The sequence below is a fragment of the Ursus americanus genome, chromosome 18 (assembly GCF_024610735.1).
Source record: "Ursus americanus isolate L20-20 chromosome 18, mUrsAme1.1.p, whole genome shotgun sequence".
NCBI classification, from domain to species: Eukaryota; Metazoa; Chordata; class Mammalia; order Carnivora; family Ursidae; genus Ursus; species Ursus americanus.
The window spans coordinates 2,415,258-2,698,630 of NC_142144.1; the positions used below are offsets into that span (position 1 = coordinate 2,415,258).

The 283,373-nt window shown below is 59.1% G+C and overlaps 3 protein-coding genes across 9 annotated transcripts; 1 reads left to right on the forward strand and 2 right to left on the reverse strand.

The window, feature by feature from the left end:
* Positions 1 to 9,147: 9,147 nt before the first annotated feature.
* Positions 9,148 to 15,612, forward strand: LOC123802807 (ficolin-1-like). 6 transcript variants are annotated; one of them, XM_045813705.2, is made up of 9 exons: positions 9,149 to 9,305; positions 10,621 to 10,734; positions 11,314 to 11,367; positions 11,832 to 11,867; positions 12,648 to 12,680; positions 13,036 to 13,163; positions 13,496 to 13,625; positions 14,474 to 14,608; positions 15,136 to 15,612. In XM_045813705.2, exons 1-9 carry the CDS (start codon positions 9,203 to 9,205, stop codon positions 15,381 to 15,383), a joined length of 981 nt encoding a protein of 326 aa, XP_045669661.1. In that variant the 5' UTR covers positions 9,149 to 9,202; the 3' UTR covers positions 15,384 to 15,612. The 6 variants fall into 6 exon arrangements, with proteins under 6 accessions (XP_087725340.1, XP_045669661.1, XP_045669662.1 ...); XM_087869214.1 differs by lacking the exons at positions 14,474 to 14,608; positions 15,136 to 15,612 and adding an exon at positions 13,928 to 14,217 and having other exon boundaries at positions 9,148 to 9,305; XM_045813706.2 differs by lacking the exon at positions 11,832 to 11,867.
* A 10,685-nt stretch (positions 15,613 to 26,297) lies between these two features.
* On the reverse strand, positions 26,298 to 33,220 carry LOC123802806 (ficolin-1-like). The gene is given in 10 exon segments (XM_045813703.2): positions 26,298 to 26,773; positions 27,328 to 27,462; positions 28,308 to 28,437; positions 28,770 to 28,897; positions 29,254 to 29,286; positions 30,067 to 30,102; positions 30,567 to 30,620; positions 31,199 to 31,235; positions 31,237 to 31,313; positions 32,979 to 33,220. Coding segments are annotated over 10 exon segments (975 nt in total). The 5' UTR covers positions 33,076 to 33,220; the 3' UTR covers positions 26,298 to 26,525.
* A 10,180-nt stretch (positions 33,221 to 43,400) lies between these two features.
* Positions 43,401 to 208,494, reverse strand: COL5A1 (collagen type V alpha 1 chain). 2 transcript variants are annotated; one of them, XM_087869218.1, is made up of 66 exons: positions 207,975 to 208,494; positions 170,715 to 170,882; positions 165,002 to 165,215; positions 163,335 to 163,497; positions 134,378 to 134,509; positions 133,458 to 133,595; positions 132,807 to 133,046; positions 131,692 to 131,850; positions 131,480 to 131,536; positions 127,714 to 127,755; positions 127,432 to 127,494; positions 121,440 to 121,514; positions 120,521 to 120,613; positions 118,938 to 118,994; positions 117,980 to 118,033; positions 117,584 to 117,637; positions 115,250 to 115,303; positions 113,944 to 113,997; positions 113,462 to 113,515; positions 110,650 to 110,694; positions 108,827 to 108,880; positions 108,283 to 108,327; positions 107,670 to 107,723; positions 107,403 to 107,447; positions 106,582 to 106,635; positions 102,518 to 102,562; positions 101,646 to 101,699; positions 98,291 to 98,335; positions 96,502 to 96,555; positions 94,034 to 94,141; positions 93,235 to 93,288; positions 90,610 to 90,663; positions 84,930 to 84,974; positions 84,751 to 84,804; positions 83,608 to 83,652; positions 83,119 to 83,172; positions 82,165 to 82,218; positions 79,460 to 79,513; positions 78,618 to 78,725; positions 77,270 to 77,359; positions 77,122 to 77,175; positions 75,710 to 75,817; positions 73,444 to 73,551; positions 72,536 to 72,589; positions 71,641 to 71,694; positions 71,434 to 71,541; positions 70,350 to 70,403; positions 70,153 to 70,260; positions 68,988 to 69,041; positions 68,029 to 68,136; positions 67,388 to 67,441; positions 67,057 to 67,110; positions 65,756 to 65,809; positions 65,064 to 65,117; positions 64,345 to 64,452; positions 64,193 to 64,246; positions 64,052 to 64,105; positions 62,970 to 63,077; positions 61,277 to 61,330; positions 60,443 to 60,478; positions 59,991 to 60,044; positions 59,142 to 59,397; positions 58,168 to 58,280; positions 55,740 to 55,808; positions 52,207 to 52,440; positions 43,401 to 45,746 (listed from the first exon to the last, which is right to left on the reverse strand). In XM_087869218.1, exons 1-66 carry the CDS (start codon positions 208,096 to 208,098, stop codon positions 45,600 to 45,602), a joined length of 5,523 nt encoding a protein of 1,840 aa, XP_087725344.1. In that variant the 5' UTR covers positions 208,099 to 208,494; the 3' UTR covers positions 43,401 to 45,599. The 2 variants fall into 2 exon arrangements, with proteins under 2 accessions (XP_087725344.1, XP_087725343.1); XM_087869217.1 differs by lacking the exon at positions 55,740 to 55,808 and adding an exon at positions 55,871 to 55,939 and having other exon boundaries at positions 207,975 to 208,493.
* Positions 208,495 to 283,373: the final 74,879 nt, after the last annotated feature.

Genomic DNA, 283,373 nt, shown 5'->3' on the forward strand with positions numbered 1-283,373 from the left:
TCGGCAAGGTGAGTCCTGTCCTCCTGCAAGCTTAGAAATGCAATCCACCGCGGTGAGCACCTGTCGTGGGCAGCCTCAGCCCATTTGTTCACGCAGAGCAAATATGTGTGCACAACCTCTCCAGAATCAGAGCTGCAGGGCCCGTAATACGTGTGTTCAACATGGCTTTGGTCCCTCTGCTGCCCGTTCCATGTTATATATATGACAGTCCCAGGCCCGATTCGCCACCGTGCCAGCAGGCCGGCAGCCACTTGTCAGCATGTCAAATCAAGAGCAAATCAGATTGTGTACTGGTCCCTGGGAACAAACAGCAGGGGAAGGATTGGGGTTTTACGAAGTCGTTTAACTTTGGTGAGAGGGCACTTCTGGACTTTTCCTGTCTGTTCATAAGCTTTAAAAATACACACAAAACTCAACAAGCACCACAGAAAACAAAACAAAACAGAACAAATCCTCCTGCTTCCTGCTTGTTTTCCTCTAGTTTCCAGAAGGCGAAAATGACCTCTATCCTGTGCAAATCGGGGGGAGTGCCCTGTGGGATTTGTTTTCTCTGAAGCATTCTGGGGCTTGCAGCCTCAATTAAGATATTAAAATGGGACGCAGGCATCAGGGCTCCTCCGGGGAGGGCTGTCTTTGTTGGTGGTTTCAGTGAGCAGCACTGTGCAAACTCCTCCAGCCCCGGGGATGCTGGAGAGTTCTAACAGGGATTATCTCCCTCCTGAGATATAAATTCCAATTTACTCTGACACAAACTATTACCCTGCAAACACCGGTCATCTGTCTTCAGGTGCCTGGCAGACACTCTGCACCGGCGTCATTATCTTGGGGAAATTAAAGGGGCTCAGGCTGGGGGCTGCCTCCTGCCCAGGCAGTATTCCTGCCTCTGCCCAGCCGACCTGACCTACTCCCAGCTCTCTCCCCTCCACTGCCTGCCCCACAGCATGTTCAGACCACCGACTCCACCTCGGGCTGCTGAGCACCTTGGATATCGGTAAGCCTGGACTGCAGCCAGCCTGGGGGTCCCGTCCAGGCCAGGGAGAGGCTGACAGAGCCAGAAATGAGCAATGGGAAGCCGGGTTGGCAGGGCTGCACAGAAAGTTGGGGCTCTGTTCCACCCCGCGGTGGCAGAGGAACCCTCCCTTCCAGGTCTTCAGGCTCAGCTCCCATGTCTAAGGCCCCAGGCAGCAGGGTCCCCATCCCCTTTTTCCCAGCGCTGCCTGGCCTTACCGCAATCTGACGCACGCGCCCTGAATCCCCACCCCGCGCAGAGTGCCACGCTTGCTGGCGTCTTCAGACCGTCCCACGCTCAGGCTTAGATCATTGTCATCACCTCAGAAGAAACCTCATGCCCGTGGCCATCCCCTCGCTGTCCGCCCCCCCCAAGCCAGTGACACCCGGGAATCTGCTCTCTGTGTCTGTGGCCTTACGTGCTCTGGACGCTTCACACCAGTGGGATCGCACAGCACATGCTCGGTGACGCTTTCTGGTTCGGCACGTTGTCAGGTGCACCCGCATGGTAGGGCGTCAGCACTGGTGCCTTCTTATGCTCGGATCCCAGCCTGTTGTACGTGTAGGCCGCCTTGGTTTATTCATTCGTGAACACGCACATTTGGGCTGTTTCCGCCTCTGGCTGTTGTGAATAGTGTCACCGTGAACGCAGGCGTCCGAGTTCCGTGTGGACGCCTTCCCAGGTCTCCCGGGGACACGGATGCCTCGGAGTGGAATCGCTGGGTCACGTGGTGGCTCTGTGTTCCAGGAGCTGTCCCGTTTCGCGTTCCTGGTCCGAAGCTATCTTGTGGCCCGTGTTGCTCAAGCTTGGAGACAAAGTGCCGGTGTGCAAGGACATCTTTCTCTGCACCCAGTTCCTCCTGATCTGGGGAACTGTGACTGCGCTCGGACTCCTCACCCCAGCTGGGGACTCGCATCCACCCCACGAGGCTCAAGTAATGGAAGCAGAGCCCCACGTGGTGCAGGGCTCTGCTGGAGGAGGCCCAGCCACCCTGGGGTCAGGACGCAGAGCCAGCTGCTGGGCAGGGTGGAGGCTCAGGCTTCAGCAAACAAGGGTCTGAAAGGACAGCTGGTGCAGATGCCTCGCAGTAAACAGGGAAACTGAGGCTCTGAGGACAGGGGTGTCCCTGAGGCCGCAGATGAACCTAGAGCTAGGGCAGGAGCTCAGGTTTGCCTCCTGGGCTTGCCCTGGGCCCAGGCTGCCTCCGGGCACCACGGCCAGGAGGAGAGAGCCTATCCTGTCCCCCAGAGACGTCCACCAGCCAGAGCCGGGGACCAGGTCTGCTCCTGCCTTTCACACTTGGTAGGCCCACCCCTTGCCGCTCCGGAAGAGAAAGGACGTGAGGCCCCGGGGCTGGAAGGAAGAAATGCCAGGCAGAGCATTTTCCTTTACTACCACGTGCCATAGTTCCCCAGCCAGACCTGAGTTCCTGGCATGTGCAGCGGACGGGGCCTGTGCCCTGCTGCCAAGCAGGACCCACAGACTCTGCAGGAGAGGAGAGAGCTTGGTGGTGTGTGCATGGGCGTGCACGTGTGTGCGTCTATGCATGGGTGTGCATGCAAAGAGAGTTCTCATTCATCCCTCAAAAGGGACCTGGTGTTTGTCAGCTCCAGTTTTAGTGAGTCACGGATGTTTTCGTGATGCAGTAACGTATCTAGGAAAAAGGTCAGTAGACTCAACAGATGTATTGGGTATGTGTGGACGTATCGAATCTATGAAGGCAATGCTATTTCCTTTCACTAGTAATGATCCATTAGGAAGGACAATCTTTCAAAAGATGCCATTCACGGTAGGAACAGAAGCCATAAAGTGCGTAGGAATGAATCTAATGAAAAATTTAAAACTCTGAAATGAGATGTAGAAGGTAATCAGAATAAGTAGGAAGGCCTCCTCGTGTTCCACTGATGGTAACTGTCTCCGGATTCAGCCATGGGTTCAATGCAGTCACAATGGAGAGCTTTGCGGGACCCAAAGGGGATGTAAGCTTGACCTGCAGGGATGAAGGGCCGTGAATGGCTGTCTCAACTTTACAAAAGAAGAGTAAAGCGGGTGCACTTGTCCTATGAGAGAGTGAGACATCCCACGAGGATGGGAGGCAATGCCATGCCGCGCTGGCCCTGGGCCGCGCACTGGAACCAAGGGCTCAAGGCCACGGCCAACCGCTCGTACGCGGGACCTTGCACCACAGAGGGAGCACCACGCGGCCAAGGGGAAAAAGACAGGGTTGGGCAGATGGTTGTGGAAACTGGCAGAGGATGGGGGAAGCATCACGAATCCCCATGTGTGAGGGGCTCACGTGGCAAGGAGCATTACAGGGAAGGACCAGCTACAGAGGGAGACGAAGAAGGACAGCAAACGAGATGCAGGTACGGATCTTTGGGGCTTAGAAGGCAGGAAAGGTCTCATCGACAGAACTTTAAAAGCAGGAACTGTAAGCTCAGAAAACATAGCAGGGCAAAGGTAGTGGAGAGCTGACCGACGGAAGATGTTTGCAGTGTCTTGCACAAACACATGCAACGTCTGCAAAGTGTCATGGAAAGGCCGTGGCCCTGAGAGCCAAAAATCAGTGAAGGTAATGGAGGGGCAGTTGTAAGAGGAAAGCCTTGAAGCCCAGAAGCTGGGCCAGTGGTGCCACACCCGGCACCAGACAGACAGTCGGACAGACAGCCGGACAGACAGCCGGGGAGGTCAGGACCCGGAAGGGACTCACAGCCATTCTGAACGGCAGCTCAGTGTAACTCAGGCAAACTAAGGACCTGTGGGCCCAGGACCCTGAACCCCCACTCTGGGGAGCACGGGGAGACGCCCATGCGTCCCCGGGGGCCTGCGTGCAGCCCTGTGCTGGGGTGGAGGTGGGGTCAAGGCCGCGGGTGCCATCACCAGTCAGAGATGACCGGCACACCTCTGAGTGTGACCTGGCGGCTGAGGGCCCGGGATGGAGCGTAGCTGTGTATGGAGGCAGATGTTCTAAGGGTCACACACACACACACACACACACACACACACGGAGCTCGGCGCAGGACGCAGAATTCAGAATGACACACAGTGAATGCCACTGACCTAAGTTAAAAATACATGCACAAAAATGCACTTTGCAAGAACATGGTTAAAGTAAAAAACCCACTGAACACGCTACAGAAGGGGGGCGGCTGCAGTGTGGGCTCTAAGGACAGAAAGGGTGAGGGCAACAGGACGGCTGGAGATCAGCCCGGCCCAGCCCCACCGGCTTTCAGGGACCAACTTCCCACCTCACCGCCCTGTGCTGGCCCTGGCAGAGCCCCTGACCACCCTGGAACCCCACTCTCTGGCTCTGAGCACACCTGCCGAGCGGGTCGCGGGAGCACCAGGTACCCCCGTTCTTCCCTAGAGAGCCCAAAAGAGGACTGGCCTTCCCTCTGGGCTTCTCCCCTTTGCTGGGAGATCCCCCTGGAGATCCACAGTCCCCTCGCTGGGGAGATGAGGCCGAGTGGAGGAAGGTAGGGAGAAACCAGTGTTTGCAGTGGGGTGGGGGGCAGGGGAAGGCATCCTCGTCCACGTCTAAGGTCTCCCTGCAGAGGGGCGCACGGGCTCAACTGCATCCATGTTTCCCCCAGGAGGCCTTTGGATGAAGAAGACACGGTCCCTGCCTCCCTCAGAGATGCAGGTCGTGGCTATGACGGCCTAGTCCCTGCTCCTCGGAGCACAGGTGGGTCAGGTCAGTGTCCCGGCCCTCACGCCACACGAATTCCCAAGAAGCCAAGGGGCTCCTCTTCCCAGGTGGTAAAACAGCTGAGGCGGACCCGGGCCCGGAGGCCGGGCCAGGAAGGACGGCTCCTTGGAGCTGGGAGGGGGTGCAGGGGGAAGGGCCACTGATGCCCCACTGTGCGGGCATCCAAATGTGGCTCCCGTGGCCCCAGCCCCAAGGGCAGGCCTGCAGAGCTTCCAGGTCACCTCTGAGGGTGCGTCCGCCTGTGAGCAGGGCACGGCTCCCCTCTGCACAGCAAACCCGCTGTAGAGAAACAAGTAATGCCCAGCCGGCTTGCCTCTGCAAGAGACAGCTCCAGGAGGAAGTGGGCCAGACCCTGGGTGGCTGCCCTGCTTGTCATCGTGGGGCGTGGGGGCCCCCAGGCTACTGGGTGCTTTAAGTCCTGATCTTACGGCAACAGCACTTCGCTGAGCAATAAGCCATTGAATTTTACAGGGCGACCGCTTCTGCCCTCCCCATGGATGGGGTCAGTGCCCTGGGCCAGGGGGGCAGGGAGCTGTCCTGCAAACCCAGGTGGACAGGCACTCCCTCTGTCTGGTGGCCCCTCCTCAGGCCCGTCACCCTCCTGGTCACTCAAAGACCCATATCAGGATTCACACTCTGCACCAAGAGCAACAGCCAGCCTCCCAGGAGTGAGGCAGGAAGAGGTGCCACGGGAGCACTTTGGGGGAGCTGCCTACTTTGGAATTTGATACACCAGCACGGTCACGCAATGTCCTCTCCTTTGTGTCCAGTGCATGTTTGTGAATTTCAACAGCAGTCTTGCAGGAAGCAGAATCCATTCGCGTTATTTCCTGGCAGATTGCCCTCGGATGATGGGTCCATCCCGCCCCAGACGGACATTCTGGTTGTCTGAAGTCTGGAGCCTGACATTCTTCTGCAGGTGTCCCTGGGCCTGGGCACACACTTCTGTGGAGGGGGACTGAGCGTCCAAGAGCCAGTCACAGAGCAGGAACACGAGTGCAACTGCAGGGGGTGATGCTGGTCTCCAAAGTGGCCGTATAGTGGCCCACGCTCCGCAGTGCTGGAGGACAGCTCCTCCTGCTCTAGCAGCCATATCAAGCTCGGCACCGCCCTCCTTCCTGAGCAAGTTTTGCCTTTCGGTGAGTGTGCACGAGTGTATCTCGTGTGGCTTGAATTTGCATCTCTCTGCAGACAAGCAGAATGCCGCCCCATCGTCCTATCAGCCATCTAACTCTTCTCTCCAAGGCACTTCCCCGCTTCCAACGTGATCGTTGATTTACAGGGAGTTCTTCCGTTATTCTGGATAGGAGCCCCTCGTCACTTCTGTGTGTTGTGGATACCCCTCCCTTCCTGCTGGGCTTATCTTTTCTCTCTCGGGGTGATCTCTTGAGAAACAAGAGTTCTTAATGTCGACCTCACTTTTTAGACTTCTTTACATTTAGTACTCTCCTGTCCTGTGAAAGATACAGCCAAGTTTATTTGATATCCTACAATACGGTCTACACCGATTGTCTCACCTTTCACAGTAGGTCCGGCATTCTTTCAAAATGAGTTCTGCTTGTATAAGGGCCAACTTGGATTTCGTGTCTTTCCGTACGAATATCTAGCAGTTCATGCCATTTATCCAAGATTTCTTCTTTCCCAATATTCTGTAGGGCACTACTAACATAAACCAGGGGTCAGTGAATGCCTGAGCTGGTTTCAGGAATATATTTCCTTTTACTGGTTTATTCTGTATCCTGGAGCTAGTACCGCATTTTAAAAATAGCTGTATCTTTATAATTATCAGTGTCAGGTAGAACAAGCCATCCTTCTTTGTTCCTGCTCAAGAACATCTTAGTTAATGGCTCTTTGCCTTTTACACAAATTTTAAATTCGTGTTGTCATTTTATTTCATAGTAAAACGGGCGCTTAACTGACAATGCAGTGACTCTATAGATTAATTCAGAGGAAACTAACATTTTTATACTATTGAGTGTTCTAATCCAAGAACATAAAATATTCTTCCCATTATTTTGATCTCCCATAGTGTCTCTCAGCTGGTATTTGATAGCTTTCTACACAGAGAATTCACAGATTTTGTTAGAATTCTTCACCGATATTTAACTTTGGTGTGGCTATTATGGCAAATTTTAAAAATTTCATTCTGTAATACTTTGTGATAATTTTTAGAATTGTAACTTATTTTTGCTAAACCTATTCATTCTAAAATTTTGATTTTAGATTCTCAAACTTTTCACATATTAAATCATATCTTCTGAAAATAACAGCTTCATGTCTGCCTTTCCAATCCTTTTACATTTTATTTATTTTTCTGCCTTGCACTGAAAATGACATCTAATACAATACTGACTGGAAGTGTTGATTATAAGCACCCTTGTTTGTCCTCAATCTCTGCCAGTGCTTTTCAGTTTTCCCCATTAATCGTGTTGTCATTTCAGTATCCGCAGCATCTGGGGATCTGTTTCTATAGTCTGTTGCCTTGATTCGTTCTTCTACGTGTTGCCTTTTATCCTCATGAAACTGATTATCTTGTATTGTGTTCTAACAGTTAATTTGAAACAATATATATATTTGCTGAAATAATGTAGGTCCTAGCATAATGTTATTCTCCTTCAGAGGACATTTTTGTTGGTTTCAGCTGGAAGCCTGATGGTACTAGCAATCTCATAGGCACTTATAAGAATTTAGGAGTTGAGACATTTTCCTGGGACACACAGAGGTGTCTCAGAGCAGGTTTTGGTCCCTACAAAGGCTGGCCATTGATGATTTCAACCTCATGAGTAGAGAGCAGCCCTCTGGATCCCACCCCCAAATCACTGCCTAGACCCCACCCTTTGACCTTTAGCAGAGCAAAATTGGCAAGGTCACTGACCAGCTTCACAGCTGTCTTTTAGGGATTGGCAAACAGGGGCTCTGAGTGCTGATTTCCCCTCTCCGGATTTCTGTTGCTCCCAAGCACATGGCAAGGTGACCCTTTCCTATGTGGCTAACTTGATCATTCCTTTAAGCCAAATCTCTTTTTAATGTTTTGCTTGTTTGTCCTTAGTAGGGTAGGTGGTCCCAAATACCTAGAGTGCCATTTCCAAAAGTCAAATGACTTTTATCAGTCCAAATTTAAGGTATTTATACTTGATAGAAGCTTGCATTCTTCTGCATTCTTCAGCCCACATACCCTTAAGAACATGAACTTAACATCTGAATGTATTGTTGACATCTTGCCTGAAATAATCTTATCCACAATGCAAAGAGGAAGGACCCTGGTGTCTGGGGGCTGCTGGCAGCTGGGGTTGAGGGAGGTAGACCTGCTGCCTCTCTCCCTATCCTGACTAATGCCAGGTGAGCACTCTTGAATTGACTTCTCTCCAGCAGACCAGGTTAGATCACTGAAGTCCAGACCTGTGCTGCAGAGACCGGCTGCTCAGAGAGGCTGAACGGTGCCTGAGGCCGTGCAACCCGCATGTTCCTCTGTCTTACTAGACCAAAGCCACTGCACAAAAATGTGCAAAGTTTAGTGTCATTGCAGTACACAAAGAGATGGACCCAGGGTCCTATGTGCCCTTTGACAACCCACTCCTTTCATGAAATCTCTGGTCTGGCCATACCCAGTTCTGTGGTTGGAACACAGCCCACATGCACCCTGGCCCAAGGAAATCTCAAACCACAGGAGAGTTTTGCCGTCTGCTCTTCCCTCTTGATACCATCCCATTCTCATTAGTGACCATTTCTACACATCTCCAGAACATCTTCCCAAATGCCCACAGCGTGTTTAGGCTGAGCAGAATTAACAGCACGAGATGTGGAATATGGCCTCAGGGGTTTGTGGGGACAAGACATACAAGCCTTCAGATGTAACGAACAGCCCCAGGGATCCTCGGTGCATGAGATGAACTTGACACCAAGGTCTGGTTCTTCTTAGCTCTGTGGCTTCCATTTCTCCACCTGTGAAATTCAAACAATATTATCGACCTAATGGAACTGGCGTAAGTAGTACTTGGCACAGAATAAGTACTCAGATTTCTTCTCCCTCCTTGTTAAGTGCCCAGTGACTGGCTTAGACCCTGAATATTCTGGAAATCAGATGCGGGAGGGAGATATCTTCAGTCAGCTCTTCCTCATACCCCACTCAAGGCCTCAGAGTATTGTTTGGGTATAGCTGGGTACTGAGAAGGGGGTCTCAGGGCTGGGCTTTCCTTAGCCACACACAAAGCAGACACTTTCCAGCAGAGGGGTCCTGGAGCTCCCTTAATGGGGAACAGGATGTCGTTGCTGAGGAAGTGAGCATGATTTAGCAGACAGCTTGGTGGGGCCCATCTGGAAGGAAACACCCTTTGCCATCACCTGATACTTCCCATGGGTTCAACTGAAGAGCCTATAGGAAGTGGGCGTCCCCCTGGGAGTTGAGAAACTGCTGGCCCAGGCTGGGGCTAGCTTCTGTGCCTTATAAGAGCTGGGAGCCTCTTCGAGGTGGAAGACCAGAGGACATGGAACCAAGCAGAGTCACCGGGGTCCTGGGGCCCGCTGGTCAGCTGCTTCTGCTCCTGTGCATCCAGACCCTGGCTGTCAAAGCTGTGGACACCTGTCCAGGTGAGGCGGATGGGAAGCCGGTAACTATGCATTCACTGACCACTTAGAGGGTCCCTGGTTAAGCCCTCCACATGCATCGTCCAAGGGCTCCCAACCCTTGACTACATCCTCAGATGAAGACATCTGCCAGGGCCACACGGTGAGAGGGAGGGAATAGGCTTTAACACTTGCCCCACTCTTGGGCCTGGGACTGGGCCCTAGAAGGCTCGCCTCCAGGTCTCCACTGTGTCACCAAAGAGGAAGAAAATGCCATTTGCATTCTTGGTCTTCCTGTGGGCCTTGCAGAGAGGTTCCCTCAAATTCTTTAATCCAGAGGATCTCACACTCCCGTGGGGGCTCCGGAGACACACCCTGCCCCTCACCACCGACAGGCTGGCTCAGCGCATTCCGCGATAAAGGAGGTGTGCTCTCGCTCCTGATCCGAAGCAGGTGGGTGGGGCCAGGCCTATAGGAGAGCAGCCAACCCCCATTGGAGGGCAGACTGATGGAGGAGGTGCGAATGGAACCTTCTAGCCTGCGGCAGTGGAGAACTCAGAAGGACAGGATGGAGACACCCCGGATAGGGACAGCTGCCCTGCCCCCTACAGAAGCTGTGGCGTCCAGGCCGCCCACGGCATCCCCCAGGCCTCGCGCAGGCATATCTCAGTTTCGTCAGCCACACATTTAAACTGCACGAAGTAAATAACCCTCTGCTCCCAGTGCTGCGGCCGCTGCGCGGTGTCCTTGGAGCCAACACGTCCCTCTCCAGGGGACCCACAGGGACCCCTTCCGACTCCAGAATTCCGTGAGCACACGCCCGAGGTCTGGGGGACGTCGACCCCATGTTGACCCCGATGCCCCAAGTTTCTTACCAATATTCATTGTTATTATTTACTGAGAGTCCCCAGTGTTCACGAAGCTCTTTAGAAACGCAACGGGTCCTGCCCAGATTGTAAACATGTGCATCAACTAACGTATCCTCCCCCACAGCCCGCTTCCTACCCTCTTGAGCCCAGAGGACGCAAGCCCAGAGGGGTTGAGTGACTTGTCCGGGGACACACAGCACTGAGGAGCCGGGTTCCCCTCAGACAGTGAGGACTCCAAGGCCGTCTCCTCCCGCCTGACCAGCATCCACAGCAGGGCACAGGGGGATAGAGCAAGTCTACACCAGAGGCGAAAACCCACTTCCAGGCTGACCCTCCAGGGGTCCGCAGCGGTCTCCCCAGGCCCGAGGTCCTGTATGGGACCGGCTGGATCCGGCGGCCCGTATGTGGGATCTGCTGAGCGCTCAAGCCCGGGAGGAACGCACCCACTGTCACTTTGTCCTTCTCTGCAGAGGTGAAGCTGGTGGGGCTGGAGGGCTCTGACAAGCTCAGCATCCTCCGGGGCTGCCCGGGGCTGCCCGGGGCCGCAGGGCCCAAGGGAGACGCAGGCGTCAATGGAGAGAGAGGTACGCGTACCGGGCACAGGGTGGGGTGACCGAGTGCCTGCTCTTCTCCAATTAGACCCGGGTTTGGGGAATCCCCCCACGTCTCAGGCTGGAGCCCAGGACTTGCCCTGCACGGTCCAGCCTCAGAGCCACATGGCACCTCTCTGGATGGAGTCACACCCAACTTGGAGGGACTCATGATGACCCGATCCAGGGGCTGGGGCACAATGCCAGTCTGGCTCGCCCTGCCCGGGACCCACTGCAGGAGAGGCTGGCCGTGTCCTCTGGGGGACCCGAGGACAGGGTCTCCGAGGATGTGCCCCGTGATCCGGGGCCCTGACTGGACAATAGGGCTCGGCGAGGGTGGCACGGTCCTGGGCCCACCGCACAGAGCTCAGCGGAGGCAGGAATCAGTGGTGGTCCTGGCCAGGTGACGGCCTGGTCCCCACCCTTGTGCCCGTGGCTGCTCCGTCCACCCCGGGGCAGCGGCTCTGTGGATAAGTGGCACTGGGCGGACCTTAGTACTTGGCGCAGAGAGCTCACATGGAATTGTGGGGGCTGCACCTTAGCCCATGACACCCGTGTCCTTGGGATTTGCAGGAGCGCCTGGTGCCCCTGGAGCCCCTGGGAAGGCAGGACCACCGGGACCCAAAGGTAACAACGAGATGAAGAGCGAGGACCGCTGGGGAACCCGGGCTCTGTCCAGGGAGAAATGAGAGACAACCACAGACAGAGGGACAGGAAGACGGGGAGGAGGGCAGAGAGACGGGGGAGGGACAGGGAGGGCGGGTCATATTTCCATCTCCAAGGAACCTGGAGCTACTGTGTGACCAGAGTCCTGATCCAGGGAACGGGGTCCCCAGTGAGCTCTCCTCCGGGGGCAGGATCCAGGCCTCGGGGTTCCCTCCCCTGCTTGGAGACCCTGGCATTAGAATCCTTGGGAAGCCCGCGGAGCAGTGAGGGTATCCTGCCCAGAGCAGGAGGCCTGGGTTGGTCCCCCGGTGTCCTTCCCACCGACCCTGAGGGCAGAGCGGCTGGCTGGTGTCCAGAGCGCTCCGGGGCCTCTCGCTGAGCACACATCCTGCATCCGGGCTCCTATCCTCCCGTCTCTTCTCCAGGAGACCGAGGGGAAAGAGGAGAGCGCGGGGACAAAGGTGAGCCTGGGTCGGGGTCCTGGGGGCGCCTCAGCAGGCTTTGTCCAGGTGGGGGTCCCCGAGGCCGCAGTCAGCCTGACAGCATCTCCTGTGGGAGGGTGTCAGACCCACGTCCCCGTTCCTGCGGAGAAATGGTGGGGAGGCGCGCAGGGTCTGGGTCAGGGCTCGGTGTGATGAACCGCGCGGTGAGGGCCCAAAGCCTGGCATCTGCCCCCGTTGGACCCAAGAGATGCAAGACAACGGTATTGCTGAATGTGGACATTTCACTTACTTTCCCTCCTGTTTATTCTCATTTATTTCTCAAACTGTAAGAGTCACAAAGGCCACTCACAGACTCTCAGGCGTAGTCACATGCTCCGCGCACAAATAAAAGCCCAGGACGGGGGCGCAGACACAAATGCCCAAGCCCCCAGCACTCGCCTCAGGCAGAGGCTCAGAGGGACAGTGGGTGGACCTGACACCTGCTGGAAAGACCAAGAGTCCATTCCCATGGCCCTGAGGACCTGGGGCCCTAAGGAAATGGCCAGCAGGGGGCGCATGCCGTGGCCCTGGGTGACCGAACTGCCCCATCGCCCCACAGCCCTGGCTGGACACAGGCGGGCCCAGCAGACCCGCTCCCAGGACAGGCATTCTCAGAGCCCATCCCGGGGACTGGACGGTCTGCCCGGACAGATCCCAATGCTATTTCCTCTCTGTGCCGGCCACAGTGTGGCTGTGGCTGAAGGGGACGGGGGCGCCCATTTCCAGACCGTGATGTGCGTGTCCTCTCCCCACAAACAGGAGAGCCTGGATCGCGTCAGTTCTGTGACACAGGTGACTGGCCACGCCACCGACCTCCCCACGCTTCCCGCAGACCAGAGGACAGCCCCACACTCACCCGGGTTCCAGAATCCATGGACCAAACCCTCGTAGACATGTTCCCTCCGTCAGCGGCTCAGCAATGGGCGGCCAGCACCTGGCAATGTCCTCAGGAAGATAATGTCCCCTGAAGGCCTGAGGCCCTGGGAGGGGGGGATGGCCAGGTAGACCGGGTTTGGCCGTCACGGCGTGGGGGCCCGGGGCTCAGTGTCTGTCCAGGCCCAGGGTGCCCCTCCTCCCGTGCAGACGCCCCCCATCCCCGCCCTGCCAGGGCTCCCTGCCTGACATCAGCTCCCGGGTCCGTCCCCAGCGCCTCGGACCTGCAAGGAGCTGCTCACGAGGGGGCACTTTCTGAGCGGCTGGTACACCATCCACCTGCCCGACTGCCGGCCCCTGAGCGTGCTCTGCGACATGGAAACGGACGGCGGGGGCTGGACCGTGAGTGTCGGGAGCCGGGGCACCCCCAGTGGTGCTCGGGGGAGGCCTGGCTCTGCCTGGGGACCCCACAGAGCAGCTCGACCGCCTGCAGGGAGGACACTCTCCAGCTGTGTGGCTTTGGGCTTGTCGCCCACCCTCTCTGTTCCTCTGGTTTCCCGCTCCCACACCTGTGGGCTGTGTCCACCCCTGGGCTCTGAGATGAGGCCCCACAGCCATGCCGGGCACTCACCCAGAATGCTCCCTGAGCTGCAAGGCCTCCCCCCACGTGGTGGGGCCCCTGAGCCGTGGACCCCAGCAGGGCCCTGGCCCCTGAGCCCTCTCTCCCTCCGCAGGTTTTCCAGCGAAGAAGCGACGGCTCCGTGGATTTCTTTCGCGACTGGGCCACGTACAAGCAGGGCTTCGGCAGCCAGCTGGGGGAGTTCTGGCTGGGGAACGACAACGTCCACACCCTGACCGCCCAGGGTAGGTCCCCGACATCTGCCTGCCCCTGAGCTGAGCCCCGGCCCCCGGATCCGAGGACCCTGCCCTCCTCTTCCTGGGGTTCAATCTGAGAGCAGGAGACACTAGTCCTCCGTCAGCCTACGCGCGGGAGCCCTCCCTTACTGTCACCCGCCAGGTGGGAGCACGTTAGCACCAAGGGGAGGCCTCCGGCAAGCACGGCCCACAGGCAGCTTAGATCCTGAGACAGGAGGGACCAGAGGCCTCAGGTGTGGGCTGCACGTCCAGCCCTCATGCTAGGTCCCACCATTTCTCTGTCCCTGGAGGTGCCCGCTCGGGGGAAGAGAGACGGTCTCTCCTCCTGTCCTCCGTCCCCGCCCAGCACCCAGCCCGCGTGGGCCAGGATGAGGGCAGCGTCTCTACCCTCCGACTTGTCTGCCCAGAGCCTCGCTTGTCGCTGCCCTGGGCAGGCCGCCAGGTGGGCCGTCCCCCCTCCCTGCCCAGTGCCTCCTGGCCGTCTCCTGAAACACCTGCTCCAGGGAGCCCCGACCTTCCCACACGCAGGATCCCCCAAGCGGGTAGCGCACGGGGCTGGGAGTGATGTCACAACCCCCCAGGAAAATGCCTGTTGTTGGTGTAGGATAGTGTCGTGTTCCAGCGGACGGACACGAGGAGGGGAATGGGGTGTGGGAGAAGGCCTCGCGGGAAGCGGTCTTCACGGTCCCTCGCATAACCAAGAAATTCCCGTAGGAACGTGCAGACCGTCCGTGGACGCCAGGTTCAGACGGCTCTGCGCACCTTCCTACGTTCCCACCTCCCAGCCCTGCAGACAGAGGGTCCTGTGCTCAGCCCTCATGGCCTTTCTGCCCCAGGAACCAGCGAGCTCCGCGTAGACCTCGTGGACTTCGAGGGCAACCACCAGTTTGCCAAGTACGGCTCGTTCCGGGTGGCGGGTGAAGCCGAGAAGTACAAGCTGGTCCTGGGGGCCTTCGTCGGGGGCAGCGCAGGTGAGTGTCCGCCCTGGGCCGAGGGGCCTGGGCGGCGGAGCAGAGGGGAACTGCTTCCCGTCCCGGCTCCGCCCCTTCCGCGTGGAGAGTGGCGGCCAGACGTGTTCTCCGTCCGCATGCGAAGAAGAAAATGTTACCCATGCCTCATGGCAGCAACGGAGTCAATGGGACACATTCCATACAAAGTCCAGGAAGACGTGGTATTTAGTGCCATCATTGACAAAGACGGGGACAGGGTGGCAATGTAGCACATGTCTGTGGAGCTCGAGTTCCTGCTTCCTGGTGCCCGGAGCTCCCTGCCGAGGAACCTAGGGGTCCGGGGCAGAGAGTGGCCTCCCTCCAAGACAGGGGGCCTGCCGGCTGGCAGGGACAGACGGGGTGACGGGATGCCAAGGCCACTGTACCAGAGAGCAAGTGTTCCCTGGCACCCCCTAGACTTGTGCAGTGCACGTCTTAAACACCCGGTCACTGCAGTTCCTGCCTAGACCTAGGATCCAAGTAAGATGGCCCATTCTCCCTCCGTGCAGGTGATTCCCTGACATACCACAACGACCAGCCCTTCTCCACCAAAGACCAGGACAACGACTCAAATTCTGAAAACTGTGCGGAGCGCTACCAGGGGGGCTGGTGGTACAGTTCCTGTCACTCGTCAAGCCTCAACGGTCTCTACCTCCGGGGGTCCCACGAGACCTATGCAAACGGCGTCAACTGGAAGTCGGGGAAAGGCTACAACTACAGCTACAAGGTGTCGGAGATGAAGATGCGGCCTGTGTAGCTCGGGGCCGACTGCGCGCGCAGTGGCCGCCGGGAGGGCTGGTCCGGATGCTCATGGGGGCGGGAGCACGGGCTCGGGGACCTCCCCCTGTTCCCTCCTGGGACCCTCTCTGCTTTGTGCCTTTCTCCCACACTAACGCCGTGTCCCATCCCTGAGGGTGAGAGCAGGGACCCCCGATCTCGCCAGCCACGCATTTTCTCAATAAAGACATTTGCTTCCTCGCTCAGCACACGTGGGTGCCACCGTCGCTTGCCTTTCCCCGACCACCAGTCATGCCGCCTCTGTGCTCTCGTCCCAGCCCGGCCAAACGCACTTGCTCCAATCCCTCCTTCCCCTCCGCCCAGGTTCACAAGTTCTTCTAAGGCTGCAAAACCTTCAAGCATTTTACAAGAACAGGACTTGGAAGGGGCCATCTGGTGGATTTTAGACTCAGGCAGGTCAGAGTGATGGAGGACACTGCTCATCAGAAGAGGATGAGGTTTTACGTTGTATAAATGAAGGTAGGATTGTAGAATTGAGGAGGAGACATGACACTCTTGTCTGCACAGGTCAGGCCACACCTGTGCCCTAGATCCTGAGTGTTAGACGTTAAAGTAACCAGGGAGGCGGTGTTGCTGGGATGGGGGCACAGGGCTGGCAGCAACAGTCTGAGAAATTTCAGACTGCCGGGGAGGAGAGCAGTGGGTGACACGTGGACCTGTGTCAGTAGGATGGCTGCCATCCTGGGCTCCTGGGGACTCAGAGGACCCTCTCTGCCCTCCGGCCTCTGTCCTCTCCCAGTGGCCTCCAGTGAAAAAGAGAGTGAGACGAGCTTGTCCTGGTTTGGGACCCAGTTTTAGTGCTGAGCCCCTACCTGCTGGGAAACCACAGACCTGGACAAACCAGGACGCTGTTTGTCCTGAGAGCAGGTCAGTGGCCTATTAAACCGCCCCATTCATCAGGGGCGCCTGGGTGGCTCAGTCAGTGAAGCGTCTGCCTTTGGCTCAGGTTGTGATCTTGGGGTCCTGTGATCGAGCCCCAAGTTGGGCTCCCTGCTCAGCGGGAAGTCAGCTTCTCCCTCTGCCCCTCACCCTGCTTGCGTGCTCTCTCTCTCAAAAATTAAAAAAAAAAATCTTCAGAAAAATAAATAAAAAATAAAACTACCCGGACCATTAGCATCAAAGAAAGAAATCGGAACCCAAATTCCCCTTCCCCAAGGCCTGGGGAGACGTAGGCTTCAGGAAATCCAACAGGCTGGTCCTCACCGTCCCTTTGCTCCCCTGGAAGGGCTCTGCTCACGGGGTGAACGACCAACGACCAAGCCAGGCCACGCCGTACTAGCCCTTGCCTAAGGGAAGGTCTGCGGGTGCAAAGCCATCTCAGGGGTACCAGTGAGCCAACCTCCCCCCAGCCCCCGGCCCAGCTGGGGGATGGGACATTTTCCAACAGCATCGAGCAAACTGTCCTTGCAGGGGTCAGCATTCCCTCACTTACTCCTCACTGCCCCCAGCCAGGGGCTCCCCGCAGCTCCGAGCAGAGCGTGTGCCGAGCCCTCGTCAGGCTGGCCCGGCTTGGCTGCCGTCTCCGGGCGGGGAAGCCCAGGGTCTCGGTCTGCACGCCCGCAGCCTCCCACAGCGCGGCCCTCTCGGCTGCTGGACGGCCCTGGGGGGGCGTGCAGTCTGCTTTCGTCGCAGTCCTGCCCTGGAACATAGAAGGCGTTTGCGCTCCGAGGGAGGAGCTCGAGAACCAGAACCCCAAACAGTGAGAGATGGGATTTTTTTAAAGCTCCCGAGTGAAAGGCCAGTAGCCTGCATTAGGGACAGAGCAGCTCTGCTTTGTACGTGATGGTCATTGTGCGAAAGCCCGAAAGCCCCGAGCAGGCCTCCCCACGACAATCGAGGCAGAGACGTGAGCACACCCACTAGCAGCAACCCAGCATGAGAAGCGTGTCAGGAGGGAGTGCGTGGAGAAGCCGGCGGGCAGGAGGGGCCAGTCCCCGACTCACCGCGGCGCTGACCTGCCCCCGGGGGCGTCTGACCGTGACCTGGGCAGGAAACACGTCTGTCTTGTCTTACAGCCCTGAGATGGGAAGGGCAAGTAGCTGGCTGTCACTCACCTTGACGCAGAGGTGGCCCAGGTACGGACGGACAGGGGAAGGGGAGACAGGAACCCCGTCGACGCGCCCTGGTCCTGAAACCCATCCTGGGTGTGGAGCCCACGTTGGCCCCTTCCCATGGCTCTAGCCACACTCGCACTCCTCTCTATGGTTGTCAGTGTCCCTGTGGCTAGTCAGCCGTATGGGGAAGGGGCGGCCAATTATCTGATTCCCGGAGCCTCGCAGAAGGCTGGAAGCCCCACCCGCCCACCCCGCAGCATGGCACCAGTCCCAGGCAGGAAGCCGGGGGAGCCAGGAGCCATCTGGAAATGTCCATCTGTCCCAAAGCAGCAGATACAGCCCTCCCAGAGTCCTGCCCCTGCTAGAGGGTTGAACGGTAAACCATCGAATCTTGGGATCGGAAAATAGGGTGCAGCTGCTGTGGATCGTGCTTCCACGCAGAACGAGGGTCAGTGGCTCCCCGGTCCCGACAGGCTCCCGAGCCATCTTGCCATAAAGACCTGCAGGCTAAGAGGCCCGCTGCCGTCTTGGGAAGCTGGGGCAGCGTGGCCAGGGCAGCGTGGCTGGGGCAGCATGGCCAGGGCAGCCAGGGCAGCCGGTGCAGCCAGGGCAGTGGTCCGTGGCATCAGAGCGCCTCCTCTTGTGGAACTGGCCCCTGCAGCCCTGCAGAGCTGAGCTCCGCAGGGGGCCCGAGTGGAGGGCCCAGCAGGAAGTTCCAAGTCCTTGATCAGGATCTCAGAAAGGGCCGGCTCTGGGCTGCTGGCCAGGACGTCAGAGTCAAGGGCAGAAGGCACATCCAAAGCAAAACAAAACAACCCAAACCCGTGCACGACAGCTGGCGAGGCCCTCGAGCCGCGGCCCGTGCCCCTGAGCAGGGGGTTCCAAGGCTGAGGAGCTCGGGTGTGGTGAGCGGCCCGGGTGCTGGGCAGCGGCGTCCGGCGGGGGCCGGCAGGCTCCGCTGATCTGTCTTCGGGCTACGTCAGCCGGGGCCCGAAACACGTTCCTGCTCAGGCCCGCTCTCCCGGCCGGCCCCACCGTCCGCCTTAGTACAAACTTTGCTGATCTGAGCCACAGGGAGCGGGGCCTCCGTTCGCTTGCCCTCCAGTCACCAAACAGCTCGCTCAGCTGCCTGAAACCAGCGCGCGGTGGGTCCTAAACCTGACTGCCCCTCAGAACCATCGGGGAGAGTCTTAAAAATCCAGAGTCAGGGGTTCATCCCAGACCTAGGAGCCCAAGAGCTCAGCGGGCAAGAGGATCTGTGTTTGTGGACAGCTTCCCGCTGCTTCTGAGGACGAGCCACATGGGAAACCCACTCGCCACCGCCGGCATGCAGAGACCCCCACCAGGCCGCTGTTCTAGGGACCCCCTGCCCCCGTGCGCCAACGAGCCCGCAGAGCGCAAGGCGGGGGCGAGCCAAACCAGAAGGAAACCCAAGCACTAGGAGCGGGGAGTGGGGACCCGGCTCATGCCTGATGGCCGACACGCCTTGAATCGATTGTCGTGTGTGACGCGGTGTCATGATCTTGGTATTTCCCGTGTAGGGTCACTTCTACAAAGAACACATGAAGTGCTTTGAATCAGCAAGCTCACTAGGGAACTTACTTCTGGAGAAAACGTTGCAGACGAGGGAAAGCGGTGGCACAGAAGCGTTCCTTGCAAAGTCACGGACATATCCAGTCCCCACCAGCAGCAGGGTGACCGTCCCCTCGAACGAATCCAGCGTGACCACTGAAACAGGGTGACCGTGGGAACCCCAGGGGAGGTGGCTACAACTGGAACACGGGCTCCCAGGAGTCCACAAACGGATGAGAAAACAGGGACCGAACTTCCTTGTGAACTCACGACGAGAGCGGGGACCAAGTCCAGGGACTCTCTTCCGAGGCAGCGGGGGCGACCACGAGGACCCGATGTCGCGGGGACAGAGCCGGTCCTCCCAGGGGCCGCCGTCCGGCACAGCAAAGACTGGGAGGCTGAGAGGGCGGGGGCCTCACCAGGGTCCAGGAGGAAGCTCGCTGAGAACACGCGACTGAAGATGGGGCTGGAGATGAGAATGTGGGAAACAGACGGGAGACAGGAGCACGAGGCGAGAACAAATTGCCCGCACGTGTAAGGGGACCATTTGAAGCAGGGGGGCAGTGGGCAGAGTCCGAGCGAGGCTCACACACGCGTCACAGCATGGCCACGGGGTCAAAGAGGAAAACGTATCAACTGTCCGAGGAGAAGGGTCACGTGCCGTCGGGGGAGCAGCCCTAGGTCTCTGTGCAGAAAGGACGGCGTCTGGGGGCGCCTGGGGGCTCAGTCGGTTCAGCGTCTGCCTTCAGCCCAGGTCATGAATCCAGGGTCCTGGGATCAAATCCCGCATCAGGCTCCCGGCTCAGCGTGGAGCCTGCTTCTCTCGCTCCTTCCGTCCCTCCCTCCCACTTGTGTTCTCGCATGCTCTGCTCTCTCTCAAATAAATAAATACAAAATCTTTAAAAAGAAAAGAAATGGCATCTAGAAATGCTGGACATGCACTTCCATGGGCTGAGAAAAGCTGCAACCTAGAATTTCACACCCAGAGAAGAGGCTCTTTGAAAGGGAGGAAGACAAAGACGTTTTCAGGAAACAAAAGTGGGTTGAATTTATGGCCAGCAGACCTATATCGGGGGAAAAACCCAAGCAAAACAAAACAGAAAGGAAGAAGGAACGAGACCAAGGCACACGGGGCGAGGGGGCGGACAGGCCTCGAGAGGCCAAGGGGACAGCGCCGTGGCACCAGCGTCCGTGTCTGTGGGCCCCGCAGGTGGATGACGCAGGGTCGAGGCTGTGAGGACAAGGCAGGAGGGGATGCGGTTACGGGCTTTGACGTCCTGTGCTGGTGCCGTCATAGAGGGAACCCGTACCTTGGCTATAAAAGGTCCAGGGCAGGTGCGCCGTCTCCAGCTTCAGCTCCGAAGGTTCAGGACAAGGCTGCACACAGGGTGAGCTGGTGGAGGGACTGTGGGGTAATGAAACACCCAGCGGATATAGAAGGGGGCCAGAGAGCCTCGAGGAGGCGCTTGGGAACGCCGAGCGGAATGCCCGTCACCAGCGCTCGCGGGCGGGTCTCGGCGATGCTCCTGCCCCCACCCCTGCCCCGCAGGGCACCAGCGAGGGCCCCACCCCGTAGTTCTCCTGCTTCCATCATCCCCCAAATGCCCACACGAAGCAGATCTCGCCGTCACCGAAACCTGACGATTTGAGTTTAGAAAACTACTCCTAGGTTTGTTTCTTCATTTAAAATTAATGCGCCGCCTTGGGGCGCCTGGGTGGCACAGCGGTTAAGCGTCTGCCTTCGGCTCAGGGCGTGATCCCGGCGTTCTGGGATCAAGTCCCACATCAGGCTCCTCCGCTATGAGCCTGCTTCTTCCTCTCCCACTCCCCCTGCCTGTGTTCCCTCTCTCGCTGGCTGTCTCTCTCTGTCAAATAAATAAAAAATAAAATAAAATCTTTTAAAAAAATAAAAAATAAAAATAAAAAATAAAATAAAATAAAATTAATGCGCCGTTTCTGAAAGCCACGAAACAAAACAAAGAATGTAGCTCTTCCCTGATCATTTATGTTTGGCTTACGAATCGCGCTTTTCTATTCGTAAGACCTGCAGATCTTCATGGCTTTTCGGGGCCTTTGCATATACTACTAATTTATTTCATTAACTACCTTCAACACTTCAAATTGCACTGATCGAGCGTAATGGATTCAAATTCCTTCTTGGGCGGTTCCACTGTCTAATGAGCAGAATTGTCCTCGTGCTAATTAATTTTTAGAATCCTGAATAATTTCACTTAGAAATGCAATGAGCCAAAGCCTCTCACGTATTCCCACACTGTCGACACACGCAGAGATTTCCAGCAACGTTAGGAGACTAAGTCAATTAGTCAGTTACACGTCGAAGATGAGATTTGTGTGACTTTCTCTCTAATGGGGCAAATTCTTTAAACATAGTTCTGAAATATCAAACCTGTCCGATACCTTAGTACAGAAGTCATAGTTATATGACATGTTGTAGTAACGATTTCTACACTTAAGGCACGTCTTCCCGGGTTTCTAGGGTGCTTACCTCCCAAGGTACCGTCCTGGTGAACAGACTTGGTTTCCCTGGAGACTGTGGCCAGAACCTGCTGGGATCTGGTCAGCGGGTGGGCTGCGGGGACGCCACCGAGTCAATGACCGGCGATGGGAGGGAAGGACGGGCCGGTCGCCCACGTTCCTGGATCCCGGGAGCGTGTGTTCTTTAAAGCTAGCTTTCAGCTGTGAACGTATTATGCACAAGTGTTGCCCCGGTGTCTTTGTCTCCGTGGGACCTGCACCAGGTCGCCAGCCTCCCTCCGGAGGCACGTCAGCGGAGCTGCAGGCAAGGGACAGCCTGCCCGGGGCCTTGGAGAGAGAGGAAGCAGGAGACACACAGATCAACCCCCCCCCCCACTGCGGCGCATTGCCCCCACTGCTCCCCCAGGACCCTGAGGACTGCCAGGACCGTCCCCGCCTCTGGCTGGTGTCCTTACTCCCTCTCCTGGGCTGCCCCGGCTGTCTGGGTAGGGGCAGCAAGGACCCACCCAGGGCCACCTGCTCTGTCCTCAGCCCTGAGTGGGAAGCTCACCCCTGGACCTGCAGCCACCCCCACCCTCCCCTCACCACCTGCAAAATTCTTCAGGGATGTGTGATCTTGGCATCCAGGGGGAACTCAAGGGGGAATCTGTGAAAAGCCCCTGCTGTTGTGAGACCCTCCCGGACGGTGGCCTAATTCAAAGAATCATCCCAGTGAGTCCGTAAGCTAGTCCATGAGCCACGCCCAGAATCTCAAGGTCGGTGTCCATTTGGCAGAGGGCAAACCCTCCTGCGAACACCCACAAGCCGGGGGGCGGCACCGCATTCGTAGCGTCTTCTGCAAGAATTTGAGGCACGTGAGGGCCTCCCTTGCAGGCTGCCCCTGGGGAGCTGAGGGAGAAGAGGATCCACAGTGTGGCACTTGCCCTAGGACCCGTCACGAACGTCCTGTTAGGAAGAGAGGCAGAGGAGGAAGGCCTCTTTCTCAGGGGGCATGTGCCCGGGGCAGGCTTCCCCATGCCGGACCTAGAGGCAAGGCAGCGGCTCCGTGGGCCTGGGTCCCAGTTTCCAGGAAAGACCACCAGGCAGATGTGGGAGATGGGCTAACCCGAGTCCCGGCACCTCAGGTTCACGGGCTGCTCTGGGTTCCAGACGCGCGAGGTCGAGCCCTGTTCACCCCAATGACCCTGATACCTCTGGTTCTAACATTCAGAGCTTCCAAGAGCCTCACGCGTAGGCTGACGGAGGACTAGCAGCCCCGCTCTCAGAGCGAACCCCAGCAGGAGCAGGGCGGGGTCCTCGGATCCAGGGGCCAGGGCTCAGCTCAGGGGCAGGCGGATGTCGGGGACCTACCCTGGGCGGTCAGGGTGTGGACGTTGTCGTTCCCCAGCCAGAACTCCCCCAGCTGGCTGCCGAAGCCCTGCCTGTACGTGGCCCAGTCGCGAAAGAAATCCACGGAGCCGTCGCTCCTTTGCTGGAAAACCTGAGGAAGGAGAGAGGGCTCGGGGTCCGGGGCCCTGCTGGGGTCCACGGCTCAGGGGCCCCACCACGTGGGGGGAAGCCTTGCAGCTTGGGGAGCATCCGGCCTGGCCTCTGCTCTGCCCCTCAGAGCACACCCGGCAAGTGGGAGCAGCCGGGGCTGCAGCCTGGGGCGCCTGCAGCAGAGCCCCCGATGCCCCCAGTGGAACAGCCACGACCAGCCCAGTGGCCGGGGGCACAGGGGGCACAGGGAAACTGCACTGGGTGGGCCAGGGCAGCCGCAGCGGACAACAGTGACCGAGAAGCCAGGGGGCTCCTCCTCCCAGCTTGTGATGGCGGAAGGGAAGCTGCGGCCGGACCTGGGAGGGTGGCCAGGCCAGGGAGAGCGGCTCCTTGGAGCTGGGAGGGGGGAGTGGGGGGAACCCGGCGATGCCCACATCACGATTACTGACCCCACCATCTATCGTGGACCCCAAGCTTTGTGGCCATTATGCTAACTCCAGAGACCTCAAAGCCACTCCGTGGCCCCCAGTCACACGAGAAAGAACACAGAGAGGTCCAGTGACCGGCCCAAGGTCACACCGCCTGCACCTGGCAAAGCCCAGCAGACCCAGGTCTGTGTGGACACAGAGCCGGCACGTCCCTAGTGAAACAGAGACTTGCTTCTTCTTGAGGGAGGCAGCTGCGCTCTGGGACCCTGACCTTGGGAATCCCGCACCCCAGAGCTCACAGACGGCACTGGGTGGCCAATGGGGGCTCCCAAGCATGTGTTGACAGCTGACCAGGGCAGGGAGCCCCCAGAGCACCAGGCCGGGCTCCCAGCACGTGCTGCACTGGGAGGTGAGACATGGTGGGGACCAGGCCGCAGCAAGAACTGAGCCCAAGGGGACGGAGGCTTCCTGAAGGCTCTGTAAGGTCACTGTGCTGGCTGGGAGGAAGGGCTTTCCTGCCACGAGGGACAGCACAGGGCAGAAGAACCCAGAAATCAGACGGGAGTCGGAAGAAGTTCAAGTGTGAGAGAGAGGACTGGGGAGGAGGGGGCGTCGAGGAGGGAAAACCAGACGCAGCAGCGGCCAGTGCTAAACTCACACCTTCAGGGCCGTTCCGTCCCGGGAACGTGGACGCGCAGGACAGACCCGCTCGGCCTGGACTGGACCCCTGCCCCTCACCCCCCCCAGCTGGGAGTCCCGGGAGCATCATCCTGACCTTGCAGGGTGGCCTCATTGCTCCCCGAGTCTTCAGGGGTCACTGGCACCAAAGCGAGTGTTCCCAGACAGGACCCCGAGCCCTCCCATGACCTCAGAGGCCACCCCACAGTTGAGAATCTAAGGGGTGTGTGCACAGAGCCCACAGGCCACTGCCCCCTTTCCCACACCTCAGACCTGTCCCTCGGGGGAGCAGCAAGGAAGGGCAGGGGACAGCCCAGCCCAGGGGACACACGTGGCCTCAGCCCGCTCTCCATGCTGGTCTCAGCCCCTGGTCCTGGGAGGCAGCTGGCCTCGCTGCAGCAGCTCTGGTGGCCTAGAGGAGCCGGTCTTCACGGCGGGGGCGGGGGGGGGGGGCGGCGGCAGGCACCTGCAGCTGGCAGGGCCCCCAGGGCCAGCTGATCTAACGGTGGTCTGTGCAGAACAGCACGTCAGAGGCCCACCTGCCAGTTACACCTTCCCAAGCCCCCCTCCCGACCGTGCAACCGCACTCGTCTGCAATGCACGCGGTTACGTAATGCAAATAAATCCATTATTCCATGAGTGTGATTACACGAGCCCCTTCCTCTCCAAATATCTTTGACCGCAATTTTGTGAGTACTTCTTGAAGTCTTATCAAGTCCTCAAAGCAAGAGAGCACGTGTAAATGAGGTCCGGCAAGGCTCAGATTAACTATTTACAAAAATTAATGTTTTTACCTCTTAACCCATCTCTCCACTCAACGGATTTTTAAAACAGAACTCAAAAAGAATTTCTGGCTTGCCAGGCTCAAAATGTGTCTGTGTTTGACAGCCTTGTTTTTCCTGGCACAGTAATGACACAGCACTCGAGAGGTTCAGTGTTTTCTCAAGATTTCATTGTTTCTTCGAAATCCTGGCTTCCGGAGGGAAGGTCATTCCCAGGAGGACCTTGTTTCCAGGGCTGCAAGGTCAAGACACCGTGAGAGTCTCTGCTCCGAGCGCCGTGGCGCCGTCCTCACTGCCCGGGGCTTGGTCGGGGCGCGGCCCTTCCTCCCACGGTTCGGGGCTGAGGATGGGGTCCTGCCGTGGCTCCCCTCAGAGCAGGGGAGGGTCCGGGAGCCCGAGGCCAGGGCCCCGGTTCCTGATCCTTGGGACACAGCCCCTCCAGGAAAGGAGAGAAAACCCCGCCCGCGTTCCTGGAAGGATCCCAGGCAGCGACACAGGCCCCATGCTCCAAGCTCTGTGAGGTTCCGAGACCAGCTAAGTGCCCCGGAAGGGACCCCAGGGCGCAGGGAAGCTGGGTTCCCCTTTGGGCCCTCGCAGGTTCTCTGCAAGTGTCCCAAAAAGCCTCAGTGGTCACAAGGAGGTTAGGGGGACCCGAACAGCAACACGAGGGCCAAGTACCAGCCATTGTGGGGACCCTCTGCCCAGGCCAAGGATGGGGTCCTCTCAGGTTGGCAGGGTTGGGAGAGGGCTGGGTAGCCCGCTCGGTGCTCCCCGGGCTAATGCCACTTCCGTCTCTCAGATGGCCTGCGGGCTCACGTGGCGCCTGTCCCTGCCCCGAGTGCCTACTGGCTGGGTGTGGGGTGGGCACAGCGCCCCTCCCCTGGGCAGCTCAGAGAAGCCGCACGTCCTGCCTTATTCCCCCCCAGTCCTGTTCCTGCTCCGGGACCCGCAGGCCTACGGTCAGCCTTGCTCGATGTCTGAGGCCTTCTCAAGTGAGTCCCACGGGAACTCGGGAGGGGGCCGTGGGGCTGAGTAGGGAGACCTGGGCCCGGGCCTGGGGCCTGGAACAGACCAGGTCACCTCTGAGCCCGGGTCAGCAGACACTTTCTCAAGGGCTGCCTGGGGAGGATTTTAGGACTTGTGGTCATGGTCACGTGGTCTGTGTCTCCGCCGTTCTGCTCTGTCTGCGGCTTACAGTCGATAAGACCACAGACCATGGCCACAGAGCACACAGAGGCAAAGGGGCACGGCCACACGCCCTGTGCGCCGACTCCTGACCTGAGAGCCCCAGAAACTCCCTCAGTGCCCACAGTGGGGCGCAAACAAAGAACAGAGGGGGCGTAACAGTGGTCGGGGAAAGGCAAGCGACGGTGGCGCCCACGTGTGCTGAGCGAGGAAGCAAATGTCTTTATTGAGAAAATACGTGGCTGGCAAGATCGGGTGTCCCTGCTCTTACCCTCAGGGATGGGACACGGTGTTAGTGTGGGAGAAAGGCACAAAGCAGAGAGGGTCCCAGGAGGGAACAGGGGGGGTCCCTGAGCCCGTGCTCCCGCCCCCAAGAGCATCCGGACCAGCCCTCCCGGCGGCCACTGCGCGCGTGGTCGGCCCCGAGCTACACAGGCCGCATCTTCATCTCTGACACCTTGTAGCTGTAGTTGTAGCCTTTCCCCGACTTCCAGTTGACACCGTTTGCAAAGGTCTCGTGGGACCCCCGGAGGTAGAGACCATTGAGGTTCGACAGGTGACACTTAAAGTACCACCAGCCCCCCTGGTAGCGCTCCGCGCAGTTTTCAGAATTTGAGTCGTTGTCCTGGTCTTTGGTGGAGAAGGGCTGGTCGTTGTGGTATGTCAGGGAATCACCTGCACGGAGGGAGAACGCGCCATCTTACTTGGATCCTAGGTCTACGCCATCTTACTTGGATCCTAGGTCTAGGCAGGAACTGCAGTGACCGGGTGTTCAAGACGTGCACTGCACAAGTCTAGGGGGTGCCAGGGAACACTTGCTCTCTGGTACAGTGGCCTTGGCATCCCGTCACCCCGTCTGTCCCTGCCAGCCGGCAGGCCCCCTGTCTTGGAGGGAGGCCACTCTCTGTCCCGGACCCCTAGATTCCTCGGCAGGCAGCTCTGGGCACCAGGAAGCAGGAACTCGAGCTCCACAGACATGTGCTACATTGCCACCCTGTCCCCGTCTTTGTCAATGATGGCAGTAAATACCACGTCTTCCTGGACTTTGTATGGAATGTGTCCCATTGACTCCGTCGCTGCCATGAGGCATGGGTAACATTTTCTTCTTCGCATGCGGACGGAGAACACGTCTGGCCGCCACTCTCCACGCGGAAGGGGCGGAGCCGGGACGGGAAGCAGGTCCCCACTGCTCTACCGCCCAGGCCCCTCGGCCCAGGGCGGACACTCACCTGCGCTGCCCCCGACGAAGGCCCCCAGGACCAGCTTGTACTTCTCAGCCTCGCCCGCCACCCGGAACGAGCCGTACTTGGCAAACTGGTGGTTGCCCTCGAAGTCCACGAGGTCTACGCGGAGCTCGCTGGTTCCTGGGGCAGAAAGGCCATGAGGGCTGAGCATAGGACCCTCTGTCTACAGGGCTGGGAGGTGGGAACATAGGAAGGTGCGCAGGGCCGTCTGAACCTGGCGTCCAGGGACGGTCCGCACGTTCCTACGGGAAGTTCTTGGTTATGTGAGGGACCGTGAAGACCGCTTCCCGTGAGGCCTTCTCCCACACCCCATTCCCCTCCTCGTGTCCATCCGCTGGAACACGACACTGTCCTACACCAACAACGGGCATTTTCCTGGGGGGTTGTGACATCACTCCCAGCCCCGTGCGCTACCCACTTGGGGGATCCTGCGTGTGGGAAGGTCGGGGCTCCCTGGAGCAGGTGTTTCAGGAGACGGCCAGGAGGCACTGGGCAGGGAGGGGGGACGGCCCACCTGGCGGCCTGCCCAGGGCAGCGACAAGCGAGGCTCTGGGCAGACGAGTCGGAGGGTAGAGACGCTGCCTTCATCCCGGCCCACGCGGGCTGGGTGCTGGGCGGGGACGGAGGACAGGAGAGACCGTCTCTCTTCCCCCAAGCGGGCACCTCCAGGGACAGAGAAATGGTGGGACCTAGCATGAGGGCTGGACGTGCAGCCCACACCTGAGGCCTCTGGTCCCTCCTGTCTCAGGATCTAAGCTGCCCGTGGGCCGTGCTTGCCGGAGGACTCCCCTTGGTGCTAACGTGCTCCCACCTGGTGGGTGACACTAAGGCAGGGCTCCTGCACGTAGGCTGACGGAGGACTAGTGTCTCCTGCTCTCAGATTGAACCCCAGGAAGAGGAGGGCAGGGTCCTCGGATCCGGGGGCCGGGGCTCAGCTCAGGGGCAGGCAGATGTCGGGGACCTACCCTGGGCGGTCAGGGTGTGGACGTTGTCGTTCCCCAGCCAGAACTCCCCCAGCTGGCTGCCGAAGCCCTGCTTGTACGTGGCCCAGTCACGAAAGAAATCCACGGAGCCGTCGCTTCTTCGCTGGAAAACCTGCGGAGGGAGAGAGGGCTCAGGGGCCAGGGCCCTGCTGGGGTCCACGGCTCAGGGGCCCCACCACGTGGGGGGAGGCCTTGCAGCTCAGGGAGCATTCTGGGTGAGCACCCGGCATGGCTGTGGGGCCTCATCTCAGAGCCCAGGGGTGGACACAGCCCACAGGTGTGGGAGCGGGAAACCAGAGGAACAGAGAGGGTGGGCGACAAGCCCAAAGCCACACAGCTGGAGAGTGTCCTCCCTGCAGGCGGTCGAGCTGCTCTGTGGGGTCCCCAGGCAGAGCCAGGCCTCCCCCGAGCACCACTGGGGGTCCCCCGGCTCCCGACACTCACGGTCCAGCCCCCGCCGTCCGTTTCCATGTCGCAGAGCACGCTCAGGGGCCGGCAGTCGGGCAGGTGGATGGTGTACCAGCCGCTCAGAAAGTGCCCCCTTGTGAGCAGCTCCTTGCAGGTCCGAGGAGCTGGGGACGGACCCGGGAGCTGATGTCAGGCAGGGAGCCCTGGCAGGGCGGGGATGGGGGGCGTCTGCACGGGAGGAGGGGGACCCTGGGCCTGGAAAGACACTGAGCCCCGGGCCCCCACGCCGTGACGGCCAAACCCGGTCTACCTGGCCATCCCCCCCTCCCAGGGCCTCAGGCCTTCAGGGGACATTTAGCTTCCTGAGGACATTGCCAGGTGCTGGCCGCCCATTGCTGAGCCGCTGACGGAGGGAACATGTCTACGAGGGTTTGGTCCATGGATTCTGGAACCCGGGTGAGTGTGGGGCTGTCCTCTGGTCTGCGGGAAGCGTGGGGAGGTCGGTGGTGTGGCCAGTCACCTGTGTCACAGAACTGACGCGATCCAGGCTCTCCTGTTTGTGGGGAGAGGACACGCACATCACGGTCTGGAAATGGGCGCCCCCGTCCCCTTCAGCCACAGCCACACTGTGGCCGGCACAGAGAGGAAATAGCATCTAGATCTGTCCGGGCAGACCGTCCAGTCCCCGGGATGGGCTCTGAGAATGCCTGTCCTGGGAGCGGGTCTGCTGGGCCCGCCTGTGTCCAGCCAGGGCTGCGGGGCCATGGGGCAGTGCGGTCACCCAGGGCCACTGCATGCGCCCCCTGCTGGCCATTTCCTTAGGGCCCCAGGTCCTCAGGGCCATGGGAATGGACTCTTGGTCTTTCCAGCAGGTGTCAGGTCCACCCACTGTCCCTCCGAGCCTCTGCCTGGGGCGAGTGCTGGGGGCTTGGGCATTTGTGTCTGCGCCCCCGTCCTGGGCTTTTATTTGTGCGCGGAGCACGTGACTACGCCTGAGAGTCTGTGAGTGGCCTTTGTGACTCTTACAGTTTGAGAAATAAATGAGAATAAATAGGAGGGAAAGTAAGTGAAATGTCCACATTCAGCAATACCGTTGTCTTGCATCTCTTGGGTCCAACGGGGGCAGATGCCAGGCTTTGGGCCCTCACCGCACGGTTCATCACACCGAGCACTGACCCAGACCCTGCGCGCCTCCCCACCATTTCCCCGCAGGAAGGGGGACCTGGGTCTGACACCCTCCCACAGGAGATGCTGTCAGGCTGACTGCGGCCTCGGGGACCCCCACCTGGACAAAGCCTGCTGAGGCGCCCCCAGGACCCCGACCCAGGCTCACCTTTGTCCCCGCGCTCTCCTCTTTCCCCTCGGTCTCCTGGAGAAGAGACGGGAGGATAGGAGCCCGGATGCAGGATGTGTGCTCAGCGAGAGGCCCCGGAGCGCTCTGGACACCAGCCAGCCGCTCTGCCCTCAGGGTCGGTGGGAAGGACACCGGGGGACCAACCCAGGCCTCCTGCTCTGGGCAGGATACCCTCACTGCTCCGCGGGCTTCCCAAGGATTCCAATGCCAGGGTCTCCAAGCAGGGGAGGGAACCCCGAGGCCTGGATCCTGCCCCCGGAGGAGAGCTCACTGGGGACCCCGTTCCCTGGATCAGGACTCTGGTCACACAGTAGCTCCAGGTTCCTTGGAGATGGAAATATGACCCGCCCTCCCTGTCGCTCCCCCGTCTCTCTGCCCTCCTCCCCGTCTTCCTGTCCCTCCGTCTGTGGTTGTCTCTCATTTCTCCCTGGACAGAGCCCGGGTTCCCCAGCGGTCCTCGCTCTTCATCTCGTTGTTACCTTTGGATCCCGGTGGTCCTGCCTTCCCAGGGGCTCCAGGGGCACCAGGCGCTCCTGCAAATCCCAAGGACACGGGTGTCATGGGCTAAGGTGCAGCCCCCACAATTCCATGTGAGCTCTCTGCGCCAAGTACTAAGGTCCGCCCAGTGCCACTTATCCACAGAGCCGCTGCCCCGGGGTGGACGGAGCAGCCACGGGCACAAGGGTGGGGACCAGGCCGTCACCTGGCCAGGACCACCACTGATTCCTGCCTCCGCTGAGCTCTGTGCAGTGGGCCCAGGACCGTGCCACCCTCGCCGAGCCCTACTGTCCAGTCAGGGCCCCGGGTCACGGGGCACATCCTCGGAGACCCTGTCCTCGGGTCCCCCAGAGGACACTGCCAGCCTCTCCTGCAGTGGGTCCCGGGCAGGGCGAGCCAGACTGGCATTGTGCCCCAGCCCCTGGATCGGGTCATCATGAGTCCCTCCAAGTTGGGTGTGACTCCATCCAGAGAGGTGCCATGTGGCTCTGAGGCTGGACCGTGCAGGGCAAGTCCTGGGCTCCAGCCTGAGACGTGGGGGGATTCCCAAACCCGGATCTAATTGGAGAAGAGCAGGCACTCGGTCACCCCACCCTGTGCCCGGTACGCGTACCTCTCTCTCCATTGACGCCTGCGTCTCCCTTGGGCCCCTGCGTCCCCGGGCAGCCCCGGGCAGCCCCGGAGGATGCTGAGCTTGTCAGAGCCCTCCAGCCCCACCAGCTTCACCTCTGCAGAGAAGGACAAAGTGACAGTGGGTGTGTTCCTCCCGGGCTTGAGCGCTCAGCAGATCCCACATACGGGCCGCCGGATCCAGCCGGTCCCATACAGGACCTCGGGCCTGGGTAGACCGCTGCGGACCCCTGGAGGGTCAGCCTGGAAGTGGGTTTTCGCCTCTGGTGTAGACTTGCTCTATCCCCCTGTGCCCTGCTGTGGATGCTGGTCAGGCGGGAGGAGACGGCCTTGGAGTCTTCCCTGTCTGAGGGGAACCCGGCTCCTCAGTGCTGTGTGTCCCCGGACAAGTCACTCAGCCCCTCTGGGCTTGCGTCCTCTGGGCTCAGGAGGGTAGGAAGGGGGCTGTGGGGGAGGATACGTTAGTTCATGCACATGTTTACAATCTGAGCAGGACCCATTGCGTTTCGAAAGAGCTTCGTGAACACCGGGGACTCTCAGTAAATAATAACAATGAATATTGGTAAGAAACTTGGGGCATCGGGGTCAACATGGGGTCGACGTCCCCCCAGACCTCGGGCGTGTGCTCACAGAATTCTGGAGCCAGAAGGGGTCCCTGTGGGTCCCCTGGAGAGGGACGTGTTGGCTCCAAGGACACCGCGCAGCGGCCGCAGCACTGGGAGCAGAGGGTTATTTACTTCGTGCAGTTTAAATGTGTGGCTGACGAAACTGAGATATGCCCGCGCGAGGCCTGGGGGATGCCGTGGGCGGCCTGGACGCCACAGGCTTCTGCAGGGGGCAGGGCAGCTGTCCCTATCCGGGGTGTTGTGTCCTCCGCTCACAGCTCAGAGCAATGTAGACTTCATTTTAAAATTTACTTAATTTTTTCTCATTAAAAAAGAAGACTTGGCCATTTTAGACACATTAAGAAACAAGACATGTTTATGGGAAGAAACTGTCCCATGATATCCCCCTGAAGGGTCCCATGTGTGTTTCCTCTCCGAGGATACTCCATGTACGCCAAGTTCTCCGTCCTGCCCGACCTCAGCGAGCTGGTCAAGGCCGTGCCGCCTGGACACTAGGAAGTGCCCCTGCGCTTATCCTGCCGGGTTCGGACCCTGCCACGGATCAACGCAGGTGGAAAGGCTCGGGAGAGCCGCCAGGCAGGGAAAGGCGATCCGAGCCAGGCCTGCCCTGCCACCCCAGAGACACCGCGGGTCTCCTCTGTCCCCAGTGCCTGAAAGACTGGCCACACTGGGTGTGAGGTCTCCCAGCCCCGGTGCCAATGGCCCGAAATCTGAGCTGGGCAGTATCCCGCCCTCTGCCTGCCCTGAGCACACACCCCACGCGGTGGGACCTGAGGATGGCCTGCTCCTGGGCCCGGGGGATCGCCCCCCACTTCCCCTCCCCCCCACCCCCCGCTCTGCTCGTGGACCCGGAGGCCCAGGGGAGAAGGATGCCTGCCCAGGGTCCCTGCCGCTGGCGCGGGCCAGGGTTCGGGCCCAGCGGGTGTGGCTTCAGAGCAGTGCCCATCACCTCTGGGTCGGGCTGCGCGTCTTTGCCCACCAGCCTCCTCTTCTGGAAAATGACACTTAAATGCGCTATCCCGAGGAACCATGAAGGCCTGTTTGCGGCGGGCCGAGCACGGGCCTGGCATGCAAGCGGAGGCCGTCCACTTGCAGACCTGGTCCACATCGGGGCTGCTCCCCTGGCGTTTGACTCACCTGGACAGGTGTCGCCAGCCCGGGCCGCGGTGCACAAGAGAGCAAGGACGGCCACGAGCGCGGGTCCGGCGGCCGCCGCAGCGCTGCCCTGCTCCATGGCCCTGGTCTGTGCGGCTTGGCAGCTCCTTGGCTCTGGGAGACCGCGGCCGCCCACCTTAACCTCTGGCTTTATTTCTCACGCCAGTGGCCGCTTCCTCCCGAGGCCTGCGGCGCCAGCTGGAGGCGACAAGGCCCCACACCCCTGCTTAATGAGCGTCCTGTGTAATGGGCCTCACTTCCTCTCCGCCGGGACACTCTCCCCAGGGGAAGACCCCAAGGCCGTGTGTGGGGAAGGGCCAGCCTGCCTGTTTGTGTCTTTAAGGAACACCCGGTCCCCCGCCCCTCATTCCCCAGCTCTGCGGGACAAGAGTCGGGGGGCCTTCCTGGGTTGGCAGGCTTTGGGGTGCCATTCACTGGCACGCAACGGGCTTCCAGTCTCTGGAGAGGAGAAGGGGAGGGGAGGGGAGGGCAGAATGCAGCTGGAGAGTCACTCGCCGGTGTGCAGAGCCGTGGCTTCCTACCACCTGCCATGGGAAGGGGTGTGGGTGGCCAGGCCAGTGACAGGGACAGAGGACAGGCTATGGGCCTCGCTGGGGGGGAACACGGAAGGGGGTGAAGGTCACATTAAGTCACTCTGGGCCACGTGACACCTACCCCAGGCAGGTGCACCTCAGAGCTGGAGCCGGAGGTGGGGGTCTGCACCCCACCCCCACCCACCAGTAGCCCTGTCTAGGCGTGGCATTAGAACCGTGACCCCAAGTCCAACAACAGCATGTGGGTGTAATGGGTCTACTGGAGACCATCTCAATGCCTGTGGGTCTTGTGGGCCTGAGAACTCACAGCTGCTCAGAGGGCTTTGCACTCTCTTGTGGGTTCACCGGGGAGACGGCAGGGGAACCAGGTGTCTGTGCTGCCCCAGGTGGCTTACAATCTAGGGGCCAGGTGCCAGCTCGCTAGGGGGCAGGAGAAGGACAGGCCCCTGGGGAGAGGACCTGGCTTCGGGAGAGGTGACCTGGCTTTGGAGGCACCTCCGAAGGTCTGGTGGTGTGTGCGTGGGGTCACGCCTGGCCTCCCAGCTGGCTGACAAAACTCCCAGAGGGCAGCCGTCCAGGGAAAGCCTCTCCTCGCATGTCCTCTTTTTCAAGTGCCCGCAAGCTCCAGATAAGCCACAAGCCAACATGGCCTGTCTGGGACGTGGCACGTCCTGCTACCCTCAACTCAGACTGTCAGCGGCAGGGAGAGGCACGCTCCGGGGCCCCGAGGAACGGGACCTCCCTTGGGGGCCTGTTCTCAAAGTTGACGGCAAGACAGACGCAGACAGTCAGGCCCCTCGGAGCCACGGCTGGAAGCTATCAGCGTCCTGCCCGCGTGGCCTGGCTCCCACAGTGGGCGTGCACGGCCTGAGCGTAGGCCGGTCGAGGGGACAAAACGCACAAGCGCTGATTTCGAGGCGTAAAGCAGTCCCGGCAATTTGGTGTTTGGAGTGTTGGCAACATTGAAGAGAATTTGGCCTGTTAGACGCACAGGCTGATAATCCAACTGAAAATGCGACCTTGAGTCACGGCCCCGGTTGGTGATTTTATGTGGAAACAGCTTTGGAACAGGTTAAGAGACCCCTAAGTTCCTCACACTCACCTGTTGGCACGATTCGATTTCTAAACATTAGCGGGTGCCCGTAGCTTCCATGAACAGCAGACGCCGCCATGCTAGAACACAAATTGGGATATATTCACTTGCGGACACACTGATGATGCTTTCAGCTGTTAAATTTCCTAAGTGAGAATGGAGCGAGGATTGGGCCCCTTAAAGAGAGTCATGAAAACGCGCGTCTTACATACAGAGTAAGTCAACTTAGAAGCTTAAGGGATCACTGGCCTTTTGAAGTTACAATTGTAACATTCTGAACAAATCCCGTTTGAATTCACCAGACAGTAGCACAAGGAGCGGTCGTCTCTGTGCAAGAAGCCGAGCAGGACCCAGCCGTGAAATACCACAGAGGGGACGTAAGTCCACAGGGCGGGGGTCAGGCCCAGGAGCGCCGCTGTGCCTTGGAGGGCGTCTCTGGTCACGGATGCGGGAACTGAGGCCCAGAGAAGGAAGGAGGCTGCCCCAGGGCCACACAGCCTGCTACCCGAGCGCCAAGATTAGAACCCAGCTCCCCGGAGTCCGCGGGATGCTCGCGCCCCCGCCCCCGCCCCCGCCCCCGCCCCCTGACTCCCTCTGTCCGGTGTGCCGCCCCCACCCTCTGGCTCGGCCGGGGCTCCGCCCTGCGGTGAGAGGCTTGGAAGTCTGCGCTCAGGTTCCAGGTCCAGGGCTCCATCCGCTCGCCGCCCGCCGGTCATTGGCAACAGCCCCCGCGCAGGCACTGGACAGTCCCGCCTCCCCTCCCGAGGCTCCCCGCTGGAGCTGGAAGGCCGCTGGATAGGGAGCGAAAGACCCACCCGGGCGCGAGGATCAAAACCTGAAGTCCTGTCATCACTACCTTGCCGTGGGCCCTCCCGCTCCAGAATTCCAGACGTCTGTCGCTGTTGGGGACACTTCTCGGGCCAGCCCACGGGGACGCGGCTTGCCCTTGCATCGGCCTCACAAGCGAGAGAGAGGAGGGGTGTTTAGTGAGCACCTACTACGTGCCAGGTGCTGGTCTGAGCCCTGCGATGCTGCGGGAAGCACTCGGGAACGCAGAAAGCAAGCAGACAAACAAAAGATAGGAGGGCGCTAGGATGCGCCATAATTTGAGAAAGCGATGTGTGCTGCGAAGGACACGTGCCCAATCACCAACGGCGATCGGCCGGAAACAGGCGGAACCTGGAATGTCTGTGGCTTCGCACCGAGCAGCGATGCCAGCCGGCCGTGGGCGCTCTGGCTGGGCGCCTCTCCTCCCGGCAGGGTCTCCGGGACCCACCTCTCCTCCAGCGGCTGTCTCGGCCACCGTCCACGTGCGGACCCTCTCCGACAGCTCATCTTCACTGCAGCCGAGCGTGGAGGACCCTGCGGGGGCGGCTTCAGGCCTGGGGGTCACGCGCCCCACGCCCGCCCTGTCTCCTGCGGCGGCCGGGTACTGCGGCCCCATCTGAGCACTGGGGATGTTGAGGGAGGTCGCTGGTTATGTGACAGCGGTGGGGGTGGGGGAGCAGGTGTACCGAGCACACAGCACGAAGGACTGACACGACCCAACGAGGGCATTTTCAAGGTCACTGTTTGCACCGTGATGCTTTTCCACTCACTCATTGACTTGCATCCCAATTGTCTTGGGATCCTGGTTTCTCATCCGTGCCGCCCACCCAATTTACATTCAGTGCGACAGCGGACATGGCCGTGCCGCGTCCACCAGCTTGCTCTCTGTCTGCTACCCCATCGTCGTTCTCCCTTGCCTCGCTTTCGCTGGGTTGGCCCGGCTTGCTTGGCGCTTCCCACTCGCTCCGCCCTGACTCTTGGGCTCTACCTCTCTGCATGGCGTTCGGCGGTTGTACGGGGATCACGTGGTGCATCTCACATCATCACTGTCCCCCTCGGGTGACTGGCATGCCAGGTCACAATTTACGTACGAACGTCCCACATCCTTTTTCCTATAGTTGTTATGGACTTTGCTGCTACCTACGGTACGAGCCCCTGAAAAGCATTTTTATTATTTGTGTCTTAGAAATTCAATTGTCTTTGAACAGCCTCTTTAAAAGAGGGGAAAGTATTTTATACATATTGACCATCTGCGCTGCTCTTCATTTCTTCCTCAGGATCCTCATTTCCGCCGGGAATCATTTCCCGTCCGCCTGAAGAGCTTCCTTCCTCCTTCGGGGAATGTGGGTCTGCAGGCAACACATTTCCTCTGCTTTCGATTGGAAGTATCCTTACTTCACCTTCACTTATGAATCCTGGCTTTGTTAGAATTGTATTCTAAGTGAAGAATTTCTGCTCTCAGCACCTCTGGACATCCTTCCGCTGCCCGCTGCCCGCTGCCCTCTGCCACCGGGAGGAGCCCCGCCCCCACCTCCAGCCACCGTTCTGGTCTGGCCCCCACCTCATCCTGCTGCCTGCTTCTCCTGTCTCTCGTCCCCTGCAGTTTCTAGCAGCCTGTCTGGGGGTGATTTTCCTTCTGTTTCCCCTGCTTGGGTTTCACGGAGCCCTTGGCTCTGGAGATTCATGCTATTGACGGAATGAAGACATTTGGGGCTAGTATTTCTTCATACCTTCTCCCGCCCCATTCCCCCTCTGCTTTCAGCAGCAACTATCCTCTTCTTGCAAGGCAGCTTGGTACCTTCCCGTTAATTAAGGTTTTGTTCACCTTTTACATGAACCTTGTCTTCCATGCTTCAGTTTGGGCAAAGCATCGACATATTGTCCAAGTTGTATTGTCCATTCAATGAGGTTGGTTTTTTTTATTTCAGAGATTACAATTTTTTATTTCTAATATTTACAGTTGGTTCATTTCTTAAAGTTTCCTTATCTCTTTTGAAATCACTCACTTCTTCCGCCACAACACCCACCCTTCCTTATATATTATGTGACATTTATCTATTTATTTCATAGTCCAGATCTGTAAATTCCAACATCCGAGGCACCATTCATTTGTTTCTATTGACTTTTTCCCTCTTAGTCATGGGTCACATTTTCCTTCTCTTTTGTGTCTAGTAAACCTTGATTCTGTGCGAGACATTGTGGACACGACGTCACAGAGACTCTAGACTCTCTTCTTCCTCAGAAGAGTGCTGAGCTTGGTGCTGACAGCTCTGGGCCCAGGCGTGTCCCTAATCCTAGGGGATAACTTCAGTCCTGGGATACCATCCTTTTAGTCAAGGGTTGGGTCTCCTGGGGTCTCAACAGAAAGCCTGACGTGTTTATCAGATCCGTCAAAATGACCACACTTGAACTCAAGGAGCCTCCAGGCCCGGGGGCGCTGGCATCCAGGCTCAGCTGTGTTAGCCGGTCAGCAGCTCCCCCAACCGTCAGCCAAGGACAGGGGAGGCCTGGTGTGACCAGCTTTGGGGGCTTCCTCACATGGCTTCCTTGTTTTCAGGATTTCCCAGATCATTTCCCCTGCTCTGTAGCCTGGATCTCTGACTCCAAGTCCTCAGCCTGCTAAGACAGCCTCCTTCTGCATCACAGGGACCAGGGAGGGCCCTTAGGAGAAAGTCGGGGGATGGCATATTTATCCCACGTGACTCCCTTCTCTATGGCTCACCCCACATCCAGTCAGAGCCACTGCTTTTAAATAGTTTGTGTTTTCACAGATACTCTAGAACTTACTGTTTCTTTTGGCAGGAGAGTTAATACAATATAAGCTATCTCCCAATTTTCAGACACTCGGAGTCTGAAGCGTGAGTCCTCTAAGCTCTTTGTTCCACAGGGCCACTCTGAGAGGTGGCATTTGAGAAGAGAACTGAAAGCCGTGAGCCAGATACACAGCATTTCAGGTGCGAGTCTTACAGAAGGGGGAAGGGAGCTCGGTGATCTGAGAGAGAGCAAGGAGGCAGGGGTTGGGATGAAGGAGGAGCTCATCCGGAGGACCCAGCATGGGAGGTGCTGGTGCTGGTGTCCACTTCCACACCGAACGGGACAAACCTTCCAGGTGACTCTGATACGGGCTCAAGAGCAAGAGCCATCAGCCAACACTTTCCAGTGACCTCCAGGGCCTGGCCTCTGACTCTACGGGCTTTCCCGGAGCATGACGGAGAAATGCCCTCTCCTCACCCATGGCAAGTCCCTCTCCCTTAACTCCAAATCTCTCGCATCACCTGGCCCCGAAGCCCCAGACGCGGAGCCCCAGATCCACGTTCTCTATGGCGTCCATGAGCCTAGACATGGAGCCCTGATGGCCAGTCCACTCCACTCCCAACTGTCACCAGAACAAAGTCTGGGCCAAGCGGGTCTCTTACTCGCAGTTGTGCCAGCCCCTGCCTCTACAGAACACGTGGGGTGATGGTGACTCCCGCTCGCCTGCAGTGTTTACGGTGTGCCGGGCACCCCCTCACGGACTGCCGTGGCCATCACAAGGGCCGTGTGGGCAAGACTCCAGGGAGCTGAGTCAGAGCCACGGGCTCATGAGGCCCGCCGGCCTGGAGGAGCACGTGGTAGGATTTGTGCATCTTCCAGGCAGAACTGAAGCCCACAGACCTTGGGGAAGCCAGCATTGCCTCTGGTGTCCCGTGACTGCGGGTGGGGGAGGGATTTTGCCAGCTGCCACCAGCCAGCTGTGTGCTAACACCCCTGGTCCTGGGAAGCTGCCGGGAGAGGAGACACAGCCCGGCAGGGGGGCTTTCCCCCAGCCAAGGGTGAAGAAGCAGGATCACGAGAGTCGGATCCAATTCACCATCTAGGCCTGGGCCCAACCCTCTTGTCCATGAAGCCTCTCGATGAAGGGTACTTGTGCGGACCCCTTCTCTGAGCTGTGCCCCCTGTGGCCGCCTACTGATGCCTCCCAGACGGGGGACCCCCGGAAATGCACAGTGGACCCGAGTTCCCTGTTCCCATCTGCATGTTGACCTGAAGGCAGGGGTGCGGCTCCTGCATGTGCACACCCCTGTGGCATTTTCAGGGGCCGAGGGGGGAGGGGCTGGGCGAAGGTGAATGGACACCATGCACCCTGAGCCCCACCCAGGCTCCCTTGGCTGCAGGTATGGAAAAACGGAGCCCTTCTGCCCAGCCCTGGTCAAGCACCTCTCCTTGTTTTCCTTTCTCCTCCTCTGGGATCCCCACCGCGGGGGGTCGGCGCCAGTAGCCAGCCCTCAAGTGCCAAGGGCCCCTCTGTGGACAAGTCCCAACAGTCCTTTCGCAGCAGACGGCTACCACAGCGGTATGCATGAGGAATCCCCAAGACATCCTGTGTACATGTCCGAATTCTTCTCTCCTGTCCCAGGCAAGACCACACCGCCTCCTGGTGCACACTCCAGCCCACTCTGAGCAGACCCGTCCCTCGGCCTGTGGCTTTGGAACCCCAGGCTCTGTACCGACATGATCACCGCTGGGCAGCCCTCCGAAGTGCTCGCCACGGGTCGGGTCTCCTTGGACGCACGTAAGCTCCCTGCGAGCAGAAGGCTCTTGCCTGCACACCCGACAGGTGCTTGACGCTCAGAGGCCGCTCTACGATTAATGTTCGAGGTGTGGTGCCCGGCATCCTGAGACCAACCGGCGAGTAGCACAGACGGCGGGATCCCGGGGACGCGGAGTCTTACAGAACGTGGTGCTCGTGCACGAGCTCCTTCCACCCCGCAGTGTGAAGCGCCGACTACCTCCATTTCCCAGATGAGGAAACCAGGCGTCTCGCTTCTGACCTGCCCCCACCACACACGCGGCACACGCGGCACACGGGCTCTCTCATCTTACACTGTTCTGTTGATGCTTAGACAAGAAGGACACCTTGATCCCATACGCATTTACTTTTCCTGAGCACTTACCCCTCCCGACAGGCTTCCTGCTCTTCTGTCTGCTTACGTCTCTTTCTGCCGGAACGAGAGCTCCGTGCAGGCGGGACCTGCCTCTGCCGCCCCAGAACCCGGCCCGCGGCCGGCAGTCAGTAAACTGGGCATTTCCAGACGAACGAAAGTGAGTTTGCAGTAGGACCTCTTGGGGGCGAGAGGGGGAGGCTGGGGCGTGCTTCCTGCATTTGTCCCTTCCCAGAACAGAAGCCCCTGGGAGCAGGCGCTGCCCCCTCTTCCTCACCCCCAGGAGACGTGCATGCTCTCCTGGGGTAGCAACAGGCTCCCAGCCCTCCTGGGCCCCAGCTGGGCAGGTGGGCTTCGCCGGCACGTGTGTCCACACCCGCCCACGTAGGTGACTCCCCTGTGGTCCGAGGGGAGGTGCTGCCCAAGGCAGGCTAGGACCAGGCGTAGCTCTCGGAGGCCAAGGGCCCTGGCAGGTACGCAGGGACCCGTGTCCCGACACCTGGGACCCTGGAGCCCGGCTCTGCAGCCACAGAGGCCTCTTGCCAGGCTGGTGCTCACACATCCCTCCCTCCCTCCCTCCCCTCCCTCGGACTTGGGGCAGCCGTGGGAACTGAGGACACTTTTCAAAATGGGAAACTTGAATGGTTTCCAGCTCCAGACCGTGAACAGTGACCTGTTTGCTCCTTGGTGGGGACAGATGTTTCCCCTTGCCCAGCAAGAGCAGACACAGCCCTCCGGGAGCGCTAACAGGACGGGACATCTGTCACCCAGCTCCCGTGGGTCCACATACAAACAGGGCTCCCAGGATGGACCCTGAGCTGTGGGCACTCAGCCCCTTCTGCAGCCGGGCCGGGCCGGGACTTGGTCATTTCCACAAGATCTCCTCTCTCCCGACGCCAAAGCGAAGGCCGGGGTCGCATCTCGACTCCCTTCTCCAGGGGCCCGGCCCAGACACGGCGGCTGCGGGTGTCTGGCGAACTCTCGCTGACAACCGCTGGGATGGAGGGTGGGTGCAGGAGAGCAGGGGTCACGTGGCCAGGAGAGTGGTGCCCGGTCCAGAGAGTCCAGTCCTGGGGACCCCACTGGCAAGTGTCACTGGGCTCCGGGCTCAGGGTCGCATCCCTACCCACAGGCGCTTGCCCCCCTGGCTCCGCTGAGCCCCAGGTGCTTCCGTTTGGTGGGTCTCGAGGATGAAGGAGGACGCACAGAGATGCGGGGGTTCTGCAGGACCTCGCCCCAGGCAGGCCTCATGCAGGACCCAGCTCCTGATCCCTGCCCTGCCCCCAGGCTCAGTCTGCTCACCTTTGAGGCAGAGTGCAAAGCACCAGACCTCGCTCACGCATAGCCCGGGCGCTCCGGTGCAGCCGCTGGGGCCCGAGGGGCGCTGGAAGTCCCAGCCACCGACACCTGAAGGCTAGGCTGGCGCAGTCTCTGAAGGACACCGGTCACGAAGGGTCACCAGCACCCTGCCTGTCGGATTTCAGCTGGCAGCCCGTGCTGGGCCCGGGCCCACGGTGCCTGCCTGTCCGCCCCTCTCCCCCCCTGGTTCCCCGCAGCGGCCTCCAGGCCCGTCCGGCTTTGACGGGGGCTGCACCTCGAGCGCTCGTGTCTCTCGTCATTCATCCAGAGCCGTCGTGACCCACACCGAGGTTTGAACCGAAGGATGTGTGGCTGACACCGGTGATGGCCGGGCTGGGCCTGGCCTGTTCCTCGGTGCTTCTCAGTGTCCACGCTGATCATGACAAAGGATTGTCTCCTCCAGCCCTCGCAGTCCTGGGTCCTCGCTGGCTCCTTCTGGAGCTTGTCTCTTTCCTGTACCACCTTCCAGTGTGGTGAAGAGCGACCGGCCTGGCCGCCACCCTTCCAGTTCCGGCTTCTTCCCTCGGGAATAACCTGCCTGCAAGCCGCCAGGGGCACACTGTCGGAGCCACCCCTGCCGTCAGCGACACCCTGGTTTTGCAAGAGGAGCTTCTGGCTTTCGGGGGCCAATTCCGTGGAGCTCGGGATGGCCAGCGGGTCTGAGCCTGAGCAGGCCACAGGCCACCTAAGGCCTTGCATCTGCTGCTCAGGGGCCCGAGAATGTGCCTTTGTACCCAGGGGACGAGGCTGGTGCTGCTGGTCCCAGGACACACGGTGAGAACCACCGGTCTCGGTTTGGGCAGGGCAGCAGACGCTGCTGGACATCAGCGGCTTGAAGCTACGAACACATGTCTCACTCGGTCGCCAATTCCTCACCGGTGGGCTGGGGACTCCCTCCGGGGCCTCCAGTGGCACAGCCACTCCGGGGAACGAGGCCGGTGGCACGCGAGAAGGAGCCCCAGCCACGGACTGGGAGAGCCAGGGTCAGAAGCAGCAGTGCGGGGTCAGTGGCTGGATGAGCCACGTGAGCCACACGAGCTCCAGGGGCCACGCCGTGCGATCCGGAGCTGCAGTGGGACAGCAGAGCGGGGAGGCTCGGGGACATGCACCAGGGCCCAGGACAAGTCTGCACAAGGCCAAGGCCTGGACCCCCAGGAGCGGCGGAAGTGCCCCCAGAGTTGGGAGCCCGGCCGCATCCTGTGGGACCCCTGGGAACGGCTCTGTCCTCCATCCTCCTTCCGGAGAAGCATTCCCACGGCGGGTACCGCCCTCCCTCCGCTCTCTGTGGCCACCGGCTTCCCACAGCAGTTTCTCATGCAGCGCGGAGGCCCTGTCACACTTAAGAAGACAGCCAATCACGTCTGTCTACGGTGGAAACGGTAAACTCGATGGATGGAGAAACTCTTTCAAGGACTTTTCCGTCACATGGGTTTAAAATATTTTAAAACGCCCCTTCCTGGGCATTACAGAGAAGACTCAGAAACACGTCTATGGGCTTCATAGGCAATGGACAGGTGTCATCTGACATTGTGTTTTTAAGGGCCCGATGTCCTAGAACCTTCCTGTGGGTTTTCCATTGATCGTTTTCCCCTTTTCGTCGGCCTGCGCCCAGTCATAGAGAGAAGGGGGAGCAAGAACGACACCAGGAGAGTGTTTGCACATACAGGAAGTACTTTTATTGCAATAATACCATAGCGAAGTGGTCTGGGGAGAACGGGACACGTTCGACTTCCGTACGAATGACAACAGCTTTGAAGGGGCCACAAGGATGAGGAGGACAGCGTAAGAGGGGACTCGGGAGGGACGAGGAATCAAAATGGAATCACATGACCTAGACAACACCCACAGGGCACCCCGCGGCAGTCCTCGGATATGGCTTTGCTTTGGAAGAGACAGATGTGAGAGTCATTGGTGCGTGCCGGCCTCCTGGGCTCCAGAGAACCTCGGAGCCAGACTTCTCTTTGGCGACAGCAAGACTCCGTGTCCACAGGGATGCAGGAAATCCTAGCGGGTGGTTTCGTGACGCCCAGGGGGGCTCTGCTGTGGTCTCCCCAGCGGGAAGCGCATCCGGGCGGGCAGGGCGGGCGGGCGGAGGTCAGCACCATTACCATCGGTCACAGCGGGTCCCGAGGGGGCTGAGCAGGGCCCGGGAGCCCCACCGCTCCCCCCATCACGGAAGGAAAGGGCGTTGCACGAGGGCAGCTTTTCACAGTGAGGGGTGGCCCTTCCCGGCCGGTCCGTCGGGGCCTCTGCCCACAGAGGCAGCCCCCGGCCCTCGCTCGTGGAGCAGCCCCGCCAGCCCTGAGCTCCAGGGTGGCTGAGGCCGGCGCCCAGGACGCCTGCAGGTGGAACTCCAAATTGCTCGTGTGGGGAAGCAGCCCCCGCCGGCAACCCCAGAGAGACCCCCCGAGTTCATTGCACATCTCCCCGTCTGCACACGCAGCTTCAGCTCCGTCTGAGCACAAACACAGAAAGTAGCACCAAACACTTGGCAAACTGAAGACGACCTGCTCGTCGGCACACCACGGACGGCGTGGGCGACGTCTCTCACTGTGTGTGTGTGTGTTCTCAAATCACAGAAGCACAACCTGATACTGGCAACGGGCCTCGCCGCGGTCTGCGAGCGCAAAAGCACGTGGGCCCGGCAGGAAGGAAGGTGGCGAGCGTCTCCCTCTCCGTCCTTGGCAGAGACCTGCGCCCCGTGGAGGCAGAGACCAGGACCGAGAAAGGCAGGCACGGCCAGGTGACCCCAGGGTCCCCTTCCAAGATCTTAAAACAGATAGCACCACAAAGGAGAAGTGTGAAAGTGAGCACCAATTTTCATTTAATTACCATCTACAGAAAGTGTGGTTTCCCTGCCCTGGACACTCTCCCATCAGGCTCTGCGGGAAGAAAAACGGGGAAAGGAAGCAATTAAAATTAATTTATGTCCGTGATTTAATCTAAGTGCTTGTAGGAAAGGCAAAGCATCAAGTTCTTCTTCGTCGTCTTCTTTTTTCCTCTCCATTAAAAAGAAAAAAAATCAGAGCTCATCAAAAAATTGTCTGCAAAGGGGCCCGGGCACAGCTGTTTGAACGGCAGCGCGCCCTCCTGCCGCCCTGGGCAAACCTCCACCTTATTGCACGTTCCTGGCCGGGCGGGGACGGGGGCTGCCCCTTCCTCACCAGAACTGGACGCCCCCCTTCTCCCCACCCTCCCAGCGGGACCAAAGCCGGCTGACATGCGTGATTGAAAGTCGGGGACACTGAACATTTATGACAATACAATACAAATATTTACTTAAAACTCACAAAGACGAAAGCACCTTTAATCCATCGGAAAGGCACACGCGGAATGACATTTGGCCCATGAATGGATCGTGGAGTTGAACACAGAGGCTCTGGCAGGGTGGGGATGACCTTTACGAGGCTTGCCTCTGAACATTTTTGAAGGTCAGGGGAAATACACATCTTCAAGTTGAATTTAAAAAAAAAAGAAGTGATCTCCAAATACTGCAGCCCCACGCCCGGGCCCGGCGGCCTCTCCACGCAGGTGACGCATCGGCCGGCTCTGCAGCAGGAAGGGTGGCCCCGTCCCGTCCCGGTCCCTGCGGCGCGTGGTGGGGACGGAGCGGGGCTGACAAAGCGGTGGGGCCCGGTGGCTGTGGGCCGTCTAGGTCATGTGATTCGGCTCCGGGGTGGGGGACTCGGCTCTTTCCCTTCGCTCTCTGTGGGTTTGGGGTCTGGCTCGGTGTGGAGCCGGGCGCAGACGAGGTCGGGGGAGGGACGAGGGGCCTTCACTGTCCAGGACGCCCGCAGACGGCGCGCTGAGGTCACGAGGTTGCTCTTAGGGGCCAGGCTCGTGGCTCCTAGCCCAGGAAGCAAGCCGGCCCCACTTCAAATCCGAATTTCTGTGACGCCTCCCCGAAGTCATTGAACATGAGGTCCACGATGGGCACCTGCTCCACCTTGGGCGTGTCGATCTCCAGGACGGTCTTCTGATACCCTTTCCTCGTCTGCGAGGCAGAAGGGAGGCACGTGTCAGTAAGAGGGGGCGGGGGGCAACTCACAGGGCTGAGCCCCCCGCCACACCCGCCCGGGCTCCCGGGCTCCCCCGTGCGTGCCCTTGACCAGCCGCGGAGAAAGTGGGTTTGCGCCAGACAGAGGGAGGGAGACGTGCCAGACCAGGGCAGGCAGAGGGAGGGAGACGTGCCAGACCAGGGCAGGCAGCACCCCCGACCCCCCGACATCCCATTTAGTCCTCGCCACAGTCCCCGGCCCACACCCTCCCCCGCCAGCGAAGACACCCCGAGGCAGCCCCGCCAGGACCAGCTACAGAAAACACAGCTCCACCGGAATATACCCGAATCCCGGCACCTTGTTCAAAATGTAGAATTCTGAGCCAGTAACGGCGGATGGCCGGCCCTGCCCTGGGCAACCACACCACAAGTAAGAGGACTCCACACCCACAAGAGTGAGAAGAGGGGGGAACCTGACCCACGCCCCGGTCTAGAGGAGTACTGGGCAAACTGAGGCACAGAGGGCCAGGGACAGCTCAGGGAGGGAGCAGCGTGCTGTGGTGAGTCCCTTGCTCAGACAGACCTCCACGAGCATCTCACCCGGAGCTCAACCCCGGGTCAGGGTGCAAGCCCCACCTTACTAACTGGACAGCGAGCCCCAGAAAGGGGACAGAACTTTCCTAGGAGAGACGTCTTTGCTCTGCTGCCCGGCTACGCGTCACAGAGCACAGGGCGGGGAGTGCAGGGTTGCCGCGGTCACTCAGCTCTGAGCACGCAGGATGCTCCCACCTGAGGCTAAACGGGCTGTCCTCCCATCCGCATCCCCTGAGGCGAGGGTTCCCCACAGGCCCTCACAGACGCCCCCTGCCACCTGTCCTGGAAGAGCCGCTGTCTCTCCCTCGCACCCAGGCTAGAGTCATACTGTCAGTGCAGTCTGGCCCTGGGGAGGGTCTCCCTGCACCGTCCACGTCCTGAAGGAGGAACACAGAGCCTCTGGGGGCCTTATTCCCTCTTGCACAACGGGGTCAGGGTGCCTGGACCCGTGCATGGCACGCGGGAAGCCACGGGAAGCTGAGCGGCTACGAAGCGGCCTCCACTCCATGGGTGGCGGTGTGCATGATGGCCCCGGCTTCTGTCCTGCCCCCATCACTCCCCTGGGAGAGGCTGCTGGCCAGGCAGCTCTGTGGAGGGGCCCACGTGGCAGGAACTGAACAGAAGCGCCCCCCCCCAAGTCCCAGGCAAAGCCCTCCCGGGACAGCAGCCCCACAGTCACATGGCACCGTGTTAGTCACCGAATGCCTGTGTCCCTCCACAGTCCAGAAGATGACGTCCCATCTACAATGTGAGGGTGTCTGGAGGTGGGGCCTTTGGGACGTGACCGGGTCATGAGGGTGGTGTTCTGATAAGAAACGACCAGAAAGCTAGCCACTCCCTCCACCGGGCAGGACGCAGCAGGAACTCGACTGTCTGCGGCCCAGAAGCAGGCCGTCCCCTGAACCTGCCCAAGGCAGCGCCCGACCTCAGGCTTCCAGCCTCCAGAGCCGTGAGAAGCCTGTGGCTGCCGTGGACCAGCTGCCAGTCTGGGATGTTTCATTATGCAGCCCGAGCTGACTGAGACACTCTGGGCCAGAACCGGGTTTCCGACCGTCGGGAACTGAGTCAGACCACAAGAAGTTGTGGTTTTCAGTGCTAAGTGTGTTACAAGCACTAGATGACCGACTCCCACCACGGCTGATTTCCACCGCACAGACCACGAAAGGACCCTCATGCCCAGCGCGTCTAGCAGGCCGGCCACACAGAAGCCCATGGTGGCCGAGGTGGGGTGCGTGTCTGCCTCGTTACTTTCCTGAATGCACTCTCTTGGAACTTCCTTATCCCGGAGCCTTCCGTCCCTGCCACGTCCCCGCCATGTCCCCACCTTAACCACCTCATCCTGCCCACAGCTGGGTCCAGCTGGAATTATTTTAAAGCTGGGAATGGCGCTTCAGAGCCACCATGAGTCCCCTCGGAAGCCTCCCAGCATCACGCGGCTCCGGATCCCCCCAGAGACGGTGATGCCGTGGGTCCAGGGGTCTGCCTCTCAGACAATCCTAACACAGGACGCTGTCCTGTAGGACTGCTCGGGGACGACCAGGAACTTGAGGCCACAGATGCTGGTGGTTTCTGACGACATGGCCCGGGCCCAGCCTGGCGCAGCACAGCCGGGATGGCTCACGCCTCCCCCGCAGGCCAGCACCCACGCCCCCCGCCTAAGTTCCGCCTCTCTGCCTCTGTCCTCACCGTGGGCCACCGCACAGTAGGGGATGAGCTGCGACGGCTGACCTGGCCTTCAGCAGCCGCTGGAAGGCGGGGCTACCGCGGACCGAGCGACCTCGGCGGCAGGCGGCTTGTGCCTTCCCACGCGGCGAGCTGGGGGGCAGCACCCCGCCGGCCCTTCCTCTGACATGACGGCGGGCAAACCGGCATTTACGGGGCCAGCGTCCACCTCTCCTCCCGACCCAAGGGACGGCGGTGTCTGCGGAGCTGACAGGGTGATTTCTCCTGGATTTACGGGGCCCCACGGCTGCCGTTACCCGGGCACTTAGAGAGGGCACGTTTAAGTAGGCCGCGTGCTCGCGTGCACTCTGCACCCCATTACTCTGGAGAATAAACAACCATTACGGGCTGGCAATGGCCCCCGAGGGCGCGCGGAGCTGCACAAACAACAGGATTTATGTGGCACGGCTCCTCGGGCCTCTTGCCAGGTGACGCGTGTCTATGCGCAGGGCTGGGCCCGCTCAGCGGCCCTCACTCAGGCCATGCAGCCACAGCACGTCCGCGGGAACCCCAGTTTCTCTGGCCCTCGCGATAAGCAGAATCCCACCGGCCTCCCCAAGCCGAGGGCCGAGGCCAGCCTCCCTACCAGCGGCATGTGCCAGGAGGCGGGGCCTCCTGAAGGGTTACACAGGAGGGCTGTGACTTTTCAAATCATGCTGAACTTTTTGGGGGTGTGGAGTTCACCGAGCACAACTGCCCAGGTGCGCCCCATGTCCCCCTCCCTGTTCGGCCAGCCCCCCCCCCCAAATTCCTGGTCCAGCACACACAGCCAACTTTCTCCATCAGTAGGCTTTCTCCTTGCAGACGTTCTCTCTCCTTTTCAGAGGTAGGCTCTCTTCTTTCCAGAAGTAAGACCGTCTGAGGAGGGAGCAGCCACTCTTCCCGGCCTAGAGTCTGGTCCACATATCCCGTGACCTCGGGTCTGGGCAGGGCATCCGGAGAGGCGCCGAGGAGCCGGGCTGTCTCTCCGCTCCAGCAGCTCTCTCTCGGGAGCGGGGGTGCAGCATTGTTTCTGCGAACAGGACCGTGGCTGGGACTGCAGCCGTGCTGGGTGTCGGGTTCGGGCTCCTGGCCAGCGGCGCTGGCTCCTTCGGACCCCACAGTGGGAAGAAGGAGCTGGGTCCTTCCAGCTCTGGGCAAGGTGGGGCCATTGGGGCTCCCCTTGAATCTCTGTCCTTCCAGAAGGATGGCAGCTCCCTGAGGCGGGGGTCGGGGGGCTATCGCTGGAGGTACTTGGGTTGTCACAACTGCGTGGGGGACTGACCTCTAGAGGGTCGAGGCCACAGAGGCTGCCCAACACCCTACAAGGCAGACAGTGCCCCCAGCCCGGCCCCTCACTCCCCAAAGACTCATCTGGCCCCGAAGGCTGGGCAGCTCTAGTCTGCAGCCACATCTCCTCCGCACAACTTCAGGCAGACACAGGAACGAGAGGCCGAAATGATGGGCAAGAAGATTTTAGTTCAATTCCTAGAAGAGCTTCCTAACAGTGAGACTTTGCAGCCATGGCCTGGGCTGCCCCGGGAGATAGTGAGCTCCCTGTCAGTGGAGGCATTCAAGGTAAAGCTATGCCAGAAATGGTCTATGGTGGGAAGGGGATAGGAATGAGGAGACTCCGTTCTGCCATTTCCTAAGGGCCTTGGGCAGCTCACTGGACCTGTCCCGGCCTCAGATTTTGCTTCTGCAAAATAGAGAAGACCCCATCTGCAGCTCTTACCCAGAGGCCAGAGTGATCCTAGTGGCGTTTGGTGCGTGGAGGCTAGTGGTGACCCACTGCCCACGTGCTGCCAGCACACCCACGCCACCGGGACACATGGCTCTGGGGTCAAGAAAGACTGGAGCTCGACCTCGTGCTGGGACGCAGTCAGAGCCAGGAGGGCGGGATGTGAGTTAGCATTGCTGGGAACTTCTGGGGGCTCCCGGATTTGCTGTTGCAAAGCGCAGGAAAGGGAGCGTCGGGAGGAAGAGGGGCGGGGGCACTGGGCTCTTCCCAGCAAGCTCCTCGGGGCGACGGAGCCTGTCTGAGCTGGAGCCAGCGGCGGCCTGCCCTTAAACCTCTGAGGGTCCCTGACTCATGAGAGGCATTTCCCAGCACCCCCTCGCAGGGAATGTTCGCCCCTTCTGGAGAACCTGTCCGCTCCCTGCACCAGGCGGCAGGTCCTGGCCCCACCAGAGAGTTTCCCTTTGTGCCACGGACGCCAGGACGCTCCAAGCCCGACTCAAGGCCCCGTCCCCGAGGTCCTGCCTCTGCCTTGGGGGACTCGCGTCTCCACCTAACCCCTCGGCCTAGGTGCCCCTGTCGTCAGAAACAGTCCCAGGAACCGAGGACTCTCCTGGGCCTTCCGGCGGGCTGAACACAATTCCGAGCTCTCTGCAGGCGAGACGAGAGGTGCTTCCGGAACAGCCCCATGGAGCAGGTGGTACCGCTGTCCCCACTTGCAGGCAGCAGAGACGCAGAGATCAGTCTACTCGCGGCCTCACGAGCTTCTCACAGCAGCTTGGGGTGCGCGTCAGGAGCGCGAGCAGATGCCGGTGCTGAAGCCCCCCAGGGTTTCTGGGCCCCCTCCCAGGGGCTGGAAGCCTCTGCTTTAAACAGGGATCAGTTCTGCGCATTCCACGATCAGACCCAAGGACTGAACCACACGCACCGCGGGGTGCACAGAAGCAGGGAGGCGCGGCAGGGCGCTCAGGGAAGCCTGCCCGCTGGGCGCCCTCGCCCATGATCCCCAAGGTGGCCCTGGGGTGGGGAGCAGGAACACAGCTCGCCAGGGCTGGAGGGTGCTGCCCAGTCGAAGGGTACCAGCCAGGGCGGGAGGCAAGTGGTGCGGCCGGGTCCTGCTCCCAGCGGCTACCAGGCAGCTCCGTGCGCTCACTTTCTCCGCAGGGCCAACCACGACGCTCTGGCCTGGCCCGGACAGCACCAGACCGCCCCAGCAGACGCCAGGGAGCACTGTTACATCCCATGCCTGCTGTGAGGTGAGCAGCAGGGAGAACTAACCCAGAGGCAGGAGCACTGGCTTCTCGCACGCCCAGGGTGGCAGCTCAGCACTCGGGGACGCCTCTCCCTGGCCTGGGACATACTGTGACCATCTCTGTTGGGTGCCCTGGCTGTTCTGTTCAAAAAGCGTGGTGGGAGGCGAGGGGCGGAACCGCTGGGCCAACTAGAAGAAATCCCGATGGTCTGCTCCACCAGGAAACCGCGGAAGGACCCTGTCCAGGGCTGGCGCTCAGAGTGTCCGGAAGAGCTTCCGGGCCACATGGTCAGCCACCCAGCGCCTTGTAGAGAAGGGCCTCATGCACCGGCCTAGAGGGAGGCCCTGCGAGGGGCCGGCCTGGACACGGAGCGGGGCTGGAGCCCATGCTAGCCCTGTCCCCGTGGGGGCTGGCCTGAGGGTCTCTGAGTTCAGAACAGGTGGACCGACATTGAAATGGGACAGAAAGACTCGCAGAGACAATGCTTCTTGGCAACCCCCACCTCCAGCTTCTCAAAGGCCACACAAGGGACACGCCTGAGGATTTCAATAGGACCGGAGCCCCCATTCGTGGCTGTGCCCTAAACACCTCCCAGGACACAAGGACACCGCTCAGACCTGCCTGCGTTGACGGCAGCCCCTGCAGGTACAGTCCCGAGGAGCTGGCCCTTGGTGGGGACCCTGGCTACACTCTGGAGACCACAGGTTGGGGTGCAGAAGAGGGCAAGTGTCCCGGGGCCCAGGACCTGAAGAGCGAACGCAACTCCAGCCTGGACAGGCCACGTGGGCTGAGCAAGCCTCCTGTCAGGCGGACGGGGCCCGGGCACAACCTAGCGTGGCCGGGCAACCTTGGGAGCTGATGCCGGCCCAGAACCCCCGAGCACCGCCCAGCACAGTGCGTGTCCTGGCCACTGCCGGGAAGACCCCGTCTGAGGAAGGAGCCTCTAATCCCAGGCTGGACAGACACGGGCTCCACGTCACAGCTGGCCGGGGCCGCAGACCTGGCTCCCCGGCCTTTCCCGTCGGGGTCCACTTTCCCGGGTCCGGCGTTCTCGCTGCCCCGCACGTCGCGCAGGGCCAGCGCCTAAGGCACCTGGCGACTGGCTTCGCGCCCGAACAATGAACGCGGAGGCCCGCACGGCGCCCCCCGCCCGCCCCCATGTGACACTCACAGCACAGCCATCCACCAGGGCGCGGATGTAGGGGCTGTTGTCATAGGACATCTCCTCGTCGTTGGAGCCCAGGAAGCGCATGGCCTTGTCGTAGCTGCCCGTGGCGGCGTCCTGCCAGGCCACCGACTGGTAGCAGTTGTAGGTGATGTTCTGGTTGGCAGAGGCGCTCAGCAGCCGCAGGAAGGTCATCTGGACCACGCCCACGGGGTTGCCCTCGGCGTCCACGTAGGAGAGCTAGGGGAGGAGGGGGCGCTCAGCAGTGAGGGGACGAGGCCCCCCTCACGGCCCAGCCTTCACAAGCTTTGTCCCTGGGCTGTCTCCTCCAGAGTGTGAGCCGGGCGGGCCCTGCCCTGGGATTGTGCGCACACCCAGCCCCAAGGCCAGAACGCACTGGCTCTCCTGGGGGCTTCTTGGAACAGAGTGAAACGCACCACATTTCTTTCAGAGACCTACATGACCCTCCTTTCCCTCCCGGCCTGGCTGGTCCCTACTCCAGGGCTCAGGTCATGGGCCTCCTCCTCCAGGAAGCCTGCCCAGGTTAGGTGTCCTTCTCCACCTTGGCATGGCTCACTGTCTGTTTTCCCTCCTGGGCTGTAAGGCCCTCCACACCAGCTCTGGAGCCCTGTGTCACAGGCTCCTGGTGCCTGGTCTGCAGCCCTCCCTGGACAGTGAGCTCCCTGAGGGCAGAGACGCGGCCTAGAGTTCCTGTTACTGTGCCTGGAGGCTGGCCCAAGGAAGGTGCTCGCTAGATTATGGTAACAGATGAAAACCATTTGCTGGGCACCTAGGATGCACTAGGCCCTGGCCAGGAGGCCGTGAGAACTGCAGATAGACAGGGCAGGGGCCTCGGCGGTAACAGGCCGGCTGGGAGTGACACATGGGTGCTTGGGTGTCCCGGCAGCAAGAGGGGCCTGAGCCATTCGGCCACAAGCCTGAGGGCTAGGGTGACCAGGCGCTCTCCTTCAGGCACAGGGGAGCCACAGGATGGCACTCAGGAAAGGCCGCCCCCAACTCTTTGTGGCACAGAATCCAGGGGAAAGCAGAGTAGGCCTTCCTGGCCCGGGGTGGGGACTCAGCATTCCCCACGTGGAGAGGGGGCAGCCAGGGGCACTCTGGGGACGTGACCTGCCCTGAAAAGACCCACCCTCTGACAGCAAGCCCAGAGCAAGGCATCAGGAAATGATGACGTGCCCGTTCTCAAGAGCCTTGTCCAGTGTGCCCAGCTCCCCCCCCTCACATGGGCTACTGAGCTCGGTGGGGCGCGGGGCGGGCGCGGGGTGTCCCGAGAGGCGAGCCTTGGTTTCTGCGTCCTCGCAGACTACAGCTTTCTGAACAGCTGGACACAGCCAGGGGACGGGCGTGCCTCCCCAACCCCCAGACGAGGCTCGGCGCCCTCCCCAGCCAGGCAGCGCTCTGCAGGCCCTCCCCGCAGACGGCGGAGGGTGCCTGGTGGTGTCTGGGCATCAGCAGGGGAGCAGACATCAGGGTCTGAGGCCGCGGCTCCCTCCCTGCCCGGAGGCCACTCCATAACTGTTCCAGGGCTGGCCCTGCCCACCGCCCGCCACAAGAGCCACATTGGACACACGAGGGCGCATTGAGGTCCACGCTGCCCACTCGGTTATATACACGTATACAGAACCAGAGGGCGCGGAGGCGGGGGTCCGGCCGGAGACCCTGGCCCTCCCCACCAGGGCCGGGAGGGCACTGTGCTGCCGGCCAGCGCCAGCTCTGCACACGGCGACGGGACACTGCGTGGTCGGACCCTGAGGAGGAACACTGAATACCAACCGGCAGTCCGGGCGATCAGGTGCTCCTTCTGGGAGGAGGCTCGACTGACTAGAGGTAGCATGCATGCACGGGACAGCCAGCGAGCAGCGCGGGACACAGAAGGACCTGAAGCCCCCAGGGAGGGAGTCCCGGAACCCCACCGTGAGCCCCCGCCCTCCCAGGGGAAAGGGGCTCTGCGGGGTTCTCTTCGCGGGCTACGGCCAGAGCAGCCTGTTTCTTCAGGAAGGGACCTGCACCTACGTCCCGTCCTCCAGGACGGTCACAGAGAGCTGGAAATACAGCAGCGGGCAAGCCCGAGGGAGAAGCTGGTTTCTGCTGGGGCCCTCCCTTCGCCTCCATGCTCCGTCTAAAGTCAGATACGGGACGGAGGCAGGAGGTGGGCTCCCCGGGTCGGTATGGGAAGTGGGTGTTCTGAGTGAGGTGCTGGGGTGCGGGGCCACGAGGGGCGCCCGGCTGCACCTGTCCGGGTCCCGTGCTCGCCTGACCCGCCCTTACCAGCGCCAGCACCCTGCTCACTGGGCCCGCCCCGCACTGAGGGGGCGTCCGAGGCAGGTCCTTCTGCATGCCGGCTGCACTTTCCGAGCCGAGCACAACAGGGGTGGTGGGCGGAGGAAGAGCAGGGGTGGAGCAGGCGAGAGGCCTGCCGTCCACACAGACAGATAGAAGGAAGTGTCCACAGATGTTGCAAGGCGAGCACGGACCTTCAGAGCGTCTGCAAAGAGCCCAAGTGGCTTGGAATCAAGGACACAGAGAGCGTGCAATGTCAGCCATGAAGTGCCCCGTGGTTGAAGAGCGAGCGGGAAGCCACCGCTCTGGGAGTCGTCGGGGGTGTGGCCGCTGTGCCCCCCACCTCGGGAGGCCAGGGTGTCCGCGCTGATGGCGGAGAGCCAGGTGGGAAGTCACAGAACTTCCACAGCATGGCTTCTGGGTGACAAAGGACCCCCTCCCAGAGCGCGTAGTGGGGTACGACCCGCGTCTGAGGACAGGAAGGCAAGGAGCACAGTCAGGCACCTGGACCCTTGACCCTTTCACTCGCTAGAAAGAGAGCACAGGGCCCTCACCCTGTTCCAGGGAAGGGCCCGGATCAAACCCCTGGGACAGTCAGGGCAGCATGCCCGAGTGTGCGGGTCAGCCGCTGGCCTGGTATGAAGGAGTCCGGACCGGCTCTGTCCCTGGGCTGGCGACAGAACATCACCTCCACTTCCTTCAAAGGGATGCCAGCGTCTTTCCAATTCTGGGATGGATTATTGAGACCAGCTCCCCAGGAGTTACAGGGGGGACGAGCCGAGTTGTGCGGGTGCACTGAGAAGCCCATGGCCAGGTGGGCAATCAGGACGGCCCCCTCACCCGGCAGCCACAACGAGGGGCCTCAGTGGCCCGTGTCCTGGGAAGAACTTGTGGTTTAGTGGTCCAGGACCCGTCTTATCTGACCTGCCCACTAGAACTGAGCAAAATAAAACCCTCTGGCTCCTGGTATCTTTGGCCCGAACTCCTGGTGGCACCCGGGTGCCCCGAGCACCCAGCTCCTGTTCTAGGCCGAACTGGAAAACCAACACCCGGCTCCCAGGCCAAATGAACTGTCGTTGGGGGTGGGGCGTAGGCGCCGATGCGGAGTCTGGCCGTCACGGGCCGTGGAGCAGCTCGGCCAAAGGGGCGAGGGCAGGTGCGGCGCCCAGCGGCCACGAGTGCCATGCAGAGCCGCGGGCCAGGCTGTGCGGCAAGCAGGCACCCCCGTGGCCACTTACCAGGGACCCTCGCTTGTACTGACTATACCAGGTAGAAGGTTGCTCTTTGGGCCAGCGGGCCATTTTACTCTGTAAGATACGAAACGGGCGCATTTGAAGGACAACCGCGGAGAAGCCAGAGGCCGCCTTACCAGTTTACCACGCTTGAATTCACTGAACCAGGAACCCGGGTTTTCTTTGGGCCAAGAAGTGATCCTGGCCTAAACATCGAGCAGGGAGGTGGGAGGGAGAGAAACAGAGAAGGACAGGGTTACTACTCCCACCACCACGAGGAGAGCTCCCCGCCTGCAAACACGCCTTCTCCCGCCCGCGCCTCGCCCCACACGGCCGAGGGGGTTCCTGTGGAGTCGGGGTGCTCGCCCCGGGACAGACCGTGCTGGGGACAGGAGGAGGGCGGGGGCCTGGCTGTGCGTTTGTGTATACCCAGCCTCTTGTGCAGGGCCCGGGACGTCGTAAATGCCCAGCGGTGGATGCACTCCAGGGGGCCGAAGGCACTCAGGACAGTAAGAGCCAGCATGGACAGACGGGCCAAGGGAAGGACACGTGGCCACCCTCTCGTCTGATCTCATGTGATGCCTGTGTCATGCATGGCTCTGTGTGGCAGGCGGTGCTTCCCTGAAGATGCAGCGTGAAGCTGACCGTCATCGGGAGGGACGGCATCTGCCTCCCACAGGGGAGGGGACGGCTCCTACTCTGGGGACTGCACTGCACAGGCCCAGGTGCAGCTCGCAAGGACAGGCCTAGCACAGAGCGGGCTCAGTAACGCTGTGGGGTCAGTGAGTGAATGCACGGCCCCTCCTCTAGGAGCGCCTGTCGCTGGCTCCAGGAGCACAACCCAGGGCAGCACAGTGGACGGGCCCACAGGCCCCAGGCCCCACAGGCTCTCTGCTCCGCCTGCTCCTAGTCGCGCACAGCAGGGAAGCTGGGGATCTGACTCCTTGTCTCGTCCCCCTGGGCTCCCCTCTGAGCTGGCCGCATGCAGGGGAGGAAGAGGTGTCCAGCTGCCCTCTCACGTGGGCTTCCGGACCCGCCCACAACAGCGCTCAGATAGCATGCGCGCGGCCCCCTCTGGGAACGGGGCACAGGTGCAGGCGGGCACCGCAGAAGTTCACCCCCGCCCTCCGGCTGCCTGACGGGTGGGGGGGGGGGGGAGTCCAGGGCCGGGATACCCAAGGAAGAGCATGGAGCAGTGGGGGTCACTCAGCCCCCCAGCCTGCCATCTGCCCAGTGACCCCACCAGCTCGGGCTCCTGGGGCGCTCACTAACTCTCCAGCAGCAAGGCCACGTGTTGGTGACAGACAGCCACAAAAAAGGATGAAAAACAGTGTCTGTTCCACCCGCATTTCCTCCTGGGGCTCTGCCGAACGGGGGGTCCTGAGGCTTGCTTTTTCTTTTCGCACAGCAGGCTGTTTGTTGCGGGCACGCAGGTTACCAAGGATTTCGAATTTCAGGCTGGGGAGCGTGCATATAAAACAGGGGTCCCCAAACCGTGCCTGTCATGGTGGAGCCCCTGTCCCTGTGGCCGGGCCTTCTGTCCAGGGGTGCTGGGACTCCTCACAGTGACAGCGAGATGTAGGGGTGAGTGGGTGGCGCCCCCGCTGAGTACAATGGCTTCTCGGCACTGTGGCCGCTAAGGGGCTGCGGACTCTGCACCCAAGCCACAGCCTGTCTGGACAGCCGGCCACCGGAGGGGCGTCGTGGCTGTCTGCACAGGCCCCATGCACAGGGCACTGCGTCATGGTCACCTTGCAGCTAGAAACCGTGTCCACCTCACCTGTCCTGCGCCCAAGGGGAAAGCAGCCCACGGCCCCACGCCAGTCCCCATGCACACACGCCGTCCCCACGCACACACGCCGTCCCCACGCACATACGCCGTCCCCATGCATACACGCCGTCCCCACGCGCACACACTGGCTCCACGCGGGTCCCCACGCACACACGCTGGCCCCACGTCTGTCCCCATGCACATTCACTCCCGTCTGCACACACACTCCCCCCACGGAGGGGCCGGTAGCCGATGGTCCCCCAAGCGTCCGTGCATCAGAACCTCGCTGACCAAGACTCTGTACGGAAAAGGCTTCGGACACACGCGCTGCCCTCAGGAGAGACAGGAGCAGCTGCCCAGCTATCCGCCAACACGAACTGAGGCAAATGCCAGCATCCCAAAGATGTATCTGGGTGACGGTGGACTTGCCCCAAAGGCACCCCCATGGGCTTCAGGCTGGTCTGAGGGCAGACCTGCGGGGCCATTTCAGGAAGGAGCTGAGCACCCAGCGGTGGAAATCCCCACCTGGGGCCGGCTGTCCCTCACCTGCCACAGCGCCAGGCTGCGCCCACCCGGTCCCGCAGCTCAGGTCTACTTCTGGGGAAGAAAACTTGGCTTTGAAACCGGCTGTGACGGGAAGCAGCCGGGGAGGCAGGCACTCACCCCCTCGGACTTCTTGTCGGGGAAGACGCACGTCGCCCCTCCGGCTGTGAAGTTGCAGTAAACTTTGAAGGAGTCTCTGGAGCACCCCTGGTTGGGGTCCACCCAGTATTCACCTGGATGGCAGACGGAAGGGGGATTCATGAGCGGCTCCCGCATGGTTCCAGAGAGAGCCGCCACCTGGCAGCGCTGCACTTGAAATAGCCGGCCAGGCCCACAGGCCGCCGGCGCGGGCCTCCCCCCCGTTTGACTACGCGGCTTTCCGTGCTGCGTCCACGCAGACACGACAGACCATCCCCGAGAACCCAGCTGCAGGGTGAAGCCCACGGCACCCCTGACCCCGCGAGGAGGGGAGGGTGGGCCGGGCCGCCTGGGCAGGAGATGCTCCAGGTGGGCCTTGGAAATTCCTGCCCCTGCGCTGAGCGAGGCCCGGGAGCGTGGACCGCCCTCCGGCTGCGGAGAAGAGCCGCTCACACTTCCCAGGGGGCAGAAGCCTGCTAAGGGGGTGCATTTCTCAAGAGGTGGGCTGCGTGTGACTCAGGACGGTGAGGACGGGGGTGGCTTTGCATTTTGGGGATAGTCTGGGTTTCACAGAGTGCCGGCCCACATAGCACCCTGATCCTGACATCACTAGCGGGTCTGACGCAGACCTGGAGACGGCGCCGCCATCAGCTGTGCCCTACGGAGCACGTGACACAGTCTCTTCCACTCTGTCCTCTGGGAGGGGCATGCTTTGGTCCCCTTTCGTGGAAGGATGACACGAGGCTCAGGGTCACAGCTGACACACGAGACAGCGGCTAAGACCCGACCGGAACCAGGCGCTGTGCCACCGCTAAGCCTTGCCCTCCTTCCCTGGCCTCCCGGGACCCGGTCACGTCCGGCAATGCCCCTGCCACTTCCGTGACATGGACAGGGACACAGAGGCGGTGTCTTCCCGCCCCGCAGGCTGCCCCGTGCCTGCCCCCGCGGGCCCCTACCGTCGGGGAAGTCGGGGTGGCAGAGCTGCAAGTCCTTGCATGTGCGGGCGGGGTTCTGCTGCGTGCCCAGGGGCCGCTTCATCTGCTCTATCTCCAGCTTCAAGGAGTTGAGCGAGCCGAAGATCTCCTCCATGCCGTCCGCATAGTCCGCGTAGTTCTCGCCGGCCCCGTCATCCAGCAGCTGGCTGGCGTCGATGTTCCGCCGGGTCCTGGACGCCTGGATCGGCAGGGGCTGGATGACCTCGCCGGGGGGACCCTGCGTGTGGACAGAACCGGGGGGTCCCGATGGGAGCGGCACCAGGGCAGCTGGGGCCCCGCATCCCGGCTGCAGACGCCCGTCATCTCGGTGTGCTTTTCCTCCCTCTTTCCTGCTCTGGAGCATCGCATGCCCAACCCCGCTGCCAGAGCTCGTCTACACCGCGGCCTGGGGTTTGAGCCTCAGCTGGGCTCAAAGCGACCAGCTGTCCCCTCACTTCTGCAGCCCAGCCTGGGGCAGCACACAGTGGGGTCACACCAGTGCCTGCCCGTGTGAGAGCCCCAGCCGAGGACAGAGACAGGAATTGACAGGCTGCACGGCCAACCAGGGGTGACCCGCGGAGTGCACCCCACAATCTGGCTCATCACGGCCCCTACCCATCCCCAGGGGCCCTGTTGGGTGCTGCCCATCTCAGCCACACACGCGCACGTGCACACAGTTACACACGCACACGCTCTCTCTCTCTCCCCCCCGGCACCTGGACTCTTTCCACCAAGTTCTGGAAAGTGAACAGCACACACACATGCTCCCACCACTGCCTCAGTGTCGGGAGAGCCCCCATCCCCACTTTCCAGTCTTCGAAGGCTACTCACCGGCGGGCCAGGGGGTCCTGGGTGGCCTGCCTCACCCTTTGGGCCAGTGGGACCCTGGGAAAAGGGAATGAACCAAACCCTCATCACCGAGGCCGATGTGACTCAAACCCACCCTGCACCTGGGTGATCCCCCGGGAGCCGGCAGAGACCGCGAGGGGCAAAGTCTAACTGCCGGGGGAAGGATGGCAGGGACCCTCCCGTCCCCAGTCCCAGATGGAAGAGGCCGACGCCCCAAGATGGGAACTCAGGGGCACCTTCCTGCTAAGGTGGGGGGCGACAGCGCACATGCCGCGGTCTGCCGCGACCCCGGCTGGGGACGTGCTCGGGACGGTCAGTGCTGGAGGAGAAGCGTGAGGACCGTGCTGCCACCAGTCAAGGGGGCAAGAGGGTCCAGGGTGGTTGTCATCGAGGGGGACACACCCCCCTCCCTCAGGGCAGAAGACGCCACTTACCGAGGAGCCCTTAGCACCTTTTGGCCCAGGAGGACCCTGTAGAGAGTGGGGGACAGAACACCGGTGAGCAGGCACCCCTTCAACTCCGGTGCCCACCCTGACCCACAGTCCTGCTCAGGCCCGGCCAGCTCCTCACCCGCAGCCCACACCCAGATCCCCTTTCCCAGGAGTCCATGGTTGCACTTGCTCGACTCGGGGGGAGTGGGGTACAGCTGATGCTTGGCCCCATGGAGACAGAGGAGGGTCCTGTCCGACCCCGGTCATCCTGCCACCACCACCCGCCACCCAGCCAGGAAGCCATAGTTCAGGCAGCCAGAGTCGGAGGGAGAGCAGGGGCCAGTGTCAGATTGTGGGGCCACCTTGGGCCTCGTGGGCTCAGGTCCCGGCCCGGAAGGGGCAAGTGGAGGCTCACAGCCCTGCAGGATGGCTCTGGTGGGCCAGGTGCCCCAGCAGTGTGGGGGATGCCCTACGGGTAGCCCCCAACCCCTCTCGTCTGGGCCGGGCAGCCCCACTCACGCTGATGGGGACAACTTCCTCACCTTGCCCGGGATGTCTGTGGCGGTATGTCCACGTTTCCTGAAATGCCTGCCTTCCCTGCCTGAAACCAGGGCCCAGGGACCCCACTTCCTTGCTTCTGCACTCGGGGCCCTGACATGGAGGTGATGGGCAAACCCACCCTGGGCCCCACGTCCACTCGGTGGTGGGCCCAGCCCCGGGGCTCCTGACTGTTCCATAATTCTCCCCCTGCACCCTGAGGCCCACGGCCCAGGCTCGCCTGCCACCCTGCTCTCCCCAGAATGACCTGGGGACCACCCGCCCCTGCCAGATACACACCGGCAAGCCGGGAGGGCCCGGGGGGCCGATCGGGCCAGAAGGTCCAGTGATGCCCTGAAAAGGAGCAGAGAACACAGTCAGACCATCACACAAGGAGGGTCACAGAAGCCACGGCTCTCTGTGCTCGTGGTCTCTCCCAGCAGACGCTCTCTGACGAGAGGCCGGCTGCCTTGAAGGGGAGCCGTCTTTCCTTGCAGGGCCTGGTGGGGCCTGAACATGCACCGGGAGGCTGACCACCCCCGCCTGGCTGCCCAGGTCAGGCTGGGACGCTGGCATCTTCAGGGCCGTGGGGAGGGGACACCGTGTTGTCACCACCCCTTCTAACGTTCTGATTGGAAATTCAGAAGCTCCTGGCCCGGTGCCTGGCTCGGTCCCCCTCACTGTTTTCCGTTCTCAGTGTGGGTCCCCGCCCAGCACAGGACACATCAAGCGTCCCGGGGTCCTGTCGGCTGCCTGCCCGGCCTCTGCATGTGCTTTTCCACACTTGGCGCTCAGAGCCTGTGATCAGACCCTCGGTCCACGCAGGCCAGGCCAGCTGGTGACCCTGCTAGTTTCCGTTGCGGAAGGGCGCCCTAAGACTCCTTCCACCTGGAACGCGATTCCACACGACCCTCCCACGGGGGTGAAGTGACAGCCGGGCAGAGGGAGGCCAAGAGCGGGTGCCCTCCCCCTCCGCCACAGGGACCGGGGCGGCTCATCGTCAGAATCCGAGAAAGTCTCGAGCCAGCACCTCCCACCAGAGACGCTGCTGGGACTAGTTTGTGGGGAGGGCACAGAGAGGTGGTTACTTTGGGGGTGGAGACCCTGACATCTTCCTAATTCTCGAGGTCACTGAGCTACCACGCACTGGACAGCACTCATTTAGGGCGAATGTCGATGCCACGGGGAAAGCAGTGGCAGATGAAGCAGGGCTCTCTAGGACACCATCCTAGGACCGTACGGGACCCCACACAGGTCCTATTTCATTCCCTGCCTGCCTGGCTCTACCTCCCAAGACCTGTCCCTTTGCAGGTCAGGCGTGGCCCACCAGGGCCACAGTTAAGGCCACGTGAACCTGGGAAGCAGTGATTCATACCTGGAATGAAGCCCTCACGTGAGAGGGGCACAGACGTGGCACGCCTGCCACAAGCCCCTGCCTGCCCACCTCCACAGCATACATCACCCTTCCCCTGACCACGGAGTCCACGTCAAGCGGCTCACTGGTGCAGGGCAGGGAGGAACTCTCTGGCTAAGGTTTGCAACGCGGTGGTTTGCTAGGGGCTTCAGACTCCAGTCAAGGACTGTGGTTCCCAGGGAAGTCTGGGACCACGTGCGCACATCCAGGGTCAGGGTGTGGGCCCGGCCCCCGTGTCTGGCAAACGTGGTCCGAGCCTCGCCAGTGACCTGGGCAGTTAGCTGGGTCAGAGGCCTTTATGTGGCTGTGAAGTGAACGAACCTCCCTTCTGAGGCCAGCAGGGCCACACGGGGGAGCCGCTGGCAGCCCGGTCAAGCCAGGGCCGGGCCGCACTTGCGTCTCCACTCCCTGTGCACTGGGGCGGGCCGCCCTTCCACCGTTCCCATCCAGAGTGATGGACGTGAGGATGTCCTTCCAGCTCTAACTGGCCTCAGGTCCACTGGGCGCCAGGTGAGAAGATGCTCTCACCACCCGTGAGGAGCCACGCTGAGGGCGGGGGAGGGGCACCACCTCACGCACCTGTTCTCCCTTAGGGCCAGAGGAGCCCTGGGGGCCAGGAAGACCGCGGTCACCCTTTTCACCCTGTTCACCCGGAGGTCCGATGAGTCCGATCAAGCCTGGATGACCCTGTTGGTGAACAAAGGCAGGAAGGGGCGCTCACTGTGGCCGCGTCTCACCGCCAACCCCGTGGGCCAGAGGGACGTGGCAGCAAGTCCCTGCCACAGAAGCCACAGAATCACCAGCCAGCTCCTCCTGGTGGAGGAACCCACATAAAGGCAGGTCAAGGGACCACACAGCATGTGTGACATGCCTGGCCTTTGGGAAACGTCACACCTAAAGAGATGGGGAGACACGGGTCCAGATACAGACCAACGTGGGAACACGTGTCTTCCCGAGTGACGCTGGTGTGTGTCCTATATGTATCGTCCTGTTTTACATGGCCAGTGTGTGCACCTTTCATTACAGGGCACAGAAGCCCTTACGGACTTCAGTGAAAGAAAGTTACTGAGCATTACAGACACTATCGTAAATTTTTATGTCTTTTTTTTTTTTCAAGAAAAGCTCTCTACAGAGGCGTACATGTGTTTGCTTTACATGAGCCTGCAGAAAGTTCTAGAAAGGCTTTTCCAGTATCCCTTACTTTAGAGGTTGAGTGGTGATAGGCACCAGAGTAGAAAAGAAACAGACTCCTTAGTCCTCCAGGAGCAACTGCCGGGCTTGTGGACGAGGTTTATACTTGTCAATAGATCCACGTGAGTGGAAAAATCACCCCCGACTGGAGGAGGTGAATGGGCTTTGCCCTGCTGCGGAGTCCCGGCACCCTCCCCGTGCGAAGCATCCTGGACCACAGAGTCCAGAGTGGGCGCGCTCCAAGGACCCTGGACGCCCCTCCACCAGGATCTCCATGCGGGCCTCCGGGGTCTCCCGCTGAGGGCAGGGACTGTGTTCCACACGGCACAGGCTGGTTCTGGTTCTCGGTCTCCCGGGACCCGTCCCCAGCCTGTGGCGGGCACTTGCCTGACGGGTGACCCATAGCTTGAAACCCCACATGTCTGAGGGGGCCAAGTTACAGCCTCAGAGGCATGTGAGTCCTGTCTTACCTTTTCCCCTTTGGGGCCAGAATCTCCTTTGAGGCCGGGGAGTCCTGGGGGACCCTGCGGGAAGAGACGGTGGGATCAGAGCTCCCCTCTCCAACTCTACCCTCCACCACGGCTGGGGAGCTCCTTGGGATCATCACTCACCATGGGGCCAGGGGGTCCGTCGGGGCCGGGGGAGCCCGGGAGACCTTGCTCACCCTGAAACACAGGGGGCCATCAGCATGAGCCCCATCCTGTCCCCATGCCCACGCCTCTCCCCTGCAGTAGCTGCCCCTCCCCGGCCCCCATCCACTCACCACAGGGCCCGGGATCCCTCGCAGGCCATCAGGCCCGGGCTTCCCAGGGGCCCCCTGGGGGCCAATGGGGCCAGTCTTCCCAGGAGGGCCTTCCAAGCCGGCTTCCCCCTGCAGGGCACAAGGACACAGTGGCACAGAAATGCTTGAGGCTGTGGCCACCCTGGCCCAGGACCACTGCTCCGAGAACCCCAGATGCCCCCAGATCGCTGGGGCTACCCCAGGATCTCCACATTATGGGAGCCACCCTGACCCATCCCCCCAATTTCCTCAGCCAGCAGAGCTTCCCAGTTTCCAGTGATCCCAGCCGCCACAGCCGTCCCAGGCGGCCCTGCGCTCACGGTGGGCACGGCCACCATTTCCTAGGCTGGCACAGGGCTGGACGGCTTCCGCCACTGCCTCCGTTCCCGACAGGACAGCGCCAGGAGGCAGACAGGGCCATCGGAGTCACAGGGAGCAGCCCCTCACGGGCCCTGGGCACCGGGCCCTGGGCAGGCGGCACGGCATGGGCACCCCACCTTCTGCTCTGTCCCGCGCGGCAGCAGGGCAAGCACCGAGCCGAGCGCACCAGCACCGGCTCGCCTTCCCTCAGGCCGTGTGCGGTGAGAGCTCCCGGCTGCCTGTGTGGCTGCACAGGTCTCCACCCCCCACCCCCCTCGGCCGTCACACAAGTGGCTCTTCTGGAAACTCTGTAGTCATGGCTGGGCAAAGAAGCACGTTACCTTGGCTCCCTTCTCTCCCTGTCTGCCTTCGGGGCCTGCGGGGCCTGGGGGGCCCTGGAACAGAGCAAGGGAAGAGCACGTGAGGAGCTGCTTGCAGAAGCCAGAGTGATGAGCTCGGTGTCTGGAGGGAAACAGCACTGGGCTCGAGGGGCAGGCGGGGAGGGCAGGAGGGCCAGGAGGGTGGGGAGGGGGCTTCCGGGCCCCTGGCCAGCCAGGACGAGTCCCTCAGAATGAGTCTCAGGGACCCTGGTTCTGGGAAAGGCCTCGGAGTCCCTCCGGGGAGGCCTTTGGCAGCCGTGGTGCTGGGGCCCCGTTCCCCTTCACACAGCAGACGGGCCAGTTCCTGCCGCACGGGGAAGGCTAAGTATTCTATGTGCAGAGAAACACTGTTTTGCAGGCTCAGACTTTTGAGAGAGGTCTGACCCAGGGGGCGAGGTGTTTTCCGGCCTCGTGGGGGCCTTTCCCCCATGATGGGCATGACTGGTGGCATCTTGGCCTCTCCCAAAAGCAGGGGGTGATGGACGTAGCAGGCCCGAGGGCTAATGACGTGGCGGGGCTGGCACACACACCACAAACAGAAGCATCTTCCCCACTAGGACCCCCAAGAGCACACGGGGCTGGGCGGAGGGTCCTGGGGAGGGGGGGCTCCTGCAGAAAGCTAGCAGGCCAGCACAGCTTGCAGGATCATTTACCCTTTTTCCTGGAGGCCCAGACGGTCCCGGTTCGCCAGTAGGGCCTGGGGATCCCTGGAGTCAGAGAACACAGAATTTGGGAATCAGAGTCAGTCAACAGAGGCATGGCAGGTCTGGGCTGGTGTGAGGCTGACAAAACAGAGTCCCCAGTGTCCTCTGTCCTCGGCCAGCCCTGAGGCCGCCTCTCTCTTCCTGTGGAGCTGCCGCGAAAGGTCCCAGGCGAAGCCATGCTGTACTTGACCTGGGCTTGGGCCTCTGCTCAGTGCTGTGCTGTGCTAGGTGGGGGGTCCTGGCTCACACCCGCATTGTGGCCACGTTTTACTGACTTATTTTTTTCCAAGATTTGTTTGAGAGAGAGCGCGCGCGCATGCGTGTGTGCACACGCAGGGAAAGGGGCAGGGAGAGAGTCCTCAAGCAGACTCCCCGCTAAGCGCGGGGCCCGATGCGGGGCTCGAGCTCACGCCCTGACATCATGCCCTGAGACAAAACCAAGAGTCGGATGCTTAACCGCCAGAGCTACCCAGGCGCCCCGTGTTGCCACATTTTAAAAAAGCACTTTCCCACCCCACAGCAATGACTTTGGGTACTCGGGGACGGGCTCCGTCCGCAACCCTCCCCCTGCAAAATCCCCTTCTACAGAAGTGGGCCTCCCTCCCGAGGCACAGGGAGGACGAGGGTCATCCCAAGTCACAGGGCAGGGGGCCCTCGGGGCTCTCTCGGGGGACCTGGCCTCCGAGCTGGTGTCCCTAAGCTTTCTTTGCTTGCTGCTCATTTAAACCACTGATGTCAGCCTGGGCCCGCGGGGAGCAAATCCCCAGCAGCCGTCTGCCTGGATGGTGCAGGGTGGAGTGAGGGAAATCGGTGAGGACGCCGGGGCGGTCCCCAAGGGGGGGACTACTGGGGAGACTGGGCTTGAAGCAAGTTTCAGAAACTCAGCGTCAGTTTTAAGTGGTAAGGTCTAGTGTGAGCCCAGCCCGAGGGGCTGGCCTGGGCAGAGCCCTTTGGAGGAGAGGCGCTGGCCGCCCGGGGCAGAAATAAGGCCACCCTGACGTTCACAGGTAGGCTGGGGGCGGGCATGGACTCCCTGGTGGCGAGTGCCAGACCACTGGCCCAGCTGTCCCTAGCGTTCAACAGAGCCCACAGGGACACGGTCCCCTATCACAGTTAAGAACAGATCCTACAAGGTAACTGGGCTTGGGTTTTTCTCAGAAATGAACAAAGCAAGCTGCAAATCCCAAGAGCGCCCGGCACCCTCCACCAGGAAGCCGTGTGGGGTCCCCGGAGGTCACGAGGGGACTCACCGTTTGTCCAGCCTCACCATCGTCCCCTTTGTCACCAGGGGGGCCATCCTGACCCTGTGGGGAAAAAAGCAAGTTCCTTCTGCCTCCTGACGGCACCCGAGTCGCACACCAGCGCCCACGGTGTCCCCAGTCCCTTCCTGAGAATCTGAGTCCCTCTGGCTGGTCCAGGTACAGTGCTCAAGCAGGAACGTGCTCTCTAACCACCACCAACCCCTGGATCCCTTCTGGGAGAGCACCGTGCCCCAAGGAGAATTCATAAAAGACAACCAGAGAGACAGAACCGGGGCTGGCAAAGGCAGGTGGAGGGCTATGGGGGGCCCTGAACACCTACCGCGGGGCCAGGCTCTCCGGGAGGACCGGGATCTCCGGGAAAACCAACAGGGCCCTGAAAGGGACAAAAACAGGCACGTCTGGGCCCTCAGCCACCAAGCCGCCTCTGCCGCCTCCCCCAGACCCCCACCTCCCCCAGCCCCTGCAACACCCTCGGTCCTGACACCAGGAGAGCACCACCTCATCCCAGCCACACCACACCCAGGCAAGACGGGCTCAGCGCTCCGCTTTCCGGCACGCGGACGACAGGCGCCATGCCCCCACGTCTGCTCCCACAGCTCCAGGCTGAGATGGAGCCCAGACCTTCAGGCTTCTAGAATGTGCCGCAAAGAACCCCCTCCTGGAGCAAAGCCAGGGCTAGGCCATGGGAAGGGGGCATCCACATAGACCGCTGTCCACGCAGCACATGACAGCCAGCGACCCGGGCTCTGTGCACGAGCCCCCAAAGCCCCCCACCCTACAGCCCCTCTTCCTCACCTCCACGGCTCTGCCTGGGCAGCTGGTGTGGAAACCTCTAAACTTTAGCAACGTTACCCAGAGCCGCAGCGGTCGGGGGGTTTCGTGCACTGCCAGTGAATGCGAATACCCCAGGCCCAGATCCCCGCCAGCTTCAGGGTGCGGGCGCATCTCAGAGCTACTCACGGGGCTGCCTTTGGGACCGTCGTCCCCAGGGGGGCCTTTGGGTCCAGGGGGTCCAGCTGCACCAGAAGGGCCTGACTCGCCCTTCTCACCCCTTTCTCCTTTGGGTCCCTGGAGGGAAAGGCTGGTGTCAGTGTCCTCAGAGCCAGGCCCCAGCTCCCAAAGAGCAGTGCTGGCCTCAGTCGTGGCCCCTTGTTCCCATGCGTGGGAAAGCGTGTGCCTGACGGGGCCCATGCCCAGTGCAGTGCGGACTGACCACTGCTCCTGCTCCCCAGTGGCCCCACTGGCTTAGGGGGGCCCTGAAAGGTGAAGCTTCTAGGTGGGAGGGGCTGCAGGGACTCAGGCCCACGCCCTGATTTGCAGGTGGAGGGAGCAGCTAGAGGCCCAGTAGACTTTTGTCCACCGGCCACCTGCTGGGCCCTAGAGCCTCCCACTGGCCACCTGCTGGGCCCTACAGCCTCCCACAGGCTGGCCTGGAAAGAACGCCCATCTGACCTGAGAAGGTCCAAATATCCCAGATCTGGGCTGATGAGGGGACAATCGCACACATTATGGCAGCCCACTGACGGGTCTGGAACCCCATGGATGGCAGAGCAACTACAGGCTTCGCTCGTGGGTGTTCATGGCACTCATGCTTCATGCATGTGCCAACGTGGGCACACACACGCAGGCATGCTCGTGCACACACATACATGCACGAACACGTGTGCATACACAGGCATGCTCGCACACACGCACACACACAGAGGCATGCTCGTGCGCGCGCGCACACACACACACACACACACACACACACACATACGTGCTCACCCCCCATCCCACCCCATCTCGTTGCAGTAATTCCAGGAGGTAAGCATGAGGGAGACATGGCCCCCATCTCATGGATGGGAAAAGTGTGAGCATCCCATCCAGCAGAGGTCCATGGTGGGGCACCCCCACCCCTGCCCGCCGAGTCCACTCACCGGGGGGCCCCCCTCTCCAGGCAGGCCAGGCTCTCCAGCTTCACCAGGCTCACCCTAAGGAGGAAACAGGAGTTGGTTATGGCAGCACGGAGGGCAGTGGCCCCAGCTCCGAGCACCTAGCAAATCCTCTGTGCTGTCGGGCCCAAGGGGTGGGGGGCCCAGGGTGAGAGAGTGGTCCCCGTGCTCTGACAGCCCCCAGATCAGAGGGCAGACACATCCATGTCGGAAGAAGTGACACTGGCAGGCTGACGGTCACACGGAGGAGGTGACCACAGGACACGGAGCGTCACGGATGGCGCACCCAGCGAGTTCTGGGGGAGAGTCCCGAGAAGCCAGTGGAAGGGCTGGGAGGACAGTGCAGGAGGGAAGGGCGGGGCAGAGGCAGAGAGAAAGCAGCAGGGCCCGCTCAGAGGTGCAGCCGCGGGGCGGAGGCAGGAGCCCGTGAGGAAGACGCCTCTGAGCAGAAGCCGCGCATCGTGACTCTGTGGTCTTAGCAGGATGCGTTTCTCTGTAATTCTCGTATCGGAAAATATAAGCAGTGATGGAGGACTTCTTTCAATTTAATAGGCTGAAGTCAGAAAGTTCTGGAAACGGTGTACAGGGAATGCAAACGAGTGGAAGCACGTCGGTTTCGTTCCTTTTATCCCCAGGAAGAAGGGCAAGTGTGCTGGAAGTAATGCACACTCATGAGCCCTGCAGCGGCGTCCTGCCCGCCGCACACACGCACGCACGCACGGGCAGGCACACACGTGTGCGCACACAGAAGCCCGCCAGGACCCACGCCCCCAAGTTAATCAGATCGGATGAGGGCCCCAGGCTACGAGAGGACAGAACTGACCACAGCGGGAACGGTAAACGTCGCCCCCAGCACTTCCAGGGATGGAGCAGAGCCATCTGCTAGATCCAGGAGAAGGGGCGGGGCCTGGCTGGCCGCGTGGCTTGGAGATTCTGCACGAGGCCACGGCGAACAGGGGTCAGAGCTCCCGCCTCCACCGCACACATTGGCTAAGTGTCGAAGTGTATGTGACAGGAATGGCCCAGCCACGCCCTGTGTGCCTCCGTAGCTGCACTGGACACACACACGCACACACACACGCACACGCACACCCTGGGCTCCCCATGCACACGCGCACATCAAATGTTACAGCAGGAAGGGGGGAGTCACCTTCTCTCCCACGGCACCGGGATTGCCTATTCCACCCGGAGGCCCTTGCGGCCCGTCAGCGCCTGGAGCTCCGGAGGGGCCTCGGGGGCCAGGGGGACCTGGGGGGCCCTGGCGGAAGAAGAACCATTGAGCACAGACAAAATGTAAACCGTGACGGAAACAGAACCGGGAGGTCGGTGCGTCCCGGGCACACTTACCATCTGACCCACGTCCCCGGTCTCGCCCTTCTCTCCAGGAGGTCCCGGCAGACCCTGGGGCAGGAACACAGCAGAAACTTAGCGGGTCGGCGCTGCGCTACCCCAGTACCCCACAGCGTTCAGTCTCCCCGCCACAGCGCCACGCAGGCATCAGAGAGCCTCCGAGGGTGCTGCTAAGCGTCCGGCCGAACGGAGGACACCCCCATCAGGCCACGTCTCACGATCAGCCCGAGGAAGTCATTAGAGAGTACTTGGAGATTTATGGACCAAGGCGCCTGCTGCAGTGTCGCATTAAACAGTAAAACCTAATGAGCCAACAGCAGGGAAATGTCTGAATAAATTATGTCACCACCATATGCTGGCACGCGGTGCAGTGACTAAAAATCACGTCTTCAAAAATAAATAAGGGACACGTCCAAAGAATATTTAATAACACTGAACACAACTCATGAAAGGAATGGGGGGGCTGTGCACGAACTTCCTAGACACACGACAGGGTCCAGGTTTTCCAAAAGCCCAACGAGACCACACACGTGCCTATGAGCATGTGAATACACGCGTGCGAAGGTACAGAGCCGAAATGCGCCCGAGCACTCAAAGCCACCCTCCCTGGCTGGTCCGTGCGGAAGGCACTGGTTTTTTTTACAAGTGGTCAGTCACTTCTGGCATCCCTACCATGAGCTTAGAGACGTACCACTGGTTAAGGGACGCAAATATGGACACATCTGCCATTACGGGAACTGGCATTGCTTCCAATTAATGAGGAAGTCCCGGGAGGTCCCCAAAGCCTAGTCTTAGATTCCCCACTCTTAACAAGGTCAGAAGAGGGGAAAGAAGGGGAGAGGAGAGGGGAGGAGGAGGAAGGAAGAGGGAAGGGAGGATGGGAATGGAGAGAAGGGGAGGGAGAAGAGAGGAGGGGAGGGGGAGTAGAGGGCAAGGAGAGGGGATGGAGAGAGCAGGGAAAAGAGGAAGGGGAGGAGAGGAGAGGGCAGGGAAGAGGAGAGGAGAAAGGGAGGGGCAGACACAGCAAAAAGCAGGAAGCTCTGAGGTAGACCAGCAGTCCCTCCACAAACCCGGCAGTTACCTGCAGCCCGACCGGCCCGGGGGGCCCAGGAAAACCTCTTGGACCTTCGTCACCTTTCTGCCCGAAGAGACCTTGCTGGCCGCGAGGCCCTGGCTCACCGTCGGCTCCCTGCAGGACAGAATGGGGCGTGGGTGAGAAGCAGTTGGTGGCACCGCATGGGCTGGAGGGGCTCGGGATGTACTGAGGGCCCACAGCACAGATACTCACAGAAGGGCCTGGCTGTCCGATGGGGCCCTGTGGACCGGTGGGCCCAGGCGGACCCTGCAGGGAAAAGACAGAGACACGGTTGCTTCCCAGATCACAGCGGAGGCCGAGGGGGACCACGGGCCGAGGCCATCAGCTCAGCCCCCACGCGTGGCCGTCCAGGGAAGACGTCCAGCCCGAGGGTGCGGGCTACCTGCAGGCTCCGGGTTCAGGCCCGACCATGTTGTCCCAGGCAGGGGAGAGAGCACTGCACATCATCTTAGCTCCCGCCGCACACCCAGTGCATGGGCCCCCGAGGCCGTGTTTTAAAAACAAGGCTGGACACTGGGCACCTCACCCAAGCAGAGCTAGGACCAGACTGGAGTCCATGCCTGGCAGTGTGACACCGGCCCCCGCGCGTCCCCCCCACACTCCAGCATTGGCACAGGGAGCGAGAGAGGGAGGCAAGGGGAGCCGGATGGCACCGTCCTCGGGGAATGCGCCCGGCACCGGGAGCAGAGGACACGTGCCACCATTACCAGGAAGGCGCCGGCAGCCAAGGGACGCATTAGGACTTCTGAGCACACAAATGAAATGAAGAGCCACCAGCCAAGGCGCTGGTCTAGGAGGGCGCCCAGGGCCCTGAGCATCGCAGGGCGGCCGCGGCCCAGGCCTGCGGGGCCCAGCAGCTCACTGGCTCTATTCCACGAAGCCTGCGAATGCTTTCTGCTCGAAATCCCCTCGGATACGAACATACATGTGCATCTACACACACCCCCCCAGTGCCCGTGTGCGTGCCCGCCACCCACACACGGGTCCCAGTGGGCAAGGGAGCCCAGCGGCTGTGTCCTGTGGCGGGCTGTCCACGTGGTTGTGTCAGCCACAGCATCAACGCCGGCGGTGCGCATGTGGCCTGTACCTGCTCGCCCTTGTCCCCCTTGCTCCCCTTCTGTCCAGGCTCCCCGATCTCTCCCTGTGGGAAGAAGAGGAAGGTCCGTGAGCCCTGAACTGTCTGCACGTTATCTGCACCCTGTAATTAATTTTTCTTGGGGATGAAGATTAATCTCCTCTCCAACGCGGCCCGAGAACGTTCCTAGGAAGAGACGTTTCCATAAATTAAGTTGATTCCCCTTCTAATACAACAGCGAATGGGGCGCGAGGCCTGAACCTCACGCGGTAAGGATTTCAATGGCTCTGAGAGTCATAGTGAAAATATTTACTTCGTTTGTCAGGCGGGCAGCGCGCACAGCAGGGCAGTAACAGGATAGCTTGGCTACTGAGCTCCAGCCAAGTTATTAAAGCCGCCGGCGTCCACCCTGCCCCGAGAGGCGGTGTTGTCTACGTACAGGTGACCAAGTTGGCAATGTCACCGCGGAGCCACCATAAATGGAAGGTTAAACCACAGAGCTAAATTTCACCGTCTTCACTGAATGAGGGATGAAATCGAAGCTCCGGCAGGAACAGCGCTGGTGTTACAAAGCGCGCTCCTAGCAAAAGGGAGTCTGGACAATTCAAAAATAGACACTGAGTAAAACCGCATTACGTCGGCTCCACACTCAGAGCCGACGTGACGCATCGGGAGCAGGGAGGATTTCTCCTGGCTCGGGCCGCCAGCAGCGAATGTCCCGGGCAAACGGTGGAAGCAGTTTCCCAGTCCCGCCCACCCCACGCACCAGAGATCTCATCTGTCACCGCGTAACTGTGAGCTTTTCTGAAATCGTGCACCAGCGCCCAGTGCGCTGGGCAGGCTGGGGTCCCTCGGCGGCCATTACCCACGGGCCACACCTTGTGTCCTCCGGGGGCAGGAGGACCCGTCCCAACTCTTACCTTATCTCCGTCTTCTCCAGGGGGGCCCACGGGGCCAGCTGGACCGGGCAGCCCCACGGGACCCTGGAGGCCATCTCGGCCAGCTGGGCCTTGGGGACCTTTCTCGCCCTAAAGAGGAGAGAAGATCCCTGATCAAACACAGCTCCATCACAGGAATGTCTCGCCACCAGCTCGTCACCCCAGAGAGGAGGGGCCCACGGGTAGGGAGCTGGCAGTTGGTGGCAGTGACCCTTGTTGCATGCCCGCCACGGATTTCAGCCAGCTACACAAAAGGTGACTCTGAGCCAAGCCCAGCCCAGTGCCACCTGCTTTCCGTGCGCCTCTGCGTTTGGTCTATGCCCGTCCTAAAAAGAGCGCGTCTTTTAGAAATGGGGAAATTGAGGCACAGCTTGTGAGCTGGGATTCAGCCCAGCCAGCCAGATTCCTGAACCTGTGTGTGGAATCATCAATGCCAGCGGCCAGGAGGGTCTGAGCTCTGGCTTCCACCAACACTCCTACCTCTTCAGTTCTCTGTAAACACCCCCGGGCCAAACAGGCGCGCACACAGCCATCTTTCTTTTCCGGTGATTTTGATTCATTTCCCTCATAACCACCCCTGGTAACCTCGAACGTCCTTACGAACGCCTTGCTGTGCTCCGTTTTCCCAGAGTCAGAATCACTCTGTGAGCACAGAGCGAGGGGGTGCGCGTTGGGGAGGGGGACACGGGAGAGAACGCATGTGGTCGGTCTCAGGATCTAAACGTGGCCAGCACCTACCCGGACGTCCCTGCTCCGTCTCCTCCCCCTGCCCACACAACTCACTGCCGGCCCCCCGATTTCATTCCTGTCGAGATAAATTTCTACCCTAATGAAGCCAGAAAATGCCCAGGCTGACTCTGGCTTGCCTAGAACCTTCCATCCGCTGTTACTGGTCAGGTCGGCTGTGCTTGGAGAAACCTGGCGTCGTCCTCTCTCCGGGGCTATTCGGGGACAATGACAAGCTTTCAGCTGGACAGCACAGCTCTGAGAGGTTTCTGTTCCAGTATTTACTCTCCTGAAGCAACAAACCCGTTTCCAACCGAGTCTGTGTGCGCCCCGTACACACTGGACGCCCGGTGCAAGGCGGGTTTCTGGCATAGAATTCTACCGGATCGATGTCCAATGGCCTCAGTGGAAGTGATCGGATGCCATCAGCATTGCCGATACCAGACTGAATGGACTCTTGGCGGTGCAGACGCTCCCAGCGCGGTTTCAATGGGGAGCTCCTGCCCGGGGAAGGCAACCGGGCCCTTCCCACCGACAAACCAAGCGCAGAATGCAGGAGGAACACTACGTCTCTCCAACAGGAGTCCGTCAGCACGGGCGTCCTAACTCCGTGGCGGATCATCGATGTGCACATCTGCCCCCCCCCCCCGCCCGGAACCCTGCTCATGCTGCCGTCTGGGAAGCGGGTGCTGAAATTTGTCTTCACCATCGTTTGAATGTGGGGCAGGTGGGAGTTTGCAAAATCCTGCAGGCGAAGCCAAACACGGTCGGGGCAGGAGCACGTCCAGGCAGTAAGGGCATTTTGTGGTGATTCGGGGGGAAGCGCCTGGTGGAGGGCAGCTGTTGGCTTCCCAAGATGTGTCGAGACGAGAAGGCACCCACTAATCTCTTGTAGGGAAACCAAGGTTGGGCAGGGGGTCTCACAACACCTCCACCCTTGGCTGGGCCACACACGTGGTCACCAAGAGGTGAGCAGTCAGGGGTCCAGGAAGAAGCTTCTTTTCCCAGCACATGCCTCTCAGCCCATCTTTTCTGCATTCCTGCCCCCAGACCAGCAGACAGGGCTCCCATCCCAAACACCCATCTTGCTCACACAAAGACCAACATGACTCAGGCCGGCCGGAGGGGCTGTGCACACAGCAGGCAACCGTGACCCGTCCACACGTGCTGCCTGGAGCCCAGACCGAGGCCAAGGCTGCACTTGTCCACACGCTGTCCCAGCCCCTCCCTCTCTATGTACGTGCAGGGACACAGACGCCGAGCTGTGACACGCTGGGCCTCGGCCAAGATGCTCCCCAGCACCCTTCCAGCTCAGATGACTCCCCCATAGGAGTGGGCCAACCCTGGGAACCCACCCTTGGACCTCGGTCATGATGCTGGGAACACACACACTCTCCTGGGGGACACGCACGCGCTCCACACACCTCCCCCATCCCGCAAACCCCGGGGGCACACCCGCCCGTGGCAGGGTCGGAGGAGGCCAAGGTGGGGAGGGCCCCTGCGCCCCTGGGGCAGTACTCACAGGAGCTCCTTTCTCCCCAGCTGGCCCTGGAGGTCCTTGGGGCCCGGGTCTCCCTGGGATTCCGATGGGCCCAGCAGCACCGGCCGGGCCTCTCTCCCCCGGAGATCCCTGGGGTGGGTGAGAAAATGGTTCATTTCCAAGGCTCTCAAAATGCATGGATACAATTTTCCAAAGCGCCATCAGGTCCTCTCGCTCACCATCGCTTCTGAGCCCTCAGTAACCCCCAGGGCCCTCGGCAGCACACCCTTCTGAGACCAGCGTTGGAGGCCCTGGGTTTCTCTGAGCTCCTCCCTTCCTATAATCCCAAGCACATGCCTGCCTCTCCTCCCCAGGGTCTGAGAACACATCTTCCTCAGGTGCTCCCCTGGGGTGATCTCCTCGCCTGGGCTCCCATTCTGGGGTCTGGCACCACACTCCCCTCTGCGGTCTGCCTGCCCACAAGGGGATCCCTTTCTGTCCTGATCCCCCAGGTTTATGGGCCAGGCTCTGCCCCAGAAGCACCACTGACGGATGGGAACCTGGCCTAATTCGAGGGTCAGTGCTGACGGGCACTGCCTGGGCACCATTCCACACTGGCCTTTACTGGAGAGAAAGGCAATGTTTCAAAGAAAGGCCCGGCTTCCCAGCTGCCATCTCTCTGAAAGGGTCCGTGACCCAGGTGGGGAAAGGTGGGGTTATTTTGTGGTCTGCGCCCAGACCCAGACAGGGGCCCCCACATCTGTGCAGCGGAGTAGGGGCTGTGAGAAGGGCCCCATCTGAAAGGTTGGGGGAAGTCACATCTCCATCAAGTGTCTGCCAAGAACAGGGGTTTGTGGGCAGGAGGGACACAGTGCCACGCAGCCCCTGAGTCCCCCAGACCAGAGAGACGGCTCTGGGAGCACGGTGTCTTCAGAGCTCTCATAGCTGGACTCTGAATGCTGGAGCGACTGTTCAGATAACAGGCGGCACTCGTAGGGGCCCCGGGGTCCTCAGCTATGGGGATGGACCTGCCCCTGTGCCAGCCGGACTCTGTGTGAGCAGCCCCAGGCATGCGGGCCTTCTGGCTCTCGAATCCATGCTCGGGGCGAGAAAGATCTGTGTCCCTCCGCTTCCCCACCCCCAGCCCCGGCCCAGACCTACATGAAGCAGTCAGCACACTCCTGGCTCCTCTGAGGGCAAGACGAGACCCCGAAGTCCTGCCCTCACACCGCCCATTTCTCCACCTGCCCTCACAGCGTGCCCCTGGCTTGTCGTCGCCCCGGCTGCCAGCCCGCAGCCCGCCGTCCACCTCCTCCCATGGCCTTCCCAGGACGCACCGCAGGCCAGGACAGATGTGTGTGCCCTCCTGGCCCATGGGGCTGCCCTGTCATGCTGCAGACTGGCTTTTGAGGAAGAGAATGGGAGAAAACGTCTGTGCTGGCCACAGTACTCACCGCGGGGCCTGGCGGGCCAGGCGGCCCTTCACTGCCTTTCAGTCCAAGTGCGCCCTGCAGAGCAACGAGAGTGTGGTCGGGGCACCGTGGGGAAAGGGCCCCCGCTGGGAGGTGTCCAGCTCCGTCCCCCACCTGGCCCCTCACTCACCACTGGGCCAGGAAGCCCTCGATCCCCAGGGAAGCCACGTAACCCAGGAGGGCCGTCTTTCCCAGGGAGACCGGCAGGACCTGGGTCACCCTAAAAGCAGAACCATCGATGAGTTTCTGAGCGATGCCCAAGACCAGGGCAGATGGGGGCTGGGAGGGCTTCCTCTTCCAGCTCCACCAGGGGTGAGGCTGGAGCAGGGCCGCCCCGGCACAAGGCTTCAGAAGGAACCTGAGTCGGGACTGGACTTGCTCACTGGCAGGTCCACGCACAGGAACGCCGCCCGTGCTCACACCTGGGACGCACGTTCCGCGGGTTGGCTCCGCGTGGGGCTTGGGGACAGACTCCATCCCTCCGGGGCCACGGTGGGTTGAGTGGGAGCTGAGGGCCAGGTGGCTGCACTGCCCCCACATCTACCCTTTGCATACATTTGGGGTTCCTCATAAGACTGCACAGGTAAGGAAAGGTGGCAGCATCACCCAAGACACTTGTCCAAGTATCTTCCAGAACTTTCTCCGGGCCTGAACATGGGAGAAGAGGGTGTCTCCAACCAGCCCGCCCTTGGCCTCCTTTCTAAACTCCGGAGGGCCCTCGCGGTGACCGGGATATATGCCTGTTGTGCACACGTGTGCACGTGTGTTTTTAGGACACACGTGTTTTCCCGGGCGTACATGTGTGCGTCCACATAGGTGTGCAAGGTTTTCAACCGCACTCCTCTACCTGACTGGCTCTGCCTCATTATGTTTAGGTTTACTCTTGCGAGTGTGCTCATCGAAAGGGCTGGGTTTGCTGTGTCCCTCCCCGAAAAGCAGCAAAGGGAGGGCTCGCCATTGTCGAGCCACTACACGGGAATGAGGACCACCACCTGGGGCGCCCCAGCTGCGGGGAGAGGCTCCCTGAGGTACAAAGAGGTCGTGCAGGACCCATGCTAAGAGGTAGGACAGAAAAGCATCTGTTTTCTATTTTTATTATTTATTCCTTTGCCTCTTGTGATGGGAAACTTTTTATTGGGTCACTTTCTGCTAAATTACTTTCAGACATGAAGCATGAACACGTTAGGTGCTTCTGGGAGCCGGTGTGGCAGCTGGGGGAGCGGAGGTCAGCAAGACATGGCCCCAGGGCACGAAGCCAAGGATGGTCTGACCCCCGGGCCCGTTACCATCCATCCTTGCAGTGAGCCAACTCAGGTCCTCCTTCAGACCAGGCCAAGCCAGGCCAAGTCTGTGGTCTGGGGGGTGGACTGGCATGAAGAGCATTTGTCTGAGAAATTACTCATTCAGAGTCATTTCGGAGCAGGAGCAAACTTCCCTCAGGGAAGCCCGGGCCGGCATGGAAGGCCCGACTAACTCACCTTTGTCCCTTCTTTCCCAGCAAGGCCTGGGAGCCCCTGTTCCCCGGGGGGGCCTGGAGGGCCAGGGTGGCCACGCTCGCCCATCGGACCAGTTTCTCCCGTGGGACCCTGCGCGGGAAGTCAGCATCAGCCACAAACATTTTCAAGAGACGTGCCAGGGAGCAACCTTCTCTCCCCAAATTAAGGACAACCCGGGCCGTGGGGGCCACATGCCCACCAAACCCCACACTGCTTTGCCAGTCTCTTCCTTCCCGTAAAAATCCATAAGGAAAAGAGCAAAGTGGACAGGGTGGGATGTAACCGGGAGCTGTGTGCCCTGAGGGGGGCCAGATTGCCACACAAGAGGTGGGCAGTGTGCCCGTGTTTCCTGCAGTCCGTGGCCGCAGCGGGTCAATATCTCATTTACTGCTACATTAGGTGGGAGTTTGCTGCCCGGTTTTGCTGCTCAAAGCCATCGGTCCCAGCTGCAAGCCCCGCGGAGATCCGCTGGCGGTACCAGCACAGGCCGGGGGCACCAACCGGAGCCCGGGGTGGGAGGCCTGGGCTGCCAGGGGCAGGGGAGCAGGGAAGAGCGGGCACAGCGGGGACCTGCCCAGGAGCCCGGCCCAGTCTGGCGTGGCCCCAGCCGCCCGTGGGCCCTCTTTGTTCTGCCTGCTCGGTTCTCACTGACTGTTCAACAGACCGTCCCCCGTTCTCCCATCTGGTTCCCTGTGTGGAGCTCAGCTCTGAATGCCAACGAGCTCATGGGACTCAGGATTCTCCAGGAGCTGCACCTCCACCTTCCCTCCCGCGTGGGCGCGCCGCACAGATGGCCAGTGAAACCCGGGGACGCCGCCGCTCACCTGAGGGCCGACGACGCCCGGGGGCCCTGGGGGGCCGGTCTTGCCTTGGAAACCCTGTGGAGAGAGTCAGAGCCTGAGCTGGCCGCACGGCTCCCATCAGAAGCCCGCGCCCCAACCCCCCCGCCCCGGCCCCAAACGGCACAGGCTCCCGACATCCCCCAGCAGGCCCAGCTCTCCTGTCCATTTGCGCGTGAATTTCATGGAGATAACGAAGCCAGACAAGGTAGCTTCACTAGCTGCTTTCCGCCGCCGTGTTTTTGTGCTGAGAAATGTATTTTTAAACCGTTAATCTTTATAATGTCACTAAGTGTTCATTTTCCTGCAGACTTGGTGCCATTTCTCAGCCTCCGGAAGCTCGACTCGGGAGCTGCCTCCGGGCCGTTTCTCATCAGCGGCTCTGTGAGACGGTCCCGCGTGGGTCGCTAGCGCCTCTGCTGCGTGACAGGTGACCTCACCGGCCCCTGGGCGTTCGTGGAAATCAGGAAATAGCGGGGCTTGCTGCTTTCGTAATCCGGCAGCTGGAACGTGCCATGAGCTCGATTCCACAGGAATTTCTCACTTCTGCCTGCACGCTGCCCGTGGGCAACAGCCCTGGCTTCCCTCTGGATGTTGCCTGTGCTCCACACACGCCCTTTGAGGAGAAAGCGGACTGCGAAGAGGAAGGCTTAATTTCTGGGTGCATGCCAGCCAGACGCCACCTGCAGGTGCCAAGTGAGCCGGCAGACGTGCAGATGTGACGCCCGGGAAGCCGTGAGCCGGAGCTCCAGGACCTGGAGAGGGAGGTCTTACGCCCCAGAGAGACCCGGAGGGCGCACAGACGTGCCCTCGTGGCTGATGGGCAAGGGCGCCCCCCCGCCTCCCCGTATGCCAGCCACTGCGCTGGCATGTGAAACTTCACGCTTCGCCGCGGGACTGTGTGAACCCGTCGCGGAGTCAGCGTCTCTGCGAATTCTCGGAGGTCTCTTCTCTCTAGGCCCAGGGGAGTTGCATGCAATGCACGGAAATGGCCATTTTTAAAGCAGAATTCTTTGCATGTAGCATTTACAGGGTCAGAAACAAGGGGTGGGGACAGGTTGAGGGCACCCCTGCTCGGTGGGCCAGGGTCGAAGTGCCCAAAGGGGAGGCAGGAGCCTGAGTGTAAAGGCAAGAAGGGCGTCTCTGTCTGCCCCATGGGCAGGGCCATCGTTGGCTGCTAAGGATGGAATCGGTCTCCAGCCCCTTGCCCAGAAGTGGCCTTGGGTTCACATCGAGAAGTACCGATCTCCTGTGCGTCGACTTCCTAAAGAGCAAAGTCAACATCCAACAGAAGGCCTTTCTGGAAGATGTGTCCGGGCCCCATGCTGGAGTCCTCTGTCCTGGCCGGGTCTGGAGACGGGGTGCCCCCGTGTCTGCGAGGGCAGCCAGGCACGGCAGAGGTAGCCAGAGGGTCCCTGTGCTACTCTCCCAGCAAAGACAAGCAGCTTAATTACCCTACCAGCCTCTCTTCGGATAAGTCGGAGGGAGAAAAGCACACACTTGGCAAAACCTTCTATCTTGTCTCCTCGGAACAGCATTAGAGAAAAATATGCAAAGCTCAGATGAAATGTTTTAATTTTTCTCTACAAACAGGAGAGCAAGGTAATCTGCATTTATCAGCCAGCATGTGCCCCACAGCAGAGCACCGGGAAGGTATAATTAAAAGAGGTTTCATCACAATGAACCAGAGAAACAAAGGGAATTTTTTTAGAGCGAGCACCAAGAAGATGTTAAATCTGGCAATCGAAGTCTCACTGAATATAGGGACCCCGTTGGCTGTGAGAGCCTTTCAGAGACCTGTGACCACAAAAAGCCCACTGCAGGGACAAAGGGGCCTCCCAGCCACCTCCCCCATCTATCTGGTGACTAGGAGTTCCCTCCCATCTGAGCCTGGAGCCTCAAGGTCACAGGTGGACCCCACCACGCCCTCCCCCAGGACTCGCCCGCGGTGGACGCAGTGTGCCGGGTCAAATCCTGAATGGCACAAATGACCAGGAAGTGACCGTACTTCTGAAAAATGCTTTTGGTCCCAAATGAAAAATACCCAGAAGACACAGCTTGTACTGGGCTCTTCTGAAGGGAAGGGCAAGGTGGGTGGTAGGCGGTGGGCAGGGGGCGGCAAAGCAGCTGACTGTGAGCAGAGCTGAAGGGGCCCTGCGCGGCCCCTGACGTCAAGCCCGAGGCCAGAAGGGCCTGGAGAGAGGAGGCTAGGCCCGGCGCAAGGCCCGCGGCCCTCCTCTTGCAGCTTCACGGCGTGACGTGACAGAACGCCACAGAGCCCTCCCCGCTCCCTCCCAGTTCGAATGCGTGCAGCTCAGGCGAGCCTGACGGATTTACTGAGCAAGAGGAGGCCGGCTGCACATGGTTTCCGTGTGCAGGTGGCTTCTTGTTGCCACAATGGTTTAAAATGTGACCTTGGACCGCAGTTGCTAGGACAAGGTCGAAGCCGACATCTGCCTCCTGCACACAGAGCCAGCCCAGGTGCTGTGGGCCTGCCCGGAGCTGTCCACAGACAGGCTCACCCCAGGTCAGCGGAAGACGGCCCAGGACTCAGGGGCCTCCCCTCGAGACTGGCCACTCTCTCCCAAGCCCACGGGGTAGAGGAGGCAGTGCCCACGTGCGGGGCTGTGGGAGAGGCCAGGCCAACCCGCGTCCCTGTGTCCCCGTGTCCCCACGCCGCCAATACTCACGGTCTCTCCTCTCTGTCCAGGGTGTCCCGGGAGCCCGTCCTTGCCTGGGGGGCCCTGAAGAAAGAAGCAAAGGGAAGAAGTTTCATTCAGTTCTGAGAAGAACGCCCCTTTGGGATTTAATGCCACACTGGGGGGTGACTACCACCTCATTTCAGAGAAAATTCCTGTCATAGCACGTGTCACCTCCTGAACCCATACAGCCTTCCAGAGGGCCACTCTTCACCTCCCGGGGGGAAACTGAGGCAGGCAGCATGGGGATCCAGGGCTGTCCTGTCCTGATCGCTGACCTCCAGGTATACACTGTGCGTCTTCTGAATTAATGAAGTGTGCCCCCCAAAACACAGGTTGAGTTCTTACCCCCACACCTGTGAAGTTGACCTCACTTGGACACTGGGCTTTACTGAAGTCACCAAGTCAAGATGAGGTCATACTGCACTAGGGTGGGCCCTAATCCGGTGATTGGGGTCCTCATAATAAGACAGAGGTTTGAAGACCCCGAGAGGCCCAGGGAGGCAGCGGCCACATGGGGACAAAGGCAGGATGGAGTGAAGGGTGCACGAGCCAAGTCTGGCCAGCAGCCCCAGGAAGCCGGGAGAGGGGCAGGGAACAGTCTCCCCCAGAGCCCCCCAGAAGGAACCAGCCCTGCTAACCCCTTGATTTTGGACTTCTGGCCTCCAGACTACGAGAGAACACATCTCTGCCGTTTTAAGTGACCAAGTCGGTGGTAACTTGGCACGGCAGTCCCAGGGGACACCTATTGGGCCCAACTAGAAGGTCGTCTTGGTCTCAACGAGAAGGAAGTCGGCGCTTCGGAAAAGCAGCTCTCTCCAGCCAGCTTCCCGGCTGACACCCCTCCCACCGCCCCACAGGGAGGGGCCGGCATGGAGTCCCCAAGGAAAGCAAACACCTCCAGGAATCCCCACCCCTGCCCAACGAGGAAAACACGTTACTTACAGGGGGGCCCTTGGGTCCAGGGAAACCGGTGGGGCCTTGGGGTCCGTTGGGTCCCTGGGGACAGAGCACAGCCAGCTGAGCACGGAAGTCCTCTCCCCGACACGTGGGGGCCCAGCGACCCCCACCACTGTCTTCCCGAGTTGTTGGTTCTCTGAGCAAAATTTCTCTCTGCTCCCCTGAACTATTCTCCATTTATTCTGGCCACACCCTCACCAACATGTAAAAGGAGGTCAGGCCAGGGAGCTGAGGGGGCCAGCACGGGGCCGAGGGCCCAGTTTCCTGATGTCTCAGCCACCTCTGAGCCCCAAGACCGAGGCCAAGGGGACGGGGCTGCCGACTTCCACAGGCAGGAGACTTCACTCCCACTGACCTTTAGGGAAACCCTCTCCTCCAGCAGGGTCCAAGACGTGCCTCCCTGTTCCCCAGCCCACCCCAGGAAGAAGCGGAGAGGGACATTTCAGGCAAAGCTGCTTTCCCAGAGATGCTCACCCGTTCACCCGGAGGGCCGGCCGGGCCATCGCCTCCAGAGTTGCCCTAGGGAGGGAGGGACAGAGCGCGAAGAGCTTTATTCTGATCCGTGTTACTACTGCTTGCGGTAGAAAGACTCCGGCCCCTGACGTCGCCGGGGTCAGAGTCACAGATGGCAGACGTGCACGTGTGCACGTCACAGGCTTCTCGGTAAAGAGCAGAGAGCACCAGCCACTGCTCCATGCTCCCCACGGCCGCCTGTCCTCTTGCCTCTGCACACGCACCGGACACTAAGCTGCTACCCGCAGGGCTGGGACATTTCCCCGAGGACAGTCCCCTGCAGAGGGACGAAGGCTGTGCTCCCACCCAGAAATGCATCGAACACTCCTGTGAAGCCAGGACCCAGCATCCGCCCCAAGGCCCCCATGGCCGAGGCAGCAGCTGCTCTGTGGCCGTAGCAGCTCTCCCAGGAGAGCCTTGCATCCGTACACGGGAACGTGCGATACATCCCGGAGCTCATCGTGGAAGAATGCACAGTGGCCTCCAGTGGGCACATCCGGATAGCCTAGGGGCAGGCCAGCTCTGCACCCCAGCCAACCAGAAGGCCCACGTCCCCAGTGGGAACGCACCTGGGAATGGCGTCCCGGCGGGACAGGGAGGGCCTGCTTGGCGGCCGTGTGTTTGCACACAGAGAATCGGGGGAGTTGGCGTCAGTGTCCCTTGGCGGGAAGAGGGGACGTGTAAGACCGTCTCAAGCTCTCTCCTGAGGCAGGAAGAACTTTCTTTCAATTTCTGGCAGAGCTCTCTCTATAGCTTTCAAACGCTTTTTAAGAAATCAGGCCTCCCTACCAGAACTGGATGGGGTACCCGGATGGTTTGGCACTTGTGCAAAGCCCGGTGGGCCCAGCCTGCTAGGGTCTCGGGGCTGCCATCTTGGAGGTTCCAGTGTGGGGGGACCCTTCCCACCTCTGCTCTCAGGGCCAAGGTTCATGATTCAATTCAACCTGACCTGTCCAAGGGCTATTGGACCAGCTCCTTCTTAAAATACCCTCAAGCAAACATCTTTCTTTCGTTTCTCCAAGTGAAAAGGCCACAGACGACCTGTGGGTGCGTGACTGAGGGTAGCATTGGCAGGCGGCACCCCAGACGACACCGAAAACCTACCTTGGGGCCAGGCTTCCCAGTGATACCCCGGGGGCCTCGTTCGCCCCGCGGACCCTGCACAGGTAGGAGAGAGGAAAGGTGAGCTCAAATCGTCCCGGCCCTCCCGACCGCCCTCCCCCTCCCCCCGAGCACGCTCCCCACAACGCGCTCCTGCTTCTGGAAGCCCAGAGGGTGGTTACCGTCGGGCCTCGTTGCCCCCGTGGTCCCGGCTTCCCAGGCGTGCCCTAGAACCAGAGAAGAAGGGGCTGGTCAGTCGCCTGAGACACCTGCCACGGCCTGCGTGCCGGCCCTCTCCTGGGTGATGGGGAGAGCGCTCGAAGACAGAAGTGAGGAGGGCCTCTCTCCTTATCTCTGCCTCCACAGGAGAATTTTCAGGCCGAGGGGTTCACCGCACACTCAGTACACAGAGGTCCGTACTCCCACTCAGGCCGGGGGAAATCCAATTTTCTTCCTGCAGTCTGATGGGTGTTGACGCCGTTATCTGGCTCCCTGTCTGGTTTCCTTTCTGCAAGCATCGACACCGCCTCCGCCCGCCTGCCCGCCCCCTCCCCCTCGCTCTCCCTCCCTCTCTCGCCCAGCAACGGGGGCAGGGCGGGGGTCATTACTGCAAGAGAAGAGAAGCACGTCAACCCCTTTCATACATAATCTGCTTGTGCTACAGTTAAGAATATTAGCCATTAAATTTTCAACAGGCTCCACAGACAAGCAGACTTGCAACTCGATATATAAATCCTATACCCAAAGTCATTTGCTTCTCTTCTAATAGAATTTGGACTCCTTTTTCTTGTCATTGTTTTGCATCTTCCAAACCACGGAAAACAGATGCAGTGAGGTTTTTTTTTCCTCCGAAGCAAAGCTCTGATAGCTGGTAAATGCAGTTTACCTACGGCGTGTGGAAGCAGTGGGCTGAACGCCACCCCGGTGTCCCCACCGCCTCACGACTGATTTTCCAGAATCTTATTCCGGTTTCTAACGACAGAGCCCAAGACAGAGCTGTGTTGCTAACGGCCACCCGACACGCGGCCTCTCACCATCTCTGGCTTGTTTGCTGCCAGAGTCAAAACTGCTTTCTGCAGCCTCTCATCTTGAAATGAATTTAATAAAACAGTGATGATGAGATAATTATGTTGCCTTTTAACAATGCACTCTGTTTCCCTGCTTCAATTATACGGCAATATCCTTCGGCTTCAAATAAATATTTGCATACAAAAATTAATGGAACATTTGCTTTCTTCCAACGGTAGACGTCCGCCAGCGTGGACGCCGGGGCCGGCCCTGGCTGCTGCTGGGGCTTGTGGGTACGCACAAATGCGCATCCTCGCACCCCCGGCCCCGGCCCTGGTCCTACAGAGACACCCAGCCAGTCTGCCCGGACCTCCCAGGTCTTCTTTGTAAACAAAGCCAAGCCAGAGACGCACGGACGCTGCCAGACAGAAAGTGCCCCATCCACGGTCTCCTTGGTGGCTGTCTGTGAGCGCCTGTCCTCACGTCCCCAAGGGGGAGGCACAGGCGGCCCCAGAAACAGCCCAAACGCAGGTGGCGTCTCCGGACCCCGGTCCCCCTCAGGTGCCAGCCCCGTGGAGTCGCCCTCCTGGTCAGCGGATGGCTCAGGATTGGTGAGGAGTAGGCTCTACCAGCACCAGGAACTTCCGCTTCTCACCACCTTGCCCACGGCTGTCGTCCGAATCGCGATGATTTCCATTTGGGACTCTCGGGGAGGACGTTTTAAATGCATCCAGCGCCGTCAGTCAAGTGGCAAGACCGCACCGTGCTCCACGGCTGGCTCTGAATCCCGGGGACGCCACCCTTTCTTGTCTCCAGCACCTGCAGACCGTCCTCTCGCCCCCGGGACGGCCCCTGGCCCTGACCCGCACTCTGCCCCCCCACTCAGACCCCCCCAGGCATCTGTCCCTGCCCCCTCCCTGCCCATGCTGCTGTTTTGCTCCTGCTGCCCCCCCCACTCAGACCCCCCCCAGGCATCTGGCCCTGCCCCCTCCCTGCCCATGCTGCTGTTTTGCTCCTGCTGCCCCCCCCCACTCAGACCCCCCCCAAGCATCTGGCCCTGCCCCCTCCCTGCCCATGCTGCTGTTTTGCTCCTGCTGCCCCCCCACTCAGACCCCCCCAGGCATCTGGCCCTGCCCCCTCCCTGCCCATGCTGCTGTTCTGCTCCTGCTGCCCCCCCCACTCAGACCCCCCCCAGGCATCTGGCCCTGACCCCTCCCTGCCCATGCTGCTGTTTTGCTCCTGCTGCCCCCCCCCACTCAGACCCCCCCCCCAGGCATCTGGCCCTGCCCCCTCCCTGCCCATGCTGCTGTTTTGCTCCTGCTGCCCCCCCCCACTCAGACACCCCCCAGGCATCTGGCCCTGCCCCCTCCCTGCCCATGCTGCTGTTTTGCTCCTGCTGCCCCCCCACTCAGACCCCCCCAGGCATCTGGCCCTGCCCCCTCCCTGCCCATGCTGCTGTTCTGCTCCTGCTGCCCCCCCCACTCAGACCCCCCCAGGCATCTGGCCCTGCCCCCTCCCTGCCCATGCTGCTGTTCTGCTCCTGCTGCCCCCCCCCACTCAGACCCCCCCCAGGCATCTGGCCCTGACCCCTCCCTGCCCATGCTGCTGTTCTGCTCCTGCTGCCCCCCCCCACTCAGACCCCCCCAGGCATCTGGCCCTGACCCCTCCCTGCCCATGCTGCTGTTTTGCTCCTGCTGCCCCCCCCACTCAGACCCCCCCAGGCATCTGGCCCTGCCCCCTCCCTGCCCATGCTGCTGTTTTGCTCCTGCTACCCCCCCCCACTCAGACACCCCCCAGGCATCTGTCCCTGCCCCCTCCCTGCCCATGCTGCTGTTCTGCTCCTGCTGCCCCCCCACTCAGACCCCCCCAGGCATCTGGCCCTGCCCCCTCCCTGCCCATGCTGCTGTTCTGCTCCTGGCACGCTGTCTGCTTTACTTACAGATTCGCCCACTGCCCCCCCCCCCGGGAAGGTGAGGCCCATGAGGTGGGGATCCGGGCTTCTGCTGCGTCCTCAGGGCTCCCAGAACACCTGGGACATGGGGGCAGAGGAGGCACGCCATGACTGCCATTTGAACGGATGGATGGATGGACACAGTAACAGGATGCCAAGAACCACCCCACAGGTTGGTTTAGAAAGGGTGGCAAGCCAGCTGGATTGCCACCGTCCCTGGAGGGTTGAAAAGCACGAAGGCACAGGGAAGGTCACTGCCACCGGGAGACAATTCCTCCTTCCCTCCCTGGGGAAGGTTCCAGAATGCAGGCATCTCTCTCAGGAGGGGGCGCCAAGCAGACGTGCATCATCATCATCGGGGCTCCTCTCCCGCGCAGGGACGTAGGTCCTCCGTCGTCTATGGGGACTAGGGCGTGGGGAGCCCATGAGCCGAGCAGTGAACGGTGCGGGTCTCTGCCAGGCTGTGCGTAGAAGACCGTGGCAGGACGCTGGTTCGCTTGTGGCAGGGCCATCTCCGACACTTCCCAGGGACAGCCTCGGCCGTGTTCCTCCAGATGCCACGTCTTCCGCCTGCCTCTGTGTCCCCAGCCCCAGGAGGAGCAGGGGGACTATTTCTCTCCCACGATGCGTAGACGTGCTGGCTGGTCCTGTCTGGCCTGAGCCATTCCCTTTTGTCAAAGTTCACATCTTTGTCTTCCGGCCCCACCCCCACCACGGCGGCCACCGGATGCAGATACCACCATAGGCAAGCTGCAAAAATCTCTGGAAATTCCCAGGGTAGAAGATTTCCTCGGGGCAACCATGCTTCAGGGCCTGGGAGCCACAAGCTCACTATGGCAAGCCCCTGGCCCCACACCGCCCTGCTCCCCAAACACCTCGGTTTCCTCTGTGTCCATGGTGACCCGTGGCACTGACGCATGAGGACAATGGCCCACAGGGTCTTGGGGTGGGGAAGGGGACCCTGGCCTCTGTCAGCCTCCTGAGTTCAGGAGTAGGAGGCTGAGTAGCTTGAGGGGCAAGGAGAGGGCAGTGGGGCTTGGCCTAGAGTACAGCCCTCGGATGCCAGCCAGGCCTCCATAGCTCCACGTGACCCAGCCCCACGGGGCCTTGATCCCTGGCCCAGACTCCTCCATGGACAGGGCTATGGTCAAATCACAAGACCAAACGCTGAATGGCATGACCCCTCTTGGAGAATCTCACTGCAGGGTGGTGTCAAAGGTCATGAGGCCTCCACCAGCCCAGGAGCCATCCCCTTGTCACCACACACTTCCCAGACCCTGGACCACCCTTCACAGTGGCCTCTGTGAGTATTCCAGAGGACGGCTTTCCCCAAAGACACCCGTCAGACTCTCCCCAGAAGGAAGAGGCACATAGACAGACAGGTAGGTAGGGAGGTGCGTGGATGACGGATACATGGACAGCGACAGACAGACACACAGACCCAGACATGGACAGGATCTACGTGCAGATCGCAGCAGACAGACAGATCCAGACCCACATCCAGATGCCAACAGCGTCCCTGCATCCACACTGCGCTGGCACAGAGCAAGCCCCTTGTTCCCTATCTTGTGAATCGGGTTCCTATCTTGTGAATCGGGTCCCTATCTTGTGAATCGGGTCCCTATCTTGTGAATCGGGTTCCTATCTTGTGAATCGGGCAGACACATCAACAGCGTCCCTGCGTCCACACTGCGCTGGCACGGAGCAAGCCCCTTGTTCCCTATCTTGTGAATCGGGTTCCTATCTTGTGAATCGGGTCCCTATCTTGTGAATCGGGTCCCTATCTTGTGAATCGGGTTCCTATCTTGTGAATCGGGTTCCTATCTTGTGAATCGGGCAGACACATCAACAGTGTCCCTGCGTCCACACTGCGCTGGCACGGAGCAAGCCCCTTGCTCCCTATCTTGTGAATCGGGTCCCTATCTTGTGAATCGGGTTCCTATCTTGTGAATCAGGTCCCTATCTTGTGAATCGGGTTCCTATCTTGTGAATCGGGTTCCTATCTTGTGAATCAGGCAGACACATTTGTTCACACGGGTTTGGCTGGCTTGACACACGGTCTCTGCTCAAACACAGGGGGGACAGTTTGGAGCGGGTGCTCCGAGGACATGCAGCCCTCCGCCTGCACGGGAGCTCCAGCGTGGGGCTCGGGGGGCCCAGCCTGTCACAGTGCACACAAAAGCCGCAGTCCTTCTGAGGCCTGGGGTCCCCCCCAAGGAGTGCCCCTCACACATCTCACAGACCAGCTCCTCTATCCCCACATGCTTGTGGATCCTGTGTCCCGAGGGGCAGCGCTCAGGCAGCATCATGTAAGCTCCCAGCCAGAAGGCCTGGGACAGCAGGGAGTCAGGATGGTGTGGGGGGCACGGCTTCCCCAGCCCAGCCTCTCAGAACGGTGAAGTTCACGGTGACCACAGAGGGGACCACAATGCACCACACTGGGCAGGTGCCCTGTGACTCCGGCAGCTGGGGGTTAACGAAGAGAGGAGCTTCCTGAATCCGGACCAGAGAGTGACATACAAAGTAGGAGAAAATTCCTGTTGCTCCTTCCCCTCCTTTTAAACTTTGCCTAGAGGAAAAGTCACTAGGGTTGAAAGGGAAGAATCCAGGTTTCACTAATGACTGGAGGAGCTGTCGGGGCCGTGGTGTTCATTAGAAAGCTCTATTCCCCCTGCATGTTTTCCTCTCCTGCTACTGCCCTTCCTACCCCACCACCACCCAGCCCCATGTGTGGAAACAGTCTCGGCGCTTGGAGCTGAAGGCCACGAGCTTAAGGTCAGCTGTCTGGAAAGCAGTTTTGGCAGCAAAGTGTGTGAAAATAAACAAGATGTACTAGAAAATATACCCATTAAATACCAAGGCGGCAGAACAAGCCACCCGACCAGAGGTCAGGCTATTCTTACCCTGCCACCCTTCTCTCCATTGGCACCAGGAAAGCCAGGAAATCCAATAGAACCCTGAAAGAGAGGTAATTAATGAAGAAGCATGAGAGCTGAGCCAGAGAATGAGCCATGCTGCATGTGCCAGTGCAGTCTCAGACCCAAACTCTACCGACCCCAAACCACTCAACCATGCACACCCCATCTATCCATCCATCCATCCATCCATCCATCCATCCATCCATCCACCCGTCCATCCAACCATCTGTCCATCCATCCATTCACCCATCCATTTATCCACCTGCCCATCCATCCATCCATCCATCCATCCATCCACCAGTCCCTCTACCCATCCACCCATCTGTCCTTCCATCTGTCCATCCATCCATCCACCCACCCACCCATCCATCCATCCACCCATCCACTCACCCACCCATCCATCCACCCATCTGCCCATCCATCCATTCATCCAACCATTTATCCATCCATCCATCCATTCACCCGTCCATCCATCTACCCACCCATTCATCCACCCATTCATCAATCCACCCACTCATACATCCACCCACTCATCCATCCACCCATCCATCCATTCATGTATCCACTCATCCATCTATCCATCTATCCATCCATCCACCCACCCACCCATCCATTCATCCATCCACTTACCACCCATCCATCCACCCATCCACTCACTCACCCATCCATCCACCCATCCACTCATCCATCCATTCATCCATCCAACCACTCACCCACCCACCCATCTACCCATCCACTCATTCACCCGTCCATCCATCCAGCCATCTGTCTTTTTGTCTGTCCGTCCATCCATCCATCCATCCACCCATCCACTCATCCATCCCCTCACCCACCCATCCACTCACCTATCCATCCATCCACTCACCCACCCACCCACTCATCCACTCATGTATCCATCTATCCATTCACCTGTCCATCCATCCACCCATCACTCATCCACCCATCATCCACTCATCCATCATCCATCACCCACTCACTCAATAAATATCTCCTGAGCATCTCATAGAGTCCAAATCTAAAAATGAAACCTGTCTTAACCATGCTTCTTTCTCCATTTCTCCACACCCATGTCTTCAAAATGCTGATATTTGGGAAGAACAGGGTGCACAGACTCCTGAGACGAGCTGGAGATGATGTGCGAATCTCACATTTATGATATTTTGTTTACTGTGCCTTGTTGTCATGTTTTGTCATCTTCCCAGAACACCTCTAAATACAGCGTGGCAGCTTGTAAAGTCAGAAATCAATGCAAATTTATGCACTGACTATAGCAACTAACAGCTATCTTTCTAGAAACCTACAAGGGGCATGTAGACAAAAGATGAACTCAGGACTTTGATGTGGCGAATATGCAGACACCTACTGGGTGAGCTTCCCTGTGACACTAAGGCAACCCCCACCCCTCATATACGCAGGAGGTGGTGACTCTCCATGTGGCTCAAAATCCTGACCTGAACGTGTGCTTAGACCATGAAAAGTTCACTAATTTCCAAGATTTGCACTTTTCACAGAAGCTGAGCAAGGCCCACCCACCCCTACGCCCACCTGCCAATCCAGGCAGGAGACTGTGCCGTGGACACCTGGGTGCAGGTCCCACAGAGCTCGGGGGCTGTGTCCAGGCGCTCCCAAGGACTTTCAACATGGCCAGGCAGCTTCGAAGTTCTACCCCTGCCTTCCAAGGACACTGCCTAAACTTGATCCACACCCCACAACTTCTCTCCGCTCTGCCCCCCCAAGGGGCACATACTTCAGGAGAGATAACCTGTCCATCAGCCCCTCTTCCTCCAAGATGCGGTGGGTGCCACCACATCACAGCCATGTCCAGCGTGCCACTGGCGGACTTTAAACAAATCCCTATTTCACAGCAAACTGCCTCCGTGCACCCGGGGCGTGGGTCCACGCGCGAGGGAAGGGTATTAGCATTCCACACAGGACTGCTGTTTCCTTAGCAGAATGGGGATACCCAGCGGGGCAGCCAGCCCACAGGGCCCTTTCCGCTAATGAGACTGAGCCTGGCAGTCTGGAGGGGCGCTGGAGTCGGGGAGGCAGGACGGCCCAGATGCAAACCTGGGAGAGACAGGAGCTCTCCTCCACCGCTAATTATGTCTCCAGTGCAGGAGGCTGGTTATTTTTTAAGGAAGAACCATGAATAATAAAAGGTAAGATTTGAAAAAAAATAATGTTTTAAATGATTTCCAAAGCCTTGAGGAGCTGTTTCACTTAAAGCAGAACATGATTTTCATATAAGGAAAGTTTCATCTCTCTTTGACGCTCGGTTATGAGCAAATAACCTCCCAATCTCCAGGGAGCAGCAGAGGTGAGCGAGGCTTCACGGGTCCTCGGTGTGGAGGAAGCTGCAGGCACAGGCGCTGGGGACCCCGCACAGCCCTCGGCTCTGGCTGGCTCTGCCCCATTCTCTGAAAGGCTCAACTAACTGTCCCACCACCTCCTTCCAGCTCAGCCAGACTAACGCAGAAGGCTGTGAACAGGGCAGAACTTGGGGGGCGGGGGACACAGCAGCCTCCCCAGGAATGGCGACCAGGCGAGAGGGGGCAGGGCAGGCAGGAGACCGGAGGGGGAGTCCGAACACCTGACACGCTCACAGATTACCTTGGGCCCTTGTCTTCCTGGGTAACCTGGTAATCCCGGCACTCCGAGTTTTCCCTGGGGAGAAAGGAGGAGTTGCGTTATCTGGCCAGCACCGTATTTCTCGATCCATTTTCTCTGAGCAGGGAAAGCTGGCATGTGTCAGCAGGGGCTGGAGCAGGATGTGGTTTACAAAGACTGAAGGACTCAGAGAGACCCCTGCCTGCCCCCTGGGATGATGTCTCCCGAAAATCCTGCCCTAACTAAAAGCAAAGGCCCCACAAGGAGAGACAATGCCATGGCAATTGGAGGCAAATCTTCCATAAAAGAACCCTTCATCTTTGAGATTCTGTTTAACCCTTTTGTAAAAGAGTCCTAGCCTTGGGGCAAGACAGGCGGATGTCTGGGCACTCTGAGAGCCCGCTCCTGTGCCAGGGTGGTGGGGGAGGGCGGGGCAGCCTCCTGCAGCCCCAAACAGCAGGGTAAGGACAGCTGCAGGAGCCCCCACACAAAAGACGAAGCCGGAGTTGCTGGGACTCACACCCCAAGCCCTGGGAACCCCTGGAGGAAGGAGCTCTCCCAGGATGCTGGCAAAGTGCTCAGAAAGACCCAGGCTGAGACAAGAAAAGGATGGACCTGTCAACAGACAAATCCCCTGGGAAGGCTGGCAAGGATGCCAGGGAGGCAAATGGGACAGGACCCGTGTCAGATCACGCCCATCCCCATCTGGGGGCCTCAGCCTGGCAGAGTCACCCGCTGGACAGCCAAGGCCATTGGAAGGGTCTGTCCCCCGGGGAGCAGTGGAGGATCCCAAGTCACCTACCTTCTCCCCGGGGGGTCCCAGAGGACCAGGGTCACCGTTCGGACCTCCACGACCCTTCGGGCCTTCGGGGCCATCTTCTCCTCTAGGACCAGGGGGGCCGATCTCCCCCTGCAGGTCAGAAAAGAGAAGGTGAGGGAGAACCCCCAGTCTTACCCCCCACCACACAACTCCCATGGCCCTTCTGGGCCTGAGAATCCGGGTCCCGGGTAAGTCCTTGGGGTAGGACTGCTCAGGCCACTCAGCCCACCAGGAGGCCTCAAGCAGATGGAACATGCTTGGGTCAGACCAGACGAGAGCAGCGTGCAGCAGGCTATTGGGCTCTGCTGAACGGCCACACCGTCCCTCTGCACAGAGGTGGGCGGCTCTCTTCTCAAAGCCGTGCGCTCCTGCTTCCCAGTTACCTTCTCCAAATGAGCCCCTCTTGGCTGAGATAACCGGTTAACACGGGGAGCTCTGAATTGCTCCTTCCCCAAATACAGCAGAATAGCCCGTGTAAAGGGGCCTGCCTTTTCCCTTGAAGCCCCAAGAGGCATAGGGACGGACCACAGCCCCTGGCTGGGCAGCTGTCTGGGCATGGCTGGCACACAGGAGACCATGGGACATGTCCCAGAAATGTCAGGGTCCCAAACACCGCCCCATCCAATTCGCCCACAGTACAGATGGGGAGCCCTGGGCCCAGACAAGAGCAAGGGTCTGGGGGCTTGCCGAGGTCAAGAGCAGCATGCCGGCCCAGCATCTGAGCACCCACCCTGGCTCCCTGTCCACTGCCGAGTTTCCCTCCGATCACTGGCCCCCAGGAGCAGCCATGGAACAGCTATACCGCCCGGAACAAAAATGCACGCTGCACGGATGAAGACCAGTAACCCCCCTATTCGTAAGGCCCAGGGTGTCTGCAGGCCCAGGACCCTCAGTCTCTAACAAGTGCTTTTCTTCATCAACAGAAGAGTCCTTCACACATTGACTGAGCACCTAGAAAATGCCAAATGCTGGACAGAAATTTCTCTCTGGGGGAAATTAAGACCGATGACTCTGGGTCCCTGGGTAAGGAAGTATCCCTGCTCCCGGTCTCACCTAATTCTAGCAGCGGGCCGGCTCACACAGCCTGGCATGTGCCTGGCAAGCGCTTTTTGTGCAATCTCTTTTGAAAATGTATCCTCATAATACAGACCCCAAATGCAGGCTCCTGCCTTGTCAGCGGCAGAAGAAAAAGGACTTTGACCAGCTGAACAGAAAGGCCCCTCCGATGTGGGGAGTCGGAGTCCTGTCACCATGGAGAAAGTTCTGGAACGGCTGTGTTTAGCAGGAACATAACTGGGACATAACTGTGAAACGAATCTTTCTCTTTTATTTCTCCTCCTTTGATAGAGGCCAAGATTGCCTCTGTCTTTTGAGTTTGGGACACTGCGCCAAGCGTGTGGGGCTCTCGGGCTCTGGCAAGTTCTGAAAAGGCACCTGCAGGCCGCCTTGTCAGGGAATAATTTCGGCAGCCGCATTACAGCCCTGTGTCAGCTGACAGCCGTCTGTCCAGGTGTGCGTCCAGCTGCTGCCGTGGCCGTGCCCACTGGGTGGCCCAGGCACCTGGCTCCCTCCTGCCCGGGCTTGGCCTCACTCTGAGGTTGGGAGGGAAGCTTCACAGTGCCCGCACCACGGTGGGAACGGGCCCGCTACCCGGACACTCCCTCCCGCGTCTCTGCACCCCCCCTCATTTAGATGAAGCCGCAGCCACTGGCTTGCTGCTGGGCGCCTGCCATGTGAGCAAGCCCCCGCCTCTCCCAACACCGACCAGCTTCCTCTGGAGCTGAGCTGAATTATTCATTAAAAACAACGGGTCTGTTGCAGCTTCTAATAGCCCAGAATGAGCTTACAGAACACAGAAGCTGCTTGGGGGCCTAAAAACACGCAAGAACGCTTGGCGGACTGAGATGCTGTGGGGGTGGGCAGGGACCCCGGCCCTCCCTGGTCAGAGGATGTCTGCAGCCCCTTCCCCTCTGCCCCCCGCAATGCTCCCACCCTTCGGAGCTAAATGAAGTGCTCTGCTGTCTACTGTGTTGGCCAGAACACAAGTCTCCACTGCCCCCCTGTGCAGGGTGAGGACACGGGGCACAGGGGCCAGGTGACCACAGGCGACCCCAGTAATGGGGGGTTAATACCAGACGAGAGCCGCCGTGGCTCTGAGCCAGAAATGAGGGGCCAGTGAGGGGGACACGCGCAGAGCCAGGCCTCTGGGCCCCCAGCTATCCCCACCTGAGGGCCAGGAGCCCCCACATTGGCTTCACCTCCATCGTGGAAAGCTGTCCCATGGCCCCAAACACCCCAGCCCTCCCCAGGCCGCTCTGCAGGCCCTGCCCTGCAGCCCTGCCCCAGCCCCACCCTGTCCCCTCCCCAGCCCACTCCAAGGCCCCCCCTTAGCCCCTCCCCCAGCCCTAACATCATTCCCTGCCCCCCACTGACACCCCCAAAACACTCACCCGATCACCCTTGATGCCCATGTCTCCTTTAAACCCAGGAAAGCCGTCTTCACCCTGACAAGGGACGAGACAGTGCCTGGGCTGCATGAAAGAGCCCACCTCCCCGATGGCCTGCCCCCCACACTCAGCACGGGGCCCCCAGCCCCAGAGCTGCCACACAAGCACGGGACATGTTGGGTTGGGGGCTTCTGAGTGCACGAGCCATCCCTCATGAAGGGTGTCGCCCAAACCCTCTGCGGTCATGGGGCCAAGCTCACGATCCCCAGCCCAGCGCCCAGCACAGCTGTGCACAGATGGCCCCCGTGCACACAGCTCAGTCCGTCCAGGCACCGCGGGGGCCCAGTAACTGCTGACCAGCAAGCAAAGGAGGGGGGCTGCAGGGAAGACACCCCACGGAAACCAGGACCCATGAGCGCTGCAGGGGAGGGAAGGGCCTGGGGCTCGGGCAGTCCTGCTATGGGCCCAGCCCTCAGTGACACAGTCCTGCATTTTCTGGGTCGGCGGGACACGTTCCTGCTATTTGTGAATTTGGCGATTCACATGTCAGTGGCCTGCTGTCCACTCGAGTCCCCACGGAGGCACCCACAGAGACCGTCAGGTGGTTCGCACAGGGCCACCTGGCTTGCCCTTCCCTCCCAGTGCCCAGGCCCTGCGTCCTGCTCTCATTTGCCCATTCAGGGCCTGGTCCTCAACACCCAGGCCGGCCAGGAGCTCAGACCCAGAGGGAGGCAGCTTTCTGGGACAGGGCGAGAACTCGTTCCTCCCCAGGCCGCTGCTGCTCCGTGAAGTGCCAGGGACTCATCCGCACCAGCCTCATAGGGTGCCAAGGTCCCGGGAGGCGGCTCCCCACCCCCCACCCCAGAACCGACTCAGGGGCTGTGCAGTGACCCTCCTGGGGCAGAGGCCTGCGCCACGCGACCCAATCCGCATTCCCTCAAGCAGCCCTGTCTCTGACTAACGCACAGAAGCGACAAGACAAACGTGGCACTCCGGGGGCTCCAGGCAGCCGCTCCAACAGACACGGGGCCTGGGCTGACCGGCCAGGAAATCGGGGAGACGGGACCTGCTGGTGGGACACGGTCTGCCCTGTGGGGCGTGTGTGCGGCCTTGACTCCACTAGCCCTCCGTCCTCCCACTTCAGATGCCCCAGAACGAGGGCTCAGAGGCCTGCCTTGCCCTGGCCGCTCCCCAGGGGGAACTGAGGCAGCGTGTGTGAGTTCGTGCCTTTCACCAGGCAACCGGCTGGGAAGAGAGACAGGCCGGGCGCTGAGCAAACGCCACAGCACTGAGGGTCCGGCTTCCATGCCATCCCCGTCCAGGGCGGCCATGTGACGAGCCACCTCGGGACTGGCAGGTGCCACGGGGGAGGCCCCATGCCTGGTGCAGTGGGAGGCCATGGCGGCGCGGCTTTCCCTCCACGCCCGGCTCTGCAGCAGCGCGACGCCTCGTCCCCCCCCTTGCAAGGCGGCCGGCCGGGAGTGGGGCGTGGGGCGTCCGCCGGCCTCCGCAGGAGAGGGGCGGGCTGTGTGCTGGGCCAGAGCCCCGGCCTTGGGCAGAGGGTGCAAAGCCCCAGCCCCTCAGCCCCGCCGGGAGGGGCACCCACAGCCTGTCCTCCTCGACTTGTATCTCCTTTTGCAAATGTCTGGTTCCGGGTGCATCAAAACCCTCCACTCCAGAGGCCAGAGCAGCCTCAGCTGCGGCTAGCGCTGTCACGGCGGAGCCCCCCGCCGGAACCCCACTCTGGGCCGCGTGCTCCAGGCGGCCACGGCAGGAAGGAAGGGGCACTCACCTTCTCGCCCTTGGTGCCCTTCAGACCGCGGATGCCATCTGCCCCCTGTGCAAACACAAAGGAAAGGGAGTGAGTCAGAGCCTCCCCGGATTTCTCGGAAGGAAAGGGTCTACACTCCAAATACCAAGGAGGGTGAGCGCTCAGCGGCCCCAACCCAGGCAAGCTCCCTCGCGCTCCCAGTCTCAAAGGAAGGGCTCCGTGGACTCGGACCACCTCCTATCACCGCACCCATGTGAGGCCCCCCGTGCCAGCGATTCCCAGGTGACCTCCACTGACATCCCACCCTCTGCCAGAAACATACGCCTCTCTGAGATCTGGGGAGCAGGTGGGATGTGAGGCCTCAGCACGGGCTCTGGAATCAGGTCCCGGCCCCAGTGCTGTGGCCTCTGACACAGTCCCAGGTGCCTGGTGCCTCAGTTTCCCCATTGAAAGTGGGGGTGAAGACAAGCATTACCCTGTTACTGTTGGTGGGAGGAGAACACCGGACAAGCCCCAGCACACCGTGTGTGCTCAATTACCAAGAGCAATGTGCTACTGTCATTCTGTATTATTAATACATGATAATAGATATAATCATATTAATCACCGATTAATAACAATGGCAGCACTGCCAACAATAATCAGCTCAGAACATACCTCATCTCTGTGCCAAACAGGAACTGTAAGGGAGGGACATGTCCCTGTCCCTGTGACACCCCCCACCCCGGTGTCAGCACTGCGCCCAGGCCACATAAAGCCATCCGTGGAATGGAGTTAGGTGGCCATGATCTCGGCCCTCCGAGCAGGGAGCAGAACTGACCACCGACTCCCAGAAGCCCGCTGCCTGCAGGACCCTAGAGAGAGGCCGGGCCTGCCATCTGGTTCCGCCTGAGGCTCCCAGCAGAATGGCCAGGCCACCTCCCGGGGTCCCTCGGACTGCCAGCAGCCCTCCCGCGGCAAGAGCTTCGCACAGACTGTGCGGGTTGCGCCTCCTCCCAGGGACTGAGCGGGAGCCCTAAGCCAAGCTCGAGCCAGACACGGAGCTGGGACTGGCCTGGGGGGTGCGGCCTCCTCTGGGGCCAGGTGGCCCAACGCCTTAGGGTAGAGGAGTGGCGCAGTTGCCATGAAACTCTGATGCCCTGGGGGCTCGGGCACCAGCTTCCTCCTCCTGCCATGCTGGCGGGGCGGTCTTCCCCTGCCCACCTTTCCTGGACCTAAAGTTCTACCGTTTCGCGACCCAGGTCAGAGGCCGGGGAAATGTGGCCCAGGGGCCAAACAGACCACATCTCTGAGCCACAGCTCTGCTGACATTCAGGGCTGGGTCACCTGTCACGGGGGCTGCCATGTACACAGCAGGGGTGTTGAGCGGCACCCCTGACCCCTAGCCATTAGATGACAGTAGGCTCCCCCCGAGGAGGGACAGTAAAAAAATGTCCCCCGATGTCCCCCGGGGGCACGAATCTGCCCTGGTTGAGAACCGCGGGACTGCAGCATCCACTGTGGCCCTCGTGGGCCAGCCCTGGGGGACAGAAAACAAAGGAGCCGCAGAGGGACAGGGCTTTGCCCAAGGCCTCAACAGACTTCATATTCAGGCCCTTCCACCAGCCCGTCCGGCTCCTGCAGGATGGTGGATGTGACTTTGCTGACGGTCAAGGCCACACAGACAGCTCTCAGAAGGGTGGGGAAATGAAAGCACACAGAGGGGCACTTCCCAGGAGGAAGGCAGGACTTGGTGGAGAAGAGCCAGGCCTCCCTTACCGAGGGCTGGCCATCCCTACCGGTGACAGCTCGCCACCTCCCCGCCCTGCGCCATCACCTCCCTTGGGCGCCTGCTGCCCCCCAGGCTGCGGACTCCACTGACAGTCTCCAAAGCCCGGGGAAGGAGAATGTATTTCTCTAATGAAAAGAGCGTTCATTGCTTTTCCTCCCACTCTCTGCTTCCAAGTCTAACTGGATCGCTTGTGGCATGAATGAATTTTAATCAGATAGACAAGATAAGAGCACCCTCCATAAACATTTTAAAGCAAACACCTTTCAGCTCACAGACACGGCATTATGCAATTAGCCACGTACGGAGCTGACAGACGCTTTTGCTATGCGACAAGAATTTGTAAAATAAACACGCAAGAGCTCACATCATCAGCATTTCTGCTAAATAATCATCCTTGTAAGACTCACTAGGCGTGCTGCTAAGAGCCTGCTTCGGGGAGAAAGCAGGTCTTCCTAGGGCTCCCGGCCCCAGGGCAGGCAGTCTGCAGCGGCTCGGGCCCTCGGCACGCTGTGACTCCTGGGACACGTGGCAGGTGGCGCGGGGTCTGGCCCGGGGCACTTGGAGCAGAATAAGCAGGTCTGGGTCTGAGTCCTGACTGAGGCACCGATGTTAGGCTAACCTGGGGCACAGTACTGAACCCTGAGGTCTTGGCTTCTCCATCCTTCACAGCACAGGCCAGCCACGATCCCAATGGGCAAGAATGTCCAGGGAGCACGCAGCATCGTAAACGACGTGGCCTGGCCACGAGAGCCCGTGGGTGTGTTCTTGCAAACTGCTTGGGCTGAGCGAGCTGTGTGTGTATACATGGCTACGTATTTCCCTTCACATCGAGTTAAAGTCATTCTGGAGGGAAGACTCCATTAGCTTTCTTCAAGCCCCAGAACTACCTGGAGCTTCCAGATGCTAGGCCATCACCATTCTCGGAGAACGCAGAGCACCGCCAGCCCCCCGCCCAGCACACGTTCTTCGGGGCACATCCGTCTCCATATAAACGTGCCTGGCGTGTCCAGAGAGCCGGCGTGACTGGAGATTACATTACGCGACTCAAAGCAAACACGGTTAGCTCCGGCGGAGCAGACGTGCTGTGGGTGTCGCTCTGGAGCTCTGCGCCCCGTTTAACCAGGTTCCAGGAGGCTTGCAGCGGTGGAAACACAATTGTGGATAATCAGACATTTCCCACCAACACCCCCACCTGCCCCCGGCTGCTCGGTCTGCCCAGGTGTTATGCACGGGGACGGGCTCGCTCTCTCCGGACACACAAAGGGCCCGGAAGCTGCCTTTCTCAGCATCCCCATGAGAGAGTGCTGGGCTCTTCCCCTGGCTGAGGTGTGTGTCCCTGGGGGCTTGGGAGGGAGCGGGAACTGGGTAACAACTAGAGCCGCGTCCCGACAGATGGACAGACGGCCACCGTCCGGCTGCCTGTGTTGTCACAGACTCACCAGACATCCCCTGCTCAGGATCAGCCCATCCTGGCCCCAGATGGTCACTCCCTGCCTGCCCAGGCCCTCTGTCCCGGGATCCTACAAGCTCGGGGGGACCAGGGCTGCCGTGCCCTGCTAGCTGAACCCTGACCTCCAGAAAGTCGTGAAGCACCAAGAATCTCACCTTGACTCCTCGAGGACCCGGATAGCCGATGGGGCCCTGGGGGCCAGGCGGGCCCTGAAATGATAGGAGAAAGACCATCAGCTCTGACTCGGGTGGGCAGGCATGGCTGTGTCCTCCTGGGTCCTCCCCACACAGCCGGAAAGCTTGCCTTCCACCAGCAAAGTCCCCCTGCTCTGAGCAGAGCGGGCATCCCAGATCAGACCCTCGGAAGAGGCTCCTCAGGAGACACGCAGGACCTGCTCCCACAGGACCCAGCCCCCCCCCCCAAGAAGGCGGACGTGCAGGCCGTGTCCCGTGATGAGTAAGAACACCAGGGACCAATCCAACTGTGGCCCCGGCCCAGCAGGGGGGGTGTGGGAGTGGGGCAGCGAGATGGGGACGGGGCTCTGATGCTTTGGGAGGGCCGGGCTGCCCTGAAAGGAGCACAGACCCAGCAGAGGCACCTCAGATGACATGGGACAGCCTCTGGCGGGGACAAGGGGAAAAGGGCTGACTATCTGGGAAGGGATGCCGTTGACAGCCAAAGGGCCTTGCTGACCACTGTCCCAGTGCACCGAGCGGGTATGAGCCCCCCAGCACACTGAGCAGGTGCGAGCCCCCCCCAGTGCACTAAGCGGGTGAGAGACCCCCCCCAGCGCACCGAGCAGGTCAGTAGGAACCCCCGGCCCAGGACCTGCATGATCACCCAGCTTTTGTGTGGCCAAGGTGATGGCTGTGCCTGCACCCCCATGTGCAGTAACCAAGGGTGGGGAGGGGTCACAGGGACCTAAAAGGCTGTGGAGGTCCTCGTCCCCATCCCCCGGCTGGGTCCCCTGGGCACAGACACTGGAGGAAGGGCCCAGCTGCCCCCACTCATTCCCTTCTGAACCCACCTGGCCTCCTTTCTCTCCTGGAGGGCCTTCTTTGCCAGGGTGCCCCTGTCAGGAGAGAGAAGGTGGGTGTTAGTGGCCACCCCCCCATAGTTGTTGTCACGTGTGGGAGGGAGAGCCGGGCCTCCCATCCCTTTCCCCCCACGCCCCCAGCCAGAGAGGTGGAAGTCAAAGGCATCAGGCAGCCGAGTGTGGAGCTCACTCCCAGCTGTGTGGCCCCGGGCGAGTCCTTCAGCCCTGACCCCCGGCTGTCCCCTCTGTAACGTGGGATCCGTGGCAGGCCCAGCAACAACCCGAGCTGGCGTGGAGGAGAACGTGCTTCGATGCCCGCAGGTGGGATCCACGCACGATGATGTCACCGGACTCACTAGCGCCCAGCCCGCCCCCACGTGCAGGTATGCCGCGACCGTGACAACAAGGCATTCGCATCAAGGATTCTGTGCCGAACAAGGAGGGATAACGTGGGACCGGGGGTCTGGACACGCTGGCTTCCCAGACGGGCAGGCGCCATGCGGTCTGTAGGACACACTTTCTCATGCTGGGGGACGTGAGGGGGGGGCAGGCTGGTGTCAGGACAGAGGCCACATCCTGTCATTCGACTGGGGTCCCGGTGCATCCCTAAGTCTTCGGGCAGTTTGCCTCCCAGCCTCCCAGCTGGTGCAGGCTGAAGGGCCGACCTGCTCCCATGACACGGGCTCGGAGCCATGGCCCAGCAGACGTGGTCACAGCCCCCGGGCCACCACGCTGTCTACCTGAGCCCCAACCAATCCCATTCTCAGAAACGTGAGCTCTTGGACTTTCCAGCCAAGGTCGGTCATTAGTTTTATACCTTTGAGTTCACGAGGCAAGCCCAGAAATAAAAGCAGAAAGGGAAACCCTTCTGTGTCTGGACATACCCCCAAGGATTCCGGGAAAGAGGCCGTGCGGTGTGGTGAGGATGCTGGCAGGGCAGTGTCTGATTCTAGGCCTGGTTACACCCGACCCACTGTGTGACCTTGAGGAAGTCACTTGCCCTCTCTGGGCCTCCACTGCCTCCTGTGTCAAAGGAGAGGGTGGACTAGGTGTCCTTTCAGCTTGAGCGTTCTAAACATCGAGGGCTCTACTTCGAGAACACAGCAGCATGGTGGGGACCTAAATCTCACCTCCAAATAAGTGATCTGTGGGTGCTCCTTTTTCATTAGTTGTGCAACTGGATTTAATGCTGTTGCAAACAGCCTGCCCCGAGGGCAAAGCAAGCGGGGAGCTACACCCTCTGCAGGGCGGGGTGCCCTTAGGGAGCCTCAGGGCATGGGGAGCCTGGGGGTGCCCGCCTTTGAGGGAAATCAGGCACCAGATGGCTCACACCTGCTGCTCTGGCCCAAGGGGGACACCGTGTCCGCCATGCTGCCTTTCAGAAACAAGGCTCGCGGCGCCAGCGCCTTGTGGTCACGGGGCTGGGCCCAAAAAGTGCCAAGAAGAAGGTGTCCTGCTTCGGGGTGACCGGGAGGGAGTGGATCCTGCCCCCTCTCTGCCACGTGGCTTCTGGGGGATTTTACTCCAGTTTCCAGCCACCACAGACGTATTTTGGTTAAGGACCTGGGGGCACAGGGAGGGCAGCTGGGGGTGCTCGAGCCCCGGGCTCCAAGTGACACACACGCTAGGGGCAGGCGGTCGTGTGCCTGCCCCGCAGGGTCGCTGCGGAGACGGAAAGAGCAGGTTTGCAAAGCACTCAGGACTGCGCCCAGCACGGTGCAAAACGCCAACATGCGTCAGCAATTACCGTAATTATAAGCGTTATTTGAATGGAGCCTGAATTACTAGAATGAGAGCAACTGCGAGGGGGGAAAGCACAAAGCACACTTATTAAAAATGTCAGAACAGAAAAATATTGAAAGGAAATACATCAAAATCAGAGATTGACTTTCCCCCAGGGAAAGGCCCGCTGTCTCCCCTCCTCTGCTTTGTTTGCATTTTTGCAATACTCCGTAACGAGCATATACTTGTATAATGGAAAAATAATAAAGCTTAAATTACGTGTAGTTGATATTTTTCTGATTAAGAAAGTAATATATGTTCTCTGTAGCCCATCAGGCAAGTGGAAAAGCGGACGAGGTCCCTCATAACCTCGCCGCCCGCAGCAACCCTGGCTAATTGTGATAAGGTCCCTCGGATCAATCTTCCACCTACGCAAAACTGGCATCGCGTGATGCGGTTTTAATTTAATATTGCGTGGTGGGCCTTTCCTCATGTCACCGAATGCTCGCCGAAAGTCGGTTTTTACTGGCTCTGTCATATTCCTTCAAACCATAATTCACATCCCCATCTCCCGTCGTGAGCTCTCCGGGATGATTTAACCACGCACCCCAGCACGCATCTGCCCGAAACACTCCCTCCTTCTGAAGGGCTTTAGATCAACCTTCCTTCCTGCAGCTGAAGCCAAACCCAACCAACTCGAGGGAAGGAAGAAACAAAACCCTCTCTTTAAGGGTGACCGGCAGCGCACGGCCTCGGGAACCAGAGTGTTCCCATGTCCCTACCCCTGCAAATTCACGGGAGACAACCGGCTGGCTTGTTGGAGCTGCGACACGGGTTCCCAGTGGCGTCTGCCGCGTGAAGGACCTGCGGGCGGCCACACTCACACGGGTCCGCCCGGCATTCCTGTCTCAGGTTGGCATGTTCGCTGGGGGAGCAGAAGTGCAGAGCCCAGGAGAGGCAGCCTACGGGCCCCACGGGCAGGGGGTCTGATACGTGGGGAGAAAACTGTACCCTTCAGGGCGCCTAGCGTGTCGGAGGAGATGTCAGCAGGGACGGGGCGGGGGCCGCCCCGGCGGGAGCAGGCAGGTCAGGGAGGTGGGGGTCTACAGCCCGCCCCAGCCCGGCACGCTCTCCCCCGGGGGGCTGCTGCAGGAGACGCCCCTCACATCAGACGCCGCGGAACACGCACAGGGAGAGTGCCCGCGAGGAGACGTGCCGCCTTCCGTACGTGGGTCTGCCCTCTGAGAGGGCGTCAAGGTGGTTTTCATTTTGTTGTCATTTCATTTACTTCGCTAATTTGCCCTAACAAGATGTGTTACTTTATAATCAGAAGAGGAAATTAAGTGTGAACGTAAGTTAAAGGAGGGAAGCGACATCCGATGTCCGCGCTCGCAGACGCGTGGACACGGGGGGACGCGGGAGGCCCGGGGCAGCTCAGGCGCGGTGGGGCAGGTGAGCCGCTGGCTCAGAGAAGGACAGGGCGGTGGCGGACCTGCGATGCCCTGGACGGAACCACGCTCCACATGGAAAGGGAAGCAGACGGTTGTGCCTTAAACAGTCACCAATTAACTGTCACCATATTGAGCTCTTGCTTCATCCTTAAGGGCTTGATTAGAACAATAAAGTACGCCCTGTCTGAAACAGGTAACTCAGCCGGTCTTGTTTTTGGAAACGGGCTGTGTATGCAGCACCACCTGAATCCTCTTTAAAAAACTCAAATCCCCAAATCCCACCAGCAGCTTGCAAAGAGGGCGGTGGGTGCAGATGAATCCGTGTATACTCACACGCACTGACCCTGTGTCACCTCCCCACCCCACCCTCCCCCGACAGCTCAGCTGCGGATTGGACCCGTCCCCGGCTCGCTATTTCTAGGCGCCATCCGATTTGGCTCCACAGCTGTGCTCACACATTGCAAACGGCTCGTGAATACCCTTCTTCCCAGTGTGCGATCGCTAAAAATACACTCGGCGCGCACGCTGTCCTTCCCTCCAAACACCAGTGACAGAGGGGCCGGCTCGGGGCCCAGCCCACCCTCCTCGGAGTTAAAAATGCAGGCTGGGCTCTGGTCGTGAAGCAGCACCCCGATAAATAACTCAGGTTCCTATTCATGCAGTCCCCACCCCTTGATTGGAGCCCATTATGGAAAAGTGTGTCCAAAGCCCAGTAATTACTGAGCAAGCAGGGTCGCAATCCATCAGGTCTTCATCCGAGGAGGTGGGAGAGAGGAAATGAGGGGAGAGGGGGGTGGCCTCGGGCCTGGGCGCCAGGTTTCCGCCCCTGGGGGTCCCCAGGCCAGGCACTCTGTGAAGGGGTGAGGCGGGCAGGGTACTCACCGGGGGTCCATCGGCACCGGGCATTCCTGGGAGGCCTGGTTTACCCAGGGGACCCTAGAACAAACCAGAGACCCCGTGAGCCCTGGGGTCGCCTCTTCCCTGGGCTGCCCCACCCTCCACCTGCCCCCAAGGGCACTTCTCAACATTTCTGCTCAAAGAACGTTTGTTGAAATGGATGCTCAGAGGCATGGAAGCTTCCAGCAACCAAAGCACCCAGAGCGGGAGGACCCTCGCCCTCTGCTGTTTCCCGGGCCTGCAGGTTTTGCTACCGAACAAAATCCGCCCGCCAAGCGCAGACAGGCGGCGTTCCCGGTGCTGCCGGCAATCTGTGGTCCTGAGAACCACACCAGAGACGCAGCTCGGGGCCAAGTGAAGCACGTGGGTTGAGCACAAGCTCTCAGCAGGTGCCCAGCATACACTTAGGGTCGCCAGATTTAGCAAACACAAAATAAAACAACACCAAGACGTCCATTTAAATCTGGACGTCAGGCAAATGACCAATATCCGAATTTAACCGAGTACCCTTGTTTGCTTTTCTTCCTAAACCCGGCAGCCCTCTACATACCTAGACAATGAACGAACGGGTAACTGAGTGAATTTGTGATCAGTGAAAGACGAAGATCCCCACTCTGCCCCTGAGCTCTTCCGCTCAGTGCAGAGGGAGCTGAGCCTCCCTGCCTCTGGGGGAGGACAGAAGCACACACGGGCTGGGGATGCCCAGCACTCCCGCGGCCTGGACCCCGGTGGGATGAGCTTCCCATGGGCGGGAACACACCCTGCCAGCAGGTGGGACCGTCCCTACACCTGCACAGCCCACTCACCTTTTCTCCTGGAGGACCGATAGCACCCTGGGGGCCTGGAAGACCCTAGGAGAGGAGGAGTAGGGCGGGAAAGGTCAAGGCAGTTGGCCAAACTCCCCCCTGCCACCCGTCCACCTTTCCCAGCACCCTCTCCCTCATCCGGGCACCAACAACCGGTTCTAGGTCACATCTAGGCTGTAGGTGCCTTTGGCTGGGACTGGCAGCACGGGGCCCAGGGCACCCCAGGGGTGACCCACACCTCCCCGCTGTCCCCTGCCACTCACTTACCTGGGCACCTGGGTTTCCCTGCTGTCCCGGGGGGCCGGGCTCTCCCTGGGGGCCCTAGAGGGAACAAGAGCAAGGACACTGATGGGGACTCTGGTGGGCAGGCAGGGAAGCAATCTGCTCTCATGCCCAACACCAGCGTCAGAGGACGATGCCCAGGCAGGAAGAGGCAGGTGGCGCCATGGCAGAGGGGAACCAGGCCCTGGCACCTGCGAGGCTCTCCATGCTGACCCTGATGCGAGGGGTTGTTTCCCCCAGCGCAGCCAGACAGCCGCCAGGAAGGAGCCCAGGAAGGGAACGGACCAGACAGTATTCTGTTTGGCAGAATGTTTCCCAAAACCTTGTGCTAAAGTCTCCTGGTAGAGCCATGTGACCTACGTCTCGTGGGCTGGGCTCACAGTGCAGGCCCCTCACCGGGGCACAGGGCAGGGAGAGGGTGAGTTCCCTCGGTGCCTGTGCGGCTGTGGGTGGGCTCGAGTGGGAACAAGCCCGGGCCGTGGCGGCCAGCTCTCCCCCTGCCAACTCCGTGCGGCTAGGGCTCAGGGCCTGCGCCCTCCTCCTCGGATCCCAATCCAGTTTGATGGCAGCAGGCAGGTGGCAGACCCCGGAGACTTACCACGTTTCCTTTCGGGCCTGGTTGGCCGTCCATCCCCGTCACACCCTGGATGAGATGGAAAGAAAAGAAAACCAAGACAGAATGCTAAAGAGTTCACGGTGCTCACAGGGAAAATCCCACCCACTCGGCTTGGTGTCCTGGCCACGTGTCTTGGGATGGCACACCCTCTGGGGACAGGGCAAGGGTTGGTCCTAAATAATCCCACAGGCTCAATCAGACAGGGGTCAGTGGAGCTGCCGGGCCGCAGCATCGGGTGGGGCAGGCCCGGGGAAGCCACCCACCGGGACAGGGCCCCACCAGACCCACAGGCTGCCTCCTCCCAGAACCTTCCCAGGAGAACATGAGGCGCCCCGGGGACTGTTGATAGCAGCACGTGCCGTGTGAGGAATGGGAGAGCCGCACAGCCCGCTGGCCTCCGTGTCCCCACCCGCGACGCCACACCTGCTGGAGGGCTCTCTGCCTGTGAGCAGCAGAGCCCTGTGGCCCTCAACTAGCCCTGGGCAAGTGTCCGAGTGGACAGACGTGCAGAGGTGACAGGCCTTACCGGAGGTCCAGGAGGGCCCGGGGGCCCCTTCGGCCCCAACAGACCACGCGGCCCCTGCAAGAGGAATGAGCAAGGCTGTCCATACTTGGCCAAGAGTCCCCACCCCAGCGCTGCCCCAGGCAAGTCCTGCAGCCTCGCTCCTCTCAGAGCCTTTGCTGCCACGCAGGTGTCCACATCTCCCCAGGAAAGCATGGCCAGCGCCCTGTGCTCGCCGGCGTTACCTCCTCACCCCACCCCACCTCTCTACCTCGGCTCTGGGAAGCAGAGGCAGGACCCAGCAATTAACGGGCGGCTCAGACCGGGGATCAAGGGTGTGCCCTCAGAGCAAGGGGAGACTTTCAAGTCAAGGGGGCTCTTTCACACTCGCTCAGGGCAGGCGCACACAAAAGCTCTCCTCGCGGAGGCCACAAAGACAGTCTGCTGCACGGTGCGCCTTTGTCCACGTCTCATTACTGGCTCCTCTCAGATCTCTCCATGCAGGGACACACAACTGCATTTCTGATGCCAGAAGGCGGAGGGAGGACACACTGATGGGGACGTGACAGCCAAATGCAGAGACAACGCGTGGGGCTCAGGTTTTTCCTGGAACACCACATCCCAGAGCTCAGCCCCTCCCTCCCCTGCAGCGAGGGACACGTGTGCGGACAGCCCCTTGTGCTTGTGGAGGGACACGGCCCCAAGTCACGAGACTCAGAAGGCGGCACAGCAGAGCCGTTGCCCACCACGCGAAGGAGCCCCATCCCAATCCACTCACACCCGTCCTGCTGGCTGGGAGATCATCCAGCCCTAACCAAGGCACGGGCACCCTTAATTTTGGTGGACGCTCTTCAGATGCCGTGGAGGAGGAATCCTTCCCACGCTCGTTGCTATGTAACTGTTCCCTTCGTCATTTAAATGCCTGGCCCTGTAAATGCTTTCTAGGAGTTAATAACCCAGAAGGTACCACTTAGACGTGTGTTAAGGAGAGAACTGGGTAATGGATCCTCTTTAGGGGCTAATCAGACATCCAGGGTGTAATTCAGTCCCCAGTGAATGTGTGAGCGCAGCCCCAGGCTCTCTGTGCCACGTCCACAATATCTTTCCTCGGTTAACATCGCCAGGTGCATATGGCCGTGGCCACGTGGACAACAAAAGTGAGACACTTGAAAAGTAACCATAAGTGAAATGTAAATGGTGTTCTTTGTCACCAAGGAAATGTGCTTGGGCCACGAACAGAGGTCAGCTTGGGAAAAAGAGTTTGATGCCACGGGAAGTCCACCCTGATGGAAGGCCCCAGTTTGGGGAAGTGTAGACATCAGAAGGGACGGCAAACTGTCTGATCAGTCCCTGCAACTGCCTCGGACACCTGCCTGGTGTGCTCTGGGCGTCCACCATGCCTGCAGCCTAGACACCCCCATGAGGGTCCTGGACGCCCACCATGATGACCCTGGACACTCACCATGATGACCCTGGACACTCACCATGATGACCCCGGACACTCACCATGATGGCCCCGGACGCCCACCATGATGGACCTGGACACTCCCCATGATGACCGTGGACACCCACCACGATGACCCTGGATGCCCACCATGCCTGCGGCCTGGAGTCTCAACCACAGCCCTCCAGGCGTTAGCTTCTTCCTCCGGGGAAGGTCATATTTGCTCTACCAGCCTTTCTAACGTGCTCCTTTCTTCCCTCCTCGAGAATCCCCCAGATGTGTCTCTGTTTCAAGGCTGACCCCTCTGTAATCTATGCTCTAGGTCGGTCCCTGGTTCTGCCGGAGTAGCCTCCTCGAGCAGCCCGTCACCGCGCTGAGGAGACAGAACGCGATCAGGACTTACGGGTTCCCCAGGCAGCCCTCTGGGCCCGACTTCTCCATCGTCACCCTGTGGGGGAGAAAAGAGGCAGGATTTTAGAGACAAGTTCTGAAGGCTGGACGAGAGACAATGCTTCCGGCAGTTGTGCAGAACGATGCTTTGTTCCACAGCCGCTTCCGCCTCTGCCAGATTCACCATTCCCGGTACAGCTAGGAGCCCGAATGTCCTCACTCCCAGAAAACTGCAGGGAAAAGGTGGGATCTGGGGCCCTGGGACACTCTGCTCAGGAGGTCACAAACCACAGCTCCAACGAGGAGAAAGCTGAACAGGAAGAATCATGTGAGCAAAGATCTGGTTACCTTGATAGATAAGGAGAGGGATAGAAGCTAGACAGAGATGGGAAATAGGTAGCTGGGTAGGGAGGGAGGGGGATGAGGGATGATGGGGAGGGAGGGAGGGAGAGTGAGAGGGATGAAGGTAAGTGACAGGGACGTGAGTGATGAAAGCTGGGGTGGAAAGGAGTCACAGACGATCACCAGATCCCTGGGCCAACCCCAAGGCAGCCTAACGTTAGCCCTCTGCCAGGGCCCTACACACAGCTGGGGGGTAAACCCTTCCGGCTGGAGAAGGAAATGCTGCCTGGCTCGACTGGTCCCAGATCAGGAGCTGCTTATCCACACCCCGCTTCTCTCCGTCAGCGCGCCACTCCCTTCTCTCTTCCCCGCACACGCACACGCACAGCCAGGCCTGCACTTCTGCACACGCACACACGCACACGCACAGCCAGGCCTGCACTTCTGCACACGCACACACGCACACGCACAGCCAGGCCTGCACTTCTGCACACGCACACACGCACACGCACAGCCAGGCCTGCACTTCTGCACATGCACACGCGCACACGCACAGCCAGGCCTGCACTTCTGCACATGCACACGCACACACGCACACGCACAGCCAGGCCTGCACTTCTGCACACGCACACGCACACACGCACAGCCAGGCCTGCACTTCTGCACACGCACACGCACACACGCACACGCACAGCCAGGCCTGCACTTCTGCACACGCACACACGCACACGCACAGCCAGGCCTGCACTTCTGCACACGCACACACGCACACGCACAGCCAGGCCTGCACTTCTGCACACGCACACACGCACACGCACAGCCAGGCCTGCACTTCTGCACACGCACACACGCACACACGCACAGCCAGGCCTGCACTTCTGCACAAGCACACACGCACAGCCAGGCCTGCACTTCTGCACACGCACACGCACACGCACACACGCACACGCACAGCCAGGCCTGCACTTCTGCACACGCACACGCACACACACGCACAGCCAGGCCTGCACTTCTGCACACGCACACGCACACACACGCACAGCCAGGCCTGCACTTCTGCACACGCACACGCACACACGCACAGCCAGGCCTGCACTTCTGCACACGCACACGCACACACGCACACGCACAGCCAGGCCTGCACTTCTGCACACGCACACGCACACACGCACAGCCAGGCCTGCACTTCTGCACACGCACACACGCACACCCACAGCCAGGCCTGCACTTCTGCACACGCACACGCACACACGCACAGCCAGGCCTGCACTTCTGCACACGCACACACGCACACACACACGCACAGCCAGGCCTGCACTTCTGCACACACACACACGCACACGCACAGCCAGGCCTGCACTTCTGCACACACGCACATGCACACGCACAGCCAGGCCTGCACTTCTGCACACAAGCATGTGTGGACACCGTGCACGTACATGTGTACGTGAAGTCGTGCTCACATACACGTGTGCACATGACCCCTGAGCGTGCACACGCATGTACACACGTATGTGTCCGCACACATGTGCACACCCAGCCCTGCACATGCATACACACACACACACCTCCTCTGATTCAAGCACAGACCTCCGGGACACCCCTGCTCCCCTTTCTCACGGTGCAGTGAACTGTGCTGGGATGCAGGCGGGAGGTGCCCTGACAAAGCCAACCTGAGAGCTGGTGAGGACAGAAGCACGGCCAGGGCCTGCCCGTCTGACGCCCCACCTGCTCCCCTTACTCACAGGGCGTCTACACCTTTTCCCTAAAACCCCCCTAAGACCCCAAGACACAGTGTAAGTGACTGGGGTGTATGGAGACGGGGACTTAAAAGCCCCCTGTGTGCTTCTCTGACACAGGATAATGGTACTTAAGTCTAACACTGAGCCTGCAGCCCCAGGAAGACACCTGACAAACATGGGACTCTGCCGCGGCCCCTGGGAGGGGGACTCTGACCAGCCCCCTGGGAGGGGCCCAGCTCCCGCTCTGGCTCCAACCTCGGGCACAGCATTGGTCCCCGCTGCACGCTCCCAGCCCGCTGCCCCACCCCCACCTCCAGAGCCAGGGGCGGTCTGTCCCAGACTCTCCACCCTCTCCCCGAATCCCGGGCTCTGCCACCCACTGCCTCCCGCTGAACCATGAGACGAGCCGAGACGCTGAGTTCACAACCTCTCCTGACACCCCTCCTCCACAGTGACCTGGGCACCTGCCTCCCAGAATTAGGGGCCCTTTTTCTGAGGTCGGTGGCAGGTGAAAGCCACTCGGGGACGCCACGTAGCGTAGGACCAACAGTCAGGCTAATGTTTTCACCTGCTTTATCTCAGGAGTGGCTTGCAGGCTGTCCCCACATCCCCACAGCCCATTTGCCCTCCACGACCCCCTCGTCCCCCAGCTGCATGCCTGGCAGCCAAGCGCTCTGCTACCAGCGTTTCCCAGAGGTTCCAGCCCAGACCCCCTGCGGGGACAGGCCGGCGGGTACGTACCCGTTCTCCATCGTCTCCCGGAGGTCCTGGTGGCCCAGAAGGACCAGGGTCACCCTAGGAAGTCAAGCGGGATCAGCGTTAGGCCCTTGGGAGCAGCCCCCGCCCACAGCAGCAGCAGCCACGTGGGCTGTGCAGAGGGTCCTTGGCAGCTCGTGGTGGGCCCAGCCCCACGGATCAGACAGAGGTTTCTCTGGGGAAGGCTCACCCCCCTCCCTTCTATGCCCCTCGAGTGCGGGGCCTGACAGGCTCTTTCATTAGAAGCTGCCCAGAAGGAACCCGCGTCCCTGGGCTGACCTTCCACCAGCAAAGGCAACGTGTCGGTACTGGTTTTCACTCCCCACCCCCGCGAGTTTCTTTAGGGACCACGCTGGACGGGAGGGGACCCAGCCCCATGCGAGAGAGCTAAGGCCTCCTGAGAAACACGTCCAGTGCACAGATCCATCAGGACCTCTGTGCTGGGAACGCTCAGACAGGATGCTTACCCGGTGGCCCTTCTCTCCAGGCAGTCCAGCCAGGCCGTCAAAGCCGCGGTCACCCTGTGAGGGGACAGAGAGGCTGCTAGGAGACCACGCCGCATGCGGCTCGGTCGCCCTACCTTGGGTCGCAGTTGGGGAGGTGTCTGTGAGCCCTGGGCCCCAGGAACCCTGTGTGCAGTGACCCCTGGCCTCCACTCACCACACACTCCACTGCCTTGGGCCTATGTTCCCGGGCTCTTTTCCCCAAACACCAACAAAAGCCAGAAACACAGAGGTGACTTTTGTCCTTGGGCCACAGACTCTGAGCCTCGCTGGCGGGGTGACCATGGCAGCGCCGGCACGGGCGCCCGTCTCGCTCACTGCTACACCCTCAGCGCCGAGCACGGCCCGGCCCGTGTAGCTGCCCATACTCACCTGGCGGACGGGCCAGCACGGGCTCCCCGGCCACCCCGGGCTGCCTCCTGGAGCCCACACAGAGCCCTGTCTCGTGGGTGTTACAAACCACATGGGGAGAGGTCGAGAGTAAGCTAATTCAGGTTCAAGATACGTCTGTGGTTGGAAGAAGACTGAGGTCTACTGGGAGAGATTCAAGAAGCCCTTCTTCCCTCCTGCCACTCGGGGGACATGAGACCAGAGCCGCGTAGCAGTTCAGCGTGCGTGGAGAGCACCTGAGCTCACCCGCACCAGTGACTAGGTGAACGGATGTCTCGGACACCTGGCGGGTGCGGTGACCCGTTTTCTACCCACTCCGGGTAACAGCAGCTGTCCACGCCATGGTGAGCCCGCTGCACAAGTAAGCCTTTCCTCTGGTGCCGCGACAGCTCCCCCAGGGCTGAGATGGGAGCCCTGCGCTCACCCGTGTGCACGGTCTACTCGCTCCCTGCCACACCGAGGAGCGGGTGTCCCCACGCCGGACAAGAAGGTTCCCCGCCCGTGCACTTGGCATTCCTCGTGTCACCGCCGTATGTGTGACCTTGTCGCCTGTCCATTCATGGTTTCCGTAGTTGGGATTCTACCTGCCCCCCCACGTCCACCACCCACTTGAAAGGAGCAAATTTGCCCCCTGAGCAAACTAGCTGCAGCTGTCATACCTGCTTGTGACATTCACCCCACCAGCCCGGTCCTCGTGCCAACATGTCAGAGAGACTGATCCAAGCAGAACCTTCCTCACCCCCAAGGTCCCACCATGGACAAGCGTGAGCGTCATGAATCATTACTTGTCATCAGAATTACAGCCACCACATCACCAACGTGACGACGGTGATGGCGGCCACAGTTCCCAGGCCCCCAGGAGGTGCTGAGCGTGGCCTACCTTGGGGCCAGTCTGTCCGGGCATCCCTCTTGCTCCGTCACTCCCAGCTCGGCCCTGGAACAGAGGAGGCAGATGGTCATGGGGACCTGGGAGTGCTGGCTTCCTGGGAGGCCGAGCAGAGTCGCACAGCCCCACGTGGCCGGGCTGGTGCAGAGGACCCAGACCCGGGGTCCTGGGGTTGCTACGCGCCTCTCGACGTGGCTCCCATCCTTCTGAGCCTCGCCATCTGAAACGCCAGATGCAGGTAATGTCACCTGCCTCTCTGTGTTGGGGGGGCGAGACCATGATGCAGGAGAGCCAGCGGGCAGCTCCGTCTGCCGAGAGAGCGTGTCCCGACAGCAATACACAGCCCGCTTCCCTTCCACCGTTCAGAAGCCAGATTACAGACTGGAGAGTCAAGCCCCTAGGATCAGTCCAATTGGCTACGAAGGACACTGAGCCCCACAGCGGCAGCGGGTCTCACAGAAGCCACACAGCTGCCCCACTGTAAGCAAGACACGTGGTTCGCGGAGGCCGCCCCCGGGCCCATTACTCCAGCTGTTCCCAGGAAACTGCGAAGAGCAAGCCCACGGTCCCCACCCGACTGGCCACGGGGACGAAGGGCAGGGCCCACTACCAAGGCCCCACAGTCACCCTGGGAGAGCCTGGCTAGGCTTGAGGCCACCTGGACGGGGACAGAGACTTGGCCAGGTGTCGACCCGCTAACGAGCGACGTGAGCCGGCCGAGTGTGAAGGGCTGACCCAGGCTGACATCCTCTCTCCGCCTGCGTCCGCGTGCAGCTGATCAAACAAGACCCTCACCGGGCCCTCACCGCCAGCACAGAGAACACTGGGAAAGCGGCAGCTTTTGGCCCCAAACAGAGGAGACAGAGCAGCAGCTGAGAAGAAAGAAGCCGGGGACCCGGGTGGACCACAAGGAGATGGTCTGCCTCCCCCAGGTTAAAGGTTACACAGAGCTGCCGGGGGTGGAAAGTCACCGCAGGAAAGGCGCCCAACGCGACGCGACTCCAGGACAAAATGCTGAAGATGAGCCGGGCAAACGGAGGGGCCGAGGGAGGGGCCCCCGCAGGCGTGCACACACTCAGGAATCAAGGAGATCCGTCAGGACCGCTCCCACGACTTCACGGCACGGCACTGCCCAGCGGGACACGCAGCCATTCCCACGTTCACAGCCAGCCCTCCGGCCCGCCGCCCTCCAGAGAAGCGGCCAGGCCAGCGCAGCCCGCTCCAGCCTCCCGCCGCCGCTCCTCCCGCAGACGGTGCGCTCTGGGCGCGTGGGTGCTCTCACCCTGGGCCATGGGGGGACCCGCTGTCCACCTTCCCCGCCCTCCCATCCCTCTCCTGCCTACCTGAGGAACAGTTCGGGGAAACGGGCCACTATGCATTTAGAGACGCACAGAAACCTTTAATGAAATAAAACTCTTTCCGGAATCAGATCCAAGATAAACCCCTGACTGTCTCCCAAGAGTCACCGAGTATTGGCGTTGGTGGGCCGCGTAGAGGCTGAGTCTGACCCTGCATGGGGCCTGGATCCCCCACGCATCAGGGACCTGCATCCTGACAGCCACACGAGGGCCGTGGCTCCATCACTCCCACTCACAACCACTGTTAGCCCCCCCCCAGGAGTCCCTGTCTGCCCCCCACACTCTCCAAGCAGAGTGGCCAGGCAGCCCCAGGGGACAGCACTCCTCGGACAGGCTCACACCCAGAGCCTTCTCTTCCCTCACTCGAAGCCATCTCTGGCTGCAAAGACCCGCTCCTTAGAGCATGACATGAGTTCGTTAGGCTCTCCCTGGCTTGTCTGGATGGGGATCGTTAATTTACATCAACCTGTAAACACACGCCCCGTTCAGCAGCCATGGTGGGCAGCCACGGTCAGCAGCCACGGTCACGTGGAAACACACTAGTTCCACCCACTAGAACTGCCCCCAGAGTCTCGGGGGCCGGACACCCACCAGGCCATTCCCCCAACCCTGAACCCAGGCCATTTCTGGAGGAACAAGGTCACCCCAAGAAAATGAGGCCCACCAATCACATTGTCTTCTCCACGCTCGCTCCCCAAGGGCCTAGGAAGTTGCCTCAGTTAAAAATATTTGTTAAACTAAGTTAAGATGCTTGGGACAGAGGCCAGAGGCCAGGCAGTAGGACACAGAGTGCCCGCTGGCTCAGCTCCCGCCCCGGGGAAGGGGATCCAGCCTTGAAAACAGTCGCCCTTCAATGGCAGGGGAGCAGCCAGGATTCAGACCTCCAGCCTGGCACTGGGGGCAGAGCAGGCCTGCCGCAGACTCCCGTCCCCATGTGACCCGGCTGCTGTCACTGAGCCCCAAAACTCACCCTTCTTCCAGGCTTTCCTGCAGGACCAGGCGGGCCCTGCACACCACGGGGTCCCTGTCCGGAATCAGAGAAGGCAAAGGGTCAGGCTGGGTCTGTGTTTTAAGAGGCAAAAGCAAAGCCTTGTTCCCGTGCTCATCAACCCAGCCGGTGGTGGCTCTGGGCAGCAGGGGGCAGGGCACAGACCTGCGGCCCTGAGTGAGGGCCCGACGGGGCCTGGCCAGCTTGCCCCCTGCATGGAACGGCTCTTTCTGCTCCAGTCCCAGCTGTGCGCAAAGCCGCAACAATTCCCACCGGCTCCGTGAAGACATGCAGCATGCGGCCCCCCATTCCGGTGGTGACCACCTCCCACACACAGGAGGTGCCCCTGCGAGCAGCAAGAGCAAGGTGCCTACGTACCTGAGGCCCCATGTCTCCCGGCTCGCCCTTCAGACCTCCGCTCCCTGGAGGGCCCTAGGGAGACACAGTCTGGGTTAAGCAATGCTCATCAGACCCCAGGGAAGGGGCCGTCCCATGGGGCGGGGCTCCCGCTGAGAAGGAGCAGAGCCCTCAGCCCACGGAGCCCAGCCTGCCTGCCTTGGACAGAGCCCGAGGCACAAGCACTTCCCGGTTACTGGATGTCTTCCTAGTTTTGAACAAAATTCTGCACAGCAGAGCGTACGGTACAGGAGCCATGAAGCCCACGCCGTGTTTGTTTCGCTCTCCAGGATGAGTGTGACTGGGGTCTCTCACAGCCCGCAGCTCAGGGCAACGCGTGGGGATGCTCGGGGCCCACGACAAGGCAGGAGCCACAGATGGACGGGGGGCAGCCCTGAGCCAGCGCTGACGGGGAAGGTGCTGAAGACAGACCCGGGGCAGAGAGCCAAGTCCGCCCCTCCCAGGGAACGGGGCTGGCGGGTGTTTAAATCCTCCGTCTCCTTGCAAACAGCAAAGGCCACCCGCACTCTGTGGGGATCCTGTTTGCCGGCCCTGAGTGTGCTTGGGTATACACCACGCACGGCTTGTGCAGCTGGGAGGGGAGCGCTAGAAATCCTGGGTCTGCCCCCACTCAAGTGCTCTTGACTTTGGGAACGTGATTGTAAAGAATAAAGACAGCCAGAAAGAAAAGCTCCCTGGGTCTTGAGGCAAAATCACAGCCCGAGCAGGTGTGGCAGGCCTCCCAGCCCCCGGTCACCACAGCCCCCCACCCCCCACCCCCGCCCAGGGCCCCCGTACCCCCTGGGGTGCCGCTGATATATTAGCGGTTGATGAGAGCTCAAAGCGTGCTCTCTCTGGGTGAGCTGGGAACCGAAAGGGACTGCCGAAGGACGCCCCAGCCCTCACCATGCTCCCCCGTTCTCCCCCACCAAGGACTCACCATGGGGCCGGGTCTCCCGGTAAGACCCATTGGGCCAGCCGGCCCCCGCAAAGCCAGCTGCAAGAGAACACAGGGCAGGCTGAGGAACAGCCGGGCTACGGTCCCAGCAAGGGAGGCTCCACCAGGCAGGAAAGGCCCGACGGGGCCAAGGACAGGGGCCTCTGCAGGACGCAGTCAGACGGAGCTCCAGAAACCCCGTACCACGGCTCCTCTGGGGCCTCCGAGCCCACCATGAATGGAACGGAGGAGGCAGAGGGGGGCCTGGTGGGGGGGAAGGCCCCCTCTGTGGGGATGGGTTAGCTGCTTCTTTCTCCCCAGCCAGCGCCCGTACCCCGTAACGGGAAGGCCTGCCCCAGCCCTTCACCCCGGGAATGAGCCTGAAACACGGCTTCCCCATCTGGGCTCGGGTGGGCGTGAGCTGCCCTTGCACACGTGTTCACCATCAGCATCGCGTTCCCCCCCAGAGACGCTTCCAGCACCTCCAGCAGCTGGGGAGAGATTTGGGGGCCCTCCGTGGGGTGGAATAAATAGCTCCGGGAAGAGGGACCTGTTGAAGACCTCGCGGGACGCCTGCCCAGGGCGCCCCTGCCCACCCCTGTCCCACGCCCTTCCGCTGTCACCCACCCTGCCCCGCCCCGAGCATGGCTCCCACCTGCCACAGCCCAGCTCAGCCCCTTTCCTAAAGGATCTCTTCCACTCCTGTTCCGCGACTCGGTTTCCCGCCCCCTGGCCCCGCCCCATCCCCTGCGCGATGCCATTTTCATTTTGGAAAATTTTGTTTGCGTTATAAAATCTTGTAAGCCCATCACCCATTTGGCTTCAATTAAAGCTCTGCGATTAAAAGGCCAGCCAGGCAGGCCCCGCAAGTAAATCTAGCCACAGGCCACGGGGTTTGTCACGCACCGCGTCTCATCACGCGGACAATTTATTCCAGAGCAGCAACTCGATACTCAAGCCGTCCCGTAATTATCCATGCGTTCTGATCATTAACATCACCTCCGCTGCGCCAGAGCCACATAAATATTGTCCAAACAAGGGATTATTTAGAGCTTCCTGAGATGCCCCATTAGAGGAGACACTCCACTGAAGGATCACCCAGCCCACCCGCCCCACAGGACCGGGGGCTGCTCTTGTCACCTGCCATCAGCAATCGGGAGTGTCATCAATTAAAACCTCGGTTCACTAACCCGCTGATTTGCAGAGACTGGAGCCGTCCGGAAGCAAAGGCTCCTCAGGACCCCCAGGCCGGGCAAGGGGCTTTAGGACCCATGGGCACTCTCCTAGAGGCTCTATCTCAGCCCCGCCCCACTGCAGGGATGGGGGACAGCCATCTGTCCACCTTCCAGGTCTGTCCATCCCCGGAGCCCAGCGGGGGACAGCAGATGGCCCTGCACGTCCGTATCCAGGAACCTGGACCCTTGGCATGGACGAGGAAGCCCTGAGACCCCTCCTGCCCCTTTCCCAGGGTTGGCCCGGGCCCCCAGCTAGACACGGACAGGTGCACGTCCCCAGAGTGTCCTGATCGCCCAGGAGGCAAGCCCCCCCAACACCGCCCCTGCACCAGGGACGCAAGTGCCACTTACCCGGGCCTGCTGCAGAATGGCCTGAGCCTGGGACTCCTGAGCTGACACCATGGGGCCTTTGGAGCCGGCGTCACCACCTCCTCCGAAGCGGAACTGCGGGTGTAAGACGGGGGTCACCCGGGGCGCATTGGATGCAGGTGCCACCCAGGACCCCAGGGCCTCTCAGGTGACAGCAGGGCCTTGGGGGATCTGGTTGGGCAGTGTCTGGCACCAGACCTCTCCCGGGACATGCTGTCCCAGCTCCACCTGCCAGCTTCAGCCCTGGGGCCAGCTGGAGACCTGGCCCAGGTCTGGGAAGAACTTTCTGGCTTCTGCAGCGCCTCACCCTGATACCCCACAGCCCCTACCTATTGCAAGAAAAGGCCAAGGGCCCCGTGCAAATGCCTGCAGTGGGGAGGCTTAGCCAGGAAGCTCCTGGGTCCACACGGAGTCTCCCTGAGCTGTGCCCAGCCTCCCGGGCAGCACCAGGCCACCAGTCCAAAGCCTGATGTCCAGGCCAGCATGCCACACACTTGCCCTCCTGGTCCTGGGCTCCCAGGGAAGAAGATGGCACCACAAGGTCAAGGGCAGGTCAGGCACAAGGAGTGACCAGCTGGCCGCACGCCCATGTGGGAGATCCCAGCGGAGACGGACAGGCGCCACTGAGCTTTCTTGCACTGAGCCAAACTCCCTGCCCCTTGCATGGGCCAGCCCTGGACGCCAGCACAGAACTGGAGGCCTCGACCACCTGGGTCCACTCTGCGCGTTGGCAGAAACGCCCTCAGAGGACCCTATTTCTACGAGATGGTTGGCCCACATCGGAGTGACTCTGGCCAGGGGTGGATCCTCAGACACCGAGCCCAGGGCACCCTCTCCACCGCATTGAGAGCCCTGAGCCCACCCCCACCGGCCGCCCACCCCCACAAATAAGGATACTCACAGGCAGCATGAGCATGGTTCCAGGAGGGCCAGGCAGCCCGTCAGCCCCGGGAAGGCCTGGGCGTCCAGGGGGACCCTGTGGATAGACAGCCCAAGACAGCTGGGTCAGAATGCAAAAGGGATGGAGCAGGGCTGTGTCCAGATGAGGAGGTCAGAGCCGCAGCCCGAGAGGAAATGCATAGGGCAAGCACAGAGCAGCAAGACCCCATGGCATGGAATGTTCCAGAAGCCAAGTGCAGGGAAGGGAGGGGTATTGACTGTGGGCTGAGGGTGAGGAAATACTTTTGGGGAGAGGGATGAGAAGGGAGGGGGCTCTGGGCCGGACCCAGAGCTATTTGCAGGGGCAGAGAGGTGGGAGACTGCGATCCAGGGACAGAGGTGACACTCTGGGAGGTGGCCAGCGGACTGAACCAGGGCCTCCACCATCCAGGAACGAACCCTCCAGGCCTGCACACCAGCAGGCGGGGCCGCCCCCAAGAGACCAAGGCCCATGTCCTCCAGCCGCCAGGGCGCTGCCCCTCGTGACCTGGTCCCCACCGACTCTGCGTGTGGTTGCTCGGACGGAAGGCAGTCAAAGCGTCCGCTTGATGGGACAGACGCAAGGGACGTCCACGGGACACAGACCCCTCTCGAGCAAGAGCCCGTGTGCACAGAGCCGACCCCGTGGCCTCCACAGATGCCGTTAACCTGGCCCTAAGGCAGGTCCCAGCAGACACCCTGTACACATTCTCTAGGTGGACCCTGGCCCTTCAGGACTCCACAAACGTAAAACGAGTAAGACAGTGTATCTTCCAAAAAACATGTGTGATCAGCCCAGCTTCCTCACTAATCCTAGCGGACTCCCACCCGGCCTGAGGCACAGGAAGCTCGTTTCGCGTCCAGAAGGAGGTTTGACCCCCTCTTCCTGACGGAAAGGGACCCCCATCGGCCACACCCCAAGTTCTGCACCAAGCACGGCTGCACGCAGACAACAGCGTTCACACCACAGGAGCGCAATGCTCCAGGCGGGCCGGAGACATCAACGCCCAGGTCCGGCCAAGAGGACGGAGAACCCACGGCTCTCCAGGACCCATCCCAAAGGACACAGAACCCACACTTGCTTCTCTTCTTCTCTGGTTCTTTTACCATCGACGTGGTCCCTGCTCTCGTGAGCTGCTGTGGAACCAGACTTCTACGAAGCGGGAAGGGAAAGCTCCCTCTCCCCCCGCAGGAGTAGCCAGGCTGGAAGTCTGCGCACACAGGGCCGGCCGGCTGCACACCCACGGGTCTGCGGGGTGCGCATGGGGCTCGGAGGTGCTTCTCCATGAGGTCGCCCCCCACAACACCGCCGGGCAACCTGCTCTTCCTCTTCTCTGGGCACCGCGACCTACTCTTGAGCTTAGTGGCCGTAGAGCTGCCCACGCGTGATGGGCTCCTCGTTGACTCCGCCCGTCTTCTAAGGGCACGCGCTGTGGCGGTGGGTGTGTGGGCGGCTTTCTCAGGGAAGGTCCTGGAAGCAGAACCTCTGGGTCAAAGGTCTGCTAGCGGACGTGGCCGAACGGTCCTTGTCTGACACTTCTGAAAAAATCCTCAGAAGACAAAAGACTTAAAAAAGAAACAATCGAGAACAGGTGTGGCCACCCGGGGTCTCCTCTTGGAAATCTGGGGTGCTGCTTGCTGTGGAGCCTTGCACCTTGGAGTTGGTCCCAGGTCAAACCCCAATTTAGGATGTAGGGTCCATGTCTCTCAGGGACCAGACGCTGTCCCCATGGTGTCTCTGTGGTGTGTGTGCCCCTCAGTGGTGCTGGAAGCTGGGGACAGGCTCAAGCCCCTCATCCGCTCTCCGCTCCCAAAGACTCTCCCGCCACGTCCTCCCTCCCTGCTCTTCCTGAGCCACGGTGCTGGAACCGCAGCCTCACTCAGGCTGGGAAGGCCCTGGAACCAGATGATGGAGGCGGGAGGTGACGGGTAACGCCCTGTTCCCGTGAATCCTCCTGGAGCTTTACAATGTGGTGTGGGTACCGCGGAGCCACTAACCCACGGTGGCTTGCAAAACGGTCGGCAAACCACCAAGTGTCAAGGTCTGTAAGGTAGCGCCTGTCCCCAAGCTGGAGGGCGGGGTACCTCCAAGCTGGCTCCCCACTGACGGCTGTTCTTTAGAGCACGGCTTACCAACCATGTAAGGCACTGAAAATGTATTTAAGCAAAATCCCACGGGAAAGCCCAACCCTTGAAACAGAACGAAGTGGAGGGTGGGCAGGGGCTGAGACCCTCCCAGATGGGAGACGGGGCTGGCGAGGCGGCAGGGCAGCCACGTGCTTACTGCAGGGCTGCTTGAGCTCAAGAGGCAGTGACGGACGGAGGGCTGTGGGCCTCCCTTGCCGCTCCCTCCCTGGAGGGTACCAAATGCATCGGATTCTGCAGGGAGGGAGGCGCCCCTGTGGGAAAGGGTCTCCGTCTTGGACATGAAGTGTCTTGATAGGAACATGCATGTTGAATTGGGCTTGCGGGGAGTACTCAGCCCCACGTGGGTGCTGGCAGCTCTCTTGGGACACCTGGCTCTCTCGTCCTTGGTTTCCTTCTGAGCCCCAGAGGAAGGAGTGGGAGCCTCCCCACCTGCATGTCAGGAGAGCTGGGCCAGATCAAGCCCGGGCTTGCCTCGCCTCCCCGTGTGGCTTTCACCATGTCCCCCCACTCCTGCATGCCTCGCCCCCCCATCTGTCACTAAGGGAAGGCAGATGGCTGAGGTCCCTTCTCTACTAGGACTCCAAGGGCAAGAAAGGCTGGGAGGAGCTGGCAGCCGTCCAGTTAGGAAGCCAGGCTCAGCCAGTCAAGGTTAGATAAGAACTAATTAGTAATTGGGGCGCCTGGTGGCTAAGTCGGTTAAGCGACCGACTCTTGGTTTTGGCCCAGGTCATGCTCTCAGGGTCCTGAGATTGAGCCCCTCGTTGGGCTCTGTGCTCAATGCGGCGTCTGCTTGGGATTCTCCCTCTCCCTCTGCCCCTCCCTCTTGTGCATGCGCTCTCTCTCTCTCTCAAATAAACATTTTTAAAAACTACTTAATAATTAGTAATAGGAAAGGCTAGAGAATCCCAGGATGGTGGAATTGGGCTGGGGAAAGGGCAGGATCCTTCCAGATCACCCACTGAAAACCTCTCACGTACAGACAGGCAAATGAGGCCAAGCAGGTGAAGGGGATCAGAATGTGCCACCCCAAAATATGCCACTTCGCTGTAAGGACTATTTTGAACTGAAGACAACTGAGAATCAACAAAAGTCCTCTGCCGTCCCCTCCCCTGCCTAAAAGAAGAGCGTAAGCTTCCCTTGGGGAAGATGGCCTGAATTATCCCCCAGCCCCATCTGCATCAGGACGAGGAGAACAACCCCTATCACTGGAGACCAGGAGCCAGCACGGAGAGAAGTCTGCATAAGCAAACCTTACTAAGTGACCCTTACCTTCCATTAGTCCCCCCATAGCTTTGCTAGTCACTTCTCTGCGAGGCGTCGCCCTTGGATGAAGCAGTACATGAGCACTCACGCCTAGCTGCTTCTCTGAGTTTTCACGGCCTGTCTTTGATGCCCCTAGGTACATAGAACTTACAATATTAATAAAAGTGTGTGCCTTTTCTCCTATTAACACACACGCCTGGCAGTTTAATTTGCATGCCCCAGTCACAAAACCTAAGAGGATGGAGAAAAATGTTTCCATTCCCTACAAAGGGATTCTGAGGTCTCCCTACTGGCAGGTGGCAGTAGGATCCTGCCTGTGCATCCAGGGTTCTTTGTCAGCTAAACAGGAGACACTCAGGAGAGCGGGGCATTGAGAGGATGCTGAACTGTGAGCAGAGACAACTCCTTGGACAACGGTGGCTTAAGCAGGGCTTGGGGGGTGGGTAGTGCTCAGCTCCTGGAATCAGCTCCCACTTCCCCACTTGGAAAGGCACTGGGGAGGCCAGTGGGCTGCAGGTTTCCCTACAACTCCGGGGACAGTATACTTTATAGGCATGTGTGTCTCTGCTAACCCCATGCCCACCCCCTAGGCTCCTGGATCCTGGCTTGAATTTAAGGGACACTAGCTGCTTAAGCCAACGATATTCCACTGTCAGGGGCCTTGGGTCCTCCAACAGAGCTGCCAGGTCCGGCTGCAGTGCACAAGGCCCCAGCTGGCCACCCACCACTGGCCCTGAGCCAGACTCAGCCCAAAGGTAGGGGCCAAGTGGGGAGGAGTCAAGCCTCAGTGACGGACAGTGCCCAGCACTGTGTGATGCATGAATGGTGGGCAGAGGGATGGACACTCACAGCAATACTGAGATTGACCGAGGTCCATCCATACCGTGCACACTGTGGATAGTGTCCTCTCCTGCATCTAAGGGAGAAGACGGCAGCTGCCACACCATGTGGTCCTCCCGCGCTGACATCTGGACTTGGTCACGCTCGTGGGTCCCTCTCATGAGGCTCTGGGGGGGCACCTGGCGGTCTCCCCATCTCGCACAGATCTTTGGGCACTGGGTCTCCAGAGCAAGTTGGGGTAGAGACGGCAGAACTCAGCAGTCTGGGCCTGGAGCCGGGGGCAGAGCAGCGGCCCTCACATCTGGAGTCGTGGCCACGTGACAGTGGGGAGGGGCCAGGTGTGTAAGACCATCCCTGTCTGCGGAGAAAGACCCCCTCCTCTGGGCCCCCAGGGCCACCAGCGGTAGAGAACCAGCATGGCAGGGAATCTTGTTCACTGCCCATCTGATGGGTCCTCAGAGGTGACCCAGCCACAGAAGGAGCACCCCCTCCTGCTGCAGCTGCTACCCTCCATCCCCACAGTCTAAAGGTCCCCCTCAGTGCTCCCCTGCCCGGTGGGTGGGGCACCCCGCCACACGGCCCCAGCACCGCTCCGAAGCCCCGAGCCTGGCTGCCCGCTGTGCTGCCTCAGAAGCAGGCCCTCGCCGCCTCTCCACGTGACCCGACCCAGCCACGTCCCTATCCACGCACCCACCAACCCTTTGTGTCCATACTCTGCGGGCAGCGGGCCAGGCCCTGGGGATAAACGCCCATTAGGACACACACACACACACACACACACACACACACACACACGCTCCTCGCGTCTGCTGTCCACGACGCCATGCGATGACAGCTCCTAATCTGACGGTGCTCAGGCGGGTACTCATGAGACCGGCGGGAGAGACCAACACCACCAACAACAGCCAAGCGGACAGAACCCCAAGGCTGCAGTACCCTGAAGCTCCACTAGGTGTCAGAGCGAAATTGTGGCGTCCAGGCTCAGTTCTCATCTCTCAGCAGCAACCCCAGGCGGGTCCCTCTGACCCCCGGGACACGTCCCTTTGACAGAGGGAACCCAGGATTAGTCGCTTTGACCATGGAAACCAGGAAGGGTCCCTTTGACCTGGGGACCTGGGACAGGTCCCTTTGGTGGTGAGGGGACCCCAAGATGGGTCCTTTTGACCTGGGGGGCACATCCCTTTAATCTGGGGACCTCAGACCTGGGGTGCGGGGAGAGTCCAGGGTGAGTCCCTTTGACTGTGAACCTGGGATGGGTCCCCGTGACCAGGAGGGACACCAGGATGGCTCCCTGTGACCCAGAGCAAGCCCTCCCGTTCTGCTACTTGATTTCCAACACAGAAGATGGAGGGAGGGGAAATCGAGGCCCAGGAAGCTCCCACACTGAGGAGGGTCAACGCAGATCCTAGTCCCGCGGCCGCGGACAGCCCTGTTGTCCCTACTCGGCCAGCGCAGCCCGCAGGGCCCTCTGTGAGCCGAGCTCATCAGCCTCTGTGGGAGCCTGGCAGACGCCACCTGCCCCCCGCTCAGGGCCACGAGGGAGTGCAGCTCCCCAAACACCCACACAGACCCAACAAGGAGCTGGCGTGAGAGGTGACAGGGCCAGGCGGTGTGGAGACGGACGCTGACGTGCCGGCCGCCATCCACACGTGCGAGGACGCCGGCCACAGAGTGGAAAGACACACGGACAAGCCCAACAAGCTGAGCGCCAAGCCATCCCTTACCCTTTCTCCAGGGTCACCCACTTGGCCAGTGGGGCCCATCGTTCCCGGAGGTCCTGGGAGACCCTGGAATTAAAAGTAAAACCAGGACAGAGTTCAAAGATGCAGCCACAGGGCTACACCCCGTTCCCACCTTGCTTCAGGAGAGGGTGGAGGTGGGTCGGGGCAGCGCTGGGATGCGGTGGCGGGGGGGGGGTCTGCAAAGGGCAGTGAGTGCCCCCCTCTTTTCCATCCCCGACCCCCAAGCACCTCCCACAGGCCTGGGAAATGAAACACGACACTCACTGCGGGGCCTTCAGGGCCCGGCGGCCCCTCCATGAGCATGCCCTGGAAAAGACAGGAGACAGTGTCTGAGACCCCAGGACCCCATCCGTCCTGAGATCCCAGCACAGGCCTGGACTCCCGGCAGACCCTGCTGGTGAGGATGACCCCGTGAGGACCACAGACTCAGGCCTCAGCAAGTGTGCCCACCAGCAGCCCAGGGCAAGGGGAAGACGCCCCCGAGTCCACGGGACACTCGGCCGCCTCCTTCACAAGCCCTCCGCCCTGCCACTGGCCCTCCCAGTCTTCACCCACAAGCAGGGACAAGAACTCCTGCCCCCCATCCCAGCAGCCTGGACCCCAGAGAGCCCGTGTGGGTAGCAGAGGGGTCAACAGACACAGCTCCTGGCTGGGGGGTGCCTCCACTCCCAGGCATCCACTTCCAGCCCCTCCCCAGAGCAGGACCCTCCTCTCTCCCGTGCAGTCAACACTGGGGCCAGGGGTTTGCTGGCTGAGAACACAGCAGGGACGGCATCGGGGGTCCTGGGGCTGGCTAGGTTCTGCCTGGCCTGGCTGAGTAGGCTTCAGCCACACTCGGGGCCAGCGGAGCAGACACAGTGATGCCCCTCTCCCCACTGATTCTAGAGACTGCTGGGACAGGGCTCAGGGGGCCAGATGTCCCTGGCCATGGGGACAGACCTGCTGTTCCCTCTTCCCCCAAACCAGAGAAAGCAGATTGCTTCCCTCCAGGGATGGCGTGCACCGCTGTGCCCAGACATTCGTTCCGAAGTGAACGGTGCTCTTGAGAAACATGAGGTGGCCTCCCAGGGGGAACAGGGGAACGCCCCGCTGAGGCTCGAAGACCCGCACTGGTGAGGGGCACCGGGCTGCTGGGCCCTCCAACCCCCAGCGTCCCCACCAGGGCCCCCAGTCACTGCGAAGTGTTTACACAGATGTGCACTCAAGATGCGCACACACAGCTTGTCCAAACAGCCTGTGCGTTTCCTCCTCGGACAAAGGCAGCTGGGGGCTCAGCAGCGAAGCTGGAAGCAAGCAAGAGGCCTCTGGCCGCGGCGGGGCCCCGGGGCCTGCAGCTGTCCTCCCAGACACACTGGCCGTTGTTCTCAGGGAGCTGGGGCGATGCCGGCCACAGGTTTCCCGGGAGGCCGGGCCCGAGCCGTCCAGGGAAGGAGGCCGGACGCCGGGAAGGGAAGGGACCCAGCCCAGGGAGGCCTGAACCGGCCCAGGCAGAGCTGTCGTCGGAGCCGGACCCGTGGCCATGAATTCAGCAGGGAAGGTAACTGTGAGTGACGGTCTGGGCCTTGGCCCGGCTGCAAACAGCTCTCAACGCAGGCGCGCCTACCCGTTAAAGAGCACCACAGCGGAGCGGAGCGACGGTGATGCCCGGGCCTCCCAGGGACGGCCACCGGGACACCACGAGACATGGAGTCTGGGGATCCATCCCTCAGGACACCCATAAACCCGAATCCCCTCTGCGGAGAGGCCTGCTGCCCTTTCAAGGAGCCGCTGACCCTGCTGACAAACGACAGGAGGTGCGGCTGGGAGGCCAGAGGGAGCAGATAACAAGGGCTCCACGGACAGGAGTCCCTCTCCCCCGAGGGCGGTGCTGGAGCAGGGTGGGGGCGGAGGAAGCAGCGGCCACCCCGCCCTCTGCGGTCAGCGGTCAGCTGTGAGACCCACGCCGGCCGGCTCCCAGGACTCGGCCATCTGTTTATGGAGCTAAGACTTCGAGGGCATCTCCGGGTTGAGAAATTCCAACTGTTTACATGGTGTCCCCAGGGGCCCGGTGAGGGCCCAGTGGACATGGGGAATGGGCTGGGGATGGGGCGGGACTGAACGCCGGAGCCAGAGGAGGGAGCCCTCCCCTCGCTGCATCCAGATGCCTCGGTTTCCCTCTGAGATGAGGTGACCTTGTGTAGACATGCTGTCTGTGCTGGACCGGCTCCCCTTCCCCTGCCCCTCCTCTGCCCACCCCCACCAGAGCAGCCTGGCAGCCGGGGTGCCACAGCTCTCCTCCGGGGGGCTTGTCTGGCAGCTGCAAGTGGACAGGAAGCGCGCCCAGATGGTGCCAGCCTAGCCCCTCCCCGGCACCTCCCTGCCCTGGGGCCCCACATTCTTCCCAGGCGAGATGCCCTGCCACCAAAGCCATACAGACCCCACAAAAGGCACCCCAAGTCAAGAGCAGGTCCATCTGGGGACCGGAGTGTCTGGGGAAATGTGTGGTCCGTGAGCCCAGCCAGGCTCAGGCCCAGGAGAAGCAACACCAGGATGGCCCACCTCTGGCCAGGGGCCCCCTGTAGCAACGGCAACACACCCGCTGTCCTTCCGGGGCGCCCCCACCCTAACTGCTGGCTGCACCGCGCTTCCCCCCAGCTCACCCTTCCCCTGCGTCTGGACTTAGAGTCAGGGTTTCTCATGTTGCTGAGCAAGGGGTCACCTGATGCCGGCCCCACCCCCCTTGGCACCTCTGCACCCTTCCCCTCTACCCCATCCTCCACTCTCAGTCAAGCCATCCTCCTTGGACCCTCAGAAAGTACTGGGAAGAGATGTTCTCAGCCTGAGAAAAGGATGTGCGTCCAGAGGCCACAGCCCCGTGAGGCTGACAGGTCCCACCCCCGGACAGGCCCGGAGGGAAAACCACAAGGGGCCGCCTTCACCATTATCCAGATGCTTCCACGGGCCGGGCATGGGGCCAAGCCGGGAGGGCCCTGCTGAAACTCTGCCCACTGGGCATTCTACCCAGAGATGGGCCACGTCCCGTCTGCCCTGGCCACGGGGCTTTGGGCCTCTCTGGGGGAGACTAGCAGTTGAGGTTCTGAAAGCACCTTCCCAGGTCCACGGGAGGATGGAGGCTACAAAATCCCCCACCCCAGGAATCCAAGGTCATAAGGCCTTGGGAACCCCGACGTCCTATCCCCAGCTGAGCACCAGAAACCACTCTTGGCCCAGCTCCGCCTTGTGACCAGCCACGGGGCAGGACACTGGCCTCCTCCCTCCGGCGCTTGGACGACGTGGCAGGTTGGGCCTCGGCCAGCCCCTCCCCGCCGTCGTGTCCACAGCCACTGCCCGGCCCACAGCGCCGCGGCCACCAACCGCAGCTGCAGGGCCTGCCCCGCCCGCCTGGTCAGGGCCTGACCTCGGCAGCTCTCAGGCCACGGGGTGGATCCTGGCGCTCCCAGCCGGGCTCCCCAGGGGCAGAGGACATGGCAGCACGGAGCGGCCCCTGCACCCCAGCCATGAGCCTCCCCCACCCTTGCTCCATCAGTAGCCATTGTGTCCGCTCCCCATGGCCCCACACACAACAGAGTGAGTTCTTCAAGTTCTCTGGCCACGGCTGCACGGACAGCCCACCATGCTTCCCCAGTTTCCACACTTACCCCACACGGTGGCCACGCCAGCCTGGGTGCAGCAGAGTTAAACCCCCCACGCTGCCCAGCCCAGATCTGAGGTGCCCCGCGAACCCTCCGAGCCCTCCAGAGGGGCTCCGCTCCTTCTCACAAGCTCCACGTGTCTCATGCCGGTGACCACGGCCACGCACAATGAGGAGCTCAGACTGCAAACGCACAGCGCAGTGTTCTCACCAGCGGGAATCCCAGGCAGAATCCCAACCTCAGTCAAGGTCTGGAACATTCCCCCCGCCTGAGCCCCTTTTCTCAAGCCTCGGCAACAAGCGGCGTGTGGCATCCGTGAGGGGCCCCGTAGTTCGGGCATCGACCTGCATCACCCACCGCCCCGCCCTCTTCAGGAGGGGATAAGAGAGCACTCTTACCGGTTCGATGATGGCGGGCTCACCCTTTTGACCCTTCTCTCCTCGTGGTCCTTCAATCTGGGTTCACAAAACACAGGCGGACAGAGAATGAGCAGAGAAGGGAAAGGAAGGTGGCATCTCATGGCCCCGTGGCTCACCAAGCAGGGGCCGCTCACTGCCGGCCCTCCCCGGGCCCCAATGGTGCAGGCGGAAGGAGCCCCCACAGCCCTCACCCCTTCGTAGATGGTGTCCTGGTTGGCTGGCATGCCCGGCCCTATCTCCGACGGGGAGACGGTGGGGTCGTAGTAGGGGTCGTAGTAGGTCTCGTCCAGGTTCCGGATGGTTTCTTCTGTAAACTCCCCTTCCAAGTCATCCTCCGGAGATGGAGCCGGCTGGGAGGGAGGGGGCAGCAGGGATCACCGGAGGACCGTGGAACTGGACAGAGACCCCCTCCCTGCCCAGCCCCACACCCTGGGGATGCCAAGGACGGGGCCTCCCAGGAGCCCAGTGGAACTCGCTGGGACAGCTCCTGGGCCCCAGTGGCTTCTTCACGCATCTTCCCTCTTGCCACAGGGAGACTTCACCCCAAACCCCGCAGGACCCCATAGAAGCTGGGGCTGCACAGGGACCGGCACGCTGCGGCGAAGTCAGTACCGTCGGGGGCTCCAGCCCAGAGCCTCGCCATCTTGGGGTAACAAGCGCCCAATCCCATCCAGCCAACAGAGGGGTTTGGACCCATCAGAACCAGGTGTCTGCTCTGTACCATCAAGAATCCGGCATCATGCGATGCCTACTTTTAAGCATTTGCTGCGTTCAATGTGCGGTGCTAAACTCCTCTCTCATCTGAAAACTTTCCAACAACCCCTAGAGGCGGACCTGTGAGTGTCACCTTGGGAATGACAACTGAGACCCAGAGGGGACGAAACTCTCCAAGGTCAGTGGATGAGGCTTCGAGCCAGGTCTGCCTACCAGGAAAGCCCACGGCCATACCCAGCTGGCCCCATGCCTCCTCTGCTGGTCCAGACCCCCCGCTCGTGCACCTGTCCTGCCTGGGCCCCTCAGGCCACAGAAAGGGACACTACACACAGGCACGTCCTCATCCGTCCCCACCCAAACCCCAAGAGATGGGAGGGAGGGGCTCATTCCAACTCTCTCGCAGGCGAGATGGGCTCAGTGAGTCGGGGACCCCCAAACCTGCTCAGCGCCCCTGGGGGCCAGGGTCTGCTGGGCTGGGGAGCAGGGAACCAGCCCAGGACCCCCGAGGTCAGAGCAAAGAGGGAGCCCTGAGCACTCCCCCCGCCCCTGCCCCCTCCCCGGCGCCAGGCCCATGCAGAAGAGAAGCAATTACATTGGAGGAGTTGGCGGTGCCGACCGTGCTGGTGGGGACCTCGGCCCCTGCACCGTGGTCGGGGGACTGGTCGGGGTTCTCGAAGCCCTCGTTGTAGTTCATGTCATCGTAAGGGGAGGGCGTGTAGTAGTCCTCGCTGGGCATGTAGTCATAGTCCCCGATGCCGGGGTCCTCCTCCTTCCCGGCCCCCTCGCTGGTGTCTGGCACGGGAGGGGTTGCCGTGGTGGGCGGGGTCTGCTCCTGAGAGCGGGGAACAGAGCGGGAGTCAGGGAGGTCTGGAGAGGACCCCCAGCACGGCCCTGTGGCCAGCCAACAGCCCTGCGGACTCCGTCCATGCCGGGAGGCAGCCAGCCCCGGGGAGAGCTCTCCGTGGCCTAAAACCCCCGATCCTACTCAGAAAGGGCATACTGTATCTCCAGGTTGAAAAGGAAAAGATCTCAGACGCAGAGCCACACGCTCCCCTTCACACCTAGGTCTGCTGGCGGTATGGCCGGTGCACAGCCCGCTGCCCCGCCTCCCCCTCCCCGGGGCATGAAGCACAGATGGTCACCCAGCCCCCGGGCATTGGTTCCCTGCCGAGCTCCACTCAGCCCCTCCTGGCCTCCACACCAGCCACAGCGTCCTCCCCACCAGCAGCCCACCCGCACGGACCTCGGCAATCTCTGTGGTCTCTCTAGCAGCTTCCACAGGCTTCTTGGTGGGGGTGGGCTCTTTGCCCGGGTCTTCCGTGTCCTCGTAGTAGGGGTACTCGTAGTAGTAGGTATCACCTTCTCCTTCTCCTTCGGGGTACTGAAAGCAGATCGGGGCCACGTGAGGAAGGCAGGACCCCACGAGGAGCCAAGCTGCTCTCCTCCCCATCCAGGTGCAGCCAGGAAGAGTGGACACCAGAGAGTCGTGGCTCCGAACAGGCCTCCACCCGCTCCAGCTTCTTGGGCAGCTGAGGCAACCCCATGAGAAGCACGAGGGAGGGAATGGGGGGCCCAGGGCCCCTTCAAAGAAAGTTGAGTCCTAAAAGGTGCAGACGTTCTGATCCTTTAGAACCAAGGGCCAGGAGAGCGGCCAAGCTGTGGGGTCCTGTGGCCGTGCTGCTGTCCCTCAGAATCGCCTGACCCTCACTGAAGTCACAAACACCCCTAAAACGGGGGCAGGGGCCTGGCCAGGAAGCCTTGGCTGCAGGGACCCAGCCCGGGCTTGTAAGCCCTGCCTGGGCCATGGGACCCTGGCTTTACGAGGGCCACCCTTCCTTTTCTGACCAGTCATGACAGAAGGAGGCCAGGAGGACCAATCACAGCAGGCTGAACATGACAGAAGACGTGCGTCCCCTGCGACGGAGGTAGGAGAGGACCTTCACTTGGGAATGGTGGAGAGAACTATAAGCCTGCTGAACCAAGGTGCTGCTGGGTGTGGGGCGGGGGGTGAGGAGGATGAACCTCAAATTCTTGCCCAGGGGGTTTATTTTAAGTGGGGGTCCTGTGGCTTTGGTGTCCCTCCACCCCTGCCTGCCTGCCTGACCTGCCCCCTCCCAAGGCGTCTGCCTACAAGCTCACCACGAGCCCAGGGGACTGACTCACGTATTCGTCTGGGTTCGGATCCTGTGACTGGGGCTTGTCGGGGACGGCGGTGTCACAGTCAGGGCTGTAGTGCTCGCAGTAATCGTAAGCTGCCCGGTGGTCCGAAACGAAGAGCAGCTGCTGGATATCACCCTGGAAAAGGACAAAAGTGCTTGAATAAGTGGCACACAGAGGACCCACGTGGAGATCCAGGAGGCTAGTAGTAAGTCTGGGGAGGAGTTTGTCCTCAGGACCAGTCTTCCACTCAGGGAGCTGCCACCTCTAATCACCACTCAAGCTAGGATGGCCTGATCCTTCCAACCATCCACCCACCCATCCACCCACCCATCCACCCATCTACCCATCTACCCATCCATCCATCCATCCATCCATCCATCCATCCATCCATCCATCCATCCATCCACTCGTCTACCCACCCATCTACCCACCCATCCACCCAACCATCCACCCATCCAACCAACCAACCACCCAACCATCCACCCATCTACCCATCTACCCATCCATCCATCCATCCATCCATCATCCATCCATCCACTTGTCTACCCACCCATCTACCCACCCATCCACCCACGCATCCACCCATCCACCCATCTATCCATCCACCCATCTACCCATCTATCCATCCATCCATCCACTTGTCTACCCACCCATCTACCCACCCATCCACTCAACCATCCACCCATCCACCCATCCACCCATCTACCCATCTACCCATCCATCCATCCATCCATCCATCCATCCATCATCCATCCATCCACTTGTCTACCCACCCATCTACCCACCCATCCACCCACCCATCCACCCATCTATCCATCCACCCATCTACCCATCTATCCATCCATCCACTTGTCTACCCACCCATCTACCCACCCATCCACTCAACCATCCACCCATCCACCCATCCAACCATCCACCCATCTACCCATCTACCCATCCATCCATCCATCCATCCATCCATCCATCCATCCACTCGTCTACCCACCCATCTACCCACCCATCCACCCAACCATCCACCCATCCAACCAACCAACCACCCAACCATCCACCCATCTACCCATCTATCCATCCATCCATCCATCCATCCATCCCTCCATCATCCATCCATCCACTTGTCTACCCACCCATCTACCCACCCATCCACCCACCCATCTACCCATCCACCCATCTATCCATCCACCCATCTACCCATCTATCCATCCATCCATCCACTTGTCTACCCACCCATCTACCCACCCATCCACTCAACCATCCACCCATCCACCCATCTATCCATCCACCCATCTACCCATTTATCCATCTATCCATCCACTCGTCTACCCACCTATCCACCCACCCACCCATCTACTGTCCACCCATCCACCCACCCACCCATCCATTCATCAGACACCTGTTGGGCACCTGCCAGGTGCCAGCCAAGTGTTCAGAGATTCTTGTGAACCGTGGGTGACAAATGCAAGCTGTGAACTCCACCCTAAACTGAGGGCTTGGAGGTATGCTGCATCCTTCCCTGTTGCCCCCAACCATGGGGTGGGGTGGGATTTATTTTTAAAGAGGAAAAAACCAGATAACCCAGAAATTCCAATCCTATAAGTTAAGAGAGGTAAACAATTCACTCAAGAAAGAATTGCAGTAGGTATTCAAAGAGGTCTACGGACAGCCTTGCTCACAGCCGCATTATTCACAACAGCCGAGAGGCGAGAACAGCCCAGATGTCCAGCAACGCATGATTAGATAAGCAAATTGTGGTCTATCCATACATTGGAACGTTATTCGGCCATGAGAGGGAAAGAAGTACGGACACAAGCTACCACCTGGATGAGCTCATGCTGGCAACCACTGAACATTTTCGTTCACGCCGTGGCAGCCAGCAGCCCCACCATGTCAGATAGGAAAAGTGTGCAATGATTCTATTTCGTATTGCTCTCCTCAAGATGTGTCAATAGCAGACAAACAAAAGGGAACAAGAACCACAGGTCTCACGAATGTTATGGAACATTTGACATCTCCCTGGCAGAGGGTCTTAGGGCCCGAATCAGATGGATATAAACTGACTGATATCATAATGATTTTATTAATGATCCACATTTAGATAGTGTTTACTATAGGTCAGGTACTGGACAAAGAAACTGCATGGTGTCACTCCCTCTGTGCCCACAAGAACTCTATGAATTCTGTCCTATTAATTCCCATCTGAGGCTGAGAAAACTGAAGCCCTGAGGTCACCTGTCTGGCATCCATGGTCACACAGCAGGTGAGGTGGGGCCAGCTCAACACAGCTGGCACAGTGTCCATCACTACACAACACGCTGGGCTCAAGGAGACAAAGGAATATGGATGGACAGGACCAGTGTTCAAACTGTGTCATTAGAGATGGGGCCCAAGAAAGGATAATTGGGTCTGTGCAGGTGTTGAGGTCCTTGGCCCAGAGCCCATTCTGCCACATGCATATCCATCTATCCATCATCCATCTCTAACCATCTATCCATCCACCATCCATCCACCATCCATCCATCCACCATCCATCCACCATCCATCCATCCACCATCCATCCACCATCCATCCATCATCCACCTATCATCTATCCACAACCCATCCAACCATCCACTCACTCATCCAACCATCCATCCATCCACAAGACATCTGTCCATCCACCATCCATCATTCACTCACCATCTATCTACCATCTACCCATCCATCTATTCATCCAATAGCAATTATTGAGCACCTACTAAGTCCCTGCATCAACACAGAGATGCAGCCATGGCCCAGAACCACTGCCTGGCAGTGTCCACAATCTCCCTAACACTTGGCACTTGCCTTGTGCCCCCTGGGTAAGATCACATGCGTACCCATACCATGTATTCATCTGGTTGTCACTGATGCCCCTTGAGTCCCACTGTCCCTTTCTGTCTAGAGACCTGAGGCCACCCCTGCTCCTGCACACCCACTCCCCCATGGTCCAACAAAAGGCATGTCCTGCTCCTGAAGACAAAGCCATGAGTGAAGCAAGAGAACATGGTAGCTGTGAGCTTGACCCAAAGGAGGTGGTGCTCATTCTGCACATCAACACCACAGGCCCGAGCAAGGAAGCCACGCCCTCCTTGCCCTTCGTTTGGTAAAGGTGTGTGAGCCCCTTCCGTGTGCTGGACCCTGACAAAGCTGGAGATGGAAAGCTGGGAGGACGTGCCACTCAAAGGCACTAAGCGTGGACCCCAGATGGCCTCCCGGGGTCTGGGAAGCAAAGTGCCAGCACCGTGCACTGGTCTGAGGGACAGGCTCCATGGCCCTTCCCTGGCTTCCCAAAGCTTCTGTGTGAAAACTGGCCCAGAGATGGGGTGAAGTGGGGTGACTCAGTGGCAGAACTGGGTGACAGTCTTAGAGTCCAGAAAAGGCCCATCCCACCTGATCCCTGAGACATGGGTCCAAATTATAGGGCCCACCAACTTGGATTTGAAGACCCTGAAGATGAGTGAGGAGCTCAGAACTCCCCCGAGCTGACCTGTCCCCACACAGAGGGCTCTGAAGAGACTCCCTCGAAGACAATTCTGGCTCCCTCCCCAAGTTCTGTTGTGCTCACTCCCTCGCCTGGCAGAGCCGCCTGCCTCCCTGCCTCACTCCCTCCATCTCTCCCTTTCCCGTCTTCACTCTCTCCTTTGTCCCTCTCTGCCTCTCTCTCTCCTTTTGGATGTCAGAGGCTCCTGGCCCACGCTGTAAACTCTCCAGCAGACGAGAACCGTATGACAGGAACAGTGAATTAAAACCACACAGTTTTATTAAGCAACATGACTTCTAGTTCAAATTTCATCCAATTCAAATAAAATATTTTCTTCTTCTTTCAACTGGCAACTTGACATCTGAATATATGTTCTCTGAATGCAGGCTCCAGGAGGGAGAGGAGGCTCGGCGGCCTCTGGGGGCACCCATGGCTGCCAACCCCTGGCGCTCCCTTCCGTCGAGCTGCCGGCACAGGGGACCACAGCCATCTGGTAAAGGGCCTGCCTCCCCAGAAAGCCCCAGGCCTTGGGCCATGGCCACGTGTGGCACATCTGTGTCCCTGTACCCCAGGGTGCCTGGCCCAGAACCAGGCTTCACAGGCCCCCACGCGGTGGCCCATGCTGCCCCCAACACCAGGCAATGAACGAGGCTAAAGGCCGAGGCGTAAACACCCAGGAACAGACCCAGGGCCGGTGCTTCCTGCAGACTCACCCGGAACTCTGGAATCCAAGCACGCAGTCAGTGCTGACCTGCCCCTACCTCCAGCCCTGCTTCCCTGCCTACCTCGCCCACTCCCCAAATGGCTGCGGAGGGAACACATGGTCAGCAACAGGCTGGGCCACAGGGCGCCTGCAAGCACGAAGCCCCCTTCATTCCCAGGGCCTGCCCTCCACTGCAGATGCCTGGACTCGTGGCAAATCCCTTTTTCCACAAACGTTTCCACACCAAAAACGTGTGCCCCTTTGTTCCGTGGGCACATCTCTCAAAGGGCAGGGATCCGTCCATCCCTGCGGATGGACGGGGAAGCGGAGGCGTGGGTCCGAGCCTCTTGGAAGCCCCTTGTCCAAGGCTCCTGCTGCCCCCCCCCACCTCTTCCCTGCACACACAGGAGCTTTTCAGGTTGGGGTGCCGAATACCTGTGTGCTCTTCGCAAAGAAGTCGTCCCCCACTGAACTTTCTTGTGGGGACCAGACACAACCTGACACTCTTTCTCAAAGCCAGGGCTGCCAGCAGCCGCCACCCAGTGCCTTGGCGACGGCACGCCCACAGCTGGCCCTGATCTGGTGCACACTGCATTTCACACGTCCCACGAACGCTCACAAGATTGTGACTGTTCTGAGAGCATTTTCATGATGCCTCCTAGGGCGAAACAAGCTCCAAGCCACAGAGCCTGAGATTCCCTCGGTGACCCCCTTTCCCAGCAAAGCCTTTCTCCATGGCTGCCAGTGAGAGATGCTGGGGGCCTGGCAGGAAGGCCCCTGCCGCCCAAAGCCTCAGCCCCTGGGGACCCGGTGGGCTCGGTCCACGGGACAGCCCTGGGCGCAGTGTGTCTATCCTGGGGGGACGACGCAGAAGGCGGGAGCCAGGGTCTGGGTTGGGATGTCTGCCCACGAATACAAGGAGCACACACAGCGAGGCCCCTAACCTGCAGCTTCCAGGACCCAGCCTGGGCCTTCCGGGAGCCGAACGCCAGCTCTGCGAGGCTGGCCAAAGGTCAGAGTTGCCAGCGGGTTCCCTGACCCTCTGGAAGCAGTGAGGGCAGCCCAGGATTTTTCTGACCCAGTATCCTCTCGGGTGGGGGGAGACTCTGACTAGGAACCCTCCAACCAGCCTGGCCTCGGCCTTGGAAGAGTCCGGTACCCCCTAACCCAAAGGTAGCCTAACAACCCCCAAACTCAACGATTCATGGCCCACTTACAGCATCCGGAGTTGTCCGGGGTTGTGTGTGTGTGTGTGTGTGTGTGTGTGTGTGTGTGTGTGTGTGCATGGGCACAGACACATGTGTGCACATGCAATGCAGTGGATGACCTTGGCGTGACCTTCTAATCCAGGTGACCCACTTCTGAACAGAAACAGAAAGAGAGCCTCCGTCCTTTGGGACCCTTGGGGGAAAGTGAAGGGGCATTATCGCCTCTGGCAGCAGTCAGGAGCTGTGGGGCGACAGGGGAGGCAGTGGACCCCAGGCCTAGAACACGAGCGCCCACGAGTGACTGAGTGCAGGGGGGCGGCAGGCTCACACCCTGGCCCAGCCCCGCTGCCCGGCACGGCTGCACTCCCGCTGGCCCCTGAAGGGCCCCCTCTAAAGCCTAGAGGGTCACGCTTCAATGATTCCACGTACCCCATCAGTAACCAAAATCGTTACGCGACTAGAACCAAGGGCCATTCACTGTCTTGGAGGCGCCAGACCGTGTCCCAGGTGGGGCCTTGCCTTTGCTGGGCACTCATGGGAGCTCTGTGTCCCACGGCCTCCTTGCCCCTCAGGCTCCCTCAGGATGCAGGGACCTGGGAGCTCAGCCCAGCGGTGGCTTCTCAAAAGGGGTCCCGTGGAGGAGCCTGAGGGCCCCAGCGGGTTTTACACTCCCAGCTGCCCCACAACATGTTAGTTAAGGAAGTGTTTACAGGCTTGTGTTTTAAAGGTCAAAAGCCCTGACGCAGGAAAACAGTCTTTACAGACTAGGAGTGTGAGGTCAGCGGGGGGGGGGGGGGGGGGGGTTCTCCAGATAGGCCCCCCGGGGCCTCAGTGGCAGCTGGGCTCCAGGGTCCAAGGCCAGCAGTCCTTCTAGTCTGGAACGCAGTGCCGGGTCCACCAGGTGCCTGGCTGCTGCTGGGTGCCTCCTGGGAGTTTCTTCCCAAGACTCCCTACAGCCCGCATTCACAGATGCAGAAACGGAGGCAGCGAGGTCCAGGAACTTTCCAGAACCAAGAAGGACCCACCGCGTACTCCTCACCCCTGTGGCATTCCACTGCTGTCTTACACTCGAGGCACCACCTCCCCAACAGCAGCGGCCAGAATCCATGGAGTGTTCCCACACCACTGTCTCCCCCTGCAATCTCTGGCTTCCGGTCCTCCAAGGCTCCCCTGCTCAAAGCCCTCTCCCACTGCTCCTCTTCCCCCACCCCCCAGGCCACCAGGTGCGGACCGCCCCCTCCACCCTGCCCAGCAGGCATGGCTGTGGCTTCTCCCGGGACCAGGAGAAGCCCTCTCCCACCTCGGAGCCTTGCCCGACTTTGCCCCCCCACCCTGCCCGCAAAGCCCTGAAGGGCAGGTGAGCTCCTTACTGAATCCTGCCCGACCGCTCCGTCCACGGGGCCCAGCGAGGAGGCCCTCCAGCCTCCCCCCGGGAGCACAAGGCACCCGCCCCAGACTCCCTGGCCAGACTGGGCGTCGTGATCGCCCCTACACCAGGCCGGGCAGCTGTCCTACCAGGGGCCTGCACCCCAGCCCCCTCCCTCAGCAACGGCCACCGGGTCCCGGGGCTGTGGTGGCAACCCCGCGCCCCCCCATGACAGCATCCTCCGCGTGCACTGCCTCGGCGTGCCTCGTCTCGGCTCCTCTGTGCTCACACGGGTGGGCTTGCCCTGTGTCTTCTCTCTTATCCCCATATTGTGGATGCGCACACTGAGGCTCAGAGAGGCGGGATCCCCCTTGCAAGGGCACAGAGTGGGGGCTCCAGTCACCGTCCTACAGCTCCATGCAAGAGCAGCCTGGCCTCGGGTGGAGTTCAAGTAGAATGCCCTGCTTGGACGGCAATCGTGCCTTCGCCCTGGCCACCCTCTGCTGGGCACAGTGGCCTCGGGAGTGCAAGTGGCACCTGAGTCCACATGTGGGCCCCAGGCCCGCAGCTCACCTGGTGGTGGCCCAGACCCCCTGCCAGAGAAGCCAGAGCGCGCTGTTTTCACTCCATCCCTCGCTCTGATGCCGATCACCGTTTTCTCCTCCTACACACTTTACGTTTGCCCCCCCCCCCCCAGGTCAGTAAAGCTCCGCTCAGCCCCTAGAAGCTTCTGCTGTGGCTCCTGGAGGTCAGGAAGGCTGTTCTGCTCTGTGGCACAGCCTCAACATCTGAGGCGACAGCCCACGCCCTTCCCTTGCTGAGGACAGGCGGGCATCAGGCACTCAGAGGCTGCAAGGGACGTGTGACCCTTGGCCCTCGGGAGCCGGGAGCATTTTGTTCAGGGAGTCGGTTCTGCTTTTCCAATGATGAGATTTCATCCAGCCTTCATTTTTGCTATGAGCCGAGGAAATTGGAAAGTTTTCGTTGGAGAGCTTGGCAGCCTTGGGGGCCATGGCGCCGGAAGCCAGAGTCTGCCCCCAAGAGGGTGCTTCCCTGCCCGGCGCACCCCTGTGGCCACCCCTGCAGTCACACGCCAGCTTCCTTCCCCTCCCATGCCCCTGAAGTCGGCATGCCTCCTCTCAACAGAACTCCCAGGCCCCCGGGGGGCAGCGAGCCCTGCCTCCACGTTCTGCACCACGGCCCCCCTCATCCAACCCGCACAGGCCCTGCGGGGACCCCATCGCACACTCAGCTTCCCTGTGGGTTCTGCCGTCTAATCTCAAATCTCACTTCATGCCCCAAGATGGAGACACACAGGTCATTCGAGAAGGCAGACACCTCTTGTTCAAGACTGCGGGCCACGTGGTCAGCAAGCATGCTGTCCCTGGAACCAAAGCAAGAGCGACACTGCCCCTTCCAGCCGCCAGCAGGCTCTGGCCACAAACTGGCATTGCCCTTGTGAGTCCGGGTGCCCACAGGCCGGGGCGTAGCCACCTGCAGTGTGGGAAGGGGCCCCCACCCAGCTCTCATGGGACAGAGACGGAAGGCAGCAGGGAGGCCAGCACACCGGACTTCCATCCCCGCCCCAGAGGCACCGAGCCACAGTTTGCTCGTCTGAGGGGAAGGAGCACCAGACTCGGGGGGCTGCTGGGAGCGTGGCGCCCACCCGGCCTCTGTGACCAGGGGGCCAAAAAGTCACTCAGAGCCAGCAATGCACACACAGCCCCAGGGATGCACGTGGCCACGAACCATCACTCTGGCAAAGCATTCCTCCCGGGGAGCCTGGTGGGTTCTGGCCCCCGTGACCCACGCACACTGGCCGGGGGACACTGGGGTGCCCTCCTACAGCACCTGCTCAGTGCCCTGGAGACCCCCCACGAAGTCTTCACACGTATTCCCTGTTCATGCTCTTGGGACCCAAACAAGTCCCATCTAGCATCTTGTGTGACATTGTTCACCCATGACTCACACACAATGGAAAAGAAAGGCCCCAGGCCAGAGGAGGTTGAAATAACGTTTTCCATGATTTTCGGAGGACCCATGGAGTCTGAAAGTGAGCTGAACGCACTCTAGGCAAGTGTTAAAGACACACCTCCACGTGGCGGGAGACCACTCCTGCTGCCCCCCAGGGGCCACTTGGCCAGGCGTCCTGCTCTGTGACCTTCCCCACTCCGTGGCCGCCTCTGGTCCCGGTACAATTAGCCCCTGTGCCACCAGCCAGGTGCTGCCCCAGGGGGTCTAGGGTCATTTCTGCTCACACACGTGTCTCCATGACAGGGGCACGGTGGCCAGGGGGCGGGGCATCAAGTCCCAGCCTCATCAGACCCTGAAACTGGCCGCAATGACTAAAGGGTCAGCTTGGTGAACTCAGAGAGGGGACACCTTGTCCCCAGACTGAAGGACAGGAGAGCAAAGCCAGTGGCTGGGGCCAGGCTGTTGGGCCCACCCCTCAAAAGCCCCTGAGACTCTCTGTAGGGCCCAGGTCCCGTACCCTTTCCTGCCAACAGTGCGGCCCCAGACACTTCACTCCAGACACTGAGCCACCAGCCCAGCCACAAAGGCCCACACCTGCCACCCGGGTAGCATGTGAGTGAAGCTGCCTCATTCTTCTCCCCCTGGACTTTCAGAGCAGCGAGCCTGTGGACACTGGGCTGACCAGGGGGCACCAGAGATCTCCGAGCACAAGGGACGTGCACGTTTTGACAAGCTGTTCAGAAGAAGGAGCAAGGACCCTGGGCACCGCTGCACAGAGGCACGGGCACTGACCCCCGCGGCCGGGGCGCTGGGTCCTTCCCTCGCCAGCTCCATCTCTCCGGGCCTCCACTGGTTCCTTTGTAAAAGACGACGATGAGACCAGCCTGGGGGAAGTGTCCTGAGGACGGAGTGTGACGGTGTGTGCAGAACACTCCATGGGCCTCGCACCGAGGGACCTGGGTAGATGACCAACCCCAAGCAGCACCAGCACCAGCACCACCACCAGCATTGCTACCCACCCCAGCATTACTACCACCACCACCATTACTACCACCACCACCAGCATTACTACCACCACCACCACCATTACTACCACCACCACCACCATTACTACCACCACCACCAGCATTACTACCACCAGCATTACTACCACCACCAGCATTACTACCACCACCACCAGCATTACTACCACCACCACCACCATTACTACCACCACCACCATTACTACCACCACCACCACCATTACTACCACCACCACCACCATTACTACCAACACCAGCATTACTACCACCACCACCAGCATTACTACCACCACCACCATTACTACCACCACCACCATTACTACCAACACCAGCATTACTATCACCACCAGCATTACTATCACCACCACCACCATTACTACCACCACCAGCATTACTACCACCACCAGCATTACTACCACCACCACCAGCATTACTATCACCACCACCACCATTACTACCACCACCAGGATTATTACCACCACCAGCATTACTACCACCACCAGCATTACTATCACCACCACCACCATTACTACCACCACCAGCATTACTACCACACCAGCATTACTACCACCACCAGCATTACTACCACCACCAGCATTACTACCAACCCCAGCATTACTACCACCACCAGCATTACTACCACCACCAGCATTACTACCAACCCCAGCATTACTACCACCACCAGCATTACTACCACCACCACCACCAGCATTACTATCACCACCAGGATTATTACCACCACCAGCATTACTACCACCACCAGCATTACTACCACACCAGCATTACTACCACCACCAGCATTACTACCAACCCCAGCATTACTACCACCACCAGCATTACTACCACCACCAGCATTACTACCAACCCCAGCATTACTACCACCACCAGCATTACTACCACCACCACCACCAGCATTACTATCACCACCAGCATTACTACCACCACCAGCATTACTACCACCACCAGCATTACTACCAACCCCAGCATTACTACCACCACCAGCATTACTACCACCACCAGCATTACTACCAACCCCAGCATTACTACCACCACCACCACCACCAGCATTACTACCACCACCACCACCAGCATTACTATCACCACCAGCATTACTACCACCACCAGCATTACTACCACCACCAGCATTACTACCACCACCACCACCAGCATTACTACCACACCAGCATTACTATCACCACCAGCATTACTACCACCACCAGCATTACTACCAACCCCAGCATTACTACCACCACCAGCATTACTATCACCACCACCACCATTACTACCACCACCAGGATTATTACCACCACCAGCATTACTACCACCACCAGCATTACTACCAACCCCAGCATTACTACCACCACCACCACCACCAGCATTACTACCACCACCACCACCAGCATTACTATCACCACCAGCATTACTACCACCACCAGCATTACTACCACCACCAGCATTACTACCAACCCCAGCATTACTACCACCACCACCACCACCAGCATTACTACCACCACCACCACCAGCATTACTATCACCACCAGCATTACTACCACCACCAGCATTACTACCACCACCAGCATTACTACCACCACCACCACCAGCATTACTATCACCACCAGCATTACTATCACCACCAGCATTACTACCACCACCAGCATTACTACCACCACCAGCATTACTATCACCACCACCACCATTACTACCACCACCAGGATTATTACCACCACCAGCATTACTACCACCACCAGCATTACTACCAACCCCAGCATTACTACCACCACCACCACCACCAGCATTACTACCACCACCACCACCAGCATTACTATCACCACCAGCATTACTACCACCACCAGCATTACTACCACCACCAGCATTACTACCAACCCCAGCATTACTACCACCACCACCACCACCAGCATTACTACCACCACCACCACCAGCATTACTATCACCACCAGCATTACTACCACCACCAGCATTACTACCACCACCAGCATTACTACCAACCCCAGCATTACTACCACCACCACCACCACCAGCATTACTACCACCACCACCACCAGCATTACTATCACCACCAGCATTACTACCACCACCAGCATTACTACCACCACCAGCATTACTACCACCACCACCACCAGCATTACTACCACACCAGCATTACTATCACCACCAGCATTACTACCACCACCAGCATTACTACCAACCCCAGCATTACTACCACCACCAGCATTACTATCACCACCACCACCATTACTACCACCACCAGGATTATTACCACCACCAGCATTACTACCACCACCAGCATTACTACCACACCAGCATTACTATCACCACCAGCATTACTACCACCACCAGCATTACTACCACCACCAGCATTACTATCACCACCAGCATTACTACCACCACCAGCATTACTACCACACCAGCATTACTATCACCACCAGCATTACTACCACCACCAGCATTACTATCACCACCAGCATTACTACCACCACCAGCATTACTACCACACCAGCATTACTATCACCACCAGCATTACTACCACCACCAGCATTACTACCACACCAGCATTACTATCACCACCAGCATTACTACCACCACCACCACCAGCATTACTATCACCACCAGCATTACTACCACCACCAGCATTACTACCACCACCAGCATTACTACCACCACCACCACCAGCATTACTACCACCACCAGCATTACTACCACACCAGCATTACTATCACCACCAGCATTACTACCACCACCAGCATTACTACCAACCCCAGCATTACTACCACCACCAGCATTACTACCAACCCCAGCATTACTACCAACCCCAGCATTACTACCACCACCAGCATTACTACCACCACCAGTATTACTACCACCACCAGCATTACTACCACCACCACCACCAGCATTACTACCACCACCAGCATTACTACCACCACCAGCATTACTACCAACCCCAGCATTACTACCACCACCAGCATTACTACCACCACCAGTATTACTACCACCACCAGCATTACTACCACCACCACCACCAGCATTACTATCACCACCAGCATTACTACCACCACCAGCATTACTACCACACCAGCATTACTACCACACCAGCATTACTATCACCACCAGCATTACTACCACCACCAGCATTACTACCACCACCAGCATTACTACCACCACGACCACTACTACCAACACCAGCATTACTACCACCACCAGCATTACTACCACCACCAGCATTACTACCACCACCAGTATTACTACCACCACCAGCATTACTACCACCACCAGCATTACTACCACCACCAGTATTACTACCACCACCAGCATTACTACCACCACCACCACCAGCATTACTATCACCACCAGCATTACTACCACCACCAGCATTACTACCAACACCAGCATTACTACCAACCCCAGCATTACTACCACCACCAGCATTACTACCACCACCAGTATTACTACCACCACCAGCATTACTACCACCACCACCACCAGCATTACTATCACCACCAGCATTACTACCACCACCAGCATTACTACCAACACCAGCATTACTACCAACACCAGCATTACTACCACACCATCATTACTACCACCACCAGCATTACTACCACCACCAGCATTACTACCACCACCAGCATTACTACCAACCCCAGCATTACTACCACCACCAGTATTACTACCACCACCAGCATTACTACCACCACGACCATTACTACCAACACCAGCATTACTACCACCACCAGCATTACTATCACCACCAGCATTACTACCAACCCCAGCATTACTACCACCACCAGTATTACTACCACCACCAGCATTACTACCACCACGACCACTACTACCAACACCAGCATTACTACCACCAGCATTACTACCACACCAGCATTACTACCACCACCACCATTACTACCAACCCCAGCATTACTACCACCACCAGCATTACTACCACCACCACCAGCATTACTACCACCACCAGCATTACTACCACCACGACCATTACTACCAACACCAGCATTACTACCACCACCAGCATTACTATCACCACCAGCATTACTACCAACCCCAGCATTACTACCACCACCAGTATTACTACCACCACCAGCATTACTACCACCACGACCATTACTACCACCACGACCATTACTACCACCACCAGCATTACTACCACCACCAGCATTACTACCACCACCACCACCAGCATTACTACCACCACCAGCATTACTACCACACCAGCATTACTACCACACCAGCATTACTACCACACCAGCATTACTATCACCACCAGCATTACTACCACCACCAGCATTACTACCACCACCAGCATTACTACCAACACGACCATTACTACCAACACCAGCATTACCACCACCACCAGCATTACTACCACCACCACCAGCATTACTACCACCACCACCAGCATTACCACCACCACCAGCATTACCACCACCACCACCATTACTACCAGCACCACCACCACCATAACTACCAACAACACCATTACTACCCCCACCACCATTACTACCACCACCACCATAACTATCACCACCACCACCATTACTAACCCCACCACCATTACTACCATCACCACCATTACTACCACCACCACCACCACCAGCATTACTACCACCACCACCACCAGCATTACTATCACCACCAGCATTACTACCACCACCAGCATTACTACCAACACGACCATTACTACCAACACCAGCATTACCACCACCACCAGCATTACTACCACCACCACCAGCATTACTACCACCACCACCAGCATTACCACCACCACCAGCATTACCAACACCACCACCATTACTACCAGCACCACCACCACCATAACTACCAACAACACCATTACTACCCCCACCACCATTACTACCACCACCATAACTATCACCACCACCACCATTACTAACCCCACCAGCATTACTACCACCACCAGCATTACTACCACCACCAGCATTACTACCACCAGCATTACTACCACCAGCATTACTACCACCACCAGCATTACCACCACCACCAGCATTACTACCACCACCACCATTATTACCACACCAGCACGAACATTACCCCTACGACCACCACCACCATTACTACCAGCACCACCACCAGCATTACTACCCCCACCACCATAACTACCAACACCAGCATTACTACCCACCCCAGCATTACCACCACCACCAGCATTACTACCACCACCACCAGCATTACTACCACCACCAGCATTACTACCACCACCACCAGCATTACTACCACCACCACCATTACTACCACCACCAGCATTATTACCACCACCAGCATTACTACCACCACCAGCATTACTACCACCACCAGCATTACTACCACCACCAGCATTACTATCACCACCACCACCATTACTACCACCACCAGGATTATTACCACCACCAGCATTACTACCACCACCAGCATTACTACCAACACCAGCATTATTACCACCACCAGCATTACTACCACCACCAGCATTACTACCACCACCAGCATTACTACCACCACCAGCATTACTATCACCACCACCACCATTACTACCACCACCAGGATTATTACCACCACCAGCATTACTACCACCACCACCAGCATTACTACCACCACCACCATTACTACCACCACCAGCATTATTACCACCACCAGCATTACTACCACCACCAGCATTACTACCACCACCAGCATTACTACCACCACCAGCATTACTATCACCACCACCACCATTACTACCACCACCAGGATTATTACCACCACCAGCATTACTACCACCATCACCATTACCACCACCACCACCACCACCACCACCACCATTACTACCATCACCACCATTACTACCAACACCAGCATTACTACCACCACCAGCATTACTACCACCACCACCAGCATTACTACCACCACCAGCATTACTACCACCACGACCATTACTACCAACACCAGCATTACTACCACCACCAGCATTACTATCACCACCAGCATTACTACCAACCCCAGCATTACTACCACCACCAGTATTACTACCACCACCAGCATTACTACCACCACGACCATTACTACCACCACGACCATTACTACCACCACCAGCATTACTACCACCACCAGCATTACTACCACCACCACCAGCATTACTACCACCACCAGCATTACTACCACCACCAGCATTACTACCACCACCAGCATTACTATCACCACCACCAGCATTACTACCACCACCAGCATTACTACCACCACCAGCATTACTACCACCACCACCACCAGCATTACTACCACCACCAGCATTACTACCACACCAGCATTACTACCACACCAGCATTACTACCACACCAGCATTACTATCACCACCAGCATTACTACCACCACCAGCATTACTACCACCACCAGCATTACTACCAACACGACCATTACTACCAACACCAGCATTACCACCACCACCAGCATTACTACCACCACCACCAGCATTACTACCACCACCACCAGCATTACCACCACCACCAGCATTACCACCACCACCACCATTACTACCAGCACCACCACCACCATAACTACCAACAACACCATTACTACCCCCACCACCATTACTACCACCACCACCATAACTATCACCACCACCACCATTACTAACCCCACCACCATTACTACCATCACCACCATTACTACCACCACCACCACCACCAGCATTACTACCACCACCACCACCAGCATTACTATCACCACCAGCATTACTACCACCACCAGCATTACTACCAACACGACCATTACTACCAACACCAGCATTACCACCACCACCAGCATTACTACCACCACCACCAGCATTACTACCACCACCACCAGCATTACCACCACCACCAGCATTACCAACACCACCACCATTACTACCAGCACCACCACCACCATAACTACCAACAACACCATTACTACCCCCACCACCATTACTACCACCACCATAACTATCACCACCACCACCATTACTAACCCCACCAGCATTACTACCACCACCAGCATTACTACCACCACCAGCATTACTACCACCAGCATTACTACCACCAGCATTACTACCACCACCAGCATTACCACCACCACCAGCATTACTACCACCACCACCATTATTACCACACCAGCACGAACATTACCCCTACGACCACCACCACCATTACTACCAGCACCACCACCAGCATTACTACCCCCACCACCATAACTACCAACACCAGCATTACTACCCACCCCAGCATTACCACCACCACCAGCATTACTACCACCACCACCAGCATTACTACCACCACCAGCATTACTACCACCACCACCAGCATTACTACCACCACCACCATTACTACCACCACCAGCATTATTACCACCACCAGCATTACTACCACCACCAGCATTACTACCACCACCAGCATTACTACCACCACCAGCATTACTATCACCACCACCACCATTACTACCACCACCAGGATTATTACCACCACCAGCATTACTACCACCACCAGCATTACTACCAACACCAGCATTATTACCACCACCAGCATTACTACCACCACCAGCATTACTACCACCACCAGCATTACTACCACCACCAGCATTACTATCACCACCACCACCATTACTACCACCACCAGGATTATTACCACCACCAGCATTACTACCACCACCACCAGCATTACTACCACCACCACCATTACTACCACCACCAGCATTATTACCACCACCAGCATTACTACCACCACCAGCATTACTACCACCACCAGCATTACTACCACCACCAGCATTACTATCACCACCACCACCATTACTACCACCACCAGGATTATTACCACCACCAGCATTACTACCACCATCACCATTACCACCACCACCACCACCACCACCACCACCATTACTACCATCACCACCATTACTACCAACACTAGCACTACTACCAACCCCAGCATTACTACCCCCACCCCCACCACCAGCATTACTACACCACCACCACTACTACCTTCACCACCACCACACCATCAGCCCCCGATCCTGACAAAGCCTCACCAATGTCCCCTGTTGGACGGTCTGGTGAGTCATTCTGTCGCTCATGCAACCAGCATCCTTAGCGCCCGTATCATGAGACTCATGGACACAAAGATGAAGAAACTGGTGTCCCTGACCACAAGTCTCAAGCTTTAATACTTCCCCAGGAGGCGGCCCCGGTGACCGAGTGACTAGCCAGGGCACAAGGAAGGCACGCTGGAGGGGAGTGGCTGGCCTCAGAGATGGGCCCTGGCAGAGGGGGCGGATGTCAAAGGCTCACATCCGTACACAGCCTCTCCGGGGCGCTCACTCTGCCACCACGTCATCCCCGTCCCCCTGGGTGAGACTCTCCACCCCTGGGCACCAGCTCCCTGCCACCCCACCTCACCCGTCCTAGGCTCAGACCCCAGGTCTTCAACTCAACCTCCACTGGGCACAGTCTACACCCGCGATCATCCTGCCCTCTGCCCCGAACGCATGATCATAGCACCGCAGCGCACCGCGGTCGCTGATGGGCTCGGCATGCACCGACCCCTCCATCGTCTCCGTACGAAACGCTTCGCCACCGCACCCCTCCCCGGTCCACACGGGCACAACTGGTTGTTTTGAACCCAAGTGCAAAATCCCACATTCATCTCCACCAAATTTCATTTCCTTGGCTCCAGGGCATGGTCTCATCCCGGAAGACCTTTCCGAGTCTTATCTGTCAACCAAGAGTAATTCGGCATCAGCCATGGCAGTCGGGCCTGGCTGGGGTCCCCTGCACATCCACAGCCACCGCAAGGCTCTCACTTGCATGCAGAACGTGCGCGTCCCTGCTGGAGGGGTGCAGGGGGAGCGTCGGGGGCAGTTCAGAGGCCAGGCTGCTCCGCACGCCCCCTGCCAGCACCACCCCCGCCTGAGAAGACTCTGCGCTGTGATCCGCCCTCCCTGCAGGCCGCAGTGCCAGGGACCAGGCGTCCTGAACAAGGCCAATGTTTCAGCCAGGGTCCTGGGCTACACCCCAGCCCTGGGCCACCCCGCTGCAAACACTCACTACTAGACATGACAGAGACAGGCTGGGTCAGTGTGGCTAACTCACGGGGATAATCTGTGCTCCCCAACTCCCAAGAAGTGGCTTCAAACACAGCCCCCCAGAAGCATTACCATAGGAAGTGAGGCCCAGCTCGGGAGAAGGCTGTGTGTACCCGGAGGAAACCACATCCTCCAGGATTTGTAGGCCCCCAGGAGGGCTGAGAGTCACCCCAGTGTCCTCGAGGCCCGGCTGCCAGCTGGGCACCCCAGACCCTTCTCCAGGGCATGCTTGTGGGCACAGACTGATGGACTGGCCACAGCTGGACAGAGGTCACCTGGAGAGTCCTGGAATTTCCAGCATGGACCAGAGAGCAGTGGCTCCAGGTTGAAAGTGAACAGCACCAGGGCCTGGGGGGCCAGGGCAGGAAGGAGGAGGGTCACTCTGAGTGGGGCACTCATAGGCCTTGGGGCCCATAAAGGCCAAAAATCCAGAGGCCGGTTGGAGGGTCACCGCCAAGAGGCAAATTAGCAGGCAGCCGCTCTTCGGGCTGCAGGGCAAGTCACCTAAAGGGAGGGATGGAAGTCTGACGTCAGAGGCCCAACGCCCCTCACCCCTTCATCTGAGACTGGAATGTCCTTCTGATCCAGGACAGGGTCCAGACCTGGGTCCAAAGTCTGGTCCTGCACTTCCCTGCTGTGTGACCCTGGGCAGGTGGCTTTACCTCTCTGGACTCCAGGCAGCCCGTGAGCACTGGAAAGCCAACACAGCACGCAGGTCCCGGGCTGCTACACAGAATCGTCCGGGCCATTATTAGGGTAAGACTATCGGCAGCTGGGGCCGGAGGTGCCCTCCTTAAGAGGGGTGTTACTACTATCCGCTTTCCCAAACAGAACGGAGGGAGGGCGTTCAGAGGCGCAGCTGCTGCCCCACCCAGGGCCTTGGGTTTTCGGAACAAGCCTCCGAGCTCGGCCTGGTGCCCGGCTCCTGGGACGCCGAGGAAGCACAGTGCAGACCTCACAGCTCCTGGCCTTCCCAGTGCTGAGAGCATCCGAGCAGACCCACGGCGACACGGCGAGAAAATGAGTTTGTGCTGGATTTCCCACATGCTCAGGGAGGAAGAGCTCCAACAAACACTCTGCACAACCGTCAGAGGCCCCGGTGGCCCCCCAACAGGGGGACACGCACTTAGGAAGGGGCCACCCAACAAATGCGCACCCAGACGCCCCAGTATCCGAGGCTCTTATCCCAAGGTGATGTCACCCCCTGGAGCTACATGGACACTGAAGGCCCATAGCCAGCCTGGGGAGCCCCTCTGCCATCCATGCAGTACGCCCCTCAGGGGTCCCACCGCACCCCACACCCCCAACTGCAGCCCGTGGACCGGCACTCCGCAGGTAAGGGCTGGACGCCAGCTCCCCCACCTGCCTCTCTGACTCTCGCGTCTGCAACACACGGACGCAACGACAGTAATAATCCTTGTCATCACTACAACCACGACATGCACAGCTCCCCTCCCCCAGCGGGGTCCGGAGAGTCTGACAACTCACAGCCCTCAGAAGCACACTGGATGAGGAGGGACTCCTGGCGCTGGGAGCGTCGTCAGGCCCCCTCCCCCGACACTCACAAGCCTGGCAGCCCCATCTCCTACACGAGCAGATGGAGTCCCAGGTTAGCCCCAACCCGTGCGAATGGCAAGAGGAGGCCAGGGCGAGGCTGACACTTCCCCAAGCCCCCTGACAGCAGGCAGAGGAAAAGAAAAATTACCCCCCCGACACACACAGCAGGACCCCCTGCCCTCCGTGGTCACCCACGCAGGCAGCTCCCTGCACACTGGACCATAGGACTCTGCATCTAGAAGCATGGGCCACATGTCCTGCCCCCCCCAGGAAAGCCACCGATCCTCCCCCCCCCCCCAGTCTGTACCTGCCGCAGCCCTGCAGGTGACCTCGAAATGACATGCCCTCGCTGGAACCCCAGTGCCAATCCTCCCCAGGGACCCGCACATCAGAAAGTCACTGCACGAGGCAGCGCTTCAAGTCCTGCATCAGCCCACTGGGCCGGGACAGGGTCCTGCTGCTCAGAGTTTCCACGGAACAAACCTGAAGCCCTCTCAGGCCAGGAAGCAGGAACTGCCAGGTCCCGCAACACGTAGGCAGAAGCAGGGCCTGCCTGACTCTGTGGGTCTCCCCGACCCCTCCTAGCCACCACCCCACCCCAGCCCTGGGTAGAGGCTATAGCCCAGCTGCTTGGCTCAACAGGGATGATGAGTGCCCAGCGCAACCCAGGCCAGCTCCAGGGGCACGTCCTCAGAGCTCGGTCCCCACCCCAAACACCCTTCCCAGTCAAGAACAACCCCAGATGAAAGTCCCTCGGCGTGGGCATCAACATGAGACCCACTGCCACCCACTCCAGCCGGCCTCTGCGAGGCAGCCCTCCCGCCCGGCGTCCAGCTGGACACTGGCTCCCAGCCCGCAGGCTGCTGGCCACTCACACCAGGCAGAAGTCCGGGCCCAGGCTTGCCCACTGCCCTGCCCTTCCTGGACCTGAGCTAGAGACAAAAATACACCTCAAACGCTCTGCACACTGTCCTCATTGGCCAGGCCATCGCCCATCCAAGCCAGCAGCCACACACGGGGCTGCCCGTGACCACCCCCTCCAGCTGGGACAGAGCTAACCATCCTGCCTCCTTGGCCAGCCCAAGAAAGCCTCGCTATGAAACCAACCAAATACTCACGCCCAGAGACGAGCTCTTCATTAAGCACCATGCCCTACAGGAATTAATGGGTGAACCCCCTTCCATACCAGTCTGGGTAGCGAGTTAACAGCGACCCCAAAAGATATCTCTAAGTCCTACCGCCCAGACTCTGGGAATGGGACCTTATCTGAAAATGTGCTCTTTGCAGATGTAAGGAAGTTAAGGGTCTTGAGATGAGACCATCCTGGATTAGGGTGGCCCTAAATCCCATGATAAGCATCCGTAGAAGAAAGACAAGGGACAGACAAACGAGAAGAGGAGAAGCCGCGTGCAGATGGGAGCAGAGCCAGTGAGGACACGGCCTGAAGCCAAGGAACCCCGGGGCCACCAGGAGCTGGGGGAGGCAGGAAGGACCCCCAGCCAAGGTCCTCAGGAGGGAGCTCGGCCCTCCTGACACCTTCATGTCAGACTTCTGGCCTCCAGAACAGGGAGAGAATCAATTTCTATCTTTCTGAGCCACCAAACTGTGGTGACTCGTGGGGACTCCAACAACCCTGCCCTTCCCAGGAATCAGGGAAGGTCCCTGGGAAGTGGGCAGAGCCGAAGACCTGCTTAAGAGGCTCTAACCTTGCTCACTGCTGTCCCGCTGCATCCCTTGGGGTCTGCCTGAGAACTGCCTCGGTGGGCGCGGGGCTGGTCCTCACACAGCGGCAGAAGACAGGGAGGTGCTCCTAGGGAAAGCTCGGATGAGCACTGAGGAGGGGCAGGGTCCCGTGGGTCTTGGGACAGAGCCGGACGGCCCAGGCCCTTCAGGTGCACTCCGCCTGCTGCAGACCCCACCCAGGACATGCCCTCTGTGGTCAGAGAGCCTGGGTTTGAGCTGCCCGCCCTCTCCCCCAGGGCCAGACCTCGGGCCCGTGACTTAGCCCCGGGAGCTTCCACATCCCCATCTAAAGTCAGGGTACATGGGCCTAGAGCAGGGGTCCCTCCTCTGCGCTCTGCATGCCTGGGAGGCCCTGGGACTCAGTGGGCCTGCACACGGGGCCAGCCAGCCTGGATGGGGCAGGGATGTGAGCCCCCTGCTCAGAATGGCCTGCACTGTCGTGCGGCTCAGGCTCTATGCACAGACAGCAGGAGGACTGTGTACGGTGCGGGCCGGAACCGCGACACCCGTCCTGCAACGGCACAACGGAAGGCGCTGGCGGGTACTCCTGACGGAGCCACGACCCCCACCGGGTCCGGCTACAGGGGCTGGCTCCTCCTGTCCCCATCGTGGGTCTAACTGGCAACACCAACTAGAGAAACACCCCTGGCCGGGGCGGGGGTGGGGGGACACGGGCCTCTGAACACCGTGGATGCGGGGGGCACGGGGGCTTTACCAGCAGCACCTCTGAGCCTCGAGCCACGGCGGATTCTCCGCGTCGTATCCGCCTGGCGTCTGAACGCGAGCTCAGCTTTGGCCCCACCAGCCCCACAGATGCACCACCTTCCAAGGATGGGAGAAGCACAGTCTAGAATATGCCTGCAGTTCCTCTCCACGGAGAAATTTGGGTCAACATGACAACACCGCAGGGATGCTGACAGAAACAGAGTGAACAGAAGTGCTGCTTCCCGGCCCCAGAGAGAACGGACCCTCCAGCGAACAGTCCCCATTGTCACAGGCCATGGGGGTACCAGTCCTGCAGCTCCCCGGTCACGGCCCACGTGCTCTGCTGGTCCTGCGTCCCCCACGTGCATCCCTGTGGCAGGGCGCGTCCCCCTGGAGGGGCCTGGAGGCTCAGAGGTCACAGCCTGGGCGGTGAAACCCGGGACGTAGACCCAGGCCTCCGACGCCAAGCCCACCACTCTCTCGCCCTCGAGATGCCGATGCCGGCAACCGTGCACGTGGAGGGACAGTGGCTCTGCGCTCCCCGGCAGGGCCCCAGGCCGCCTCGTGGATGGCCGAGAAAGTCCAGCCCGGCACAGGCCTGCTCCTGCCCCAGGGAAGCTGCATTCCAGGAAAGAACATGTCAGTGGAAAAGCCAGGCCTCTGGAAAACGGGAATCAGGGATGAGGTAAACCCCTTGTCCGTCCAAATGAAAGGCGGGTGGACAGACGGGAGGACCGTCACTCGGGTGTGATGCCATCTTCCTCCCGCTGGCACCCGGGGGTTTGCAGAGAAAGCCCCAGTTTACAGTCTGTTTGGTCTTGTTGCCCCTTGAAACATCCGACAGCTTAGAAGCGGGCTTGGCACCTGGCCCAGAACTCCCTGGCGCCCTGTCCCCTGGGGTGGGCCTCCCTCTGTTCCTGGCTCACAGGAGAGGAGGGTCCTCCCACTGCAGAGGCCCTCCCCCACCACGAGCCCAGCCCCGCCCTCCAGACCCCTCCATCTGGAACATCGATGAGCTGAGGGGGGGAGGGGGGGATGCAGGTCCCCCAACCAGCCAGTGTTTCTGAGCCGGGGCGGAGAAGCGTGCTCAGCAGGCCGGGGAGGGAAGGCCGGCTCTGGCTGCCAGTGAGCCTGCAAACAGCTGGTGTTGGCTCCTCCTGGAAGGTTCTGCGGCTTCACCAACCCCACAGGTCAGGGCACTCTGATGTCCTGGGGGCCCGTGCGGGGCCACAGGAACAAGCACCCACTGACATCGTTGGGACCACCGGGGATTCGCCCTGGCTGGGGAAGGTCGTGACCCAGTTTCTGAGTCCCGGCTTCACTGGTCAGGTGGACAGAGAGATGCACGGGCTGCTGGGAGAGCGGCGCCCGCCACGCGACGTGACGTCCAAGCAGGACTCTCAGGCTCTCGGCAACAACAGGTCTGGGGACCCACCCTGCTCCCCTGTAGCTTCGCTGGGCGACCTTCTGCAGATTCTTCAGCCTCTCTGGTCCAGCGTCCCGGGAGTGGCGAGTTGAGGGGAGGGCAGAGCACTTGGCAGGTACTGTCTCGGGCCCTGCTGGCCAGTGCTGACCCTGGCTGGCCTCCCACCCAGCTCTACCACGGAAGGAAAACAACCACTTCCCGACTCCTGCCAGACATATTCGCTTTCCCTGGCACTCTTGTCTGTGTTTCCAAAAACACAAAGCTCGTTCCTAAGCCCTGGATGAAAACAAGACTTTTTCCTGCATGGGGAAGCCCACAGGACCCCTCTTTTGAAGAACAGCTCCCCTCCTCCCCTCATAGGCCCTCAGCCTGCGGGGCACCCACTCCACCCGGGACCCCAGGACACAGGCACATCCCAGGGGAAGGAACAGGACATGGAACACACAGCTCCCCAGAGCAGCCCTGTAGAGCGTGCTCTCTGCCTCAGAACCCGCAGGCAGGGATCTACAGGGTAGGCGGCAAGGCCGTGGCGCCAGCCAGCCTGAGCCCCTCCAGCTCACACCTGCCCAGCGGGCCCTGCCCAGGGGAGGTGAGGACAGTGGCTCCCCAGGCAAACCCCTGGGGTCTGGATGGCAATGTGCGGGCCCAGGCTGGGGCAGGTCCTGGGAGCCTAATCCCAGCTCAGGTGTGAGTGCCCTCGGCCAGCCCTCCAGACGGCCCCCTGCCTGCCCCGCTTGAGGCCCTTGTCTCTAAGGCAGGAGTCCTAGCACTGAACTTGCAAGGTGAGTCTGGAGAAGTGGAGAGGAGAGACAGCTGGTGACCCCGAGCTGCCACATGGCACCCCTCAGTCACCAACATTGGTGATGTGCCTGCCAGGTGAACGTGGACAAAGGGCCAGAGGGCCTCAGGACGGCCTTGGCTATGACCGCCAAGGGTCTGGGGCAGTGTGGTTCGCTGTGGGCTGGGGGATGCGGGCATTTTACCCAGATTCCATCCACTGTGTCGGCCTCCTCTGCCCATTTTCCAGATGAGGACATTGGACTGGGAGAGGTTTAGCAATGGGCTGCTGGTTATCAGCTAGGAAGAAAGTGGATGAGGCCCAAGGCCCGTGGGAGCTTTGCATGGACCTTGCTCCCGGGGTGGCTTTAGAAGGGACTGGACAGTCCCATCCCCCGTCCAGCAGGGCAGACCCATCACGGGCTCACACCGGGACTGGGAGACCAGGGGCTGCCGACCTGCACAGCCCGGCCCAGGGTCTGCGCCTGGGAGGACGGGTTCACCACAGCTCCGCGTCCCTATGCAGGCTCTCACCCTGGACGGCACTTCACTTTGGACAAGGGGGCCTCTGCGGGGCCATGTACACCCCAGGAAAAACCCCAGTGCCCCAACAGGCTCTCAGTAAGCCTCTGTCTAGAGGCAGCACACGGGACGGTTCTCAGTGTGTGTGCCCATGGTGATGGGCACCCCCCCAAAAGCACCCTGAATCCTTCCAGCTCACCCAGGCCATGGCAGAGCTGTGGGAAAAAGTGGCTTTTAATGAGGGGAAGACATCCTTCCAGGGGAAGAACGTGGCTGCTGGAGAAATCGTTTTCAACAGGGCCGCCCCCCTCCCTGATTTGAAGAGCTTCTAAGCCAAGTGGTTGACATGGGAAGTGCCATTATTTGGAATCTGGTGGAAAGTAAAAGAGTTAAGTCACTTCTGTTTCAAAAGAAACGAAGACCCGTCCTCTCTTGCCGTGAGACCCGGGGTGGCTGGGCATTGAAGGCCAACGCGCCCAGCTCCGTCACTGCCCCGTGAAAGAGAAAAGGCAGACAGAACGCTGTGGGGCCAGGGAAGGCACCACCGTGTCCCACTGGTCTCTGCTGTGAGAGTCAGGTCACATTTTCCAACGTGAGCAAGTCTGGCAGCCAGGAAAGTCCGCGCCTGGGAAAACACCTCCCGCAGAACAGGAACACCTCGCGGGCCACAAAACCTCCCGTTCCTGGCGGAAGGCGGCGGCCCGCCGATCCAAGCACATTCCTGACCCGCCAGTGCGATCCAACACCAGCCTGCCCCCAGCCGCACCAGGAGGCCTGAGCAGCCACACACACACACACACACACACACACACACACACACACACACACGGGCCTGGAGGGGCCGCCATCCCACGCTGCCGACGGGGACCCCGAGTCGCGGACCAGCCAGGCAGCCCAGCCAGCATCTCGCAGCGGCATTCGGGCCCTGACCTCTCCCGGGGCTTCCCTACAGCCGTGCAGTCTGAGTATTTTGTGCTCCTGGGAAACAACTCCTCGGCCTCAGCCAGAGTATCAAGGACGCGGGATTTGCTTTAGGGCCCTCGTTTTTTTTAAAGATAGAGAAAGCTTGTTCTGCCTCTTTACAATGCCAGGCACGCGGTGGGCACACACGAGGCTCGAGGAATGACGCAGGTTCTTAGCCAGCACAGAAGAGCTACTGCGCGGTAGGTGAATTCAAACCCGCGAAGCCGCCGCCTGGCCTCAGCACACCTTCCCGCCCCCGGTCCGGAACGTCAACCAGCAGGAAGATGGGCAGTGCCCGAGCGACCCCGGCTCCCCGGCACGAGCAGGCACCCACGCCCAGTGCTTCGTGGCTGAGCCCAGGTGAGCCCCCTGACCCCTTGAGGTGCCATGACTACTCCCCACGTTCGACAAATCAGAGTCCCAAAGCCCAGCAACGTCCCCGGCTTTACCTGGACCCTGCCACCAGCGAGGCTCTGGACCAGCGACAACTCAATCCCAGTCTGTGTGACCCCCGCGCCTCCGACACCAGCTCCCCAGGAGAGCCCCCCAGCCACCCCGGCCTGGCTGACAGCCCCGGCCGTCCTGCAATTCACCCCAGGTCTCTGGGCAAGTCGGGTCAGAAAAGTGGCCACAGGCTGTGTCTCCAGACTCGGCAAGTTCAGCAGCACCGAGGGTTCCAGGCTCCACCTGGCTCTGCTGTCCCGGGACGCGCCAGGAGGGCCACGGACCCACCTTCACACACTGACTCCCCAGCCCTCTCTTAGCGGCCCTCCCACCCTATTTCCACGTAGACGTGCCTGTTCTGGGCCTTGCTTGTCCGTCGTCCCACCTCTCCACCTGCCTTGACGCGGAACTCAAATCAAAACCGAGCCGCTAACACTGGTCGAGCACCTACTCTGAGCAGCGCCGTGTGCCACGAGCCCCAGGAAGTACCACATTCATGACCCCACTGCACAGACGCGGAGGCTGAGGCTATCACGGCAGAGCAACTTGCCCGAGCCACAAATCCAGCACGCAAGAGAGGAAAGGGCCTGCCCCGGGCCAGCCGCCCTCCTGACAGGTTCTGCAGTCATGCCACACGCCCCATTATGACTTTGCAGAAAGATGAGACCGGGAAAGTCACTCTTCACCTGCCCAGCGGCAGACCCTCCCCACCGGCCAGCCCTGGAATCTGCAGACACTTCACTACCTGTAGAACAGAATGGGGCTAACAAGCATGCATTCTCTCCCTCCGGGGCCCCCGCCAAGAGCTGGCATCCAGCCAACACCCAACCAGCCTGGGGGTCTCCGGTTCACCGAGCAGAGGCACGGGCCCGGAGACCCCACCTCAGGTGTGAGCACAGGGCTGGAGGGCACGGAGCATTCCTCTCAAACATGGCCAAGTACGTGCGCAGTCCCGGGAATTTTGAGCAGAAACGCTCCCCCAAGGATGAAATCCCGGAGCTGCGAGAGCCCTCAGACCATCCAGCATGGTGGTTTCCAAACACGCTTCAGCCATGGAGCCCTGGGGGCAGCCAAATCTCCTTCCACAAAGCCCGAATGTGTAAAAGAAAGAAGTCCAGCGGAGGGGTCCTGGCTGTCGCCTCGCCCAAGCCAGAGGGGCCACCATTGTCACCTGAAGTGCCTTCTAGAATGCAGACCCCAGGGCCCTGCCACAGGCCTGGGGCCCCAGCAGCTCAGGAGGCCAAGCCTAAGCATCTGAACATTTAAGGGTCTCCAGGAGATGCCAGCGTGCTCCCCGGGGGCATCTGGAAACCGCTGGTCCCCTGCAGAGGTGACCTGCTTCTGGCAGGATGGCGCTCTCTAACGCCGTCTCACGCTGAACCCCAGTCTTCAAAGGAGAGAAATGCAGGACTCTTACAGGTTGAAGTGGGGGCTCCCAGGGCCCCCTCTGCTCAGCCCCCTTCCCGTCCCTGAGGCATCTCCCCGGGAAGCCGGGCTCCAGGCTGCAGGCAGGCACCACCAAGGGCCAGCACTTCCAAAGGGTGGCAGCGCGTGCCTTCCCACAGCTCCCACGCCCGGCTGGGCGCTGACCGACAGTCCCCCCAGCCACAGCTGCTCCCCTCCCAAGACAACCCTCAGATACCAGACAGCAGGAGTCCACGTGTGTCCACAAACCCTGGGCCACACCCACCAAAGCTGGTGCCCCTCCCAAGTTTGTCCCTGGGCCCCCTGGACAAGGGTGGACATGGCTGTCCTCACATAGCCTCTTCATTCCCACAGGCCACAAACAGCCCTCGGAACAGCAGCAGAGGCCTCAGCCAACAGCAACCACGGCCATGTCAGAGTGCCAGCTGTCCCCAAGGAGGAGACAGGCTGCCAACAGCAGCCATAGCAGCCGAATCCAGGAGTGACCACTCGCCAGCACTGGTCCCAGGTGGCTGTGGGACAGCTGCTCCCGCCCTTACCTCAAACACTTCCTCATCCAGGATCCGGGTGCCAAACACGATGATGCCATTGACATCTATCACGGGGTGGTCACTGCGGTCGAGGTGTTTGGTGGTCTTCTTTTTACAATCCAGGACCAAGGTGACATTCTTCTTGCGGATACTGAGAGCGATCCTATGCCACCTGCAAAGAAACAGCCCGGGCGGGGGTGGGGGCTTGTGTCACAGAGCAACACAGGGGACCTGCCACAAACTACTGTGTCCTGCATGGGCGCGGTGGGGCTGGGCAGCTCCGAGCCCAGCCTCTGCCATCAGACCGGGTTGCCCAAGGGCAGGCAGACGCCACAGTCCTGCCTCGTGTGAACCTGAAGCCCGCGGCAAGCTGCAGGCTGCCGGAGAAGCCGGGCTTTGCTGGGAGGTGGTGGGAGGGACCGATGTGAGGTTCGCAGTGAGAAACACAGGAACCACATCCCGACGGGGTTCCAAGATCAGGCACACGGCCTCGGACGCGTTAGCCGCGGAAGAGCTGACTTTCAAACTACCAGGGTTTAGGTATGCCCCCAGGAGAGAATTCTGGAAAGACTCGTCTTTTTTTTTCTCTAAATCATTCGCTCCCACATCCAGCGTGTCCATATCCTTAAGGATCTCGTAATCCTTTAAAGAAGATGTAGTGTATTTACACGACGGAATACTACTCAGCCATCAGAAAGGATGAAACCTTGCCATGTGCAATGACGTGGATGGAACTAGAGGGTATTACGCTGAGCGAAAAAGTCAGTCAGAGAAAGACAGATAACGTAGGATCTCACTCTTATGTGGAATTTAAGAAACAAAACAGAGGATCATAAAGGAAGGGAGGGAAAATTAAAGATGAAATCAGAGAGGGAGACAAACCATAAGAGACTGTTAACCATGGGAAACAAGCAGGGTGGCTGGAGAGGAGGTGGGGGAGCGGGGTAACTGGGTGACAGGCATTAAGGACGGCATGTGATGGAATGAGCACTGGGTGTTAAATACAACTGACGAATCACTGACCTCTACCTCTGGAACTCATAATACACTATATATTAATTAATTGAATTTAAATTAAAAAACAAAAATAAAAAAATAGAAGCTCTCGTACATCCTTTCTGGAAGGAGTTGGGTATAACTGCACAATCTTTGCTGTCCCTTCGAGACTAGGAGCCTAGCATTTGAGATACTTTAGTGCATTTGAAGGGGAAGTGGAGGGGCGCCTGGGTGGCACAGTGGTTAGGCGTCTGCCTTCGGCTCAGGGCGTGATCCCGGAGTTGTGGGATCGAGCCCCACATCAGGCTCCTCCGCTATGAGCCTGCTTCTTCCTCTCCCACTCCCCCTGCTTGTGTTCCCTCTCTCACTGGCTGTCTCTATCTCTGTCGAATGAATAAATAAAATCTTTAAAAAAAAAAAAATGAAGGGGAAGTGGAAACCCAGGGAGAGGTAAGGGCCCCCCAAAGACACGGACGACAACCCGAGACCAGGACCCAGGCCTCCAGACTCGAGCCCAGTCCTCTCTCTGCCTGCGGTCCTCCCATGTGCATGGTGGCATCGCCTGCTTTTCCATCAAGTGCATCCTGCCGTAAGGTCCCCTGCCAGCCAGCAGGCTTTGGGCGGCCTGCCCGGACTCCCCAGCAGGAGCAGGACTGGGTTGCTGAGCGGGACACACTTACTTGCCATCAGACAGGTTGATGCCCCTGAAGAGGGGGTAATCCTCTGGCCCTGGTTTCCCCGTGTGGTCCTCATAGAGGAAGACCGGAGAGCGGCCCATCTCCAGGCCGATCTGCTGGATGCCCTGCTCGTTGTAGATGGAGACCAGGAAGGCCTGGCTGCCCTTCTTGGCTTTCACAGTGGTTAGAATGGAGAAATCCTCAGGAAATGAAGACGCTGTAACAGAAGACAGAGATAAGAAGGCAGTCAGGAAGCCCTAACTACACCCAGCCACACTCTGCAGACAAACCAGCTCGTGGACCCGGCAACGTTCGAGGCATATGGTTGTGCATAGCCATCTGCTACACATCTGCCCCTTGATCAAACTGTTCCTGCAGCCCTCCCCTAGCACCATATGACCAAGCCTACCCTCCTGGAGGCTCAGTTCAAATGCAAACGTGTTTGGTTCTTCTGGCAGTGAGCCTTCAATGTCATTTCCTTGGTTCCTATACCTCAATACATCTGTGTGTAAATCCTAACTAGAACCTCTGAGAATGTCAGCTCTTTCTGGGCAGGGGCTGTTTCAGAGGCATCTTCGTACTCTCCATACTGCCTAAAGCTATAACCAGGAAATTGCGTTTCACTGAGTGCTCTCAGGAGGGAGGGGGAGAGAGAGCAGGGAGAAGGAAGGCACGAGGCAGGGACCACATCTCCTGGCTAATACGCAAAACAAGATAAATAGGAAGAAATCGAAAGACTTCAACCCAAATTTTAAAAAGGAAATAAAAAACAAACCCCATGCATTAATGGCAGGGAATGCTCTTTACAACTCAGGACAGAAACAACATGAGGTCAGTAACGGCCAGGCCTGCACCAGCCCAAGTGTGAGCGCGGCCCACTCTGCATGCTCCAGATCTCCCCACACGCACGCGCCCTTCCTGGGGCGGCGGCAGGAAATCTCCGCGCCGCCCCCCCCCCCCAACCATCCTGCTGGTGGAGGCAGCAGCTCTGCCAAGGGCCTGGAGCACGGTGGGGAGCATGCCTGGTCCCTGCAAGGGAAGCCACCTGGAAACGCTCTGCAGAACCGGGCAGGAGTGGAGCCTGGAGAGGCGTCGGCACGAGCAGCCTCAGGGAAGAGCGGCTGTGAACCTGGCTTATGGGCCTGGATAAGGAGCGACCCTGTTATCAGACCCACCGTTTCTTAGAACAGTAACAAGGTCAAGCAGCTGGCCCCAAGGCCTGTGGGGCTACAGAGCTGGGGCTAGTGCAGCTCCCAGCAGAGACGCTATCCGTGGGCGCCCTCTGCTGACGCATGCTCCTGGCCTCTGCTTCTGCTGTAGGGAGCAGAGAGCCGCAGGGTGCCATGCTGGGGACAAGGGACCTCCAGGGCACCAGGCCCAGGGCGTCCTAAGACTCCCAGGGAGCAGGAGGGAGCCCCTGCTGTGGTTTCTGTGACCCCCTGCAGGACCTGGGGGGGAGATGTTGCCAGGGCGAGCCAAGGGCAAGAGAGGCCACGGCTGCTTCCCTCAGGGAAAACAACTGGCCCCCAAAGGCCAGCTCAGAGACTCGTGTGAGGTCCCAAGGCGGAGACAGAGGGCAGCTGAGAAGTCCGTCCCACGGGCCCCAAAGCCCCAGCTAAGGTGCCCATGGGGAGAGTGAGGCCCGAGGCCCCCGGCCCCAGGGGTCAGGCTGGGGTCTCCCTCCCCTAGCGGGACTGCTCAAGGCCCCCGTTCCCCAGCGCGGGGCGACGCTGGGCAGCGCGACCACCTGTCCCAAGACAGGCCACCTCAGGCCGCCCTTCCACGCGGACAGGAAGCCTTTGGGAAGAGCTGTGCTGAGATCACCACAGTCACAGAGCCCTCGCTCCACGCTGTCCCTCCACACGTGGGACGTGAGGGGAGTCACAGATGCCGCCTCAGCTGTACCACCCGGAGGAGTGGCATCTGGCCAGGAGAAGCCCCGCTGCAAGGCCCACGGCAGGACCTGGGGCCCCGTTGGGTCCCTGGGGCTGAATGGGCACCAAGGGGCCCGGGGGTGTTTGACCTGAGGCACCTCGGAGGCCACTGCCCACACCCAGGGTGAGTTACAGTCCCTCGCTCTCATCCCGAGGGTCACCTGCCCCATCCCCAGCCCAAAACAACCCCATGCTGTATACAGCCGTCATCCCGTCTGACATACAGAGAAGAACGGGGAACAAGAGCGCTCCCTTCCCGGCATATCACAGCCTGGGAACGGCCACAGCCCCGTCTCCCCAGCTCGTGAGGACACTGTGTCCCAACGTTCACACCTCCGTGCAAGCAGAGCTCGGCTCAGAGAGCCTGAGAGGATAAGTCATGTCTGACCTGAATCTCCCTGCTGGCGAAATAACAATGGCTTTACTGTCACTCCAGAGATGGCCTCTTCCAGGCGTGACGTGAGCCAGACACTGACACGCTCCACGACCCGCGCTGTCTGGGCCGTCGGGCGGACTGTGTCTGGGTCCCATTCTTCCTACCAGATTTCTCAAAGTCACGTGGGAGAAATGCATTCAGCAAGAGGCCCAATTACTTCCTTAGGTCATTTCCTTTTCACTTCGCTGAGGCCCAAGGGCACTGGGGCCATTTGGGTATACAGTAGGAACTTAATAAAGGCATTGCTATTAAACTGAATCCTACTAAGCCAACAGCTCCTGAATGGGACGGTCTGCTGGACAGGGGCTGATCTGGAGCCCCAGGCCCACCTGGAGGGAAGAACTGGGGCTAAGGCCAAAGGGGGTGGGGCACAGTGTCACAACCCAGCCCTGCTTCAGATGCTGAACGAGAAGGGAGTCTCAGTGGCCCCGAGGTTACCAGATGGAGCACAAAGTGGAGAGAGGACCCCAATCTGAAGCACGAGAACAGAGGAGGGGGCTGGTGATCGTGGGGAAGCCTGCTGTGCTCTGGAAGTCTTCGGCGGGCCCAGCGTGGACGTGGCCGCACTGGTTCTGTGGATGCAGGAACACCCAGTCACGGGGCCCCAGGAAGTCGCGGCAGCCGACGGGACGCACGGCCTCCTGCATTCACGGAGGATCCGTGACGGCGTCTTCTAGGGTCTCAGGTCGGTCTTCCCTTGATGTCCCCCTGCAGGCAGAGGGTGGCAAGGCCCAGAGACCCCCAGGCAAGCAGGGCCACCCTCTCCAGCTTGCCCCTCAAAGTGTCCCCGTTCTGGGCCTGCCTTAGACCTTACAGCCTGTCAGGGCCAACTGTCGGGAAAGGTCCATGCTTACAGTCGAGCTGCAGGCTCCCACTGACGTCAGGACCCGGACCACTGGCTGTGAGTGAGACGAGGAAGACCCCTTGGGATCAGGGAAGACGCGAGTCTCCGTCTGGCTAGGAGGTGCAGACACCCCCGAACTGCCTGCCTGCCCCTCTGGAGGGAGGGCGATCCCACGGCAGGGTCCCGCACCGCGCCACCCGGACTCCCCAGTCCAGAGAGGCCGGGACTGCAGACGATTCGCCCAGAGCTGCAAAGCTGCTGGATGGGCCTGGTGGGCGCCGCAGGCTCACCCAGGTCAGGCGCAGGCTGGGGGAAGAACACGTCCCCACGGGGGCTCCCAAACACCCGCTTGGCCTCGGCCACCGAGCACTCCTCCGCGAGCCTGTGAAGGGGGCACTGCGTCCTCAGAGCAGCCGGACAACTCCAAGGTCTTCCTGCCATGGCCGTGAGTCACCCGGACACAGACGTCCCTTTGCTCCGAGTCGTTCAAACACGGTCACACTCAATGCAGGCCCCCTGGCCACCCGGCCCGACCAACACACACAGGCGTCCGAAATGCAGCCACGCTGCCCCCCAACGTGGGAGACGGGCCCCCCAGTGAAAAGGTCAGCCGGCATACAAGAGAAAAGGGACAGAAGCCATGTGTCTCCTCACACCCGAGGCCACAGTCACAGGAAGAGCGTCCCGGCAGCTTTCGAGGACTCCACACTTTGGGATTTGGAGACGGGACCCCCTCAAAACGCCTACTCAAATCAGCCTGAGGCCACCTCCGGCTTTATTTGGCTTTGATGAGACTCTGGCTCTGCCTGGACCACTTCTGCTCCACACAGTAACTGTGACCAGAAGGCCGTGTCAGAGCATTCACTCTAAGTGTCTAATCGAGTCACTAATTTGAAAGCTTAGGGAAAGCAAGGGCTGAGAAACTACGCCCTGTCTTACAGCTGGGGGATCCACACTGCATCTCCAATCACGAGCCTGTCCTCGGGGATCCATGCAGTTTCGGGAGGGCGGGAGCACCTGTCATGCCGGAGACCCTGAGCTGGGGGACGGAGATCAGACTGACAGCAGATCCGTCCCAGGCAGGACGCCTGGCTTCCCCGGCGCGGCCTGGCAGGGGACAGTGTCGCTCACGTCCCGCACAGCCGCCAGGTCCTGGGGCCAGCCACCCCCTCAAGCCCTTCCCCGGTGTCCCTCAGTCTCTCTAGGTTGGGTGACAGGGGGGTGCAGGACAGGGCGTAGGCAGCTTCTGGGCGGAGATGAGAGTGAGCACCTGGTGGGTGATTCTAGAAGACAGGCTCAGCCCTGAAGGGGAGGAAGTGCTCCAGGACGTGTGGAATGGAGGCCGGACTGCAATCTACGGGTTCTAAGCCAGGGGGCCCGACAGTGACCTCACCTGCAGCCCGGGGCGGCTGGGAGGGGACCTGGTGCCCCAGCCTGACCTCATCTACCCAAAGTGACCTTCTTGGAAAGGGCCAACCCAGCCTCTCTCAGGGACTCATAAAGGCCCCATGGGTTAAAGGCAGGCTGAGTGCAAGGGGCATCAGAAGCAAGCACGCAGCCCCTGAAAGAGCGTGTCCTTCGGGACCCTGTGGGGACGTGGGAGCACAGACACACTGGACTTGTCCCAAGGCTGCCCTACATCGGGGTCACAGCCAGGTCACCAGAAAGCGATGCAGAGTCAACTACTGATGACAGCATATCACAGCACACGGAGCGGCCGCTTGCCCAGGAGAGCACACCTGCCTGGTCCCCTGGCCCCTTTCTGATCTGAATCAGAATGAGCTCGTTTAAGGCCGGGGAGGAAGAGGTGACCCACCACGGGCTATTTACCCACGTCCAGATAAGCCCTGAGGGTTACCTGACCCTGGGTGTGGGGAGGGGGTGTCACATAGTGTCCATAGCCGGGCGACAAGGACAACTAGGATGCCACGTCTTAGCAGCCAACGTCACCCCCACTCTGGGCATGTGACTTAAAGCAGAGATCTGGCGCCTGGCAACTGCTTCTCGTTAGAAGCCTGCACCCTCTTGCTGGGAGCCCTGATGCTCGACTCTTGTCTTCATGTCACTGCCCCCAATTAAGCTTCTGTGTGGGAGCGCTTCCTTTCCCATGACCCCGGGTCTCTCTCAACCTCGGCACGGGACAGCTATCCATCACCTTTTCACACGTGCAGTCCTGGCAGCCTCTCTACAGCTGGGGATACACCTGCCTGGGAAAGCGAGGGGAACAGATGAGGCCCCACGGGCCCACCTTCCGTGGTGGGTGGTGATGGCCACTGGGCTGTTTTTGCTAGAATGAGGACACCGGCCTCCTGGAAAACCACGTGTGCTTCTTCCTCCACACAGGCATCCTGCCTGCGCCCTGCCTGGAGGTGGGAGGGTGGAGCCATGCCCACACCCACGCATGCCCGTCCCCACCACCCTGCACCCGGACACACGCTCAGGTCCCCGCAGCCGGGACACAGGCTCGGGTCCCTGCACCCAGAACACACACACGTCTCTTACCAGGATACAGCTGTTTGGTGGGTGCACTGAGCTGGGCATCCTTTGTGACTCTGTAAGCGACATCCGGACCTTTGGACGATCTCCGTGTGGCACAGAAACCTGTTGTCTTTGTTATTCCATCAGGCAAGTTGTGGAAATCTAGGACCTTCAGGAGATCTGCTGGCTGAGCTGAAATGGCAAAGGGAGGTGGGGTGTTAGCCACGGTGGGGAAGGAGCAGCGCAGGGCCCGGCCACCTGCCCAGGAGAGCGCAGAGGGCTGAGGGGGTGGGAACCAGCTCAGAACCAGCTGTGAAACCAGGGGCTCGGGGGCACGGGGTGGTCCGCTCAGAGAAGGGCATGCGTCCAGGTCCCCAGAGCCGCACTCCCGGCCCAGCTCCTGCCGCAGCCGCACACCAGGAGCGAACCGTCCCTCGCTGCGCCCCCCGCGGCCTCCCCTCCCCCAGTTTGCAGACTTGGCTCCTCCGCTCTGCCATCCTCCACTGGCAGGAACTGGACGGATCCAGCTCCCAGACACCCCCCCAAACATGGGAAAGCCACCCATATGCAGGCCTCAAGGCTGGTCGGATCCCACCGCGGATGGGAGCGGCTATGGGGGGAGGTCTCTCAGAGGGAGGCACTGGCAGCTCGTGGGTTCTGCTGCGTGGCCCTGGGGTCGGCACATCCTGTGGGACCAGGACGAGAACCACGGAGACCAGTGACGCATTTTATCCCCCCATCATCACCTGATTAAAATGTGATTTTCCCATCACTGTTTACAGCAAAGAGCCAGTTTCCATTCCCCCCAGAAAACCTAGGCCTATAAGGCAAAACAGCACAGAACCAAGGATAAGGGAGGAGAAGATCTGTGCATCCTTCCAGAAAGTTCCGGACCCTCCATCAGGAGCTCCTCAGAGAAGTGCAGCAGGGCCCAAAGGCGTTCCGATGGAAGCCAGGGCACCTCCTTCAGCAAAAGCCGGCCTCCCCGTGCCCCTGGCTCCCTCCTTCCCATCGGGAAGAGTGGGGACCTCCAGGCTCTGAGCACCACAGGCCTGGGATCCACACACCTGCCCCAAACAGGTGATTTCATGGGGAAAACTCAGTCTCATTACTACAAACAAGAGACCCCAGGAGCCCCGGCAGAGAAAATAAACTCCAACTTGGAGTCAGTGTCAGGCCATGCGAGCAGCAGGTGCTGCCCTGGGGTTTTGGGAAGCCCAGCGGTCAGCACCCACCTGCCTGCTGGGTGGGGGTGGGGTGGGGCTGGGGGTGACTGGCCCCGCCTCTGCCACTGGGCATGTGAGCCTCAGCGGGCCAATCAGGGCACAGCTCCTCCCCTTCCCAGGTGGCTGGTGCCCAGGTGGACCGCAAGTAGCCCGACAAAGCTCCATCCTGGGCCTTTTCCTTTGGGAAAGAGGAATCCTCTCTGCGCTGCTGGCCCCTAGGAGGGATAGACAGACTCCTGCCACACTGCCTGAGCCCCTGGATCAAGCCGTGCCTGAGAAAGGTCCATCTACATTAGCCAGTGAGTTGTCCTTCTATTTAGGGTGACTCGGCTTAGGGTCTGACACCTGCTACTGTAAAATCAGCACCCATTGCTGGGTGTGAGGGCGAGACCGACACAGGCTCTGCAGCCCACCGGCCTCCCTCCCCAGAGGGGTGACCACATGCCTGAGCCTCGCTCAAGGGGAAAGTCCCACTTTTCTAACAAGGGTGGAGAATTGGGAGGTAAGAAAGGACCCCACCCCCAGCATCAGTTTCCCCATCTCCAGCCCCAGGAATCCTGTGCCAGCTGTTACGCCCGGAGCTCAGCATAACCGTGGCAGGGAGGTGTGGGCACCCCGAAGCCTGTGCCCCCTCACTGCTCATCCAGCAAGGCCCTGACAGAGGCCCCATGCCCGCGAGGGCATGCCTGGAGCAGGGCCGGGCCATGGCATTCAGGGAAGCGAACGGTGCCCTGGCAGGTACAGACAGCTCCCCACACAGTGACACGCTGGGATGGGGGCACAGCAGCCTGGGCCAGGCCCTGAGAGTGCCGCGCTACCCGGATCCCAGAGCTCTGCCCCAGCACTATCATTCTACAAATCAGCTTTGCTGCAGAACTCTGTCACTGTAACCAGGAATACATGGGGATGGGTGGGAACCCTTAAGAAAAGGACAGCGTGGGGACCCAGGCACTCCTGGTCCAGACTGACCTTCACTCACGGACAGAATCATGGCCTCCTGCGGCCTCTGTGATTTCCCGCGGTGGCTCTCGGCAACTCCGGGGACCCGGCCACCACACAGCGTAGCCAGCCCCTCCTGGAACGGTGACGGCACCTCCAAAGCGCTCGGCACCAGTGACCCTCCTACAGGCCCCACAGCCCTCGCCGGATGCCCGTCCAGCTGACATCAGCTGCAGGTGCCAGCAGCACCCGGGCCTGGACTCGGGCCGTGGGAAGAGACGGCGGTGCCAGCCGCCAGCTCCCCTGCCACAGTGACACAGCCCCGAGCTCTGGCTCATCTCTGAGACTCAGTTCCAAGGCGGGCGGTGGCCAGGGGAGGGATCAGAGATCCCAGCTGGGGCTTCTTGGGCTCCCGTCCCACTAGCTGGTGATGCTCTTCCCAGACGGCAGCTTGCAAACCTGTTTTCTCGATCGCTAACGGGAGAGAGCTGTTTTCCAGAAGCCTCCGTGACATGTTTATAGGCCTCTGCTAAACAAGTTGAAAAGGCCACCAGATCATTCAGGCCCAGCGCCACCCTCCCGCTGGCCAGGGGCTCCCTGTGCCAGAGCTAAAAAAATGCTCAAGCTTTATAAAAGGTGTGGGAAGGGCCTGGGAGGCATCTGGCAGAACAGGACTTTCGTGGACTTTCCTTCCCTCTGACACAGGAGCCTCCCCTTCGAAAGGCAGTTTCTTAGGAAACCAGGGCCCTTGGTGCCTCTATCAGGATGAGAACCCCAGTGCCGACTTTGGGTACAGGTGTGCCTGGGTCTGAGCCCTGTGTCACCCCACTGGGGAGAAGGTCCTGAGGCTGGAGAGGGGGCTCCAGCAGCAAAGGCTGCCCCTGGCACACTCCCCGGACAAGCAGTGAGCATCACCCCTGCGCATCCCAGCCACCCAGTGGAGACAGAGCGGGAACTGGAGCCTCCATACTGGCCGGGCCCACTGAGCTGCCTGAGACCAGAGTGTGCAAAGCAGGCCCCCACGGGGAGACCTCGCCACACTTGCCACGCACAGGCCACCATGTGCTGGGAGCGGCGGGCGCCCTGGTCCCGCTCCAACTCCGGGGCCTTCCCGCTCGGAAGAGCCTGGGTGCTGAAAACCACTTCGCAGACTCCCCGGCCGGTGGTAAGGCTCAGGGGGCAGGCGGGGTCCTAGCACGGAGATGGTTGAGCTCTGGGCGCCACGTGCCCACGAGGCAGCACGAGGACCGAGGAAAGAAATGCAGGAGTGACAGCAGTGGCCCCCAGATGCTGAAGCACAGCAGGGATGGACTGATGTACCGGCGAGCTGGTGCAGACGAGAACGGCCCCGAGCTGGACACAGGTACACCAGACACATTTTACAACTGGCGGGTGCACGGCGGGGGCAATGCGTCCACCAACCCCGCTAGGATGACCTCTGCCACCCCGAAAAGCACTTTCCACAATCATTCTGAAAGCCATCTGCCCGGTGCCCCTCCAGACCTGGAACGGCAGGGCTCCACGCCACCGGGGGCTGCCGCCCCCCATTTCATGGCTGCAGGACACAGGGCACCAAAGCAGCCCCCAACGGTGACTCCAGGGCCCTCGTGGCCCAACTGCCAGCGGATCACATGGTCACCAGGCCAGCGAGCCTCAAGGAGGCGGCACACAGCCCCACCTTCCGCTTGAGGCTGCCGGCGCGCGTGCTGGCCTTGGGCTCAAAGTCCTCCCCTTCTTATTTATTTTTTTATTTTCTTGCTCTTCTCTAAATAAGCCACGTGTCTTCTCAAACACTTGCTACTGGCAAAGACCTCCTCGGAAGCCCGGGGTCTGTCCCTCTGGCCAGAGAGTGGGATGGCTTCCTGCGGCCTCTGGGGCTCGGGGAGCAGGTCGTGGGTTATTGGAACCGGCTCTCCGGACCTGGAAACATAATGTGCCTTCAGATTCCACCAGGCCACTCATGGCCAGAGTCCCAGTGGGAGGGGACCTTTTCCTCCATCCCCCAAGTCCTGGGGACCCTAAGCCAGAGCAGTGCCCACCGATACTCTGCCACCGGGGCGCCCTCGCCAGGGCCGGGCCGTCCACCTGCCAGATCTCCAGGACCCAAGGTCCCTTCTCAAGAGCCCAGGCCCGGGGTGGGACGAGTGGGGGCATCACAGCACCTTTACCTCATCAGGGGACCGTCAGGCTCCGCCAATCCCTGGGCTTGGGGATCTCTGGGGACTGCTGCTGGTCTGGGCTGGTCTGCCTCCGTCCCATGGTCATCTGCACAGCCCCTGTCTGCGCCCCTGCCTTCCCTAAGGCAGGAAGGCCGTGACCCTCCTGTGACACATGCTCAGAAGACTCAAGACCCCAAGTTCCAGACAGGGCTGCTGGGCGGTGTGAGGCACCTGGCAGGAACGATGCTGCCCCCCAACCCTGCAGGGACTCGGTCCCTGTGCTGGAAGCCCCAGGCCTCCCCGGCCCCAGAACTCCATGGCTCACCCTCCAAAGGCCACAGCCCAGCATTTCCAGCAGCAAGCCCTCTCGACAGAGACCAGGGCCAAATCCCGGCAGGTGTCTGCAGGGGGCTGGGTGAGCCTAAAGGGATGAGCCCAGAGGAGGGGGCAGGGGGGGAGGAGGGGGTTCTGCACGCTTCAGAGTCAACATCGCCATCATCAAAAGAAAACGGAAGAGTTCTCTAAATAACCACCTTCAAAGTCCTCAGAACTGTCTAATTTTAGATCTAGAAGGGACCACAAACAACACAGGGCTAGGGCCCTTTATTTCAAAAGCGAGCAGGTGTGGGGAAAGGGCGTGACCATCCCGAGATCGCACAGCAGGCTGGTGCACAGCAGGGGCCACGACACAGCCACCCGCAGCTTTGGATACACGCCAGTCCTGACGCACAGCAGGTGACACAGGGAGTTAACGACGGAGTCCACGAAGCACAGTGCGTTCGCCGCCCGCCCCACGTGTGGTGCCCTCGCTGCTCTCGTCCATGCGTCCTTCCACGAGTGGCGGTAACACCCCGTGTCATGGCCATCTGCTCTCCTGGGCTGTAGACCTCAGGAGGACCCTGCCATCCTAGCGCCCAGCAGACGCTCATGGCACCTGCCGCCGAGGGCTGCCCTTGTTCCGTGTCGGCAGAGCGCCACGTGGCCACCCGCTGAAACACACCTGCCCTTACTCCGTCCTCATGAGTTCCCTCCTCTGCTTTCGGAAAGGACACCAGGGAGGGGGTGGTAGGAGGCCCCCCTGGCCCAGGTCTGAGGCCCTCCCACCAGCCCTCCGTGGCCCCATCAAGGGGGCCAGCCCAGCAGGTTGAAAAAACAAACAGGCCTTTGGAGCCCGCGACTGAAATTCCTCTTCAGTGACCAAACTACAGAAACAAACTACAGAAACAAAGCAGAAGGGCAGGGGATGGCCAATGTGCCCAGGGCCTGGGACAGGCCGTCTCCAAGTGCTTCCCCTCCCCCACCCCAGGGCTGTCACCTCGGGGCAGGCCAGGCTTGCTGCCACGCTGGGAACATGGGTCCCTGAACACCCTTCAGTGGCTCGCAATACCGAGAACTCACTCTTCTGCCAACATCAGGGCCCGGTCCTGCCCTGAAGTCCTAGCTTTCACTACTGCTGCCCCACCAAGGCCACGCCATTACACGGACCACTCCACCATGGTCCCTGAGAACAGAGTCCTGGGCTTGTACAGTGCACAGCATGACCCCCAGGGACCCCCCCCCCCCACATGACCTCAGCACCCCTGGGCCCCACACAAGCACTTTTGTGGCTAGAGGGGGCTGGATTTGAGCCTGGCTCTGCCCACCCTGCCCTGTGGGCCATGGAGGGCTCCGTGCAGGAAGGGACACGAGGGCCTGCCTGGCAGGGAGCCCGCAGCTGGCAGGGGCTTGCTGTCCCCACCCCTCCAGCCGGGACCCGCCAGCCTGCCCTACAACATCCCTGACCACCTGTCCGTCTGTCTCCCACAGGGACAAGCCCAGCATGGGGCCCGCAGTGCTCACCGTGCTCATCAGTTACTTCGGGCCTGTTTTTCGGTTTCTAAGGAAGAGCTCGGGGCCCACAGACACGACCTCCTGGGGCATGTTTTCCGCGGAAGGAGGCAGCTTCATGCGTGTGACTGTGCAAATCATTTGTGCGGCATCTGTCTCCTGGACGAGACGGCCAGGACAGGCCCACCTGATGCCACCTCCCCAGGGGCCTCCAAAGGCCCTGGGATTGGGGTTCGGCGGACGTGGCTCTGGTCCCAGCTCTCCTAGCCACCAGCCCCATGGCCCTGGGGAAAGTGCGTTCCAACCCAGAGCCTCCCTGCCACCATCTGTGAAAGGGAAGGGACACCACGAGGAGTGGCCAGCACTGGGATGGTGGCGGGCGTGGGCCCGGGGCATGGCCTGGCCACGGTGTGGGCAGCATCAGCCGAGATGGGACTGCTGCGCAACGCTGAGCACCTCCCCCTGCCCCCATAGCCACCCCCACAGTGTGTAGTGAGAAGGGCAGGGACGGTAGGGTGCAGGATGTGCTCCCAGGCAGTGCTCCTTCCGTGAGCCAACACGAGGGCCCGGAGACGGCGAGAGGGATGGTCTGAGCCTGCTTCTCATGGTGCCTTCACGGCAGCATTTTGAGGGTGAAGAGTCACGTGGCAAGGAGAAGGATGAATTAAGAGCTGCTCAGCACTGAAAGCCTAAAGGTATTCCAGACAGCGGGGAGCAGAGGCAACCTGGAGTCCGTCACAGAGCCAGTCAACAGGTCAGGGCCAAATGCGGACACCCCCCAGCCCAGCCTCGCTCAGTCGGCGTGCCCCAAGTTCTCTCTCATAGGCAGGATGCCCTCAGCCACCCGCCCTGCTGCTAGGAAACACTGGCCACCATATCCCTCCTCCGTCCTCCTGGGGCCCAAAAGCCCCCCAGGCCACAGCTCAGCCTTGGGAAAAGTCCCAGGGGCTATCAGCTCCTTCACAGAGGCCTGGCTGGCCTTTTCCTCCCAGTAAATGCCCGTGCCCTTCCGTCCCCACCGCACTTGTCGCCCTGGAGGGGTGTGAGTCCTAAGAGATCACCCAGCTGTCACCACGGGCCGTCCAGCTGCCCAGCAGTGCCTGGGAAATGGGGGACTGGGAGGGGGTGAGAGCAGCCAGGATGCAGAAGGCTCTGAAAGGCCACAGGAGAGCTGCAGGTGGAGAGAGAGGTTCAGCCTCGCTGAGCTGGCCCCAGCTAATACCCCTTCCCCAAAGGGCCTCCCACCAGATGATACACGGGGGCTGCAAGCAAGTGCAGTGAATGTGGTGGGAGGAGGGATGGGGGGCAGCCAAGGGCCTGAGCACCCACCATGAGCCTCCATGACCTGGGAAGAGGGCAGCTGAGGCCCTGAGCGCCCACTGTGCATCTACATACCCTGGGGAGGGGGCAGCTGAGACTCTGAGCACCCACTGTGCATCAACACGCCCCGGGGAGGGGGCAGCTGAGGCCCTGAGAGCCCACTGTGCGCCTACATACCCCGGGGAGGGGGCAGCTGAGGCCCTGAGCGCCCACTGTGCACCTACACGCCCCGGGGAGGGGGCAGCTGAGGCCCTGAGCACCCACTGTGCGCCTACATACCCCGGGGAGGGGGCAGCTGAGGCCCTGAGCGCCCACTGTGCGCCTACACGCCCCGGGGAGGGGGCAGCTGAGGCCCTGAGCGCCCACTGTGCGCCTACACGCCCCGGGGAGGGGGCAGCTGAGGCCCTGAGCGCCCACTGTGTGCCTACAAGCCCCGGGGAGGGGGCAGGTGAGGCCCTGAGCACCCACTGTGCGCCTACACGCCCCGGGGAGGGGGCAGCTGAGGCCCTGAGTGCCCACTGTGCTCCTACACCACCCTATTCAGGAGCACAATATCCCTAAGGAGAGCCACAGTGAGGAGGTAATTCTCCTGGTCCTGGTCTGCACCGTGAGAGGTGGGACTGGTCTGAAACTCTCTCCCTAAGTGTGACCCCCATCTTCCACCTCTCGTTGGGGCTGACCTGAGAACCTGGGTACCGGCGCCTCCAGAAGACCCCACACTGTGGCCGCATGCTGACCAGGTGCCCTCGCGGGGCTCAAACACAGGTATGCGCCACCACCTCAGCCAAGGGCACCTACACACAGTCCAGCCTGGTGACCCTGCAGATGCAAAGACAAGCCTCAACACACACACATCACCGAGAAGTCCCGCTGCCCACAAGGCCGCCCATGGGGGCCGGCTGGCTCGGCACAGCACGAGGGAGGGAGGCCTGCAGGAGGAGTGGACAGGAGGGCGGCCGTCCTGTGGGAGCAGAAGAAGCCCCTCGGGCTTGTCTGGGGCCACACGAGGAGGTAATCCACCCCCCCAGCAGGGCAGCCTGGGGACGTCCCATCAGGGTGCAGCCAGGCCTCATGGAGAAGGCCCGGCTCCCATTATGCCAAAGACCGTGAGTGCTCCAGACCAGACTAAGACTCCACCACCCCGAGGACTGGGAGCAAATGTCACAACCGAGGGACAGGAGGCATCTTCCCGCCGGCCTGAGGAGGAAGGGAAGTGTCCAGCTTCTCACAGCGTCTACCTTAGCACCTTCCTCCTCCCGTCAGTCACCCCTGCTTTCCGTCTGGCTTCACAGAAACAAAGGAGCACATACGTGTCTCTCCCCGTCGTTCCACAAAGGGCGATGGACCGAACAGAGCACGGACGGGAGTCCTGCAGCCTGCTGCAGAGATGGCGCGGGCCAGAGGAGGCGGCCTGGGCTGTGCGCGCACGGGCGGTGCCAGCAGGAGCCAGTCCAGGAGCCGAGCCCGCAGGCGTGATGGGGAGCCAGACGATTAATCTTAGTTTCCTCGGAGGTAATTCATCTCCTTGTTCTGGAGGAAAGGGGTGGGGATGGCACCACGTGCCAGATTCCACCGGACTGGGGCTGGCTGTGTTTGCAGGGGCAGGCTCGGCCCACCTGCTTCCATGAGGCCCGGAGGCTGGTTGCCATCGGGCCAGCTGGGGTCACACTGGCAGGGGGCCCTCTGCATCCACAGCCTTGCCCAGGCCCAGCGCTCAGGGAGCCATGCAGAGGAGGGCGGGCAGGCAGGAGCCAGAACTACACCAGCCCCTGGGTCAGACGCACTAAGAGCTTCAAGAAGTGGACGAGTAGTACCAGTCCCTGGGGTGCTGCGGGGGCCTCATTCATGCAATATTCTCTGGGGTCTACTGGGAGTCAAATACATGGGGAAGGTCTGCATCAGTTCTGCACTAACCCTCCTGACATTCCAGAGTCCGGGCAAGGCCTCGGCTGCACTGGCCTGAGCATTTCCAGACCACTGGCTCGCCACCCTGGAGGTGCACAAGCTTCCTGAATGTAGGGGACGGGGTGGGCTTTAGGACTCAGAACTAAGTAAACTGATGTATCATGGAACCAGATACTAGCACGCCCCAAAACCAACAGCAGCTCCACCACCCTGCCTCTCCTAGGAAGCCATGAATGGTAGCCAAAATCAGTAGCACCACTGGATTCACAGGCTCCTTCCCGCCCTCCAGAGTTATCATGACAAGTCAAAGTGGTGCCCATAAAAGACCCCTTTGCTTAATGAAGCTCAAGGAGAGCATGAGGCCTACCATAAATCATGACACCCCAGCACCACACCACAGTCTGCACACGCCATGCCCTCCCCACACTGGACTAGCAGGACATGCCCCAGGGGGCCTGCCACCTCCTGGACTATGAGCTCCTTGAGAGAAGGGTGTCACACATAATCACAGTGGGGGGAGGAGAGAGCTTAGCCCAGGGTGAATACACAGTACAGTGAGTGGACAAACCAGCTAACCAACTAATCAACCAGTCAACCAACCAACCATCCAACCAACCAACCATCCAACCAACCAGCCAGCCAGCCAACCAACCAACCATACAACCAACCAGCCAACCAGCCAACCAGCCAGCCAACCAATCAGCCAACCAACCAACCAACCAGCCAACCGACCAGCCAACCAACCAGCCAACCAACCAGCCAGCCAGCCACCCAACTAACCAACCAGCCAGCCAACCAACCAACCATCCAACCAACCAGCCAACCAGCCACCCAACCAACCAATGAGCCAGCCAACCAACCAACCATCCAACCAACAAGCCAACCAGCCAGCCAACCAACCAGCCAACCAGCCAACCAACCAACCAGCCAGTCAGCCAGCCAACCAACCAGCCAGCCAACCAGCCAGCCAACCAACCAGCCAGCCAACCAGCCAACCAGCCAACCAGCCAGCCAGCCAGCTAGCCAACCATCCAACCAGCCAACCAACCAACCAACCAGCCAGCCAGCCAGCCAGCCAGTCAGCCAGCCAGCCAACCAACCAACCAACCAGCCAACTAGCCAGCCAGCCAACCAACCAGCCAGCCAACCATCCAACCAGCCAACCAACCAACCAACCAGCCAGTCAACCAACCATTAAACAGAACCAACCAATGTGCAAGTGAAGGAAATGTGTGTTTTGTGGACTCAAGATAAATCCAGTAAGGGAGGAAACTGTGGGGACAATTTCACAGCATTTCAATTAGGATGCAAACACACATTGACCTGCTGCCCCCCCCCCCCGTTAGGGCTGAGTTCTGCGGAAACCTTGCAAAGGTGTGAGGACATCCAAGGCAGAGTCATTTGTAACAGCAAAGAATGGAGCCAGGCAGGAGCTGGTTAAATAAACAAGCTGTGGGTATGAAATCCTCAGCAGAGGCAGGACAGGAAGGGGATGGTCTCGTTGGCCTGACCCGCGACAGACAGCCAAGACGTGTGAAAAGAGCAAATCACAAGAACATTCACAGAGCACCATCCCTTTCATGGTAAAATAAATAAAAGCTGTCTATGTAACCTGAAACTATATCATGTAAATGCCCACACAGAAAGGCCCAGAACAATACCCACCAACAGGGAGGAGCTTCTGTCTGGGTAGGGGCTGAGCCCTGCGGGGGGGTGCGTTTGCTCATCTCTCTCTAGCCTCCACTTCTGAAAAATGCCCTAAGTATGTACAGCCACACAAAATCTGCACACTTGTATTCACAACCACAACAAAATACCAAAGCACATTTTTTAAGTGTGGTCATTTTAAAATGGCCACAAACTCTTTAACACAAGTGCCATTAAGAGGGGGTGTCTATGTCCCCTCCCTTGAATGGGGGGGGGTCTGTGAGCACACGACCAGTGGGAGGCGGTGGAGGTGCTGCGTGCTAGCTTCTGGGTCCCGGCTGGAAGCACCTTGGAACAGTCTTTCTGGGAACCAGACTCCATGCTGCGAGGAAGCCCAAGCAGCTCCTCGAGGGACCCATGTGAAGGGACCCCAGGCCCTCGGCCGGCACCCAGGGCCACCCCACCAGCCCCAGGGAAGCGGCTCAACCAGACACAGGGGGCAGACACAGGGTCCCTGCCCTCAGGCCCCACTTGCAGGCTCCCGAGCCAACTAGGATTGCTAGAGCAGAAGACTGCTATTAAGATGGTAAGTTCTGGGTGGTTTTAAGGCAGCAAAGGATAATCACAAGAAGCCAGCAGCAAACAGGGGCCGAGATTTACAAGAGCAATACTCCTGATAGATGTCTGTGAAACTCTTGCAACTAAAAAGGAAGGAAACCAACAAATAAAGCATGTTCAATGTCACTCGTAGTTAAATAAACCTAAATTAAAGTGAGATTCTTTTGTCTCCCATCAAACTGGCAAACTTTTTTTTTTTTAATGTACTAAATTTTGGCAAGGATGTAAATTCTCATTCAGTACAGATGGGAGCCCAAACGGACACATTCTAGGAGACAGTGTGGCACTTCATACTGAAATTGCTGGGAGCATTCTCTCCCTTTGCCCAGCGGGAATTTACCTCCAACGCCAAGTGACAAAAAGAATAAATATTTGAAGACCCTCGCCACAAAGTCATGTGCAATACCAAAAACATCGAAAGAAAGTAAATGTTCCAACCTGGAGCGAGGGGGCGATCAAACCTACGATTGTACATCTGAATACCAAACTGCAACACACTCATTCGTTTTATTTGTTATATTGATGTTAACTAATGTTACTATCATTTAATTAAGTGATCACTAATATTAGTAATAAAGGGATGTTTAATCATCTGGGGAAATGCTCCTGGGTTTTCTGTTTATATTTTTTAAGATTTTATTTATTTATTTGACAGAGAGAGCAGAGAGCGAGAGCACGAGCAGAGGGAGGGGCTGGCAGAGGGAGAAGCGAACTCCCCCACTGAGCAGGGAGCCTGATGCGGGACTCAACCCCAGGACCCTGGCATCATGACCTGAGCCGAAGGACACACTTAACCCACTGAGCCACCCAGGCGCCCCATTTTATTTGCTTAATTTAAGTTAGGGTTTTGAAGGTGTAATTTGCTGTAGTAAAATTCACTCTTTAAAATTCATTCTTTTTAAGTATACATCCCAGGAGTCTGACTCATGTGTGGTCTTGTAACCACCCACCACCATCACAATAGAGGACATTTCCATCACCTCGAAAAGCCCCTCGTGTCCCTCTTCCACCCCCTGCCTCTGGCATCTGTTTTGTCAGTTTCTTTCTATGGTTTTGCCTTTCCTCGAAGCTCTGTGAACAGAATCATATCACGGATGGTCTTTTGTGTCTGTCTTCCACTTAACATTTCTGTACCCACACAGCTCGTTGCCCACTCTGGCTATTGCTGTGAAGGATTCCACTGCACGGCTCAACCACCATTTACTTCGCCATCTCCCCACTGATGGGCACTCGTGTTGTTCCCAGTTGGGGTAATAAAGCTGCATGTGAACGTTCACACATGTGTCTTTCCATAGACGTATGTTTTCCTGTCTCTTGGGTAAATGCGTGGGAGTGAAGCTGCTGGGTCCTCTGGTAAGTACGATTGACTTTATAAAAACCTGCCAAACTGTCCTCCCCAGTGGCTGCCCCAGCTTGCATTCCCACCGACAATGTAGGACAGTTTCTCCGCGTTCTGGCCAGGGCTCCTGTGTGTGTCCTCGTACCTGCTTGTGCTTTTCATTCGCATTTCCCTGATGACTTCAGCTGTGAAGCATCTTTCCATATGCAAATGTGCCATTCCTACATCTTTTTTGATGAAATGTCTCTTCAACTCTTCTGCCCAGTTTTAAATTGGGTCATTTATCTTCTCACTGTTGAGCTATAGAACATTCCTTTATCTCTTCTAGGTGTGTTTTTCACATATGTGTTTTTGCAAACATTTTATTCCAATCTGTGGCTTACCTTCCCATTTTCTTAACAGTGTCTTTTGAGGAGCAAAATCATTTAATTAGATCAAGTCCAATGTGTCAATTTTTTTTAATGGTTCATATTTTGTGTACTTTCTGAGAAATCTTTGCCTAACCCAAGATTTTTTTTAAAAAAGAGGTTATTTTCTTGTTTTATTCTTTATAGTTTTAAATCTTACACTTGCATCTATGAGCCATCCTAATTTTTATATACAGTTTGTAGTAAAGGGTACAGGTTTATTTTTTTGCAAACGATGTCTAGTTGTTTCAGCACCATCTGTCCATAAAGGCTACCCTCTCACCACTGAAATTTCTTAGCACTACTGTCAAAAATCATATAGGAGTGAGACTATTTATAGATTCTTCTTCTGTTCCCTTGCTCTACACGTCCATCTTTCTGTCAACACCAGAATGCTCTGATGATGATAACTTTATAGTAAGTCCTACAATCACATAGCAGGAGTCCTCTTCTTTTTCAAAATTCTTTTTGTTATTTTAGGTCCTTTGCCTTTCCATATACATTGCAGAATCATCTTGTTGACGTCTATTTTTCAAAAAGTCCTGCTGGGATTTTAATTGGCACTGCATTGAATCTGTAGATCAGTTTTAGGTGAAAATGATACCTTCACAATATTAAATCCTCTTGTCCATGAGCATGGTATACCTATCCAACTCTTCAGATCTCCTTTAATACCTCTAAGCAATGTTTTACAATTTCCAGTGCACGATTATCTTGTCAAATATATCCCTAAGTGTTACGTATTTAGTTGCCCCTGCAGTGGCTGCTTAAATATGTTTCAAATTGTTCATCTCTATGTTCTGGACATACTAAGTGACTTTTTGTATTGACAATGGCTCCTGTGACCCCACTAAATTTACCTATTACTTCTGGAAGCTTTTTTGTAAAGTCTTTAGAATTTTTTTTTTTAAGATTTTATTTATTTATTTGACAGAGATAGAGACAGCCAGCTAGAGAGGGAACACAAGCAGGGGGAGTGGGAGAGGAAGAAGCAGGCTCATAGCGGAGGAGCCTGATATGGGGCTCGATCCCATAACGCCAGGATCACGCCCTGAGCCAAAGGCAGACGCTTAACGACTGTGCCATCCAGGTGCCCCAAGTCTTTAGAATTTTTAACCTCGACAATCATGTGGTCTGCAAGTAAAGACAGTTTCACTTCTCCCTTTCCAATCTACATGCCTCGTTTTTTCCTTTTCTTGCCTTATTGCACTCTCAAAGATCACCACACAGTGTTGAATACGCATGGTGGGAGCAGATGTCCTTGCTTTGTCCCTGATCCCAGGGGGGAGAAAATTCAGCATATAGATTTTACATCTTACATCAATGTCCTTTATCAGATGGAGGGAATTCCCTTTTACTCCTCATTTACTGAGATTTATGCATATTTTAAGTTGAAAACTATTACAAAGTAGCCTGTAATCCCAATTTTGTAAATGCAGGCATGGAACAAATACTGAAAAATAAATACAACAAAATATTCAGCTGGTAATTTATTTGGCTGCATTACCAGGATCATGGTTTAAACAAGGAAGGGATTATGGTTCATTTTTATTTTCCTCTTTATACTGTTTAGTAGCTTCTCACATTTCTATGATGGGTGTGTATTACTTTTATAACAAAATCGATGGAATAATAAATTTGCCAATTAGCGTCCCACAGGAAATGGTATTATGATTAAGTAATTGTCCTTTACCGTGTCCACCTAAGACTAAACCTGCAGGACTATCACAGATGTTTTCAAGTTTGCCTTGACGGTGGGCAATTTTTAACTTCATAAAACAAAACTGTGTTTGCACTTCCCAGGGACGTGACATCTCCTGAGTCTGACATGTGGAGTGGGCCCCCCTTAGTAAGGCCCGAGTCCAGCTCACCCCTGCCCTTCCAGACTGAAACGTGGACAAAAGGCAAATGTGTCTGCTGGCTCACTGGTTCTCCAGCACTGACACTGGCCTGGTATCTGCCTTGAAATTCTCATTGGAAGAGACAACTTTAGAAACAGAAGAAAATTAGCCCTTGGAGATGGCGTCACAACTATTAAATGTCACAAAGCAAACAATGTGATAAGTGAAGTTAAGAGGAATATTTCCTGTTACAAAGTAAAGCCAGCGTCTGACCAGTCAAGGCCTGCACACCGGCCTGAATGCTCCTCACACGGCCTGAGTGGAACAGCTTTCAGAGCACGGCCACAGAAGGATCCTGGTGCCATCTTGTTGGTTCTAGGTCTTTGGTGCTGAAATTATGTTATTCAATTATGTGATCCAAGTAAAAGAATATTGCACTGGGTCACTCTGACCTTTGGAGGAATATGTTACGTTACTTCCCCCAGGACCCGAAAGCATTTTTCAATTCCTAGAGCCAAGCGAGTCTTCAGAACACTCTATGACTCAAAACCAGCCACATGGACACAAAATGAGCACATAACTGTGCAAAACTGCTCACCTCCTCGAACTGGTGGCAGAACTCAGAACGGGCCTGCACAGCCACTGCCCCCGAGTCTACACCACCAGTCCCGCTGAACCCCCTGGGCTCACACTCGGCAGGTTGATGAAGTGGAGCCCCAAACCCTGCCACGCCCTGTCCCTCCCCCCCGTGGATTTCCATGTCCAGAGGCTCAGTCAGAGCTCCCAGACACTGGCCAAGTACAAGAGTGGGCAGGGCTGTGCGGAGCGGAGCCCATCTTCACCACCAGACGGTTCATCTGCAAGAATCCAGCCGGGATACAGCCCAAATGAAAGCGGGCCCTTCCCTTCCCCTCAGCGTGCCCCCGCCCAGGCCAGCCCTCTCCCCCACGCACCCCTGTGGCACCCCAGACACTGGGGCTCCAGCGCACACTCATTCCACGTGACAGCCTGGTGGGCAGGGGACCCCACAATCAGCAGGACCTGGTATCACCATCTCCTCCACGGGCCACAGCAGGGATTCAGCAAACACACAGACCACCGGAGAGAGGAAGGGGAGCACAGGGGACACAGTGAGCATCTACTGATTGTGCATTTGGTCCCAGAAGATTCCCTTCTGTCTTCTGACCGAGTGGGAGGAGACATCTCAAGCTCTGGTGGCACGTGCGTCGTAACTATTCTTAATAACCCACCTCTGAGGATAACGCCGTGGGACAGGAAGGGCTGCTCTGTTCTCCAGATGAGGAAACCCAAACCCTAAAGGCCCAGGCAGCCCAGCCAGGTCCCAGACCTTACACGACAGTGCCCCGCTGTCCACCAGAAGCACAAGGGGGGCAGTGGTCAGCCCACAGCGGGCGGGCAGCCCTGCTCTATCACTGGGGCCCACCTGGGGTCAGTTCCCAGGGAAAATGCTGCCCAGGGCACAGTAGTTCCAGCAACAAGTACCCGCTGTTGGCTGGAATGACATGTGCAATAAAAGGGCTTTAAAACATTCCTGTGTTCTGATGCCGTGAGTCAGCGTCTAGGAATCCACCCCAAGGAAATAATGAGACGCAGAAAGGATTTACCAGAAAGATGTTCATCCAGGTGTTATTTATAACAGCAAACAATTGGAAACAACCCAAGTCCAACACAAAGGGAGTAGAGAGATAAACTCCAGTGTAAGCCTACAGTGAATGACTGGTGGCCATGGGGATATTTACAGCTGGTAATGACATGGGCAGTGTCTGTGACCACGGCAGGTGCAACGCTGTTCCTACCTGAGCTCAACCAGGGAAAGGGGAAAGTGTGAGGACAGTGCTACTGAATGCTTGTGTCCCCGCAAATTCCTATGGTGAAATCGTCAGCCCCAATGATGGCTCCAGAGAGCTCCCTCGTCCCTTCCACCGCATGAGGACACGGCGAGAAGGCAGAGGCTATGAACCGGAAGAAGCGTCCTCCCCTAACCACACTGGCTCTTGACCTTGGACATCCCAGCCTCCAGCACCATGAGAAATAAACTTCTGTGGGTTATAAGCCACCCAGTCTGTAGTATTTTGCCATAGCCTCCTGAACAGACTAAGACAGAATAGAAAAGAAAAAGGCAGGTTTCTATTTCCTAAATTTGCTGTAGTCAAGAAAAGTTAGCGGAAGGTATTTGGGGAATTAGTAGAATTTCTGAATCTATAACCAAACATCCTGAAACACGGACTCTCTACCTCCCTTTCCCTAGACGGAGTTTCTCTGACATTTTACTGCCAGCCACACGGCTCTCCCCGTCCTTGTCCCACCTCTGCTGAGAGCCCGTTTACCTCCCACTTCCCCAGCTAGTCCAGAGCCGTGGGCCCCCCTCCTCGGTGAGCTCCTGAGACACGGTCAGCACCTCATTATTATCCCGGCTGCACTCTGTGCCGCTGCTGCCACCGCAAGTATCCTGTCTCTCAGTTCAAGCCAACACACACAGCCTGAGAATCTAGTCGCGCCTGGTCCTTTGCTAAGTAAGCACTCAGAAGCTGAAGTGAGTCAGCCTTTCCTCCCCTCAAGGAGCCCCAGTGTGAACGTGGAAGTCTGCAGGGTCATTCCACCCTGACGCTAAAGTGGAACGTGGTTTGGTGGAGGGGGCAGCCCAGTGCCATGACGGAAGAAAGGATGGGTGGGTGGAGGGATTTGTGGTCTGGATGGATGGGTGAGTGGTGGAATGGGGTTAGGGTCTGGATGGATGGGTGGGTGGAAGAATAGGTTGATGGTCTGGATGGGTGGGTGGATGGAGGAATGGGTTTAGGGTCTGGATGTATGAGTGAGTGGTGGAAAGACTGGTGGTCTGGATGGATGGGTGAGTGGTGGAATGGGTTTAGGGTCTGGATGGATGGATGGATGGATGGATGGATGGATGGATGGATGGGTGGTGGAATGGGTTTAGGGTCTGGATGGATGGGTGGGTGGTGGAATGGGTTTAGGGTCTGGATGGATGGGTGGGTGGTGGAAAGATTGGTGGTCTGGATGGATGGGTGGGTGGTGGAATGGGTTTAGGGTCTGGATGGATGGGTGGGTGGATGGCTTTGTGCTCTGGATGGATGGGTGGGTGGTGGAATGGATGATGGTCTGGATGGATGGGTGGTGGAATGGGTTGATGGTCTGGATGGATGGGGGGATGAGCGGGTGGGTTAATGGCATGGATGAGTAGATGGACAGATGGGTGGGCGGGTACATTGGGTGGGTGGATGTGCAGATGGTTGGATGGGTGGATAAAGACAGCAATATACCTTTGCCAACGTAAACTGAATTAAAAGCACCAAAGCTTCATCTCTTGCCCCCCCACCCCGCCACTCTGCTCATGCTATGCTCCAGTCATGCCAGACCTCGAATTCAAAGACCAAGGTCATACAGCATCAAGGGGTTGCACATCCCGTTTCCCTGTAGTTGGAATCCTCCTGTTGTCCCAACCACCATTCCTAGTGAATCTCCATTCATCTTGTAGACCTCAATTTAGACATTGTCACCATTAGAAAAGCATCCTTGGGCCCCCACACTGGACCGGTGGCCCTCCTCTGTGCTCACTCTTGGAGTACTAGATTATACCACGTGAAATGGCTGCTGGACCATTTTGGCCCACAACATGGCACTCTCCCATGGTTTAACCAAACAGACCTATCACGCGTTCCCATGACGGTCCAGTCCCACAAGGATGTGGGGCTTGGGGGCAGAGGGCCCATCCATGCTTTAGTGTCAGGCCTTTGGAGCCATGAATAGCCCACGTGCCTGGCACACCCGGAACACTCTCAGACGAGTGAGTAAACAAGGGGGGCCTCAGCTCTCTCCCCCCACAGTTCTGTGCTTCACCAGGACAGACCAACTCCCCTGTGAGAGTAGTAGTGGCTGAGGTTTGGGGGCCAAGATTTACCTCCTAGCAGTGATCTTGCAGAAACAAGACATGAAGGGCCCTCGGGCACAAGCGGGGACGTCAGCTTTTCTAGGGCAGAGGACTCTCCGTTGTCCTCTGACACCACAAAGCCACCGCCCCTGACTCACCTCCTGAGGGGAGGGACCCTCAAAGCCTCATGTCCAGGCTGGCTTTCCAGGGGGTGAGCAGAGAATCAGCTGGCAAGCGAGACTCCAAGGACCCTTGTGACTTGCACCGTGGAGAGGGGCAAACCTAGCGACAGCAGGTAGCCCTGCTGCTGGACGGCCTCGGAAAGACCGTGCCCTGCCCTGGACAGGGAGCAGGGGGAGATGATGTAGTGAGTGACCACCCAGCCAGGACGGTGCTCACGGGGTCGGAGGTCAGGGGCCACACCCACCACCGCACCACCACGTGCTGAGCTCCAGCACCACCACCCAGAACCCTTCCCATGTCGGAGCTGTCATGTCCACGGCCCTCTGTTTTTTTCCTACTGACCCCTGAGAGGCCCCCGACCTGAGGATGCCCAGGACCTGGCCGAGCCGCATCTGCAGGATGGTGTGGGGCAGGTGCCATTCACGGCGTGAACACGGCCACCTGCACAGAAGGTGTGATGCGCGAGCCTCCCGCCACCCAGGTGGGCACTGTGACGGGCGAGGCGCCGCCCTCCGTGGTGTGCCGTGCCGGGGAAGCCACGGGGACCGGGGACCGGCTGAATGCCAGACCCCGCTCTCAGCTGGCCGTGCTGGGCAGTTCCTCTGTGTTCATCAAACCAACGCATCGTCAGCACCTACCCAGGGGATTAAAAGAGACACTGTCTCCGGACTCTGCCCCCACCCTGTTGTGTGACTCTCTGAGGTATGCACCAGCCTCAGTTTCCCCACCCGCACGATGAGTGGATGGGGGTCTAGGAGGACAGTTTCACTGTGAATCTATGCTTGCGTTCCTACTGTTCGAGGATCACTGACTGTTACATGCACAGTCGTCTGCTCGGTTCCTTCCTGAATAGCTCGTTTCTTTCCCTTTTTTAACCACAAACTTTTTTCATTGATGAAGGTATTCCAGCCCCAAGCAGCTGCCTGCCAGTAGGAAAGGCCCCAGGCTACCGGAGCAGCCAGCCCACACCTCCCCGCCCCGCCTCTCCGACAGCGATAACGGCACACCTGGCCACCTCACAGCCACCCACCCACGTGCTCCCACAAGCCTGCCCGGCGCCCAGCTCACAGGATGCCGCGCACCCGGCCGCCCACGCCAGGGAACACCGCGAGTCCCAACGCTCGTGTGTGCATCCTTGTTACCTATCATACACAAGCCTAGATGTGTGAGTTTTTCCTTCTCACAAAGATGGGCTCACAGCACAGGAAGCATTCTTCGCCTTGCTTCCCTTTACCAGCATATCTGGAAGACCGACCCCTTTCAGGAAACACAAAGCCAAGAAAGCCCTTTCTCTTAGTGGCTGCAGAACGTTCTCTTCTGAATGACCCTGATGACGGGACCAGGTCACTTCCACCTTTTGCTCTTCCAGACAGCGCTGCCCAACCGCACAGGTGTCCGCACACAGGTGTGCGCCTTCCATCAGGGAGAATTCCAAGACCCAGCGGAGTGGCCAGGTCCAAGAGCATGTGCATTTTAATGTTTGAATATTCAGATATTGCCTCTGCCTGTCATCGAGGGGCGACCTAGGAGAACACCCACGTCCCCTCACTGCCTGGAGGTAAAGTGTGTGCTGTCACTGTCCATTCTTCACTCACCCGGCCAAGTAGGGGGAGGGGAGAGGGGTGTCTCCCTGGGCTTTCACCTGCCTTCCTTTCCAGGAAGTAAGCACCCTCTCGTGCATTTAAAAATTATCTGTATTTTGTCTCCTAGGAACTACGCACGTCTTTTGTCTATTGGGGGGGGTCAGGGGGCAGAGGGGGTGGCTCCTGGCCTTTTCTTATTGATTTACAGGAGTTTTAACTATTACAGCTTATCAATCCCTTCTCTGTGATCCATGCTCATATTCCCTTTTTTTCTTTTTTTAATGCTGGTTGGTTGATTTTGGTTTTGTTTTGGCCCGAGAAAAACTCTTGACTTTCGTGGAGTAAAACTTTTTTTTCTTTTATAACTTCTGGGGTTTCCGTCGTACTGGGAACAGCCTCCCCACGCCCAGGTTGTAACACCCAGTCTCCCACGATTTCTGCTGGTAGCTCTATGGTTTCGTTTGCAAAGTTCCCATCTTTGATCCATCTGGAATGCATTTTGGTGCAGGAGGAAGGCAGGGTCCAGCTTCTTTTTCCCAGATGGTGTCTTCCCTCTCCCAGCCCATTTCAATGACTAATCCTTTCTTTCCAGGCCAACGTGAAGGCCGCCTTTATCAAACCCTGAATTCCTACGAGTGCTGTGCCTTAAAGCCCACAGAGCAAAGGCCCAGCCCCCCTCACGGCCCCCATGGGGCGGGGGAGGGTCTCTGCTGGCCCAGCCCCAGGGAATGTTCCTCCCCCCAGCACCCCCAGCCCCAGAGAGGAAACCCCGGTGTCGGACATGGATGGAGCTCAGGCAAAATCCAGGGCACATGAGCTTCAGGAATGCCCAGGCACTTAAACTATCAAAAATGGAAAGGACCCAGCATCCAATCACAGGACACACTGCCAGTGAATTAGGCTTTTTACCGCAGTCATGACGGGGAACAGAATGCTGTCCTTATAAAGCGAAGGGAGAAAGTCCAAATGAGCTGTGTTGGGACTCCACGGCCTCCCCCTTCAGGGAGAGGACACTGGGTGGGACGAGGCCCCCTGGCTGCGCAGACTGCACCCTTGTTCCAGGCCAGCCACCACATGCTTCCCTCCGTCCCTTACTCTTCGTGCTCAGACCCAGTAGCGTTTGAGTTTGGGGGTTAGGGGTAAGTTTTTTGCCTTCTGTATACTTTTTTGTGTTTTCCAAAATGACTATAATGAAAAATGTATCCTTTCTTATTTAAAAAAAATACATAATTAAAGAAAGGAGAGAGGAAGACCTCTAAGGAGAGGGCGTACCCCTCCCCACCCAGCCTGGAAGGGGCTCCCCCCCACACCTCCCGGCCCTGCCTCTCCTCTGGGCATCTGCATGTGTCCCCCGGATGCCCTGGGCAGCACGAGCTCACCCCCAAGTCCTGACTCTGGGCAAACCAGCAGCCTGGCCCAACATGCCCTTGGAGCCACTGTGCACAAACCCAGGAGGGCTGGGGAAGGACATGGAGGGGGACACGGAGCCAAACAGGTCAGGGGCCAGCCTGGTCCTGGCCCGGCCCAGGCCACCAGCGGGGGTCCCCAACTGACTTCTGACCCCTGGTGTCCCCAGCACTCTACAGGCACCGCCCTTCCTCTCCCAGGGTATCAAGATGGGGCAGCACAAGGGAGGCATGCCGGGGGCCACCCTGCACTGACCACAGGACTGGGAGCCCAGGTCCACCCTCCCCCCAGGGCCAGGCTGTGGGCCCTTCAAGGGGTGCTGCCCCGATTCCCCAGGCACTGCGACCCGCAGACCGTGGTACTCAGTAACTGCCGAACTGCGTTTTAGGAAGGGGTCGTCTTCAACACCCCGTCCCCCGCCAGCCCCGGGCAGAGCCGTGCCACAACCGTCACTCACACTCCGGAGCTCAGTTACACACTTGGACACAGAGTTCGCGGCCCAGCGCAGACGTGATTAACACCAGATCCAGGGCACCATGTCTGAGCCAGAACGTTCCGTGAGAGTCATCGCTCCCCCATCCAAATGGGCAGCTGCCACACTGCCCCTCCCCTTCGAGTGCTGTGACAACCGAGGCCAGGACCAGGACCCAAAAGGGACACAAGGGCCCTGGGGCCACAGGACATGAGGGCGGGGTGATCCCTGGAAGCTCTTCCAGCCCAGCCGCTCTCTGCCTTGGCGCTCACCCCCGTCCCACGGCCTGTGGAAGGGGCGCATCCCCGGGGCGGGGGGGGGGGGGGGGAGGGCCTGGGCTCACAACGTTGTGCGCAGGCACGTCTGGGGAGGGCGCTGAGAGGGAGCTAAGCCTGCACAGCTGGGCCCCGGCTGGGCGGATGAGGCAGCCCAGAGTTTCCCCAGGCGCTGGGAAGTCGCAGTGGGGAGGAAGGGGCAGCGAGAGGGGGAGCCAGCATGAGTCGTCGGAGAAAAATGTGCGCGCCTTCAGCCTGACATACCCCAGAGATGGGCTGCCCGGAACAGCGCGGTGTCTCGGCCGTTCTGGGGAGCAGTTACTCACTGGCTGTTTATACTGCTGCAGAAATCAGATCAGGAAATATTTTAATAAGGGACTGGAAAAACAGCAGACTACCCCTCTTTGGAGGATTTTCATTTTTATTTTCTTGCCTAGATATTGACCAGGCTTCAATGTTTATGGAGAAAGGCACACTGCCGGGAGCCCAGCGCTTCTGCTGGGGCTTAAATGCAGCACGGGGAGGGCTGGGGTGTGAGGCCCAAGAGGTGGACACAGAGGAGTTCGCCCAGGCTCTGCAAAAGCAGCCGCCCCGGGGAGGGGGCCTGGAGCACCGTGCCCGTGATCCTGGGCTCCGCATGCGGGGTCGGGGGAGCAGGAGGCAGCATCCTACGGGCGACAGGAGTGACCCCGTCACCCAGCTGGAAGCCCACAGGACAGAAGCGGTTCAAGGGAAGGGCCCAGAAGAGAAGAAGTGGCCTGGAGAAGGGCAGGCAGAGCTGATAGTATTTAAGGAATTCCAAAACAGGGCTGACAGGGTTTCTGGAAGTTATTTCCTGGGAATTAAAGGAGTCTGAGGTGAATAGGCCTGGAGAGGGTCATCTGGAGAGATGGCAGCTAAGGAGCCGGGCGACAGCTGGGAAATTATCCAGAAGACAAAGCAGGAGGGGGATGCAGGAGGAGGTGGCCTGGGGAGCTCGGAGCCGTGTTCCAGTCTCAGGTCTGCTCCTTGTGAGCTGAGTCACCGGACACAGCCCCACAATGGCGACCCCCTGGCGCTGGTGCATGAAGCAAGCAATGCCGAGCACAGGGCCCCGGCCCCAGCCAGCTCTGTGCTCCCGGGACGGTGCTCACGCCTGCACATGCACGCACGCACGCACCCTGCCACCAGCTGGGCATCTGCTGGGGGATCCCTCCAGAGACCTGGGATGGCCAGACTGCTGCGTGAAGCATGGTGGCACGTGGCCGAGCGCAGACGAATGTCCGCGTGGGACGATGCAGTGGAGCCCTGGGCCCGCAGACTCCCATCCAGCACCAGAGGTGTTCTTCCACACCTGCACAACCGAGTCCCAAATCCTCCGCCTCCTCTCTCCCCCCTAGCCCTGCAGGGGGATGTGCCTCACGTCCCCACCTCTGCCCGCCACTGCAGGTCCCTCCTCCTTCCCCAGAACAGCCCAGGTCCCTTGATGCTTGCCCACCCTCCCTGGGAAGGACAGCTCAAAACACGGGGGCCAACAGCCTGAGAGTCTGTGAAGGGCTCAGCTCAAGGCCACAAGCGCCTACGGAGCCCCTCGTCCGCCACAGGTGCTGTGCGAGGCCACAAGGTCGAGACCCTGCCCACTCTCCCCACCTCACACAGAGCCTCCTGAAACTGTCAGCACCAACCTGTGAGGGCGGAACCCTCGGCTCCATTGCACACATGGGGAAACTGAGGCACAGAAGAGAGGTCACACCAGCAGAGGTGCAGCACCAGCCACGCAAGCCCCGCCCGGGTCTCTGCGTGTCTGGCAGGGACTCTGGGCGAACCACCGCCATACTTGGCCTTGGAGTCTGGGTCTTCAGTGCAGTGGCCATGAACGCGGGCCGGGCTCCCCCACCGTGGCCGGCGTGGACTTGTGCCCCCGGGCGTGGCCCCCCACTAGACCGCCTGGGGCCACATACACACAATAAGCCTTACTCCCTTGGTTTCAAATAAATTGAGATTCCCTAACTTTCCCAGGTCGGACCCGTCGGGCCCACACACCAGGCGTGGGCGGCTACCCAGGCAGCAAAGTTTCTGAGGGACTGAACAGTTCTCTAGGACTCATGACCCATCTTAAGACAAAACCAAGGGCAGAACGCTTTGATCCTGGTCCTTGGCAAGTCTGCGCGCTCTCCCTGGCTTTTCGGACCATCCTAGGCAATGTGCTAAGAAGATAAGGGGCAGGCTCAAAAATCAGGCCTCGGGGCACTAGTTCTGGGGCTTTTTATTTTCCTTTACTGCAATGTTGATGGTTTAAAGATGTGGGTCAGGTCCTGGCCCAGCTCCCCCCACCAAGGAGAGGCCGCGGCTAAGCCACACCAGCTTAACTCTTAGGACACCGGAGGGGCTCGACTCGTGCAGCCCTCAGAGCGGAGAACGGCTTAAGGAGACCCCACCCTTATCTTTGACAACATTCAGCTTCTGGCACAGACCCTCACGCATCTCTTTCATCGCGTGTCAGCTGATACGAAACAGGCAAGGCCTACCTGGCTATAATCCTCCCCCCCCCCCCCCGCTCTTTCTTTCCCGAAGAAATGGAAACACTGACTCAGACCGGGGCAGTTCACCCCCTCCTACAAACACTCTCCCCGCAGCCCAACACAGGGCCTGCGACCTACCCACGCAGAACTCATCTAGGAGGTATGGGGAGGCTGCCATGGAGCCCAAGACCCAGTTCCTCCTGAACTCGGGCCCAGCACCCACCCCCCCACCACCCACCACCCACCAAGGCCTGGGGAGACGGACGACGGGCAGAGAGGTCACCGGCGGTGGCCACCAGGCTTCGCCAACGTCCCCCTGCCAGCCCCCTGCTGCCGGGATGAAGACCCCAGAGAAGGAGGAGGTGGCCAAGCCCCCCTCCCCGTCCCCCGCTGTGAGGTCTGCCCTCTGAATGCCGTCTCCGCACACTGGGGCCTGTTCCCAAGGGCCTGCACAAAATTATATTTCCGTAACTAAGACGCAGTACTTTAGAAGCCGAGACTCTTCCACTTACTAGTGGCAAGGCTTCTGTGGGCCTCAGTCTTCTGGCCTGTGGAATGGAGGTAAGGCCTTTCACCTTGGAAGGATGCCATCCAGACAAAACGGCCCACAAAAGGGAGGGAAGTCGTAGAGAATCTCACTCTTTACCCTCAGAGAAACTGTGCAAGCAAGCACACCTCCCTCCTGCATCACGTGCTCTCCCTACCTCCGTTCACCAGGAGAGGCCTGCGGGGTGCGGAGAATCCCCGGGCCCAGAGCCTGACAGCCCCCCAGCTGACCTGCGGCCCACCAGAATGGTGAGCGGGCCCAAGAACCTACAGGCCAGTCAAGCCAAACAGCCTGTCCCCACATCCCCGGCCCTCTCGAGGGGAGAAGAAACCCCCACCTTGTGCCTTCCAGCCCCTGGACAGCAGCCCTCCCTGCGGCCGGACGCAGACCCTGTTCCAGGGCCAGGCTGCTGTTTGTAATCGGACAGGCTTGGGAAGGGGAGGTGAGAACGTGTCCACAGGGAGGGGCCCAGGGCGCTGTAGGGAGGGGAAGAAGGGCTGATTCGGAGCTGGGGGCCGAAGTCGGGCCTGGCCTGCACTGCCCGCAGTGTGCTCCTCTCCCCGGGCAGGTCCTGGTGGCGTGGATGCAACGGGAAGCCATGAAGTGAGGAAAACAGGGAGAGCCTCCACTTTGAAGCACCGTTCACTACACTCCTGGTGAGCAAGGCAGCTTTAAGAAGTTGGAAAGCCCTGTGGTTTGTGGCAAGCAGGTGAAAACCAGGGGCTCTGGAGACTAGGTTCCAGCACTTTCCACCCTGGTGCCATCAGCCACCAGGGTGGTCTGGCAAACAGCGGCCATCAGACCACCCGGGACAGAAGGAGCCCTGGGACAGACCTGAGGTCCTCCAGGTTGCGAGTCCCAGGATGAATCTGCGAGGTTCGCACACCATCCCCCCGATGGTGGAGATCCAAGACCACGGGGCTCCCCTCCCAGCCACAGGACAGCGAGCAACAAAGCCTGCCCCAGGAGTCTGCCCCCCACTTCTCAGCAGCCTTTGACCCCAGGAACCCCCAAGCCCTCCAGTTCTGAGTGGATGCATCAGCAAAACCACCCCGAGGCCAGAGGCCAGACCACTGGCTCCCAGTAAGACATCCACTTCCTTCCCCTGGAGCCTGGGCCTGTCTGCTGTCAGGCCTCGCCCCCCCCACCCCAAAGTAGCTCCCCGGTATTCAGTGCAGAAGCTTGGACACAGCCCCCCAGGGAGTGCTATGTGTCAAATGCACCCCGACCCCGCCTGGATTCGCCCCTCCATCACTAGCCGGGCCCTCTGCACTCACTGGTCAGCTGCCCCGGAAGTCCAGCTGGGCTCTGAACCCACACTTTACCCCCACCCTCCCCTTGACGACTGCGGCCTCCCTGAGCTCTGCCAGTGATAACAACCGGCACAAAATAACGACCACGGTGTGCGGTATTATGATGACATGTTGGTAACTGCAGTGACAACCCTGACCCCAGACATCACCGTTACTAACAGGACTCTGTCTGCCCTGCTGCCCGCTGAGGGCTCTGCATCCACACGCGGGTCAGCAGCGCAAATCCCCCCAGCCGCCCCTCTCTGTGCTGCTACTGCCTCTGATGTGGCGATTAGCGACCTCGGATCACAGAGGTCCAGTAAAGCGCTGGGGGTCACAGGCGAGGGTCCACACCCTGCTCTCTTGGCCTCTGAAGCCGCTGTCCTAGTCCCTGTGCGCTGACTCACCGGTGCTTCCCACCCTCCTCTCCTGAACTTCCCTTTCAAAAGTCAAAGGAGTGCTGACTGCAGGAGGGACGGGGACTGGCCCCACGCAGGGCGCGGGAGCCCAGAGGAGGGCTCCCTCTCCTGCTCTCGCCCTCGGGGATCTCTGGCTGAGCCCACTCAGAGCCCCACCTCACAGGAAACCGGACCCACTCACCTGCCTCCCTTGCTCCCAGTCAACCCCAGAAAGCAGCCGGCAACCAGGCCAGGGTCCCAGACCCGGGGAGCTCCAGCCTTCTGCAAAATGCCAGCAAAGCTGCTGTCTTGGGACCAGCCCTTGGGGCCGGGACATCCCGCTGAAGTGACGGCACAGGCAGCGGGCGGCGCCTCTGGTGTCCCTGCGGGCCACAGCCACAGCCTTCAGCCACAGCCACGCCTGGCCGCACACTGTCCTCTGCTCTTTGGCCCCAGCAGCCTGAGTGCCCCGGGGACATGGAGCCACGCGTGAACAGCGCACCCAGTGTCCTGTCTCGTGAGTGTCCCGCTCGGCCTGGAGCAGGTGGAGAGCCCAGAGCTGACACCATGAGCCTGGCCCACGTCTTCCTCGGGCCTAAAGAGGACACAGAAGGGTGCTGCCCTCTCTCCTGTGGCACCTTGACAAGTCCCAAGTGGCTCAGCTCCGAGGCCTGAACGAGCTTCCCCGTATCTATCCACACGGAGGCCCCATACTCATGCCTGCGCTGAACACGCAGCAGTCGTCATTGTGAGCGCCAGCGCTGGGACAGTCCTTGCGAATGCCTCCAGTCCTCCCAGCAGGCTTCTGAGACACGCACTGTTTCTGTGCCCATTTCACGGATGGGGAAACTGAGACACAGAGAGGTGCTCCTCGGTGCGGAGCCCAGGCACTCGGCATAGGTAAGATGCAGGCGCCCTGCCCCCCAGCTCCCAGGGGAGCGGAGAGACCGGCAACGCACGGCGCTACCGCCCTCTGGCCCAGGACACGGAACTCCGAGCGCATCTCCGTGTCCCTCTGGTGGGGCCGTCATCCTCCCTCCCGCACCGACACGACACAGAGAGAAGGACTCGCGCTGAATGTGCTGGGCAGTCTCCAGCTGAGTGTGACAGGACGTCAGTGGCACAGGCCCCGGGGTGGACGGCATGAGGTCGGCCGTGGGCAGATCCTGGTCGGCCCCACGTGGGCCGCGCTACCTTTGAAACTTCCCCTGATGACTGCTTCTTGAAGGTGGCTCCACTGCCTCCTCCTCTTCCCTCCTGGCCCTTCTCCCCGTGTAGGTGGCCCCCACCATTTATGCTGAAACCTGCAGCTTACCTGGTCGGGGAGACAGCGCCGGCCTCCCCTGCACACCCTCCCGCTCTGGGCTGACCCCAGCTCCTCCCCGGAGCTTACTGCTCGCGCCCCCCCATGCCGGCCCCACCACACTGGGTGCCCAGGAGGCCCCACAGGTCCCCGTGTTCAGTGACATGTAGCCACTGTCCAAGCAGTACTTTCTGAGCTAAAGGGCCCTTATCTAAACTATGAATCTGAGTAACTAATGGAAAATAATTCCATTTGGAAATCCTGTTCCCAAGCTTCCATCGTAGAAAGGTCCTGCCCTCTGGTGCGAGCATTTTCAGTCTAAGAGGCCTTAGAAGACGGTCCCTCCCTCCTCCGCATAAAACCCGCTGGGATGCCGCTACTCTCTCCTCAGAAGGACAGCAGCATCTCCATGGGGCGTTGGCACCAGAGACCACCTCCTGCACCTCCGTCCCCAGGAGCGAGCTGGAGCTCCCCCTGCACTGCTCACTGTCTCCAGACAGCACAGAACAGGGAAAAACAAGGAAGAAACCTAACAGCGAAGAGGTCCCAGTCACTTCTCCCGCAGACATGGAGGATGAGAGGCCCAAACACGGCTCAGGCTTCCCACAACCAAACTGAGCTCAGGGGCTGAGAGGCGGCCCTTCCTTGTCCCCGTCTCACTGCACGCCCCTGTGCAGGGCTCTGGGCTCCAGGCTCCCCCCACACCAGGTTTGAGGAACCCACCCAGGCAGGCCAGGGCACCAGGGGCCCACTGGGTACACCGCCGCCCAGCTCTCCTCCCCAAGACGGCCCTGACGTTCAGCGAGGTGCAGTGCGGCAGGAACTGACCAGCCCAGTATCAGATGAAGGAGACAGCAAGGCCAAGGCTCCCAGGCTGCCCACCGTGGGCAGAGCACAGACCCCTTCTCAAGCACAAGGACAGAAACAAAAGCCCCAAGCTGCCACGGCCCCCTCGCCTGGCTTGGAGGATGACAACCCGCACCAGCATCTGTGATGGTCCCACACCAGTATGAAGGCGCTTATCACTGGGAGGTGGGGGGTGGGGGTGGGCACTGGCTTCCTGCAGACAGCTGGGTCTGCAAAGCCTCCACGTGCGCCTCTGCAGGATGGGACCAGCCCCACACGATAGAGGGCTGGTGGGAGGACCCAGGACAGCGTCTCACTGAAGATGAACAGGACCCAGAGGAAGGACACACCCGGGAAAGTGCCCTCTGGTCCTCCAAGAGACGCCTCCCTTCAAACTCTCCCAGTGCAGGACCCCAACAACCATGGGGCCTGACAAAGCAAGCCGGGCTCTGATTGGCCAACACCTCACAGGGCTGATAGGTGCCTCCCTTCTGATTGGTCAGCACCCCGTGGAGCTGGAAAGTGCCTCCCTTCTGATTGGCCAGCGCTCCACAGGGCTCGTAGGTGCCTCCCCTCTGATTGGCCGGTAGCACACCCTACCTGCTGGTGAATGTTGCACTCCCTATGTCCCACTTTGCACTTCCCTGGACACAATCACCTGGACGGGAGTCTGATTCCCCCACTGCACCAGAAGCTCCCATACGGCCGGGACGCTCAGCTATTGCTCACCCGTGCACCTGCCGCTCGGTGCAGGGCACAGACTTGGGTCGCGCTGGAGGTCCCCCAACACTTTGGGCATAAGCACCGCCACTCCAGATCTCTCCAGGCAGGGGCCAGCCTCTCTATGGTTCCCTCTAACCCCTCCACCTGGAGGAGCGGCCACCAGAGCTGCTCGCCACCCATCTCAGTCACCCACCCTCGGCAGAAACGGAAGACGATTGCTTCCCACCATCCAGTTATGCTGAAACTCTCACTCTCAGTCGTTGTGAGATCACTACTTTTCCAATGCAGGCTCAGAGTTTTAACACGTAAAGCACTTCTGCTGCGGGCACACATTCTGATGGCATCTTCGGGCATTCGGTAAAATAATAAAGAGGTTGTTAGGATCCCTATTGCCAAGGTGCGCCGGGAGGACCCAGCCAGACAGGGCCGCCCACCTGCCCCATCACAGGTGTTGGAAAGAGGAAACAAAGGGACCCTTGGGCTCACGCACAGAGACCCTGCAGCGCCCCCTGGAGCTCTGTGGAATGACATTTTGGAGAAACTGGGTCAGACTGTGGTTCCATTTCTTGGGCCTGAGTCACCCAAGAATGGCGACATTGACTTCTAATGTGGGGTTATTATTTAGGTTGGGGATCTGCCAGAAAACTACTGGGTGAGTCAAAGCTGATGGGATGATGCCTCAGACTGTGTGACCCTCGTGACCCACACCACACAGCCACACACACCCACTCACACCCAACCGTGCATCCGTCCGTCCCTTCAACGGCTCTCCAGCCACCTGGGGTGGCGCGCGCACCAAACAGCGTCTGAGCTGGCAACCCCCCCATGCACCCCCCGCCCCCGGCACGAACATGTACAGCGCACCAGCCGTCACTCACGGTCACGTCACGGAGGCAGAAGACCAGAGTCCTTGAGGTGGGACGTGGGCAGGTGCGTTCCCATCTCTGGACTCCAGTTCCTCCGTGTAAGGTGGGGGTGACCCGAGGAGGAAGGGCAGCCACCTCGCCCGGCCTCAACACCACAGGAGTCCTGGCAAGCCGTCTAATAAGCTCACCGGGCCATGTTCTGTGTCACCTCTTCTCCTGTTTCCCCCACGAGGGAGGTGCTAGTGTGGCTGTCCACGGGAGAGAGAGGGAGCCGCTCGTGCAGGCGGCCAGCGAGCAGGGCCGGGAGCTCCTCAGCACCGGACCCCATACCCCCTGCCTCGTGATGCCTTGGGGTCTGGGCAGGACAAACAGTGGGTGGTGACCGGGCTGACTCTGTGCTCTGCACACGTTGTGCACTCAACCCGCACAAAGAGCGCCGCAGGACCGCGAATCATCAGCCCCTTCTTAAAAATGGGGAAACTGAGGCATGGGGGTGCTAAATGCACCATTGGTAAGAGTGGAGCTGGGGTGTGGCCAGCCTGAGCATCACCCACACGGGGTCCCCATGCTGTGCCCCCAGCAGGGGCAGGTCTGCCCGCGAGAAGGGCCAAAGCCCTCAGGACCCCTGAGAGCAGAGCCAGGCCAGAGATCTTAGAAGGAACATTCGGCAGGGTGCAGACACCGGAGTGGCTTCTACGGGGGAACCCAACTAAGGGGAAAAGAGAAACTACAGTATCACATCGCCACCCTCCCTCATCAAGGGATCATGCCCGGCAGGACCCCGCCAGCCCTGCCGCAGGACCCCGCCAGCCCTGCCGCAGGACCCCCGGCCTCGTGGTTCCCCTGTGGGCTGCATGCATGGCCAGGGTTCATCTTGGCATCTCCCGCCCGGCGGGGGAAGCTCACGGTAAGGAGAACAGTGTCATCTTGCCCTGGGCCCCCAAACACAGAAGGGCCTCGGGAAACCACGTAAACACAGGCACACGTAATACCCACAAACACACACGGACACATGACACACAGACACGTGGGTCCACACAAATCTGCACATCGCACGCGTGCGTGTGCTCCGACACGTACACCCAGAAACACATGCATGTGTCCGCCCCCCAAGGGGCTTGTCAAGCGTGTTCACATACGTTGTCACCTACGACCCGTGCAAATGGCCCAGGAGGTGCTGTGGAGCAGATGAGGGGCCCACACTGACCCAGCCTGGGGGTGACAGTGCTCTCCAGGAACGGGGCCTCCTTGGACAGCCACACCTCCCTCTGCTGGGCTGTTTCTGGGATGGCCGGGGGAGGGGGGGGGGGGACGACGACGGCCGGAGGGGGAGGATCACCGTGCTCGGTTCCTTCTGCAAAAGTACCACTCTGAAGAGCACCCGTGGCATGTCCTCTCCCAACTCAGGGGCTCACTTTACATCAGGCTTTCCACGTCACCACCCCTCATAGCAGCTCTCCCCATTTTCCAGACAGGAAAGATGAGGCCGGGTGACTGGCCACACAAGCAGGTCTCAGAGGCCACCCCCAACTGTCCATCACGCCGCTGGGGTTCAGCCATCAGATATCCCCTCCCACACCAACTGCCTGTCCCCCAGCACAGGAACCCAAAGTCGTGGCCAGAAGTCCCCAGCCCCCAGCCAAGGCTGTCAGTTTGTCTGCAGAAGTGATCCATCTGCTCTGATGCATGAGCCCCGCGCAGGAGCAGAGACAGTTACGGACACCCCCACATCTCCATTCATCCCCCCTCCCCCCACACACAGAGACGCCCCTCTTTCTCACTGCAGCCACTTCTGCTGGCAAAGCCCTCCCAGGACAAGCAGAGCTGGGGGCGCCCTGCCAACCAAGTTAATGAGGGGCTTTCCAGCCAAGGGAAGCAGCCCCAAAGAGCACCGAACACCAGAGCAGAGTTTGGTATGTCCTGCCAAGAAGAGGTGGACAAGAGTAAATCCAGAGGTGGAGGAGGGCACCTGCTAAGGAAGGGGAAGAAGAGGGCAGAAAAGACCAAGTTCAGTGTCACCTCCTCCAGGAAGCTTCCCCTGATCTTCCCAATGGGGCCAGCCCTCCCAGACTATGTCAAGTGACACGTGACACTTGGCACAAAAATAAACAGTGAAACAAACCTCCATGCCCCTGCCCAGAAGACTTAGAGCTCCTGCAGTGAGGAACCTCTGTCCTCCCATAACCCTCCGGGTCAGCCTGGGTGGAAGGCAAAAGCCCTCAGGGTCCAGCAAGGTCTCGAAGATGAGTGAACGGCCGGCTAAAGGGGAAGGACAGGACAGTGGAGACCGCAGTCAGTCTGGTCCCTCTCAAAGGCATTCCAGTGAGAAAGGAAGGAGGGGGAAGAGAGGAGGGAGAGGAAGGGAAGGGGGGTAGGGGGAGAGGGGGAGGGAGGAGGGAGAGAGGGAGGAAGGAAGGAAGGAAGGAAGGAAGGAAGGAAGGAAGGAAGGGAGGAAGGGAGGGAGGAAGGGAGGGAGGGAGGGAGGGGGGGAGGGGGGGAGGGAGGGAGAGAGGAAGGAGGGACAGACAGGCTGGAAAGGGGAAGAGGAGAGGGAGGGAGGAAGGGGGGAGGGAGAGGGGAGAGTAGGAGGGAAGAAAGGAGAGAGGGAAGGAAGGAAAGAAGGAAAAGGGTGGAGGGAGGAAGAAGAGAGGGAGGGAGAGAAGGAAGGACAAGGATGCAGTGGAGGGAGGAAGAGGAGAGGGAGGGAGGAAGGGGAGGGAGGAGGGAGAGAGGAAGGAAGGAGGGAGGGAGGAAGAGGAGAGGGAGGGAGGAAGGGGAGGGAGGAGGGAGAGAGGAAGGAAGGAGGGAGGGAAGGAGTGGAGGGAGGGGGAGCAAAAGCAACAGGGCCCTCACCCTGGGGCCACAAGGGGCAGGACCCCCCCCCTCACTGCTGCTTGGGGCACCAGACCTCTCCCAGGGAGAGCTGAGAAGTGGAGGTGAAGAGGTATCTCCCCCACTGTCCCCCCCCAAGTCTGAGGCAGTGAGGTGTGGCCATGCGGGAAGCAGAGATCAGAGAGACCCACAATCTGGGGTCCCTCATCCCGCAGGCCCCTGTGAGGGTCCCATGAGATGATGCAGCCAGGCAGGGGCCAGCATGTCCATTTCCATGGTTACCAGGTGCCTGGTCTCCCAGGGGAAGGACCCAGCCTTGCTCCTTAAATGCAACCCCAGGGCTCCAGTGTGGGCTGGGCCATGGTGCCTCAGGGGTGTGGGTGACTCATCCTTGACCCTCGGGGGCTCAGCGCTAGTCTGGCCTCTGCTGTTCTGTTATTAAGTGGGGGGTGGGAGGCAGTGGGCATCTGCTCCCCGCCCCCCTGGGCTCCACCCAACAGTGGCTATGATCCAGGGAGGAGGCAGGGCCAGAAGGCCAGAAGGCAGGGGCGGGGCAGGCGGGCATCAGCTGTGCTGGGCTAAGGGCGTGGCCCTGGTGCCTGTCCAGAAATATCTGAAGGGTGGGGTAACGGGGCAGGCTCTGGCCAGCACCCCAGAAGCAGCCCTGGAGCAACATCACAGAAGAAGGTACTCTGCGCTCCAGCCCTGCGGCCACGGCCGGTGGTCACAGCCGCGAGGCAGCGACCGCAGCTCCAGCCCCTCCAGCCGCTGAAATCTGGACCAGATGAGGGAGAGGGCTCTGGGGAGCCAGCCTGGCTCCCGAACTCCTCCCACTGACGGTTCCTTTCTGGGGAGGAGGGGAAGGGGGAAGGATGGAAAAGGGTGTCTTTCCAGCCAACTTGATTGAGTCAGAGGAAAGTTAACCATTTCTTATCTGTCGAGCCCCACAAAACTTGGACAACTCTTCCCACAAAATTATTGCTAGAAGCAGTCACGTGACTGGAGTCGCCCAATGTCGGGCCGAAGAGATGACCTCAATTTCCAAATATTGGGGTCATGTTTCATTTCACATACTCTCCTCCGCCCCTTACAACGTTAACCGGCCCCAAATGCAATCTTACTTTTCATTCCTTTACACACTTGGCCAAGGAGAAGGTAGGAAAAAAGAGCCATGTTCAGAGAAAACTCGGAAAACATCTGGCGAGTCCCAAAATGGAGAGAACAGGCTCCCGCCTCCCGCATCTGGGGTGCCCAGCCGCCCTCTCTGGCCCTGCGCTGCCCTGACCTGGACTTCAAAACCGGTCTCACCCCAGGAGGTGGGGACAGGTCTGGGAACCCGCTCAGAAAAGTGACTTCTTCACATGCTTTCTCACTGTCTTGCCAACAACAGGCAACTGTGCAACTCCTCAGCCCCCCTGCCACGCGTCTGCTTCCAAGGGGCCGCCCTCGGGGAAGAGGGGATGGAGGGGGCAGGGACCGCAGGGGCAGAGCCCAGCGCAAACCTGCCAAAGGCATGCTCCCCCCGCCGGCACCCAGCCCCAGCTCTTTGGGGTGGAGACTCCCCTGAAGGGTTCCCTCCTGGGCTCCTGGGGAAAGCCCATCTGAGGGGCAGGGCAGGGCTAAGGCCACCATGGGGCCCCCTGACCACATCCCCCAATGGACTCCAGACCACTTTCCTGGAGACCACGACTGTCCTCCACCTTCAACTGATCCCCAGAGACAGAGGCAAAGTCAGTCAGCCCAGGATCTTGGGCATGTTGCTGGCATCCGGGGGATAAGACACCAGGTCCCCAGAGCTAGGCTAGGTACCCCTCGTCTCCCCCAGCACCAGGTTGGCTGGACACCCTGACTCCCGCTCATCCCCTTTGGCCCACCACACACTCATCATGCCAGGAAAAAGGGAAAGAGCATCTTAATTGGCAAGCGGAACATGGAAAGTGATTCTTCCCACATGGCTTCAAATTACAAAGTGGAGGAGAGAAGGGGGCGGGCAGTGGAGCCACCCCACTGCCCCACCCCTGTGCCCCTCACTTTCCCTGACCTCGCACCAGCAGCTCTGAGCCTCATCTCCCCGCCTGTTAATGGGGACTCACAGGGTCTTCCGGGGCCTCTGATGTCTGAGGCTGTGGGAAGACCCCTCTGACAGGTAACCACAGAGGTGGTGCTTAGAATCCACTGTCCCATCAGGAGGCAGAGTAGGGGGAAGGGGCGGGGAGCTGCAAGACTCCCCACAGGACAGGGCTCCTTCCAAGTGAGCCCTCTGGCAGGAGGAGCGCCCCATCTGTGCGCCATCTGAGCCACTTTGCCCGACCTCCACCACCATCTCCTGGCTCTGTTCCACGAACCCCATCTCTGCCAGTAGACCCAAAAAAAAAAAAAAAAAACCTGCCTCCCAGGGGGCCAGGAGGTTTGGGGGTGGGAAGCCGGGGCTCCGCACGATCACGGGCACTTAGTGGCCAGGATTGCAAGACTCCTAGGAAAGCAGAGACCCAGCCTGGAGTGTGAGTGGTGGTGGGGAGGAGGAGTGCAGGGCTTGGGGGCTCAAGTGTCCCTTCACCCCAGGAGCCCGGCCGGAATTGACAGGCTGTGACTCTAGGGGGCGACCCTTCCCAGTTTTCAGGAGAGGAAGTTCTGCCGCCGGGCGCGAGTGATGTGGGAGAAGCTAAGTTTCGGGACAAAGTTTGCCGGCCTCGTGGACAGCCCCCCTGGCTGCTCCAACGCGAGGCCCTTCCTCGGCGCGCGCGACAGCCCCTCCCGGCCGGCCCTTCGGCGCGCGGGGTACCGTGCTGGCGCGTCTGCCGCCCCGGCGCCCAAGGCTGCCATTCGGAGAAGCGGCCCGCGCCGTCCCCGAGGCCGGGGCAGCCCCGGGGAGGCGGGCGGGGGCAGGGATGACAGCCGCCCCCCGCGCCCGAGCGCCTTACCTGCGCGGCTCAGAGGCGGCGCCCACAGCAGCAGCAGCAGCAGCAGCAGGAGCAGCGGCGGGGACAGCAGCGGAGCGCCCGGGCGCAGCGGGCTGCGCGCTTTCCAGCGGGTGTGGACGTCCATGCCGGCGGGGCGCGGGTCGGGGCGCGCGGGGACGCACGGGGGCGCGGGGCACGGCCCGGGAGGGAGCGGACTCGGCGGGGACCGCGCGCTTTAGGAAGTCATGGGGAGCAGGCGCCGGCGTTCTCTTTGTGGCGGTGGCTCTCGGGCAGGGGCCGACTGGCGCGCTCGCCCACGGGCGGGGGGTCGACCTTGGCCCGCGGGGCGGCCGGGACCCCACTCGACTCGCAGCCCTCGCCTCCTCGCCTCCTCCGACTCCTTCTCGCCGCCTCCTCGCCGCCGCCGCCCCGCGACCCGCTCCCCGTGGGCGCTCCGCTCGAGTGAGGTCCTGCGCCAACCGCGGGGACGGGGAGTGCCGACCTCGCCTTGGGCGCCGTGCGCTTTTCCCCCCTTTTCCTCCCTCCCTCTCTCCTGGCAGGCACCCGCCGAGGCTGTCGATCCTCCGCGCCCGCAGCAAATCAGAGCCCGGCGCCGCGCTCGGCCGGGCCGGCCCCCGCCTCCCACTGGGCGCCGCGGGCGAGGGGGTGGGGCCAGCGGGCGAGTCGCGGCGAGGAAGGGGCTGGCCCGGGGCCGACGCGGGCGCGGGGCGGGGGCGGCGCCCGTCTCCCGGCGAGAGCGCGCGGACGCGCCCCGCGGCCCACCCGGGTCCCCGACTCTTTCTGTCCCTGTACCCGCGCCTGGCCCACCCCCAGGAGCCACACTGGAGGGACCCCGAGTTTGATCACTTTGGGTTAAAAAAAAAGTTGCAGCGCAGCCCAACTTTTTCTTTTACGTGGAGTTCCGAGCTCCTCTTCTGGGTGGAGACTGAACTTCCAATCCTGCCAGATCGGGGCGCCCAAGACTGTGGCCTTCTTGTCAACCCGCCCAGATGACCCGCCCTCCACCTTCCCTCCCACTGCACATTGGGCTTGGGAGCCCAAGTGAGGGTCTGGCTTCCCAAGGGTCCCAGAAGGAGCCTGGAGATGGTACATCTGGGATCTTAATCAGGGGAAGTTGGCCAGCAACCCCCACTCCCCTCCTCACTCCCGCCTAGTCCCTGGTGACCCCTCTGCCACAAAAGGAAACCAGAGAAGATGCCCCTTGGGGAGGTGACAAAGGAGTGAGAGGTCAGGACCAGGATGTGCTGCCCTGGAGACTGCTTCTTTAGGCCTTGGGGAGATGCCCCTGGAGCAGCGGGCTGCCCCTTCCATCAGGCCCCCCAGGCCCAGGCCCGGAGAGCTGCAGAGCTGGTTCTTAAAAAGAGAAGGGGCGAAGGTGGATCAACGGACTTGTCGGCCCCCCTGAGGCGTCCATCCCCACCCCCTGGAGCAAACAGTTCCTACCTAGGTGCTGGGACAGGGCTGAGGCCCCAGCTCCGTCTCCAGTTACATCTCCAGACTGGTGGGACACTCCCCAATTGCCTTTAGTCCCCACCGTTCTAGAAACAGGGGGAAAAGTTAGCTTTGCTGGGATGGCCACATGCTGCTTGAGGTGGGTGGCAGGTAACTGCTGCCAACTTACCAGCTGGCTCCCTCTCTGCTGCGTGTGCCCTTCCAGGTGCCGACAAAGCACGCAACGGGCCGCGCAGACAGCCGGGGAGAGGTGCGAGATACACTAAGTAAAGCAAAATGCTCTTCCGGTTCTTACAGTTGTTTTTTTGGTTTTTTTTTTTTTTGCAACCTGTATAAATCATGCATATAATCAGGGGAAGTGTGTGTGTGTGTGAGCTGTGTGCGTGCCTGTGTTTGTGTATGAAGGAGGGGTGTGTGCGTGTGTGTTGGTTAAGCTAGAGCTGATCCTTTCCTTTCATGCATCTTAATGAGACCTTCCTCCTGACACTCCTGAGCCCCCAGCCCCCAGCCCCAGCCCTGTGTGGGCCCTAGAGTGCCCCCCACCAGTGGGAAGGCCAGCCTCCCCCCTTGACTTGGGGTGGACATAGGTCAGTGGCCTGGCTACCAGGATATAGTACAGATTTGGGGGGTTCCAGCATTTCCCCAAGGACATGGGGCACTCCTTCAAGGACACTCAGATGGTCCATCAGGCACCCACCCGGCCTCCCTCTCTGCAAGGACAAGAAGGCCTGGACTCATGGCAGTGAGCAGAACGGACAGATGCGTTTTATCCTATCCCCGGAGAGCAAGGCGTGTGAGGTCCTGGCCAAGCTGACAAAGGTGGGTTCCCTTGCCATCCAAGCCTGGCGCTAGGTCAGGAGACAGATTTCCATCCCACCAGAAATTCAGAGGGAAGTCCCCACACTGAGCGGCCTGACCTGCCAGCCCAGGACTGTAGGAGAACTTCACCATTTGGACCACAATTTGAACGCCTGTGGGCACAGGGAGAAGGTCAGCCACCCCATAGGGGACCCAACAGGGTCAGGGACTTACCCAAAGTACCAGCTCATCTGTGCTGGAGCCAGATTTCGCACCCAGATTTCCCTTCAGGCCCGAAACACGCTGATCACCTCACCCAGATTCACACAACAGTGACAGGTGGTAGTTGACCCCAAGCCCAGCATCCCCCCACCCCCTGCCCCCACAACAGATTAAAACAGAGGGCCAGTGAAAACTGTTTACTGTGCTCTTGGCTCTAGAGAGTCTGTGGTGAGCAAGACACCAGGGTCCTTCTGGCATGGGTCTGGCAGCTGCGCAGACTGCTTTTGTCATCCACCTGTGGGCGGAGTGGCCCCGTTTGCACGTGTTCTTCCCAAATGATCTGTAATTAATCCCGGCTTCTGGTCCCACCCATCCCAGCGCCGCTACTTCTAGTCATGGAGGGACCCGCCACTATCCGGGGCTCTGTGCCCCCCAGCCACTGTCGCAGTATGTTTCCCACGGTGCCCGGTGGAGAGCGGGGCAGGCCAGGTGTGCTTGCACCTGGGTCCGACCACCCAGCCTGCCCTCCCGTGGCTGTGAGCTCTTCTCACATACTATGTAAGCAGCAGAGTCATGGTTCTCGATGGAGCGTCCGTGTGAGCACCAGGTGTTGCCCTCCCCTGGGCTGTTTCAGTCCCCAGCCTCCTATCTTAAGGGGCTACTCGGCTTCCCGGAATCATTGCCTGGCTCGGAAATGGCCAGCCCATTCCCAGGAGAAGCCCTCAAGGCAGCCCGGTTCCTTCTCTCCTCCCCCCTCTGCAGGTGTGAGTCTCAAGCCCCTCGGATAAGGGGGAGGAACCCGGGTGTCTGCCTGCCCTCCAAGAGTTCAGGGTTTGCTGGGGCACCGACGTGGGCCCAGGGCGTCTGGCAGGGGCCGCCCAGCAGAGCAAGTAGCTGGGGCTGCCCCTATCCCCGGCTACAGTGGGGGTAGCCTTGGGGTGAGTTCCCTTTGGCTGCCTAAGGAGGACCCTCCAAACCTGCATCCCACAACTGCAGGAGGTGTCCCGGGATGGGAGCACAGACTGCACCAGGACCCCAGGGGCAGCCACAAGTGAGTTCTCCTGAAGTGTGCAGCTGTGGCTCTCGGCACGCTGGGCCACGCTCTGCTCACTGCAGGGCTCTCCCTCCACACTGGGGTCTGGTGCTACTAATCCCAGGGTAACCTCTGAACAATTACTAGCAAAGATCACCACCTCAAAGGCCAAGGACACAGAATGTCCTTTGTCACCCCATTTTCAACACACTCCTCATTCAACCTGGACTCCGTGGAAGAGGGCAGGGAGAGGGCTGTGTGGGCCCAACAACAGACCCCAGGCCAGGCTCAGCAGTCTGCTGGGGTGGCCGTCACAAAGCGCCAGGGGCTGGGGCCTAAAGAGGGTGAGCTAGTCTCTCATGGTCCTACGGCCGGAAGTCCAAAAGGAAGGTGTGGCTGCTTCCACTGAGGCCTCTCTCGGAGTGGAGATGGCCTTCTCCCCCTCCTCCGTCCCCGTCCTCCCTCCTTGCCTGTCTGTGTCCTGAACTCTTCCCATAAGGACAACCAGTCGTATTGGATGAGTTCTCCCTACAACGAACATGCAGGGTGAACGACATTTGTGTTTTGCCTTAGCCACCCCTTTAAAGGACCTGTCACCACAGTCAGTCACTTTTGGAGGTCCTGGGGGTTAGAGCTTCAACACAGGAATGAAGGGAGCACAATTCAGCACACAGTACCTTGGCAATCCCAGTCTGTGGGCCTTCTGGAGAAATCCAGGGCACTGTGTTTCCCAGAACAATACGGGCATTCTGACGCCCGTGGGGGTGGGGGTGGGACCACATCCAGCAGGGGGGACCTCCAATGGCGTCTCACCCTGGCTGCTGGTCCAGCCCTGCCAATAATCTCGCTCGTCTGGCACACGACGTTGAGCGTCTAGCGTGTGACGCCATCCACACTGGGTAGGGGGCACAGCACACAGGCTAAGACACGGGCGCCTCCTGTGAAGGCTCCTGAGTCCTTCTCAGAGCCTCCTTTCTCCCTCCCTACCCTGTCCGTGAACCAGTGCCCCCGACGCTTGAGGAGCCCCAGATCGAAATGCTCAGGGTGTGCAGAGGACCACGTCGCCATCTTTGTGACCGTGCGCAGGCGAGCAGGTGCACCCGAGCCTCGTGGGGCCACGCACACATCTCCCTCGGGCTCCAGCAGGGCAGCGGCGGGGCCTGGTGCTGGCATCCCGGGCCGGGCCCACCGTCTGATCTGCCGTGCACCGGACAGCGCGTGGGGCTGTGCTGGGAAGAGTCGGCTCAGGGAATCAGGATCTTGTGCTCTGGTCCTGGTTCTCGCTCAGAGCTCCAGGCCCCCTGGTTCCACCTCAAATCCCACGGGTTTACTCAAATGGCTTCCCCACAAGGCTCTCCTCCACGCGTTGTCGAAACGTCCACAGCTCTGAGAAGGGAAGGCCTCTTCCCACACCCACCACCCCCAACCAACCCAGAGCCCTGCTATTTCTGGAAGCTATTTGCTCCCAGAGCTCACACCCAGGACCCAAGGGTGCCAGGACCGCCACCTTACAAGTGCACACCAGTCAGGGTCACGGGCCGCCATCATTCAGAGCAAACACGCGAGCCAGCAGGAGGCTAGAGCTCTTTCATCAGAGAGTCAGAGCCCCGGCCGGGGGCCAGGAGGCAGGTTCTCTGCAGCCGGGGGGGCTGAGCCCCGGAACAGGGCACTGTCACTTGCAGAGCGCGCTGGGGAACGTGCCCGGCACCGGCCAGCCTCGCCACGGTGGGTGAGTCAGCTGGGCCCGTTCCTCGCCGTGCTTTGTGTCCGTGCCACGCTCACAAAGGCCTGGTTTTACTGAACCTCGATGTTCCTATCAGGGGCCAAGTCGACTTTACAAAATAATAGAAATTCCAGGCGAAACAGCCCATGACGGACACCCGATAAAACTCTAAACACAGAGAGTGAGTCTGCAATCGTCCAGACAGTGGGATGCAGATACGCATCTTCCAGACCGTGACTAGCTGGACTACCCTCCCGGAGACTGTTTTATAGATAGAAGCTGGGTTTGCAGCCCAGGAAAAATGTCCGCTGGAAGCATCTCTTCAGTTGACTCTTATAAAGAAGCATCAACGGTGGAGAGAGCTGCCCGGTGGTCAGCGGGATGTTGCCCAGATTCAAGTAGCACTTCTGGGGTGCCTGCGGTGGCACCCCACATGGGATCTTCCCCAGCACACCACCCCACTTTGGGAGGCAGGGGCGTCTGTGAAGCCCAGAGCAGAGGGCCTTCTGGGTGTGCGGGGCTGACTCCGACCTCGGCCCCTCATTCTTTTCAAACAAGGTCCCATTTCCAGGGGCCATCATCAACTCCTCGCAGCCCTGGAGTTGTCCCGTCGTCCCCACTGGTGAGGCCAAGAAGACATGGGAGCCACCCACGGTGTGGGACAAGGGGTCAGTGGCGCCTGCCGTGCAGCCCAGTGCCCCTGCCAAAAACCCCCTGTACTTCCCGTGTCCTGAGAGCAGGGGACGTCCCCTGCAGCGGGCTCGAGCTGGCAAGAGGACAAGGGAGCGCGGGGAACCCTGCATGCGACAGCACATTGCCCGGGCGTGCCAAACACCGTTTGGAATTGTTGTTTTTTCCAGTAGGGTCTAGTTTTATTTGTTTTCATTTTTAGTATTAAACCAATGTTTTTAATGGAAATAGCTCCTGCATTAAATTTTCTTCCATAAGAGGAAATAAAAGGGAATATAGAAATTTGAATGAGTCTCCCAAGCTGGAGTCCAACCCAGAAATCAAACTCATTTGCTCCTCAGAACCTTTGAGCCGAGCCCATGAGCCAGGCCAGAGCAAGGATGCACGTCACGTCACATGCGGGTCAGAATTCAAGCTCAGAGCCTTTCTGGAGATGGGTGCCCAGCACCGTCAGCTTCGTCAGTGGAGGAGCCAGGATCCCATTCTAGGCCTGTCCACCCCAGGGTGCATGTTCTGACCACGCCCCTTCCCGCAGAAACAGTACAGATCAGATCCGCCCTGACCCTCAGGGGCGGGGGGGGGGACAGGAGTGTGCACGAGGAGTGGGTGCAGAGCTAATGGGGAACCCCAGGAGGTCTGGCTGTGGGAGGCTGAAGTGGTTCCCAAAAACAATTCTATATCTTAATCTCCAGAACCTACAATGTGACCTTATTTGGGAAAAGGGTCTATGCAGATGTGCTTGAGTTAAGGGCCTTGAGATAAGGAGACCATCTTGGTTTGGCCAGCTGGGCCCTAAATGCCACAGAAGTGTCCTTGGAAGAGGAAGACAGGGGGGATTAAAGACAGACAAACAGAAGGCAAGATGATAGGACAGCGCAGGCAGAGACTGCAGAGACTCCGCTATGAGCCACAAGCCACGGAACATCTGGGGCCAGCAGAAGCTGGGAGAGATGAAGAAGCTCCCTCCCCTGCAGCCTCAACCAGGAGCACAGCTCTGCAGCCACCCTGGTCTCAGGCTGCTGGTCTCCAGAGCTGGGGGGACGTGAGTCTGTGTGGTCGTTCGTTACAACAGACGTGGCACACTAGTACACTGGCCTCCTGAGGCCGCCGGGCCAGATGGGCAGACCCAGAGCATGGGGCACCTGGAGGGAGTCTGGGGAAGTGGGGAGACCAGGTGGCAGGTGTGGCTTGTGTCCAGGCCCCTTCACTGACGTGGCCCAGTGACTCCCAGGGTACCTGTCCCCTCCCTTGGCCAATGGGGTGGATATGGGAGAAGGCACTGGGACTGGGCCACCCTAAATGTGCCGGGGATATAGCACCAGCCTGGGAGGAGGAGAGGGTGGGCTCAGAGAGGCAAGAGGTGGCCCTACGTCCAATGACAAGTGTCCTGGTAAGAGTCACGTGGTGGAGAGGCACTGGGAGAGACCACGGAGGTAGAGGCTGGATGATGCGGCCACAGCCCAAGGACACCACTGGGGCCCCAGGAGGGGGGAGGGTCAGGAGGGGCCTGACTGCGGACTTCCAGCCCCAGAACTGGGAGAGAATGGAGCTCTAGTGTGAGCCAGCAGCCCATGGTGCCCTGCTGTGGCAGCTGTGGGACGCAAACTCACGGGGTAGGTAGGTCCCCCACACCCCACCATCAGACCCAAAGCTCGACGATCCGAGAGACCAGCTGAACACCCCCCTCAGCCGGGGGCAACACGGGGTCCACCCTCCCGAGCGCGCGGCACCGTGAGCCCGACGCCCACCGTCAGCTCCGCAGGCCGGCCAACCCGCCTGAGCTCCGAAAACGCTGGCTCTGCAGCCCGAGCTTGCCACGACCGTCCACCCGGCCTTCACGTCCCACCTCTCCGCTAAGGAAAGTCCAGACTCCGCGCCAAGGAAAACGAAACAGAATGTGTGAGCCGCTAATGAGACCCCGGACCTGGCATCTCCGGCTGCTCCCCCCAGGGGGCACTTTCATTCAGCAGGGCATCCCGCCAAAGCCCCTACCCGCTTAGGAATTTCCCCTTTGAAGCCCGAGGGCCCGCGCCAGTTTGGAACCTGGGATCCAGCTCCGTGCAGGAGAATAAAAGCAACGGGGCCAAGGGCAAACACTGGCCTTGATTCGGGCCCCTTTATTTTTGTCAACAAGGAGATTTGTTTTAATGGGAACCAGGAGAACCCCTGGTTGCAGACTCTTCCCCTCCCGCGGTCTCCACTGCAGCATCCCCCCCAGGCAGGACAGCTGTGAATTTTGTGGAGGGGGGAAAGGAGGCTGGGGAAGGTACCTCAGGTCTCTGCCCTGGCCCCCAGCCACTCCACACAAGAGCCCTCTGCGGCCACCACCCCTCCGCCACGGCCTCTGGCTGCCCTGCCCCTGGGGGAACACAGGCTGACCCCCTTCCCCGGCTGGGGGGAGAGAGGCGCCGGAACCCAAGTGCTTCCTAGGAGCCCCGCGTACACGCTGGCCAGGACGCTTCACCTCTCTCGGCCTCATCTGTGAAGCGGAAGCCCTCCGGGGATGGTCCTGAGGATCTCTCGGGAGATAAAACGGGCCCACATCTGCTGACGTCAGTCAGGCTTTGGCCGGGAGGGGGGAGTCAAACAGGGAGGCCCCGGGGAGTGGTTGTTTCTGAACTGGCCAGCTGGCCTGCAGGCACACCTCAGACCCCTGGGGGCTGGGCACCGGTCATCATCTCAGCGGGGCCCCCTGTCCAGGCCCCTTCCCCCTGTCCAGCGGACAGCTCCTCTCTCTTACTTCTGCAGTCTCTGGAGAATCTCATCTTGACCCTGTCTGTCCCAAGGTCTGCTCACTTGCCACATACGCGAGGAGAGGCTCGGCGGCGGGCTGGCACTGGTGCGTCCAGACTGGCAAAGCTGGCTTCTTAAAATCGGCCACGGTGGGAGTCTCTACACCACAGAAACTGGCAGATGGTAAAATCTGGGCCTTTCTCCTTAAAGACTCGGTCTTTCACCATCGCCAGTGCCCCTGGGCGGGTACGTGACCTTGGTCTCCTTTCTGGAGGCCCAGGAGGTGGCCGCCATCTTTGCCCAGGAGCTTTCAGTGCTCTCGCCAGCCCTCAGGGGAGGATGGAAGGCAGGATCTTCCCCTTATCCATTTCAAAAGCCCAGATTTCCTGTGGGGCGGCCATCTGCTTTCCTAAGAAGCTGTCTTCTCTAAACAGCTGTCTTCAGATATTTGAAGGACTGTCCCATGGAAAAGGAGTTCTTCCATCTGCGCAGAGAAGCCGAGGAGCAGAGAAGCAGCACTGGGTGGATATCGAGGGGAACCGTTGCCCTTTCATTCCACGTGTATCTCAGAGCTACAGAGACCCTTCTGGGGGATTTTCTGGTCTGAGAGCCTCTCCAAACTCAGCCTACTTCCAGAGATACTTTCGCGGGGCACGGATCCCTCCTGTGCTCTCCTGCTAGGCGTGCCCACCCCCTCCTGACGGCCACCCACGTGCGGCAGGAATTCAGCGCACGTTGACCAACAGGCCCCTTACTTGCATCAAATTGTGGAACCTCAAAGCTGGGCTAAGTGCCAAGGCCGTCACTTTAGGTCCTCGGCAGACACCTGTGGAGGGGGATTCCTTGTCACCGTCCTTGCCCGAGGCACCAGGGACAGTGAGGCCCGCTGGCACCTGCCCCGTGGGGTCTGGGGCTGTTTGCAAACCACAGGCTTTCACTGAGACCAGCAGGACAACTAGGCACAACGCATGCTGTCCCGTTTTGTCTACTTTTTCAACAGGTTAAAACAACAGCGGATTGTAAACTGGGTTGGCCGTCTTTGGAGGGGACAGTGATGCCCTTGAAGATCAGTCTCAAGTTTATGTCACAGAAAAAAAGGGACAGGTATTATCCAAGGAATGCAAAGGTGTCCTTCTGTTTGCTTGTTGACAGTGTGGACGATGCTTTCGAACACACCATTTCTCATGCATTTCTCAAGAACCTCACAGGAGGAGCAAGAAAGACGCGTGGGAGCCGCACATCGGCACCAGCACCCCGAAGCCCGGGGCTCCCGGCCGCTGCGCTGGTCCTTGTTCTCACGGAGAATGAATGGCTGCCCCGCAGACACACAAGTCAGGGCACAGGGCAAACTAAGAGAGGCCAGGAACGGAGCGTCTGCTCTCTGCGCGGTACCGTGTAGGTTCTCGAGACAGAAAACCCTGTTTTATGTTTTATTCTTGCAACAAGCCTAGAATGTGCAAGCTGTCACCTCTGCCTCACGAACGAAACCCGAGGCTCAGGAAAGGGAAGGAAGTGTGCGGTCTGGGATTCGGACCAGCCTCCCAGCTCCACAGGCTTGAGCCAGGGTCCGGGAAAGCATGCTGCTCGTTCAGAAGCGAAGGGCAGGCTTGAGTTCCAACGTACATGGAGTTGTGAGCTTGAGTGGCTGCTGGGTCTCTCCGAGAAAGCATTAGCTTCAGGGACAGAAGGGCCCGTGGGGTCAGCTCATTGCCTAATTCAATGGCTGACCTACTTTTCCTCCTCCTCGTGGGGGTGAGACTGACTGCTGCAGCGAGACTCTGCACCCATGTGCCGTACCCTCCAGGCTGAGTGAGTCAATGGGCAGGAAAGTCCCTGTCACTCTGGGCACTGAGCAGCTGTGCCTGGATCGGGGCATCTGGAGGCACTGAGACAGCTCCCGTCCCCTGCAGGGACAGACTGTTCCCAACGGCCGGAGTGAGGGCAAGTCAAAGGCCATGTCACACACCCCACGGGCAAGGCCAGCCGGTGACTAAGGGGCGTGGATGGAGCCACACAGATCTTGAGGCAGGTGGACCCTGAACTGGGAGAGCCTCATGGTGCAAAACAGGAGGAACATGGAGTCGGGTTGAGCAGAATGCCAGAAAGTAAGCTTGGGTGGTGTCAGCCTTCCTGAGACGGCGAAGTAGCTGCTGGAGCACCTCTGAAGTATCCTGGAGGCTTCTGGAAAGCAGACGGTTCCTTTGTGCATAGATGCTAGGAGAGGTAGACCAGATGGCCGGCTGATACTTTGGTCCCATTTTTTTTCTTATACGGTTTGGTGTTTGGGTTCTCGCGCCCCCCCCCCCCAGTTCTGAAAAAAGAATCTCTGAATCTGAATGCCCAAACATGGAACAGCTAACGATATTACTCCTGCATTGTAGCGGGAATCTTCAAGTGGTTTGAGAGACAGGCAAACAAAATCCTGTGTGTACATCCTGACCGGTCTCGTGGCCTTGACAATGTACCATCACCTCTGAACTTGAACTTCTCCCTCCTGGGTTCTTGTGAGGATGAACTGGAACAGCTCACGTGGTCCATTTCTCCCGTGCGGAACACAGAGCGCACAGTCTGCAAAATCCATGCCCAACCCTTGTTCAGTGTGCTTCCTGAGACCCCGGGCCTAACCAGCACTGTGATTCCACAGCTGAGCTGCACGATGTCGTGGCCGCTGGCGACACGTGGCTGGTGAGATGTCAACTTAAAATTCATTAAAATCAAACACAAATTCAAATCCAGCTTATCAGGCGCACCAGCCACACATCAAGCATCCGATGGCCGCGGGCAGCTGGCGGCCACCAGCAGCACAGCACAGATACGAAAGGTTCCCAGCCATGCACAGACCTCTACCGGACTCCGGACAGTGTAGGTCCAGAACCTCAACGGGCCCACCATCAGCCAGGACACAGGTTCTATCCCTTGACGTTCTGCTCAGCGGAGCCCAGATCCTAAAGCCCAGGATGTGAATGTTTAAGAAGCTGGTGAATCTGATGAGTGACCAACTGCACTAACAGACACGCTCCGCCCATCACCCCACGCCCCACATCTCTGAATGCGCCCCCCGCTCGCGGAGCTTTGGGTGTTCATCATCCACCGAGCAGGCCGGGCTGGCCCCACAGGCTCGGTCACTCTTCCATGTGCACGTCTGCGGCTTCCACGTCCGCGGGGCGGGAGGGGCCCAGCCGCCCCGGATGGCCGCGGCGCACTCTGGGCACACAGCAGTGCAGGAGTCATTTCCATGTTCAAACCAGTGGCTCAGAAACACAGTAATTGCCATGGAGCTCAGCATGAGCCCTGTCCACTGAAAAATAGCCTCAGCCCTCCAGAATGTTTTAATGGAAATGACTTTCAAACACAGAGAACTGGCAAGGGAGCCAAAAACCAGTTTCTTGAAAATGAATCATAGAGTTTGGCTTGAGTCAGGCCCTTGGTCTCTGCACAACTGATGCTTATTTCTGTCCATTCAGAGTTTGTAAAGTCTGCTCTGGATTCATCTGAGTTCTGGAAAATTCATCAGTGTGACCCAGAGGAGGGCTCTGAATGTCCATTGCTGGCCCTGCCAGGCCGGGGCAACCCTGCCCTTCCTCCTGCAGCTGGCCAGCCACGGCCAAAGAACCTTCCTCAGTTACTGGAGCTCACGGTGGTCCCCGTCACAGCCAGCCCCTCTCACACGACCACATGCCCATTATGCTGTCAGCTGGCTCTGGGCTCCCTTTGGCCATCAGAGGGCTGGGGACCATCTTCCTGGGCTGGCTCCAGGGCTGGGCACTGCAGCTACAAAGTGGCAGAGCCCAGGCCCTGCATTTGAGGGGCTCAGTGTGCAGCTCACTGCAGTGCACCCCAAGATGTCCCATCTGAGAAGCTGGAAGAAAGTGGGGTGTGTCCACAGGAGGCTGAAGCTAATTCTGGTAGAAAGAGGGAGGGAAGGAGTTAGGGCAGGAGGAAAAGAAGGGGGGAAAGGGGAGAGATGGAGGGAGGGAAGGGGCAAGAAGGGAAGGGAAGGGAAAAGGAGGGAGGAGGAGGGGGGAAGGAGGACAGTGGGAAGAGGAGGGAGGGGTAAAGTGAACGAGGGGGGAGGGGAGGGAGAGAGGTGGGAAGGGGGAGAGAGGGAGAAAGAGGGAAGAGGTGAGTAAGAAGGGGTGAGAGATGAAGGGGAAAAGAGGGAAAAGGCAGTGAGAGAGGGGGAGAGGGAGGGAGGAGGAAGGTGGGGGAAGGAGGGAAGGGGAAGAGGGAGGACAGGGAAGAAGGGAGGGAGGGAGGAAAGACAGAGGGGGATGGAGGGAGAGGAGGGAGGGGGAGGGGAAGGAAGGGCAGGGGGGAGGGGGGAGGGGTGAAGGACGCTTTCCCAGGAAGAAAGCCGAATGAATGGCCGGAGGCAGAGAAGACCCCATTGACGGTGGGGTTGTGGAGGTGTGAACAAGGCCATCCAGGGCACTGTACGGGCATCCGTTTTTTGAGGACAAGAGGGCACAGGAAGTGATGGTGGCTGTGGGGCTGTAAGCCACAAAGGGCCTCGTCTGCCCCCAACGGTGTGACTTTTGTCCCCTAACTGGCATTAAAATGATCCAGAAGCATGAGCCAGCTCTCTTCTTCACCCCTGCTCCTCAGGGTCAAGCAAAGGGCCCGGCACACGGGAGCCAGACTGAGCAGAACACCCATGGGTGGGAGCACCTCGTCACTCTGCAGCCTGGGTGCTCCTGAGCCCGCGGCCCCAGCCCCCTGCAGGGTCGGCCCCCCTCCGCCCCACGGTCCATTTCTGCCACGTCCCCGGAGGCAGGTCTGGCCTGACTCTTGCACAGACTAGAACCATGTTTCTCAACAGCAGGGTCTCCGCCTCGTGCTACGGACGCGGGGGCCAGACGACTGTCGGGAGCGGCCCCGCACACTGCAGGGCACTGACCATCATCCCCAGCTGTGCCCACTACATGCCAGCAGCTCCCACTCGAGGCAAGACACAGCCTTCTCCGGACATGGTCGCATGTCCCCTGGAGGCCAAATGCTTCAGCTGGGAGCCACTGATTGCCCCAGATTTGGGGTGAGTCCTTGGCCGGCCTTTCTGGCGGGTCGCACCCCTCCTCCAGCTGTGTCCACAGGTATGTGCTCACACACAGGGTGCTCTCCAGGGAGAAGGACGGGTAGATGCTCATGGGCCCGCAGCCCTTTCGAGTTCAGACCCGTAATCTAGAAGCATCAGGAACTTCTGTAAAGGGCTACATGGTAAATATTTTTGGCATCGCACAAAAATCTGGTCCAACTACACAGCTCCGTGGGTGTAGGAGGAAAGCAGTCCCAGATAATAATGGGTATGGCCATGTTCCAGCAAAACTTTATTCATAGACCTTGAAATCTGAATTTCATAGAATTTTCATGTGTCATAAAATAGTCCTCGTCTCCGTCTTCTTCTTTGAACCAACCAGCTAAACATGGAAAACCATCCGTAGCCCAGGGCCCACGCGCAGGCCACAGGTGGATCTGGGCCATGGGCCGTGGTTTGCAGACCCTGCCTCCAAGAGCAGCCTTTTGCAGCCATGCTAGAGGTCTGTCCCTTCATGACGCCACGGTGGCCTTCCTGAGATAAGCACCCCGAAGCCACACTGTGGCCTGTCCTGAGATCGTGTGCCCTGACGGCGGGAGGGGGCTCAGCCCCGTCACCTTGCATCCCAGGACACACTGGAAGCTGGAGACACAATTCTCTCCCTGGAGCGGGAGGGGGTGTCTACAGACGAGTGGGAAGGGATGGATGTTAACAGGAAAAGAGCTGGGTTAATTAGTGGCCTGGGTTAATCCCACGTGGTGAGAAAGGTCATCAGAAACGTGACAGTGATGTCCGGAAAGCCTCTGCGCCGTTGCTTATCAGAAGCAGGGCCACTCGGCCTATCTGACCGGAGGGAAGGGAACTCGTCTGCCAGGCCCGGCTCAGCAGCTTTGCCGTCCTACCCTCAAGCACAACGCTGGTCCGGGACACCCTCACCCCAAAAGGGTTCTACCCTCCGGGGACCGGCTGCCCTATTTATAGCTCTGCCTGGGCCTTCTCAAGATGGCAATTTCACGCCCATCCATAAATCTGCCCTTCCAAACCGGTACTTGTAGGGCAGCAGAGAGAGTCCCGAGAACCACAATTACTAGACTCTCCATCTGGGGTTGCTGAGGTGGGGTCACAATTAGGATTCCAGGCAGGCAGCAACCCAGGGCTTCATCCAAGGGCAGGACACGTCAGCTGTGGGTGAGGGTGGAGTCCCAGAGGTCGCGTGGGCCGGCGGCCTCTAAGACGAGGCCCAGGCAGCCCTGGGTGAGCTCCACTAGCCAAAACCCAGGACGCTAGCAGGGACCCGGGATGCCCTGACCAAGCCCCACTGCGTGTGCAGTTCTGGGCAAGGCACAGGCTCTGCCCCCAGCATGCCACACAGATGTACACGACGCAGCTCCCCATGCAGGGCCAAGAGGCCAGAAATGCACGTCTGCTTACCACTCACGCTGTCAGAGCGCCCGCTCTCAATTCTGCACGGACGAGACGCAGGGCCTCTTGCGAAGGATTTCCCTGTCGGTATAAAGAGCCGAGTGTGTCCTAAAAACAGCACCCACTGCGCTGCGCACCACACCGGAGAAGCCTGGGGGTGATGGGGACGCAGGTGAGGGGCACCTGGGTCAGGCTGCTGGAAGTCAGGCCCGGGACCGTGCCAGCAACCCGCTGGTTAGGGACCCTGGCACGCCAGTCAGCTGCTCTGGGCTGGCTTTCTCTCGGCCTTACAAGGGGCAATTGGACTAGGTGGTCTGGAGTCCAATTCTAGCATTACAGCCAGCTGAGCCCACCCCAGAGTCCTTCTCAAGCCCGACCCTACACATCAGAGAGGACCGTCCATGGGTGACTGGTGAGCTTTGGCTTCAGACAGCTGTAGGTTCAAATCCTGGCTCCCATGTGTCCCACAGGGCATCTACTCCATGAGCCTGTGAGTGAGGAAGACCCCAGGGCCCCACAGACGTCTGTCCAGTGGGTGGTGTCCGGTCACCTCCGGAGCTGGCACGGGGCACCTCTCCAGGGCCGAGCCTCCTCTTGGGCCCCTCCGGCCCGACGAAGGGCCCCATTTGGTCTGGTCTCCACAAAGCAGTGCTTCCCATAACCCGGCACGTGTCAGGGGCATTCCTGATAGGGCAGGGGAGCCCCATCCTGATAGCCTGTCGAGGTCGAGGTCGAGGTCCCTCCACCCCACACCGGAGGTGCAGGCGGGAGGCTGCCCACACACCCAGTGAACCCACCCCGGGTGATCCTGCCCCGCCTGGAGGGGGGGAGGCTAGACGTTGCCATGTCCCATCGAAGCCGACAAAAGGGTACCATGAACACTGTCCCTGGGTCCCTGGGTCCCGCCAGCCCTCACACTTGCAGGATGAGGCCGGCCTCTCCCATCCCGACCCAGCTCAGTTTCCGCGGCAGCTAGTGAGCTCCTGGGGCTTACAGGTATGGCCACCCAGTCTGGGGGGGTGGTGTCCAAGGCCACACGCCCGCCAGGACCCCTGTACATGGTTAGAGTCTGCTGTGGTGAAGACAGGAGTCAGCAGCGGGCACACTGTGAGGTCTGGGTGAACCCCAACTCCGTCACTGACTGCAGGCTGGTGTCGCGGTCCTCCCACCACCTCCTCGGGTTTCAGGGCAGAGACCAGCACTGCCCAGGGCAGGGGGCTCAACGGAGAAGCCTGAGGCAAGGCTGGCCCCCCGGGCAGTGAACGCCCAGCAGGAGGCAGGGGCACAGGTGGGGCCGGGCCCAGGACAGAAGAGCCACCCGCTCGCCACGCACCCTACCAGGCCCTCTACCTCCACTTCCACACATCCTTCGCGTGTTACTCTTGCTCACGCCCTTCTCTCGGAAACTGGACCATCCGTCCAGGACCCAGGGCCGTCCCCAAAGCCTGCATGCCCCTCTCCCCTCCGCGAAGACGCCAAGGCCCCATGGGGGTCTTGAACTGCCTGGGTTGGCCCACACTGCCCTCTGAGCAAGGTGGGCGAGGGGCCTGGACCCTGCCTGGGAACCACCCGGCCTCCACATCCACCCTGGTCCCCGGGCGGCCAGGCAGGCGAGGCACGTCCGAGAGTCCCAAAGAAGGGAAGTGAACGAGCCTTAGGACAAACAAATGTCGGTGAACTTGAGGAAATGGAAAACATCGGCTCCATTCTCTGGCAGGAGAACCAAGAGAAGGGCTGAGCAGAGCCAAGGAGGGTTCCGGTCGGCCCGGCGGGCTCGGAGCAGCTGGTCTAAGCATCAGGCACGGGAGCCAGCACTCAGCATCCCGGCCGATGAGCTCCACTTGTGCAGGCCTGCAGGACGCTCATAAAAGCCCCGGTTCTAGGCTGGGAAGTGCAGCCGTGCAGGGGTGAAGGAGAGAGGGCAGTGCAGGAGGCCCTGCAGCTCAGCCTTTCCCAGGCCACCTGTCTGGGATCTCATCAGTGGCCACAGGGGCAGGGAGGGGAGGGTCTGCTCCCTTCTGCCTCTCCAGAGATGACATGTCCAGGAACTCGAGATGGGCTCTTTCAGGCAGGGGGACAACAAGCAGGCCTTTAACAGGCCCTGGGATTCGGGAGGCAGTGAAGCCGGCAGAAGGAAGGGGCTGCAGGGTTTCACCATCAGGACAGGAGAGCGTGACCTTCTGCAGGTGGCAGGGGAAGGAACTCTAGTCTGAGCCACTAGGAGGCTTTGTCTGTAGTCCCAGAGTCACGCTAAAGGCCCAGGGCCGAGGGGCACTACGGTCTCGGGGGGCAGGGAGGGGCTAAGGTAAAGCAGCTGCACGGCTGGCTGATTCGGCAGCTCGGGGACACCCCCAAGGCCTGGGTGCCCTCCAGGTTTCCATGCTGGCCTCCTGGGCCCCAGGCAGCCCCCAGCATCACACCTCACACAGTGCCCCCAGCATCACACCTCACACAGAGGCCAAACAGCACTAGGTCTTTCTGAGGACTGTTTGAAGAGCTCAGGATCTTTCCCAGGACAGCCACCCAGCCACAATTCCCCCCCCCCCCGGCCCTTCCCACCCCAGTTACAGGAAACAGGAGCAAAATCACCATGACTGGCTGGGGCAGGGAGCGGGCCACAGGATGGTGTCCCCAAAGACCCCTCGTGGCCTCCCCTGTCTACTGGTCCCATCACTGCTGAGGAGCCAGATCTCTGGACCCTGAGGGACTTCGGCCATGCCCACACGACCTTGCCACTCCTCAAGCCCAAGCTGTGTGCCTCCTACCTCCTACCTCTGGCTTCCCGGTCCAGGCAAAGGCACAGGACGCTGTGAAGGCCACTCAGTGCCAAAGGCAAGAACCTGGAGCTCCACCTGCAGACAGTGATGCCCCACGGGGACCCTGTGACCAAGGGCAGCAGAGCCAGCGGATAGATTCTTCCCTCTCGCCCCCCAGAGCGAGCAGGTGCCTGCCCCTCACATCTGCTCCAGGGGCCTGTGGCCCCAAATCTAGTCGTATCCCATGGGTCTTTGCCTCAAACTAGCACAGCCGCGTTCCCTGAGCACACGGACGGCACAGAGGAGGGCCAGCTCCCCAGCAAACCAGTCAACAGGAGACACGTGGGAGGCAGCTAACGGTATCTGCTAACACGGCGTAGTTCGCAAGCCGGAGTCCGAGAGACGGGAACGAAAGGGAAAAGCGTGTCCGAGCAATGCCTTAAAGAAGACAAAAGCTCTGGGCCCAGATGGTTTTATGACAGTTCTTTCAAGCACTCTGAATCCTTAGTGGGATTCGATCACACTGGAATGCTCTATTCCCAGGCTACGAACATGGCTGCAAACCACAGATGGAGTGCAAGCGTTTCAATTCACTTTACGGAACTGAGTAATCCTTCCATCGACATCAAACAATGGCAAGTAAACACTAGTGTAGGAGTGTTCCTGTGGGTCAGACACTGCCTGCAGCATCTTATTTGTTGAATGGCACAGGTAAAATTACTGTCACCCACCTTCCATAAGGGAAACTGAGGCACAGCTGGTGTGCGTCAGGAGCAGAGTTCAAACCTGGAGGGAACACACAAGAGCCTGTGGCCTTAATTTCTGTAAAGCACTGCCTCACAACAAACAGCCTCACCTACGAATTTAGGCGGAAAAATCCCAAATAAAAAGAGGAGGGGATCAAACGAGTAACATGCTAGAAGATTAATATACCAGAACCAGGTGGGAGTGTCAGGGGGTCGTTCCTATCTTTGTAAATTAAAAAAAAAAAGGTTTCATTAAACATTGGGTTGATGAAAAATTACCTGTGTTAAGTAATTGTCACATGTACAGCAAAGACCCCCACCCCCACCCCCAGGGGAGGACACAGGACATGACCTCTGTGCCCTCCCAGCCCTCTGCTTTCTCCCTCAGAGGGAACTCGCTCCCAAATTTCATCCTACCACCCCCGTGGTGCTTTACCTCACACCCTTTCATCCCAATATGACCAAGGGCAGCAGAGCCAGCGGATAGATTCTTCCCTCTTGCCCCCCAGAGCGAGCAGGTGCCTGCCCCTCACGTCTGCTTGGACTTGCGTGCTCTTGAAATCGACGGGTGGACTCTTGCTGTGTATTTCTCCTCCTGCTGCATTTTGGACCAAACTGATTCCTGAGATTCATCTATTTTGTTGAATGGGGCTTTGGGTCATTCGTTTTCACTCTTGTATAATATTCCATTTTAGGAACCTAATACAATTTCTGTGCCCATTCCACTGTTGATGGATATTTGGACGATCTTCACAATTTGTGACTGTGAACAGTTCTTCTGTGAGCACTCATGGGCGTACGTCCTAAAGCCACATCCTCCATCGATTTGCTGGGTCACAGGATGTGTACCCACTCAACATGACATCATACCTTCACTATGTTCCACAACAGTGGAACCAATTTATGTTCCAAGGAGCAATTGTAAGAATGTTTCCTGTTTTACAGCCTTGCCAAAATTGGTATTTCTATAATTTTTAATTTTTACCAATACAATAGGTGTGAAAGCGTGTACCATTTTTTTTTTTTTTTTGGATTTCGGTTGCACTTCCCCATTATTAATGATACTGAATGCCTCTCAATTTCTGAACTAAATTCAACTGGCCCTGTGCAAGCTTATTTCTAGATCCTCTGTTTTAGTCCATCAAACTGTCTTTTGTTGCACCAAAGCCCCACTGCCCTAATGACTGTTAACTTTATAATGAGTCTTGAACTTAGGGAGTGTAAATTCTCTTTCTCTTCTCCAAAACTATTTTGCTGTTTACTCTAGGCCCTTTGTGTCTCCATCTAAATTTTAGAATTAACTTATAAGTCTCCATAAAAATCCTTTTGTCAGTCCATTGTTCTCCTGTATCCGCTTTTCAGTTAAATGGATACTTTAGAAATTGCAATACGGATTCTTGATGTATTACAGTCTCTTAGGCACATTATAGTCAAAATGCTAAAAATCATAAATGGAATCTTAAAAGCAGCCGGTGGGGCACAGCAGGAGGGAGGAGCACAAGATCTTCAAAGGAGCAGCAGTAAGCATGACAGCTGACTTTTCAGTAGAACTATGGAAACCAAAAGACAATGGAACGGCATCTTTAAAATGCTTGGAGAAGAAAAGTGCTAATATAGAATTCTATAACCAGTGAAAACAGTCTCATAAATTGAGATAAAATAAAGATGCTTTCTTTTCTTAAAAAAAGATTTTATTTATGTACTTGAGAGAGAGCATCAGCCGGGGGGAGGGCCAGAGGGAGAGGGAGAAGCACACCCATCACTGAGCAGGAAGCCCAATCCAGGGCTCGATCCCAGGACCCCAGGATCATGAGCCGAGCCGAAGGCAGATGATTCACCGACTGAGCCCCCCAGGCACTGCTGAAGATGTTTTCATATAATAAGAGGAGAGCTTCAAGAGTTTGTGACCAGCATTCATACACTATAAGAAATGGTATGACAATGCAGGAAAGAACAAACGTTATGGCGACAATAGCACAAAGAGTACAGGTGTAATGGAGTTAAACTGGTGTCAAGTTCTTGCATTTGGCGGGGGGGGGAGAATTATCCTGGTAAAGATTCTTTTGTCTAAAGTCTGCTCATCTGATATCATTCTGTCATTTTTTAAATTATTAGTGTTTACTCAACCTACCCTTATGTTTTAGATATCTCTCTTTTAAATAACTTCTAATTGGATTTCTAAAGAATACGGCCAGGCAATCTTTATGTTTTAGTGGAACTTTTAGTCCCTTTATATTCATTTTAAGCACTGATACATGGATTCATTTCTGTCTTTTATTTTGTATTTACCTTGCCTCTTTTGTTTGTCTTCTCTCTTCTACTTCCTTCCTATTGTTGATTTTTATTTCAATTTTCCCTTCATAGTTTCGTAAACTTTTCTACTATCAGTGGCTCCCTAAACGTTTTAACATATACATTGAACTTACTAAAATTCAAAGTCCGTCAACATATTTACTTTCAAACAGTGAAGATTTAAAATACTACTTCAAACCATTTCCCACTTTCTGACTTTTCTATTAATTTTTAAAACTCTATAAAGCACATTTTTTTTTCACAGCCAACGTCTAATTGCGTTTGCCTCATCAGTACCACTTCCTTTGGTCATCGTTTCTCCTTCTGCTCATCTTCCACCTGAGATGACCGCCATGCAGCCTGACATATAGCCTCTGGAGTCTCCTCTAGGGAAGATTTGTTGAAAGAGAAATTCTTGTGAGTCTAAAAATGTTTTTATTTTTCCCTTATTCTTGAAAGATTATTTCCTTTCAGTATACATGCTCAAGGTTGATTTTTTTCCCCAAGAAAGTAATGAAAGTAATGATTCCACTCTCTTCTGATTCCCGCTGTTGGTGTGGACAAGGTAGATGTCAGTGTAACTGTCATTCTCGTGGGAAATTTGCCTCATCGCTTTAGTACTTTTAAGACATTCTCTTACTCTTTGGGGTTCTGCATTTTCACTATGTCTCTGGGTGCCGAGTGGATTTTATTTGTCCTGCTTTGGATTTGACAGGCTCAGGGAACATGAGGATTAGTGTCTTTTTCATCAGTTCTTGAAGTTCTTGGCCTTGTTTTCACCAGATATTGCCTCTTCTCCATCTGATTAGATGTGAGTTCAACCTTCTCACTCAATTCCTATCATTCTCATCTCTCTTTTAGACGGTACACTCTTTTCCTTTCTGTGATACACTCAGGGTAATTTTTATAGCTCCATTTCCTAGTTTATTGTTTCTTTCTTTGGTTGTGTCTCATCTGTGGTTAAGCTCACCCGAGTTTACAATTTTGGTTGGAATGATTTTCATTTTTTGTGACTATATTTGGATCTTTTTTTTTTTTTTATTCGACAGAGAGACAGCCAGCGAGAGAGGGAACACAAGCAGGGGGAGTGGGAGAGGAAGAAGCAGGCTCATAGCAGAGGAGCCTGATGTGGGGCTCGATCCCAGAACACCGGGATCACGCCCTGAGCCGAAGGCAGATGCTTAACCGCTGTGCCACCCAGGCGCCCCTATATTTGGATCTTTAAAAAAACCTTCTTGGTCATTTTTTCATACTCTCTCCTTACTCCTATTTTAATCTCATTTATTTCTCTAAACGTATCAAACATACTTACATACTCCTGTTTACTACTTCCAATAAATGAAGTGTGATTCTTCTAGTTGCTATGTTTTGTTTTCTGTTTTTCTGTTGGGTCTTGTTCATGAGGCCATGTTTCCTCATGTATAATGTGATTTTGACTACAGACCCCAAACCCCTTGAAGTGGTTTCACTTGGGGGAGGTTCTTTGAGACCTCATCTGAAGGTGAGTTTCCTCAGAGAGAGTTTATACTCACTTCTGTCAAGTACTTCAAAGTGCTGCCAATTCATGGCCACAGCAAACTAAATATTCAGGTTGAGGCTCTTTGGACCACCCAGGTAGTGTGAACTTGGGCTGCAAACCACGTGAGCACTGGCTTGTGGTTATGAATTCTCAGGAAGAATTTTCTTCTCCACTCAGTGCCAAATTCTTCATAAACGGTTTTCCTGACTGCCCCAGGGCATGTGGGTATGTCTAATCAAACTGACAGGAGTCCCTCAGAGTCCCAGTGATGGACTCTCTTAGAATCTCCTTGTTGGGCACACTGTGGCCGTCCCCTGGCTCCCGGAAGGCCATGAACACAGAAGTTAATGTTCACTCAATGTCACTGTGGTGGAGGGCCATTCCTGTGCACAGGTTCCCGCTCAAAAGGAGTTATTTTGCCTCAGAGAATCCCTTTTTTCTTGCTAAGAAGGAACTCTGATGAAGTGCTTTAAAAATTAATCTCAAAGAATAAACAGGTTAAGACTAATAGTCAAGGTCTTTTGGAAAAAATAGTAGTGAGTTGTGACATTGTGATGGTTAATGTCAGGTGTCTGCCTGACTGGGCTAAGGGATGCCCAACTGGCTGTTAAAACATTATACTGGGTGTTTCTGGAAGAGACCACCATTTGAATCAGCAGGCTGAGTGAAGCAGATCAACCTCCCAAATGCCCTGGGATGTCATCCAATCTGCAGAGGGCCTGAACAGAAGACAAAGTGGAGGAGGAGACTTTGATCTGTCTGCTTGAGCTGGGACAACCATCTTCTTCTGCCCTCAACCATCAGCATTCCTGCACCTCAGGCCCTCAGATTCAGCCTGGAACTTATACCATCAGCCCCCTTATTCCCAGGTCTTTGATCCTGGACTGAGTTACACCACTGGCTTTCCTGGTTCTCCAGCTTGAAGGCAGATCCTGGAACTTCTCAGGCTCCATACTAGGTGAGCCAATGCCTAGAATAAAATCTCCTCTCTTATCTATCTGCACTTGTATCCTGTTGGTTCTGTTTCTCTGCGAATCGTTATTAATATGCATATTAAAGCATGATATAAATCTTCAGTACGTTTAAACGTGTGGCCCCCTCTTATGTCACAACCAGAGATCAGTAAAACGAATAAAAGGTCTATAAATAGGCCCTGTGATAGTAGCTTTTCAAATCAGTGGGACAGAAAGAACTCTTCCACGAGCAGCCAATGGCTGGATATAATCAGTTACTCCTTTCGAAAAATGGTCAGTTAGGGTTCCATCTTATGCCAGAATGGAGTCCAGATGAATCAAAGAGCCAAAAGTTAAAAGTAAAGACACAGAACAATATTAAAAGTAGAGCGTAATATTTATGCAGTCTCCAGGTGGGAAAGACATTGTAAGCATAAAAAGAAAGGCAGAAGACATTAAAGAAACTTTTAAACCACTTAAACTTCTATTCATAACAGAACATGGTGAATCAAAGTAAAAAGCAAAGATAAACTGGGTAAAATACATGGAAATTGTAAGAGACAAAAATTCCCATCCTTTGCCTTTGAAGAATTTCACAGATCAATAAAACATAGGTTTCATGAGATATGAGCAGAAAACGTACTCAGCACACTTGTGATATAAATGTTCCATCCAGATTCTTCAGGGATAATCCTCAGTGTTGGCAAACTTTGGGTAGATGGGCATTTCCCACGCTGATGGTAGTAAACTGATTCATGATTTCTGTAGGATAATTTGGCATTTTGTATTAAGAACTACAAAAGTATTTCAACACTTTGACGTCACGATTCCCCTTGTAGAATGGCATCCCAAGGATGGCAGGCCTAGGCAAATACACGGCATGATAATTGTTGCCTGCACAACGATTAAAAAACTCAAAATCAATACCCAAATGAAAACCGGCTAAATGTATCACCGTCTGTCCAGAGGTGACAACACATGGTGAATCAGATACTAAAAATAAAGCTTTGGACAAAGGAGCAGAGGCAATTCAATGGAGAAAAGACAGTCTCAAAAAATGGTGCCCAACAACAGAACACCCACAAGCAAAACAGTGACTCCAGACAGAGATGTTATGCCCGTCACAAAAATTAACTCAAAATGGATCACAGACCTAATGTAAAATGAAAAACTTTAAGACCTCTAGAAGGTCGCATAAGAGAAAACCCAGATGACCTTGGGTTTGGCAATGACTTTTCAGATACAACACCACAGATGCAGTCCATGAAAGAAACAAACCTGAACTTCCTTAAAATTAGGATCTTTTGCTCTGGGAAAGACAACGTCAAGAGAATGAGAAGAGAAGCCACAGACTTGGAGAAAATATTTGCAAAAGACACAGCTGATAAAGGACTGTTACCCTCAATATACAAAGAACTCTTAAAACTCGACAGTCAGAAAGCGAGCCACTTGATTAAACATGGCCAGAAGAACACAGTACAGGGAAGAGCGTTAATAACACTGTAATTACTGCGTATGGTGACAGAGGGCAGCTAGCTCTCTCGTGATGGTCACTATCTGTAACCGTGGGATCACGGTGTCGGACACCCGAAACTAATAGAATGCCATGTGTCAACTACACTGCAATTAAAATAAATGGGAGAAAGACACGAGCAGACAGCTCGCAGAGGAGATACACAGATGGGAGAGTAAGCACATGAAAAGATGCTCCCCGCCACACGTCATCAGGGACAGGCTACACAGCGAGCACCACTACACGTGTAACAGAACGGCCCCGGTCTGGAACGCCGACGCCAGTGCCTGGCGAGGACGTGGAGCAGCGGGAACTCTCCTTCACTGTTGGTAGGAACGCAGCACAGTGCAGCCGCTCTGAAGACACTTCGGCAGTTTCTCACAAAGCTAAGCATCCTCCTGCCAGACAGTGCAGCAACCGCACTGCTCGGTCTTTATCCAAAGGAGTGGAAGATTACAGTCACACGAAAACCTGCACAAGGGTGTTGACGGCAGCCTTTTCCATAACTGCCAGCTCTTGGGAGCAAGCAGGGTGTCCTTCATTAAGTGAATGGGTAAGTAGGGTGTGGTCTGTCCAGACAAGGAAGCAATATTCAGCACTAAAAAGAAAGGAGCAATTCCATGACATTCTGGAAAAGGCAGAAGTGAGGCAACAGTCAAACGACCAGTGGTTGCCAGGGGTCAAGGAGACAGGAGTAGGCAGGCAGAGCGCAGGGGAATTTCAGGGCAGTGCAAGTAGTCTGCATGACACGGTAAGGGGCGATGTGTGTCATCCTACATTGGCCCAATCCCATAGAATGTGCAGCACCAGAGCGAGCCCTGAGGTAAGCGACGGGGTATGTGGTTGGGCGATAGTGATGAGTCAGTGAAGGTTCATGAGCTGGGGGTGGTGGGCATGTGGGTGATGGGGTTGACTGTGCCTGGGGGCAGGGGGCAGGGGAATACAGGAAATCTCCCTACTTCTCAATTTTGCTATGAACCTAAAACTGTCAATGTTATTAGCCAAAAATAAAATGAATGAAATGAAATGAAATGAAATGAAATGAAATGAAATGAAATGAAATGAAATGAAACGAAATGACATAACATAGAATAAAAACCAGGCTTCGACGGCTATTCCGTTGCAGAGACAACACACACGCTAGAGCATGTCGTGACAGGAGCAGTGTCCGAGCAGATGGCATGGGTTAACCCGCTCCGCCGACTTGTATCGTGTACCCCGCTGGGCACCGAGGACCCCAGTCTGGGGCATGCATGAGCGTGAGAGGGGGGAGAGCGGGTCTGGGAGGGACTGAGATGGGGTGTGAATCAGTAGATTCCAAGTTCAAAGCAAAGTCCGTGCAAATCCTAGCTCTGAGCAGGAGCTCAGCCCTGGACAGCGACCCAGCCCCTCTCTACACATGGCGTCCTTGGCCAACGGAGGACAGCGAGGAGGGAACCTGTAGGAGAGCACTGGCAGCTGGAGGGTCTGCAGGCCGTGAAGCGCCGTGCCCTCGCTCTTCCTGGTTGGGGTGCGGGAAACTGATGCGGCGCACGTCCACATCACAAGCCATATCCCACCACACAAACCCGGGCCAGCGACCTGCTCCCAGAGTGGGAGCGGGGGAAGCCAAGGGTGGAGGTCACAAGGCCAAGTAGTTTGGGAGGAGAGAATTGCATTTGCTCAGAAAATTCTCTCTCTCTCGTTTACTCATGAACTCGTCCGGTGTCTGCTAAGTCCCAGGACTACAGCAGGCACACATGTGGGGGGAATCTCTGTGACCATGGACCGTCCCTGTCCCCTCCCCCCAGGAGGACACACAGCCTCCTGCCCGCCCCCACACCCATGTCACCCCAGCATGGCTCTTCCCCATGCTCCCTCTGCTTGGGCCCCTTCCCACCCTTCATGTGCGCAAACCCCGTGGCCTTCACACTCCCTTGATGACTCCAGAGCCCAAGAGCCAGCTGCTTCTCTGTGGCCTTCATCTGTCCTGGGTCGGCTGGGGGGCAGGGTGATGCCCCCGCCCATAAAACACTCCAGAGGAGACCAGCAGCGGCTCCCTCCGGACAGGGCAGGGGCTTCTCATCTCTGGGCCCCGGGGCCGCCTATCTGGGACAGCGGTGTCCCAGCCGGGCCAGGGACAAAGCCGCTCTCCTCTTGCTGGGAAGGAAAGCAACAGTGTGGGGAAGAAGACCTAGCCTGCGGTCTTTGTCAGCAAACGGCAAGACTAGGGGCTGTGCACTGTCCTGCGGCCCCCACAAATATGGGGCTTGTCCAACAGGATCTGTCCAAGCGACCTCACCGAGCCGCTGAGACGCTGGAGTCACTCATGCAGGCCGTTTGCCACCACTTCCTCCCTGCTGGGGACACTGCTTCATCCGGGAAGAATGTGGTGCCTTCGTTCCCAGCTTCTTTTTCCAGCTGCCCCCAAAGGTGGGAGCTGGGGAGCCTCTCCGAAGCACAGACGGATGCCTCTGCTCTCGTTTTCAGAAATTCCGAGAGTTGGTCTGGGACGTGAATCATGCTTTGGGTTTGGAAAAAGTTGCAGAATCAAAGCCAAGGGAGGTTTGGGGCCGCCTGGACAGGGCGGCGGACCTGGGGGCCATTCTGGAGGCTGGCCATCGCAGTCCCTCTCAGCTCTACTGGGGGACAGCCAGCCTACCTTTCCCAGAAATCGGGGTCCGGCCACTAATGCTCTCAAACCACGGACACAGCCATTGCCTCCTGGCTCCACGGTCCCAAACAATTTCCAGGGGTGCCCCGAAACTCCCAGAATAGAACTGCTCCTTAAGCATGAGCACAAAATCCCTGCGGTGAATTATCACATAAAACATTCGAGATGTTGGCGAGAGGCCAGGGGACGGGGGCGTCTCCTTCCCAAACAGTCAGGGTGTCCTGGCGACCCAGCTGTGGGCAGGCTGACGCTCATGACACAAAAGGCTATGTTTTCCTCTGGAAAACAGAGAAACTGAGTCCCAAACAGGGAAGAGGATCCCCCTCCCCCCCCACCCCCAGGTCCTAGAGCATTACACAACACAAGCCACATGACATGCGTCTAGCCTAGAAATTTCCATCACCAGGTTTACTCCTTAAGGACCATGTGCAGACACGAGTGCGTTCTCAGCTTTATAACCAAATGTGCGAGAGCTGACACGGGGCCGGCTCACCTCTGAGGCCCTCGCCCCGACCTGCTGTCTCACACAGCCGGGGTGTACCCTCCAGGCGCACTTTTCCAGAGGGACACGCTGCCCGGGGGAGGCTGCCTTTCTGGGAAAGTGACAGCGTGCTGGGCACAGCATTTGGGGTCACAGCCTGTACCTTCTAACATCAGTGCGCTGTAACCCCTGCTGGTGTTTCTGGCTACAGAGAAATCTTGAGACTGACTTGACTTTTGCTCCTCTGTGAATAACCTTTCCTCATCCCACGAGCACCGAACTGTTACACAAAGGCCTAACGGTTCCCGTGAGAAATGAAGAACAAATCAGCCCAGCCCGGCCGTGCTTCCCAGGGCCCTGCTTGGCAACAAGGGCCAGGCCTGGGTCAGACAGCCTCGACTTTGCTCTGTCACTAATTGGGCTTGTGACCTTGAGAAGTCACCCCGCCTTCCTAAGGCACACTTCACTGCTTTTTAATAAGGAAAGAATGTTCTCTGCCAGCATCTGTTAGCACAGGCACGGTTATGCGGAGAAACAAGCATCCCCAACATCTCTGGGGTTTAAACGAGAAGGAAGCATTTCTCGCTCTCTCGTGCTCCACGTAGCTCCTGACAGCGTCCCACTGTGACCCCAGCAGCTGCTTGAAGCTCTGCCCGGAATAGTGCCCGTTTCCATGGCCCGGGAAATGACCTTTCCTGCTGCCCCTGCTCAGAAGCGGGATCCCACGACCCCCGGAGATGGGGTCGGGGACAGGGAGGCACTGTGTGCACAGGCCCAGCGACAGCCACGCACCCCAAATGGCCACCAGACGATTCCCTGGCAGACTCCACCGCACAGTTACCTTCTATGGGAAGCTGGGGAAGCCTGGATGGTAAGGGATGGAGCTGTCTGCACTGCGGGCCACCCTGCCCCGGGTGGAGGACGGGATGGCGGTGCCTGAGGGTGGCTGGGTCAGTGCACACTCCCAAAAGAGCCGTGGGGGAGGCAGGATTGAGGGCTGTGTGGCCGGGCCCCTTTCCCGCTGGCTTCCCAGCGCCCGTTGAGGGTCCTCTTCCCATCCCCCTTCATGTGTGTAGGTCAGGGAGGGGTCTTCCTCTGCCGCGGGGGGTACCAGGCACAGCCCCCCAGAGAGGTGGCCTGTGACCTGGCACGGATGGGCCTGGCCAGCTTCTAGATCCCAGGTCCCTTCGATCTTTAAAACAACTTTTTTTGTCTGAAGCTCAAGATGGAACAGAACTCAGGCTGGAGGGTGGTTTCCAGTGAAAAGCCCCTGGAGCAGGACACGGCGTCTCAGGCAACTTCACACCCGTGGTCTCTCCCTCTGCGCGTGCGTGCCTCTGTCTCTCCCCGGGTGTCTCCCTTACTCTGTCTCTCCCCCACCCCGTCTCTCACTCTGTCTCTCCCTCTCTTCCATCTGTCACTGTGTCTCTCCCTCTCCCCCATCTCTCACTCTGTGTCTCTCCCTCTCCTCCATCTCTGTCTCTCCCCCATCTCTCTGTCTCTCCCTCTCCTCCATCTCTCACTCTCTCTCCCTCTCCTCCATCTCTCACTGTCTCTCCCCCATCTCTCTGTCTCTCCCTCTCCTCCATCTCTCACTGTGTCTCTCCCTCTTCTCCATCTCTCACTGTCTCTCCCCATCTCTCTATCTCTCCCTCTCCTCCATCTCTCACTCTGTCTCTGTCGCCCCCCAACCCCATCTCTCACTCTGTCTCTGTCTCTCCCTCTCCTCCATCTCTCACTCTGTCTCTCCCCCATCTCTGTCTCTGTCTCTCCCTCTCCTCCATCTCTCACTCTGTTTCTGTCGCCCCCCCCAACCCCGTGTCTCACTCTGTCTCTGTTGCCCCCCAACCCCGTCTCTCACTCTCTGTCTCTTCCCCACCCCGTCTCTTCCGTTCCCTCTCTCGAGCCAGACAACAGCATGATGTAACTCGCAGCCCAAGCAGCCAACTTGTGTCTGCAGAATCCACATGTTGTAGGTGTTCCAGAAAAGAGCTACACTCTTTCTCATGGGAACGGGATAGAACAAGCCATATCTGGGGGTTCACCTTCTCCCTGGAGTAGGGAGACCCCTGAAATTACAAGCTGGGTGCCCCTGGGATCTCCAAACCCTGGTGCCCAGAGACCCTCCTACTCATGGCAACCGGCCCCCTGGAGGCCGCGGGCCTCTATCCCCGCCAGGCAGCCCTGGGAACAAGTTGGCAGCATCCCCTGGAGACGGAGACTGATGACAATCACAGGCTGTGCTGGCACCGCCAGTCTGGGCACACAGACAGGACACCGTCCCCACTTCCAGGCTGTCATGTTTGCTGCACTGTGGTCCAGATCTGCCCGCTGGAGACACGTGGTGGGGCGCTCCCCTCCCGCGTGGGCTGTGACGCGGGCGAATGGCCGCACCCCGGATCCCATGGCCAGCAAGCACACTGGCCGCTCCAGTGCAACGAGGTGCGTCTTGGGCACGGGACGAACAGTGTGGGTTCCCTACATGGCGCTGGGGCAGAGGTGGGCCTGACGCGAGCATCCATGCCCAACGCAGCAGCCGGCAGCTCACGGGGACCAGACGTGCATGCTCGTGCTCATGCAGAACCAGAGGGCCGCCCGGGAGCCTGGAGTCAAGCAGGATCCAAGACCAGAAAATGTACGTTCCTTTTGATCTTGGTTTTGTTTGAATAGGTTTTCAAGGCAGAGAAGTCTGAAGATGGGGCAGAGTCATCCCAGCTTCCGCACAAAGACTCAAGTCAGTGAATTGCAGGCTTCTCTGCCCTGGCCAGACAAGGGGGAGCCAAAGCGAGGGGGAGACTTGCTTGTCCGAGGTCAGGCTGAGCCCTCCGGGGTGCCGGCAGGGACGTACACGTCCCCAGTCTGTCCCAGAGAGAGCCCGAGCATGAGGGCTGAGGGGCAGGTGTGTCCCAAGAGACACACACCAGCCGCACCCCTGTCCGCAAGGTGGGCACTCACTCTCGACTCCTCTGCGATCGCGGAGGCAGACCTTCCACACGGGGAGACCCCAGGCCAGCGTCTCGTCTCATTTACAGGTGGAGACACTGAGGCAGCCCTAAGAGCTGACCTGCACATGGCTGTGGTTCTGTACTGTTTCCTCACTCTTTGTCTAGAACTTTCTCTGAGGAAAGAGCAAAGGGCCATGGAACAGGTGTGCAGCTCCCTTCAGATAGTGACGTGGAGACAAGTAGGAGCACGGTGGCCACTGACGGCCACGCCATCCGTCTGCTCAGGCTGTTGCCACAAGACCCCCCGGCCTGGGCAGCTGGCCCAGCATCGCTTCATCGGTTCTTGAGGCTGGAAGCCTGGGACCAGGGTGCCCAAAGATTTGGTTCCTGGTGAGAGGCCTCCTCCTGGCCAGCAGACGGTCACCCCCAACTGCCCTCACTGGTGGCCAGAGAGCACTGGTCCACTTCCTAGGCTTATAACGACACTTTTCTCACCGCAGGGACTCCACCCACATGCCCTCAACTAAACCTAATCCCCTCCCAAAGCCCCCCCACCAATACCATCACACTGGGGGTTCAAGCTTCAGCACATGAAACTGGGAGTGTCACAGACATCGGGTCCATAGCACCATCCTTGGCTCCTCAGTGCTCCTGGATGGAAATGGGAAGATTCAGCAGTCACCACTGAAGGGGTGCAGACTGTCACTGTAAACTCTAGGGGGCGCCAGTCACATGGGGGTCTCCAGATCCCTAGAGTTGTGCAGTGCACGACCTGCACAATCACCCACAGTGAACCTGAGTCGGGCACACACCATCCACTCTGGGGGCCCTGTGTCTGGGGTTCTCCCACATTAGTGGGGCCATCACAAGCCCCAGTCAGGTAGGTCCTGACGTTACCCAGTTTACAGATAACGGCGTGGACACCCGGAGGGGACAAGTAGTTGGGCCAAGTTCACACGGCTCAGGCCTGCCTAAGGCTGGGCATCATCTCAGCTTCATCCAGCCTCCCTGGTGCTGAGCCAGCCACAGAGCAGCTCTCGGGTGCCGTCCCTCAGGCCCACTCCTGCAGGAAGTCCCCAGACTGCGCGCCCTCCCGGGTGCCAAGCCGCTGGCCACGGTCCCCCACACAAAGGGTGTGGGGGCAAAGGCGGGTGAGACTAACACGCACTGGCCCTCGGGGAGCCTCCGCGCTGGGCACCAGGCGGGCGCTAGATGTTCATTCGTTCAGGGCCAGGCGGTGGGATACCCTGAGGTGCACGGCAAGGGGACCCGACGGGCAGGCACAAGGGAAGGCTTTCTGGAAAGTGACATTTCAGCTGAGTTCAGGATGATGAGTAAGAAATGCTGCCGAGGTGGACAGAGCCGGGCGCTCACTCTCACTGTGGGGAGCAAGGAAGCCACAGGGCATGTGACCTCGAGGCCGGGCATGGTCCCCACGAGGCTGAAGGGGCTGGAACAGGGCAGCGTTGGGGTTCGGACTTGCCTCCTCGGGCATGTGTGGTGTTCGGCGGTGGAGGAAGGACTGCTGTGAGTTGGTCCATCCAGCCCGTCCTCCTGGGGAGCGTTGGCCGAGGCAGGTGTCTCCTGGGGGTCAGGTCCAGTCGTCACACAGGAAGACGGGGTGATAGTTCCTGGGGTCCTGCATGGAGCCATGTTTGAGCTTCTCTCCTGCCCATCCCACATCCACAGCAGGTGACTGCCTTCCCCGGGGCCGGCGCTGGGTTACGGCGGGAGTAAATCCAGCTTGGAGCGCCTCTGGCTTCCTCCCTGACCTGCCATCCCTCCAGCCCTGGCTCAGTACCCCCATGGTCTAGCTCAGCTGGAACGGATGGGTGACGTCCTCACATCTTCTGTGGAGGAGGACATCGTCCCGGGACCAGCCCTGCATGGGGCAGGTCCTCCATAGGTGCTGCCTGGGAGACACAGCCTCACAGCACAGCTGCCTTGACCAGAGGGGCGTCTGCCCCCAACCAGTGCTGGGAACATGCACCTACCTAGGCTCCCAGCATCAAAGGACTCAAGTGGGGAGTCAGCCCCTCAGGCCAGGGAGAAGGTTCCTAATACCTAATGCCCACTCCCAAGAAATTCTCCTGAAGTCAGCTTTTGGCCTGGGGTGGCCTCAGAGACCCATAAGCAGAGCAGACCCTGCAGTGTGAGTCCATACGGACCCCAGCCCCCCACCAGCCCTTCTGGGACTGACCCAGGGGTGCCCCCAGGAACTAGAGAGCGGCAGAGCTGGCGTGTTCGAATGTACGACCTGCCAGTTAGGAGACGCTTCCTGAATATTTGCTGAATGCAGGGCTCAGTCCTCAGGGGGCTCCTGCAAGCCCTCTTCACTGAATCAGTCATTGAACAAAGATTTTGGAGCACATTTTGTATGTTAAACTTTATGCTAAGCACTAGGGAAACCAAATAGAAAGTAAAGAAAGAGACAGAGAGGAGGGAGGGTAGGAGGGAGGGAGGAAGAGGGAGGAGGAGGGAGGGAGGGAAGGAAGGAAGGAGAGAGGGAGTGAAGGAAGGGAGGAAGGAGGACGGAAGGGGGGAGGAGGAGGAGGAACCATCCCTGCCCAGGCTCGCTCTCCCTGTCTCCCCTGCCAGTGGCGGGTTTGATGGAGGCCTGAGGAGTTGGAAGGCAGGGGGTTCCACAGCTGAGTCGGGAGATGCTGGGCAGACAGCAGCCGTATGGCCACAGGAATACTAGCACAAAGGGAAGGCAGGATTTGCGGGGAGCAACGGTGGGGGTCCCCAAAGGTGGTGCCTGGTATGGAGGGGCCAGGCGGGTCAGGGAGGGGCGGACACGTCTCAGGGGGGCATCCTGGGGAGCAAAAGTGGAGGAGGAGGATGGGGACAGGAAGGCCTGGAACAAGGATACCCACCCACAGCCAGGCCTCTCCGGGCCCCGGAAGCAGCCGTAAAGAGACCCTCTCTTTCAGGGGAACCCAGGGGCCCCACAGAGTGCAGGAGGGGCTTCCAGAACCAGAGGCCGCTGGCTCAGAGCCTCGCCCAGCTCCTTGATGCGGGGGACCCCCCCGAGAGCCCGAGTCCTGGGCCATGTTGCACAAGTGTGGCCCGCTCCTGGGAACCCAAGGGGGCCTTGCGGCCGCGGGCGAACGATGTTTGCACAGTGAGTCAGTGCAGATGTGGGGCTCTCATTACACACTCATCCACGGAGGCAGGAGAGCAGGCCTCACGGCCGCCGACGCCTCTACACCCTCCCGCCAAAGGGAGGCCCTGGGAGGGGCGGGGAGGGCCGGCTGCAGACAAAGGCCGTGGAGCTGCACTGCCCGTGGCCGTGGCCCAGGGCCAGTTTGAATTAGTGAACATCTGAAATGAAGAAAGTTTTGTTCTGTTCTGAGAACCCAAGCCTGTTTGAGCAGTCGGCCGCAGATTAGGGACCGAGGATTACCGCCAGCCCGGCGTCTTGCTCGCCTGCCTTGAGAAGCAGATATAAATAAGTCGCTTTCAGAACGTGGATGTCCAGCAGGCGAAGGTCACAATTAAAGGGACCGAGAGTCAGCCTCTTGGGACCGGGCACCCTGTGATCTCAGGGTCATCAAGCAGCTTTGTGGTCGCGACAAGCGCGGGGCGTGAGCCAGGGCTGGGGCTCGGAGACGCGGTGCTGGGGGGCTCCCGCGGTGGGTCTCGCTCGTCTATGGGAACCTCACATACGCTCCGCCAACAGCTCTCTCCCACACCGGCTGCACGGTGCACCAATAGAAAAAAAAAAAAAAAAACACCCGAATTCTCCTGTGGCTAATTCATTCCAGAAGGCACCAGACTGAATATCGCTACTGTAAATAGATTTCTTCATTATCCTGGGGCATTCTTTGGCCAAAAGACTAAGGAAAAAACCAGGCGAGAGTCAGTAAGTGTCTGGGCTCCCAGCAGGCCCAGCAGGGGTGTGGGAGGGCGGGCGGGGAGGCTGTGTTCCCACCACATCAGGCTCATTCAGGTGCACTTGCTTACTGGGCTGGGGAGCTCGGGCGCAGCTGTGAGCAAGACCACCACAGGACGGGGCACACGCGTCAACGCCCAGGAGGGGCAGACTCGGTGGCGTTCTGTGATCCGCCCCAGATTTCTTGTATGGAGGCGACCGAGTGATGACATGGAGAGTTCCGTGACATTGAAGAAGGTTTATTACTTACAGTTTGCAAGAGGAGGGGCCCCGCCACACCACGCAGGGCACGTGGCAAAGCACCAGACTTGGTCGGGAGGCAGAAGGAGCAGGGAGAGCTCCACCAGAGCCTGGGTTGTGGTTTCCCGGGGAAGGAATGGGCCAGGCCCGGGACGCAAGTCACAGCAAGCTCAGCACTGGCGGGTCTCAGTAATTGCAGCGGGCTCTGGGTCACCAGCGTGCCCCCAGCTGTCTGGTCCCCGGCCTGGGTGAGTTAGGGCAGGGGGAGTACGGGCTCGTGTGTGAGAGCCAGACAGGGGGGTGGGTGCGGGTGCAGGCTCTGGATTGGTTGGTCAATATAGGAAAGGCGTGTTTGCAGGGGAGTTGTTTGCTGTCCCTGGGAATTAGCTCCCCACCCCGGGGAGGGACAATCTCTCCCCAGCTGGCAAGGCCCCAGAGATGTGAAAGCATCCTAAAATCTGGTAAATAAAAAACGTGATTAACACAGGCAGCTGGACGCTTCTCTGGTCAGAGCACCCGGGCCCGAGGACTCGCCTGCCCTGGGGCTCCAGGGAGTCTCCTCCCTGCACAGTCCCTGTGGCCTGGTCCTGGTGCTGGTCTGCGTTCACTGCCATGCCCTGGGGAATCTCCAGGAGCATGCACAGGCTGGGTCCCCATCTCCTCCTGCTCCGGCCCCTCTCCTGAGTTCGCACCTGGAGACGCACCCGCGCCACCTCCCACGGACCCTGGCCGTGCCCCAGGCCTCTCACCCGTGTCATTCTCTCCTGCGCTGTCTCTGGCAGCGGGCCCTCTGTCCTCTCTTGGCCCAAGCCACAGCCCCGCGGCCAACTCTTCTCTGCCACCCTCCTTGTCCACCCCACCCTAAGCCCGTTCCTCGCGCCCATCAGAGCGGCAGCAGAGGGCGGAACGTGTCCCTCCGCACGGCTGACCCGCACTCCAACTCGCCCCAGGGCTTGACCACAGTCGGAAGCAGACCCCGGGTGAGATGACAAGACCTGATTTTGAGCCGCCACCGGCCAGGTGAGGCTAGGTGCACCTAGGACTCGGGCAGCCAGCAGTAGTCCACACCAAACCCGTGCCTGGCCGCTCCCACCCAGCCAGTCGGCTCTCCTCGAGAAAGGCCAGGGCTTTGCCCCCACACCCTGTGCTTTAGAAACATTCTCCAACGTTATTTCTGCCGGGGGAAAGTCCACGGAATGAGACAGCATGACTGGCTTCCTGTGTGAGTCCCTGGGGGAGAGTGGAAACCACTGAGACTCGGTGGGGCTGTGGTCTCTAAGCAGAGAGCAGCAGGTGGGGTCTCTTCCCCAGGCCTGACCGCAGCCCCCGCGGACCCCTCCAGGCACCCACAGCTGATTGCACTGGCTTGGCGGGAGCAACCGACAGCCCAGCACACCCATAAAACGTACGGAGGACACCAAAACGGGGCTCTGACCTGCTGGTGAACATTTGGCATCACTGCCCCAGAAGAACACCAAGTGCACACACCACGGGCTCCCAGCACCCCAAAGCCCAGCCTTGCACTCTGAGATCCAAGTGCTGCTCCCACTGGACAATCGTGCCACCAGGGAGGTGCCGAGGGCCAGACAGGGAGCCGCACAGCCTCGTGTCCTGATCTCCTCCCCCTCACCTCCCAGAGGAGCGCCACGTCCCAGGGCAGCCACACAGGAAGCAGGGCCACAGGCCCTTGGAAGTCACTGCGTGCGGCCTCCTGGGTTCTCGGGGGAGGTGGCACGTCCACCTCTGAACCTCCACAAGTCAGGACCTCCATGGCAGGCCCCTCAGAGCCCCTTATCCTAGCGGCGACCACAGGGTGCCATCAGCTGGCGCGTGGAAGACCGCGTGCACCCCTCAGGCCCAGAGGCACGCCTCTACCTCCCCAGGGCCCCTCTCGACACATTGAGAAGGCCATCTGCTCTGGCCCCATCACTCTCTTCCCACAGATCTCGGGGAGACAGGAAGGGGTATGAAAGGTGTCTCTGGGGCCAAGCGTGGCCACAGTCCAGCAACAGCTTTGGAGTCCCCAGGGCAGCGCTGGGCAGCGTTCCAACTGGACGCAGACTCTGTCTGCCTGTGTTGCCCGAGACGAGGCCAGCCATACACAGACCTGGGAAGGAGGGGAGGCCCCAGAGCGGGAACGGGGGTCTGTACGCAGGACACTCTAGGGCAACTGCTGGGCAGGTCCTCCCAGAGAGACCCAGAGACGGTGCTGCAGCCCACAGCTGCCCTGTGTGCCACCCCGTGCCCTCTCCTTAGCAGCAGGACGCCAAGGAGATCCACCCCAGAGAGGAGTAGTGGGACTGAAAAGATAAAGCCTGTGGAGCACCCCACCAGTGGAGGCCATTAGTGGGCATTTGCAAGAGGTCTCCGTGTCCCACTCGCGTCCCACCCGTGCTCCCCAATGCTGTCTGCTTTAAGCTGTTTTTACCCGTATTGTAATTATTTATTTGCCCAGCCGTCCCCGCGGGCCCTCGGCCTCTGGAGCACAGGGGCCGTGCCTTCCCGCCTGGGTTCCCCAGTGCACAGAGGTCCGAGCACGCTCTAGTGACTGAGGATTTGCGAAGGCATGAAGGCGCTGGGCGCACGGGCACGAGCTCGCCCTGCAGCAGGGGCAGGGCGGTCGGTTCCCGTCGGCTCCTGCTGTTGCTCCTGCTCTCACGGGGGCTGTCCCGTCATCACTTTCCGCGCGGCGCTGGTCCTGTTACATAACACGTCACAGAGTGTCTCAGAAGTCTTTCCTGCGGCCCCCAAAACTGTCCCCCTGCCCCCAAGGGTGACACTGTCCTCGCTTCAAACGTCATGGGTTAAAATGCACCTGTTGTGAGCTACATATAAATGGAATCACACGTTTTTTGGGGGGGGTTTTGTTGGTTTTTATCTCTGCCTGAAGCTTTCTCCCCCTACGTTCTCTTTGCGATCCAAGCACTCAGACCGCGCCGAGGGCAGCCGCCTGTTGACCCGTTCTGATGTGCACGGACACTGGGTTTTTCCAGCGTTGAGCGATCACAGAAAGGCTACAGCTGACATTCTTGCACCTGTGCGTTGTTGTGTCTGTGTACGCGTTCCCATCAGGTGTGCACCAGGTGTGAAAGTGCTAAGTCCCCAGGTGTGCACGGTGGCGGCTTCCGGACACCCCACGGCGGCACCAGTGTGCACCCCCACCCACAGGGTGCGGGCCGCCCAGCTGCTCCACGCTCTCAGCACACGGGGTGTCGGTCACTCTCAATTCGAGCTATTGCGGGGTGGGGGGGCTGCAGTGTGTCACTGTGGTTACTAAAGAAAACTCATTTCCTGAGCCTAACACTAACCACTTACAAGCGAACGACGGGCCCACACACGTGGGACATCCACAGTGCTGTGCACCCACCAGCCCTGCCTGGCTCCAAAGATCCCCACGGCTCCGAGGCAAAACCCTCCTCTTCTACGCAGCTCTTACTGCCCTCCCCCCAGCCCTGGGGGCCACTGAAGGCGCTGTGACTCCTGCCTGTGTGCTCTAGATGGTTCCCAGAGACAGAATCACACCGTACGTGACCTCTCGTGTCTGGCTTCTTCCACTTACTCATGTTTTCCAGACTCATCATTGCTTAGTGCGTGTCCTGAATCATCTTCCACGGTATGGATGGACCGTCATCCTCTTGACGGGGACCTGAACGGCATCTTCGGGATTGCTAGTGTGTGAAACACCGCTTCAGACGTTTCTCGGCCTTCAGAATACCCTCCTCTCTCGAGTTCCTGTTCGAGTCTCTTGCCCGTTTTTCTACGGGACCTGAGTCTTTTTCTTACCAATCTGCCAGAGGCTGTAGAGATTTTGGACCTGAGTCCCTTGTCGGCTACGTGCTATCAGTAGCTTCTTCCACCTCCTGGTTTGCCTTCAAATTATATTATCATTCCTCCCTTCTTTCCGTTTCAGTCTGCTCTTCCCATGTTCAGGCACAGAGACAGCCATGGCTGGGTGGCCTGTTCAAGACCCCCGCCAGCCCCCGGGTTCTGTGCAGTCTGGGAGAGGAGATCCCCCCACCTCCCTGGTTCCCCCAGCTTGCTTGAGTGCAGGCCCCAAGAAGGCTCACTACAGGGTCACCTCTTGGACTCCCATCAGCTGCTGTCCACAGACAGCCCAGACCCCGGGCCCACTGCTGGGAGAGGGCCAAGAGGACCGCACCAACTCCATGCCCCCGAACAAGCCTTCTAGGCACTAGGGGTGTGGTGGTGAGGTGCACCGGAGCTAGGCAGGGATGGGGAGAGGCGCACGGCCAGCCCCTGGGTGCTCTGGCCCCCCAACTCCATAGCTGCAGCATTAGCTACGAGCATCCAAGGGGAAGCAGACGTCTAGGAAGGAGAAAGCCAGCACACAGGGAAGGATGCTGGGGTCCCCAGGGCCACCCTCCCTGGGCCTCACCTTCAGCCAGCAGCACACGCAGCGGTGTGGGGGCATGGGCATGTCCCCCACACCCCCTGTCCTGGGAACTTCCCGGAGGAAGTGAACAACCATGGGTGGGTGTGGTCGGCTGAATAACCATCCGCAATATCCCCCACATCCTGAGTGCTGGGACCTGTGGATGTCACCCTGTATCCTGCAGATATGCCTGCGTATTTGAGAAGGGGAGATGAGCCTGGGTGGCCCAGGTGGGCCCATGTCATCACAAGAGTCCTGATAAGAGGGAGGCAAGAGGTCAGAGTCAGAGGAGGGTCTGACTCAGAAAGCAGGGACCTAAAGTATGTGTTTGAAGGGGGAGGAAGGGGCCATGAGCCAAGGAATATGGAGAAGCTGAGAAGCAGGGAAGCGTATTCTCCCCAGAGCCTCCAAAAAGAACCCCCAGTCATAGCCCAGAGAGACTGATTTTGGACTTCTGGCCTCCAGGACTATCAGGGAATAAGCGTTTTTAGCCACTGAGCTTGGGGTCATTTCTTACAGCAGCCCAGGCATACACCCGCGGCGGGGAGGAACACGGGGCAGGAGCCGAACAGGCTCAGGAGCGAGGTGCGGTGTAGACACCCCATGCAGGAGGCCGTCTACACTGGCTCCCTGGGCCCTGTCTCAACATGAGAGCACCCAGCCAGATTCCCTGAGCAAAGGGCAAAGACGACACTCCTGTGTTGGACTGTGAGGACTCTGACCCCCATCCCAGGTGGCGTAACGCGGAGAGATGCGCCTCCTCCCAGGCTTGGAACCCAGACGAGGTGAGCTCGAGGACCCTGGTACTTCGTGGGCTGCCACCGTTCAAGGGGAAGAGTAATCACAGCGACACGAGCAGCAGTGACAGCTACCCACCGAGCGCCCATCCAAGTATAAGGACAGAATGACCCCCCCAGCTGCCTACAGCCTCCCGCAGGGGTGAGGCCCCCAAGGTCCCACAGGGGGCGTGGTCCTGACCCCCAAGCTATCCCTTTCGACCCTGACACTTTGCTACAGCACTAACCTCCTACGGCTTTATTATGTAAGATCAAACCAAACAGGAACTACACACGCTCACTAATCCTGATTTTGCAAACCTGGGGCCATTCTGAACGAAGCATTTCCTCACGGGTAATTCCTGTCCCCAGCACCGCCACCAAGCCAGCCTTTGGAAAGTCTGAGAAAACATGGACATGCTCTCAAAACCTCTCCTGTTTACACAGAAGCAAGAACAAATCCACCCTAGATATTTGCCCGGCCCTTTCAAGTTCTCCAGGGGACGACTTCCAATGGCTGACACACACCTTCCCCAAGCAGCCAGCAGGCACTCCAAGCCAGAAAACGGTGCCTACACCGGCCAGTTTATTCAGACCCCTCCAAAACCCCACTTGGCCAGTCTCCCAATTAATTCAAGTCAGCGATGGCTCACCCTTCTGTGCCTGTCCACCTCTCCAGCCAGCCTCTCCGTGTGCTGGCCGCCGTCCTAGGTGCCGTGGAGGCCGAGGCCACGGTGCGTCCACAGCAGTGAGAGAGGCCAAGGAGAGCCAGGACCCAGGAGGAGGGCACTGCCCTGGCTCCTCTGGGGGCAGCCTGCACCTGCTGTGTTGACGGCACCAGACGGGTGGGTGAGACCATCCGAAGGCAGACAGAACCTGCCCGGAACTTGCGCCCCCAGATCAGAGCAAGTAGTCAGGGAAGAGCCAGGGCTGCACGGGGAGACAGCCGCCATCCTGGCTCAGAGCTCAGTGTCCACCTGTCGTTGGCTGACTCCCTGCCCCTTTGTCCTGTCTCCCCACGCTCACCTGTGCACCCAGAGGGGAGCGGGTTAGCTCAGGGACCACCAAGTTTGGGGATCTTATCAATCAGATAAAAAATTAGAAGGTACCTCGGGGTTGCCAGCTTTAAAACACACTGACCATTACTCCTATCTCACGACAGTAGCAAGGACATCACCTCGGAATGAAGGACACTGCCAAACACGGGATAAATGCAGCTGAGAACCCGGGCATGTTGTCCCTGTTTGGTTGATGCCATCCCGGGCCTGTGGGAATGTCTGCCTGCACTGGGGACACACGGGCTGGTGGCTCTGAGGGCCAGACAGCTCCTGACTCTAAGCTGCCGGAGATCCACAGCAGGGCTGCTCTCACATCCGTCTCCCTGGGCCGCAGAAGCGCTCTGAGGAAGGAGACACCGCAGCCCACAGCCGGAGCGCCTGTGCTCACTGCTGACGACATCCTGTGCACGGACGCGCACGGGGGCAGCTGCTCGGGCCGCGCTGAGCACCCCCCCCAAGGCGTCACCCCGACTAAAGGCCCCCCTGGCTGCCAGGCGTGGGGCTCCACGCAGGCGCTCATCTGGGTCTCCTCTCCTCTGTTCTTTATTTTTCTCCTTTGCAAAATGCAATTATGACTCCGGCGAGTCCTTATTTACCAAGAATACGGGTATTTCACTCTGGGCAAGCGTGCTTGCCTTGGTCACCCACCTTTCAATCCAGAAGTGTGGGGTCTCCATCACTTGTGATTTGTGTCCCATCTGTGCCACTTATCCAAGCGATGCTTTATTCCTCAATCACCTTTGTCTTTCTTCACGTATTTTCTTTGAGTCAGTGGCACCCTTCAGATTGTTTTTTATTTGGTCTCGTCTTTTGCCAAAATACTCCGTGAATTTCCTACATACTAACGTTTCCAAAGTAAACATTTCTGCAAGAGCATACAATTCTCGTTAAGCCTTCGAGAAGCCTGTGACATGTCTGTGCGTGTGAGACTCGGGCCTGGACTCGACCGTGTACCTGGGTGTCCTCGCACACGTCGGCGGCAGCGCTCGGGGATGGGCCGGGAGCTGCGGGCACAGACGCCGCGCACCAGCCCAGCACACGCACATTTCCCGCTTCCAGGCTCATCGCTGCTCCCACACCCCGTGTTACTTCAGGGTGAATGTTTAAAATATCAAGAGAGTCAGCTTTGGATTCTACTTCGGTCTCTATTTTACATACCACAGAAGAAAAATAGCAAAATATTACATATTTGGAATCAGTAGCTACGAATGACAATTTTGAAGTGTGTGTATGTGTTTATATTTACTTTTTACATTTCTACCAAACAGGCTAACCCCACGCCTTGGTCTTAGGGTTGGCTGGGGTAACATCGGGGCCACAGAGGATCTAGGGCTCTAACAATGTCATGAAATATAAGACAATGCCTTGTTTTGGACACAGGCTTGCCAGAGCCCTTGGTACCTGTCCCACCTTCATTCGTTCCCTTGACACGAAGTGGACCTGGGCCAGCACCCACCCACACCGACCCCGGGACAAGGGTCCTATGACCCAGTCCTCTCCAAAGTCTGTGGGTGGGCAGAGAAGGGTATCTTGGGTGCCAGGAAAGAGAGCCCAAGCACCAAGTGGGTCCTGGTACCACAGCCGCGGCCCGTGGGAGGTGCAGGCCTCTGGCCGGGCCCTTCAGGGAACCCATGAGAACACTGAGGCCCAGGAGAAGGAGCTTCATGGGGTCACAAGGCAATCCCCAGCACAGCCGGGGCCTGGCCCAGCACGGCAGAGGCTGCTGCCCTGCCAGGAAGAATGGGGGCAGTGGCTAGAGATGGCAAGAGACCTGCCACAGAGCCATTGCGGCGGCGAGGAGAAAGGGTGCAGGGGGAAGGGCACGTCGGTGCAAACCCTGCCCGTGCACAGAGAAGGCAGGTATGAGGCGGACCGGAAGCTTCTCAAATTCACACAAGTGGGGATCCAGCCCCAGCGAGTCCAGAAGCCGGCCACAGCCCGGGAACCCCCACAAACCCCATGACTCGGACGTTTCAATCCACATCGTCAGCGGGTCTCGTCCATCTGGTGACTACTGCAAATCCTTGAGCTTAAAAGTCATACTAGCGTTTCCTTTGACAATTTTTAGAAGAATGCAGTAGTAGGTTCCTGAAACATGCTCCTTTAAAACATTCAATCATGGGAATGGGGGGCCGGGAGTGGAACGGGGAACGGCACAGCTCCCCAGAAGCAGCAACGGAAGGAGGGACGGACAGCCAGTCGATAATCCCATGTCTGTCCTATGGGCCAGGTCCCCGGAGCCTCTGTGTGTCCAAGGATGTAGCAGACGGCCTCGATGAGGACGTTTGCAGGAAGAGCTCCTTCCCCACACACCCTCTCAAGTGTGACCTCACCACCTCCGTCCCTCCCCCTGAATCCGGATGGACTTGAGACAGCTGCAGCCCACCGAGTGTGGAGAAAGGGACACGTGTGCCACACAAGGCTGGCACCGCCCAGAGCCGAGCCACCAGGTGACAAGGCTGACTCTCTGGAGGCGGCCATGCTGGGAGGAAGCCCGAGCCACACGGGGCGGCCACGAGGAGGGGTTCCGGTCAAGTCCCAGCTGAGGTCATCTGCCAGCACCAACCCCCACATGGGGGGCCAAAGGTGACTCTAAGTTACCCCAGACCCACTGTCATGTTGCCCAGTGAGACCCCAAGTGAGAAGCAGCAGGGACAGCCACCCCGGATGCCCCATATGCTGCTGACTCGTCCTGCAGGGCTGGTTTGCTGCACTAAGTTGTGGCTGGTGAGTTACACACAGTAATCACCGGAAAGCCTGGGATTAAAGTCTTTATCTTTCTAAAAGTCATTCAAAGTTTGAAATTCGTTAAAAGGATTGTTTCCGCCAAGCAAATACATTCATCCCTGTTCTACAAGCCGGGAGCTCTCGGTGCCTCCCTACACCTTCATTCCACATGGCTTCCAAGTGAGAGGCTGCCAGAAATACGCATGCCGTGTGGGCAAAGCCTGATGCAGGGGTCTGGGAGGAGCTGGGCCTGGCCATGAGGTGGCCCCAGCCGTGCCGTGTCCCTGCCTCCTCCTCCATGCAGGCCAGGGGGACCCCGCCCCCGAACCAGACCTGGGGCAGGAGTCCATGAACAGCTCCGTGTGCCGGCCTGTGTGCTGTCTGAGACTGGTAAGCTCAGCGCTCAGTGTGGCTCGTCCACGCGGCCCACTGAGTCTCACCACCTAACACCACCCCTCTGGGCGGGTATCACTTATGCCCTTTGCTGGCAATGTGCCTGGAGGTTGCTTAAAAAACAAAAACAAACAAAATGAAACGAGACGTAATTCGCACACCACACAAGTCATTTGTTTAAAGTGTCCAGTCCAGTGGGTTTCAGTGTATTCACAGACATGTGCGGTCATCACCACAGCTGGCTCTGAAATATCCTCATTATCCCAGAAAGATGCTCTCCAGCCCTTAGCTGTGATCCCCGCCCCACCCCCCAGCCCTCGGCAACCACTAACCTGCTTTCAGTCCATCTAGATTTCCCATTCTGGACTTCTGTATGAATGGAACCACCTGGTATGTGGCCTTCTGCAACTGGCTTCTGTCACTGAGCGTGTCCTCCAGGCTTGTCCAAGTTACAGCACCCACTGATGCTCTGTTCCTTTTTATGCCTGAGTAATAGTCCCTCGTGTGGATGTGGCACTTGGCTGTCTTCCATCCGCAGGGTGATGGCTATGCAGGCTGTTTCCAGCTCCTGGCTCCTGCAGGCAGCGCCACCGTGAGTACTCGCAGACAAGTGTTTGCAGGAAGGAGTGTCTTCGTTTCAGGAGTGGAATGCTGCGTCACGTGGCGACTCTGTGCCTGATTGTCTGAGATGCTGCATGGCGGCTTCCCACATCCCACCTTCTCCCAGAAGGGCCAGACACCAAACTGTCCCCACAGTGCCCGTGGCACACAGCCCCATGACAGGGCAGAGCACCAATGCCCCTGCCGTGCCCCATCCTCAGTAGGAGGCAGGGTGTCGGGCTGCACGTCATGACCACCGGCCTGGAACTCACACCCGCCTGATTCCTGTGACAGGAGGACCAAGACAACATTTGGTCTGGTCACTGACTGGACGTGGCAATTTCATAGGAAGGTCGCACTTCTTTTCATGGAATATATTTTTTTATTTCCTCTGCCGGGACTTTCCTGTTCATACATGTTGCCCATTTCCCTGCTTGTTTGAGGGAGGGAGTCTTGTTCTTACTGACACGTGAAGAGTACGTGTGCACCCTGGGCACTAACCCACTATTGCACATAAGCTGAAAGTATCTTCTGCTGCTCCGCGGCCGGCCTTTTCTGCCCTCAGGAATCCTTCATCTGGGGTTTCAAACTGTAAACATCAGCTGACCTATGAATGTTTTCCTGGCCTGTGCATCCTTTTCATATTTCAGGTAAGAAATCTTCTCCCTACCCTGAGATCATAATGAACGCTTCCTTTTTTTCTCTCCTGGAGATGCTACAGTTGTGCTCATCAGGTCAGGTCTTCAAGCATCGGGACATATCTCTGAAGAGTGATGCGATGTCAGAACCAGTCTATCTCGCTTCCATACCGACACCGAGCCGCATTTGCCACATTGATCAGTCTCTGCCCCCACTGCGTGGCCAGTCTCCTGTGCCAGCCGTCTGCTTACCTGCTCCTCTGTCCCTGTTTCTGTACCAAGGCAAAAGGACCCCCATCTTGTTCTTCAAACATGTTTTGGTGACAGTCCTGCCCTGGCCCGCGCTCAGCAACACACACGTTAGAAGCAGCTTATCGGGTGTCACCAGAACCAAATGCAGACCTGCGGAGACTGCAGTGGGGCATTCTGTTGAATGAACACATGAGGCAAGTCAGGGCACATGGTGTCTTTAGGATACTGAGTCTTCCCATCCATGAGCCTGGGACTTCATGCTTTCTTCCCAGCTGTTCAGGATTTCATTCTGGGGAGGCACCAGAACTTACCGAAGCAGCTCCCTCCTGATGGGCTGGGTTCAGCTGGAGTAGGGGGCTTTTGGTCATACACGACACTGCAATAAATACTTCCATGCATGGCTCTTGGGTGGTGAGTGACAGGACATCCACAGCACGAACGTCTAGAAGCTCGTTTTCCGGGCCATACAATCCAGCCCTCTGAGTTTGGGAAGATGTGTTGAATTTCCTTCTGGAAAGGGTATACCAATGCACATGGGGAGGCTACCAGCATTCCTGCATGAACAGTGGGCTCAGGGCTGGTGGGATTTCGTTCATCCTGACCCCAATCAAGGCTGGCAAAGTGGAGGTGTCGTGCTTTGAGTTCATACCCCATTGGTCCCTCTGCCCTTCTCACTGATGGGGATGGCAGCCGGTGGTGTGGCTCCTCCCTGACCTGGACTGAAGCCCTCCCTTAACCTGTGCCTATGGAGCTTATCTTCCATGGAGTACAACTGCAAGCGCAGGGACAGAGCCCCACCCCACACACAGCACCCCCCAGGGCTGCAGGAGCCCGCCACAGAGCCTGCACTCAGGAAACGTCAGTGAACTAATTAGGTTAAGAACATGCCTGGCGGCTGTGGCATCTCACAGGCTTCACACTTGGCAGAAACATTCCTAATTCTACTAATACTTTCCCCAGGTTCCCAATGCACCCAAGGACCCAGGCACCATGTGAGCCGGAGAGCCACGTCTCCTGTGACCAGGCTCTGCAGCGGTGGAATACCCTGCCCCAGTGAGCCTCCAGCCTCACCTTCCGCAGGCACTCAGAAGTTCCTAGATACTTCTGCCAGGTGTTACCGGGCAGCATACTCACAGGGCTGGTCCAGATTCAAGGGGAGCAGAATTTACTCTTGACGGGTGGGTGACAATAATGTACAGGAAGGAAGGAACTGGTGGTGGCCATCCGTGGATCCAGCCACCCCAGACAGTCGTCAAAATATCACCATCAATACTAATCGGTGCCACTGTTGGCTTTAGTCTATGCCAGGCAGTGGGCAAGGTACAGTCCTTACGACTGTTTTTCCTGGTACATATTTTCGTTCCCATTTTATGGATCAGCACCAAGATTCTGAGAAGTTCGGGGTCTTGCTGGAGGCCCTGCTGATACAAAGCAGCAGCACCAGCATTCAGACCTTCTTCCATCTATCCAGAGATCCGGTGCCAGGATGAGTTCTGGAGAGCGGCTCCAGGGTCTGATTATTTTCCAGGACATTTGTTCAATGGCACTCCAGCAGCCTCAGCCCTCCCATACGTCTCAACTTCTGAAATTACTCTAATTGTGAGACACAAGCTGCAAAAGAACATCCATGTATCCCCCACCCACGTCAAGATGCAGACGCCTCCCCTGTGCCCGCCGAGCAGCCGCTGCACCCCTCGGGGGGTAACCACCGCCCTGACTCCTGTGGTCACTGCTTCCTTGTTTTCCTCCTAGGTTTACCATCTAATTATGCAGCCCTAACAATACAGTTTAGTTCTGTCTGTGTTTTAATGTTATATAAATGGAGTCACACAGTAAGCGTTCTTTTATGTCTGGGCTTTTTCCCTCTTCGAAATTATGTTTTTAGGTTTATCTGTGTTGTTTCACTGAACTCAGTTTATCCATGTGCACCCGTGTGTGGCTTTTGCGGGTCTTGTTTTGCGAACGGCATTTCACCGCGTGAACCCACTACACTCTCCTGATGGGCATCTGGGCTCCAGCGAAGCGCGGACACCAATCTCCCAGCATGCGTGAGCACGGGCTGCCAGGATGCGGTTCCAGGCGTGGGGTGTCCGGATCACAGGCCTCACCTTCCCACCTCTACCCACCCTCAGAGGGTAAGTGCTCCCGAAGCTTGGCGCTCTTGCCAACACCACTTCCTGACAGGCATTCTCATTTTCATCCATCTGGTGGCTCTCTCACGATCTCTCAAGATGCCGATGTCCTATAGCACCATAAGGCCAAGTCCAAGGGCACCATGAATGAGGAAGCCACCCCAAGGACGACCCTCTCTTGCAACCGGAAGCCTGGCAGAGCTCCTGTGCTCCCTCCCCGTGTCGGTCTATTTTTATTCCCATTACTCTTAACAATCACCGCAAACCTGGGAAAGAGATAAAAAGAAAAAGCACCTGTCTCTCTTCTCAGATAAGGTGGCAGAGCTGGGGGGCAGCGCACCTGACCACAACCCTCTGCCCTCCTTCCACAGCGCCGTGAGCTAGGCAGGGTGAAGGTGGCCACGGCACAACAGACGTGTGCAAGGACGAGAGCCGCCGTCCGTGTGCACCTGGCTGGCACGCTCCCTGGTGCTCTCCGCTCAGTGGCCAGATCCTGTGACAAGTGGTGCTGAGGAAGCAGGAGTCCTATGCTGCCGTCTGTCTGTTCACTCCTCCAACACACCCGTAGCTCGTGCCAACGTCACAGTAAGAGCTGGTGCGTCCTGGAGCCATCGCCCCAGGTGCCCAGCGCCGTCCTCAGCATTTCTGTCGTGTTAGCTCATCTAACCCTTAGGCAGCATCTTGAGGGAGGGACAATACTTGTCCCGTTTGACAGGCAGAAACACCAGGGCCCGGAGAGGTTAAGGTACGCAAGGTCACACAGCTAATGAACGGTGCAGCTGGGGGTCAGACCCAGGTAATCCATGTGCAGAGCCTGCACGCAGAAGCACGAGTCTGTGCCTGACAGGGCATCATGTGCTCCGGGGACCCGGAAGCCATTCCCGGCCCTGCCCCCGAGAAACTCACCTGCTCCATTTCAGGATCCAGTACAGAGCAGGAGGCCATGTGACGGCAAAAGGGGAGACTCGGGGAATAATGGAGCAAGACAGAAACAGCACCACACGGGTATGCCCAAGTGCTTTGCAAAGATGCACTTTACGTTTTTGAATAGTCTTGAACTTCCAGAAAAATTGCAAAGACAGTAGAGAACATTCGAGCAGTCCCGGCTCCCAGTGTCGTCCACAGGGAGCATCTTACATCCTATTACCCCATCTGTTTGTCAAAAGGGCGACATGGGGGCTATTAACGATGCTCTACGCTTTATGCTCAGCACAGCGATGCTGCTCGAATGTCCTTTCTCTGCCCCAGGATCCCGTCCAGGTCACCACACTTACAGGTAGTGGTCACGCCTCCTTAACATCCTCTGTGACCACTTCTCAGCCTTCGCTCGTTTTCGATGAATGTGACAGCTTCAGGGAGGTCAGGATCTTAGAGAACCCCCCTCCCTTGAGGTCTGTCCTGGATTTCTCTCACTGTCGGGCAGACGGTGGGGTTAGGAGGGAGACCGCGAGGGGAGGTGCCATCCTCGTCACATCATTTCAGGGGTGCACACGACCACCACAGCTGTCACCGGAGCTGGTGGCCTGCTCCCTCTGCCCGTTCCCTTCCCACTGTCTTCCCTCCACGCAGCCTGCACTCCAGGCTGGTGGCGGGGGGGGGGGGTAGGCGAGAGCATCTCCTTAAATTACTTGTGGACTTCTGCTATGCGGGAGATTTGTCTTTCTCTCCATTTACTTCTTCAGCCATTTACATGTATGAGTAGGGAATCACTGACATTTATTTTCTATTTCGGGTTAGACTCCAATTCTACAATATTTATTTTGTGGCCCAAATGTTCCAAGTTTGGCCATTGGTGATTCTTTCAGGTTGGCTCCTGTGTCCCTGTGACACACTCCCCTCCTTTTGTTCTGTGAGAATGTCCTTACCTTCAGTCCCTGCAAAATGCTCCAGGCTCATCGCCTATCTCCCTGCCCCAGCCCAAGCCCCGGCTCCTCTCATTGCAGGCGGTGTGAGAGACCAAGGCTGGGCACCGTCTTCATGGCTCACAGAACCAGGGAATGCACCCTTGTACACTCGGGTGTGTACACACACACGTCCATCATCAGGTCTGTGTCTGGCCGTCCCCACGTACATTACACTAACATGAGTCTGTATCAATGCCCCAACTTCAATCCGGCACCACGCACTTCACCCTGGACTCCTCCCCTTGCTTGTCTGCAACCCCTCCCTCAGGAGAAGCCCAGGCTCCACTGCCCACCACAGTCATTTTTTTGCTCCTTCCCAGTGTGTATGCACAGCACTCCAGGACCGTGCGCGCGCACCCCCGTGACACACAGCCTTACCAACCAGTGCGGTGTCTGTGCACGGACTCCAGGACCGTGCGCGCGCACCCCCGTGACGCACAGGCTTACCAGCTAGCGCAGGGTCTGTGCACGGCTCCTTGGTCCCTACAGTTTCTGATTTTCTAGCTACTTAGGTCAGAGCCTTTCCCCCATGCCCTTCAGAGAGGTTCTATCATGCGTTTGAAACATGGTTAGGATCCCCTCACCTTTCGGTTGATTTTTTTTTTTAAACTTCACACATGAAGGCTCCCTCCTACAGCAGTAAAGCTGTACAGGTTTTGACAGAAGGGTAGTGTGGTGCCCACCATTCCAGGGCCATGCAAGTTCATTCCACCACCCCAAAGCACGCCCGTGCCTCTCGCTCGCGGTCGACTGCCTCCCCCACCCCAGCCCCTGGCAACCACTGATCTGTTTTCTATCTCTGCCATCTGGCCTTTTCCAGAATATCCTGTAAGTGGAATCTGACAAAACGCAGCCTTTCTGGTCAGGCTTCCTTCACTGACAGAAGGCATCTAGACCCGGCCGTGCCGTGGCATGAACTGGCAGCGCGTGCCTTCCCGCTGTTCGATGACATTCCATTATCGAGCTGCGTCGCGGCTGGTGCGCCCACCCACTGGCGGGCACCCCGGCTGCTTCCAGGGTGGGTGCTATGAAGGCTGCTGTAAACGTTCGCGGGCAGGTTTCCGTGTGAACGCGAGCGAGCCCCTCAGGCAACGACATAGGAGTGCGAGTGCTGGGTCACACGGGAAAAGCACCGCTAGTTCTGGGGAAACCCGCCGTCTTCCACACGTGGCTGCTCTGCGTCTGTTCCCGCCAGCAACTGAGGGACCCTTCCTGCTGCTCACGTCCTCGCCCGCACTTGGTGTCGTCAGCATTTTGGACTTGAGCCTTTCAAATAGGTGTGTAGTGGTGTCTTGCTGTTGCCTGAACCGAGTGTTGGCTGACCAAGGACGCGGGGCATCTTCCCGCGTGCGAATTTGCCAGGCATCTTCTCCGGTGTTTGTCCCCATCCCTCACCCATTTTTGGTTCGGGTTGTGTTTTGTCGCGCTGTAGGGGTTGTCAATACCCCAGAGACAAGTCCTTCATCGGCCGTAGGACTCACGGATACTCTTCTGGTCTGTGCCTGGTCCTTTCTCTCCACAGTGAGATCTTTCGCGTCTGTCACCTGTTCTGTACTTTTCCACATACGGATCCTGCGTATTTTGTTAGATTTGTACTGAAGGAGTTCCTTGCTCTTTGGCGCTACTCATCGGATTTTTGACCACGATATGCAATCGTGGAACCTTTGCAATCATCGGTGCCATGAGAACCAGTCATTTATGAGCACAAAGAGATGAGCTTCAACACACGCTTGTCACAAAACAGAAGTATCTGAAATCCCCCATGAACCAGACCCCCCCCCCGCCGGCCTCCCCAGCCAGGAACACGGGAGCCCGATGGCCCGGGCTTCGAACCCCAGCAGACGTGTGCGGCTGGGCCAAGTGGCTTCCCCGGCTCTGTGGTCTCAGCTCCTCCAACCGCAAAGCAAGAACACCACCCCCACTTGCTGGGGGCTTGGCACAAGGAGCACGTGAGAGCACGCACAGTACGGGCTGGATGGGGTCTGTCCAAGCTGCTACCGAACAAATGCTGGCTATTATGGAGGTCAAGGTGCTAAGCCCCCTTTGCTGGCTCCTACGCCCCTCGCAGGAGGTCCTCCCCAGTCTTGGGACTGCCATCTCCAAGGGTCCTGTCATGTTCCCAGGTGGGCTCCCTCCCTGGATCTCACGGTCTGCCGCCATCACTGAGGTCAGGTCCCCCGTGGGAGGGCCTGGGGCTTGACCCAAAGCTGCAGCCCCGTGTCAGTCCTACCTGAGCCACAACAGGCTCTGGGCAGAGGTGGGACGCGTCCTGTGAACGTGGCCTCCAGCACACGAGCAGCTCCCACCCGCAGGCAGCCCAGGCTCAGACGAGCATTCCCCCACAACTGTAGGGGCGCAGGAGCCAAAGTCTGGAGGGCTTCTGGTTGCCCAGGGTCATGCGGCTCTGAGCGGTGGAGGGAGGATGTGCACCCAGGCCGTCTGACGCCATCATCGGAACCGCACCCACTGGCTGCCCCCACCCCCTCCCACCCCTCGGCACAGGCTTCATTCACTTGCCAACACTCAGGGGCCAGCTCTGTGAGGGAGGACCCTGGCCAGGAGGCCACATGACTCGAGCAGAGGAGCCACATGACGGGGCCCACTGCAAAAGCTTTCTGACCATCAGCCTCCTAACATGTTCTTGCAGCCACACAAAGGCCTCTGAAATCGCTGCCCTCACCCAGGAAAGTGGCGCAGGGAAAAAACGCATCTTAGAAACGTGCAGGGGCCAGATCGCATATGGCGGCTAAGGACCAACTTGCACTGTGACAGCTTGTGAGCGCTTTGCTTGGGGGACTGGAAGAGAAGAAGAATCTAGCCTTTGACAAACTCGCAGCCCCCAGCATAGGCCTCGTCCCGTCTTCTGCTCACATCTGCGAGCCAAGTGGCTGTGCAGAAGGCTGGCTGGGCTGGGGACCTCTTCATCACGGTGCGTGAGGAGCACAGCCCGGCTCCAGCTCACTTCCTGCCCATGAGAACATCATCCCCCCAGGGGGATTCCTGAGCCCCCAGCGTTCAGGGGTAAATCTGTTTCCTTGCAGGCCACATATCTCAGGCAAACACAGAATGTATAGAAACTGCCAGGCCATCTGGACCAGTCTCTGCAGGCACAGTGCTGACATAGTTCAGCGCTGGAAGCACTGTTAGCCCACACCCTCTCCCTCCATCTCACTGTCCAGCCGCCACCAGTGAGAGACCCCTCCCCGGTTCCAGTCCCCCGGGAGCCCCCGAATACTTGGCCCAGTGGTAAAGTGCCAGGGCATGCTGGGCTTATGCAAAACTAGATTCAGAAGTGCTGTGCCCCTCACTAGCCATGTGACCTTGGGGAGGTAGCCATGGCCCCATCACGGGCCTCAGTTTCCTCATCTATAAAGCGGGGTGGCAGAAACCACCTAATCTGTTAGGAGGACTCGAGAGGCTGAGGGGGTGGGGAGTGCACAGCTGCTGTCACTGGGCAGTGTTTCCTGGCCCCCTGCTCTCTACCCCCCACCATCCTAGACACCCGGGCACCTCCACCCCAACCCCTGCCCCTGGCACCTGATGGTGTGAGGTCACCGACCCATTCAGGTGGGTGTGCAGGACCCCCAGAGAGCACAGATTCTGTGGGGCTTATTCCTGAACCCCCCAAGCTCCCTGGCACAGAGCAGGTCCTCCAAAAAAGGCTCCCAACTGACCACAATTCTGCTTGCACAGGCTTCTGGTTTACCTTGTGAGACTAGAAGCTCATTGAGGGAAGAACCAAGAGACACGGCAGATTCATAATGGGGAACGATGGCCCAGAGAGGACAAGCGACCTGCCCAAGGCCACACAGCACACTTGTGGTGAGTGGGATGGACACAGCGCCTTTGTCGTCCCCTGCACACAGCATACCTGAGAAGCCTTCCCAAGGCCCCAGAGCTCTTGTACCCAGAGCCCCCAGGAACCCAAGCCCTGGGTGGGAGCACCCAAGAACATAAGCCCCGGGTGCAAAGCACCCGAGAACACAAGCAACAGGTGGGAGCCCCCGTAGTTGGACTCACGGCCTGAGAGCCACAGGCCTTCTGGCCTCTTCTGGGTAGTTCTAGCCCCACCCGCTCCCGTGGCCTCGTGGGGAGCTGCTGGCCCAGCGTGGGAATGAGCTCAACCTCTCGTCTGCTCTCCAGATGCCCAGATCCCAGACCTCCACTCCCTGCTCAGGCGATGCTCTGATCCTGCCCCAGAGCACACATTCCACAGCTTGTCCTCGGAGACCAAGGTCGCACGTCATGCGTGCTGTGCTCACCGAGCTGCTGTCCCAGCAAAGCCAGGGCCATGGTGGACCCGCAGCCAGGACAGCCAGGACAGCCAGCGGAGGTCATCTCACTTGCCACCAGGGTGGCTCCAGGGGCTGGCAGGAGAGGGGAGCGTGGGCAGGAACGAGCGAGCAGGGATCTGTGACGTCGACCCTGGCCACAAAAGCAGGCCACCCAGACTCCTGGGGCATCTGTTGCCTCCCGAGTCTGTCTGCGGGCCCCGGGTGGGGCGGGGACTTGCTGGGCACAGTCCTGGGCCCCGCCTGGGTGACGCTCCTCCTCACAGATGGCTCCCCAAGGCAGATGACCCTGGTGGCCCCCCCGAAGGGAGCTGCTTCCGGTCCACTCAGGCTCCAGAACAGCTCACGGCAGGCGGCGCAGGCGCGGAGCAGGAGGCGGCTGCTGTCGCAGATGAGAGCTGACCCCGGGGCTGGGGAGCAGTCAAGGCCAACTCGGACTCCAGTCTCCGTCGGGCCCCCTCCTGCCTCCTCCGGGCTGAGCCCAGGCCACCTCTCATTCTCACACCTCAGCTGGCATCCTCAGACCTTCTCTGTCCTTCTGCACGCACACCTGAGTCCCACGCCTGCTCGCTGGGTCCCCGGATGTGCCCGCCCTGTCGCCTGCCCCTGGCCCTCTCTGCCAGGCCTGCAGGCCTCCACTCCTGCTCTCCCTCGGGGGCACTGCCTGCCCCTCCCTCCCAAGCCCCTCAAGTCGGGGGTGCCCTGTCCTTGCCAGGGCACTTGTATTCGTGGGGAAACGGAAGGCCCCTCTCGACCCTCCTCTGCCTCCCGTGAGCCCATCTGCCTGGAATGGCTTTCAGCAAGAACATGTATGGAAGACAGAAATTCCCCAGCACGGGAACGCATCGGAGTGAAGCTAGGGGAGTATCTGGAACAACTAAACACCACTGTCCTCACCAAGCGTGTTTGCCACGTGCATGTTTTCCTGTAAGGATGAGAGGCCTAGAACCTTCCAGAGCTGCGTGAGCCCCTGAAGGCTCTGACAGTGCCCCTGGATGAGCTGGGGTCCCCCAGAGAGAGGCTGCAGAAACCCAGCGTCTTACAGGAGAAGGACACAGACTGTGCCCGTGTGTCTGTCTGACGAGTCCCGCCATCTTTATCATCATCAAGGAGGCTCCCTAAATGTCTAAGAACATGGCAGGAAGGGGGCTGAGAGAGCAGGAGTCCAGGCGGAGCTGAGTGAAGTGCAGAAGGGAATCCATGGGACCCGTGTGGCACACGGCAGGCGTCCAAGAAGTATCTGTTGCGTTCAGAGCTAGGATGAAAATCAAGGCCGTGGCAACACTCTGCCCAGAGGTCACTAGCGTGGTGCCAGGGGCAGGGCCCTACTGCTCCTTCTGTCCCAAATCAAAGGCAGGTACCCACACTCTGACAGCAGGGAAACCACTCCAGGACCAGGAGGAGGCACTGGAGGGCCCTATGCCCCTGACCTATGCAGTCCACTCTGCACACGCCCGGGGGCCCCCAGTGGCTGCAAGGCCCAGGGCTGAGCTGGGAGCCCAGGACGGCAGGCCAGGCCACTGACTGCAGGTGGGACGTGTCATCCTCTCTGCCAATTGGACCCACCACTCCCAGCCCCCAGCCGGTCACTTCCACTTGCCCAAGAGGAAAATGCTGCAGGAGGGCTCAGCAAAATCAGAACCCAAAAGGCAGAGCTTCTAAAGCTCAGAGTCTGTTCTTCGAACATTCACCAAGCTCTGGAGGCACCAATGGGCCCTGACCTGCGGCCAGGACCTGGTAAAAGGCCCCAGCCCTGGCCTCAGGGAAGCCACAGTGTGGGCAGGGCTGGCCCCAGGGCATGCGGGCACGATGGACAGGGTGGGGCCCCGGTTTTCTCCTCTGCTAAGGGGCAAACAATGCCAAGGCCCAGAGGGTTCCTGGGAATAGCTGGTGCTTACCACACCAGGAGAGGCACCAGCATGCCACTGATGGTCCATCTGTGGCAATGCACACTGTCTTAGGTCATGGTGAGTGGGAGACATGGAGGAGCACCTGGTCACATTCACCTTGCCCTCCCCCTTCGGCTCTTGAAGGATCCTTCCCAGCTCCAGGGTTCCCATCCACATCTGCCCAGCCCGCTGATCCCAGGAGGCAGAAGACATGGGACTCCTGCCGGCCAGGCTCCCTGGTGTCCCCCGCAGGCCCTACCCATGGGCCTCCAGGGTCAGCAGAGCAGGGTGCTGGATGGCCGGGGCAGGAGGACCCAGAGCCCGGCTGGGAACGGACCCCAGTTCCTCCCCCACAGCCCCTTCTATTGAACTTGGCCGTCCAGGTTCCCCTTCTGCTTGTCATTTGACTCACTCAGGGCAATTTCCTTTCTCGTCTGAGCACTGATTCCTCTCCAGATGGCTTCCTCCCTCTGTCCCCCTCTACCACGGTCTTGGGCCAAACCCCACAGCTAAAGGCGGGGCAGGAACAGCAGAGGGTGGCGAGTGGGCAGGAAGGCGCTGGCGGCCCGGAGTGCTGGGAAAAGGGCTGTCCTCTGCACAAAGGCCGGGCTCGGTAGGCTGGGGCTGGTCCCACCAAACCAGGCTCAGTGGCCACAACTATGCCATGAGCACATTTTTAGACTGTGAGTCAAACTGGTAATAGAGTGATTTGTTTAATCACCCCAGAAGGAGGGCTGACTTAGAGCTCTTTTCTGCAGCATGGGGGGGGGGGGGTCCGAAAAAGGCTGAGGGGAGGGTAGGTGGCAGGGGGACCCCAGAGCAGCCACTGGTTACTAGGGGGGACCGGGTCAGAGGAAGATGCACGGATCTCCAAGTACGTCTCCATGAGGAGCCCGAGCTCCCCGAGATGAAGGGCAGGATGGACTCCCTGGCCTACCAGCACGTAGGACACGAAGTTCGGTCCCCTACCAGCTCGACACCAGCTTGTGTCCCTGTCACCTCAGCTCCTAGTGACAAGGGAAGATAAATCAACCACAGAAATGGTTTTCCAGCGTCCCTAGTCTGTGCCAAGCCTTATGGGTACCGAAGGATGAATAAAACAAGCCTCTTGCATAGAAAAGGCAATGCGTATGAGAAAGAAAGTTCCAGATCTAAATAAAGGCAGCTGCAGCCTACGGGAGCCCACCGAGCAGGGGCCTGGCGGAAAGCTGTACGTGCACTCGCTGCCCCACGCGCTGTGGCTCCCGACCGCCGGCTGCTGGGGCCTGGGGTGGATGCAACAAGCAGCCCCAGCCCAGCCCGCTCCCCCGCGGGGCGGCTCCCAGGACCTCCGGGGTCTCCACTGAGAGCCAGCCGCCTGCCCTCCCAGACAGCTCAGCCCCACTCAGCCCCGGGCTGACCCCGATCCTGCCACCGTGGGGAACGCGACTTCTCTCGTCACAGCTGCCTCGGCTCTAACACGAAGGTCACTGTCATGCCAGCCTCACCGCGGAAGTGAAAGGGGGGACCTGGAGATGCCAACAGGAAACGGACAGCCAAGAACACATGGGTCTTGCCCTCCGCCCCCATCCCACCACACACGTGGCTAGTCTAGCACAGCCCTGCTTCCCGGAGAGGCAAGTCGGGCTTCTCAACACGGCCCTATAGCGCACCACTTGTAATCGCCAGATCGTCCTGAAAGCCATGCCCCTGCCGTCACTCTGTACCACAGATGACACGGAAGCTCCCACGGAGCAAGGACTTGCCCACCCCCCCGCCCCCGGCATCGGGAGAAGAGCATTCACACAGCTACAATTGCCCAGGACAGGAAGGAGGGGGTGGGAATGGAAAGTCAGTCCAGGGGAGGTGGAGGCCGCCAGGTTGGGGGCGCCTGAATGAAACGGGACCAGACAGGGCGGCTACGGAGCAGGACGCGCCCAGGTGGGGCACCTGGCCATCACCAGGTCCCTCGGCAGCCCCTCAGAGCTCACACCTGGCCAGGCACAGCCCGAAGATGCCCCTTGAAGGTCTGGAGCTCCAGGGCCCAGGAGAAGGGCCAGGTGAGCACGAAGGGGGCCTGGCCTGGCGGGGCTGAGGGCCTGACGTGGCCCGGCCGGCAGCCAGCACCGCCCCAGAGAAGGAAGCGGCTTTCCTGCTCACGTGAAGCGTCCGTTCCTTCCTCCCGAAAGCGGGGCCGAGAGTGTCAGGGACACAGGAGCTGCAGCCGGGACAGGGCAGGGAGGGGTTCTGTCAAGGACACTGGAACACGCAGGTACGCCCAGGGCTCCCTGCCTGGGGGACAGGCCACACGCGGTCCCCGGGCGCAAGAGGAGCACTTGTGTCACAGAGAGCGGCGGAGGCTTTGTTTTCGGCAGGGTCGGGGATGCATGGCTCTGCATGAGCCCCCTGTCCCCGCAGCACTGGCCCCGAGCCACCCCACGACACTTACTACACAAGGTCAAATTGCTGTGGGCAGCGTCCCGAGAGCCAGGGAGATGTGGGCAGGGGGCGGTGTCAGAGCGGAGGCAGCTTGAGGTCTCCCTCTCAGGTCACCAGGACGATATCCTGCCCCAAGAGCAGGGTCCCGAAACAGAGCAGAGGTGAGGGGGCAGTGGCTTACTGAGAACGTAACTGTCGTTCAACAGAAAATCTTTTTGGGGAGGCACCTGGGTGGCTCAGTTGGTTGAGCACCCAACTCTTGGTTTCAGCTCAGGTCACGATCTCAGGGTCGTGAGATCAAGCCCCACGTCAGGCTCCAGGCTCGGTGCGGAGTCTGTGTCAGATTCCCTCTCCCACCCTGGCCCTCTGGCTCGTGCGCGCGTGTTCTCTCTAATAGATAAATAAATCTTTTTTAAAAAAAAATCTTGTTTTTTAATGGTGGGAAAAGAATATAAACTTGGCCCAAGCAATTTGAGTGAATGTTTCCAAACATCCGATAAGCGGCAAGATGCAGAGGAAGAGAATCTCTCGGCCAGAGTCCCTGCAGAATCATTTCTCGGAAGGCCAGTTCAGGGAGGTCCCCTCGAGGCCTCCCAGAGAGCCAGAGAGCTCTGGCAGCTCCGGCGCAGCCCCCACGCCCAGGCAAGGCCTTGAGAGGCCCCCTACCCATAGCCCAGGGCAAGCGCCCACTCACCTCTACCACTCAGGTTATGGTCCAAAGCAAAGCAAGCACGAACACAAAAATAAGAAAAAGGAGCCTGACAGAATACTTATTTTCTCCTGAATGACTATCTTAATGCTTTCTATGAAATATCAAGAACCACGTTATAGTTTAGGAATTCGATCTGGCACCCTGGCTGGCCCGGTGTGCGTACGACATAGGTCACTTTATTTCAGCCCAACGTGGGGCTGAGGGCCTAGTCTCCTCCCCCAGACTACCCCCAAGGATTCTGGAGGCAAATGGCCCTGCTGGAGCCCACACCCCACTCTTCCAAGGGACCCATGTCCGTTTCCTCCACACTGGCCCCACCCCAGCGGTACCCACCGGGCAGGTGGGACCCCGATTCAGAAACGCTCAGCAAGGTACAGGGTTGCCCCGCCAAGGCTTCACGACACGTGGGGAGTCCCCATGGCTGCCGGGAATCAGTGAGAACCCAAGAAGTTCTGATACTCTGCCTTGCCCAGGACACTCCCTCCAAGAGGTGGAAGAGACTGTCCAGACGAGAAGGGCTACAGAGGATAGATTCTACCAACCTCTGCGCTCAGAAGTGGCCGGGCACCAGCAGCAGGAGGAGAGTGTAGCCACACGTGCAGGGGCAGTGAGGGCAAGAAGGCTCTAGAGGCAGATGCACCGGGGCTCCAACCAGGCCCTCCATCAGCCCAAACGCGGGAGTCTGGGAAATTCCTGACCTCCACACACCGACTCTGCGAAGCACGCACGTCCACACGGGCAACAGGCCCACTCTGGAGCACTGGCCAGTTTCTGTGGCATAAATACTCCCACCTCATAGGATTCCACGCTTCTACGTGACGTCTCTGAACGCAGAGCTGGGCAGAGATGAGCAGGCCCCGGAGGCAGCGAGCCACTGGACGCACCACTCAGGCCACGGCGCAGAGCTGCGGCCTGAGGGAGTGGTGGGAAGGCCTTCTGGAGATGCCCCCGAGGCCCTGGCTTGAAGATGACACCTGTGGGAGAGGATGGGCCCCCTACCCCGGGGCACGGCGTACACCCCAAATCAACCAGCTGCTCTGAAGAGGGTCACCACGTGGGTCTAAGAACCAAGGGGCGGAAGGAAGGCGGCCCCCACTCCTGGCCACTGCCAGTGACTAACCAGGGAGCTTGTCCTGTGAGACCAGAAGTCCAGCTTCCCAGAGACACAGCAAGAGTGCCCCAACTTCTACCCATGGCCATCTCCTGGTGACGTCAGGCTCCTCTTGCCAACAGACCGGCCTGTTGAAGGGAGAATAATGCCCCCGGCAGGGTCACTGCCTGCGTGGCAGGAGACCAGCCCCACTGAGGTGAGGGTGGAGGCTGCTGTGAAGCAACCCCAAAAAGGAGCTCAACCCAAACCCCAGAGGAGCCCTTTTCCCAGAAGGGATGTGCCTCATGCAGCAAGTGGGTGAGCAGCACAAGGGGTGGCCCGGAGGGGATGCCAGCGTGCACCCCCAGACCGCGTGCCTGCGTCCAGACTGCAGCGCTCATTCTGCACACGCGGAACCCGCCTGGAGCACCGCTGAGCTTCTGTGGCAACTGCTCTGGACCAAAGGAGCTCCACGGGGCAAGGTCACTGCCCTCCCTGGGCCGGCTCACATCTCATGACTGATCGAGCAAGGACCTGCAGACTCAGACCCTTCCCCTATGGCCATCCCAGCTCAGAGCCCTTCGTGGGGTTGGTGGGATGGGCTTCAGCCCCTGTCTTGACAGCACCATGACTCAAGCTCACCCTCTGCCCAGTCCTGTGCTCCCCACACTCTCAAAGGTATTGGTCCCAAAAACACGCTCCCAAAACCATCTGTACATCTCCATTTCCAAGGCTCCCAGAGAAGCATCCGGACACACCTCAGCAGGAAGACCCAAACCCAGCATGAATGGAGCCCCAAGCAGGTGCCGGGAGAGAAGACAAGATACAGAAGACGCGGGACCCCGTCTGTGCCCACACTGGAGAGGGGGAGAAGGACGCGGGGCCCCGTATGTGCCCGCAATGGGAGGAGGATCTGGAGGTTGGGAGAGGCTCTGACACCCCACTTGGACCCCTTGGGAGTTAGGCAGGTCAGCTGTCTCTGGGCCTGGGGACCTTCCTCCAGCAGACAGGGGCAGGAAAACACAGGAGCCCTGTGCTAGAGGTGGGCTGCTGTCATCTTTAATCGCAGAGTCCTAAGTAACTCCTAGAGAGAGGCCGGCTTGTCTACGTGGCGTATCTTGATATATGGTGAGTACGCTTTTAATCAGTTGTACAGAAGAGTCATGGGGATTGCCTGTTCACTGGCTCCCTTTCAAGGGGGTGTTGGAAGAACTCAGTGCACGTACATTAGCCGTGGAAAAAGGCAAACTGCTTCTCAAAGTACATATGGGATTCTTGACTGTGATTTTCAGTGTGGGCCTGAGCCAGACTTCTATTCCTCTAGGAAAACATCTGAGACTCTACTGAAAACCAGTGAGAAAATCACTCCAGGTACACACTTTAGACAATCCTCACGCAGGAATGGATGTCGTGTGTGAAGTCAGGCCTGCCTGGATGTGCACAGAACGGACAGCCGTTTTCCAAAATGCAGTCTGGAGGGAGTGAGAAGCGGGTCCTCTGGGGAGGGACTAGAGAGTTTGCTCGCTCCCCAACTGTGTTTTCTGGAGCCCCAAGGGTGCACTGAAGACACACTGTCCCCAGGCATTGCCTCAAGCAGCCCCATCGTGGTCCATCTGGTGCCCTGGACTTCCACATATGACATCATGTGGCACAAGGGACAGGAAGGCAGGCAGTCACATAATGACAGCCACTCTCCTGCAAGTTCCCAGCCGGAGAAAAAGCAGCAAGCCAAAGGTGCCTGCACAGCCACGTGTCAACTGGGCACCGGGCTGCCCCGTCCCACGTAGGCAGCACGCGGGACCACACTGTGGGGGGAGGGTAACCATGGCAACCCCGCAGTCATCACGAAGTAATTCCTCCACAATGTACAATTGCTCTGTTTATAGGAAGAATGCTGACCATATATTCTGGTTTTCCATGCACAATACTTCACTAGGAAAGAATGCAGAACCCACCAGAACGAGCACACGGTGCACATTTCTCTTTCAACCGAATCTCTTCCCAGTCCTTGGGGGACCTGACAGATGGGGCTCCAGGGCTCTCCCCGAAAGTGGAGAAGGCAGAGATTGCCCCGGTCGTGGGTTCGCCGCCCCAGAAGGGTCTCCCCAGAGCAAACCGTGGGCTCTCCCTCCCTAAAAGCCTCCTCAGGACAGAAAGCATGTGCGCTGTGCCAGACATGGGCTGCAGTCTGTAATCAGGCCAAACCACATGGCACACTCATTCGTCAGAGTGAGACTCCCACCGGGGGCGAGTCCCAGAGGGAAAGCCTTGCTTCTGGCCCGCGAGGCCACAAGCACTTCCCCGTGACTTCAGCTGAGCTTGCTTCTCTCGGGGAAGGCACACACTCACTCATGTCCTTGCAACACCAAGTTCAATTTTAGGAGGGAAAAATGAGTTTCAGATGCTAAAAATAATCTTTTGGGACTTTTCAAGGAAAAGCAAAGGCTCTGCAGTTGGAGAGATGTGTCTGTTCTTGACTTCCGTGTTTGATGGATGCAGTGGTCATGTCATGGATATTCTAAACGTGGCCCGTAATTTCCGGTGACCTGGAAATCCAGATGGTCCCCGGTTTAGACTTTGCGCCTTAGAAAAATGAATTGGAACATTTCAAACCTTTTTCTTTTTAATGGGATGTGCATTCTGGAAACCTGCACAAATCCACAGAGCGTCCCCATTGAGGGATCACAAAGTACGCACCCAGGCCGGGACCCCCGGGGTCCAGACTCCAGACTGCAGCCTCCCTGGAAGCGTCCCCGCCCCCCGCCCCCCCCCTCAGCCAGGGAGCCCCCCAGCCCCATGAGCACGTGCAATCCCACGAGAGGTGAGCCTGCTGCCTCCCTTCTCCTGCTCAACACGTGTGGGATCCATCCGTGTCGCCACTATGGCCTTGGCGCATTCCCTCCCGTTGCTGCATAATCACGGGGCGGGGCGGGGGGGGGGGGGCTTTAAAAAAAATTCCCTTCCACTGCTGCTGTTTGAAAAGAAACCTGCCTGGGGCCGGAGGATGCAGCCTCCGGGGCCCCCCTCCAGCCCCCTCAGCCCCCGGGCCCCAGGCCTAGCACCCACGTGGGATTCGCATCAGGGCCTCCGCTGAGCTGGTAGCAGCAATCTCAGTTCCGGAAGCTGTGCTGAGTACAAGCCCTCCCTGCGGCCAGTGGGAGCCACGACGCGGGGCCCTCCTTCCCCTCGTCCTGCTTCTAAGTTCTTTCAGCATGACAAGGGACAAAGCAGGTCTAGGATTCAGTCCATGAGCAGACCCTGCCGGCAGCCCCTCTGCCAACACGCTCCTCCCGTCCACAGCTGGCGGGGGTGGGGGTGGACAGAGCCCATCTGAAAACAGCACAAAGCTCAAAAAAGACCACGCGTATTTAACAAGACATGCATAGGGTCTGTGTGAAGCAAAATGAAAACGTGATAGAAAGTAGGACAAACACAGGGGAAAGAGGGTCACTCCTCATGGATGGGGGATACGTTGAACGTAAAACTGCTTCCTACAATTATACCCTAACTCCACGGCAGCCAACTAGTTCAAACACCAACAGTATTCTCCGTGGAGGTGCTGGGAGGGCGGCGGGGGAGAAACGATTTTCAGTTCACATGAAATACTGAATTCATGAAGCCAGACTGGAAAGGGCTGCTCTGGTCACGAAGCCCAGGGAACCCTCTGACATTACAGCCAGGACAGCGTGAACAGCTTAGTGCCAGAGAGCGAGATCCCACCCCCCGTCCCGCCCCCCCGGCGAGGCCGCGCAGATCCAGAAAGAGCCCAGTGAGACAGGTGGGCTGTCAGAGTACAACAAACTGGAGGGAGACGACGGGACGTCCCATCCTTGGCGGTGGGGCAAAGGACCCGCCGCCTGGGGAACAAAGCTTACAGAAGAACAGAACTCCTGCCTCCCCTTCCCCTGAAACAACTCCACCAGGAGAGAGTTGTAAACACGAAAACAGCACCATGAAAACCTAAGGGAGAAACCACATGCGGATTTACAACGCAGTCCTGGGGAGCAAAGACTGCTCTAGGGAGCACCCAGAAACGCGCTCTCAGAGAACACGGGTTAGAACATGTAACACGGGGGGTTCTGCAGGGCACACGCACCCGTATGTCCGTGTCCCACAGATGCCATGGACGCTACATGTGCATGTGTGTGCACGTACGTGTACATACAAATACAAAGATACCTTGCCAAAAACAAAGTCTTGCTACCGGAAAGACCAAGGCTCCGATTCCGTATCAGCCACGAGTGTACATAACTCAACAAGGCTATCGACGCAGACAAGGAAAGAAAAGCAAAGAGCCTACAGTTACATCAAAAGACATGCAACCCAACTCACGTTATTCTTGACCTGCTATACCGGCGAGACTTTCGAAGTTTCGACACACAATACTGACGCGGGTTTGGGAGAGGGGACAAGCCTGAGGCCGTGGTGGGGTGCCATGCGTGTACCTGTGGGCCAGGCAATCCACTCCAATCGATCCACATTTAAAATGTACCGTCAGCCTCTCAATGAGGAGCTCCCTGCAGTGAGTTTACTTGTTCTCACAGAAGACACACACGGGAACAGTGTTTACAGCCCCTCTGCTTGTAAAGGCACAAGTCCTGGGAGTGCTGGTGACGTCGCCCAGCAGCAGGGCGCTCACCGTGGGTGCCGCTGCAGGGGCTCTGGGGACAGAGACAAACTGCCGGTGAGAGAGGCACCCTCCCCATCCTCGAGATACAGGCAAGGAAACAAAGGCCCAGGGAGGCGGGGGCGCCACCCAGGGTCGCACGGCAGGGAGCGGTGGGGCCCGGCATGGAGCCTGGCACGCGGCCCACGCCATCCTTATCACGGGGTGATCTGATCCGGTTAACGGTGTATTTATTGAAACGATTTCTATCATCCTTCCACAAAGCTGGAGGTTGATTCTGCTTACCTAAGCACTCTGACAGCAAACTGCAGGGTAGACCCGACACGGGCGAGCAGTACTGTGAGACGGAAGATTGGGTGGGGCTGCTGGGTCCCAAACAGACCGTCCTGGAGACCACAGGAAGGTCCCAGGGTCCTGAGAAGGAGCCTGAAGCCCCGGGCTCCCGGGGGCTCCGTAGATTCTGTCTCCCTCCCGAGCAAAGCCGCAGAGCCCATGGCCAACCGTGACCCCGCTCTGCATGGAACACTGCTCCCCAATGAGACTGTGGGGACGGCAAGCCGCACTCGACCATTTCCAGGAAGTTATTTGAAGCAAGTCATAAAAGTTGGGAGTATCCCCCCTTCTCTGGGTTCCGGCTCTGGAGCCATTCCAAACGCACTCCCCACACCCTTGGCGGAGGTTCAGGGGGATTTTTCCCTCTAGTTGAACCAGAGAATCAATAGGGTGTTTGTCCCACAGATGAGGTGGTGGGTCCCTGGGTCACTGAAGGCACTGTGGAGGTCACTCAGGGAGTCAGGGCCTGGGGAGGTCATGGTCTCCGCGCCCCAGCAGCTGGAGTAAGGCATTAACCAACACCTTACATGTTGGTTCTTGGGTCCTTCCACTCAGAGGGGTTCCAGGACCCTCCCCTGGAGCCACCCCCAGACCATGCCCAGGGTCCTCAAGAGTGGTAAAGGGAGGCCCCCGGGGCCATGTTAGGGGCCCTGGTGGGAGTGTCTTGGCCCAATGGCAGGGACCGTCGGGGGGGGGCGCCCACTCTCCAGACAACTGGTCCACCCTCCACCCCACCTAGCACACATGACTCCCTAGTCCCGGGAGAAGAGTGCTCACTCGCACATCAGGAATCTCCTCACGGAAGAGAGACCCACCACCCAGTTCTGGGGAGCCAGTATGTGTGTGCATTCAGGGGAAAGGAGGGGTGGACTGCCCAGGGAAGCAAGGAGCACGCTGGAATCCTCCGCTCCAAGGGTAAGGAAATAATTGGTATTATCCCCAGTTCAGCCGTGACCACGTTGTGCATGGCCATCAGCATCCCTTGAGAAACACCAAAGTCAAGGACAGTGAGATGCGGTGGGGTAGGAACGAGCAGCCTCAAAGTGGAGACTTGGACACAGCCCTTCCCTCCAGGAGCGACCCTGCACTTCTGCCCTACCCACTCAGCACTCAGCTTCCCCAGGTGAGGGCTTGGCTGCATCGGATCCTCCAGACCCCTCCGGCTGGCCCTTCCGGGCCCCCTGGCCTCCTGGGCATCTCCACAGGGTGTCTGTGGACATGGGGGACAGAGGACAGCTGGTCACAGTGGGGCCATCGAGGGGCCGGGAGGAGGAAGATGGGCTGGGAGGGAGGAGGGGGAGGGGACGCCCACAAAGGGACATGGAGAGCGTCCAAGAACGGGGCTTCAGCAGCGCTCAGTGAAGGGAGAGGAGCCGCCATGGCGGGCAAGCGGATGTGCCCCTGGGCGAGGCCCTGGGAAGGACAGGGCAGGCCTGGCCCAGTCCCCTCTCCCACAGCCACAGCTGGGCAGCAGCTGTGTGCCTCTGACCGCTCCCCACTCCCCCCACATCCTCTGCTTAGAGTGCTTCTTGGTCTAGTTGGAATTTTGTTCCAAATGGTAAATATTTGATTTCTACCCACGAGGCTCCCATACAGATGACTTGAACACAACGTGGAAAATACCTTTCACTCCTCAATTCAGCATGGGAGTCGAGAAGATGAGTTCGCTGTGCGGTCAGAGGGCAAGCTTTTGGCAAAACACTCTGCCTTCAACTGGACCGTGATAAACCAAGGCCCTGGGCCCCCCTCCGTCCCCCAGGGCCCGCTTTGGGCCTGGAAGATGACATCACCAGGACAAGGAAGCCGGGCGGCCACAGATGGGTTTCTGTTTCACTCTCGGCTGCCCCAGTGTTGGCACACCCCCCACCGAACCCCCTCCCCCGAGGGGAGCGCTGCGGTTGCCAGTCTAGACTTGGGGACTCCCTGCCTCGCTGGGTGATCTGGGGAAGGTTACTTCCCCTCTCTGGTCCTTGCTTTCCCTTTCTGTGAACTGGGGGTCAGAATGGAACCCACTGTGCAGAATGTCGCAAGCACCATCAAGCGATGCTGGTGAAACGCGGCCCCTCCTCAAAGGCTGTTAGGATGTACGCAGCTGTAAATCTGACATCTGGGAAACACTGTGCACCCCGAGTTCATGAATGGGGATGTGGTACCCAAGCACGCATTGAGCTGCTTGGATTACTAATCAAAGTAGCACTGCCGGGTGCCCAGGGGCTGCTGACACGTCAGCACGGTGCGTGCGAACCCTGTGCGCCCCCAGAGCGACAGGCCCCAGACCTATCAAAAGGAGAGCGACCTCAGGGGTGTCTGCATCCAGTGAGAATGCACCCAGCGCCCGTGAACAGCTGCAGCTGCCGGCCTGAGCGCGGAGCACACTTCCAAGGTTCGCGTACAAGTGGAAAGTGCACGGGGGCGAGGGCCCCTCTGGTTCACCCTTGGACCCACCAGTCTCCCACCAAAGTTCACACCCGAGAACAGCTGCCTCATAAATGCGGTTTTCATTAATTTCCTGGAAAAGGGAGTTCTCGTTTCCACACGACAGGTCTTGGGAGACCCAGGGAAGAAGGCCCGAGCGGGGCGCTGGCGCCTCCGCAGAACCTGGCCCTGGGTTTTTGTTCATCCCACCCCGCTGGATTAATCTCTCCAGCCTGCAGTCCCAGCACCTGGCAGCAGAGGAGCGAGCGGATGGGGGGGAATCCAAGGCAGGGCAGCTGGAGGATGCACGGGGCCTTCCAGGGGGCAACAGTCCTGTCCCTTCTCTAGAATGCGCTGTGAGCATTCCCCAGTGTCGTTCCAGGGAGCGGACTGCCGTGGTCCCGGAGGCCCTGTGTCTCAGACCGAGCCACAAACACACTATGTCCGGACGGACACTGAGTCCAGCTGGTTCCAAATGTCCAGAGTTTCTGATTTCCTTCAGGCTTCCACAAACCCTCTAATAAAGGAGAGGATAGCAGGGGTCATTTCCAGTGTGAGGCCAGGGCGTGGGCAGGATGAAGTCATGCACCTCTGCTGCTGAGACCGGGACACGGCAGCAGTCGCCCCGCGCGGCCCTACGTGAGCCAGGAGCGGGCCGGCCCCGCACACACAGGCAGTACCACCGGCCCCGCCGCGCTGCAGAGTTAGAGGGTGACCAGCGTGGCCCTCCGCCTTGGGACGCAGCCTCCGGCTGACTGACTCCACGTGGTGGGGCCAGGGCCAGAGTCCCTCTTACTCCACAGCAGCTTAGAAATACTGAACGGTGACAGACCCCGCAGGACAGCAGTGACGCACGAGGACGCTGAGCCAGAACCCCCACCAACTGACGGCATGACCCAGGGCAGGTCACGGACCCCGTCGGCCCCAGGTTCCCCAACCATAAAGTGAGATGCGTCTCGTGGGAGCGCCATACATTAAATCAGCTAAAATCTGCAGTGTTTCAAAATGGTCGAGGCACATGGCAAGCTTTCCAGAAATCTTACTTAAATTTAAAAAATGCATGAGAAAGAAAGCCAGACCTAGGAGGAGGAGGGCTCCCTGGCCCCAGAGGCCAGAAGGGCTGCTCATTTCACAGACAGGGAGTGTAGGAATCCAAGGCCCAGGGGCATGCGGAGCCAGCCAGGCTGCCCCCCGCAACCCCTGCTCCCCAGCACCAGCTCTCACTCCTGGTGAGGAGGGAAAGGGCCTCGAAGCCCCTCTCCAGGCCACCATGCTCAGCCACAGAACTGCACAGACATCTGGGGAGCTTTAAACCAACAGCCCAGTGACTTCCTGGCCTGCATGTCCCCATCCCAGCTTCGGGCCTCAGAAGAGATTCTGTTGCAGGAAGCAGGACGGACGCTAACGCGGCACGTGTCCCAGCCCCAGGACAGCCCTGTCCCCAGACCCACCCAGCTCGGTGCGTCCGTTCCAGACAGAGAGGCTGAGTCCAGGGGCTCCGAGTCAGCTCACCCCATACCAGTGCCCACCCAGCCAGCTCTGCCCCCAAACACATCTTCTCCATTCGGGTCCCAAACACAGCTTGCTTCTGTTGTTTGCAGACTTTTTAGCACGCTGTTCAAAAAGTGTGAAATATTTCACACACACCAAAACGTACAGAGCAGCACAGCCCAACAGAGCACCACATGAGGACTGGGATGTGGCACGTCTTCCCCGCCCAGTTTAGTGGCCACGGGACCAACGTGCAGAAGTGCATACAGAGGGCCCCAGGACCCGCAGCCCAACCTCAGTTTCCCTCAATCCGTGCACGTCTGGGTAGCTGCACAGGACGGGGCTGCCCTGCCCGCGGGTCAGCACAGGTGTGGAGGAGGGACACACACTTAACAAATCTCACCGTGCATCACGTTCCTGTGAAGTGTGAGCTTCCAGGGTCGGGCCCTGGGACAGGGACTGCACAGCGAGTCCTCCCTCCATCTGATGGAAGGAACCCCGGGGTGGGGGCCGGGCAGGGCGAGGGGTCTGCCTAAAGGGATCCAAGCAGGACCGCAACAAGCCCACGGACACACATGCATAGCAGCTGGGGGGACACAGTCTAAAGGCCCGTCAACTGGGGGATGGACAAACAGACAGCTCTGTCCACGCAGTGGCCGGGTTCCCCCACACGCAGAAACGAAGCCCTGACACACACTACGACGCCCGTGGAGCTCAAACACGGTGCGAAGCCGGACACAAAAGGCCGCATGGCGCATGCTTCTGCTGACCTGAGCTGTCCAGAGAGGGCACGTCCCTGAACAGAAGCACATTCGTGGCTTCTTCCCCTCCCTTCGGGGAGGGGAATGGGGGATGGTGGCCAACTGGGGTGACAGAGTCCTGGAACGGGACAGAGGGAGTGGGTGCGGGACACTGTGAACGTACCAAGCGTCCCTGAACTGCTCGCTCGAAGGAGGAGTCCCACCTGGAAAAACAGAAGTATGTGCAGCCGGCTCCCCCAGAAGGTGACTGTGGAGGGAGTCCTCCGGGGCACACTGGGGACCGTCCGGAACTGAACCTGCTGGGGGCAAGGGAGCTGGGGCCCAGACCTCCCCGACTCCTGCCGTCAGGCTGCTGGGGCGACTCAGGCCCAGAGGAGCCGCCGGGCCGGGGCCGTGTGGAGGGGTGCTGGGAGGGAGGGCAGTGCCCCGTCTTTCAAATAATGATAATGACACACGATAGAGCCCAGACCAGCAGGCTGCACACCGCCCAGATCCCACCCCCCTCCCCAGAGACCAGCGCATTCACTCCGGATCGGCCCCAGGGACTGTGGCCTAATCCCCAGAGCCCGCGGCTGGCGAGCCTGCGTCTGGTGCTGCTTCACGCTTCCCTTTGCGGGCGTGATCGAGGGAGGGGTTTTGAGGTGGGAGGGACTCCGGACAGGCGGGCCCAGTGTCCTGACAGGGTCCCTGCCGAGGGAGGCAGGGGTCAGAGACGGAACCCGTGAGCAGGAGAGAAGCTGCTGGCCTGGCGCTGGAGGGCCCGGGCTCGGGACGTGGTGCCCCCAGCACCAGGAAGGGCAAGGGGGTGTCCTCCCCGGAAGAAACCGGCCCTGCCGACACCGCAACTCTGGTCCCTTGAGGCTGACGGTGGACTCCGGACCTCCGGGACCGTAAGAGACTACATGTGTGGTTTGAAGCCCCTGGATTTGGGGAAGCTTATTTCAGCGAGTCTGGCTGTCATGGAACAATCACGGATGACCCGTCCTTCTTCCGCAAGTGTGTCCTGATCATCCACGCTGACACACGTAGCCATCACCTACCCATCCTCCCGCCATGTCAGACCCTGCCGCATGGACACACAGGACACCTGTCCAGTCACCTGTGAGGGCGTCTGAGCTGCGTCCGCACTTCGGGACTGTGAACGATGCTGTTACAAACATTCTCATGCATCTTTCCTGTTCTGTAGGCGAGAGCTCCCTGGACCCTCGCGCTCAGGGTCTGTTTATTCAGCAAATCCTTCTGGAGCATCTGTGCACTCTGCTCATTACCGGGAATACAGCCTGCTCCAAACACAGCTGGCTCACCACCCACAGCTCATGGGACGCAAGTCAGGCTGCGGGGCCCCCAACGCTGCTTCACCTGGCCTGCCATGAGGAGGAAGGCCCCTCTTCTCCATCCCCATGAGCATCCCCTGTGTCCCCCAAGGAGCCCTCCCCGCCCACCTCTAACAGTGGCACCTGAGCCCCCCTTTCACGTGCCCTGGGCAGGTGAGGCAGAAACTGACCCACGGTTTGGAACCTGTTCGTGCCCCTGTGCCCCTTCCCCAAGTCCAGGACAAGAGGAAGGCCGTGTTCAGCAGACATGTCAACACCCATCAGACCAGGAGCATCTCCAGGCCAGGCACACGGTGCCATAAGAACGCACCACACGGCTGGGAGGTGGCACCATTGCAGGGGCCAAGCTGGGCGTCCCCTGCACCCCTCTTCCCAGCAGCATCCATGTACCCGTCACAGGGGGGTTAACATGTCCCCATTTTACACACGAGGAGCCAGACTCAGAGAGGCGAAGTCACCTGCCCAGGTAAGCCCGAGGTGGGCGGGGCACCTAGCTGCCTCTCCTCAACCCCAGGACCTCTGCCGCCTTCTGCCGGCTGAACGCCCAGCTCGCTGTGGGACTGTCCCCCGCCCCACAAGCCACCTTGGTTTGTTTTCTAGTGGGAAACCCCTAGGAGAGAAGCCAGTCTCTTCTGTAGCCTGGACCCAGGCCACCAACTCTGATGTGCTTAGAATAAATAAGACTTGATTTCAATGTGAAATCGTTCCTTCACTGCTCCAGAAAGTTGCTCCTGAGCCCCGCCAAGGGCTGGATGCGGGGCTCGCTGCCAGGCCACTTCAGTGAATGACACCCCGGAGCTTCTGTCTCAGTGATGCAGAGGATCTGACTGCTTACTTGCCCGGCTCAGGCCCCCTCAGGAAATAGGGGGCTCGCTCAGGTCAAGATATTTCAAGAAGCACTTCTCTTACAAAAGGACCATTTGCAGCCGTGTGGGTGAAGGGGAGCCCCGGGCATAGTGCAGTAGCTGGGGGCCATGATCCCAGGCTGCAAGGGAGGGGGGGAGGCTGCGCTTCGGATCCCACCTTGAGAGGAGCAGCCTGAGACGGCCCCACGGGGGTCACACGTCCTGACTCTCGTCTCCTCCTTTTCTCTGATGCCCACCCTTTGGCGGAGCCCAACCTGAGGTCAGAAGCCAAGGCAGCCCACCCAGGGCCACTTCCCAGGGCCCAGAACAGGGCCGAGAAGCAGGGACAGGGGGTACAGAGGACAAGCTAAACCCAAGAATGGGGAAGGGTCCCCACTGTGGGGACAGCTGGGTGCTCTCTCATAAAGCCAAATACGGTGACCTCAGGTCCCAGCAGTTCCACTCCCGGGGATACACCCCAAGGAACTGGAGACAGATCCAAACAGGAACATGTCGGGGCACAGGAGATGCAGCAGCACCCGGAGCAGCCGAAGGCTCAAGCGACCCCAGTGTCCATTCACAGATGAACGCGTAAGCAAAATGTGGCACGTCCGCACAACGAAGCAGGCTCGGCCACACGAAGGAAGAAACACGGGCCCGTGCACGACACGGAGAGACCTGCGAAACCCAGGGAAAGAGGCCGGACACGAAAGGACAAATCCTTGCACAAAGTATCTAGAAAGCGGTGGAAAGCAGACTGGAGGCGGCCAGAGGAGGGTGAATGGGAAGTTAGTCACCAATCCCAGGATTTCCACTGGGATGACCGACTGCAAACAGGCAGTGGGGACATGTGCATGGCACAGGGTCATTAATGCCACTGAATCATACGTTAAAACGGGTCAATTGTTTGGTCTGTGAATTTTACTCAATAAAGTTAAAAAAAAAAAAAAAAAAAGCACCCAGCACATTCCCCTCTCCTGCCCCTCAACATCCGTCTAGCCCTGTGGTGGAAAAGCTCACACCCACCACGCAGGGCCCACGCGCTGCCACGTCCCCGTGGGCGGTGTCTGCCATCGCAGGACGCGCTCCCCCGAGACAGATGGCCCGCCCACAGCAGGTGCGGCTCATGCAGGGCAGGGAGTGGGCTGCGCGGAGGGGAGGCCCACGGACAACGCAGGCGGGGCTCTGTGTGCCCTCCCACCTGTGCCACAGGCTCCGCTGGTGCCGGGACCTCCCCTGTGAAGGACCTGGGTCCTTGGTGACTCTGTCTCGCTCTCCTTCCTTATGAGGACTTCCTATGTGAACAGCACTCCCCTGGGCCTTCCATTTGTTTCCGGTCTGTCCGTGTCTTTAACTGTAAGTTCAGGCCCCTTACATTGATTGTCATCACTGGTGTTTTTGACATTGTTCTCTCCCCCTCTGTGTTCATCTGTCCTCAGCCATCTGTGCTCCCCCCCCCCTCCTGCCCCTCCTCGGAGTGAGGAGCCCCTCCGGGTCCCACCACTGCTCGCCCAGCTTCCTGCTCTGCGGGTGCTTGTCGTCAGCAGTGCTGCTGGGAGTGCGCCCCCACACCGAATAGGGGTGTCTCCACCTGCCTCCGAAACAGTAAGAGAAGGCCAAGCTCCTCCGACCCCTATCAGCCCTCCCATTTTCTTGGTTATTCTTGGCTGGTGCCGGAGTCCTTTCTCTTCAAGCCCTCAAATCATAATTTGCTCTACACAGTCCTCGCCGACAACGCGGCAGTCAGGCTAGGCTTTGTCCCTCACCAGTTTTCCAGCAGCAGCACCAGGGAGCCTGTGTGCGTGCCTGCGTGTCTGTACGTCTGTGTACGTATATGTATGCGTGTGCACGTGTGTATCTGTCTCTGTGGGTGTGCACGTGTGGGTGTGTGTGTTACATGTGCAGTGTGTGCATGTGCACGCCTGTGTGTGTGCAAGTGTGTCTGTGTACCTGTGCGCCTGTGTTTGTGTCTGCATGTGTGCGTGTCCATGTGTAGTGCAGTATAGTGTCTGTGCACGTGTGTGTCTGTGTGTATGCCTATATGTGTGTGTCTGTGTATATACACGCATGTGTGTGTGACTGTGTGTCTCGTGTCCGTGTGTATAGTGTAGTGCATGTGCAAGTGTGTATCTGTGTGCAGGTCTGTGTGTGTGTATATGTGCATGTGTGTCTGTGTACGTGTGCACGCACGTGTGGACGCGTATGTGTGCGTGTCTGTGTGTATGCGCGTGTGCACACGTGCTAGTGGGGCCCATCCGGCCTGCACTGGTCAGGAGGACGGAAGCAGGCGGAAGGCCCCCGCGAGAGCCCCTGGGCACACCGCAGGCATGTGTGGTGAACGCGGGAGCGGCTGTAAACCGTGCGTCTGCACACCGGCCTAGCAGCTCCCTCTCCCCTGGATCACCCGCTTTCCTCCCGCATCCTGAATCCCGTTCTTTCCGAGCTGCTGCCAAGGATCCGTGGGGATACGCTCTCCCAGACTGTGTCTGAAGTAGAAATGAAAACAAGCTCTTATTTCAATGACATTGAATGAACACGACACAGGTGGCGGTGACCTGGCGCCCGCTGGAGACATCTTCCGCCTGCTCTGGCTTTCCACTGTTGCTATCTGGGGATCTGTTGTCGGCACAGCGACCCTGATGAGGAATGGATCTTTCCTGGCGGCTGTTTGCAGGCCCTTTGCTTTCAGAACCAGGTGGCTCTGGTGTGTCTCGGGCAGCTTGCTTTCAATGACTTCACAGAGAGTCTGGAATCTGAGAACGCTCATCCTCCATTGATCTCAGACCCGTCTCAGCGGCAGCCCCCCATCACTGCCCTTCTCCCACCCCCTCCATCCCCTCCTCCCTTAGTGGCCGGCCCCTGAGATACGGCCGCACCACGCCCCCTCAACGGAGTCACACAAGGTCCCAAAGGTCAGTGCAGCTTCCCTGTGCTCTCTAGGACATCTCACTCTGGGGAAGCCAGCCACCGTGTCACCTGCCACTATGAGGACACCCAAGCAGCCCCACGGACGGGCCCCCCCAAATACCTCACCAAACTCCCTTCCACATAAGTAGATCCTGAGTGCAGACAGTGGTCGCCCAGGACTGGGATGGGGGGGGGGGACAGTGGGAGTGTCTGGGAATGCCGGTGTCCCCTGTGGGGGATGAATGTGCTCTAACCCCACGAGGTGGCGGTGCGCTGAAGGCCCCCATTCGATCATCTTAAACGGGTGAATCACG

What these genes read in the sequence shown, in the direction of transcription:
- COL5A1 (XM_087869218.1), bottom strand. Translation starts at nt 208,098, where the DNA reads ATGGACGTCCACACCCGCTGGAAAGCGCGCAGCCCGCTGCGCCCGGGC. An exon ending in GAGGGCTGCCTGGGGAACCC is followed by an intron (nt 108,881 to 110,649) that starts GTAAGTCCTGAT and finishes TTCCTCTTGCAG; the next exon opens with GGGCCGCGTGGTCTGTTGGG. An exon ending in ATGGTGAGGCTGGACAAACG is followed by an intron (nt 65,810 to 67,056) that starts GTGAGTCCCCTC and finishes CTCTGACTCCAG; the next exon opens with GGATCCCCAGGCCCTACTGG.
- LOC123802807 (XM_045813705.2), top strand. Translation starts at nt 9,203, where the DNA reads ATGGAACCAAGCAGAGTCACCGGGGTCCTGGGGCCCGCTGGTCAGCTG. An exon ending in CCACACCCTGACCGCCCAGG is followed by an intron (nt 13,626 to 14,473) that starts GTAGGTCCCCGA and finishes TTTCTGCCCCAG; the next exon opens with GAACCAGCGAGCTCCGCGTA. An exon ending in CTTCGTCGGGGGCAGCGCAG is followed by an intron (nt 14,609 to 15,135) that starts GTGAGTGTCCGC and finishes CCCTCCGTGCAG; the next exon opens with GTGATTCCCTGACATACCAC.